The following is a 257,623-nucleotide window of genomic DNA, read 5'->3' as shown; positions in this document are numbered from 1 at the left end:
ATCCAATTAGCAGTAAGCTACTCTACACAGCAAAATGGACAGACTCAAATGAACACTATTGGAGTTAATTTTACCACTTTTAAAGTGTCCTCTGTGAGAGTCAATTTGAACTCTAAGCTGGTGTTTATATTGTCCCAATCTTGTCAGTGTTAAATCAACACTCTATGAAAACACAATTTAACACGAAATAAGTGTCAAAATAAATCTGCTCATGGTTAATGTCACAGTTTTGGTTATGCTTCCTGTTTTATTTTGTAGTTTCATGTCTCTTGTGTCCCTGGGTTAGCTTCACTTCCTGCCTTGTCCTGTGATTGCCTGATTGTTTCCACCTGTGTCCAATCACCTGCACCTCCCTAGTGTATTTAAGCCCTGTGTGCCTGTTGTCCCCTGTCGCGTCATTGTTAGTCTACCTGCTGTTGGAGCACGTCACTTGTTTGGATTAAAGAGCACTTTGGAAAACCTGAAGACCCCGCGTCTGAGTCCTCCCTGCCCCCTACCTGCACCAGCACACTCTGACAGAATGAGGAGCAGATGGTAGGAGAGGCGCGCGTAAGGTAGTGATGGCAAAGTGAAGCTTTCTGAACCAGTGAAGCTTTCCAGCCAATTGTATTGGAAAAAGGTTCATTCATTCAATGCATTGCAAACTCTATGATGACCTCTGCTGATGAAAAGTTGAAGTGCATGTTTCAAATAGCCTACCAGCCCAGTCTCTGTGGGTTGAACATGATTATGAGAAGTTGAACCAATAAATCATCTAATAAATATATGGATTCCTATATGAATACAACAATTGTTTTTCAGGTTTGAATTGTGTCCTTGTTTGTGTATTTCAATTCTCTGTATATTGGGTAGAAGTGGAACAGACACTTATCTATGTGTCTTTCTGCATGTATGTTCTTGATCCTAGTAGCAGAATGATTAATATATAATATATATATATATACACTCACCGGCTCAGGTACACCTGTCCAACTGCTCGTTAACACTTAATTTCTAAGCAGCCAATCACATGGCGGCAACTCAGTGCATTTAGGCATGTAGACATTGTCAAGACAATCTCCTGCAGTTCAAACCGAGCATCAGTATGGGGAAGAAAGGTGATTTGAGTGACTTTGAACGTGGCATGATTGTTGGTGCCAGAAGGGCTGGTCTGAGTATTTCAGAAACTGCTAATCTGAGCGGCAGTTCTGTGGGCGGAAATGCCTTGTTGATGCCAGAGGTCAGAGGAGAATGGCCAGACTGGTTCGAGCTGATAAAAGGGCAACAGTGACTCAAATAACCACCCGTTACAACCAAGGTGGGCATAAGAGCATCTCTGAACGCACAGTACGTCGAACTTTGAGGCAGATGGGCTACAGCAGCAGAAGACCACACCGGGTGCCACTCCTTTCAGCTAAGAACAGGAAACTGAGGCTACAATTTGCACAAGCTCATTGAAATTGGACAATAGAAGATTGGAAAAACGTTGCCTGGTCTGATGAGTCTCGATTTCTGCTGCGACATTCGGATGGTAGGGTCAGAATTTGGCGTCTACAACATGAAAGCATGGATCCATCCTGCCTTGTATCAACGGTTCAGGCTGGTGGTGGTGGTGTCATGGTGTGGGGAATATTTTCTTGGCACTCTTTGGGCCCCTTGGTACCAATTGAGCATCGTTGCAACGCCACAGCCTACCTGAGTATTGTTGCTGACCATGTCCATCTCTTTATGACCACAATGTACCCAACTTCTGATGGCTACTTTCAGCAGGATAAAGCGCCATGTCATAAAGCTGGAATCATCTCAGACTGGTTTCTTGAACATGACAATGAGTTCGCTGTACTCAAATGGCCTCCACAATCACCAGATCTCAATCCAATAGAGCATCTTTGGGATGTGGTGGAACGGGAGATTCGCATCATTGATGTGCAGCCGACAAATCTGCGGCAACTGTGTGATGCCATCATGTCAATATGGACCAAACTCCCTGAGGAATGCTTCCAGCACCTTGTTGAATCTATGCCACGAAGAATTGAGGCAGTTCTGAAGGCAAAAGGGGGTCCAACCCGTTACTAGCATGGGGTACCTAATAAAGTGGCCGGTGAGTGTATATTAGTTATATGTAAGCAATATAATTTAAAATACCTACTGCATGTGCAGTTCATGGCAGTCATAGGGACTTATCTGGAATGTGGGAAGTGATTTACAGAGCAAAGGTCAGTGGGGCAGTGATTGTCCAGGTTTGTTATGACAGGATATTGAGGTGCTTGAGGACACATGGGATGGGGCATGACATTATTGATTTTTATTGAGATATAATAAACATCCATAATTAATTAATAATTACACAATACAAGTGACAGACTTGTCTATTGCCAACCTTGTTAGAGGAAATCAAACTGAAGTGCTCCCACATCTCGGAGCGACCTCTTTGCCACAGGTTCCATTGTAAATTTGCTCTTTGCTACTCGCAACAACACTGACTTTGAGTCAGACAGACAAGCCTGAACCCTGTTTCGCACCCATTTGAATTAAAATCGAAGCGGTCACGTGACTGTGCGCTAGAACGAAGCTTCGGACGTCACTGATCACGTGATCAGCAGCGAACGAACCAAGCACCGATACATTTGCTTCAACTTGCACTGGTTCATATTTCGACACAAGCTTCGAAGCAGGAGGGTCGAAGGTAACAACACTAGCGTAAGGGGCGCTGTTTGGAGTCAATAACCAACAAGACTATGAAGTTGATCCATGGCTGTGTCCTTTCTGCAGGGGAAAGGAGAGGAGGCCGTAGTCTTCAAAGCCAGGCCCAACACAGTCACCCACAAAGAGTCTTTCCGGCCCAAGAAGGAGGCGTGCACCCCACTGGGTGAGTATGCAGCTCTCTGCCACCACGCCCAAGCATCCACCTACTGTACTGCTGGAGCTTCCCCTCCACCTGTTGGTCACTAAGGGATCATCTCTTCCACAGTGGTGCAGCCCTTTAAGCTGTCGACGGAGCGTCAGGCTTTGGAGTGGCAGGAGTAGTATGTATTGGGGGGAGGGGTGACAGATTTATGACTCTGATAATTTCTGCCTGCCTGCCTGCCTGCCTGCCTGCGATTTTGGCAGAAGATGGTTCACAGGGGTGCATTCAACTAAACCCGGACAAAATCTGTGTCAACAACGCCATGAGGAGTTGTAACAAACTCCTCTTGAACTCTCTGTCGGGTCGGTTTAGCATGAGGGGCAACATGGCTTCCTGTGAGTTGATCACTGACCCATCCCGGTTTACACAGTTGATGTTTAGCGATCAATTCGATGTGAGACAATTCTGTTTTATCTCAGACGAGGTGGCTTTGGTGCAGTGGCGTCATGCAGACAGTGGCAACTCTCGCGTAAAAGATGTCAATGTTTTCATAGGAGCCCTGACAACGGCCCATGCAAGATTATTGCTTTACGACCTGCTAGATAAGCTACAGGAGAGGGTGTTGTATTGTGACACAGACAGCATAGTCTTCACATCAAGGGGCGACGACTGGGTCCCTCCCCTGGGCCCCTATCTAGGTGACTTGACTGATGAGTTAAACAGTGGTGATGTGTGTGGTCAGCCCGAAGAAGACTATATTACAGAGTTTGTATCGGGGGCCCCCAAATGTTATGCATACAACACACTCCAGGGTAAAACAATCGTCAAATGCAAAGGCGTCACACTAAATGCCCGAAATGCAGCTGTTGTCACGCCTCGCGCTCTGATCGGTCTTGTTCAATCTTTTGTGGCCAATCAGAACACCCCTACATTGACGACTGTGTCTGAAACCATCAGACGGGACAAAAAGAGGTTCCATCTTAAAAACGAGACACTTTTCAAGAAAGTCCAGGTGGTGTACAATAAACGTCGGGTGTTGTTCGATTACACAAGGCTCCCTTATGGCTACTAATGGTGATCAAGGATTTGATGCACGGTTACAACATCCATTTAGTCTAGTATTGAGTGGACCATCAAATTGCGGAAAGACTTTTTTTGTCAGGAATATTATCGAGAACGCCGAGAGGGTTATATCACACCGTTTTGACAATGTTGTTTACATTTACTCGTGTTGGCAACCTTTTATATGATCAACTACTTAAAATAAGAGACATCAGGTTTGTAGAGGGATTACCAGAGTCTCTGTGATGATGCTTTGTTACCACAGGATAAAAATAATCTCATCATAGATGATTTAATGAATGACGCCAGTAATAATATAGAAGTTCAATGTTTTTATCAAATACGTACACCACAGAAACATCAGCTGTATATATTTAGTGCAGAATCTGTTTATTCAGGGCAAAGCTAGCCGCACTATTAGTTTAAACACAAACTATCTCATATTGTTTAAAAACCCTAGGGATACATATCAAATTACACTAATGGCCAGACAGATCTAAAATTTCTAGAAGCATTTAATGATGCAACGTACCCCGCCTATGGTTATCTCCTCATAGATTATAAAGCCATGACGCCTGAACACTTGAGGCTCAGATCGGGTTTGCTAGCAGAACAGGTGGTGTATATACCTAAAAAAACCAAAGAGGTAATACAAAATGTTGTCACGCATGCGTAGGAATCTGACTGTTAGAATTGATATATAAATCCCCACCCCGTGTGAGGAGAGTCATTATGGCTAATGCAAACGGAGATCGCCCTCAATGTGTTAAGGGGCAACATTCCCTTAACCGACAAACAGTTTGTACTTTTAAAGAAGAAGAATCTCATCAGACTGGTAACCGATAAAAAGATCAGACTTGACAAGAAGAAAAAGACACTCAGACGGGAGGGTTTTTATTACCGTTATTGGGAGCCGCTATTCCTTTTATTATTAGTCTTGTCAATCGTGGGAAATAAAATGGAGCATGCGCAAAAAATGTTTCTGGTCCCCATGCACCAGATTGAATCGATAAAGCAGCAGCAGCAACAACACGCTCCATAAGACACGCCGTACAAAATGAGCTGGATAAAGCCATGACCAATGTATTGAACCAACCTGACACGGACATGTATGAAAAGGCCAAAAAATATGCCGTGAGAAAGGTGTGTTGTCACTATCAATACCTCCCGATGAAAGCAGCTCTGTCTTAACACCGGTCGCCTCAACAGACGTTGATGATGGGCTCAGAAAAGATATCATCCGACACATGCCTAAAAAAAGTAGGAAACCTGCTGAATGCATTTTAGATGCTTTAAACCACTCAAAATGTCATATCCTGGACAGACCCAGGCGAGATTATCATCAATAATCAAACGATTAAAGGCACACACTTGTATGATTTGGTGAAAGGTGTGACGGCGCCCTATAATGTTTTAGACACTTCTAGACCCCTGGGGTGGAGGTTTTTTTTTTTTTTTTTAAAACACTTGCTGATTTAAACATACCGCTATCGGCTATCCTCAATACCCAGGTACGCAGGTCTATAGCTGAATATATAGTGGGGGGTGACTATGACACCATTGCAGGCCTCATTCAGTCTGCGGTCTAAGAGCAGCCGCTCTTTAGACAGCACACCCTTTAAGACACCAAAGACCAAAAAGGCTAAATCTCATGGCCTTATGGGCGATTCCTGGTTAAACTTTTAAGATTGCATTATTCTTGTAATTGTGTTGTTGTTTTTTTCATAATGATTGCATGTTATTTTTTGTCTTCTTTGAATATACTTATTGTCTTATTTTTTATGTCACCTATGAATATAACCGATACTTGTTTTATGTCACTTTTGAATGTACTGAATTCTTATTTGTGTTGTGCCAGGAGTGGAAAAATGAATAAAATGATTGCTACTGATTCGAAAAATGTCTTCTACTTTTTTATTTTCAATCGTTGTTACAGGATATATTAGAACGCACATTGTACACATGAAAAAGTATCCCCGCAGCACACAGAGGGGTGTATCTTGTTAACAAATCGACAGACCATGGCATCATTATTAACTAAATTGTCACCGTATAAACTCATCACACGTGGATAAGACAAACCTTTTTGTATATAACACAGAAAAAAGATGCAGTCCTGCCCACAGGTTAAAGCAAGATTATTCTGTACCTGTTTTCTAGAATAAGACACTTGGGTACAGTTAAAATTGAGAAAGTTAACTATTTCATGAGGGAATGCTTCATAATTTGGAGGGTTTCCAAAACTATCAAAGAAAAACCCATGCTTGTGTTTTGTGATATAAATAGCCAGCCAGTGCTCTCCGGGTTTATCAGAGGGGTGCGTGTTTACAATTGTCATAGCCGGATACTTGCGCAAGGCCCTCTTAGGAAGGTGGTCACAAGCTAGAACTCTCATAAAATCTGTGATGTTATAAACACGTTTTCGAACAACGCTTGTCAACTCTACGGTATTCGTTGCAGGTTTTAGAAGTTATCTACCAACACTTGGAACAAGATGGAGGGTATGAAGTTCTCAGTCCAAAGCCTTTTCATCAGAGGTTGAAAGTGTAGCTGGTAGAAACACTCGTCTGGCTCCAAACACAGATGGTTTTTCTGACTGGGATTATTCGTCTGACATCCGTAACAGATCTCTCTGATGTATCAACGCCAGACGTTGGCCAGCAAGTGTATCACGCTCATTCTAATGCCTTCCACAAACTTTTCGGAATACTCAAACACTTCATGAGTTTCACAATTCTTCTCTTCCTGTGTGGCCATAGGCTCTGGGGATGGAGGAGGCGTCGGAGGTGGGGTGTGAATCATCAGAGATGGAGAAGAGGGGGAAGTCCAGGTCGTCGGGAGGTTAGCGTTTTCAGAGCCTAAAAATAAAAACATTTTTAGAATTCTGCATAATTAACCTCAGTTGCAGATATTTATAACAAGTATATAACCCACCTGTCATTATTTCAGATGCTTAAGGGGTGGATGATTTTCGGTCTACGCAAGGTAGCATGCACGCTAGATTGCATACCACTCGGTGTATTGTCGTAAACAAGACGTTTTCTAACAGACCCGTATGCCTGATTAACCCTGTCTCTCTTGATTGCTTCGTCAATTTGTTTAAACACTTTTTGCAGAGCAGGCCAGTCACACCACTGAATAAAGAAAATGAGTGGGAACCACTTGTTATACTCTTCGTCTGTAAGCGGATATGGCTGTTCCCTCCAGCCATTACGACCCCTATTAGCCACAATTTGCTCGCGGCCCTCGCACGCCGTCAGAAAAATGAAATCATCATGTCGTCTGTTATACCGGTCTGCGGTAAGATGGTATATTTTCGGTCCTGTTGCACTATACCACTGAACAGTGTAAAGCGATTCCAGGAAACCTACTTGATCAAGGTCTGTACAAACAACTGTCCGAAACTGTTGCCAGTCTTGCACGGACATGTGACCACCATGGACAACATTGACATCTTTTTCATCCACCGGGTTGATGTGTGATGCCAGAGTCACTTTTCCATCATAGTATTCAACTATATACACATACCCATTAACTCCCTCATACTGTAACTCTACCGATGGGTCTTTCTCTGCAGTAAAGCTTGTAGCAGGCCTTCTCTTACGGCGGGGGTAATCAACATCTGAGTGGTCGGCGTTGTCTGTAGACATACCTATAATGCAGTCTGTCGGAGCATGATCCATTTTGCAAAGATTTCCTAGCGAGCAGCGACAAAAAAACAGCTTTAGAATCAGGAGCAGTGGTCCCAGCGGTGTTTGAGGGCAGAGTGAAGTATTTTGGAGGTATTTCTGTGGACCTATATACACCCCTCAATGACGTGTTTTCCGGTCTGGGGACCCCCTGTGAACCATCTTCTGCCAAAATTGTTTTATCACCATTAACACACACACACACACACGCGCAGTGCCGGCGCTCCGCACACGCACATCACGCGCTGCGCGTAGGGCACCAAGTGCCTGGGGGGGCACCAAAAAATCTGGGACGTGAAAAATCATCACAGTAGGTTACTAGTATAAATAACAAATAAAATATGTCTAAAGCATGCTAATATGCAAAATCAATACAAAAGTAATAGGCCTAGGCCAAATTAGTGGAGAAAAAGGGGAACCTCCTGTGCGGCCCCTCCTCCCCCCACCTCCCAGTGGTTTGTTCGATTATGCCTCAAATCTCAAATGTGGCAGACAGCTTTGAAATGGCTTCGAAAAGGCATCAAGAGTCGGGGGCGGAAAAAAGAAAAAATAAGAGACAGCGGGATGATGCTCGCGCGTCGCTCTCAGCTAAGACAATGTTTTAAATCAGGGGTCCCCAAACTTTTTCTCGTGAGGACCGTTGCTAGCGGTCACCGGGCGGCCGGCTGCCCACATATACTCGCGCTCATAATGTCCGCACGGACCGCCGGTGGGTCGTATTCGGTACTCGTCCGCGGGCTGCCCGAAGTTTCTGTTACCGTTACCGTTTCTGTTATCATTTGTTTTTTATGTTATCATTTACATTTTTGCATAACAATCGGCTTCAAGAGGTATATCCCAATCTGTGGATTGCTCTTCGTATTGCACTAACTCTCCCTGTCACAGTTGCCTCTGCTGAGCGAAGCTTTTCAAAGCTCAAACTAATCAAAACGTACCTGCGCTCCTCAATGGGGCAGGAACGTTTAAGTGGTCTGGCTGTCATCAGCATCAATGGGGACGTGGCTCAGAAACTGTCATATGACCTGATAGCTGATTTTGCAGCTAGGAAATGCAGGCGTGTGCCTCTGTAGGGCCTTTGACAACTGATGGTAGTGTTTGTAATATTGTTATATCGGATAGCAGAATGGTCTCTTTTATAGAGATGGTAAAGTAAATTCTACTGTGCAGTTTGCACTTTATTATTATTATTTGTACTTATGTATATTATTTACTGAAGAAATGTGCACATTATTACTTACACAGTTATATACTTGAATACTTTCTGCGTTTACAATGTTCAGTTCCAAAACTGTGTTTTTAGTAATTGTGGTGGTATTTGGTATTTATAATTTATAATTTTATCTTTTATATAATTATTTATTTATATTATTTCTTTTCATGTTTGTTTATGTAAATTATTTATTTTTAGAAGTTATTTGGGGAATAAAGAGAACCTAACTAAGACATTCTGAATGGTTGTTATTCCTTTGGTGGTTGGTTGGTTCACTGGTTGGCGGGGGCACCACCAAGCATTTGTGCTTAGGGCACCCAAATGGCTAGCACCGGCCCTGCACACGCGCACGCACACGCACGCACCCACATAAGCATGAACGCACAGAGTCATAAAACTTTCAGTCATAAATTATCAGAGTCATAAATCTGTCACCCCTCCCCCCAATACCCACCCTATATATACTACTGGCAGGAGTTTGCCCAGCGGCTCATTGAGAAGGAGGCTCTGAGGATGCGCATGGAGGAGGAGCAGAGACGAGAGCGGAAGCAGAAGGAGGAGGAGGAGGTCACCAGGATGCGGCAGCAACGGGTCAGTCCTCTTAGTGCTGGTGATTGATTTTAACGTTGACGGTTCCTGCTCTTCCCGACAGCAAGTAACCCCCCCCCCCCCCCCCCACCACCTTTGTTTCACTAGGTCCACTCTGCTCAGCCCATCAGGCGCTACAAGCCCGTGACGGATGAAGAGTGAGGTTCCCCTAGTCTCACACTCGCCCAACTTCTGACCGCTTGTGATCCAGCCTGCAGAAATACTTTAAATATGATTCATATTACTGTCATCATAAACCAACATCTTTCTGCTCTCCCTCCCCACAGAAGCCTCTGTGGATGGTGGTTCTATCTGATGGTGGTTGTCCCTGCAGTGGTCCTGCCGTACACCTGTTCTGCTACCTGCATTTACTTGTATCATTTCTGAGAGGATTTGAATGTATTGTACATTTTTTACATTGTTGATTGTGTACACATGACCTCCATTGCAGTCTGTCCATCCCGGGAGAGGGATCCCCCCTCTGACGTTCTCCCTAAGGTTTCTTCCCTTTTTTCCCCATTGAAGGGTTTTTTCATATTTTGGAGAGTTTTTCCTGTGCCGATGTGAGGGTTTCGGGACAGAGGATGTTGCATGTGTACAGACTTTAAAGCCCTCTGAGGCAAATTTGCGATTTTGCGCTTTACAAAATAAAATAAATTGAATTGAATCACTTTTCTATCTGACCTCTCTCGCTCTCTGAAAACTTGAATAAAATTAAGATTGGACGGGTCCTTGCACGTTGGGGCACTGGCCAGATTGTTAGAAATGTGGTCGAGGACGCCTGCAGCGTTCGCAAGTCAGTGGTGTTTGTGTTTCCACCAGGCTTGGATTGTAATATGGATGTACAGAGGGTAAGGATATTGTCACGGTTTGGCCTCGCTTCCTGTTTTAGTTTGAAGTTTCATGTCTCTTGTGGTCCTGGGTTAACTTCACTTCCTGCCTTGTCCTGTGATTGCATGATTGATTCCACCTGTGTCCAATCACCTGCACCTCCCTTGTGTATTTAAGCCCTGTGTGCCTGTTGTCCTTTGTCGCGTCATTGTCCATGTTACCCGTTGTTGGAGCACGTCTCGGTTTTGCGTTAAATAAAGAGCACTTGGTCTATAAAACTCTGCGCTTGAGTCCTCCCTGCAGCCAGCAACCGGTGTGACAGATATGAGAATTGTGAAATATGGAGCACTTTAGATTAAGTGTCTCCAGTTGAAACCACTGTTCAATTTGTTCTCCTTCTTTGCCACGATTTAAGTGTTCATTTAGTCTATCATGAACATTGTCAAAAGTGACATTCTTTCTGAGTAGATTGTGATGTCTTTAATAGAGCAGAAATCAAGAGGCCAATGTAACTCTGGATGAGCTGCATAAGAGATGGTTTGGCGTTTAACACCAGTCATGTGGGAGACACTGCAAACATGTGGAAGAAGGTGCTATGGTCAGAGACCAAAATGGACCCTGAACCCAAAACTGCCCATCATCTTGAGAACCCCTATTGAGCACATGATCCCAACATGGAATTATTGAGGTGCTGGCACCATTTCACTTTTTATATTGGACCTATTCAATGAAAGAGCTAAATAACTAGAATATGTGGCTTCCTGTTACCAGTAGGTGGCTCTGCGGCTGTAAATAGTTAAACAGTAATTTCATTTCAGGTAGTACACATCCCCAGGGTGTCACTTGGTGATAACAAGACATTCTGATGTACCAGTCCAAAATAAAAGCCTCCCAAAATACCATACATGACCCAACTTCCTTCTAAATCATTTAATAGGTGTTTTTTTAAAATCTGCGCCCTACGTTTAATATTTCTTCCCCGCAAAATGCAACTTTTAGAGGCCAAGGTCTCGAGCAATGCAATGTGAGCAATGTGAGCATTTAGAAAGAGTTCATTTTGACAACATTAACCACAAATGGACTAAACAATGACAATTACAGAAAATAAAACCAAGAAATGAAAAGACCGGCACTTGATGTACCAAATCCACATTGATAACATGCACATTGGATGGCATATGAGTTAGACCTCCCTACAATAACCTGAATGTCTTCAGAGACAAAGTGCTTTAAATACTGAAGTCATTAGGATTTATATCAATAGAAATGTTCCAGCTGGGAGCATAGAACGCATTGTGGGGGGTTCTCCACTGGGGTAGGGTGATTTACTATAATCTTCATCCTCATCCTGAGCCACAGACTCACTGTCATCAGACATTAATTCTAGGGATGTAAATGTGTTTTCTAAAATGTTAATTTGTCTCGAGCTTTGTAAAAGTGTTTCATTCTTTGTAATGTTGCTTTGCACTTCAGGGCCACCTTACTTTACACAACATAGTAGACTCCTACCTTGGGCAGGGGCAGAAACCTGTATATACGATCTTGCTGTAAATGTTTTTTAAATAAAAAGGAATAGAACATACTTGTGGTCTCAGGCCAACCAGTCTTTCACACTTTCCTTTTATGCTCCCCAGGTGTGTCAAAGATGGATGTATTGGCAGCACAAACATCATTCATTGATTCAGTTTGTGAGATGTATGTTCCTGTGCTTTTTAAATGTTTTTTTCTATAGAGCAGATATCGTGACAATGCAGTAAATAACGCTATGACCATATAAGGCAGGGAACTGAGGGATGAAGAAGTACAGAAAGCTTGGAGATAAATCCCTATCTGACACAGTACTCCTTTGCACAGGATGGTACAGGGGGGGGGACACCTGGGCATCTTGCACAATAGCCGTTTGAGACCAGAACCAGCTCAAACTAGTCGTCAAGGACGTGAGGAGATTATAAAATGGGCCAGAGTCGGACAACAGGCAGACTCTGGGATGGATCACTTTGTGATACGTATGTAGTCTCCAGGTGCACCTGCGGGGAATTGCTCAATGTATCTATTTCTCTTCTAAATAAATGTTAACTTATTAACTTGACGTGCCGGATTCTTCTCATCAACCAACTCGGGGGGATTGAAAATCCCAACAATTTGGGGGCTCGTCCGGGATTGAGAAGTTTTCCTGCATAGGTGAATTCGGTCCAAAATTCTTTCACCCGCTGAACACTGCATACTCCAAGGCCGCTTCAAACTAAGGTAAGCAGAAACTTGTTACCACTAATTCTGCATATTGAATAATCTAAAATAAGGAGTATGTTGTGGTTTGGTGGTGTAAGAATGAGATTGATGCTTGAGCAATTCGCTAAAATAACACCGCTAAAATTGATTTGAGTTTGAAATAGTGCCGGCGAGCACAGTGAAAAAGTGCCGGCGAGCATGTGAAATAGTGCCAGCGAGCACGTGAAATAGTGCCGGCGAGCACGGTGAAGTTGTGCCGACGAGGAGGGTCATTCGGAAGGTATCGGCGAATACCAAGGGATCCAGGATCCGGATCAGAAGTGATAAGATAAATAAATAAAAACGTGTTAAGAATGTCAGGATCCGGGTCTCTTCTTCACGAAGTTGGATCTGCGTAATGCGTACCATTTAGTTAGTATCAAAAAGGGGGATGAGTGGAAGACCGCATTCAATACCCATATTGGTCACTTTGAATACCGGGTCCTTCCCTTTTGAAGGATTTGCAAATTTCTACAGGCGATTCATTCGCAATTTTAGTCAGGTGGCTGCCCCCCTGTCCGCACTCACGTCGACCAAGTCGAGGTTTTATTGGTCAGAACCGGCACAAGAGGCCTTCAGTCGTCTTAAAAGTTTATTCACCTCCGCGCCCATTTTAGTCACCCCGGACCCCGCAAGACAATTTATTGTTGAGGTCGACGCCTCTGACGTAGGGGTTGGGGCTATTTTGTCGCAACGCTCCTCCCATGACGATAAGATCCACCCGTGCGCTTTTTTTTCGCACCGGCTCTCACCCGTGGAGCGAAACTATGACGCCGGCAACCGGGAGCTATTGGCTATCCGGTTGGCGCTGGGGGAGTGGCGGCATTGGCTAGAGGGGGCCAGTGTGCCATTCATCGTTTGGACCGACCACCGGAACCTCGAATACATTCGCTCCGCTAAAAGACTTAACGCGCGGCAGGCCCGCTGGGCTTTATTTTTTGGCCGCTGCGACTTCTCCATCTCGTTTAGACCAGGTTCAAAGAATGTTAAGCCTGATGCCCTCTCCCGTCAGTTCGGCTCCACGGAGGATGCCTCAACCCAGGAGGGAATTGTTCCCCAACACTGTGTGGTTGGAGCGGTTGTCTGGGGAGTTGAACAGACTGTTAAGAGGGCCCTTGCGCACGCCATCAGACCTCCTACTGCCCCCGAAGGGAGGTTGTTCGTTCCCGAGAGCGCGCGAAAGTCCGTACTCGAGTGGGGCCATGCCTCTAAACTATTCGCGCACCCCGGCGTGAAGGGCACGTTAGCCGCGATCCGTCAAAGATTCTGGTGGCCCACCAGAGAGCGTGACATACGTAGCTTCGTTGCCTCTTGCCCTGTCTGCGCGCAAACTAAGTCAAGCAACGCTCCACCGGCGGGTCTCCTCAGACCCCTTCCCATTCCATCGCGCCCGTGGTCACACATCGCGTTAGACTTCGTTACCGGTCTCCCTCCATCCGCCGGCAACACAGTTATCCTGACGGTTGTCGATCGTTTTTCTAAGGCGGCGCACTTCCCAAATTACCGTCCGCCCGTGAGACCGCGCAGGTTATGGTCGATCATGTGTTTAAGATTCACGGTCTTCCCGTGGACATTGTGTCTGACAGAGGTCCCCAATTGGCCTTTCTGTTTTGGAGGGAGTTCTGTCGACTGATTGGGGCTTCGCCCAGTCTGTCGTCAGGATTCCACCCGCAGACCAATGAGCAAGCCGAGCGGACCAACCAGATTCTTGGGCGCATGCTACGCAGTTTGATCTCTCAGACCCCGGCGTCCTGGGTAGATCAGATTTCCTGGGCTGAATTCGCCCATAATTCTTTACCCTCCTCCGCAACCGGTCTGTCTCCTTTTGAGAGTTGCCTCGGCTATCAACCTCCACTCTTTTCGTCACAGGAGTCGGAGACTTCTGTCCCCTCCGTTCAAGCTTTTATTCAGAGATGCAAGCGCACTTGGAGGAGAGTGAGATCCGCTTTATGTCGCACCAGAACGCGCACTTGTAAGACTGCCAACCGCCGCCGTGTAAAGGCACCCAGATACGTTTGTGGGCAGAAAGTGTGGCTCTCCACTCGCAATCTGCCCACACACGAAGGCTCACGGAAACTCATGCCTCGCTTTGTCGGTCCCTTTTCCATTGTTAAGGTTTTCAACCCGGTAACCGTCAAATTAAAGCTGTTCGGTTCGTTACGTCGGATACACCCAGTATTTCACGTTTCGTGTCTCAAGCCTGTCATTCGTGCACCCCCCCGCCCCGCTCCCCCCCCCCCCACCTCTTGACAAGGTGGACTCTATTTATAGGGTTCGTAAACTTCTGGATGTTCGTCCCCGAGGGCGGGGCCGCCAGTTCTTGGTGGATTGGGAGGGGTACGGTCCTGAGGAGCGGCAGTGGATTCCGGCCCGGGACGTCCTGGACCGCTCGCTCGTTGAGAACTTCTACCGGTCTCGCCAGACTCCTTCCTCGGAAGCGCCTGGGGGCGCTCGTTGAGGGAGGGGTACTGTCAGGATCCGGGTCTCTCTCTCTCTCTTCCCCTCTGCCATATACATTCACTGACACACTCATTTACTCATTAGTCTCACCTTAGCGCACACACCCACTTCTCACATAGTCTTCCCATCCACCTGCCGCTCATTTCAATCAGTGCCCGCCCCGTTTGCTGTTACACCTGTTTCTCGTCATGTCTAATCACCCTGTCTATATCTTGCATGTGTTCCCTTTGTGTCTTGTCGGATTGTTATTGTGAGTCGAGTTCTTGCCCTGTCCAGCAGCCTCAAGACCCCCTCTGTCTTTTATGCACAGCCTAGTCCTGCTCGCCCGGTCTCCAGCGTCGTGCCGCGGGGGCTGCATCCCGTGGGCTCCTGTCGAGCTTCCCTCTTCAAGGAGGAGACTTCCCCGTCCAGAGGATTACTTTGTGTTTTGCCTTTTGCTTAGCTGGTCTCTTAGAGAATACATTTTCGTTCTATGTTTTGCCATCGAGCTCAGCTCGTTGTTTCAGTTGAATATTAAAACCCTCATTTCTGTGACTTCCCTCTGCGTGTGGATCCTTTCCGCCCGATACATACCATCACGTGACAAAGAAATGCACTTTGAGATACATTTTAAAAATACATTTTATGGAACTGAGAACATAGACAAACCGCAAGGTCAATCATAAACTTGTGGCTATAATAATTAAGTCTGAGAGGTTAAAATAAACTCAGATGCTGTAACGCACCACAAGAGACAGGAGTAAACCCAAGCGCAGAGCGCAGATTTATTCAACAAAGGCAAACAGGGGTTAGGCGTAGTCGTGTCCAGTGAACACGCAGATGGTCGAAATCCAGGAGAGCATAGATAGGCAGAGGCACCGTCAGGGATCAGGCAGGCGGGAACGAGGTCTGGGACAAACGAGGGGTCTTCAACGAGAGGCAGGAATAGGAGATCAGGAAAACGCTTAGAATGTGATGAAACATGCACAAGAGTTCGCAAAGAGCTCTGAGGAGTCAGGAGCTATATACACAGTCCGTCTTAATGAGTGACGAGCCACAGGTGCGTCAGGAGGAGTGGCCGTGCCCACTCAATGGGCTGATCCCGAATGGCATAAACCAACGCAGCCTAAACCAGAGGGGTATCTGGGATCCCGGTCTTGAGGCCTCAATATTCTGGGGAAGAGGAGCGTTGGTTCGTGACAGAACCCCCCCCAGGCGGCTCCGGAAGCCGAAGATCGCCCTCTACGGAGGGGCCTACCACGTGGCCGCGGGCCAGGACACTCGGGATGGGCCAGATGGAAGTCCGCAATGAGGGCAGGGTGAATGTCCGAGGCTGGACGCCAGGACCTCTCCTCCGGGCCATAACCCTCCCAATCTACTAGGTATTAGAGGCCAGTCTGGCGACAACGAGAGTTTAGCAGCGACCTGACCGCGTATGTCACCCCATCATCCAGGAGCGGTGGGGGTGGCGCCGACTGAACCTCAGGTCCTGACTGGCCGCCCTCGGGCCTAACGGCGGGTTTGAGCAAGGAAACATTGAAAGTCGGATTGATCCTGTAATGGGAGGGCAACTGTAACCGATATGACACCACATTGACCTGCTTGATCATTTTAAATGGACTGATGAAACGAGGACTTAGCTTTTTGGATGGGAGGCGGAGACGGATGTTCCGCGTGGAGAGCCATAGTTCCTGACCGGGTTGGAACCGGGGTGCTAGGCGTCTGTGCCGATCAGCGTTGAACTTCTGACGTTGAACGGCCCGTTGTAGTTGGACGTGAGCAGCGTCCCAGACAGTCTTACTCCGTCTAAACCAGTCATCCACCGCCATGATTTCCGAAGGTTCCCCACATCATGGGAACAGGGCTGGCTGGAAACCCAGCATGCACTGGAACGGCATGATCTTTGAGGACGTGCTCCTATGAGAGTTCTAAGCATATTCTGCTCATGGAAGAAACCTGGCGCGGTGGAACCGGCCAATCCCTTGGTTCAACCTCTGTCTGCCTGTTGCTCTGTGGATGATACCCAGATGACAGGTTCACTTGCACGTTTAACAGTTTAAAAAACGATGCCCATACTTTCGAGGTAAACTGGACCCCTCTGTCCGACACAATCTCCTCAGGTAGGCCAAAGGTCCGGAAAACATGGTGGAATAGGGATTCCGCAGTCTCCAAGGCAGAGGGTAACTTCTTGAGGGGAATCAAACGGAATGCCTTGGAAAACCTATCCACCGCCACCAAAATGGTGGTAAAACCCTGGGAACAGGGGAGGTCAGTAATAAAGTCCACAGCCATGTGGGACCAAGGCCTGTTCGGTATGGGGAGGGGTTCCAGGAGACCCGAGGGTGGTTGCTGGGGAGATCTTGTTTGTGCACAAACAGCACACGACTTGACATAGTTCATGACATCCTGGTTCAACGATGGCCACCAAAATTGCTCGTGACAGGGTGCGTTGGATACCTGGATGCCCTGAACTGGGACACGAGTGGATCCACTGAAGGAGCTGGGCTCGAACCGCTGTGGGGACGTAGGTCTTGTCACCGGGGCTCCCCTGGGGGGCAGGGTCACCTTGCAAGGCTTGTTGAATTTGTCCCATGACATCCCATCTGATGGGGGCGATGATGTGTTGAGTTGGCAGGATCGGCCCCGGGGTGTTCTGAGAGAAAGCATGTCATGGAGTCATGGAGCCGAGAGTGCATCTGCCTTCCCATTCTTTGAACCTGGTCTATAGGTCAGAGTAAAATCAAACCGGGTAAAAAACAAAGACCACCGAGCTTGGCGTGGGTTTAACCGTTTTGCAGACTGAATGTATTCTAGGTTACGGTGGTCCGTTAGCACCCAAAAGGGGTGCTTGGTGCCTTCCAGCCAATGCCGCCATTCTTCAAAGGCCAGTTTGACCGCTAGGAGTTCTCGATTTCCCACATCGTAATTCCTTTCTGCCGAGGTCAATTTGCGAGAAAAGAACGCGCACGGGTGTAACTTTGCGGGCTTACCATGGCGCTGCGAGAGGATGCCTCCCACTCCTGCCTCTGATGCATCCACCTCCACCACGAAGGGGAGATCTGGGTCCGGGTGCCTGAGGACAGGCGCTGAGGTGAACATACTCTTCAACTTCCTGAAGGCCAGGTCGGCAGCCTCATTCCAGCAGAGCCTCTTGGGGGACCCCTTTAACAGAGATGTTAGGGGTGCTGCAACTGAACTAAAATTGCGAACGAAGCGCCTGTAAAAGTTACAGGAAGCCCCGAAACCGTTGAAGCTCCTTAATGGTCCGGGGCTCAGGCCAGTTCACCACTGCCTTGACCTTACCCTCGTCCATCTGGACCCCCTGGGAGGAGATTATGTAACCCAGAAAATGTACCTCCGTTTTGTGAAATTCACATTTCTCCAATTTGACGTAAAGATGATTTTCAAGAAGTTTGTCGAGGACTTGGCGCACATGCTTAACATGCTCACCCATATCTGAGGAGTAGAACAGAATATCGTCAATGTACACGATTACAGTCTTGCCTATGTATTCGCGAAGGACTTCGTTGACAAAAGCTTGAAACACTGACGGGGCATTGGCTAATCCAAAGGGCATCACCAGATACTCATAATGACCCGTCGCTGTATGAAACGCAGTTTTCCATTCGTCCCCGTCCCTGATGGGAATGAGGTTGTAGGCGCTGCAAAGATAGAGTTTGGTGTACATGTACTGTATATCCGAGCTTCTCGCAGTTGTTCTACTGCTGCAGGCACCAAAGGTAGGGGATAGCAGTACTTAATGGTGGCGGAATTCAGCCCCCTGTAATCTATACATGGTCTGAGACCGCCGTCCTTTTTCACAAAAAAGAAACTTAAGGCTGCGGGCGATGTGGATGGGCAAATAAAACCATTGGCGAGAGCCTCTTCCACGTAGTTTTCCATGGCCTGGGATTCTGGCAATGATAATGGAAAGATCCTACCTCGGGGTAGAGTAGCTCCAGACACCAAGTCTATGGCACAGTCCCCTGGTCTGTGTGGTGGCAGGCAGGTGGCGCTCACTTTGCTGAATACCGCTGCAAGATCTAGATAGGCCGAGGGGACCTCTGGTGTGGCAGCGACGGCTGGGCTCTTGATGGTGGCTGCTCTGAGGGGTTTAGCCAGACACTGGGAAACACACTTGATACCCCAACGGAGCAGTTCATTAGTGGCCCAGGAAATCTGTGGTTTATGATAAGCAAGCCATGGCAAACCTAGGATGACGTCGTTCGTTATGTTGTCTATAACTAACAGATAACTTTTCAGAGTGCAGGACACCCACAACCAGAGTAACTAGGACTGTAGCCTTAGAAATGAAGCCCGAACCAAGGGGCTGGTTGTCAATGGCCGTAATCGATAGTGGCGGAGAACAGGGCGACGTAGACAGTTGAAGTTGTTGAACTAGGCGTTGACTAATGAAATTTCCCGCAGACCCAGAGTCTATCAAGGCTGGGACGGTTACCTGACCCCTACTCCCAGAGATAGTGACAGGCAAAAGGCATTGGTGCTGGGAAATGTTTGGACAGAGAAGCGTACTCACTTGTAGCGGCTGTTCTCCTCCAGTCCTCCGACGGGGGCAGGTGCTCCGATAGTGTCCAGATTTCCCAAAGTAAAAGCACAAACACTCCGCCCTACGTTGTTCACGCTCCTCTGAAGACAATCGGGTTCCCCCGAGTTGCATTAGTTCTTCCTCCGGGCCGGAGGCCAAAAGGGGGAAGGGATGTGGAGAGACCCTGGGAGGATAGACATTGCCGCGCGTGGAGCTCTTCTCCTGCTGTCTCTCTCTTGCGGCAGTCCAGTTGAGCAGCCAGGTCGATGAGGTCCTCAAGGGCAGTACCCCAGTCCCTATTTACCAGTTCATCCTTAAAGACATCGTTGAGGCCATGATAGAAGGTGCTCATCAGAGCAGAGTCTTACCACCTACTTTCTGCTGCCAGGGTCCTGAAATCTATCGCAAAGTCAGAAACAGACTGTTGTCCCTGGCGTAGGTTCAGGAGGCGTTTAGCAGCTCCCTGCGTGCTAGTAGGATGATCAAACACACGTCTTAGCTGTTGCATGAATGTAGCCGGCGCCGTCCGAGCCTCGCCGACTACTGCGTTGTGTTCAGGTGCTCTGCAAAAATCAAATAAAACCATGGACGTGACACTTCGCCATTTAATCAGTGACCTCCCCTCAGTCAACGGTGAGCGGACTGACGAGGGTGCGCACCGCCGGTCAACCAATACACTCTGCCCACAGAGGGCGCTGTTAAACAATATAACTTGTACCACAACTAATTACATACATTACAGAAGAAGGATTTTGGAGAAATAAAACAGTAACTTGAACCAAACACAATTGAGAACAAAAATAACAAAAGAAGGTTTTCATATTTATTAAGAACCGTTACATTCACCCCTCTTTAATTTCACCAAAATCCTGAACACGGAGGGTTAATTCACTAAGAATAAACCATTAACACAGAGCATAAGGTTCACATTCACATAGTCAGAGACATCCCCAGAAATCGAATTCCTCACAGCATATCAAGCTACTTACTAGGTAAGTCCAAAGAAAACAGTAGCTGATCAGACTACTATCCCTTTTTAGTAAATATGGTGCCTTATACACCATATATTGTCATGACACTCCATTCACCAATGTGAAACCCCTATCAGAATGTATGCGATAAAAAAAACTTAACACTATACTCTAACACATCACTCTGTCTGAAATAAGTTGAACAACGACAGCGATCTTTTATTGACCCCATCAACAAAACTCTTGGTGAGCGGTTTCTGCACCATGTTCTCTATCAAACGATTGACCGCCTTCACAACCCTCCCAGTACGTGTCCTGACAACCTGTCCCCCAGGCCCCTGTGCTAGTGTGGGTGTTCGCCTATCAGCCATCGTAACAGGCGAGGTGACGCTTGAGGGTCCCGTTTCACCTGAGCCAAGAGCTGCAGTCAGAGAGCCAGAGTTGGACTGGGTTTTCGTCGACGTCCGTCGAACAGAGTCTCCAGACCGAGAGTGGTACATCTCGCCCTCCATTTCGGACTCATCAACTCCCTCCACAACCTCAGACTCGACATCGGATGCCGCGTCTAACCATGAACAGGTGCGGTCCTCAGAGACGTCTGCTGCCAGGTTACTCAAAGCATCAACAGAGGGCGACTGGGACTCACTACTCACGTCCAAAGCATCCTCATCCAACTCCTCTCCGCCTTGTTCTGGGACAGGCAAGAAACTCACGTCCAACATTAGATTCCGGTGAACGACTTTAGTCCTTCCGCTCTCATCCCTGACTTTGTAGACGTGAGTCTGAGGGTTCCGGTCCACGATGGTATACACGGTGGCCTCCCACTTATCCGCCAGCTTTCTCTTCCCTCTTTCTGCTTTATTGGCAAGCAAAACTCTGTCGCCAATGTTCAAGTGGGTTCCACGTATTCTCTTGTTATAGCCATCAGACTGGTGTTGCTGTTCTTTCCTTGTGTGCTGCTGAGCTATGCCTGCAGCCACATGAAGGTTCGCCATCAGCTTCTCTGCATAGGTCTTATAATTCACCACGACCGGATCCTTCAAGACCTGTTTGAATACCAGATCCACCGGGAGTCTCGGGACTCGACCGTACATCAGGTAGAACGGAGGATATCCAGTCGTTTCATGAATGGTAGCATTATATGCAAAGGTCAAAGTCTGTATCTGTTGCACCCAGTGTTGTTTGGCCGTCAGCGGTAGGGCACGCAACATGCTGCCTAGCGTCCGATTAAACCTTTCGGTTTGTCCATTTCCCATAGGATGGTATGCCGTCGTGTGTGTTTTCGTAATTCCTGTGAGGTCGAGGAGTTCGGCTATGAGTTTGCTTTCAAAGTTGGCCCCCTGATCGGAATGTATTCGCCCCGGAAAACCATAAATGCAGAACACGTTATCCCACAACTTCTTCGCTACCTGCTTTGCAGTCTGGTTAACGCAAGGGAACGCATGGGCCAACTTCGTGAAGTGGTCTGTTATGACCAATACATCCACAGATCTTTGCTTACTGTCCTCGGCGCTCCAAAAATCAATGCACACCAGTTCCATGGGTGCTGAAGTCCGAATGCTCTCCAGGGGAGCCCGAGCAGCTGGTTCAGGGGTTTTTGCAAGGATACAGCGTTGACAACATTTCACATACTCCTTGATGTCTCTCCCCATTTGGGGCCAGAAAAAACGCTGTCGGGCGAGATGTGCTGTTCTAGCCTGCCCTTGGTGTCCAGCGAGGTCATGTACGCCGGCGAGAGCCTTGGCCCTCAAGCTAACAGGCAGCACAAACTGATACCTCTTCTCTCTGCTCAATGGGTCTCTGGTGACCCTATATAGGACTCCGTCCTGAACTTTTAGATGATGCCACTGTTTGCACAGTGTCTGGGCCATAGGAGCCAACTTACTTCTCCTTCGTTTAGATGGTGGCTCACCCCTCTGAACGAGTGACAAGACCTCCCTGATATCTGGATCAGTTTCCTGACTGCTCCTTAGCTCGCCGAGAGAGAGGACTGACGGTGCGTCCTGATCTGAAGGCACCACCTGGGGAAAAGCGTTGAGAAACTGCGTTGCTCTTATCTCTGCTCCCTTTTCCCACTCTATATGAGCTTCACAAGTAGACCTCACATCCAGGGGTTCTTGATTGCCAATTGGCCTATCATGAGAGGTATCCATGGTTATGCAACCGCCCACATTGTGTGCCTGAAGACACAGGATTTTGCACCGAAAGAGGTCCTGAACTCTCTCCTCCTTAGTTCCCTCTGCTTCAGCCAAAAGACTTTCATATGGCTCGCTGATTAACCTCTGACCCACTGACTTAGCAAAAGGATCTCTGCTTAGAGCATCTGCCACAATGTTCTTTATCCCAGGGATGTGTTTGATACTGAACGTATATGGGGAAAGTTTTGCCACCCACCTTTGTTCGCAAGCATCAAGCTTTGGTTTAGTCATTATGTAGGTCAAGGGATTATTGTCAGTCCACACTGTAAAGGTGTGTCCCTTCAACTAGTGGCTGAACTTTTCACAAACACTCCATTTGAGCGCCAAGAATTCTAGACGGTGAGCAGGATACCTCTTTTGTGAACCAGTAAGGGTCTTGCTGGCGAAGGCAATCGGACGTGCCTTTGTTTCTCCTTCTGGTATCTGGGACAGGACTGCCCCAAGGCCATCAAGAGACGCATCAATGGACAGAACCAAGGGCCTAGAGAAGTCTGGATGGGTGAGGACCGCACAGTTCAGGAGCTTCTCCTTAAGGCTAGTGAAGGCAGAATTGCAGTCCAGGGTCCAGTCTGCAGGCTTGAGCTTTCTGTAGACTCCTGGATTGTGACTGTACTTTCCGGCCTTCCCTCTTCGTTTCTGGCCTGCGGTGAGAGCAAACAGGGGTTTTGCAATGGAGGAGCAATTTGGTATGAAGTGCTGATAATAAAAAACCATCCCTAGAAACGACTTCACCCTGTGGACCGAAGGAGTGCAACTGTCATCCTCCATCAAGTCCTTCTTTGACATTTTGGCGATGACCTCCACCTTCTCCGGATCAACAGCAACACCGTCACCGTCAACAATGTTTCCGAGAAACTTCACAGACTTCCGCAACAGGTGACACTTCTTCGGACTCAACTTCAGGTTGTGTTCTCGCAGCCTCTGAAAAACTACTTCCAACCTGCTCAGGGCCTGCTGTTCATCAGGGGCAAAAACCAGGAGATCGTCTAAGTAGCACAGAAGACTGCTGAAGTTAAGATCACCAAAGATACTCAGCATCATTCTCATGAAAGACGCGGGACTGTTGCAAAGCCCCTGCGGCATTCTGTTGTACTCGTGCAGGCCTAATGGTGTTGTAAAAGCTGTATACTTTTTGTCTTCCTCGTGCATGGGCAGGTTATAAAAACCAGATGTGAGGTCCATGGTACTGAAAACAGCGTTACCGCCAAGAGCAGCCAAACAGTCCGATTGGTGGGGCAAAGGATGCGCGTCCTTAATGGTTCTCGCATTCAGCCATCGAAAGTCAGTGCATATCCGCAAATCGACGTTTTTCTTCCAAACCATCACGAGTGGAGAGGCATATTCACTCATTGACTTACGTATGATTTCCTGCTCTTCCATCTCAGTAAGAACTTGACGCAGCTTTTGATAGTGGGCTGGCGGCACTCTGCGATACGGAAGACGGAAGGGACGGTCATCAGTGAGGCGGATTCTATGCACAAAGCCCTTGGCTTCTCCACAGTCTAGATGGTGCTTTGAGAAAACATCCTGATATTCTTCCAGCAATGTCACAAGTTGAAGCTTGGTGGAAGAGCTCACTTCACAATGGTCAATGTCGACATTTCCCAGACCAGACTTCTGTAGCCTGCCTTTCAGATCAAGGTTGTTGTCCTGATCCACATGAGTCATTTCATCAGATTCAGCGTTACTCTGTAAGGAGCCCTGGAATAAAGTAAGGTCTTCAGCCGCGACACAGGTAGACACGTCTGCAAGCTTACTGTTCTTTCTCAGGGTGAGTGGTTTATCTGAGATGTTGGTGACTTTCATGGGAGTCCAGCCATCTCCCCACAATGGTGTTACAACTCTCCCCACCATGATGCCCCGAGGCACACACCTGGAGGTGGTAGGCTCAACCACAACCGTGCTCCCAGGTGACTTAGGCACATTACTTGGCAGTCTTCCCCACAGCAGGTACTCCTGTTTGGGAAGGAGAGTCACCGCCTGAGTTAGCTTCACTGTTCCTACCTTTCCCGGCACATCCTCTCCCTTCCATCTCGTGAGGCTTGCCATCATCTCTAAGAACTGTTCGCAGTCTGAAGACCCCTTTGCATCAGGTGAGATAAGTGTCCAATAATCATTCTGATTTTTTAGTTGATGCAGCACATATTTCAGCATGTTGGTGCCTATTATGACATCATCCTTCTGTCCAGTGACCACTAGAACTGGAACCACGCACTTCACTCCATACAGACTCAGCTCCATGTTATACATGCACTTGGGACTTACCCGTACTCCCCCGCAGCCAAGCAGGATGATGCGCTGTGAAAGTTCTTGCTGTTGGCTCAAGACGCTATCTGATAGCAATCTCTGCTCCGCCTCTTCACTTATCGTGCAGGCCATCGATCCTGTGTCGAGGAGCCCCTTCAACTGAGTACAGCCATTTACTGTCACTGGTGCATGAAATAACTCACTGAACGCCTCGACTGTGTGAGTGTTCTGAACAATCACTGTACAATCATCCGACATTGCATTACAAACATTAACATACATCTCCCGCAGTTCTTCATTTCCTTCAAGGGTTGATGCTTCAGTGCCCACACATCCCCTCTCCGTATGTGAGCCATCTAGTTTAAACCATCTCCGCCTTGCTCAGGGTTAGTCTGTGTTTGTGGCTGGGTGTTAATTTTTGGCCGACGCTGTTGGCACTCTCTCTTCCAGTGGCCCGGCTTGTAACAGCCCATACAGAGGTTCGCCTGTCTACAGTGCGCAGTAGTTGAATGTTCAACAGACTGACAGACTCTGCATCTACTTTGAAAAATGGCTGCTGTCTCCCTGCCCGGTGACACGGCTGCTGCTGTCTGGACGTTCTGCTCCAGCACACGACTCAGCAACCCAATGAGAGACTGGATGCAGACGCTCTCGGTCTGAGGAAAAGATGGTGACCCCGTTGGCTTCGTGTGACAGGTGTTGTCTGTGGCACTATTAGCAGCGGCTGCCTCCATCGTTGACGTCTGGACATGCGCACCTATGTTCTTCGACCGGTAGGATTTGGCTTGAGACAATGTTCTGGTTTCTCTATGGTGTTCAACGAGATGTTCCTGAACCTCATTTGCCGTCCATTTTTCTGCTGTTTTGCACTTTAAGACACTTGCGAGAGCGGGGTCAGGGCAGTGTTTCACTAACATCATTGTGACTTCATGGGATGGGTCCTCAACGGTTCGCCCCTGTCTTCTCAGACACTCATCTGCAACATCCACCGCCTTATTTAAGCGTATCCAATAGTCCATGGGACTCTCCCCGGCCCAGGGAAGCGTGTTATAAAAGTCGGCTAAAGGCATCGAAGAGTAGGTCACCTCGCTGAAGTGCTGTTTTAAGATATCAAAGACAAGCTTGGAGTTTTCAGCTGGCTGCAGTGATGGCATGCTGCGCAGGGTAACTTTAACGATGTCTCTAGCCTTTCCCATTAGTCTTGACATGATCTCCTGAGAGTGTTCTTGCGGGTGGACACCCCTCTTATTCAGGTACACACTCATCATTTCTTCCCACTCATGCACTGTGTGTTTGTCTGTTCCATCACCCCTGAAATAAGGCGGCTCTTTGACATCTGTCTTCATAACTAACCTCACTCCGGTCATGTTCAAATCAGACTGTCCAAGTCCTAAGTCCAGGTTAGGTGCAGGAGCGGTTTGGCTTTCTGTATTACAAACAGATCTCTGTAGCTGGCTGGCAATGTTCTCTCCTATTTCACAAGCTAATCGTGTGATGAGATTCCCTAAATCTGCGGAACTCACCTCTGGATTAGACACTGGCTGACGTGGAGAATGTCCGTCCGTGTGCATATAAGTGTATGAAAATTCAGGACGGCCCACTGAACTAACACCGTTCCCAATGTCTGAAGCATCCCCTAACCTATGCATGTGTGGCGCGGGGGACTGTGCATCAGTGTGTAAGCGTGTGGATGAGAGTACAGGTCTGCCCAGTACACCAGCACCTTTAAACGGCGTGGACTCCACTCTACTCATAAGCCTGCCCCTCCCCAAAGTTAACATTTCAGCACCCCCACGGCTAAGTGGCGTCTGCACCTCCTTACCATCAGTCATTATACGAAAGTTGCAACGTGCCAGACTATGGTAATGAATGAATCACTCGTACATACAAATATGCAAAATGAAAGGAAAAATAATCACAGTGTAAAATTATTCTAGCTGAGATAGAGGCTGTTAACAGTTAAAATGTCCACGTTAACGTTAACCCATGTACTCATCAGCGTCCCGAAGATGATCCTACTCGTTGCAGCAACCTCCGGCGATCATCCTGGCGATGATCTGAAGCAAAGAAATCCGGGTCACGGCACCAATGTAGCCGGCGCCGTCCGAGCCTCGCCGACTACTGCGTTGTGTTCAGGTGCTCTGCAAAAATCAAATAAAACCATGGACGTGACACTTCGCCATTTAATCAGTGACCTCCCCTCAGTCAACGGTGAGCGGACTGACGAGGGTGCGCACCGCCGGTCAACCAATACACTCTGCCCACAGAGGGCGCTGTTAAACAATATAACTTGTACCACAACTAATTACATACATTACAGAAGAAGGATTTTGGAGAAATAAAACAGTAACTTGAACCAAACACAATTGAGAACAAAAATAACAAAAGAAGGTTTTCATATTTATTAAGAACCGTTACATGAACATCTGACTGTCTGATCAAACGGGTCCTGTTGGCCCCACACTGCCGTGGCCCACTCCAAGGCTCTTCCTGTGAGCCTAGAGATAATAAAAGCCACTTTAGCTCGACCCGAGGGTTGCAGTTCAAAAACCAAAGAACACTGGGTCAGGAAACCTCTGCAGGATTCAGGACTGCCATCATAATGCTGGGGTGGCGCTAGATGAAGTGCTGAGTGCTGCATAGCTTGTGTGGGGGAGGCTATGGCAGCAGACGCCTCGGCAGAAACAGTAGGGGCAGCTGCCTGAGCAGAAATATTCACCGTGAACTGTTTGAAATCCTGAAAGACTGCTGCTAAATTGTTCAGGGATTCCCCGACTTGGCCAAGTCGTTGACCTTGCTCCGATTGGACCGGGGCCAGATGTTCGATGACCTGTTGCATGCTGGGTCCGGGCCGGACATCTCCAAAGGCTGAGGAGAAGCTGTGACGAACTCTGCTGGGTCTGGTTGAAGGCGAAGTCTTCTGTAACGCACCACAAGAGACAGGAGTAAACCCAAGCGCAGAGTGCAGATTTATTGAACAAAGGCAAACAGGGGTTAGGCGTAGGAGTGTCCAGTGAACAGGCAGATGGTCGAAATCCAGGAGAGCATAGATGGGCAAAGGCACAGTCAGGGGTCAGGCGTAGTCGTGTCCAGGAAACAGGCAGATGGTCGATATCGAGGAGAGCGTAGATAGGCAGAGGCACCGTCAGGGATCAGGCAGGCGGGAACGAGGTCTGGGACAAACGAGGGGTCTTCAACGAGAGGCAGGAATAGGAGATCAGGAAACCGCTTAGAATGTGATGAAACATGCACAAGAGTTCGTAAAGAGCTCTGAGGAGTCAGGAGCTATATACGCAGTCCCTCTTAATGAGTGACGAGCCACAGGTGCGTCGGGAGGAGTGGCCGTGCCCACTCAATGGGCTGATCCCGAATGGCACAAACCAACGCAGCCTGAACCAGAGGGGTATCTGGGATCCCGGTCTTGAGGCCTCAATATTCTGGGGAAGAGGAGCGTTGGTTCGTGATAGATGCATTGACTCCGGAAGGTTAGAATAAACTTCGGATATAGAATAAAATCTGCGGGGCTAACATAAGCTTGTGGATCATAACATTGCCTCTGAAAGGTTAGTATAAACTTTCAGAACATAGTTGACTGCTCCAGGAGAAATATACATAAACTGGATCACTGTATTCAAACGGAAGGTAAATTTGACCAGGAAAGAGGTGATGGCGGCTGGGGGGCAGCGCCAGGATATCTTGGAAAATGATGAAAAGTGAAATTGTTTTAGTTGGCGGTGAGGGGACACACACCGCCGCCTGCAATGAAGAACGCTTTCTGCACTAACTGCATGCGCGCCAACTCACACACACATCCGAGCAGCAACAAGCTCTCATGGACCTTGTAGAGCAATTGGAAGCACAGCAAAAGCTTTCACTCAAACACACATGTGCAGTTTTCAGGAAAATCATTAGAAAATAGGCCCACCACTATGGTGTGAGTTCAAGGGAGACTTTATCACGTTTGGTGGATTCAGTGGCTACACATTCTGTAGTATAAGAAAAAAGGTATTTTCCAGGTCAGAAATTGAGTGGCAGATGTGTCTTCTCTTTTTCTAACATAATTGGTGTAATGGTAAAATATGTTATAACATAATCTTATGCTAAAAGAGTGATTATTGTCTGTGTTGAACAATGTGAGAAGAAAAGGGAGACCCAAAAGTTGTCTTTTTCAGCTGCGTGAAGGAGGACAGTCAAACTGGCCTTCACCCGAATGCTCGTACAAAGGAACCCTGTCACTCCCATCTTTGCCTTGATTCATTTCCTGCTTGATTTATAACTTTTCATTTGTGTTATCTCACAGGTGGTTTAGAGTTTCAGGTTTCAGTATCTCTCGTGTCTGCATACCACCAGAAATGACCTTCATGTGTGTGTATCAGAACTCAGCATTTTCACTGCTCTGAGACGCCATCTCCACAGAGCACCGTGATACGTGCCTGTGTAGTTGACCTCTTGCTTGCAAGCAATAAATGGACTTTCTGCAACTTTGATCATTCAAGACTCCGTTTTATTAGACAAATCATTCTCTTCTACCGAGCTTATTGAAATATTCCACAACATTGGTCCTTTAGGCTGGATCTCAAGAACTCTTTTTCCTCTCAAAGTTTGGACCTTTTTTTCACCCCTTCTAAAAGCCCATTTTTTTCCCTCTGTGGTACTGAAACAAATAGAAATTAGGAGTTCCTGTAAAAACAAAAGCAGCTTTCTATTAACCGAAATCTGTCTGGGAAAATAGTTTAAAGAAAAGCGCTGATAGATAATAATAATATGTATAATTTAGTTATGAAAGCAAAAGAGGAAACGTTTTTATGTTGAAGAAGCGCAGTTGCGCAAGGAGGGAGTAAGAAGAGACGTTGAAAAGTGATTAATTCTCTTGATTTGTTTTTTCTTTTAAGAAGTGATATAAGGAAGACGAAGCCTCCTCTGCTTGTTTATCCTCCGACTCCTCCTCCAGCCTTCATCCACCCGTCACGTCCTCCTCCACCTCAGTCCTCGTGCCACAGAGCCCAGACCCTGTGTCTGCATTGAACAAAAGCTATGAGCCAGAACTTCAGCATCCAGCTGCAGGCCAGCTCCCACCAGATCGGACAGAGTGACTGGTAAGCAACAAATGCCAGTACATTACTCCTGGGAGCATCTGGACTTGAATCCCAAAACTAGTGTTTATGCCAGCAGCAACGGTCCTGCAGAGCAGAAGAAAGAAAAAAGAGAAAGAAAATACTTACTTCATCATTATCATCATCATTGAATTATCGAAAACCTGTTTGTTCTTGTGTGTATTCCTGAGACAAATAGACACACAAAAGCCTGTGAACCGGGGGCCTGTGGGGGGACAAGAGGAGTGGAGCAGGGAGGAGGCCTTCAAAAGACGGGATGGGGTTTGGACGGAGGAGAGGATAAGCGGACGTGGTGGATCCCTCTTCAACAGAAAACAGGTCGTATGTGTGGCACACCCAAAAATGTACCCACATTTTTGTAAATGTATGGTTCAATTTAATATGTACATTTTGTAATTATTTTAGCATGGGCCGTATGTAGTGACAGGCGAACAACCATCAGGGGGAACTATTGACGCGGGAGCAGTTGCGCACAGGTTGTTTTAGGGCGTGACTCCAGCTCGCTCCGCAGAAATAACCTGCAAGCGTAAATGAACGCATCGTGTCATTTTTCTAACAGGGATAATTCATTTTTGTTGCTGTAGGACCATTCCTGGGACCCGTAACATATGCAAAAAACAAACACAAACACACAGTCATAGACTGATGGGGAACAGGAGAGAAAATAGAAACGCGAGAAAAAAGAAAATAAATTAACTTTAATGGTGGAGGATGTGAGGTAATGTTTTTGTGTTATTCCGGAAGCACGCAGATATGTTATTTTAATCTCAGGATGAACGAATAAAAAATAAGTGATAAAAGGTCGCTATACCAGCCGAATACCAGCACACAGGATATGTGTTGGTGCAATTAATGATCATAGATCCAGAAAACAGGTTTACAAACAAGACAACAATTGGTATTATCAAAGAATTCTTTAGTTAACCTGTTTAGTCAAAATTATTGAAAGCTGTTGGGATGAAGCCTGAGTGACTGATGTGAAAGAGTTTAATGCAACAAGCAATTTTGGTTTAACTATGAGGTGTCAGTACTGATAAGAATTGGTGACGTGCAGTGAAATGTTTATACAGAGAGACAAGGTCAGAGATAAGAGATGCACAAGCATTCCTTAAAATATGAGAAAGACCAAAACAAATATTTGTGGAAACAACAAAAGGTTTTGAGAAACTAAGATGTCACTGAACGATGGACAGATGTTCAGGGTTGCTGTATGAATGCGGGGGAAACAGGAGCCCGACCCGGCCCCCAGACGCCAGTCTCCGCCCGGACCCTAAAGGATCATTTTGAAATAAGCCGATTAAATAACACACAGTGTTCAATGAAATGAATCCTGAGTGCAAATATTTTTCTGGGATTTAATTGGATTATGCACCTCACTCAAAATCAAGCGCATAACAAACAGACCTATAAAAAAAAAAAACATTCATTTGGTTTGGTTGGACATTTTTATATTTTCCTTTTAATTACTCGCTATTGTCACGGTTTGGGTCCTCTTCCGGTTTTATTTTGTAGTTTCTTGTCTCCCGTGTCTCTGGGTGAGCTTCACTTCCTGTCCTGTCCTGTGATTGCCTGAGTGTTCCCACCTGTGTCCAATCACCTGCACCTCCCTTGTGTATTTAAGCCCTGTGTGCCTGTTGTCCCTCGTCGCGTCGTTGGTGCACGTCCTTTTATTTGTGTGGTAAATAAAGAGCACATTTGGAAATTTTGAAGATCCTGCTTTTGAGTCCTGCCTCCTTCCGCCTGCACCAGCCCCGTTTCCTGACAGAATGACGCGACCTAAAAATTGTACCTAGCAGGGTACAATTTTGAAAATCCTTTTTGGGGAACCCGTCTGGCCTTTGGTGGGCCAGGCAGCGTGCAGCTGGCTTCCCGGCGTAATGCCAACCCCGGCTCGCCAGCAGGCTCCGGGCGGTGTTCCAGTCACCGCCCTCGCCGCTCTCCAGACCCCGCTTGGGACTCGCAGTGGGAGGCCAGCGTCCAGCCTCCAGTCCTTAGTGCACGCGGGGAGCAGGTGCTGGAGCTGGCCGCCCTCCTCCACGCCACCTACGACCCCCACGTCCTGGACCTCCGCGCTGGGCCGCAGCAACGCCACCCACGAAGCCCGTCCCAGCCAGAGTGGGGCCCCAAGACGTCCGTCCCAGCCCGACCCAGCCCCCAGACGCCCGTCCCAGCCAGAGTGGGGCCCCCAGACGCCCGCCTCCGCCCGTCCCGTCCCCCAGACTCCCGTCTCCAGCCCCGTCCCCACGACCCCTGATCGTGCCCCCTCCCTCCCGTCCCTTGGTCCTCTCCCCCCCACCCCTTGGGGCCGTCTGGAATCCGGCCCTTGAGGGGAGGGTGGGGTCAGGGGTTCCGGCCCTTGAGGGGAGGGTGGGGTTGGGCTGGCGCCCCCCGCCACGACGTCGCCGCCGCAGAGCCGCCTCCCCGCCACGACGCCCGGGCGCCGCCCCGGCAGACCCCCCGAGACCCTGGCGCCGCCCCGGCAGACCCCCTGAGACCCTGAGGCTCGGCCGCCCTTCCGGCCGGCCCCCCGAAGGACCCCATACATGGCCGTCAGCACCTGGAGTTCCCCGAGCAGCCCAGGATCGTCGGGTCCCCACCCTCCCTCCCCTTATCTGATTTTCTCCAGTTCTGTCCCCCTTGAGGACCGTCTGGAATTCGGTCCTTGAGGGGGGGGTTCTGTCACGGTTTGGTTCTGCTTCCTGTGATTGCCTGATTGTTTCCACCTGTCACCTGCACCTCCCTAGTGTATTTAAGCCCTGTGTGCCTGTTGTCCCTGTCGCGTCATTGTCAATGTCTAGTCGTCGTTGGTGCACGTCCTTTGGCTTTTGATTTTTGGTGAATAAAGAGCACCTTCTGGAAGCTCCTGCATTTGAGTCCTGCCTTCCTCCGCACCAGCTACGTACCCTGACAAATAGAGAAAAAACAGACATGTCTGGCACAATGGGAAATGGAATGTGAATGTAGGGAGAGAAAACAAATTGACGTGTTTAAAAACATGTTAGCAAATTCCTGCACCACCTCCAGTCCAACAATCACCGTACAACCCCAATCCACAGACACTCCGGGCGGCACACAAATATGACGTAGGCATGATCAACAACTGCCAACCGGTCGTCATCACTCCACATTCTGACTTCCGCCCCCACAAGCACCAGTACCCCCTGTGACAAGAGGCCATTGACAGTATCACACCTGTATTCAATTCGCTCCTGGAGGCAGAAGTGATAGTTCCATGTCCAGACTCACCAGTCAGGACGCCAATATTTCCAGTAAAAAAAATCAGAGATGCTGGCAAGCCTACAGAATGGCGTTTCGTGCAGGACCTAAAAGCAGTAAATGCGGCTCTTCATGCACCGGCACCAAATGTTTCTAATCCTTACGCAATCCTGGCTCAGATTCCTCCTGAAGCGAAATGGCTTTCTGTTGTTGACCTGTCGAATGCTTTTTTCAGCGTTCCAGTCGACAAAGACAGTGAATTTTGGTTTGCATTCAACTTCAACGGTAAGCCATACACTTTCACTCGTTTGTGTCAAGGCTATACCGAATCACCCACAATCTACAATGATGCGCTCAGAGAAAGCTTGGAGAGCTTAACGCTCTCTCCCGGCTCTGCACTTCTGCAGTATGTTGACGACTGTTTAATTGCAGCTCCTACTCAGACGCAGTCTCAGACAGACACGCTTAAACTACTCAAACATTTAGCGAAGGAAGGCCACAAGGCCAGCCTTTCTAAATTGCAATTTGTGTCTCAAAATGTCATACATGACATATCTGGAGAAGGGAAAACCCTCTCCCCAAAAACAATCACCGCGATCGTATCAATACCGAAACCCAACACCAAAAAACAGATGATGTCCTTTTTCTAGGGCTGTCAAAAATAACGCGTTAACGACGTTAATTAGTTGTTTGTTGTTAATTACATCAACACATTTCACGCATGCGCAGTGTGACAAATTATTCAGGTCAGGAAAGTACCTCTTCCTCTAGGGAATGCACTTCATCCTATACATCACATTACTGCCACCTGTAGGCATATGTCAGGCCGTCAGGTTCAGCAAGTCGTTTGCGCCAGTCCACGCTGAATGTTTGCAGGCCATTAACAAAATCAACCTCAGATCATTTGACCAGCACAATAGCAAAATCTTCCAACACGTTGGAATTCGACGCTGGAAATGGTCAAGCGCGTGGTGAGCAGAAATAAAGAGGCCGTTATCGCCATACTTGCCAATTCAAAAGGACCGGGGGGGTGCGGGTGCTAGCGGTCAACGGGGGGTGGGGTGCTAGCGGTTTTCTTTGCAGCGCCAGTCTCATCTTCTTCATCGTTTTAATTGCCGCGCTTGACTTATTGTTCGGTCTGAAACGGCGCGCCCAGTGACGGATGGTGTCGCAATATTGTTGTTCGGGTGGAAAACGGGAGAAATTCGGGAGAAAGGTCGTTCCGGGAGATTTTCGTGAGGGGCTTTGAAATTCGGGAGTCTCCCGGAAATATCGGGAGGGTTGACATGTCTGGTCATCGCAGCCCTGGACCATCAGCAGCACAAACTCGTTTTGCCGACCGTAGCAGAGTGGGATAAACTGCAGAGGCTCGAGACCCTTATAGAGCCATGCAGGGAAATCAGTCTATAACTTATCAAATAACATTGATTTGATTATTTTCTGGAATGAATTAAACCAAGTCAAATATCAATAACATGTATTTATTTAATAAATAATGATGATAAAAATAATAATGATAATTATGTATCTGTGTCCTGTTATCTATTTTTGGTATGCATTTCAGAAAGAAAAAATGGTTAGGATTCAGGTGCAAATAGTGATTACTCCTGATTAATCCACTGAAAATTCTGATTAATTTGATTACAATTTTTAATCATTTGACAGCCCTACCTTTTTGGACATGTGCTCATACTGTCGATCATTTATTCCAAACTACTCACAAATGGAACAACCGTTATCAAACCTAATCCATGGAAAAAATCTTACAGCACACAACAAAATAATCTGGACTGAAGAGGGTCTTGCGGCCTTCACACAAATGAAATGTGCTTTGCAAACTCTTCCGACTCTTGGACTGCCGAATCCGAATAAGCCGTTCACTCATACAGTAGTTGAAAGACAGGGCCTCACGTGACATAGTGGGTTACGCACCACTCACTCTGCTCGTTCCGCACGCGGTTTCTTTGATTCTCCTCGAACAGAAACCCTCTCACCTTTCTGTGGCTCGCTATTTACGGTACCACACATGTCTCCTCGACATTCCGAATGTCACAATAAAACGTTGTACTAACCTTAACCCTGCATCCTTACTTCCTATTCCTGGAGATGGGGAGGACCACAACTGTTTGGCTGAGCTCCAAGCTTAGTGCACTCCTCGTCCTGACCTAGTGGACACTCCACTAACTAACAGCGACATGGTAATGTATGTGGATGGATCCGCCTCTCGCGATCCTCAGTCTGGTGAAAATTGTGTTGGTTTTGCTGTTGTTTCTGACTCTAGTGTGCTGTGTTCAGGTCCTCTGCCATGTCACCTCTCAGCCCAAGCAGCTGAGCTCATCGCTCTGACCGAAGCCTGCAAATTGGCTATGGGTAAAACAGTCACAGTTCACACTGGCTCTCGCTATGCGTATGGTGTAGTACATGATTTTGGGGCGCTGTGGAGACACAGGAATTTCCTTAAATCGGACGGTAAGCCCATCCTACATCACACTCTCATTGCTGAACTGTTGGAATCCATCTTGCTGTCTGTAAATGTGCAGCCCACACGTCTAATACGGATGATGTATCACAGGGAAATGCTCGAGCAGACTCTGCTTCAGAAGCTGCTGTTCTGCGCTCGCTCACAGCTTCCTCTGTTTTCATGTGCTCTGAGGTGTCAGTTCCCTCCTCTCTTACCGCGATGCAGTCACTCTCCACCCCTGATGAAAGACGGCTTTGGTCCATATCTGGCTGTATTTACACCAACGGCCTCTGGACTGGACCCGAGGGCAAGCCGTGTTTACATAAACATTATTTTGCCCATTATGCTAAGTTGACTCATGGGTTAGACCATGTGTCAAAAGGTGGAATGTTACGTGCACTTAATGAGACGTGGTTTACTAAAGGGTTCACAGCATGTGCACAAAAATTTTGTTCTGCATGTGTCACCTGTTCTACTCACAATGTAGGCAGGCCCGTGGGCGTATCCAGCCAGGCTGCACACCCACCACCAATCCGCCCATTTGAGCACATTATGATGGATTTTGTGGAGTTATCTCCATCTGAAGGTAAGAAACACTGTCTGGTGATGGTAGACATGTTTTACAAGTGGGTTGAGGTTTTTCCAGCAAACAAACCGCTGCAACAGTGGCCAAGGCCCTGATTTCTGAAATCATTCCTCGATGGGGCATTCCGGCTAAAATATCAAGCGACAATGGTTCTCATTTTGTCAACGAGGCCATTACAGAATTAAGTGCATACCTGGGTATTGATTTAAAACCACACTGCGCATACCATCCAGCCAGTGGAGGGGCTGTAGAACGAGAAAATGGCACACTCAAAACCAAATTGGCAAAGTGCTTTGCAGACATAGGTCTGCCCTGGACAAAAGCCCTGCCTCTAGTGTTGATGTACATGCGTATGAGAAAACGAACACGAAGCAACCTGAGTCCCTTCGAGATATTGTTTGGTTTTCCTCCTCACGTAGGAACCGAGGCACCGATGGAACCACTCCCTTCAACCGCATTATGTGAACATGAAATGTTAACATATTGTGCACAACTCTCTTCTGCTCTGTCTAACATATGACAACAGGTTGCATCCGCCCTCCCGAAACCAGCTGAAGGACCGCTCCACAAACTGAAACCTGGTGACTTTGTGGTGGTAAAAGACTTCAGAAGAAAGAACTGGAAAGCACGACGCTGGCAGGGACCTTTCCAGATTCTCCTTGTCACCCAAACATCTGTCAAAGTAGCTGAAAGGGCAACTTGGATCCACGCATCCCATTGCAAGAAGGTTCCAGATCCAGTACCAGCAGTGGGCTCAGGCGACCCTACCCCCACAACAAGTGTCAATCATCCGACACCACTGTTGCAGTGACCACGGACGGGTTCACAACGGGCAGTTGACCGACAGACACACAGTGCATTGTGATCTGTGTTGACTGTCTACAACGTGGATGCCTCACAAGAAAGAAGGTTGGCAGACTCCACATCCCAATGTGTACCTACGGACCAACACAAGAAGAAGAACACGACCAGGACCCCTCCACATAGACACAGTAGTCGTTTGTGTCACTACAGTTTCATTGTATCTTAGCATCCTTTTGTGATTTGTAATCAGCTATCTAAAGAGTGGTTCTCCCTTATCATGGAGCGACAACGCCCATGGAGCCGACTGGGGGGAACTCGTGTAACCATGTGTTTATTTGCAAGTGTCACTTTGTTTGTGTTAATTCCATATTTTGGACATGACTCTGACAATAACCCCAACAGTGACTGACTCCCTTGACGACCTCAACACTTACGACCTCGATACATACGCATAGTGACATTTTTATATTCTCATGTTTCTGTGTTCATTCCTAGTGATCTAAATTTTGATTCACATTTGCGTGCTAAACAACCCGAGAGTTGGTGTCACAAAAACATATTTTTTGCAATATTATGTGTGATTAAAGAATAATCAAAATAGTAGAATGTAATGGTAAAATATGTTATAACATAATCTTATGCCAAAAGAGTGATTATTGTCTGTGTTGAAGCAATGTGAGAAGAAAAGGGAGACCCAAAAGTTGTCTTTTGCAGCTATGTGAAGGAGGACAGTCAAACTGGCCTTCACCCGAATGCTCGAACAAAGGAACCCTGTTACTCCCATCTTTGTCTATATCTACGTATATCTTTGTCTTGATTCGTTTCCTGCTTGATTTATAACTTTTCATTTGTGTCATCTCACAGGTGGTTTAGAGTTTCAGGTTTCAGTATCTCTCGTGGCTGCCTACCACTAGAAATGACATTCATGTGTGTGTATAAGAACTTATACAAGTTCAATTCAAGAACGTTTTCACTGCTCTGAGACACCATCTCCACAGAGCTCTGTGATACGTGCCTGTGTAGTTGACCTCCTGCTTAAAGACAGCATTAAACAATGTTCAATGTGTGACTCTAGCTCGCTACTCTGAAGTGATTTGTTTGCCTGCAATCTTTTCCTCCAGTTAAACTTAACAGTTGACACAATCATTGCATTGGTTTTATGAAGGTGTATTATGTGTTTCTTATTATCACAAACAGCAGACGGCAAAGAGTAACCAAAACAAAACCCTCTAAAGACATTCCATTATAAATCGGATATATCTAATTAGTGTTTTAATGTTTTTTGTCATTTAAATGTCCATACAGAACACAAACATGAATACAATATGTGGCATATACGCCATAAAATATGGCATAGTTTTAGTTGATCTGGATACCAAAACTGTAGCACTACTTTCATTTGATCTGGAAACTGAACTGGTAGTTTCAACAGATCCGGTGGTCCTGGTTGATGTCATGGGAGTTGTGGCGGGCGCACTGGTTGTAGTCATGAGAGTTTTGGTGGGAGGATTGGTTGTAGTCGTGCGAGTTTTGGTGGGAGGACTTATGGTAGTCATGGGAGTTGTAGTGAGAGGACTTGTGGTAGTAAAGGGAGTTGCGGTGGGAGGACTGGTGGTAGTCATGGGAGTTGTTGTGGGAGGACTTGTGGTAGTAAAGGGAGTTGCGGTGGGAGGACTGGTGGTAGTCATGGGAGTTGCGGTGGGAGGAGTCATGGGAGTTGTTGTGGGAGGACTTGTGGTAGTAAAGGGAGTTGCGGTGGGAGGACTGGTGGTAGTCATGGGAGTTGCGGTGGGAGGACTTGCGGTAGTAAAGGGACTTGCGGTGGGAGGACTGGTGGTAGTCATGGGAGTTTTGGTGGGAGGAGTCATGGGAGTTGTTGTGGGAGGACTTGTGGTAGTAAAGGGAGTTGCGGTGGGAGGACTTGTGGTAGTAAAGGGAGTTGCGGTGGGAGGACTGGTGGTAGTCATGGGAGTTGCGGTGGGAGGACTTGCGGTAGTAAAGGGACTTGCGGTAGTAAAGGAACTTGCGGTGGGAGGACTGGTGGTAGTCATGGGAGTTTTGGTGGGAGGACTGGTGCTAGTCATGGGAGTTGTAGTGGGAGGACTGGTGGAAGTAAAGGGAGTTGTGGTGGGAGGATTGGTGGTAGTCATGGGAGTTGTGGTAGGAGGACTGGTGGTAGTCATGAAAGTGGTGTTGAGAGGACTGGTTGTCGTCATGGGTGTTGTGTTAGTATCACAGGGGTCTTCATGAAATGAACTGCTGGTTTCAGATGATCCGGGATAGTCACAGGCAGTTTTAAAATGATTATAAACCAAGTGTTCCGGGCATTTTTGGATGTAGGCGAATCCCCAATCACAGTTGTAATACGAATGTTGATCCTTGGGGTTGGGGTACAGCCCATCTTGTCTTCCATAACAGGGGTTTCCATATCCTTTTTTAGAAACTCGAAGATTTCTCGCGAGGCCAGGTAGACCTAAAATATTATTTTAGTTATGTATTATTTAAAGGGCACATATTCCCACTAGACAAAACACAAATTTATAAATATAATAAAAGCATATTTACTATAAAGATGATGACATTCATTTACATACTTAAACTGCTAATTCATTGAATTGCATTTCACATGTTGTAAACTTACCCAAGCTGGCGATGATCAAACAGAAACCTTGGAAGTGAAACATTTGTTAAAAAGTTTTCTTCTATTTGTTCTAATCACCTACAGGGTATTTTACAATAACTGGAACAAAGTAACGCTACATCCAATCCGTGGCTGTAAGACACAACTACAACCTGTGCCATTGCAACACATGGTTTAAAGCCTGGAACACACCAAGCAACGGTCGGCCGTCGGGCAGTTTTCGTGCGTCTGCAGACTAAATCTCCTCAGTGTGTTCCGCACCGTCGGCCGAAGTTGGTCCTCGTCGGCCGATTCGACATGTTTTGTTTGTTGGCTTGTTGGTCAGTCGGGCCCTCTGATCATTCTGATTGGCTGCTCAGCCAGCAAACCAATACTGCCACCCGCTAGTACGGAAGGTATTTCCTCTTTCGCAGGCGCAGAACGGACGTGCTACTTAGACGTCGGGTGTTGAGAATCGGCTTGGTGTGACAGGGCAACTTTGGACCCAGACGCTGCCGACGTGAGCCGATTCTGCAGTCTGCTCACGTCGCCACTAGTTCGTCGGCGTCGGCTTGGTGTGTTCCAGGCTTAAGAAGTTGACACCCTTAAGTGAATATATGATATTTATTCAGGATAAGAGGATATACAGTATGTTTGGTTTGCTCTATACTCTGTGTGACACCGTTGGGGTTACAGTTGACAGAATAAAGCTACATTTTGTCAAACCGGTCATAAGAATTTAAATCGTTTTTTTTGCATGAGTCTATTTCATCTAGATTACATTTAGCGTGATTTATGAGTTTAACTTCCTGATTGTATAATATTAATTACCATATCCGTACAAGCTTGGATTGGTCAGGATGCATTGCTTTTAATACAAGTTGAGACGTCGTCTTTAATATCACTTGTTCTGATGTGGGTTAAGTATACGGCTTAAGTAACCATGGCAATCTTTCCAGGTAAGAAGACCACTTCCGTCATTTAACTAAAAACCCAGACTTAACAATGAAGGTAACTTTCAAACCCCAAATTCAATTTACAGACCTCAGCTTAGTTCACCCAAACGTAAACAGCAAAAAAATCATAGATTTTCTATATTCCTGTACTATCAACACTGTGTATTTGGTGGATCCTGAGGAGTATAGAGTGAATAATTCATTCAAAATAATAAAAACTACCACAAATTCAAATAATTTAATTCCTAATCAAATTATCCACTAAGTAATACGATTTTAGGCAAGTTTAGGAACAGAGATGTTTAATATACTGTTCGGTTGATGACGTAATGGCTAAGGTAAGATACCAAAAGAGTTAAGTTAGAAAATAGGTTATTCCTGTTTATAAGGTTTATAATTAACTTAATCAGCTTCCCTTACCTGCAGCTGGAGTGAGCTTGCACATTTTGCTACTGTGCGGTTAAGCTGAAAGAGAAGCATCTGATTAATTTGCAGCGGAATTAGCGCTCAACGTTAACACTTTTAATTCGAATTTGAAGTAAGCCATAATTGGTCCCACAAAAAACAGTTTTTAAGCCAGAGAACCTCACAGCTTAATACACAAACACTCAGGATTTTCTTTCAATATATGACAGGTTCATATTCCATGGTGTATCCCTTAATGCCACTAAACACAGTATGTGGTTTTACTTCAAGTTAAAGAAAAAACCCGAATTCAAATAGAAGTGCATGGTAATGATGAAAGTAAAAGGTATACTTACGTATGGTGAAAGAAACATGCTCTATCTCTGCCGTGACTAGTGACTGACAGTTCTTGCAGCGATGCTTTAAATGAGCTGACTGGGTGTTGTATATGCATGTCACGTTGTATGTCACAATGTTCCTAATTTAAATTGTCAACATATTTGATTATGAGGAAATTGGCTCAGGTAACTCTCTGGGCCAACAAGGGTTGCTTGTAATCTGATAAGGATACCTCGTAGATACCACCCTTTTGAGGTTTCCTTGGCGTGTCCATTTACCGGACCAATTACGGGATTACCCCTTGTTGAATGTTTTTCCAATCTTCTGCGTTCCCACCGCCCTTGGCAACTGTCAAGGTTCAACATGGTTCAGAAATGGTCGACTCCATATATTAGCTGTTCTCCTTTTTTGACCATCTTCTACCATAGACACGGCTGGGCTTTAAAATTCGAGCTTGTAAGGCAGCAACAGCCTAGACACATTCAAAGTCACTTTTATTTTATTCACAATTCTGAAGCTTGTTTTAAACTTTGACAGATCCTCGTGCACATTGCTAAATGCATTGAGGCTTACGTAATGTTTTAGTGAAGTGTTTGAAAAGGTGTCAATAACTTTGCTTGAGGAGTTTTGATGACTCATTATTTTAGTATAAAACAAACATTACAATGTCCCACTGGTCACAGTTCTGACTAATAATGAATGATTATTTCCAAGGGTCACCAAATACACTAGTTTTGAATATTAGCATTTTAGGGGAGATTTGGGAATTGGGTTGAGCGTTAAGTGTTAATATCATACTTTAATTCACATAGTAAATTACCTAATTGCCTAAACAAAAATCAACATTTATACTCGTTGAATACATGATAAACAAACTATAAATTTAAGAAATGCGTTTCCACCGTCAGATTTATGTAATGCTACATTTTCACATGGCGTCAGTTGTGTTAAATTAAAAGTTCCACAACCGGACCTCGTTGAGTTTCCTTGTTGAAATGTGGCACAGCATTTAAGGACAATGTAATTACCCAGCAATTAAAGTAAAAATCCCTCAACAAGAACACAACTACTTCACACCCAATTTCGTGATCAGCTGTCCATATGGCCTAGTTGACTGACCTAGTTGAAAAACATTCTCTTGGCTGAATGTTGGCATGGAGCCTGTTTATATTTCCAAAATAGGGCTATTCATACGTTTTAGCCCTTTTTGACTCCTTCCCGTTTTGTACTGTTAAAAACTGGAATTCAAACAGACTTAAAAAGACTTTTAACACAACATGCACAGTAGTTTGTAGGGCAGATTTTTGGGCGTAGGGCTCCTAGTCGGGCAAACGGTTCAGCCGACCGGGGAGGGGGGAGGCGTATTAGTCAGCCAAACGGGGTAGCCACTCTGGTGCTCTCTGCCCCTAGGCTGCGAGCATCACACCACCTTTTTTGCAACATATTAATGTCAGTGTGGAACTGCCGTGCGTGGAAAAATAACAACAACAAATAGTACATTTCTTTAAGGGGTGGGGGGGTTATAATGGTAGGGGAAACACTGCAGTACAGTATTTCTCTTAAAAATTAAGCACAAGCTGTAAAGCTTACAACTTACACATTTATTCAAAATTAACTTCAGCTTTTACGAGATACTTTTCCACCATCTGCATGATCAAGAGATTTGTGTAACTAACATTTTGCTATGACTACGGTGTGTCTATTTACAAATGACATGACAATAACATGGTTAGTTTCCTAAGACAGCGTGTAAGGAAAATGTTATGACAGGGTGGTTCAAAAATCTCTAGCAACAAAACACCCACTTGCATTGCATTGCATTATAACCGATGTGTTACACTTTGCCTGGGGAGCAATCAGAGGTTAGGTGTCTTGCTCATGGCTCATGGAGCAGCCAGGATTCAAACCACCACCGTTGTGGCTCCCAGCGCACCACACTACTCCATCCGCCACCAAATGAATAGATGTGTTTACATTTATTCACCTGCATATTAATCAGATGCTTCTCTTTCAGTTCATCGGCACAGTGGCAAAATCATAAATTGTCATAAACTCAGCCAAGCTGGCGATGATCAAACAGAGACATTAAAAGTGACACAATTGTTAGTGTTGGGTTCAAACAAAAATTCACAGGGCCTGTACCACAAAGCAGATCAACCCAGGGTATAACTAAATTTGAATACATCACTTTCAGAAAGAAGGTTTTCATCTTTTTATTCAAATCATCTAGAGCAGGGGTTTTCAAATGGGGTGAATTTGAGCCTCCCCTTAGAGTAGGTAAGGATAGCCGAGCCCCCTCTTCCCCAAAATCCTGTCCGCCTGCCCTAACCCACACATGCCTCTGCAGTAAATGCCATAAGGTTCAATAACAAATGATAAAATGTACACCAATATCTTTCTTTAATATTGTATTTGAAGACATTTTATTTCTACAACGTTTTTTAAACTGCATTCATAAACAATTCTTTGCAAGGCACTGTATCTGTGTCACATTCTTATTCTTTATTAGCCTTCATGGAGATCTGGGGTAACTCGCTCTCCACAGACAACCAGAAACGCGTGATCGGCATTTCTCCCAGTCTCTGCTTCAAGTCCATATTCGAGCTCAGCTCGACCAGGGCCTCCTCCTCCTGCAGGCTCAGTCCATCACGGGGTGTGGGGATATCTCACCCACTGATTTCCCATTGCGTCCTCCCCAAAGTACTCGCCAACTGGTCACGCAACCCATTCAAATGCGCAGTAATGACGGGTTGGACAGAGATAAGAGGCAGCACTGTCTTCTCCGCAACATCCTCCAAGGTTGGGGAACATTTCCACTGAACCTCGTTCAACACGAGCACACCACAAGTCCAGCTTTTTCCTGAACCCAGACACAGGCCCTGGAGAGAGATGTTGAGGGAGTCGATCCTATCAAAGATGTCGGAGAGACAGGCCAACATAGCAAGCCAGTTCTTGGGGCATCCTTTATGTTGCTAAAGATGGATAATGCAGTGCTTCCAGACAGCCGCAGGGGCAACTGCCTGCACCTGTTTTACGAGGCCGCTTTGACGGCCAGTCATTGCTCTTGCATATCCCACAACACCGGCCTGAAAAGTTCATCAGCTGTTGTGCAGGCGGGTAAAGGAACACAGAACAAAAAAACTTCCTGCACACTGAGCTCTTTGATAAACCGAACGTACACCATCAATTGAGCACAGTGTGCGACGTCAGTGGACTCATCCAGCTGAATGGCGTGAAAGGGGCTTTCACAGACAGTGTCCAGGACCTGCTCTTTGACATCACAAGCCATGTCTGACATTCGTCGCTGGATGGTATTGTCAGAGATGGGGATCGCGTCAAGTTTAGCAGCAGCTGCTTCTCCCAGCATCACTGCACACATATCTCTAGCTGCAGGGAGCAGCAATGTTTCTCCGATGTTTTGTCTGCGATGGTTTGTCTGCCTTTGCTATACGTAGCGCGACACAATAAGATGCTTCTGTGGCCTTAATGTTAATGGTGCCAAACGACTGGATCATGCTTTTTTGCAGAGGTGGAAAGATTGTACTCAAGTAAAAAGTACTGTTACCTAAGTAAAATTTTACTGAAGTACAAGTAAAGTTACCAGTCTAAAAATTAGTAAAAGTAAAAGTAAAAAGTAGCTCATTAAAAATCTACTCAGAGTAAAAGTTACTGAGTTGGGAACAGCTGGGTGGGGAGCGGGATTCTAGTGGACAAGGGAAAATAAATCTCAATCTAGTTGTTCTTAATTGAAGGAAGACCGTTACAAATTAAAGTGTAATAGCAAAAATAATAAAATTAAAATAAAAGAGATAGATGATTTTAATGCAGATCATCCAATAAAACATTGTAAACATTACTACAACCACTAAATATGGCATGAACTGTAGATTCAGTAAAGCAGGGGTGTCAAACTCATTTCAGGTTCGGGCCAGATACTGCCGACTTGGACCGAACGCGGGCGGCTGACGGGGGGGCGCTGGCGTGACGTCGGGACGTATGCACTCCAGTGGCGGACCGTTTACTCTGCGATCTCCTTAAACTGTCTCTGCTCTGCTCACTGAAGCAAAACAATACGTGGACAATGAATATCAGAGCCAAGAGCAGCGAGTGTAGTCAACTACTGCTGGTAACACATCCCGTCAGACCAGGATTATTTATTTATATCCGTTAATGAACTTTTCTCCTCTTGTTACCCTGGTAACCGCTGTCATTACAGACGGTTTAGCGCGTTCGTTCTCCCGCTCATCACTCAATCAGTGCAGTGACGTTAGTTTCCTAGGCGCGATTTTTTTTTCCTTTGCATTGATTTTTTCTTTGCAACGGATATGATTTAAAATACAGCGAAGTACAATACTTCAAACAAAAAATACTTAAGTAAAAGTAAAGTAGAAGTAGACAAAAAAACTACTCAATTACAGTAACGCGAGTAAATGTAATTCATTACTTTCCACCTCTGCTTTTTTGTGACTGCAAATCATCACGCTTCCTCTCAACAAACTCAACTGGCTTGTTCACTAAACTTGTGTGCTTAGTTTCAATGTGATGCCGAAGTTTGCATGGTCTCATGCTATCATTTGCTAGCACCTCCTTGCAGACCACACACTGCGGCAGGGGAGCAGCCTCGGACCCCTACTAGGTGAAACCTAACTTTAAGTACTTAGGATCATATTTCCTATGTTTTCTGCTGGGTCCTGTCTCCTCCCTTAATGCTGCCTTCTGTTGACAGGGGACTAGGAAACGATGCATTTTACAGCTAATACATTTTTTCTTCATCTGTTGTCAACCGTCCCATATTGCCCGGGACATCCCGAATTATGGGCAATTTCCCATCCCGTTTTCCAATCACAGCCTCCTAAGTCAATGACGCGTGAAAAACTCCCGGTTGTTGTGACGCATCAGACCAGTGTGTGCGCGGGTGCCGGGTGGCCAGAGCGGAGCATGTGAGGTGAGAGCTGTCCTATCTGTAAATGAGCAGCGCCGACCTCTAGCACCCCCCGTCAGCCCGTCAGCCCGCAAAAGTGTCCCTGATTTGGGGTTGGGAGAGTTGGCAACCCTATGTGTCAAGCCTCCCCTGTGGCTCTTTGGCACCCCCCAGGTGAGGCGCGCCTCACCTATTGAAAACCGCTGATTTAGAGCACAGGGGACATAAATTGCAGGTATCTGCTATTCCTAAAAAGTCCACTGGGGGGCGGTCACCTACGCAGTGCTGGTAGATAGATCCGTTACATGGGAATGGGATTGAATGGGATTTTATTTAACATTATAGAAATGGCAGATATCTATATTACAGAACGATACACATGTGTTTCATGGATGAAGAAGTGTATAGAGTGAAGATTTCATTTAAACTTAGAAAACACGGTCAGGCAAAAGAGCTCAAACATTGAACATTAACAACATTGTCGAGCAGTGTTGTTTTTGTGACAGAATTAATGCATGCAATTGCATACGTTAGAGGTGATTTATTGTGACTCTAGAAAGCTAGTATTAGCACAGCATACCTGATAATGTTTAAATGGAAGGTAGTCTTTCTCAGGTAAAAGTGAGAAGGTGAACACACCTGTATTTAATAAAGGTAATACAATATAAAATGTTATGAAATTTGGAGAAAATATATCTTTACTAGAATGATAACATTTAAAAGGATACTGCAACCTAAACCACATTTCTTTTTGGAAATAACAAGGTTTGTTATGGACGCTGTTTGCTGATTTATATACTATACTAATCTATAATGAAATGTAAATGTCTTATAGTTATTGGCTTGTACAAGGGGGCTAGCTGTGCAGATTGTGTGTGGCAATCCCGTCTTCCCGTTGAGCTCTCTTCACTGAGGAGCGGCTCGATGAGGCGTGCTCCGCGCGGCTCCGAGGCAGAGCTGGCCATATGTGGGGCAGACGCCCGGTCGAGACAGGGGCCGAGGCCCGGGGACTGGACTCCACCCCGAGGTGGTGGAGCTCCTGTGGAAAGGCGGTCTTACCGAGGTAGACCTATGTGGCGGCGGGCATGGTTTCGGCCCGGCTGCAGGGGGGAGAGAGGGGGAGTGGCTCGGGGAACAGTGCCAGGTGGAAACTAATAATAATCAGCTGTCGGTGATTGTGTGGGTGTGTGTGTGTGTGTGGGTGTGGGTGTGTGTGCTCTCCCGCATTTAAGCAGGCGAGCGAGGAAGGAAGGAAACGACGAGCGAGCCGGACGCCGGCGCAGTTTCCCCAGAAATAACTAAATAAAAGCATTATTCTACACGACCAAGGCCTCGAGTCGCTTTGTCCGGAGCCCGAACGACCCACCTCGCGTACAACCTGTTTGCCTTCAGAGAGACCACTCACTGTCCTCTGTGTTTCTCCCTCGCGCATCCTGCCCTGTGTCATTCATAATCAGTTGTTTCATTTATTGTTATATTTGTATTATTTGGTGTAATCAGTCATTAACTAAACTTTTCCTCGGGTTTACTTTTGTTGGTTTATTTTCGATCTCTGCTTGATCAGCAATGCTCTTCTTCCATGTATTGGTTGTCTTGTTTGTGTGTGTCTGCTTTTTCTTTAAAATTGTAACTTTCATGCAAGTGTAACGTGTCTTTTTCCATTTATTGTGGACGCTGGTATCCTAGACTGTTTTGTCTTTCAGAAGATGTAGCAACTAAATAAAGATCCTAAGCTCTATTGGCAAAGGAAAGACTGACATGGCCAAATACACAGACGTTCTTTCGTATCCTGCCTTAGGTTTGTGAATGCAAATGGGTTCTGTAACAGAACAAGGCCGGATTCCTCTTGGAAATAAGAAGCGGTCTGTTAACCAAATGTAATTACACAAGGATTAAAAATTCCTCATGAAGTACACATAACACATCCAATTCACATCCAGTTCCAATGAGCAGCTGTTGGTGTGGGCTAGCTGAGAGGCACAGATGTAAAACATTCATTGGTCAGCAGAGTATTTTAGACAGTGTAGTAGTGGATGTTGAGGTAGTACGAGTTTTGGTAGTAATAGTGGAGATATTGTGATCGTTTTTGTGGTGGTGTTAGAGTGAAATTCATTGTATTATAAGCATGTATCATAATAGAGTCATGTAGACGCATTGCTGCAGAAGGACAACTTAGTGCCTCCTGGTGGTTGTTGGTGTGCACTGCAGTAGGATGAAGTGCTCATTCAGTACATTTACTATGGTACATTGAAGGAACCTTAAGGTCACAGGTAAATAACCAAGTTGTAATGTAAAGCCAATCGTATTATTACTGAATGTAATTACAATCATGGCAACAATAAAAAATGTTGGGAGCACCACATTCCCGTTTTGACGTGAGGAACATAAGGAGCCTTCTGCAGCTCTTCTGCTGCTGTTTACTCGTCATCCAGCTGATTTAGCTAGCATTAGCTCGCTAAAAACAGCAGTAAAGTAGTTTGCAAGACTAAAGACACGTTTTTATTTACTTGCCGTTTTTAAATCATTCATTTTTCAATCGCTGGTCTTGTTTATATTTCGTGCTTTGTCCCATTTCGGTTATTGTTGACAAATATATTTATGTGTTGTACTTTTTAATGCTGTCGTATATTACATTACATTACATGTCATTTAGCTGACGCTTTTATCCAAAGCGACTTACAATAAGTATATGGTAGTTTAGTATATTGTGGGTTGTACGGTAGTTGATGTTATACCTATAGTGTTACGGGTGCTCTCTTTTTCTCTCTCTCATCCCCCCCAAGAAGCTCGGCATCCTGCCTGGAATCACCAAGTGAAATTGCCTGGTGAGTGGCCTGGAAGCAATCAGCTGATTGGAGCCAAGGTGGATAAAAGGCTAGGGGAAGCCAGGAGCCAAGAGCCAGCAGAGCTTGGAGTTGAAGGCACACCCTTTGCAGTGTGTGTTTTTAGGTGTCTGTTTGCCGATGTGTTGGCAGTTATTGTGGCTATCGAGTTGTCTTTTTGGCATGATCATTTGCATCTTCACATGTTACAGAGAATGAAATACTTCACTGATGAAATCCAAGGGTGAAAGTAGTTTTTATTCGTGGTGGTACTATGATGCGTCATGACACGTCACGTGTGACGTCTTCTGGGTCCAAGCGCTCCGCTCGTCCAGATCCAATAACAATGGCGGAATCAGTTAATTTATTTACGATCACGTCCTACTTTAGTGATCAAAAAGGGTTTAAGCTTAGTTTAGTCAATTTAGTAGTATGATCTGACACAGCCCGGGCTAGCAACAGTACAGAAGTATTATGATAAACAGCGCTGGCAGCAATGTGTTTTAGAAGTGTTTAGGGTGAGGGGTAAATTGTTTTCAATACAGGTGCATGTTGAGGGTCAGGCACACCCAGCACATGAGAGTGCCTAATGGCAGCTTTGTTGATTTGGGCAGATAAAAATGTGTCCCACAGCCCGCTCCTGCTCGAATGACAGTTGAATGTCACTTGTTTTTTTAAACTCCGATCTATTTAAACACGGGACACAGCCCTGCGGCATGTTAAAACTATTTTTGCTAGCCTACCTGCTGCAAAATTACACCAAGACAAGTAGAGCTATTTTATCCAGTGTAATTTATCACTTACCACTATCTTGTTTTTTAATTATCCTCTGCCTTTTTCTGGCTTCCTGAAGCATAATTCCGCTTCATGATGACTGCCGACTGTTGAGGTTTTGTTTTTTGCTCATTAGAGGGGCCCCTTGAGGGGGATCCCGATCAGTGTTATTGCACTTTACTGCATTGACCATCAAAGGTGCGCTCAGTTTGTCGTTGCATTTTATTCTTACCCAGTCGTTGTCTCGGCGCCCCAAGCAGTTGCTTGTTTTGCTTGCTTTGTAGCAACGGGCCTGTGCGTGTGTCGTAATTTCTTACCGGTGCGCCGTACCGGCTTACTTTCACCACTGATGAAATCCCTAACAAGTCAGAGGTTTACTAAGTTGGTTTTGTGGCAGCGCGAATGAGTGGCAGAGAAACACTCAGGGATTTTAAGATTTCCAACAACGCCATTTGGGATAGGCCCAAGACCTTTAAAGCACACAGGTTCGTTCCACTCAATAGGCGAGGGCTCGTGGTTCAGTTTACAAAAAGTTTTATTCAATAATAACAAGATTCAATTCAATAAAAGGTAGGTAAATATAATTTACTATAAAATCTGGCATTTGTCACATAATCAAAAATAAACCTCATCAAATGCTAAGGGCCCACTGGTGAGAAGGGCCGGTGGTGGGGCAAGAGAATTAATAAAACCAACTTAAAGAAAACAAACAAGAGTTCACCCAGTGATGGCACAAAATCAAATGGAACACACAAATAAAACCGCCACCAGCCTGCAGCCGCTAGAAGGGATAAACAAAAATAGGTTACAACAAAATAAACCAAAAGCATACAACACAACCTAAAACAGAAAATAATTCACACAAAAATCATCCTAACAAAACGATTTATGTAACCCAACAAATAAAGAAAATACAGGAAATAAACCAAAAGAATACAAACTAAAGGATTAACTACTCACTTGTTCAGCTAAGAATAAAGGACTAAACTGGTTCAAATCTGGTGTCGGCAATCCACCAGGAAAGCCAACCATAGCCCCCCCAGCCAGCGATGACGGCAGCCGGCAGTAGATACGCTGGGCACCTCGTGGCAAAGACAACAAATGTACACTTGGCAGCATTTAACAGCGGAGAACGCAGCAGACAAAGCAGCAGAGGCCCCAATCAACTGATGGTGCTGTCACATGGATCACCACCTGTAGGTTTCAGCCAGCTGATGAGCATTCCCTGTCAATGGACATGAAGTTAACTTTACTAAGCCACATTGATCAAGGCTTTTTGGAGGCTAGATTTCAGTAAAGTCCCCGTTTAAGGTCAAACCTGCACAGGGAGAGGGGGGGAGAGAAAGACCCACACGGCGACAGACATCTACCTGTGGCCACAATGACATTAGCCACAGAATATTGATTGATCTAACACGGAGAGAGAACACTTACCACCGATCGAGAGGATCAAAGAGCAAAAGCTGAGCACGGTGCCCTCTGTCGCTACTCTGCACAGACAAATACCTAACCCGGAAACGAAGCATCAGTGGGGGCGCGAGAACGAGGGCCGCACTTATATACTTCCGCCCTAGTGGTCAGCCGGCGCAATTAACTTCAGCAAGACAACCTTCTGTCTATACTGCTACAGTTTCTTTGTTTTTACTAATTTAGCAAGAGAAGACAGGTTCTCTGTAGAAGATGTCTTGCTCGCCTGCTCTCCTCCTGATGAGGTAGCAGGGAGAAGATGCTAAAAGGATCCACAGATCCACGACAACCCTTGGCTACCAACCAGGTGGTGTACTTTCTTTCTCCAGCCATTGAACATTAGCATGGTAAAATTAGCAAGTTAGCAAGCAAACAAGTCACCCTCTAAAATGCTCAAATTGACCCAAACTATGAGTACTCAGACTTGTCACAGAGTGGGAAAACACATTTCTATTGCCTGATAGTTGGCAACTTTATACAAATTGTTTAAAGTGATCAGTGTTATTAAATGGAAGTTGAATTGACAGCTGTCCTCTAGTTTGCTTTACTGGTTTCATGGTTTGGTGATGGTTCCAAAGTATGAGCCCAACAGCAGCTTTTATCTTCATCCATCTAAAAGACTATTCGTAACGTTTATCTCAACTTCTTACCAACTTGGTTAGCAGAGGGCAAAATTAAAACATTATGAAATGATTTCCATTTCTGAAATGCTGTGCTGATGCTGTAGCTCGCTAGAATCTAGCCCTATAAAATTCTGAAAAAATTAGGGTATGGTCAAGGACTCAATTTGAACATTTAGTAGAGATTTGGTGAGGACAGACAGATCACTTTTAAAGTTATAGGCCTTTAACAATAAGGCCACACCCCTTATCAACTTAGTTTGTCCATCATTTTAAAGAATAAGGAGCTATCAACAAGCTGATCAGAGATTTAGATGACATTGACCTAATATTTTCCTTAAAGTTTCGTGAGAATCGGACGCAGCGCCTGGGAGAAGTTCGGAAAAATGTGTTTTTCACGGATTTCCCAATGACGGAAAATCTAGTTTGGCACATTTGCATACCGTGAATGACTTTTTTTTTGGAGCATTTACAAGAATGTATCTATATTATATTTAAATGTCAAGTCAATTGGTTAAACTGGGCAAATTATTCTCGATAAAACATGATAGGGCTTCGCCCGAGCTCAGGCCCTGATTAGAATTCGGTGGTTAGGATCAAAGTCAAAGTTGTACTTACAAATGTACAAAGAAGTATACAGTGTCTCTGCCATGACTAGTGAATGACTTGCAGCATTTATTTAAATGGAGCTGACTGGGTGTGACTGTTACAAATGTTCAACATTTAAAGTGGATACTTAATTAGTCATGAGGTAATTGCTGGCATCTAATTAGGGGACCTCCTAGATACTTCTCTTAGTCCACTACATATTTTAAGCTGTTTCCATTTTTTGACCAGTCTCTATATAAAATATAAGGTTGTACATGAAAATCCCAGTAGATCAACATTTTCAAAAAAAAACTCAATCCAGCCTCTAACATTTCTTTGAAATTGTGAGGATTTTTGCTAAATGCATCGAGGTCTACGTGAAGTTTGCGTGCCAACAAAGGGTTTGACTGTGTTATGAACTTGTCTGGAAGAATTTTAATTACCACTTTGTTCTTTTCATAACTAATAACTAATTATGAGTAATTGATCATGAGCTGCTCCATTTAATTGCGAAAGAAATGGGTGTGCTTTATTTTTGGGAAACTAGAGTACATTTTCCCTACACAATGTTCCACATCTCAACAAGGAAACTTTTTAAATTTTTAAATGGACACACTGTAGTCATAGAATAATGTTGCATTACACATATCTCTTGATCTTACAGATAGTTGTTAACATATAAGAGTATATATGCCCTTCATTGTCACAATCTGTTGTATTTACTTTTCTATACATCACATGCAATGTTGTGTGTTAAGCGGCAGCCAATAGGATGCCCTTGAATGGACATGTGACCTAGGAGAGATCAAATGAGCCTGCGTTCAATAAAGATGACCCAGTTCAAGTCAAACAGCCATGATGATCCACTTTGTGTTATTTGTACATTAATAATATTCGGCCTAGCATGGACGCCGGGACCGTTGAGCGAACCATCTCAGCTAACAATAGTGGAAAAGTATTTTTTGAAAGCTGTACTTTATTTTTAATAAATGTGTAAGTTGAGCTTTACAGCTTGTTTTTCATTTCAAAGAGGAATCTGGCTTTGTACGGTGAATATAATGTTTGTTTGTCTAAAAAAAATGTGTATTTAATATATCTCTCAGCAAGTGGCCTGGAACTACAAGTTTAAAACAACTGTTTGTCTGATCATGTCAGAAAGATACTACACATTTGGCCACAACGTGGCATTTTTGATGAACACATCAATGCAGATCACCTAGATTTAGGTTTGCATTTACTGTTGATCACCAAGGCATTGTGATATTTATTCATCATTATTTATTTTTTTAATGGCGGTAACTTTTTGCTGTGGCCGGAACTGACAAGCCAGACAAGAAATCAGAAGCAACCAAGAGGCCGTGGTAACTGGATGAGCTGCAAAGTTAAGTGGGGAGAATCTGTCCATAAGACAACTATTTGCTGTGTACTCCACAAATCTTTCCTTAACTGCAGAGGGCAAAGAAGAAGCCGCTGCTGAAGGTAAACCATAATAAATCCCGTTTGCTTTTTGGAGTTCGCCAAAAGCTGTGTGGGAGACACAGCAAACAGGTGGGAGATGGTGCTCTCATGAAACCAAAATGGAAGTTTTGGCTTCAATGCAAAATGTTGTATGTTGTGTGAACCCAACAACCGCACATCACCCTGAGCACACCATGGCCACGGACCCCCTTGTACTATCCAACTGGGTTCATGCACCGCCAATCTCCCACACATAAAAAGAAAGAGTCTTTTCATAGCTGCATTAAAATTGGATCAATAACAGAACAGTTTCTTCACGCATGATGTTTGTTTACTAAATTGAGTCCGTTGTTATATGTTGCAGTGTGAAGACGGAACAAAGAAAGGGGTAAACTGCAACATTTTATCATATTAATTGTGAATCAGTACAATCAAAAATATGACATAAATATCCTGAAACACTGCAACAAAGTTTCATAAACTGCAGTTACGTCACTTTAAAGCAGCGATAAAAGGGACGAGCACACACGCACAGTCTCAGAGGCAGATTGGATCATATTCCATTTACAATTAACCATAGATAGTGGCTAAATGATTTAAAATTAAAAATGTAAAGTTACACATCCCAACTGATCATCGGAGGTAAGGGTGTTGAAATGACTTAATCCCAGTAAACCACATAAGGAACAAATAGTGGCTCATGCATAGTCTTAAAAACAAGTACAAATAATCAGTCCATCTGAGAATTTCACACGCAGCACAGGGGGCTCAAGCTAGATTTCAGTCAGTAGTTTTATAATTCATGTCTGTATTGTCACAAACCATGTGTGCAAACCATATTAATTTTTTACAAATTATATGTTTGTATTATTACTCCATTAGACCACCATAACCTTTCTTTTTGTGCAACACACTTTGCGAATCCCTGGTTTAGATCAAAGCATGTTAATGTTTTAAAATGGCCCAGTCAAAGGCCAGACACGTTGTGTTGAAAGTCTGTTTAAGTCTATTTGTATTTCACATTTCACTTTTTCACAGTACAAAATGGGAAACAGGGTTAAAACTTATGAATAGCCCTATTTTGGAAATATCAACAGGCTCCATGCCAACACTTCAGCCCAGGTAATTGACTAGTTCAGTCCTCTAGGCCACATGCACAGCTGATCAGGATGTGAAGTGGTTGTGTCCTTGTTGGGGAATTTTTAATCACATTAGGTTTTCCTTTCCTGCTGTGGCACATTTCAAATGGAAACGCGCCACGGTCTGGTTGTGTAACATTTAATTCAACACACCTGACATCATCTGATAATGTTACATATTGCTTACATATACAGTACATATATCTCTTATCCATGCTGACGGTGGAAAAACATTTCTTTAAGTTTATAGTTTTTTGTTTATAGCACTTATATAACCTTTTTTTCAACGAGTATCTCTTTGTCTAAGTATTAATATGGATTTTTGTTTAGGCGATAAGGCAATTGACTATGTGACATCATAATGTGATTGTTTTTCATCACTTTTAACTCAATCCAAACGAATTTCCATTAAAATGAAAATTTTCATGTCAGGAATTCAGCTTCCTGAACCGGTTTGCGTTAACATTGTCACTCTAACCTGAAGTTAGGGTTTTTCTGAGTTCCCCCAAACACATCCTGACTGATAATTCAACCATCGACACCTGCTGCTGTCTGCACACCTGGTCCTGATTACCATCCCCTTCACCATTTAAGCCGTGACCAGACAACTGGTCTCTGCCGGATAGTTAGCGTATCACGTATGGTCTTGCTCCTGAAACTCGATTTCGTAGTTGTGAAAAGTCAGTGTGTTTGTTTGCTCCTGTTTTTGTATCACTAACCAGCAACCTGTTTCCCTGCCTACAGTTCGTTAGGGATGGCAAAGTGAAGCTTTCTGAACCAGTGAAGCTTTCTAGCCAATTGTATTGGAAAAAGGTTCATTCATTCAATGCATCGAAAACTCTATGATGACCTCTGCTGTTGAATACTTGTAGTGCATGTTTCAAATAGCCTACCAGCCCAGTCTCTGTGGGTTGAACATGATAATGAGAAGTTGAACCAATAAATCATCTAATAAATACATGGATTCCTATATGAATACAACTATTGTTTTTCAGGTTTGAATTGTGTCATTGTTCGTGTATTTCAATTCTCTGTATATTGGGTAGAAGTAGAACAGACACTTATCTATGTGTCTTTCTGCATGTATGTTCTTGATCATAGTAGCAGAATGATTAATACAATATATATATAGATATATATATATATCTATATATATATATGTAAGCAATATAATTTAAAATACCTACTTCCTACTGCATGTGCAGTTCATGGCAGTCATAGGGACTTATCTGGAATGTGGGAAGTGATTTACAGAGGAAAGGTCAGTGGGGCAGTGATTGTCCAGGTTTGTTATGACAGGATATTGAGGTGCTTGTGGACACATGGGATGGGGCATGAAATTATTGATTTTTATCTTGATATAATAAACATCCATAATTAATTAATAATTACACAATACAAGTGACAGACTTGGCTTGTCTATTGCCAACCTTGTTAGAGGAAATCAAACTGAAGTGCTCCCACATCTCGGAGCGACCTCTTTGCCACAGGTTCCATTGTAAATTTGCTCTTTGCTACTCACAACAACACTGACTTTGAGTCAGACACACAAGCCTGAACCCTGTTTCGCACCCATTTGAATCAAATCGAAGCGGTCACGTGACTGCGCTAGAACGAAGCTTCGGACGTCACTGATCACGTGATCAGCAGCGAACGAACCAAGCACCGATACATTTGGTTCACCTTGCACTGGTTCATATTTCAACACAAGCTTCAAAGCAGGAGAGTTGGAGGTAACAACACTACAGTTCGTCACTTGGATCGCCATTCCCCCCTGCCTAGCCGTTGACTCCACTCCAGCCCCACTCATCACCAAACAACCGGACCAAACCTTCCCCACATTCTATCCCAAATAAATACCCACCTTTAATTTCGATTTTTCTGTGTTTGTCTGCTTTTGGGTTCCCGTCATGGACGATCCCTGACAATTTAAAACTAGTGGAATTGGTAACCCTTTGAAATTATAATTGATAATTAGTCAGAACTGTTAGGCAGTCATCAAAACTCTTCAAGCCCGGTTATTGACACCTTCTCAAACTCTTAGCCGGCACTAAAACATTACGTAGGCATTGATGCATTTAGTAAAGTACACAAGGATAAAATCAGAATGTGCCATAAACAATGTGTTCTCGGTTATTACTGGTTTGTTTATTAGTTGGACACATCAAGAAAGGATGTAATCTTTATCAGATGCCAAACCCCGCCAGCTGGTACTCAGAGCCAATTTATTCATAATTTGTCAGTTGTACAATTAAGAAATTGTAACATTGCGACGTACATATTTGCGTCACCTTGACAGCTCCCCGACCATTTAAAGCATCGCTGCAAGTCATCTGTCAGTCACTAGACACAGCAGAGACAGTGTATGCTTCTTTCACCGTTTGTAAGTATACCTTTTAATTTGATCCTTTTCATCCACTTTTAACTTATATTCCTTTTGTGCTATTTATATTGCTATACCTGTAAACAACGCAGGAATACTGTATGTGAGGGTTTGTGCTGAGCACCAGCATCTCCTTCCTACTTTAGAGCTAGACATTTGACGCTTCACAGTTGTATTGTACTTTCTTTTTGGATTCTGGTCACATATTTGTACAATTTGAATGTGAATCTAGGTGAGAATGGAGAATCTCTTAAAATATTTGGAGAGGTTTTTATTTTGGGATGGAACATCAGAATGTCTTGGTTATCCATAAGTGTCACCTTGGGGATGTCTACTATCAATCTCAAGTGGAATGGTCATAAAGTATTGATTGTATCCTTTTAAATCTAATCTGTAGTTTGTAGATTAAGTCTAATCTAAAATGTAGCCTGGGGATTGAGATATTGAAGGAAATGGCTATTATATGGTATTTTGGGAGGCTTTAATTTTGGACTGGTACATAAGAATGTCCTGGTTATCACCAAGTCACACCATGGTGATGTGTACTCTCAGCCTGAAGTGGAATTACTGGAGTGGAACTTTTTTTAGTTACCTTGTATTTAGCTGACGCTTTTATCCAAAGCGACGTACAATAAGTGCATTTCCACATAGATACAAACTCAGAAAACAAGTATCAAGAAAGTACATTTTCATCAAATAAGCAGTTACAAAACATGTTATAGAAAAGTACCTGAATCTGAGTACCTGAAATTGACCAAAAGTAGTCTTGTGAAAGATTTCGAAGGAAACCATTTAGCTTATTTATGGTATTATGAGAGGCTTTAATATTGGAATGGTAGATCAGAATGTCCTGGTTATATGTTGAAATAAAAGGCCAAAGACCATAATAATGTCAAAGGTAAAGTTTGCAAAGCGTCATTCCTGGCGTTGCTCGACACGAAAATTCCTAAATAATGTCTGTCTATTCCTACCTTGTATTCCTTCTAATGTTACACTGTATATTTTTTGTGTTTTTGTTTTTTACAATTCTCATAACAATGTATATCAGTACATTTCTCTTTTAACTAGGGAAATACTGGCTAATATACAAAAATAAAATATATTTTAATTTGTAGGAAAATCCAGATGTTTACCAGAAGAGGAATCTGTTTATTCTGAAGTCAAACCAGCAACCAACATCTGGTAATGAAACCATTTATAAAGCAATTTATTTCACTTAACATCATAAAGCACCTTTAAGCTAATTTTAAATAACGTTAATGTTCTCTCTTTTCTTTATTTCTCTTCCAGATCAATAGAGATATCCGTGTGGACAAAACCGACCAACATGAAATCAATCTCTTTAAGATATATGATGTGTTCTTAAACAGCTCCAGAGCAGACAGCTTGGTGTACTATGGAAGCCTCTTCCCTTGTTCTAGTCTGCTTTAATGGATGAGGTTCTGGGTAAAAAGGAGGATTTGATCTTTAAGGGTTTCTTCATTGTATCCACAGAGGTAGAGTAATAAAAAGAGCGCTGATCTTTCTTTCCCTGATACGTCAGCGTAACATAAAGCCATGATACATTTCATCATCAGCACAAACAGTTTTAGGTTTTTGAGGGTTTTTCATGCCCAGGGACACGGATCAAAGTAAAGTGCTGTATATCTATAAAATGAAGCATCATCAAATAGAGACTCATCTAAATGGGAGCTGGTGCTGCTCTGTGGACACATAATTACAGTTTCATGAGTGCTACTAAGATTCATTTTAAAATGTTAGATATAGTCTGAAGTAGCATAAAGCCTTCTGCTTGTATCCTTACATCCTTCTGTAAAATATTTCAAAAGTGGATAAATAGAATTTCAGTGGGTGTCCCTTTTCTGCCTTTGATTGTATATCCTGTATAACCCTGTTCTGCGCGTCGGGTCTAACACCCTCAACCTGTTACATTATTGGACGATAAAGAACAGCCTCTCGTACCTTATTGCTTTAATATAATCCACCTTTTCCAAGTTCTTTTTAACATGGGGGCTATTTCTACATGTTTTAACTTGAAAGGTGCCTCTAGATGCTGATCTGACTGGAACTGTTTGTAAATCTTCTTTATGTTTGTATGTTTTATTGGTTTTATGTGAAGCACTTTGAATTACCTTCTTGTTGAAAGGTGCTATACAAATAAAATTGCCTTGTCTAGATTGATAAATAAGTCCCATTCTACACTTTCCTGACTTTGAGAGAGAAATGTGACTCAGCTAAGAAGCTTTAAACTGTTAAACTCCTCTTTATGTGTAACTCATAGAGATTTGAGTTCAGGCCACAGACAAAACGCACAAAGTCACAGAAGCCACATGAGTCGTGGAAGAAGTCAAAAGTGAGTTGATGGTTGGGAGAGGATGCATTAAGGATGCAGCGTCTGCAGCCACCACTGGGGGGCAGTGATGCACTAAAAGGCTGAACAATGCACTGATCTGAGTGTAAATGGAGTTAAATGAGGATGAACAACAACCAGAATCTCTGAACATCAAAGAGGCCAATATCACGGTGAGATGTTTATATTTATTTATTCACATTTACAGTGTTTAAAAAGTTCATATATTGTTATATTTGATTAAAAAATGCTTAAAAAATATAAAACAAACCCTTTCTTTCGCCAATTGTCATTTTGTGCTATTTTTTTAATAATAAAACAAGTATCGGTTTCAAAAAAATCCTAACGATACCCATCCCTTGAAATGACTGACATTCCTCTCCTGGAGATGCTACATGCACAGTAAACATAACCCTACCCTGACCTTCAACCAAGTCTTCATCCATAACTGACATTATGACAGGTGAGTCCCTGAATTCATGCCCTCAGAGCATTAGTAACACACACACACACACTAAATGTCAGTGAGGCAAAGTGACACACAGGGTTGAAATGTAACTTTCTGCACTGTCTAGAATAAATGTGGGTCAGACAGACATCAGGTGGGTTTTGTGCATGAAGGTCATCACTGTCCTTGCTGTACAGAAGGAGTTTTAAGAATGATATGAAAGTCACTGCACTTCACTAAAAGCATACCACCATCTCAGAGTTTCGTCGTCTCAAATCTAGGAACCATTGGGGAAACGAGAGTAGAAATCCTGCAAGGATCATGTGACCGAATGCTGTTTTATGGTGCAGATGAAGAATAAATAGTCTTCAGGAACGTCCCTATGGTGTTAAATTATCTTAAATTATCTTTAAAGTAGTAGGCAGCCTGGCTCCAAACGAACCCAAACATGCCTAGAAGCACTTCTATACTCACTAGTTAACATGTAACTCAATTGTTAAACCATATCATGATGTAAGAAGTCCACAACCATGTAAGCTGTAAACCAATAAACATTTTTCTCTCTGGGGGACATTTATGTTTTTACCCAATTTCCATCTGACTTTTCAGTTAAATCCACAAATGTCGTCGTCATGGTGGCGCTCACAAGGACAAGAAATCGTGTCTCCATACAGAGTTTAACGCTGTAAACAGACGGCGTCAAAGGGCCCTCTGCGACACGTTTTTCTTTCATCTTCTGCACAGCCACGCACCACTTCCTCTCCAAAAGGATGACACTCTTGATTTTCCGTCATTCTTCAGATTGATGGAGCCATCTGTCACGCAGCAGCTAATGTGTTTAATGTGAGAATGGCTGCATGCGTCCGCACATGGCTTCATACTATATCCCTGTTGGTCTAAAGGATGAAGACAAAACATCGAAACCTCCGTCAGTGGAATATTTGGGACACCGTTCGAAGCAGTTAACCGGATTTCTGCATGATTTTCTCCCACAAACCTTTTATTCATGTTTTTTTTCACTAAACAAAAAGACATGTTGCAGGCGCTGTGACCTCAGATACTGAAAGAATTCAAGGTCGAAACAATTTGTTTATCTTAAGAAGATACGACCAGCAGAACAAGTGAGATACATTCTGACGACTTCAGGCCTTGTGACTTTCCTTGATGGGGGGGGAGAATACTCACACCTTTTTGATTAATCAGACTTCTCAGATATCTGTTTGTAATTATTTTTGTAGATTTTATGTCCATAACCAGAAAACAACCGAAGAGGACAAAAGTTTTCATACAGTTGTCCCTTACTTTGCGTTAAATGTAAATAAAACGTACACAGAACAATGAATCACTCTAAAATGAAAGTATGAACCATTCAACGGAAATACTCAAGAACCCCAAATTTGTACAGTGTTTCTTTCCATCACTTACTGTATTCACTATTTTGTGAGCACATCTATGAAAGTAAAAACCATTTTGACATTGTCACAGGGGTTGCTGATGCATGTTGAAGGGAGGACTCATATGCAGGCTTCTCGAACAGGTGCTCTTTATTCAAAAACCAAACGCAGACGGACGTGCACCAACGCCGTGTTGACTTAGACAATGACGCGATAAGGGACAACAGGCACACAGGGCTTAAATAGGGAGGTGCAGGTGATTGGACACAGGTGGAAACAATCAGGCAATCACAGGACAAGGCAGGAAGTGAAGTTACCCAGGGACACAAGAGACATGAAAACTACAACATAAGACAGGAAGCATTACATTTCACAAGAAAATATCTGTCTGACTTGCACAAAAGATATGCTTACTTTATTGCACTAATGCAATATCATTTTACTTTTACAACCTAAAAGGGTCAATATTTTCCTAAAATACTTCGTTACTTTTACTTAACTAACATTCTCCAAACTAATGTTGAAGGGCGGGGGGGGGGGGTGTAACATTGTTTTTTGTGTCCCCGATGCCGAATCGCCGCGTCACAGCGGGACGCCACCTCGTGCGCTGCGATCCTCCCCCTTATCCTCCTCCTCCTCCCGCGGCGCGCGCACTGCGCAGGGCCCCATTGGTTAGCGCGAGGATATAAAGTTCCGCAGTGATTCTCCTCATTGATCTGCTTTCCACTCTTCCGACTCCACACACACACACACACACACACACGGACTTTACCGTCACCGCTTCGCTCCGCTGGCAGTCGTCCGCATCATGAAGGAAAGGAGACTCGCGCAGCCGCGCGTCGCGAGGTGTAAACTCGTGCTGGTCGGGGACGTCCAATGCGGTAAAACTGCGATGTTACAGGTTGTGGCCAAGGACTGCTACCCAGAGGTACGGAGACATCCCTTAATAGTCACCTCCTGCAGTCGTCTGTTCGATGGTGTTTCTCATCGCATGTGGAATAAATGAAATGTGGATCCCCCACGAGGGAGAAAACACTTTATCCTCCCACGAGGAGAAGAACACTCGTTTCCTTTAATCGGTGTGCTTTCTAATTGTGTCATTTAAGTTCTAGTAGTGCTATTATTCTTATTCCTAATGGCTTTCATCATCAGTCAAACCACGGTTTTAAAATATGTTTTCACTTCCATCATCATTTTAGTTTTATATATTTTTTACATTCTTTATGAATCTATTTTTGTCCCTTTGCTGCTGCAACAACCAAATGTCTCCTCCGTGGATCAATAAAGGCTCATCTGATCCTCTATATTGTATTTCTTATCCATCGTATTTCTAAAACTGGTCCCATTTAGCGTTAACTATCATAGATTGACAGGCGTGTAGTAAAGGATATTTGACTTTAGTCATTCAGTCTGAGCCACATGGCATCGTCTCAGGTTGGGATGGATTGATGTTGTAGGTTGATTTGATTGAATTTATGAATTCAACATTGTTGAGTTGAGTTACTTGCATTCTTGCAGCTAACGTTGCATTCGGAGGAAAAGAGTGGACGATAGAGATGAGCCATCTTTAGCCGTCTTCGACATATTTATTTTACGAGCTGCTGCTGACACATCAGTCTCACTGTCAGACAGCCTTCATTTCTTCCTTATAAAAAAAACGGCAAAACATTTGGGACGAACAGAACAGTAATGCAAATGCATCCTCTTTAGCCTGCACCTTAGTTGCCCCATTGTGGCTTATGCACAATACAGAACAGTACTGCATTACATTATTACTACAACTGAGGACATAATGAACATATTTTAACAAACAAAACGTTGTACTACATCGATTTAGTCATTTAAGAAACAAAAATCCTGCACAAATATTAACACACATGTGTCTTTTATTCAGACTAATAGCTTATTACATTATTTTTGATGGTGGTGGGATTCAGTAACTGAGTCACTGGTATCTGCTCTTGGTTTTATCATTTTAATAATTACATAATTTTTTAGCTGAAGATGAATTTAAAACCCCTTTTCTTCATGGTCCATATCCAGAATTACGTCCCCACTGTGTTCGAGAACTACACGGCCTGTCTGCAGCTGGAAGACCAGCGTGTGGAGCTCAGCCTCTGGGACACATCAGGTGAGGATCGAGCTCCGATCTAAAGACTGTGATCACCTGACCTCAAGTCCTAGTCATTAGCCATTCAGCTTGGGTACATAAGTCTGGTTCCTGTGTTCATGGGCCGGTTGGTGGAGTTCGGTTTGTTATCATTGATGGATCTGTAGCGCAGTGAGTGGTCTTTTCCTATTGATGGTGTTCACGTCATGTCTCTGCATGTCAAAGGTCATGAGGTCAACGCAATGAACCTACAGACATGACCCACAGGACTGAGAAGCGTGACTCTAATCTCTGGACTGTGTGTTTCAGGCCTGCTGGTGACAATTATTTTCATTCATGATTAAGCTTCAGGTTGTTTTCTTGATCAGTCAATCTATAGAATGATAATAATCTGTAAAATGTCTGGAAGTGATGGAAGGGTCTCTTTAACAAGGAGGCTTATTCAAATCTTCCGGTCCAACAATTTAAAAACCATAGATATCAGTTTATAATGAAAAAGAAAACAGAGAAAATCCTCATATACATCTAAATGTTTCTTCCTGAAAGTCAAATAAGATCAATAATGTTTTTGTTTGTGTGGCTGATTTATTTTCTGTAGTTTGATTGATCAGCTAATCACTGCAGTTCCACTACTATTTATAAGACGTCTAATGAAGATGTGTCCCAAAACTACCTCTGGTATAAAATCTTCCCATATATCAGACCTCTTTTGTGACTTCTTCCACATTGAGGTCAGAGGTGAGAGGCATTATGCAAACATTGTCTATTTAAAAAAAAGATTATAGTAAGTATCATTGATATCAAGTCATTAAGGGGAAATCGCTTATCGCTAATGATTCGCATTTTTAACAATTTTAAGACAAAAAGAATAGGAACACTATCTGCAATCTAATGCATACAGTTCAGAGAACCATAGCTGTGACCGAATGAGCGTAAACATACAGAAACATTATGTAAATTGGATCAATAATGAACCCCATCCTGCACAGATTCATTTCATAACAGCGTCGTGCTCGGAGGAAGTTGAGCAGTTTCCAGTTGGCCTGCAGAGGGGCTGCTTCACAGGGGAGAGGGGGATGCCTCGTCCATGCAGGGGGCAGAAGCGTGTGTGTGCGTGTGCGTGTGTGTGTGTGTGTGTGTGTGTGTGTGTGTGTGTGTGGCGTACGATCCCTGTGAACAGAAGGCATAGAGAGAGAGTGAGCTGTGCATGACCTCCTCACCGCCTTATGGTGTCTTATGTAAGTGAAACCTGCGTCCTGCGGATGTGGGTTTATGTGTCCGTCTCCCACGGAGAGGAACATTTCTGGAGAAAACATTGCGTAATACGACCTGTTTAATTCTCCATCACTCTTTGTGTTTCTTTATCATATCTATTTGTAATATTTTAGATATTTAGATCTTAAAGATACAGGGGTCCATTTAATTACTATCTTTGTTTTTCAATTTGCAGTTTCCTAAAATCTTCACATTTTATATAGTAGTCTAAAATATAAATACATTCAGTTCATAATAAGATAAACAAAAGCAGCAAATCCTTATGTAGAAGCTGAAACCAGAGGCAGAATATTGCATACGAGGAATTCGATGAGCGACCGCTCAGCTCTCACATCATCGCTCCGCACGCCTTGTCCTCACCAAAGGGATGCCAAACACTCTACGCGCACCGTCACGAGAGCGTCTCCTACCCAGAGACTCGTCTGGTTCTCAGCTCTTTTGCCTGTAGACAGCCACCCGCCGGTGTCCAGGGAGGGGGACGCTCCTGTGTGGGGGGTGCTAGGAGTTGTGTCCTCTTTATATCTCCCTACCTCCTCTTCTCTCAAGCCTTACATCATCCTGGATATATTTATGCGAGGGCTCCTTTGATTCCCTCTAAACAAGAGAAGATGGTATGGATGGCAGGTATAAGAGGCACAGCATGACCGATTTTAGTCACGTATTCTGACTGAATGGACCAGAGGGGCTTCAGATATTGTTTTATTAGCGCCTCGGGACAACGTGCAACAGGAAGCTCATTGGAAGTATCTATTCCTCATATAATTATAGCCTCTTTTATTTACAAGGAAAGCTCCTGGGTCCCGAGGACCAGAGGAAGGAAATGAAACCCTAGTGTTGGCGCGCGGGGGAGTGATTAGGTGGCAGAGGGAAGACAATGGAGAGCGGACGTCCTGTCATTCTGTTTTTAGCACCGGGGTCTTCCTCAGAGTTAATGGAAAGCGTCTCCACAGAGCCCGGCCCTTTGTGGAAATACAAGGAAGAGATGTTTCCTGCACACTGAAATTCTCAAACCTCGCAACTGAGGCGTCGTATTTATTAGACAACAATCGGGGTACACGGTCTGAATGATGTTCAATGGAGTTTCTCATTCGTTCTATCCTGGAGCTATGCTAGCTGTTTCCCTATGTTTACAGTCTTTGTGCTTCTAAGCTAATTGGATGCTTATATTTAAATGTTCGCAAGGTGTCAAACGTCTGTTTGAGTGGAATACTTTTCAATGACCCTTTTATTCTCTGTGTAAACATGGGCTTCTTTTAACAGACAGATTAAAGTTGCCTTGACATCGGCATTTTGGCAGAAAAATTATGAAAAGTTCATCCTACGGTGCGATGATGATTTTGTTTCACAGGACATCTGGTGTTCTTTTTAATTTTATTTTTGCTCAATTGACAGTTATGCAAAACAAAGTTGACCAACAAATGGAAAGCTGTTACATCCCGTCGGCGGGGAAGGCGTCAGGCCCAAATATCACGTCAAATGATTTGCTCTCTTTTGTCAGTGTGGCAGGAGTCCATGTGTGAAAGTGTGGAGGACACCAGTAACGGAACATTGTGTGAGTCTCAACTGTGTCGGTGAGACATTTTGTGAGCGTGCGCCGTGACTCTCTGTCTCTCCAGGCTCTCCGTACTACGACAACGTCCGACCCCTCTGCTACAGCGACTCCGACGCAGTGCTCCTGTGCTTCGACGTCAGCCAGCCGGACGCGGTGGACAGCGCGCTGAAGAAGGTATGGAGGTATCATCTTTTTTTCTTCCCCTCCTATGCTTGACCTTCACCCGTCGAGTGTCTTCTTCATGTCTCCCGGGTTCTCCTTCACAGTGGAAAGCCGAGATCCAGGACTTCTGTCCCAGCACGCGGATCCTCCTCGTCGGCTGCAAGACGGACCTGCGCACCGACGTGTGCACTCGCATGGAGCTGTCCAACCAGAAGCAGAGCCCCGTCTCCCACGAGCAGGTCTGTCGCGGGGGGGACTCCTCTTACGTCCTCGAAGTTTCCACCTCCGCCTCAACTCATTGCGTTTTTTCCGTTTCAGGGCTCGTCCTTGGCCAAGCAGCTCGGGGCAGAGGCCTACCTGGAGTGTTCGGCCTTCACGTCGGAGAAGAGCATCCACAGCGTCTTCCGTAGCGCGGCCCAGGCCTGCCTGAACCAACTGCAGCCCGCCAGCAGGCCCAGCCCCGTCCGCCGCCTCTCCAAGAGATTACTGCACCTGCCCGGCAAGACGGAGCTGCTGTCCTCCACCTTCGGCAAGCACAAGTCCAAGAGCTGCGCCGTCATGTGAGCGCGGCCCGAGGTCGTCCCCCCGGGGCCGGGGGGGGCGGGCGAAGGACAAGCAGGTGGTTCGGCGAGGGGCCGGAGGGTATGCAAAGGAAAGAGAGTGACACTTTTCTGCAGCGCATCTCTCTCTCTCTCTTTGCAGCATCCTCCCCAAACTCCACGACAACCACTTTAAAAACAAAAAAAACAAAAAAAAATGTTTGCTACGCTCTATATTAAACTCTGACGCTGAACCTTCGGATCATGACATATCAATTACAAATATCTGTACAAAGAGAGCAGCCAGGTCCCTCAGAGAGTAAGAACGGTGCCTCCCCTTCTGCCGTTTGACTCCATTCCCCCGATGGGAAGTGTTGTAAATTCTGATCGCGGAGCCCCTCCCCATCCATCTCTTTTTCTGAACGTCTCTTTAAGGTCACAGTGGGCTGAATGATGAAATGAAAAGTAAAATCTGACAGTTATAGCACCTAGTCAAACCCCTGAATCCCCCCCCCCCCTCACGGTATTTCCTTTGGGGAATTAATGCCGACAGTGGAGAAAAAACGTTAATTCTGAGCGTGTTTTTCTCAGATCCTAGACCAGCTCTTCATGGCCTCGCTTTAGGAGATTCCAGCTCTTGTCCCATCTCCACAAGCTACTCCTTGAAAGATTTATTTTCAGCCACCCACCGGACTGTTTTTTGTACCAAATGGAAGCCGAAAAAAACATTTTTCATGATCCTGTGCCTCATTGATAATTTTTGTGGAAAAAGTCCTCAAATTTGAGCTTTGGACTGTAAAGGTGTAATGGATTGGTTGCAGGTACGAACTGGATGCCGCCGCTGTTCCCTCGACACCCTTTTTGTTATTTTTGAGGATTGTTGCAGAAAATCACATCTGTGGCAAACAAAAGCTTGTGATACCAAGTTGACACCAAGTGTCAAGCCGATCTTTACAAATTATTCGCGATTTGTATGATTTTAGTGTAAATGCAGCAGTCAGAATTTTCTTTGATTTTGGCCTCATAACCTTTATTTCCTCCCACCAACCTCTATAGTCTCACATAGCCTAAACAAAATATCTTCCGAAATAGTATTATATAGATTATTGTCCACAGTTACCGATGATGCACCTGCTTCCGATCCCATAGCTGCATTCACACTAAATGTCCAAGAGATGAGATGAAAGGTTGTGAGGTTGACTTGAGTCACAGGCTGGTCCTGTCTGAAGAAAGGCGGGGAGGGTTTTATGCTTTCAAAATTTTATATTTCCACTTCCCCAAAAAGCGTCTTGATGCATGATGATTTTTTTTACTCATAGTTTGTTTAATTCCCGCTCGTCTTCCGGCATCAGTGGCCGTTGGACAGCTCGGCTAATGGAGGCCTTGATGATTTGCCTGGATGTACGCAGCTCTGGAATTCCACGTGTTGCCTGGCAACCGTGTGAGCAGGGCTGGGGGCTCGGGGGGCGTGAGCGGGGTTTCCTCACAGAGAGAGGGACGACCTGGCCTTTTTTATTCGTAGCATTAGACGGAAGACGGCCGGGACCCGGGGCCTCGCGGCGTCCAGAGGGGCGTCCCCTGCTCTGCTGGAAGTCGATGTTTCCAACGAGCTCCGCTTGAGTTCAAACACGCAGACGACATTTTACCCTTTTTCTCGCTCGTCAGACGAGCTCGTTTCGCTGTACGTTTCCTTCTCTGCTACCAGAACCGATTATTGGGAATCCCCCTAAAATAGAATGTTATTGTAAGAGAAAAACTAAAATGTTTGTGTCGAGTTGCATTTTATGGCTTTAAATTATTGACTGAATTCTGTATTTGTTATTCTTACATGCTACTTTCATTTAACTCTTAATTTAAATAAATATGAATAAATAAGTAAATTTGCAAATGTTTATTTCTGTGTTAATCCCTTTAAAGACCTTCAAACTGTTCAAACTGACTGTTTCCAAAATGTACATTCCTATTATAGCTATTAACTGTTTAGTAGTTTCAGACCTTGGACCATTTAATGATATCAAACATTTGGGATGATACGTTTTTCTGTCCCCTCGGTATTTATGTTTGTTTACGTCAGTCATTTGATTTCCGTATCTTTTTTCACGTCTAACTAACAGTTCTTCTTATGCGTAAGAGTTCAAGGAGCTTCATCAAGTTGACGCCATAGATTATCTGGGTAATTTAATCACATTCTCTGCAGTCTATTTGGTCTTCAGAAGGAATAATAACATGCATTTATCTCTGAGGTTCACATGAGACTTTTAGGCCCACGATAAAGAGAACACATTGTTCCACTGATGCTGTAGTAATTAACTGCAACGCTGATACAAACTAAATACACATTTTGTTCCAGTTTTAACATTCAGTACAGTCATGGTTTTATTTTTGAGCATCAAACTGAACTTTTGGTTCCTGTGGCAGCAGCTACGCAGCGTGGTGTCAAAACAAGCCTGTGGATTTCATACCACTCGAGCATGAAGGCAGCCTGAAGCCATCGCCCTTCCCCCAGCACACATGCACACGCCCGCATGCCTAATGCCACGATATTTATTACTTTTCATACGTGAATCATTTTGAAAACATGCCACTTTGCATTGCTTTGTTTGAAGAAAATGGAAGCGGTCTTTGTTCCCACAGCGATGGCTTAATCTGCAGTGGCCAGATGTAAAGTCTTTTTTAGTAAATGTACACAGCATGTTTAGAAATCAATACTTTAAATGGCTAAAGCATTAAATATGCACAACCAGCATCAAAACTATAACCTCCAAAAATAAAAATGTTCGAATGGCAATTTATATAAAACTATATTAACAACATTGAATAAACACTAAATGAAACTGTAGGTATTTAATGTCATCAAAAACACAGAATATGTTTGCTTCACAGTTTGAGAGCAATCTGATAAGCGAACATTATTATGGCAAAAGATTTAGTCATTTGAAGAACTATTACCAGTCTACAAATCATTTTTACATGATAACTAATTTGTTAAACTCCTCTTATTAAACACACACAAAGTCGTACATGAACAAAGTAAACAAGACAACAAATCCATAGACTACTGTTGTCTCACCTCCTGTTATCTATGCAATTTCTGTTTCTCTTTTCCTTTCTTTATCTTATGTCACCAGCTATCCACCCTGACCTATACTACTGTATTTACTTAGTCTTAATATTTCCTCTTATCGGGATCAGCGTCCTGCGCTCCCACGGGATGGTACAACACGGATGAAGTACAGCTGAATGTTTGCCATTCCTGAACTATCGCGCACAGGATGCTGCAGTGACTCGTGGCCTCCTTATCCTATTTTGATAGGAGACGGGGGGGGAATTGTCAGAATGCACTTTGCATCACCAGTCCCAGATAAATGGAGTCTCTCGTCTGACACGACATTGATTTTCTGCAGCTGGAAATGGAACTAGTGGTTTGATCGTCTTTCGGATAAACCAACACGGCTGCCAGCCAGTCTGCCCGCAGAGCTCCTCTTATCTTTATTTTTTTTGCAGGTTTCTCCCAGTGTCTCACACACAGATACATGCAATACATTTATTAAGAAATGGCCCGTACATTATACACTGTCTCTGTAAATCAGATCAGGGTCTGACAAAGGCGGGCCTTTTGTCCACAAACAAAAACACGTGTATGACTGACACATTTGATGTAAACTAATGAAGGGGTCGGCAGCAAGTCCTGTCCCGACATTTGTCCCTTCCTTCCCCTGACGTATCGAGGGCCTGCGGCCGAGGCGGCGAGACGGCTCGGGGATCGCGGTGTGGGGGGGACCAGTGGGAGGATGATTTAGGGAGGAGTGCTGCCACCCGAAACCCTCTTGGGGAGCCAGAGAATATGGTTGCAGAGCTCATTACCACGTAAGCACGTCATCTATCAGACACGCGCGGAAAAAACACGCGCCCGATGGAAGCTCGCACACATCTGCACCATCGACCTATCAGACATCTCCAGCACCGCGGAGGAAGAGATGGAAGCAGAGGGAGGGTGCTAAGCTATGCTGCTTGGTTACTGATGAGCTTTCTGCACACTGACACATAGGTTACATTCCCTCATATGCCAGAGTGAGCCAAACACACACTCACACACACACACACACTTCTTTTACAACAACGAGCTTTGCCACAGCTGCTCCCACAGTGTAATAACTGCTGTCTCTAGGTGGAAAATTGGGCTGTATGTCAAAGGCTCAGCAGGGCGGAGAGTGACATTCTCCAGGCTTCTGCCTCTCTCTGCTTCACTGCAGCAGACGTGTCCACGCTGATGTCTCCCCACATATTTCCTAAACACACATGTCTGCATAGGTGGATGGCAATCATGGGATGGGTTTTTGGAGTTTTCCACGGGTCCGGTTTACTCCGTCACCTCTCCTCAAAAGGCCAAACCGTAAACCAGAAAACACCAGAAATCAAAGCAGAGTTCCTGCTGATTGCACCGAACCTTTTTTCTCAATCAATCGGTCCCCCCGTCTGACAGCTCGGCCCAAAGCTGCCCTGGTGTGACAGTTTCGGGCAGCTTGTGTACGTCTGCGTGCTTTGGGCGACTCAATGAGCCACACAGACATCACCAGACAGCAGACTGCGTTTCTGCAGCCCTGAACCCCGGGGACTAACCCACATTAATATTAACCATGTTAAGCCATATCAACATTTGCATACAGTGCATTATGTCCCGAAAATGCGCTTAAAATATTCAACAAGCTTCCTGTGTGCTCTTTTTGAAATAAACCTATTTGTCACTTTTGTGAATACATTCAAGCGAGTTTCTTTGTCTCGGTCGCAGTGACGTCCCCTCGTTGTCCCTGTGTGTCTGCAGAGTGTGTCCATGCGTGACCGTGTATGTGTGAATTGGTGTATGAATGTGTGTCAGTGTGTGCCGTGTATACTGAGCAGTGCGGCTGGCTGAGCCAGGTTCAACACACACACAAACACAGACACACACTCGCACAGACTCAAGGTCTGCTGGAATGATAAGCCCCCTTGTGTCTCTGCAAGAGGTAAATAAACTCCCCTTTATACATCCGTCCTGTCCCATCCCCTCACCCACCATATTATGACGCCCCCCCCCCAGAAGCACTTACCTTCCCACACCGCGGACCTTCACCATATCCCTCCCCCCCATGCTTGCCCACGTGCCCTATGCCCGTACCCTGAGGGCATGTCAGGAGTCAGTGCACTTCTGGCGGTTTAATTAGAGCCTGGCATCGCGGACTGGGGGGGGGGGGGGGCAAGGGAGCAACGGGCGGGGCACAGCTGAACACATTCATATCTGCCACCCATAGTGAAAAAAGGCAAGAAAAGTCTGTTTTTCAAGGCTTTAAAGTGGTTAAATAATGAAACTGAATCAACATCATTTGGTATTCCTCTAATATGAATCTCTTTCTTTGCCTCACTTGAACTCATATCAATAATAGGCTGCTATTAGGTAATCATGAAATTCACAGAAATAATCTGTTTTTACTTCTCTTATAAGACCGTTGCCATATCTTTCAATCAAAAGAAATCCCTCTTCAAGCGCATTAAGAAACCTAATTAATTCAAGACATGAAAAGTCAATTGCGCCTCCATGTTTTTCTCATGCATCTTCTCCCGTCATCTTCCTGACTTTTGTCACTGTACTGGACCACAAATAAGGCAAAAGTGCCAATCAACATATTTTGGGGGATTAATGCTCACTCATTCATAGATATAGGACATGTTGTATAGGAAACGCTTCTAATGGGAATGTCATGGTGACGGTGAAACACTAAAGTATCAAGACAGATGCCTGATATCAGACTGAATTTTTAACTTAGTTGACCGGAACTCTGTGGATAAATTTAAAGAAGGATAAAGATATAAAGAGAATATAAAGAACACTGTTCCAAGAAGAACCCTGGGATTTTCTAGATGTGGTTTACTTTTCACCGAGGTAGATTTTGAGATAAACTTGCTGCACCGTTTTTTCTTACAAGTCTATTGTTCTCTTCCCTGTATCTTCCACACTTTGTGCGAGTGTGCGAGTGTTTTCTACCATCAACTTTGATCTGACTCTACTGAAACTGTTTCACCTTCAGAAGGGCTCTATAAATCTCTCTTGATCTCAGTGCGGATGAAAAGGCAGGTCTGGAATTTGAATCAGCATCGAGCCAATCCAAACTGTAGTCGGGGAGCATCTAAAATGTCTTTTATCTATCTGCAGGAGAATGCACTAACATACAGAGGATGGTTAAGATTACAGGAAAAACATGCTCTTCTTTGCGCTAAGAATCATTCTTGAATCTTAAATTCTCTGCAGACAATAGTGATTTTAAATGGCACTGAGAAAGACCTTTTTGCATCATGTCTTTACTCTATAATGTATGTTTAACAATGGAGTGAAAGTCCATTTCATGTTGTTGTTTGGATTGCATTTCAAAATTTGCTTCATTTTCTTTTTTTTCTTCTTTTTTTAAGGTTATTCATTATTTTCTTCTTACTGGAAAACAAGAGTGCTGTCAAGATAATTATGATATCACTAATACATACCATGCTCAGTTTTACATTTCAAATAAATGATTCACAGTCATTCTGTTTCATTTGTCAAAATGAAAACCTAGACTGTACTACATACATTTTGCTGGATTCATTATAGAAATCTGCATCGTGATGACATGTAACATGGTTGCCACCTTGTGCCCAAAAGACACGCCAACCGCCTCACGGTATTTCTGGTTAGGCATTTAGTTGTTCGTGTACCAAACAATCGGGGCCCTGAGAAAATATATATCACCTTTTCTGGGAGATGTAGTTTAAGCCGAAGTCGTCTTCACTTTGTACGCCGCACACAGTACTACAAGTCCCAGAAACCCTTGCCGGTCACAGCTCGTGTGGAGCAATATGGCGTCTTCTTGAAGCGTACATAAATCGCAAGTGTTTTCTTGACAAGTTATCAAGGTAAGCTGTAAATGTTGTAAGATTCAAATCCACCTTGTTGTGTTTGGTACAGTTTAGTCGTTGGATTCGAGTGAGGTTTCCGCTTTGTATGTTTGAGCCGTTTATAGAAGATAATTAGCCCGTTTGCTAAGTTGTTAGCTAACGTGAGAGCATAGCTTGCTAACGCTAGCGGTTGTCTGCATTCATTCTGCACAGTACCTTGTGTCGTTGTTTAACCTTACGTCCTAAATAATACTAAAATAAGTCTTTATATTGTTTGCGAACTATTGTATTAAACTAAAATGGTCTTCTACCGTAACACTAATGTTAAGTTACTTCAGAAACTGCATGAAAGTGAACGTGACATAATGTAATGTATGATTCAAGCGGACAGGTCAGCAACCTTAAAGCTGATATGAACTGACGTTAGCTTACATGTCTCCTACACCGTGGAGTAACTACTAATGCATTTGAATATTTAAATCATAAGTTTTTCTACTGCAGCAATAAATGTGTCCTTCTTTTACGAATCACAATTTTTAAAAAAAGGTTCAATCACCGAGGCAGATAATAACCACACGCGTATTTAACTTTAACGCTTTTTTTTACTGTTATTAATCTATTATTTTATCATAATCTTTTCAACAACAATACATGGAATACCCTTCACTTACCAGGCACAAATTACATCTGCATTCCACATGACCTGAGTTATGACATTTAATTGATATGCTAAATACTTTTAAGGTAGACTTCACATTACATTGTAAGGAAAAACTGCTAATTAAAATTGAATGTTCATCTTTTGATGGATAACTGTAGGTCGCTCATTACTTTGGCCTCTCAGAAGTAACGAAGGTCAATTCTTCAACCGAAACATGACGTATGTAACGGGAACAACATTCTCTTTGTCTTTGCAGATGGCAGCCGACTCGACAGAGAAGAAAGAGGCCGAATCCTCGGCCTCCAAAGACCGGGAGAGGAAGCGCAGCCGTTCACGAGAACGCAAAGTCACGCCGCCACGCAAACCCAATCGAAGCCGTGAAGTAAATCGCTCCAAGTCCGCAGAAAGGTAACCAACAATGTTATTGTTTTGCTTTCTGCACAGTTGCACTCACTGAAATTGTCCCATTTGTGTTGTATAATGGTGTTGTACATGTTTAACATTTGATGCGGTGTGTGTCATGATAACAGAGACCGACGCATGAAAGACAAGGATCGAGATAAGGAGCGCGAGCGAGACAAGGACCGGGAGAGAAGCCGCAAGGACAGAGACGGCCATCGCCGCGACAAAGATCGCAGCAGGAGGTCCAGGTGGGTGAATGGCGGGATGGAGGAAGATCACACGACGTTTACATTACATTACATTTGTCCCACCAATCTGAAGATTCTCAAAGAGCAATATAATTATGACACTGAATACTTGTCTATATAGACCAAACCAATGTGGATGTTTTACCTCAGATGATGTATTTTTGTTGTTATATGCACAAGAATGTCTGTTAAATCCACTTGCAGTAACTATTAACATCATAACCAGTTAAGTTCTTCCGTAACTTTGATATACAAATATAAATTGACATTAGTACAAATTAACAACGAAACTAGGATTATTTTGAGATGGAACGACATCAGTTGAGATTAAATTTCTTCTATAGAAGTCTCTCGCCCAAGTCAAAGGAGAAACAAAAGAGAGACAAGGACATTAAGACAGAAGAGGAAGAAAATGAAAAAAAGAAGAAAGACAAGGTAAAAATCTGGTTCAGCCGAGTCTTACGCTTCATTAAATTGTTTCTTTGCTTGTTATTTTATTGTTTGACCTGTGTTCCTCCTGTTCAGGTCCAACCTTTATCTCTGGAAGAACTTCTCGCCAAGAAGAAGGCGGAAGAGGAAGCAGAAGCGAAGGTTGGTTTCCCGAGGTTGACGTTTGTCTTTGACTTGTAAACACAAGATGCTTGTTCCCCTCACTTATCTTCTTTTAAAAATGTTATTATGACCTCGTCAGCCCAAATTCCTCTCCAAAGCCGAGCGAGAAGCCGAGGCTCTAAAACGGAGGGAGCAACAGACGGAGGAAAGGAGGAAGTTGTTGGAAGATGAGAGGAAAAAGAGAAGGATGTTCCAGGATATGGGCAGAAAAATGATGGGTGTGTAGAAGATGCTGTTACACTTTAAACAATGTTCATGCAGTTCTATAGAAGCATAATGATAGGAACTGAGTCAATGTTTATAGAGGACCCCCAAGAAAGGGAGAGACGTGAGCGAAGAGAGCGAATGGAGCGAGAAAACAATGGGAACGAAGACGATGATGGAAGACAAAAGCTCAGAGAGGAGAAAGATAAGAGCAAGGAACTCCACGCCATAAAGGTAAATGTCAGGAGAAAATTCCCACCAATTGGAACCCTGAGCAAATTTAGCATTGGAATCAACTACTTTACTAAATGAAATGTCTATTTAAAGGAGCGTTACCTCGGTGGCCTCAAGAAGCGGCGGAGAACTCGACACCTGAATGACAGAAAGTTTGTGTTCGAGTGGGACGCTTCTGAAGACACCTCTGTCGACTACAACCCGATGTGAGCAAACACGCCGCGTAAAATGACTGCCTCGAGCTGCAAGAATTTCCGCTGAATGTACACCCGCCTCAATAACGTGACGTCCCCAATCTGTCTCCCAGTTACAAAGAGAAGCACCACGTGCAGCTGTACGGGCGAGGCTTCATCGCCGGCATCGACTTGAAGCAGCAGAAGAGGGAGCAGTCGCGTTTCTACGGCGACCTGATGGAGACGAGGCGCACGCTGGAGGAGAAGGAGCAGGAGGAGTGAGTAAAACAGTCCGGATTTCAAAAGCTTATTTAGATTCTGAAACCTAATCCAATAGATATAACTTCCTGGAAGATGGAAAATAACATGTTTATTCAATCCAAAATGGCTCCCAGGTGAATAAACACTGACTGTAATTCTCCTCTCAGGGTCCGACTGAAGAAGATGCGCAAGAAGGAAGCGAAGCAGCGCTGGGACGACAGGCATTGGTCTCAGAAGAAGCTGGACGAGATGACGGACAGGGACTGGCGAATCTTCAGAGAGGACTACAGCATCACCACCAAGGGAGGAAAGATCCCCAACCCCATCAGGAACTGGAAGGAGTATTCGCTGCCCGATCACATCCTGGAGGTCATCGACAGCTGTGGCTACAAGGTCGGCAAACGTAGTCTCAATTTCATGAAAGGAATATGAGCTTTTACAACTTCAATTGGTGGTTTGCATTCTTTAGTGATTTGTTAAATTACAACGGAAGTCTTTTCTCTTAAAATCCAGGATCCAACGCCCATCCAGCGGCAGGCCATTCCTATTGGTTTACAGAACCGTGACATCATCGGCGTGGCCGAGACCGGTAGCGGTAAGACGGCTGCCTTCCTGATTCCGCTGCTCGTCTGGATCACCACCCTGCCGAAGTCCGACAGGTAACGCGGGGCACTCAAACGCGCTCGGAGGGGTCAACAACGCACCGTCAGGCATCCCTCTGCAGCTCCAATTTATTGACCTACCTCCCGTCTGTCCGCGCAGGATCGAAGACTCCGACCAGGGTCCCTATGCGGTGATCCTTGCGCCGACTCGCGAGCTGGCGCAGCAGATCGAGGAGGAGACCATAAAGTTCGGCAAACCCCTCGGTATCCGCACGGTGGCTGTGATTGGTGGAATCTCCAGGGAGGACCAGGGCTTCCGTCTCAGGATGGGCTGTGAGGTGAGATGCTCGCCATCTGCTCTCCGTGTGAATTCCGCTTTCGTCCTATTTAGTTTATGACCACGTGATAAATTCTCCAGCACTGAGACGTCGAGTCAGTACCAGTGCTGCTTGGATCCTTCTGAAGGGAACGATTATTTTGTTGCATTGTGTTTATTTAATCTCTCCCCTCCCCCCCAACAGATTGTGATCGCCACCCCCGGACGTCTGATCGACGTGCTGGAGAACCGCTACCTGGTTTTAGGCCGCTGCACCTACGTGGTGCTGGACGAAGCCGACCGCATGATCGACATGGGCTTCGAGCCCGACGTCCAGAAGATCCTGGAGTACATCCCGGTGACCAATCAGAAGCCGGACACGGACGAAGCCGAGGACCCCGAGAAGATGATGATGAACTTTGAATCTGGGAAACATAAATACAGACAAGTGGGTTCATCCCTCAAACATCAATTTTTTTTGTGGCGTAGCTGCCTGGGTGATTCGTGTCTTGCTTGTTTGCGTTTCCTTGCCTTTTAAAAAAAAAAATATTTTGGTTGAACCTTCCAGACGGTCATGTTCACCGCCACTATGCCTGCCGCCGTGGAGCGACTGGCCCGCAGCTACTTGAGACGTCCCGCCGTGGTCTACATCGGCTCTGCCGGCAAACCGCACGAGCGGGTCGAGCAGAAGGTGATGCTGATGTCCGAGGGAGAGAAGAGGTGAGGCGGCCGCGACACCTGTGAGCGTCGTTTCTTTCCGTTTAAGAGCGTCAGAGCTGAGTGGTTTTGGATTGTCTTGTGTGATGCAGGAAGAAGCTGCTGGAGGTGTTGTCGCGTGGCTTCGAGCCTCCCATCATCATCTTCGTCAACCAGAAGAAGGGTTGCGACGTGCTGGCCAAGTCTCTGGAGAAGATGGGGGTAAATCGCTGCAGAGCGGACTCATTAAATAACACCGCAGGAAAGCATGCTTTGTAGTTTTCCGTGACAGCTGGTGTCAACGTGGTCAAATTATCAGATTGTATTGCTTCGACTGCTTGATATCTAAGCAACGCCAGTCCCATGAGCCTGAGCTGTACTTTAGTGTTAAGTGCTAATTAAAGTAGATACAACTAAAGTGTGAATAAAAAACAAAGATACTTGCTATTAAAAACTTCTCAGTGCGCTGCAGTTCCTGTCATACGAGGCGTAACCTCGGTCTTCTTCCTCCTCGCAGTACAACGCTTGCACACTGCACGGTGGCAAAGGCCAGGAGCAGCGTGAGTTCGCTCTCTCCAACCTCAAGGCCGGAGCCAAAGACATCCTGGTCGCCACAGACGTTGCTGGTCGAGGTATCGACATCCACGACGTCTCCATGGTCCTCAACTACGACATGGCTAAGAACATCGAGGGTAAGAGGCCTCGTTCTCAGCGCTTCCTCTTTTTTGTCTTTTTTTTCCGTTGTTGTCCGCGGTAACATCCGGTTCTCCCCCCCCCCCCCCCCCCCCCACCCGCAGACTACATCCATCGCATCGGTCGTACGGGTCGCGCCGGCAAGAGCGGCGTGGCGCTCACGTTCCTCACCAAAGAGGACGCGGCGGTGTTCTACGACCTGAAGCAGGCCTTCATGGAGAGCCCGGTCTCCACCTGCCCGCCGGAGCTGACCAACCACCCCGAGGCGCAGCACAAGCCCGGGACCATCCTCACCAAGAAGAGGCGCGAGGAGACCATCTTCGCCTGAGGGCCCCGGATTGTCGCCACCCTAGTTGGACTTGACACACACACCCCGCAGGGTCTCAGCCATCCCTGTATTGTTTTTTTGTTCGTTTTTTAGACTCGACTGGGAAGTTTGTCATCGACAGGTGTGAATATTTCTACACCTTTAACGATGCGTTAAACGTGAACTCACTGCTGCTGAAGCGATGGCATGAGTGAGCTTCAGCGTGTAGATGCTGTTGTACTAGCTGTTGTTTTTATTGACCATAATTACAGCTCCCTGACCAAGGCCTCGAGTGACGTTGATTTTTCTTTTGCTTCAGATGAATCTTCTGACTAAATTGTAATGCGTCGTTTTAAACCTGAACATTTGTATGAAGTGAATGCAGCAGCTTAGAGGGACGTCCGGCTCATGAGTGTATTCTAGCAATGTGCTTAATAATAAAATCTCAGGATGCAGATGAAGCGTTGAGATCCTTAAACTTTAGCAAACTAAAAGCGCCTCGACTTTTTACGAGCAGGAGGCATGTAGAGGTTTGATTGAACTGGCTTATTTTAATATGTGGCCAATTTCTAAAACAAAGTACCAGATTTTCACTGACAAAGCATTTGCATCACAAACACCCCAAAAGGCCATGGTTTATGGATCTCAATTTAGTTTAATTTCAAGCCATGTAAGCAATTAAGGCGTTAAACAGAGTTCCACTCATGCTGCCTGAAGTTTGAGTTTTTTGAGTTCTACGTTAAACTGTATTTTCTTTTTCTTTATTTTAATGAGGGATAATTTTTCTCCCTTTTCTCACTGATTTTTAATTGTAGATTTCATGTGGTTGACTAAATCTCAACAAAAAAAAAATTACAAGGTTTTTGAGTGGTAAACTCTTGATGGAACAATAATGCCTTTGTGGACTTTTCTTTTCAGTTTACAAAAACATGTAGAGAGTGTTCAGGGCCCCTAAACCACCAAAGGGGCAGCGATTAGTTCAGACGAGGTGGATCTATATTTAGATCACATTTCAAGGCGGAGTCACTGGTCCTGGAGTGTGGACTTCTACACAGGAGATGGAGGCATCGCCGACGAGTTAAAACCAGAGAGAAACGATTAAAAGTACGTAAAATGTCATGTTTATTTTTAATCGTATTTCACTTAGCATTTGTAAATGTGTTTTCAAATAGAAAGCATTCTATACAGCATCAGGCAGGAAATGTCTCACTTTTTACATGTTTGCTGTCTCTTTTGATAGGTAGAGGGCAGAGGCGTGTCGGCTCACGCTAGCACGCTGTGGTAGTCTGGTGGATACACGGTTATATTTAGTGCAGTTATTGCATTACAAAGCAACCATCCCAAAAACAAAGTAGTGCAATGTTTTTTCTTCCATTTACTCTGCTGACACAATAAGGAGGAAGTCCAGATGGTCTAAGGCGTTTAAAGTTATTCAATGTTAGGCTTCGTATTGCATACAGAATAATTCACTCAAAACCTGTTGTAAAAATTGCGCTTCGTGGAATGAAAATAAGTCGACTGCTTTTCAGTCCCTAAATTGGTCTGCTTTGGAAAACGTACTGTGCCAAAATATAGTAAATAGCTAATCGGTGAACAAAAGAAATGCGGGGATTTAATAATCATTCTTTTACACCATTGAATTAAAGGCGATAAATCAGGCCTGATTTGGGAGCAATTAAGTGAGTGACTTGTAAAAGTGCGTCAAAATAAAGTGATGCATTCAGATTTATTCTTTTTAAGTAATCGTGGTGTGAGGAGTGAGTAGCCCCCAAAGACAAGATCACTACAAGACAACGAGGAGAATCAGAATTGATGCAGGACTCAAATACTTAAAAGAAACAATCCGATTTCATGCAACACTTGCATAGGTTTTTTTTTTTTTTTTTTTTTTTCCTCATGCTGATTTTTTTTTTTTCTCTTCAAAATATACAGAACACTAGACGGAGATACCTGTGAGACATGGAAGCGGTAAACCAGTGACTCTTAAATATGTCACCCCCTCCCCTCTTTTGTTTGATGACGCGGCTCCGCTGCTCGTCCACGATGACGTCACGGCTGCTACGAGTGCTCCATTACGTGGAGCGCACTCAGCGTGCAGGACTTACACCTGAGGATCTGCTTTGTTTAAAATAAAAATAAGAATACAAAAGAACCCCAAACCAAACCGCAGGAGGTTACGCAATGTTTCGGCGACGAGGGGAGTAAGATCGGTGTAGAACTGTGGATGCTACAATCAAAAACGTGCTACAATCGAATTACAGGGTGATCAGTTGGGGGAAGGGGGGGGGAGGTGCAAAAAGGCATGCAAGCTTACATTCTCTGAAGAGGAGCTGCAGCGTGTGCTTAATAATACGTGAATGATTCTGTGTAAACAAGCAAGTCAGGCAAATAATTCACCCTTTTTTTAAAAGATAAACATTCCTTTTTCCTAGTGTTTACATTCTGCGTTTTTTCTTTTTTTCTTCTTCTTAGAGGTGTTGGGAGAGTGATTGTGCAAAGGCGAGAGATGCCCAGAACACTGTGTCTGTGTGCGTGAGAGACTTGCGTGACTGGAAACATTTCACTGAAACGTCAAAGTCCATACTAACAAAATCAGACAAATATAGTAGCCATGAAACAAAAACCAGATGCCCATTCAGTATGTACATCGTCTGTTAAATCGTATCCGTTAAGGTCATTCACTTCCTGTTCTGACGTCAATGTGCAAATAGTCAAATTAATTATACCCACACATGCAGTAGTAAAGATAGTTTAAAAGTCTTTTTAAGGCCAGTAAATGAGATGATAGAGGAACCTCTGGGTCAAGCGGCTCAAGTTTGACTTTGCGTACAGCTGGTGGCCTGAAATGCCACATCCCCTGAACCCCCCCCACCCCCTCCCTATGAAAACAAATCAAAGGTGTGCGTCTGGAACAGAGTGACTGAAGCCGTGACATCTGGCTTTCGAGACGATTCTTTTAGGGGCTTTTTGTCTTAGTGGTTTTGCTCTTGGAACGTGCTGATTCTGCAGGCCGGAGGAGGAGGGGCTTGGCGCTCCTCAGTAGGTGTCTCTGGGCCACGGCCGGCTGCGCTGGCGGTTGTTCCTCTGGTTGTGGCCCCGCTGGGCTTCGCGCTGGAGAAGCCTGTCCTGTGACTCGTGGCCGTTGGCGCTGTGGGCACCGCCGGCGTGCCCCCGCGGGGGGGGGTACACGTCCCTGTACGTGCGAGCGTGGCAGGGGGAGGCGTACTCATCCTCCTCCTCCTCTCCTTCTGCCTCCTCCTCCTCCTCGCCCCCCCTGGGGCACGGGCTCGCCCTGCGACCGCGAGACAGGGAGTCGCTGGCCTCGTCGGACGGCATGAGACTGTCCTGCTCCAGGGGGGAGGGGGCTTCCTCACCCGCCTCCGCCTCCTCCTCGTCTACCTCCTCGGCCTGCAGGCCCTCCGGCTCACAAGGCTGATTCTTGTTCTGGTGTCCGGGAGATCAACGAATAAAAGGAGTAAAATTATTTGAATGAGCTCTGGGAGAAGATTGAAACTTTCTGGTTACAGTTTGGACAGGAACACAGGAGGGAGGGGGGGGGACACAAAATAATGCAAACAGCACATCAAGAAGGACTTTGAAGGACATCCATCCTAAAACAACCCCAACGTGCCCAGAGGAAGACCTCCTTTGGGCACGTTGGATTCACGTTTAAATACAAAGAAACTTTTTTGTGTTTTCACAAAACTTTGCAAATCAACACACAAAAGCCACAGCAGGGAGGTTTGATCTCAGTGTGCAGGCGCTCGTTTTATTGCAGTTTGATTGTTTTGGTGTCTCCAGCAGATATGTGTACTCGACTGACTCACTGTACTGCAAAAAATATACAGGGGACTTAAACATTTTAAAACAACTTAAGAATGAAATCAAACAAAAAATCTTAAATTCAATATCAGAAACCAGCTGAAAAGCATCTGGTTCATGTCTGCTGAGGTAGTTCATATCAACTAGAAGTGCTTCTCTCTATTTCTAATGTTCAAACTAGTATTCTCTTTAAAATGTTGTTTTAGAAAGTTTATTGGAAATTCTTGACAAGACGCAGCGGTAATAATCTACATGTCACACATAATGTAAGGGAGCCTATAACGGGCCGGTGGAGATGATTGTTATGCAGCAGAAAGTCTCTTCAAAGTCCTTTTTGGGTCACAGTGTGCTGAAATGAAATGAAGCGGAAACAGTCGAATGGATGAATGAAAAAACACACAAACTGTTACTCTGCTGATGTCATGGTCTCCGTTCATTGTTGTGTTAGTTCATCTGCTTAACTCGGGGTGGACGCGTTACTGAAGCATTGATCGTAGCGCCATTCGGGGGGGGGGTCGCGTCACAAAGCATGCTGGGAAAAGGGCACCGTCGCTGACTGGCGGCAGAGAGCGACGTTCTGACGTCCCCCCGCTCCGGCTCACACGTGCTCATTCGGCGTGACGGCCGCTCGGCGGTCTGCGCTCGGGTGGGTGAGTGTAAAAAAACAAAAAAAATGCATCGATCCGCTATGAAAAATCTACAAGTGGATTCACAGATCACAAACCCTACTACTCACCCCGTCGTTCAATTAACTCCTGCGTTTCATGAGGACTGCGGAAAATAAATGTCACCGTGGATGAGTGAGAGGACAGACACGACCACCGGAGACAAGAGAAACACAAAAAAAGGAGCGAGGAATCTGAGATGAGACGCGTTGGAACCTCGAACGGGGCTTAAAGGGCTCGACGGGGGGAGATGGGCGGCGGCGCCCCTCACCTGCAGACTGGAGGTGGCGGAGGGAGGGGTCAGACTGGGCTCCAGTAGCGGGTTGAGGGGGCCGCTGCCTGGCAGGTGAGTGGCCCGCCAGTAGATCTCCAGGTATTCGGCCAAATGCTCACAGGCGTCTTCCAGCTGGTTCTCGTCCAAGATGACGTCGAACATGTCCTGCAAGTGACGGGCACGGACGGGGGACAGATCAAACGGTTCTGTTGCACAAATGTCGGATTCTCCACATGTAACGTCACTGTTTCCTGACCAGGCCGGCAAGAGCTAGGACGTGCCGGACATGGACGCTCGGAATTTGACGCTGTTTCCGTTCTTTTTTTTTTAGTCGATTCATACATGTCAACGAATCTATGTGTCACATCTCATGAATATATATAGAAATGTTTACATGTCGAACTACTGCAGGAAAGTTCCTTTGATGACAGAAAGTCGCAAGACTCACTCGGGCGACGACCAAAGAGCTTTTATTGCGCTATTTGGAGGTGTTGAGACGGGATATCTTATTGTGAAAGGCCAGAATTGGGATCCCGAATATGTTGTCAGCATCGATGGTCATTTTGGTCACTGGCGTTAGCCTCCTTTTACTGACTCTGGTTACGAAAATTGTTACTTTCATAACTAAAACAGTATTTGGCTCAAAAGGTAAGGAGCCGACGCCTACTTTAACACTGTTAAATCACCTGAAATCATTAGACAATCATTTTTATCAATAGTTTTTTCCAAATAGCCAGCTAGAAACCTGCCAGGTCAGGAAACAGTGACTATCTATTGTTGTTAGAATCGGGTTTACTTTTAGACCCTCGCTACGGACGCCCCGGTGACACCACTCAATCATCCTCACCCGGGTGTGTGTGTGTCCCAATGCAGTGCGACAAAACTACCAGCAGGTTCTGCTACATCCGATTGCACCCCTACATTTTCGGACCCACAATCCTTTGCACTGTGGATATATGAGCGAGAGGGTCACGGTGACGTTAACCCCTCCTCCTTCCCTCTGGTCCTCGTCCGTAGGTGCAAACCTGCACCTTTTCTCCACACCTTTCTGTTTCAGTCTGGACTTTATTGGCTTAAGTACTGTTCTTTTAAAAAAAATATATAAATAGCGGTAATACATCCAAAAGAACAACAGCCTCAGGGGGGGGAACCTGGAAAAGGGGGACCCTTCCACTCACGGGGGGGCACTGGGAGAGTTTGTCCGCGGCCATCATCTGCACGTTCAGATGCTTGCTCTGAGACTTCCCCCTGGATTTGACCAGCCTCTGGAGCACCTGAGAGGAGATGGGAAGAGCAGAGGTCAAGGCGGAGGGCGGTTTCGAGACGGCGTAGACCCGCCAAAGGGGAGCAAACCTGCGCCGTACCTTCGGCGAGGAGACCTTGACGTAGACGATGATGGGCGCGAGGGAGGTTTTGGCGAGCTGCGCCGGGTGGTTGATGGTGTCCGCGTCCAGAATGACCAGCTGCAGGGTTTTGGCCAGTTCGAATATCCTCTCGATCTCACTCTGGACCTCCGCTGCGCAGACATTAGATTCAGAGTTAAAGCTCAACGCGCCTTCGTACCGTAACGATCGCGCGGGGGGGGGGGTATTTTTCGTGCCAGGCGCTACGTCACCGAGGCTGGAGCGGGTGTTGGATCGCTCCATCATGGGTCTTTTGTTGAGGACGGATCTCTTGGCTAAGGACAGGTCGGCAGTCACACGAGTGATTGAGATTCTGCCGCAGACGTGGAGAGAGACAAGTGCACAGTGTGAGACTTTGCCAATGGTAGTCATTTGAACCTCCCCCCCCCCCTCCCCCCCCCGACTTGCCACAACTGCAGAGATTATTCTGCACGTCGCGTTACTGACCTTCCCTCGAATCTGTGTTTCAGGAAGTCAAAAAGAGCCTTCTGCATCATGTCCGTCACCTTGGTGGGGAGACGAGAGGTAAGAAACAGCCTTTTTCAAACCAGGAGAAATTATGTTTTACTGAGATTTACTCTGATTTCTCTGTGTGTCACTGCACATAAACGCAAAATGGATCAATAATGATTAGATAGATGAAACGATTGTATGCAAAAAGGAGTAGGAGTAACGTTTCCTCCCCAAATGTTGTGGAGAGGCTGACCTCATAGCCCTTCAGCGAGGGTCCCACGAGGACCACCGGCCTCATGGAGGGCACCACGTCGTAGGGAGGGACGTGCTCCTGAAGGAAGTAGGGGACGAGGGACAGAGAGAGCCGGGGGGGAGGAAAGCATTAAAATCAATTGATTTAACGACATTTTTCATCATAATGAACCCTAATTACGCCACAAAAAGCTCCCACATGCACATTCTGCTCCCGCATTTTATATTGTTTACAGTCATATGTAAAGCATGTGAGCTTCACCTCGTTTGACTTCAGGTTCAAGATATTCTAACACACATACTATAGAAACAAATAAAGTAAAAAAGCTATGTACGATGAGCAAATGCTGCGTCATCATGAAGTACCAAAACCCACCTGTTTTTGCTTCTGTTTGGCTTGTGAAAACAAGGAAAAACACAATCAATGGAAGAAAGGTGCTAAAAGAAGACAGAAGAGAAAATAGTCGGAGAGGGTCCTGCAGTACTTACATTCACCTGCAGATGGCGGTGTGGTCCTCCGATTCCCTGTCACCATGTCCCCTAAACTGGAGGAGTTGCCCCCCGTTTTCCTGCAAACAGAAACGCACAAAATGATCACACCTTTCCCTCCCCCCCACACTTCTGGCGGGAAAGAGTCCTGCGAGGCGTTGACGGACCTTTGCTTCTGCTCCTGCTTGAGCCTCATGGCCTCCAGGCGCAGGGGGCTGGGGATGAAGGTGACGTCCGCTCCCTCTTTCACCAGCCGGCCGATCCACCAGTCATTGTTGTACTTCTGTGGAGTTCAGTGCCACGACAGAACCATGCGTTTTTTTTTTTTTTTTTAAATAGATGTAACGGAGGGGATCGTCATGACGATCACTCACTTCTTTGATGTGCAGGAAGTCTTTGGCGTCAAAGTTGACTGCAGCTCCTTGGACGGGACAGTCCTCATCCAGAGCGCCGCAGTAGCTCACATTGGTCTTTACTGCAAACGCCACGGGTTTGGACTGTGGAAACAGGCGGGAGAAGCGCTGGTTAGCGACGTGTCTGTTAGCAGAGATGGTTCGCTCAACGGTCCCGGCGTCTATACCCAATGCTAGGCCGAATATTATTAATATACAAATAACACAAAGTGGAGCATCATGGCTGGTTGACTTGAACTGAGTCGTCTTTATTAAACGCAGGCTCACTTGACCTCTCCTAGGTCACATATCCATTCAGGGGCATCCTATTGGCTGCCGCTAACACACAACATTGCATATGATGTATAGAAAAGTAAGTACAATAGATTGTCACAATGGAGGGCATATACTCCTATATGTTAACAGTGTCCATCGATCGGGTCCGGTTCTTACTTCTCAGACAACAGATGCAATGAAGGAGAAGATCGCTCACACTTTCAGGAGGACTGATTTGCACTAAAAGCAGCCTTTTGCTGATTCAACTCGTTTTAACTTCAGTTAGGGGACAGTTTGGTGACCCTTGGACCTTTGGTCCGTCATGTGTTCATCATAACGGGTTTATGTTGACATATGGCTTGTCGTATTTGATACATATGTTTTCAAGATATCAAAAGCCATATCCGCATGTAAGATCTAGGCCATGCCCCCGGCGCCCTGTTTGGGCCCAGGGTGAGGCTCCGTACTCGTAGTCGCGGCGGCCTACCTTGGCTCTGTCGAGCTGCAGTTGTGCCTGGCGCTCGGCTTCACGCCGATACGCCTCGCGGTCCTCCTCTGCTGACAGGTCTGAATCCGACGGCCTACTGGTGTACGAATCGGCCGACCCCTTCCCGGAGAGAGAGAGAGAGAGAGAGAGAGAGAGAAAGAGAGACGGAGGTTGTCGTGTCACTCGAGATTAATCATTTCCCACATTGAGACGATCTGGCCATGGCCCGAGATTACCAAAGCGCGCCGCCACCAGGCTCCAGAAGCCTTCTGTTTCCGCTCATGCTTTCATCCGTTTCTGCTCCGCAGCCGGCGCGTCACACACCAACCCACACTTGTGTCATCTCCAGCGCGTTGTGCGTGTCTCACCCACACCAGCCGTCCTCTGGAGGACCAAATATAGCGCAAAGAAGGCAACGGCTCCCTCTCCTCGCCTTCCTGGCCCCGATCCATTCCTTCATCCCCCCACAGTGCAGCACACGCACAGCCTCCTTCGCCCCCCCCCCGTGTTTGTTCTCCAAGGACATTTCCTCATTAGCACGATGTTTGCTTCTCATTGTGAGGGCTTCCAGGACCCAACCTAGGGACGCCCGGCGAATGAGGCTCACCGTGACGGATAAAGCACGCAGTCTGTAACAATCTGCTGCTTTAATTAGAAGACTGGATGCTTTCCTCTGCCATTATTAAGTTAAATATCTGCGTCATAGCCCGTAGAGCCGGATCGATGCGTTATTGAATTCTATGGATGATGTACTAATAATCACAAGGAATCTCCCAGACGAATACGGGGAACTGCTGTTGATGCAGTTTGCTGCGGTGTGTGCGCGCGCGAGCTCTCTTGTGTTTGGTATTTATTTGGCTTCTATTAGTAAAAGAGGACTGCTGCAGCAAAAAGAGGCTCCCAGAAAAGTGATGAATCCATCAGTACATTATTCAAGCACATTCTAGCTAGAACCAACAAACAGCACATGGTACAGGTTTCACTCCCCTCCTGAGTGCAGCGATTTAGTTCTGGTCATCCATCTTGCACAACACAAACACACACAAACAAATCCTCCCGAGGACCAATTAGCAGCAGCAGCGCAACAAAATGAACGTCAGGCTCAAAACACAAAAAGAATTGCCCCCGACGTGGAGAACAACCGCCACCTTTAGCCCTTGCTGTGCCTCCGAATGCGCACACACACCACCGGGGAATATTCTTTACCACTTCGAAGCCCCAGAGACACCGCAAGCCAACACCTCTCCTCGTTTATCTCCTGTGTGTGTGTGTGTGTGTGTGTTGTGTGTTAGATAACTATATCTGATTTCTAGCACTCAAAAGCTCTGCAAGGCAACACACTGCACCAGAGCATCATAGAGAGAGAGGGAGAGACAGACAGAGGGGGGGTTTATTGAAAAGAGAAGGGTGTTGATGAGGACTGAAGGATGGTCGGATGGACGAGCGAGACGCTGTTTAAACGATTTATATGACAAGATAAAGCGAGGCTATCTCCAGGGGAAGATGAGATTAGAACATAATAAAACGCTGTGAAGGAGTGGAGCGAGACCTGGATGGAAGAAAGGATGTGTGTGTGTGTGGGGGGGGGAGGGGGTAAAGGACAGGGAGAAGACAGAGACACACCGACAGGCAGTCAGACATGAATCTGATTTATTTCACCAGGAACCCGCTCAAACACACAGGGACATAACCCCCCCCCCCCCCCCCCCCCGCCAGGATGCATCCTAAAAAAAGATCTGTGTTGCAGGACGGTGCGAGTGTTCCTTTGTCCGAGGGTGTCTGCTTTTTTTCGGGGGGGGGGGTGTTCTCTGTGCTGCCATTGTCCCTATCGGGGGGGGGGGGGGGCTAAATATAACTGTTCCCTCCTATTCTGCTTCTGTGATTACTCTTTGCACGCTGCAGCGCTGACGGGCTCCTCTCCTCAGGGAGTCTCATCCCTCCAGAGGGGCAATTAACCCTTCAACCCAGGGAAATTTCTACAGCAATATTAACGTATGTATTATTACCTTAACGGCTTGTGTTTTTTTGGGAAGACACGTACAGGATGTCTTTTTAGAATGTTGGTTAATTAACTCATTAATTGTGATGAAGAAAATAACTTTAAAGCAACAAGTATCCCAAAGGTAACTATGAACGAATGTAGTTAATAGATTTGATCCGTTAAGTTATTTATACAGCGTCATATCATGACAACTTCTTCCTTTGCTTTTGCTGAAGGAGGCATGCGGCTTCCTAGCTGCTAAAAAACAAGGGTGAACGATAACGGTTAGGATCGGAGGAAGAATCCCCCCCCCCCCCCCCCCCCCAAAAAACCCGATGAGCTGAGAGCGGTCCAGGGGCTTCATAGAGCGGTGGGTTCATCGCTATGAGCTCAAAGGATGTGGCCTCCGGTGGGAGGCCCCGCCGCCTTCTCCACATCCTTCAAAGTTTACAGGCTTCAGGAAACGGCAACGAGCTAATCCTTAAACCGCAGACCGGCTCGCAGTTAGAAAGAAAAAAAAGAGAAAAAAAAGAAAAAGGGAAGACCTCAATCCTGGATTCCGGGCCACACCGTTCCGGGTGAAAATGGGAGCCAGCAAGGCGGGTTGAGCTTTCCCCCTGGATCCCCACAGCAGACGTCCTGCGGGGCCTGGACGTGCTCTGCTGGGGGAGGGGGGGCGGGGGGGGGTGTGTTATTGTAAGATGTCATTACTTGATGACCTGCTGATTGCGAGAGATGGCTTGAGAGAGAGAGAGACAGAGAGAGACAGAGAGAGAGAGAGAGAGAGAGAGAGAGAGAGAGAGAGAGAGAGAGAGAGAGAGAGAGAGAGAATGGGACCGACCCATCAGACAAACAAGAACCAATTGAACAACAACCCTTCACTCACATCTAGAAGATGTCAAATGTCTCCAGACATTTGTTGTGATTCATAGATAGTTGACTGGAGCCTTGTCAGCCAAAATGTTGCAGATATGATCAATCCGATCAATTTTAGTATCGGGGGATACCAGATACAAACAAAAGTTTAAGATGTCCGACCGATGGAGAAGCCGTTCTGTTGAAACATAACGTCCCATTTTGACACGCGGACGTTTTGATTAAAAGTGAATGCCAACATCCGGATGCGTAATATCTACCATGATCAATATTCTACTTTACCGTGTTACTTATCCAATAACACAAAGTGTGTGTGGTGGGAATGTCGTTAGTCTTGGCAGATTTCTGGTCTTAAAGCGTCCTGCAGATGGAAGGTTTGAGCTCCTGATAAGCTCCTCTGGGCCCGTGGACCTCTGGACAAACTTGCATGTCAACCCTTCCCTTGGTTGTTGAGATATTTCAGTCTGGACCGACAGTGAGTGGCATTGCCAACAACAACAACACATCCAAAATCTACTGCACCACCTTTCAAATGGTTGGTGGAACCATTGAAAATATGGGATTTTAAAGAAATGCAGGGATGAGATTCTGCACAAAGCAGAATATATTATTCGACCCCTTCACACCACTGCAAAAAAAACTGCCAGCTCCAGTGATTTGGAAATCCAGTAGCCACATATCCAATTTCAAAAAGAGTTTGATTAACGCCCGAATTCAAAGTCAGCAAGTTACACATGCACGGAGCTCTGTGACACGCAACGCCATGAATCACCCCGGCGGTCACAGCGACATCAAAGTCGGACGGGCTGTGTGTGTTTTGGGTTGATCCATCACGGGAGCCAGGAGGAGCTGAGTAGAGCGCGCACGGCGATCAAAAAGTGAGGCAGGCAAAGGAACCAGAGGACCGACAATGGGGGGGCGTCTTTGGCCAGGAAGACAATGAGAGACAAACAAACACTGAGAGAGACACGATGGAAAGAGGACTGATGATGGAGCGAGGCGGGAGGAGAAGGGCTCCTGCACGGGGGGAGAAGGAGTCATTTGTACTCACTCGATGCTGCTGCTGCTGCTGCCGGTCCCTCCCCTCCCTCTCTGCACACTACATGCTGTGAGACGCAGGCAGACCCGACCGCGTCCCGTCCCCGAGCCAGGGACGAGTCTGCAACACCCCCTTCCCCGTTTGTACCCCACCTCGTCCCATCGACAGGCGCACACACATACACACGCACACACAAACACGCACACACACCAAAAAAAGAAGTTTTTTTTTTTTTGCGTCACTTCCTCAAGCGGCCTCTCTGAACGGACCCCCCCCACCCTCAGCCATCGGGTGGAAAGGAGACGGCGGACGCCAGGCTCAAGGTTCCTCCCCTCTGCCGCCCCCCCCCCCCCCCCGGGGTCCCTCGTGGAACACATACATCCACACACTTACAGCAGCACACTGCTTATTGTATCCTGCTGCAGAAATGAGTCATACTCCACTGCTCCTCCATAGACGCCCCCCCACACACACACACCTCCACCCCTATCACAGGCAAGGAACTATCTGCTCCCTCTGCACAAAACAATCTATCACATCACCTTTATTTGGAGGGGGGGGGGGGGGGGGGGGGGATTATGATTGAAAAGAAACTAAAAGGTGCCGGTGTGAACAATAAATCCTTGAAAATAGTATTGTGAATAATTTAAGATGTGCAATATTCTCAGGGAATGTGGAGATTGTCATTAAGCCCCCCCACCCCCGCCCCACCCCCCAGCTAACGTCTCACAGTTTCCCTGCTCCACATTGCGTCGCACTAATGGAGGCGGTGGTGAAACTGGTCTTTTTTCATCGCTGTGTGCAGGGAGCGGATTCATGCCTCCGGCCCCTCGCAGCCTTATGAGGGAATTTTAATGGGGATCTTTAATTTAATGAAGAACTTTTTTAATGAAGCGTTTCCAAAACGCTACTTTCTTTCCCACCGCAATTTGATTTGAGCTGCAACGAAAGGAAAAGGACAGTTTGGAGTCATTTTTGTCAGATGTTCAAATGTGGAGGTTTTTGCCGTTCGTTTGTATCACGTTGGATTGTAAATTTCAAACGTCACAAAAAGATTCAAGATATCACTTTGTAATTCATTGATTATTAATTATATTAATTGATTAAAACAATGATAATGGAATTAGTCATTGAAATGGACAAAGCATTAAACAACCTGTTTGATTACACCATTTATTCAATATTCATCCGGAGGCTTATATATCTACAATTACGATCGTCATTACAATTAAGACTACGATTTATATTAGTGCAACTAAAGACACACTTTGATTAATCGGACAAAATCAGCCTGCTAGTTTTTTTTTACTATTTTCTGTTATTTTATCTACAATGAAGGGTCAATAACTAGTAATATGATGGTATTAGCTGTGCCAGTTGTTGTGTATTTTCCTGATGTTTGCATTAGCTAACGTTAGCATTGATAAGCTAACCCCACACCACACAGTAAGAGCAGTGTGCTGACTCGAGTTTTACTGCTTATGAGTTTACCTTTTATTTAAAAAAATTTAAAAAACGATTTCCAACATCGATATACAGACGTATTCAGGGGCAGTGGTTTAGTGTCTTGCTCGAGGACACTTCAGCATGAACACAGCAGCGGGAGGATCACACTATTTCTGCTTTCACATCTAACACTCAAACAATAATGCATTTTGTTTCAGTGCCATTCTTTATTTTGGCATTTCACCGTCTCTCTCCTCTATAACCAAACATTTACTGTCCTACAAAGACTAATGAAACACCTTTCTACAGTCCCAAGTTGACATAGTTAAATCCCTTGTCCGCGCTACTAAGTTACTTAAACAGGAATGAACTGATACTTGAGAGACGGTGTTCAAGTTTTCCTTCTCTTTCCTCTCGGATGGGTCCAGGCTCATGAACCTTTGGGCCGCAGCAGCTGATGGGTTCTCATCTGAGTTGTCATCCCCTCTGCTGGACTCTGTGGGAGACTACAGCTACCCCCCCTTTACCGAGACGAGACAACGTCCCTCCAGCAGCACAACGCGAGGCCCAGAAACCAGCGGCCCTTTCTCCTTAAAAAACAAATCTCCATCTGAGTCTTGGGCTTGACCTGGAAACATTAAGTAAGAAAACTGGGCCGCGTTGGGATTTTGGAACCCGCCCCCCCCCCGCGCTGTGCTGCTCTCTGCCGGTCAAAACGAACAAACTGGACCAGTTGTGGGGGGGGGAGACGCGGACCTGAGGCACCAGAAAGCAGCAGCACAACAACGCAGAGGCTCCTCGTTCAGACTCCAGCACACGACGCGGCCTTCATTCTCCATTTGCCCAGTGAGCTCACCGGCCTGTGACTGAGACGTAGCCTACATTGCACGCATTAAATTAAGGCCTTTTTCTTTCTTTCTTTCTTTCTTTTACCTGCCGTTTGATGAAGCTGGACGTTGTGTCAGAAGATGTGCTGCCATCCGAGCGTTTGAAGCGGCTCTTGCGTTTGGGCAACTTCCTGGGCAGCTGTGACGGAAGGAAACGCACAACCCCCCCCCCCAGGCCAGTGAGGGAATGGATGAAGATAAGATGGACAGAGAGCAGAAGACATGCAACCTTCCAAAATAAAAGCGTACGTTGAGTAGGGAGTGGTGCAAAAAGAGCTGCTGTGCACCCTTCTGGGATCAGCCGTGGCTTTGGCACTAACACATATATTTCAGGATTTAATTAATCCAGCTGCACATAATCCAGCCTCCCTCCCCCAGCCACTGGCAACACAGTCCATCAATAACAAAGCATGGAGGCTGCATCATGCCGAAAAGGCCCTAGATTCAGGCTACAGGTGATTCAGTCATAGTCTTCCTTCCATTTTTAATGGGTCAGGGTGTATGCAAGTTATTGATGATTTCCCTGCATCAGTGTAAAAAGTAAAAAGCAGTGAAATTAATATCATAAAACCTATAACAAGAGCCCCAGACGGAGACCGGAAGCAGAGGTATCAACATGTTGTCCTGTGTGGGAGAGATGGATGATAACCGTCATGTGAGAGCATTCAATGATGGCCGATCGAGCTTCAACCTGCAGTTTCGGTGGTAAGATAATAAAGAGAAAAGTAGTTCGCCAAATCACGACGCCTCAATTTCCTACAACAAGTAGCAACACATTAGCTAAGCTTTTTCTCTTTCATCTTATTTTTATTTTCGCTCCATCAGCATTTCGATTCGTTTGATTTGCGAATAAAAGACTAAAAAAAAATTAAAAAGAAGAAGAAAGAAAGCAAAAGGTTCGGCGGTTTACCTGAAAGTAGTGCGACTGAGAGCCTGTCTCCACAGCAGACAGCGGGTCTACGGGCGATTTGGACATTTTGACTTGCACCATCTATCCAGAGCGCAGGGAGGCGGGACGCGCGGAGACATGGGTTACCGGAGGGGACCCGGCGCCCGAGACGCATCCAGGGAAATGCGGATAGAGGCGGCGGCGGAAGAAGAAGAAGAAGAGCGGAGGAGGAGAGGACAATACGGGGCTTAGAATGTATACGAAAGGGCTGGTCGGGGGGTGACAAATAAATAAAGAAATGAAAGAAGAAAAAAAAGAGGATAAAAAAAAGAACGCGTGTTATAATATCATAAGCTACATCGAAGGGAGGGGGAGGGAAGAGGGAGGGAGGGGGAGGGCTGTGAGGGAAAATGCCGGAGCAAAAAATAAAGCGTTTAGGAGCGAAGCGTCATCGAACGAGCAGCCGATCGGGTCCGTACTAAGTGCGCCGCGGTGCCGGGGGTGTCCGGATGGACTAAACATCAGAGACACGATGTGAATCCGTCTTTGTTTTGGGTTCAGGGTAAACACTGTGCACCCGGTGGTTTTTTTTTTCGTCTTTTAAGGGAGGATGCAGTGGAATCTTCAGAGAGTGGATCTCTGAACTAATACGGGGGAGTTTGTTTTTTATATTACACGTACATTACAAAATATAATACAAAACATGGCAAAACACCATTATTTTAGTACTTACGGTAAGATTCATAATTGAATCCCTTGCCTAAGGTAAAATAATGCAACAGGTACAAATCCTGCCTACAATTAGAAGCAATTTCCTTAAGTGCTAAACGCAAATATAGAATGCAAAGCAATCCCCCACTGTGACTATTATACATTATATGAAGAGATTATTACTCACGTGTGACTGTAAAAGCAGGCGTGGGTATGGGGCGCTGTTTGTAAAATGTTGCACGTTCTAAAATCCTGTGCAGTTTTCGTACATTTAGCGTTATCATATGAATAAAAAAAGCAGGACAATATTCACATGTCACTTTTTCAAACATTTAGAGACAAAATCATCATCAATCGTCAATCAATTCATTTAGATTTACATTTAACATTTACATTTAGATTTAACATTTATACATAACATTTAACATTTAGTTTTATATTTAACATTTACATTTATATTTAACATTTATATATAACATTTAACATTTACATTTAACATTTATTATTTAATAACTTTGTGTTACTGCCAAACATTGTACTTGGAAAAGTTCTTGTAAGTTGTTGTATTTACATGATTTTGTCTCTAAATGTTTGACTTCTACCCAAGTAAAAGTAATAATGCTCTGTTTTTAGTAAAACACCTGCATTTAGAATATGCATCATGTGATTATTTTATCATTGATTTATTGATTTATACGCTAAAGGTGGCAGCTACAAAGTGGGACTAACTTTCTTTACTTTAGAATGAATATGGGAGCGAGACCGTTTAATCTGTACCGCTCAAGAGTCTCCTCAGTACAAACTGGTTATCAGATTAAGTTCTCCGTAAGCCGAGTTGCTCTTTTCCACTTGATCAGGTTTGTTTTGTTTATCACTCTATGAAAGGGACCTTATCAGCAATCCCCTTTTATAAACATATCATGCTGGATATAGTTCATTTGAACCTTTTGCCTTCTCTTACAAAGCAGTCCCTGTAATGAACCTCTGGGACTTATGTGACGTCATCATTCACCTATTAAAAAGATAATGTTGGAAGTTTTTATAAAAGCTACATCATCACCCAAGTCCTCAAAAGGAAAAATTCAACTCTCTGAATTTTGCTATGTGAAAACATTTACTGCGGATACTTTAAGGTCACTTTTCATTTTCGCGTTGATTTGTATTAAACATTTCAATAAAGTATAAGCTGTCATCCCCACCAGGTTTTATACACAATCACGTCACTGTTTTCTCCTTCCGGGAGACCATAGCTGTTGTTGTTTTTTGACCGGTCGGGCTGCCACTGACACGGCTTCGCCTCTAGAGGGAGTCCCGAGGCCCTGGAAGAAGGACGAGGAGATCTGCGTCCACCGTCACCGCGGCTTCCGTTAAGCGGCACCGAGCGGGAGGTTGATTTCAAAATAAAAGCCGAAAGAATCAAGGCTCAACACAACATGAGCAACGCAGAAGTCCGAAAACGTGAGGAATTACACCACAGGGACTACTATTTTACTGATTGAAAAACATGGACAAAAAATAGAACTAGGGTACATATAAATAAACGAACAACACGCAATGTCTAATCTGTTTATTAAACAACAATATTTTCACTAACCACAAAACTAACATTGCTGACAAAAACACTTATTTCCATTCGACAGGCATTTGTGTGGGCATCTAGGTGCTCAAAAAACATTTTGAATGAAACAATATGTACTGTTTAACCACTTAATAATAATACATTTTTAATAATTCTCTCCATCTTTTCTCTTATTCCAAGACGTTTTTGTGTTTGTTGCTGGTTGTATTCATACCTTTATATTAAAACATGAAAGTATTTTCATTTCTCCTACCACCGCTGGTTTTATGTGTTTTAACCTGAAAAACCTCCGCCGGAAGCACGTCGCTCTGACTCCCCCAGTCTTGACGGTGGCGCTCGGAGCCGAGAGGGTCAGGGGGAGGAGAGGAAAGGGAGTGGAGAGAAGACGGCAGGACGAGATCCAGCACGGGGGTGACCAATTTCACCGGAACCATCCTTCAGACCGCCCGGCTCCATTAGACCGACCTCCCGCCCCCGCCCCCCTCCCCTACAACCCCTCATCACCACCACCCCCCCCCCCTCCCTCCCTCCCTCCCTCCCCTCCTGCTCCGACCGACCAGCACGCCGAGTCGCATCGTCCCGTCCGAACGGAATAGAAAGGAGGAGATGATCGCGGTGAGTCCCGTGCCTCTCTGTTTCTCTGCAGGTCGACGCGTATTGTAATGTCCTCCTGTCACTCAAACGGCCCCGACGCCGTCGCACTGGCGCGCGCGGACACCTCTCCGTCAGCACGTCGTGTCCGCCAGGATGACACGGCTGGCAACAGTTGCTGCGAGGCCTCACACACTGCTGCTGCTGCTGGAGGAGGAGGAGGTGGATACACCGTCGCTAAATGTTTTCCACTGGCGACCAGCAGCGACGTATCTCCGAGCGTGCCCGCTTGTGTGTGTGCGTGTGTGTGTGTGTGTTGATGAGCTGCATCACTGTGTGTCTCATTACAGCTGACAGCCCTGCTGGGGTGTCGATCAGCTGCATCCAGAAGCTGGAGCCTCCTGCAGGTCGCATCTGGTGCGGATTTTTTCATGACATAACTTTTCATTTAAACTGCCCTACTAACACCAGCACCTGGTGTGTGTGTGTGGGGGGGGGGGGGTAGATTTACCCCCGGCCCCCCTCCTCACCAGTCCAGGGACTGATGCTGAGGAATGTGCAGCAGCAGTAACGCGTTCAGATCCGTTTATTTACACCAGACCCATTTTCTCGATTCACTCCCCCCGCGAGCTGCTGCTGCTGCTGCTGTTTTGCTGCAGACCGGAGGTGCAAATCGCTGACGGAGGCGCGTGCGTGTGTCCGAAAACGGTCACTCCGGACACAACGGACTGGTTTTATGGTCCCCGTTATGGTTGTCACATAGGCCACGGTGTTACGTAACGCGGAGCCTACGCTGTTTGAATGCGGCGCCTCACGCACGCACGCACGCACATACAGACACACGCACAGGCCTGCCTGTGCACGGCATTCAGGATCGCGAAACATATCGTCTGCAAGGAGAAAATAAAGCCCACCTTGATTTCCCCTCATTCTGTTCTCGCATCTGGACGCAGAGACGCACGAGGCGGCGACAAGACTCACGAGGACGGACCCGTTAATGCGCGTTGTTTGTGACTGTAACGACAGTGTCTGGGTTGGTGATGTCCCCTAGGAATAGTCGGTCACCCCTCCCCTCCATTCTCCACTTCCCCTCCCGTCTTCTCTCTGCTAACGCTATTGGGGGAGGTAGGGGCAGCATGCAAACACACACACACACACAACAAGCGACTGGCAACACCGCGACGTTTTGCAAACGGGTACAAGCTGGTCGACCTTGTGGGGAGGTGTGCTCGAGTGAGGGAGAGAGAGGGGTGGGGGGTGTTCTCCTTGAATCCTGTCGATCTGCTGCCAGGGAGGAGGGACACGGGGCCTGGACGGTTACGTGCCGGAGTGCGCGCGTGCAGGCGAGACAACACAGCGTGTCCCTCCGGTGGAAACATGCCGATCGATGAGGAGGCTCGGGGTGTCTGGAGGGCCCGGTAAGATCAGCTGGTGGCGGTTGCTGAGGCACTTGTGGACGTTTTAATTCAATCAGGACACTATTCTATGCTCAGAAGTCCCCCCCCACCTCCCCTCCCTCCCCGTGGTTTCCAGGGGCTTGGGTGTGTTCTGTCAGGGCTACAAACACAATGTAGCCTCACGAATGGGACGCACCGTTTAACTTTCTGCTCCCTGGTCCCTACCCAGGCCTCCCTGTTGAGGGCCTCATTGCTGTAGTGTAAACACAATGAATGTCACACACCACCTCACTGGCACTTCTTTACAGTACAACAGCTGACCGCTCTGTCCAAGACGTGATTGGGTAGAAAACTCAATTCGTTCACAGGCGACCCTTTCACACGATACGACGTCATGCACCTTCGTGCTAATGCGATGCGTTGAGGACAGCGGAGGAAAGGCTCGACGCCACGAGGCTCTTGGGTCTTGTTGCGCTGCGCTCTCCATTACGGTCTCGATATTTGTCCTGTCAAGTGTCCTATTGTCCAGAGGCATTCATCCGTATGCATAACTCTCCTTTTATTGTCAATTGTGGAACTAAACAGAGCTGGAAGGAGTCGCTCCCTATCTTCGCCCCAACTGATTCCAAAAGGCTGCAAAAAACAACAACAGGGCCTTCGAGCTATTTTGGGTGCTGTCCTCCCCTTGTCTCTTATTTGGGAAGTAGCTTGATGTCCTGTGAATCTGTCTGTTTATTTATGTGCACTATCTCAAGTGTGTCCGGTTGTCCAGGAAATGAGATCCACTGTGCATTCAACCAACAGTTACGTTTTCTATTTCCTGTCCTGTGGTTGGATAAAGGAGATCTTTTGCCAGGGAGCCTTCGGGAGAGTTAAATGCCGTCGGGCCTCTTCCTAAAACACGGTGACCGGGCACGAAACGACGCGATGCATCTCACCTCGAGAGCCCGAATCTGAGCCGTCATCAAGCATCTATTTATCTCGTTGTACGTGTTTGTTTGTCTTATTTTTTTCTTTCTTTGTTTCTCGCTCTAGGCGCCGCGGAAGCCGTGGAGATAGGCCTGCAAGCAGAGACCGGTCCTCTCATCCACCTCGGCCTCCGGGTCCTGCCCCTGGCCCACAGTCCGGGGCTGCTTGGTGAGGCGACTGGTTCGCCTCCCGACCCCCCCCCACACAGCCCTCCTTGCTACTTCAAAAAAGCAAATTGTCCGCGGGGATAAATGAGTGAACCGGCCGCGGGGGAAAGGGCTGGGACATGTACCAGAACCCCAACAGGTAAATGACCCCCCCTCCCCCTTCTCTCAGGTGGAGGTGGTGTTCCCGTCCTGAACGCTGTCTTCTCTGCTCACACAGAATGTCCTGGTTCAGCGGCTTCCTAGTCGCCAGGGTGGACGACCGCAAGACCGCGTGGGGGGAGCGCAATGGCAAGAAGTCCAAGCGGAAGGGAGGCTCGTCCCTCTGCAACCCGCGTTACATGAGCTGCCTGCGGGACCCGGATGCAATGGAGCCCCCTTCTGGAGCCCCCCTCCATCAGCACCACCGCGGAGGGGTGGCCGGAGCCGCGGGCGGCGGCGGCGGGGGCAACTTCGGCGTCCGCTGCGGCTGGCAGGAGGACCACTACGGCAAAAGGGGAGGGGCTCCCGGGGAAGGGGTGGGGCTGAAATCGGTCGACCTGGGCTTTGAGGACGGAAAGTTGAGGGGAGGGAGGAAAAGGGGATGCAACGGCGGGGACGCGGGGGACGACGGCCCCGGCGGCGCGGCGGGGGCCGGGGTGGTGACGGCGGCGGACTGCTGGCTCAGGGTGGTGCAGGTGTTCCAGTCCAAAAAGTTCCAGTCGCGCAAGCTGGAGCGCCTCTACCAGCGCTACTTCTTCAGGCTGAACCAGAGCTCCCTGACCATGCTCATGGGGGTGCTGGTGATCGTGTGCGGCATCATGCTGACCTTCCACTGTGTCCACGCCGCCCCTCACGTGGCCTACTCGTCAGCCCTGTCGGTGGCGATGGCGCTCTTCATGGCCCTCATGGTGGTGTGCAACCGCAACGGCTTCCACCAGGACTACATGTGGATGGTCAGTTACCTGGTGATCGGCGTCCTGCTGTCCGTGCAGGTGTTTGGCGTGCTCATGGTGGCGCCCAGGAGCGCCTCGGAAGGCATCTGGTGGTCCGTGTTCTTCATCTACATCATCTACACGCTGCTCCCCGTGAGGATGAGAGCGGCTGTGCTGAGCGGCGCGCTGCTGTCCGTCATCCACGTGGTCACAACGTGGCAGATCAATCAGGAAGATGAGTTCCTCTGGAAACAGGTGTGTATCAGGATTTTATCCTACGATATGTTTTTCATATTTAATTGGACAAGTAAAAAGAATCCGGGCTGAGAGGTTTTTGCTGTCCTGTTGTTTGTTTAAACTAGTTTACATAAGCACGCTTTATATTTTGTTTTATTGGATTTTGATTGCGATGCAACAAAAGGACTTTGCTTATGTTGTTGTGTGACTTGATCTGAAAGGGTTTAAGCATTTTACATTTCATCTCCAAGGATCCGGCGTGAAAAAGATCTGGAGCAAACCGCTATAGTTGCAGCTTAAGAATAAGAGGATATTCCCGATGTCTCTTTAAAGGCTCCAGCTGATGCCATATTGGTAGAAAACACTCCACCGGGTCTCTATCTGGTCATTTAGCTGCCAAATCCTTATCTGTGCTCACCAGCTAGTCTCAAGCTTTGTTACACTGTGTGTTTATCATAGTTAAAATCAGCCCACCCCCCCCCTCCCCTGCTGTGGCTGGAAACGGGTCGATGAGAGCTGTGAAACGGAACCAAAACAATTTGTTTTTCTCGGTAAAACGGTGAGCTGAAAAATGGTGAATAGGCTGAGAGGAGCCTCAGAGCGTCACTTACGGCGTTATCAGCTGTGAGCGCGTTGCACACATGTGACGGACACACAATATTGTGTCATGTGTCAGTGATGCAAGGGGGGGGGGGGGGGGCGAGGTTCAAGAAGATGCTTCTACTTAAATGATTACTCCATGAGTGAATTCAGTCCATTTTGATCATCACCTTTTTAAGTCCTCTTTCAAGCAAAAATACCAAACTGCATTGTGTGAAATAAAGGCATTTAAAACCTTTACATTTTTCATTCTAACGGAGCCGGCTTATATCCCTGCGTTGTTTGTGCGTCATGTCGAGGACCCGGGGGCTCGCTGGAGGTCAGCGGGCTGAACGAAGCGCCCGGGACGGACAGCTGTGCGTGTGCGCGTGTAAGTTTGTGTGAGACCGTGCGAGAATACAGCGATATGAAGCGGTATCACTCGGGCCTCTGTGCTTTCACACAGGGGACGCTTTGTACTTTTCTCCAAGGGCGGGGTGAGGAGGAGGAAGGGGGCTGGGTGAGGGGGGAGGGTCACACAGTATGGCGGCCGCTGCTCGCTGTTTTCTCCTTGGGTAAAAGTTATGGAAGACATAAGGGGGGAAAAAAACATTACATGAAAACAATAGGCGGAAACCGGACTTCATCACAAGTCACTGATTATGAACGTCTCTGCTTCAGCGGAACGGCGTGCGTTCTGTACCGTGTGCAGTGTACAGGTCCCTCAGAGGGCGGGCCCGCGTTGTTGCTTGTTGTGGTGCGCCTGGGTTGGGTTGGGGGGGGGTTTGCTCGTGGGAACCCGGTAGCCGCCGTGTACTCTGGCATCGAGGGCGATATGCCGCCATCCATCACGGTGCCGCGCCGCTGTTTGCCGTCATTAAGTGAGCAAACATGTGCGAGATAGCCGCGGGCCCAGAGGTCACCAGCGTACTGTACTGTACATGAAAACCTCTTATCATCAATCACTGTTGCGCGCCTTCGTGCAGGCGTTTCCTCTTTCTCGCATCACTCATTAACCCCACCAGGTTTGCGTTGAGGTTGTTCAAGGGATGAGATGAGGATGACACGGAAAGGGCCTCCGTGGAAACAAAGACGTCCCAACAGAGCGGCTTCATCACCACAAGGTGAAAGACCAGAGAAGGCCGACACACAAATCCAAACATCCGCCAGGAATAGAACCTATAAACGGAACAGCAGTCACAGTAGTTTACTCAATAAAACTTTCCAAAAATACATTGAGCATATTTCCTTGACCAAAACAAAGTGTTGTGCAATAGCAGCAAGGATCTCTTTTCATCCCTTTGCTGGACGTTTGTTCGTCCGTCTTTCCCATTCTTGTGAACGGGATATCTCAGCGACGTCCAGAGGGAATGACTTCAAAACATTTTTTAAATGACGTAACTGAGACCTTTTTTGGACCGACATGGACTCAAGCCGCCACTCGACACCACCGCGGGGCTGTAACTGTAGTGGTTCACGTCACGTGAGGCAACGGTATCTCAGCGGTGTTTAATGTCCTTCTCTCTCTTAAGAGTTCCGGCCTTTAATCCCCTCTCGAAACCCTTTTCAAAGCACACATAGCCCATCTGCTTGTTTCCCAGAGCTCTTGGCGCTGCTCGCCATGTGTGTTTTTACAGCTGCATACAGTAGAATCCAGCGTCTGACTGACCCCGGCTCACTGTAACCCCCCCTCCCCCAAAGATTTATTCTTTATTTTGTTTCAACATATCTGTGATCTTTGGACCCCTCGGCTGAAATAAATAAATAAAGCCTTAACAGTACATAGAAACGCGCACGTCCCACCCATGAACGCGCGCACACACACACACACACTTTGTTAGGATTGTCTCCATTGTCCCGCCTGAAGTGGGATCTTCCGTCCAAAATGAGGGAAGTTTAGTTCACACGCCGCTCCGCTGCAGAAACGTGGCCGCGCATTCTTCACCGCGGCGCTTATCTGCCGCGCCGCGTTGATGTCGTGCACGCGCTCAAAGTGGTCAAAGTGGAGTGGATCCTAAAAATACCACGGCCCTTTGGCGTTTCTGCTGTTGCGTCACAGACTAACGCTGTATATTCACAGATACCCCAATGATTTATTTATCTTTTTCTGCTGCGGGCTAATGAAGCGAACGCTAATGCATTTTTTGGGACGGATCTTTGATCTTGAACCACAGCAGAGATGGAAAAACACACACACACACACAAAGGAGCACAGACCACAAATCAGTCTCCTCGTGAACTCTGGCTCGGGGAACAGTCAATATGTTTCGCAAGTCTCTCGCTAAGTTATTTTGCTTTTTGTTTACTCAGTAGATAAGATAAGGGAAATGGCGATTAAATACCAACGCGTCTTTGTGAACGCGCATTTGTGTTTGACGCGGCGGAAGCATTTTAACGAGGATACCTGTCACATGTACCACGATGGGTGCTGACCGACCATGCGCGCGCTCACTCGTACCACCAACCCGTGGACCAATGAGATCGCTTGGAAATGAATTATCAGTTTAGCATCACTTCTGAGATTGATGGGGAATAAACAGCAAGTATCTCCCTCAGTGCTTGTGTTCAGGCGCTCCTCCGGTTGCCATGGAAACAACCACGACTCAAGCAGCCAGCAGGCCCAGTTCAGCCCGCTGGTGCACACAATGGTAACCGGTGCTTCAAGTGAAGGGAAGAAAATCCAGTCAAAATTGATTTTCGCTGTTCATTTTCAGTTTCTGGTAATCCAGCAGCTCAACGACCTGGACGTCGGGGGGAGAGGGGAGCTGGGGGGGGCTTCCTAGACACACAACTATGTGGCCTATGTGGATCACTTAGTGCTTTGTTTTCCTCCCCCCTGCCGTCAAAATGAGACGGGGGTCCGTAATTAAACATGGCGATGACAGAGCAGTGGAGTGGTGCTGGGGAGTCTGGATGTTGCCAGTGAGGTTATGGTCCAGGGAAGCTTATCTCTGATCAGCTCGCTGTAATCATCCCCGTTGTCTTATGAAGGAAGCTCTCTTCGGCTCGAGTTAGTTGTACGGCTTTATTTTCCTGGCAAAGATAGTAGATTTTGATTGGTCATTTCCTCCAATGCAGCCGTAGCTGCTCTGAGAGGCTTTTTGTCGAATCACAGCAGTCATCCCTAAACCTGCTGTCTGTCCGCAGCACGTAAGGCCCGGTCTCACCGCGGGGGTCCTGTTCCTTCCAGAAAAAACGTGTTGATTTCGTGAAAAAAAAAAAAACGGTTTTCCCTCTCTTTCTTTCATGCAGATTTTGGGCCGCTTCCTGCAACTACAATGCCAGAATAGTTTTAATAGTCACACTCTCTCCACAGAAGTCACACCCGCTCGGTTCACAGCAGAAATGTTTCTGCTGTGTAGTTTTCGGTGTCGAGACCAACAGCATGTTTACAGAAACACGGCCGAGGGGAAAGGAGTTTGAAAACTGGCTTTACAGCTTCAAGTCATTGCTGCGGACAAGGATTAGCATTATTTCCAGAGAACCCCCCATGTGTCTATAGCGGGCAGAAAAATCAGCAAATGTTTCTGTTTGGGGAAAATCTTTTTGTCATTCAAAAATTGTGACTGACTTTCTGAATAAATGACTCTTGGGAGAGCAGAAAACAATTGCTGAATATTTTCTCCATTTCCAGGAACAGATTTTCTGGGTCTGCAATAAGTGAAATTGAAGGATAAAGGTTCTGAAGTCAGTATTTACTCCTAACCGCACGATAGTTGGTTGTCGGCGTTGAGTGTGAAAAGTATGACTTATAGATGAAACTATATACACAATACTCCTTAAATCTTCAAAGAGGGCGTTTGGGACACAGATCTAAGCTTTCTTGTTTAGTCTTTAGAAATAAGGGTGTGTGGACAGAACTTTGTCCCAAATCTTTCTGTGATACATGCATCCGTGATATTAAAGTCAACATGTCCTCCCAAACTTTCCCTCCCCTGGGTGCATGTACGTGGAGTTTTGTTTCCACACAAATGGTTTGATCGCGGCGCGTACCCCCCCCCCCCCCCCCCCCAGCCCCCACCAGCCCCCCTCAGTAGACCCAGCGGGAGGGGCTCCACTCTTTATCTGCTCGCGTGGTTCTGGTCCTTTCAGATAAGGGCCCTGCGAGCCGTGTGCTGAGTACACAAACGCAGCAGCTGCCCGTCCGCCGCACACACACACACACACACACACACAGACTCCAAATAAATTAAATGAAAGAATATGGAAATAAATACCCAATGCTCTCGAGGGAAGATAAGGGCCAACCTACAGGGGGGGGGGACTCATGTTTTGTCACGAGCGAAGCGCCGTCATTGTGTTTCGGGGTGCTGGAGTGTGTTTTACTGAGCCTGATCCAACACAGATGTTCCAAGGAGTTCCAGATGCTCCTCAAAGGCCGATGACCTCTGACTTAGTACTCACTTACTTACTTACTTACTTACTCCCTTCCCTTACCTCCTCGGCTGCACCCTCCCTGAACCTGGGCGGAGGCCTGCAGGTCTTTGGCGGGAGGCTGTGGAATGTGGGTGATAGTTGCTAAGTGAAAGCAGCGCTGCCATCTCCGATAATTCACAGTCACCGTGGGTGTGAGTCTCGGGCCAACACCAAGCGCAACCTCTTTTTAAATGTATTCTTTTTTCTTTTTTTTTTTAACAACATTGATATTCAAATAAAATCATCATCACATCTCCATCTTCGCTGGCTTCAAAACGAGCTCCTTAACGGGAATTTTCCCCGCATACAAATGATAACAAAAAGCTTCGTTTTGGTCAACCTTCCTCGACCCCCACTAATTCTGCGCATTAGCGCGCGTGTCCACAGCGGCACACCTGCGAGCTGCGAGCTGGGCGTCGGCCCGAGTGTTGATAAATGGTATGGCGAGCAGGATGAGGGGATTAAAGAGGAGGTCGGGTCACCCGCTGCCGTGTGAACGGTGTGATTCAGGGTGTTTGGTTTGTGATGGCGTCGCTCGTGAGTGCAGACTGCTAGTCACATCCTGCTGTCTGTTTTCGGAGAGGCTTGTTTAATTACTTCATCGCACAGACGGACTATATTTTCTTTCTTTCTATGGCTCTATTATTTTCACGCTGTCCCCTTTTTAAACTGTAATAGATTTTTATTGAAGAGATTTTGTCTGTCTCTGAGCGGTTGCCCGCCACGGCTAAAATTTTCAAATAAAAACTAAAAACCCGATGCAATGAGAGGGAACCACTACGGTCTCTTTCATACTCACATGCCGTTGTCTGCGCTCAACTAATCGATTATAGCTTTTCCAATGACCTTATTCGGGTACATTAGGAAGCTGTAGAATGTCCGCTGGTCCACACTCTGTCACGTTGCTCCCTCCCTCCCTGAAGGACACTCTTTCCCAGTGCGATGGCCTTAAAAGTCAATGTTTACAGAGAGGCTGTCAGGACCAGAGACTTCCTGCTGGACCAAATGGCTGCTGCGCTAAATCCATCACAAAGGAGCAGAAAAATGATCAATAAAGCTTCTGCGCGTTCTATTAGCGATCCTCACACAGTGAGAGGGGGGTCTTCAGAGGGGGGGGTCACTAGTGGAGTAGTGATGGTCTGCAGAGACCTTACCAATGAAGGGCAGGTGGACTTCTTTGCTTACACATCTGTATCGTCTCCTCCCAACAAAAAGTAGCCTGAGTGAAGTGCACACATTCATGGTCCCCAGATGATGAACCGTACTGACTTTTTCCTCATTTCTCTGGCTTACGTCTAATTCCATCCATCTAATTCATTCCATCAGCTTGAGATGCATTGTGTGTTTTGTGGTGACTTACAGGAGATCAATATGATGGAGAAGAACAGAATGTCAGGATTTTGGTTGTGTTTACTCATTTCTTCAGGTCAAGTTTTAAAAACCTGCAGTATGTTAAACTCAGTATATCTTTTATTATGAAAACAATTACCAACCCTTCAACACCGACACGTGGCATCTTTGTAAACCTCATGATAATCTAATTTAATGTAAATATTTCACAAGCGGCGGCCTAAGTGTCAGGGTCAAATTTGTTTGACCAAGCAATATCTAATGTACTTCATTGTGGAGGTAGTCATTTATTCAGCCAGGCATCCATGTATGTTGATGATTTATTGATTCCGCCTGCACATCCTCCATAAGCTGTCAGAGGGGCTTTTCGTGTGGAGAATAATACATTTTTAATCTTGTTTTTGTTGTTGTTCCTGCCCGGTCTAGATCAGGGCATCTTGCATAATGCCATTTTGATATCCCGGGATTAGTCTGAGGTCGTCTACACACACACACACACACACACACACACACACACACGTAACGCACATCGCAACGCACATCGTAACGCACAGCGGCTTCACCGTCACGGGACACTGAGTTTGACCCCAGCTGACAAAAAGTTACAGTAGCTGCAGCGCTAAAGCTTGAGTCCTATGACGACACACACACACACACACGCAGAATGATGGGAGGCCTTCACCTACAAACACACACACACACGCATCCCGCTGCAGGCTTCACTTTTCTCATGGCTGTTTTTGCTTTATCAGTGAGAGTAATGTAAACAGAGCTGAGCGCTTTGAGCCATCTGCCTAATGTCACTGTGGCCCATATCTGTCTCTGTCTCTCTCTGTCTCTCTCTCTCTCTCTCCTCCTGCTCACATCGTTGGTTTCCTTCCTCATCCTGCTCCTTTCCCACTCATTTCCTTTCTCAACAGCTGTCCATCTTTCATTTTCATCTGCGTCGTCTTGTCTGTTTTCAGCCTCGCTTGCGCCCCTGGTTTATTTTCTTGATGCGCGCTCATCGTCTTTTCCTATTCTCATTATTGCTTTTGCCCGTCGCTGTATATTTCCATTGTACGATGGACTGGGCGATAACTTGACCCTGATTGGCTGCCGGTTAACCATTAAATCCTGATAATGGACGTCTAAGTACTTCAGGTTAAACTCCCTGTTGTTGTGAAATAATGCAGTGCTCGTTGCCTCTCATTAGATTGTGAAGATGATAATGGCTAACTGGTGTTGTTGAACATACTGTCAAAAGACGTTCACTCAAGTCTCAACCGAACACAGTGATGTTGACTTCAACCACAGAAGCAACTACCTGAGAACTTTTCTCCAGTCGCATTATTGGGGATAAAAGAAGAAACATTTTTTCTGCTCCAATACTTTTCTTTATTCAGGAGGTTTTACTTTGTTTGCATTTATTTAGAATAAAAAATAATAAGACACCTTTATGATTCACCGTAGAGATGTTTCGCTTGATGATCGTCACAATGAGTCTGTTCTCATGGCACCTTTCACCCGAATAGGCTTTATTTGATTTCCCCGCACAACGGCTTTTAAGATTATTGGGAGAATAAAATATGAACCTACAATTCTGATAGTCATTGTGACTCATAGTAACATTACAGAACCTCTCTGGTTTTAGAGTGTTTCCCCACTCACACAGGAGATTGATTATTGAGTATTGATCATGAATCTTTGTTTCTGTTCGGCTGATTAGCTTTTGGGCTTCAGTCTGTTGCACCATCGATGTAATAATCGGGTATCGTGACTTCAATAGATTACAAAGATGTGTGTGCAGCAACGACGACTTGAACTGGTTTGTTTCAAAGAATGTGAATATTACATATTTACAGAAAGCTATGGTAAATATATTTGAATAAACATAATACTTGTGTTTTTTGTAGCGCTTTTCTAGGTACCCAAAATCACTTTATAATGACAGACAAGAAACCAGACAAAAAAGAAATGGAATGAACAGATAAAAGAAACAGACCGAACACTAAAATAAAAATAAAAATACATACAAAAATAGAGCTTCTGTTTCTTGAGCTGAATTGAATATATATATATATATATATATCATTTTGTAATCTTTTCTACGTGGTTTAAATGCCTTTTAGAGTCCCAACAACAAAGCCACTGTATATTTTGAATGTGTCACGTGGACGCACTGCATATGAACACACATAACACCCCCCCCCCCTCCTCAATATGTCCTTCATGAAACATATTTCTGACCTAAGTATCGGCCACTGTACGATGTGTGCGATGCAGTCACCTTGTTCTTTCACAAATGTCAATCTTTTTCCCGCCGCATCCTCCTTTCTTCCTCCTATCTGAAGCTCGACCACCTGTTCCCTCTCTCGTCCCTCGCAGGTAAGCGCCAACGTCCTGATCTTCCTGTGCACCAACATCATCGGCATCTGTACCCACTACCCTGCGGAGGTGTCCCAGAGACAGGCCTTCCAGGAGACCAGAGGGTACATCCAGGCCAGGCTACACCTGCAGAGAGAGAATCAACAGCAGGTGGGTCTGCACACACATGCGGATTTGGGATCTCATTGGCCCGGAGTGTAAGGTAATTCAAAGTAAATCTTAGCTGTCACTTCATTGTTATATTCGCCCTCACATTGGAGGCAACTACTGTTTTAGCTCTTCATAAAATGTTCGGCCATTTTTCAGATGATTTGTTTCTGCAGAAAAAATGTCAGGAATTGAGCACAAGATGTCAGAAAGTCTTGCGAGTTTAAGTTGATTCATTCTAAAATGCATGAATTAAGTAGCGAGTCTAGCAATCAGTAAAGCTAGAAAAGACCCACAATGCAATGCGCTCTGCAGGACCATCAGTTATCTCCCTTCAAAAATAAGTCTAATGTGGATAAACAAATGTCTATCCTCACCAACAAATGTCCTCTTATATTTCTCTACGGAGTAATGATGCCATAAAAGTACTCCTTTATTCCAAATTTAAATAAAAAAAAGTCAAAGCATAACAACTTTCACTGGAATAATTTGATTCTGAGGCTGAGTCAGCGGTGATTTGATTAACATTAAATACCATCAATAGCTGGTTAGAGTCAAAAATTAAGTCCATTAAGTCTCATGGAATTAATTATTCTTAAACTTAAGGGATGAAGCTTTTGTTAATGTCAACAATCAATGATGTATTTGTCTCTTTCTGACTTCTCCAATAAACTAAATGTATAATATCCAAATAAGCAACATTAAAATGACCTTTCCTGAGTAAAAATACAACTTTAAAGCATCGACTCGTCTGCCGTCCTGATTCCTGGGTGAATCACGACAGATTTTCCTCTGAGAAACATCTTCCATGATCTCACCCTACATCACAATATCATTAAATGTGTTATTGTTTTGATTGAATCAGGGTTTCATGTAATCCTAAAACTGTTGCCTTGTTATTCAAACTACACACACACACCCATGAGGCATGCACATAAACGATAATATTGTGAATGACACAATCTGGATTTAGTTTTTTTTTTTTTGTGTGTGTGTGTGTGTGTGTGTGTGTGTGTGTGTTTTTCCAGGAACGTCTGTTGCTTTCAGTGTTGCCAAGGCACGTTGCCATGGAGATGAAGGCTGACATCAATGCCAAGAAGGAAGACATGATGTTCCACAAAATCTATATCCAGAAACACGACAACGTCAGGTCAGCCCGCTGCGATGTACAGCGAATTTAACCATCTAACAAACATTCTCTGTATCGATTGGGTCACTTCTGTGGGGTCTTGGTCAAAACATCCCCCCCCAAATAAAATCCCCCCCCCCCCCTCCCGCGAATTCTTCGCGAGAATGATTCACGACACACTCGCACACGCAACACAAAAACACTCAGTAACGTGTGCGCGCTCACAGAGTCATGAGAGGGGAGAGTGGTTTGGCAGAGTGGAGGCTAATTAACACTAGTGAGGGAATACTTAATCACCAGCAGCCGAGATCAGATAATCCCCAAAGATGGAGAGCTTCGGCACACATTCAATTACACTACTGAGCAAACACACTCTGCCCCCCTGAGACACGCACACACATAACACAACGCATCTCCTTCAGAAGAATTTAAGGTCACACTTCCTGCCTCTGTCAAGGTCAGCAGCCCTGGTAGTTACACATCGTCCCTTTTCGAATGGGGGGGGGGGGGGGGGGGGGGCGCTTTTGCCGGGAACTAACGTGTGTCCCTTTGTTTTTGTTTTGTCATCCTCAGCATTCTGTTTGCGGACATCGAGGGTTTCACCAGCCTGGCGTCTCAGTGCACGGCGCAGGAGCTGGTCATGACCCTCAACGAACTCTTCGCCCGCTTCGACAAGCTGGCGTCGGTGAGGGTCCACGGCGGCCTTTGTGTGTCCGCTCTGGGTTTGACAATTTCAGGGGGGGGGGGGGCGAGCTTTTTAAGAGACCCTCGCCGCAGTTAAACAACAGCAACAACATTGTCGTCATCCTTCCCCCTTTTCCCCCCCTTTTTCCTCAGGAGAACCACTGCCTGCGTATTAAGATTCTTGGTGATTGTTACTACTGTGTGTCCGGGCTGCCGGAGCCCCGGGCCGACCACGCCCACTGCTGCGTGGAGATGGGCGTCGACATGATCGAGGCAATCTCGTGAGTAAAGAGAGTGCTGTTTTTTTTTGTTTTGGTAGGTTTTTTGTTTTGTTTTTGTTTTTGACACTGACCCTGCAGGGCCGTGTTTCCGCAGGCTGGTGCGCGAGGTGACTGGGGTCAATGTCAACATGCGCGTGGGGATCCACAGCGGGCGCGTGCACTGCGGCGTGCTGGGGCTCCGGAAGTGGCAGTTTGACGTGTGGTCGAACGACGTCACGCTGGCCAATCACATGGAGGCGGGGGGCAAAGCAGGGTGAGGGGGGGAAACGAGCATCAGTGTCTACAAAGGGGGGCTTTTGAAATCATTATTAGCGATAAAGTTGGTAGGTGGGTTCAGTCAAGATACTGTTACTAATTCATTAGTAAATACACAGATCTAGGTAAGGTAATCGCAGAGGGCTTCAAAGGCAATGTGTGCGGCCTGACATATGAATCCCACGTCTTTCTGTAGGCGGATCCACATTACCAAAGCCACCTTGCAGTATCTTAACGGAGACTATGAGGTGGAACCGGGCTTCGGAGGGGAGAGAAATGCGTACCTGAAGGACAACAGCATCGAGACCTTCTTGGTTCTCGGCTGCAGCGAGAAACGGGTCAGTGAATAAATAAATACAAGATAGGGGCTTTAATACAATTGATATTACATTTACATTTCACGTATTTGTAATTGCTTTCAAATGTTATTGTTTGCATTTATTTTCAATTGCCATCCTTGTATTCTATTTGAATCACAATTTTTATATATATATTTATATATATATTCTTACTTTTTTTTTAAATGAGCAGAAGGAGGAGAAGGCCACGATGGCTCGGATGCAGCGGACGACGAGAGCCAACTCCAACGAGGGTCTGATGCCCCGCTGGGTCCCGGACAGAACCTTCTCCCGGACCAAAGACTCCAAAGTCTTCAGACAAATGGTTAGGATCCGCACTGTCACGCCGGTGTCTCATTGGAGGAGACACTGCCGTGAGAGACTCACGTTTTGTGTCTTTTATCTTCTTCAGGGCATCGATGAGACCTCCAGTAAAGACAAGTGAGTGCTGCTGCTGCTGCTGCTGTTGTTGTTGTTGTTGTTGTTCCCGAGACTAGCCGCTCGGCTTGATTTCACCGACCACGTTTCTCTTGTTGCAGCCGCTGCGTCCAGGAGGCGATGAACCCGGAGGACGAGGTGGACGAGTTCCTGGGGAGAGCCATCGACGCCCGCAGCATCGACCAGCTGAGGAAAGACCACGTGAAGAAGTTCCTGCTCACCTTCCAGACGTCCAGCCTGGAGAAAAAGGTTCAGTCCTCTGCCCTCATCCCCTTCATGGCAATCCTCGTTAACAATACATACACGCCACAATGTAGCTTCTTACTAATTCAATAAACACGGTAAAATATTCTAAGTAAAGTATTCTAAGTTTCTTTGGTATTTACAATTTTACAATATTTAAGATTTTACAATCTCAATAAATTATTTCCTTACAATAAGGTTTGATAAAAAAAGAATTAATTAATCATATTGAATTAATGCAGAGTGTGATTGTCATGTGTGCTTCTTTGTCTTAAAATAACGAATGTTTAGAGGAATATCTGACTCTTCTTCTGACCTTTTTCCTCTCGCAGTATTCCAAGAAGGTGGACGATCGTTTTGGAGGCTACATTGCGTGTACTCTCCTTGTCTTCTGCTTCATATCCTTCATACAGATCGTTATCTTTCCACAGTGAGTACTTGAACTACTCTATAGCCTTCAGGAATGGACCTTGTGTTTCTGTAGTCGCCTTCACTGCGTGGAGTTTAATTCTTCTGGTTCCGGACTGAGTAAAATAATTATTTCTTCTTGGTTTAGACCATTCTTTTCCCTTTTAATAAACACCTCATGCTTTCCGTGTTCCATAATTTACCGGTACGTAACACGGTCTTCACTTCGCCTGTTTATAACAGCGTCACTGTCTTCTTGCCTTGCAGCACCCCGGTCATGTTGGGAATCTACATCAGTATCTTCGTCATTCTTGCCAACATCCTTTTTATTTGTGCCATATATTCTTGCATCAAGGTAGCCCAGGTTTCCCCCCCCCCACCCACACACACACGCACACACATACACACACACACATGTTCTGCTTTTCAACGTGTATACGGTGCACTCTCCCGTCCTCTCGCAGCTCTTTCCGGCTGCCATGCAGACCGTATCTAAGAAGATCGTGCAGTCCCGCACCAACAGCACCCTGGTCGGAGTATTTACCATCATCCTCGTCTTCATCTCTGCCTTTGTTAACATGGTAGGACGGAGGAGACAGGGCGGAGGGCACACGCATGCTTGCACGTTAAATAGCTCGCTGAAAGTGTGTGCGTGTGTGTGTGTGTGTGTGTCCCTGCAGTTTGCCTGTGACACGGTGGGCTTGGCACAGTGTGTCGCCGAGAAGCTGAACACGTCTGCAGCGCTGGTGACACCCTGTTTGATCCGCAGCCTGAATGTGTCCCCGGACGGGGGTCTGGAGATCTGTCCCAGCAAAGGCCCCTCCTGCCCGTTCCCCGAGGTGAATCCATTGTCACGTCTAACCTTCTTGACACACAAAAAATAAGCGGAGAATGTCCCCCCGGGGACACGCTGTTGATAACGGCTCTTTTGTGGCGGCGCCCTGCAGTACTTCAGCTACAGCGTGCTGCTGACCCTGCTGGCCTGCTCGGTGTTCCTGCAGATCAGCAGCATTGGGAAGCTGGCCCTCATGCTGCTCATCCAGCTTACCTTCCTGCTGCTGGTGGAGTGGCCACAAGTAGCACTGTTCGACAACGCAGACCTCTTTGTCACCTCCAATGCCATGTGAGTGCCACAGGCCGGGGAATATAGTGCTAAATATCATGCTAATGTGGGAGGGGGGGTGTTGATGGGTCATTGAAAGCTTTGTCTGATCTGTTCTTTCTTTTTCCTCTTTAGTGATTTAAATGAAACTAGTGCTCAATGGTAAGAATATTTGTTTTTGTTCTTATATAAAGAAATAAATATTATAATGATTTTTCACTTCACACTGTTTTCACATTTTTACTTTCAGGTCCAGTTTCAATGAAAGTACAAACCAGTGGTGAGTGTCAGTACTACGTTGAAGTTTTATGTCCTATTCTGTCACTCTAATTAATGTCCCTGTGTGTGTGTGTGTGTGTGTGTGTGTGTGTGTGTGTGCTTTTGTGTGTGTGTCGCAGCCCGTTCGTTGTGACCAAAGTGTCCCTGAGGGTCATGACTCCCGTGATCCTCACCGTATTCGTCCTCGCGCTGTACCTGCACGCGCAGCAGGTCGAGTCCACCGCGCGCCTCGACTTCCTGTGGAAACTGCAGGTGCGTACAGCGTCCACTCGAGGGCGCCGTCCGGCAGAAGGCGCCTCACAGCCCATTAACGCCTCTAGAACATCTGCAGTCGTTCCTGCGCCTCCTGTTGGTTTTGTTTTGTTTTTTACACACTCTTACGGAGATCCTTCCCTCTCAGGCCACGGAGGAGAAGGAGGAGATGGAGGAACTGCAAGCCTACAATCGCCGCCTCCTCCACAACATTCTGCCCAAGGACGTGGCGGCTCACTTCCTGGCGCGCGAGCGGCGCAACGACGAGCTGTACTACCAGTCCTGCGAGTGCGTGGCCGTCATGTTCGCCTCCATCAGCAATTTCTCTGAGTTCTACGTGGAGCTGGAGGCCAACAACGAGGGGGTGGAGTGCCTCCGGCTGCTCAACGAGATCATCGCCGACTTCGACGAGGTAAAAGCTCGGCGCGGCCCCCGCTCCGGCGGGGCAGGGGGTGGGGGCTCAGAAAACCCGATCACGGGCCCCGTTTCCTGTCTTACCAGATCATCAGCGAAGACAAGTACAGGCAGCTGGAGAAGATCAAGACCATCGGCTCCACCTACATGGCCGCGTCCGGCCTCAACGACTCCACCTACGACCGGGAGGGCCGCTCGCACATCGTGGCGCTGGCCGACTACGCCATGAGGCTGAGGGAGCAGATGAAGTACATCAACGAGCATTCCTTCAACAACTTCCAGATGAAGATAGGTGATAACGGGGGTGGGAGACGTCGCAGCAGCAGCAGCAGCTGCAGCAGCAGCAGCTTCGCTGACGCAGTCCCTGTCTTTCGATTGACAGGTCTGAACATCGGACCGGTGGTGGCCGGGGTCATCGGCGCGCGGAAGCCTCAGTACGACATCTGGGGCAACACGGTCAACGTGGCCAGTCGAATGGACAGCACCGGCGTGCCCGACTGCATCCAGGTAGTAGTCGAGGAGCAGGCTGTTCACGTTCAGACCGAAGTGAAGGCCGGGGCGTGAGATGCAGTGTGCTATGTCATTGATAAATGTCCCAATAAGAATTAGTTTGACCTTACACCTGTACAATGTCTTACGATGGAACACGGCGAGTAGCCGTATCACTTTGTCGAAGGTGATCTGTGCTTCTTAATGAGATGCCATGACCTCATTGCCCGAAACATGTGATTCAATTAACGCCTCTATGACAGAGTCGACAAGAGAATGTTACAGGCATAATTTAAGGCTGGTTCGATCCTTGTTGCCCAATATTAATCATCCCAAATTAGCCCGATAGGGGCTTTACAACGGCTGCAACAAACCGCTTCTGTCCTCAGCCCCTCGCCTCCCCCGCTTCAAAAACGCTTCAAAGAGGCTTCAGGGACAGGCGCGCAAAGATATTAAGACAAAATGATATAAGCCAAAGTTCCAGCACAGATGATCGTTGTACGGGGAGTGCAGGAATTGCATGAAGTGGTCCCTACCACTAATTGAGCTTTTCACAACCTTGATAATAATAAAAATATGTATTATTTCTGTTATACATGCAAATATTGACCAGAAAATCTTTAAATCAAGATTTTACTGTAATTATTTTTGGAACAAAGCTCACCTTTGTACCTTCAGGAGAGAAAGAAATCGCCCACCGTCTAATCCGGATTGAAGCTGACGCACTTATTGAATTAGATTGAATGGCGCGTTCCTTCGTTTTCCACCTGCTTAACGCTCCGCGCCCCTCGTGGCGTTGTGCTCCCAGGTGACCACGGACCTCTACCAGGTGCTCGCCAACAAAGGCTACGTGCTGGAGTACCGGGGCGTGGTCAAGGTCAAAGGCAAAGGGGAGATGACCACCTACTTCCTCAACGATGGACCGCCCAGCAGTTAGCAGAGGGGGGAGGCGGCCATGCTGGGAGCATCCTCCCCTCCACCACCACCACCACCCCCCACCCCTCCAGGTCAGAGACACGGCCCCAACTGAGCGAGGACTCGCAGCGCGAGACCCGTCGGCGTCACTTAAAGGACTTAGGAAGACTTGAAGGCGATATGGAATGAAGGCGTGTCCATGATGAGAAGGACGTCCTGGTGAGAGGACGTCCTGATGAGAAGGACGTCCTGATGAGAAGGACGTCCTGGTGAGAAGAACCTGTGTTTGTCCTCATGTCCGGCCTCCCTCTCAGGCTCCTTGAAAGATGCAAAGTCTGTTTATTTAAAACAACGCCTTTTAGCCTCTGAGAAGATCACCGCTGTACATACGGCTGCTTTTTATTTTTACTTTTTCTTTTCTTCGGGTACATTTCTTTTTGTTTTTACGACACACGAATTACGAACAGGTACTCATCATGCTTTTGTTTCAGAATTATTTATTTATATCTCGATGTTTTGTGCAAAAGGTCCTTTATGAAAAAGTGTGAAAACATACGGGCACAAATATCTGGTTTATTACACGTCAGAAGTGTGTAATATTTGTGTGGGTATGACTATATCTATAAACTGAGAAGGAATATATTGACCAAAGACTAAAGTATTTACTGAAAGCAAAGCAAGACATGTATTATATGTCGTCGCTAAAGTCAGCAATGATCACCTCCTCCGTTTTTTTGGGGGCAGAGACCTAACCCCCCCCCCCCCTCTCATCTTTTGGGCCAACAGGTGTTTTCATAAGAATATACACAATTCTTTCTTTATTTTCTCTGCCATTCAGGCAGCAGGGAGATGATAACTTTAACTTTTGAAATTGTGACATCGCCCCCGAACCTCTTTAACGAAATGACTTCAGACGACTTAAGGATGTTTACTGGAAGGTGAAATCTCTCTATTTTGTGAAGAGCAGAAGCCGCGATCAGGATCGTCGCGCCGCGTTGCTTCCTTGCAGCTGGTTTCAGCTCCTCACATCGCGTCCTCGCTGCTCCTTCGATTTTCAAAGTTTTTTTCTTTTTTTTGGTGCACATGGAAATGAAGGAACTTAAAATCAGAGCCATCGGGGGGGAGGGGGGAGGGGGGAGGGGGGGGGGGCCTCAGATGTCAATGCAGTAGTACCACACACCCTGATTCTTCTATGAAGAAGAAATAGATGAAGGAAAGAAATATATATATATTGACTGAATACTGTGCTTTGTCATCCTGAAGGGGCGTAACTATTTTCACTGTGAGGTTTTTAAGGTACAACAAAAAACTGCTTTCTTGCCAAACATAACCTGCTTTGAAGCATGTCTGATTGTGATATCTTCTCATTGCGTTTGTTGGTTTTTAATGTTTTTAACTCCTTCTGTATCCATCATTTGTATATTAATAATGTTGTTGTTGTTATTATTACTTATTATTACAAGGCTTCTGATTAATTATTATGCTTATTATTTTGATTCCATCCCGACGAGAAGGATCAAAGACCAACGAGCTTTCTCCTTAAATGCCAGTTGTGAAGCTCAAGCTCCCTGGTATGGCAGTATTTCCACCTGCGACAGGTGTGATCGTGCATAAAAAAAATGTAACTTTATTTGTGCCACTTCTGCAGTATTGTGATTCTCAGCCGGGCTTCTAGGTCAACCGCATACCCCCCTCCCACGTGAAGACGACGGGATTAACAAACACGTATATTTATTGTATTCCCCCCCCCCCCCCCCCCCCAAGACACACACACTCAGTCCTAATTAAGTACTAATAACTAAGTTGAATTGCCTTAAGTTGGCAGAGTATCACTCTATGTTCTGACGGAGGAGAAGAAGGGGATGAGGGCTCGTTGAGAACAATCTTCATCATCGCCGCAGCGACCTTGGTTTCTCCGGGGCTTTGACTTTTTGTAGTCGGGAGAATCGGCCCCCGCCCCCCTGATTTAGCTCCTCCCGGTCACACGACCAAACCGTTGATCACGTTGTTTATTTTTTATTTATTTATTTCATGAGTTGGAGCAGTTGTAAAGGGAGTCTTTTGCCGAGTTGAAGGACGAGAAGAGCCGAGGACGATGAGACAAATAGAAAAATAATATTTCCCCTCAAAGAAAAAAAAAGAATAAAAAAATCAATGGCTGATAGCGTGTTGATATCTTAAGTGATGTTGTACTTTTAATGTGTGTTACCTGAGGCTTAAAGGAACACACCTGTCCTACAATACACAATAATTTAATATATTTAAAGGTTTGCTTGTTAATATACACATTTAATAGGAATCTAAATATTCCTATGCATATTTAAAATCATAATTCTCTGTGTGCTGGCTTTGAACAAATACCGATTAACATTCTTACTTTCATTGCTAACTTTTACTTATTTATAATAGATTATTCAGTATCAAGTCTTCAAACAAAGATCTTCTCAAAATCGGTTGACAGTAATTGTAAGAAACATCACAAAAATTCACCAGTTGCCATTTTTCTACCGGGAATAAACCACTGACTGATACTGATGATACTTAAGGTTAAGACTCATTGTGGGGGGGGGGGGGGGGGGTTCAAAACTAAAACCATTATTATCCGGTTGCAGAACTGCGGCGTTACACTTTGCACCATCTACAGCCAAGTTATGGTAAGTAATTGCTTTTGTTATTTTTTACACAAAAATCTGTCACTTTTGTAGAACCAGTAATTCATTTTTTTAGGGATATTTGTGGCAGTTTAGTGGATTAAACAAAGTGTCCATCAAGGCCCGATTGGAGTGGTGAGCCACTGCACATTGTTACCTAAAGGATCACCCAAATTTCAGCAGTAATTATTTGAACCTCTAGAGGGCATTGCAATTACACTGTCCCGTGTAGTGCAGTGCGGGGAGGGCAGAATGGCTTCTTGTAACCTAATATGTAAAAGTGGTACTTTTTTGTGTTCACACACAAAAGAATCGGAGCAAAAAAAAGATGAAGTGAAACTCTTCCCAGTTTAATGTGATAACTTTACCTCAACACGGCTGGTGTGTGTACCGAAGAATAATTGAGGAAGAGAAGCTGTCAGAAGAGGCTGTTCCCTCTCAGGGAACTCGAGCTGCGTAAAAACGGTGTGGGAACGCCTCTGCGTGACCGAGTCATGAAGCACGTGTGAAATCTAACCAATGGCGAGCTGGTACGTCATAGGCGGGCGACGCCGGGACCAGGGCGCTATAAAGGGACCCGAAGGGCAGGACCATTCATCTCTGTGCCTTCATCTAGTGCGTGCAAAGTTTTTCCACATAGTAATGGCTGAGCGGTTTGTCCAGTGTGTCCCCCCCTTGCACCCATTTTATTACGGGCAGTGACTCACACGCCTTGTGTGTTGTCTGCCTGGGCGTGGAGCACGCTCAGCTAGCCCTTGAGGGGGCTAGCTGAGCGTGCTCACAGATTGTAAGCGCCTGGCACTCCCGTCTCTCCCGTCGAGCTCTCTTTACTAAGGACGGATCGATGAGGCGTGCTCCCCGCGGCTCCGGTTCAGCTCGTGCTGAGGCAGAGCGCCGGATGTCTTCAGTGGGGATTACAAATGGATCTCGAGGAGGATTCCGGGACGGCCTTTCCCAGCCCTTCACCGCGGGACCCAGGCGCTCGTTTCCGGCGACGGAGGCACGCGACTTCCTCCACCCCGGACGAGACGCCGCTCTCACGTTCTTCCGGCTCCTAAGAGCTGGACGTGGTGAGCGTAGAGGCAGCGGAGGCTGACGCCGAGGCGACTCATTCCCCCGCTTCCGCCAAAGAACTGCTGGAGGTCCTCACCCGAGCCACTAACAGGTTCCATATCAGCTGGCCGGCGGGTAAGCAGCAGCCTACGGCTTCCGGAGTACCTCTGCGCCGGTGCTTGCCTTTCTTCCCGGACGTCCACGCTGAGGTGTCGGCGTCCCGAGGGAAGCCGGTCTCCGCTCGCGTTTACAACCTGCGTGCGGCTTTGTATTCGTCATTGGCGGAGGCTAAGCGACATGGATATGCTAGCATGCCGGCCGCGGATGCGGCCCTGGCTCGGCAGCAGTGCAGGTGGCTTCTTGCCTGCATACGATGGTGCTACCTCATTAGAGCCCGTCGATGCCACGTCCACGGGGCCGCTCGAGGGCGACCCCGGCCGTCGTTAAGCTCGCACCACCTGGCACAGCAGGAGAGCGTCGCGCTGCGTGAACCCCCTCGTCGAGGCTGGGCCGTAGCACGACGCGCTCAGGGGGGGCCCTCTCGCGGCCGAACTGGTCTGAGGACGGCCGCCACTAAGAAGGCTTCGTCCAATAGGCCCTGACGCCTTAAGGGTCAGGGCCCGGAGAATATCCCCACCGGAGGGGATAGGGTGTCACCGCATTTTTCAGTGCTCCCTTCTCCCCGGTACTCTCCAAGAGTCGGTCCGTTGTCCCCGCCGCTGCTCCGGGGCACGACCGGGTCCAGCGAGCACGAGCCCGAGGGCCGTTCGCCCCCTCCGAGTATATGTGGTGGCCCTGTCGGCAACCCATGCCCCACTAAACGGGCGTTCTCTGGGAAGACACCCGCTGGCCTCCCGCTTCCTTCGTGGCACCCTGAGGCTAAGGCCAGTAGCCAGCACTGGAGTTCCATCTTTGGACTTGGCCATCGTACTTGAGGGTCTCTCTGGTGCTCCCTTCGAGGTTGCAGTGAAGTATGTGGCTCTTAGACCCTCTTCCTGCTTGCTACTTCTTCCCTCCAAAGAGTTGGAGATATGCAAGCCCTCTCGGTGGCCCCATGGTGCTTGGAATTTGCACCTGGTATGGTGAAGGCGTTCTTACTACCTTCCCCCGGCTCTATTCCTAAGGTCCCGTCCGCTATGGTCCTTTGTCCCCTTCAGTGCAGACCACAGGACGATCCAGGGGCCCCTATCAGGCCATTATTCCTCCTCGGTTGGATGTAGCTGCCGGTGGACTTTTGTTTTTGTACTGACTGCGTTATGTGTGTTCCGGTTACGAAAGGAGTTGCTCCCGCGGGGGTCCATGGGTGGGACCCTCCTCTATCGCTCCAGCAGTTCTGGGGCTGCACCTCATTTGACTTTGACCTCAGATCAGACAAGCTAACCCTCTGAATTGAAGCATCTTAATAAGTGCAGGAAAGCAAACTTATAAGGTTACCCGCAGTAGCGGAAAGCAAAGAGGAAAGAGCCCAGTGCCGAAATGCGGTTCCACGTGGGACCGCTCAGCCTGCACATCAGATCGAGGCAGAGCCCATAGATGGCAGGAGGCCGTAACAACCTTTCTTGAAGCCGGGGTGTTTGGACAACAAACCCTAAGTGGGTGGTGTCACGGCTCCTCCTCTGCCTTGCAGGGGCGGTTCCACCTGCAGGCGAAGGAGGGTCATTAGTGATTGGAGCCACCTGGGCTCTGGGTATAAGAAGGCCTCTAACCACTTCTCTCTCTCTGCTCCTCCAGGTATGATCCGGTTTTGTTTGTTCCTTTGAAGGTTTTACGTTGTACACTCAGTCATGTTTACACATACAGATTGACTCAACCATGCACTTTACATACACCTTACATTATGACATTCGCACACCTCATTTCTTTTCTTTGTTTAAAGTTACTAGTTTTTGATTTATAATAAACTCTTGATTGGCCTATACTGGGTGTTTGTGTCCCCTCATTCTTGCCACAGGCTATGAGCCGGCCTGTGACAGTGGTAAACTGCATCATAGGCTAAATACTAGCACGAGACTAATAGTGAACAAGTACTGTAAACCTCAGACTGTAACCTTCAGGCAACACAATACTTTTTTGGACCTTACACTGACCTACCCTTTAATTAAAAACAATGTATATGCGGCGGGGCGTTAGGGAGAGAGACCAACAACGCCACCTGGGGACTTGCACCCCAAGAACTATAGAAAATACCTAAGGCACGCAAATAAGCTAGTTGTGGACTTCAACTAGGCAGAGACCGGTTGGTAATTAAGAAGGTTTTATTAAAGGTACAATAAAACCACAGTAAACACCAATTTACCGTAATACCTAAAAGAGGCGCATTTAATTTTGAAATGCGGTCCACATGACCGCAGTACCTGGTCTGGATCCCACGTGGTCCGCCCCCACCCCCCCCCGTCAAATCCCTCTTTCCAATGTTCACATCTGGGCACCTGTGCCAGTTTGAGCATCTCTGGGAGAGATGTGCAGACTGGTCATTTATTGACTCAAGTTACTGGTTCGCTTGTGTTTCCCCATGAAGAAATACATGTGTTTAGTTATCGTTAGCTGTTAAAGGTAATGAACCCACTGCAGCCGGCTGCAGCTCCTCTTACCCAGAAGATGAGACGCCTTCACGATCAGTTTGTCGCCTTCTGGGTTTTGGCAACCCAGGAGTGTGACACCAAAGAAGGCCATGGTGCGGCGACGTAACTCCTGTAAATCCACAAAAGCCAACTTCTAACGAGAGAGAAAGGGAGAGAGAGGAAGGGAGAAAGAGACCCGAAACAAACCACAACCTTTGGGTTTAAGCGTCGCCGTGGCAACAAGCCCCACCCACATAGGTGTCTTTTGAGTGAATTGTTCAAAATTCAACTAAAATAGAAGTAAATAGAAAAATATAGAAAAATTAAAAATAAACAATTTATAGTTGACAAAGTATACAAGCATTTTTTGGCCAGAAGAAACTTTTTTTTTTTTGAAGAACTTTTTCCCAACTATAGAATGACTTTTATATTGAAAAAGTATGCTAAAATATTTGTATTGTAATATGCAGCAAACAAACATTCATTTCTACCCTTATTTCATTTTGTATTTTATTATTATACTTTTTTATTATTTTTTTTTAATTCATTTTTGTTGTACTCCTGAATGTAACACATCCTAAGCACAACACAATTTTGATTATTGCAGCAATTAACATATGTGGCAGACATAACATTCTGCCTATTCATTATTTTATTTTCCAATACTTTAAACCATCTTTTTTTATATTATTTCTTTCAAATATTTCTTTTGAATTTTACTTTGAAATATTGCTTTTGAATATCTTCAGGATAATCTTTCAATCTTTCAATCATTTTTCATTTTTCCTGGGATTGTTGCCGAAAACAACGTGTGTGGCAAACAAGTTTCTCTCTTCCCTTATTTCGTTTGATTGTTTTTTATGTCATCTTTTTGTTAATTTAATTTGAAAGACTAATAAGGTGCTTTGCATCCTCTCAGTATCCTCTGCATACTGCTTACTAGTATTTTAAGATCAAACTGGTTTGATCAGTCGTGTGTTTTTGTAGTTACGGACACGAAGTCATAACTTACCCTCGTGACTCAAAGGCTACATGCCTGCATTCATAAGACACCGGAGCACAGATGGATGGGATCGTTCACCTGCAGCCAAATTATAGTAAGTAGTGATTCTGAAATCATTTTTGATTATTACGTAGCATGCTGGTTTCCATGAAGAAATATGTGGATGAAATAATACAAATGTAATGTGTCACGGCTACTATGAGCAGGAGTGAAAGTAGTCCGGGACTCTACCGACAATAGGTTCAAGTCGGTACGCACAGCCTCCTCAAAACCCAAATACAGGAGCTCCTCCGTGATCGCATTCCAACAAGAAAACCCTTTTTCTAACGTTACATTTTCTTAAACTCGGTTACCTATGGAAGGCCATTTCCGCCTCAAAAAAAGGTTTAGAAAGTCGAAATGGTAACTTAAGATATGCGCAGGCTGCTTCGTTGGTGAATTGACTTTCCAGAGCACAGAAGAGACATACGTCACGTCCTGACTGAAAGTGACGCGCGCATGCGCAAAGCCGCCGCAGATTCTGCAGCATCTTTCCTCGTTGAGGAATTGGTTCCATAAGAGAGGACTCTCTTCAGGACTTTTCCATCGTCACTAATCACGACTGCTACGGAATAAATACCACCCGGAACGTATTTTATCTCCCAATAAGTTTTATTCATCTCACGCACCACTGTACGTCAGACCTCCCTGTTGGTTATGAGGTGTGGAGTCAGTGGGTGCAGGTGTCCGAAGAACTTTTACAGTTCGTAAAGTAAACCAAGATATTCATAGATTCGGACTTCCAGGCACAATAGTTTAGTAACGAGACGTTGTTAAAACACGAACGACACCGCTCTGTGACTGTAGTGACGTCAACAACCAGCTGCTGGAGCCTGCGCATGCGCACGTCTTAAGTCATATGCATAATTTCGACTTTCTTAATTCGTAGTCTTTTTTTGTGGCGGAAATGGGCTTCCATAGTAACCTCCACCAACAAGGTTATGTGAGTGCCATTCTGATTCAGTCAGAAAAAGTTTCTGAGTGTATTTGTGTTTGTGCTGAACCACACATATTGTTTCTTATCTGTCTTTTCTGTCATTGTACTTCTTCTGCAGCGGATTGTCTAATATTGAGTGCTGTGGGCTCTCCCAAAATCTCCCAATAGAAGGAAACAAAAACTCTTCTAGCTATGGGAATAACATTATACTTCCTTTAAATATAGTAAACGTAAGCTGAGTTCTGTCAATGAAATTGGTTGCAATTCTTTTCTAATGTAAAAATAAAGATATTGGCAGGATTTTAATCAATATTCTCTCTAATTTTGGTGGCACTAACACCATTTAACCCTCATCGCAGTTAGATAAAACAGACTAAAATCTAACAGACTACAGTGTGAATAAACAGAATAATAATAAAATGCTATTTTAGCAAATTGTTAATTTATTAATTTCCAAAACAACAAAGTAAATTATTGCTCTGTGGGAATTCCAGTTTGTGGGATGATATTTGAATAATTATTATTAGATTATTAGATTCTTTTTTGAAATCGCTTTTTATTTCGCTTTCAACAAAGGTCATTCTCAGCGCAACATAAAATGATGACAGTTTGACTCATACTAAAAAATTGACCTGCACTAGAGGGCCATTAACAAAGAAACAGTTAAAGAAAATAATGTTATCAAAAGTGCAGGTAAAGTAATTCAATGGCTTAAATTGGTCTTTTCAACATTGTTTTAGGTCAGTCCTTCTCTCTGCACACCATGGGGTTGTGTTTCTGCCGACAAGCCTTTTCACTTAAGGTTTCGATTCCCTGCTTGTTGCTCCTGCTTTTCATTGATCACCGCATTAACCAGGCGGCGCGTCCACAATCCACCCACCCACCTGGGACAGGTGCCATGAAACTCAGAGGATCCACCCTCGGACCGGCGGACCCGTCGTCGGGTCCCACCTGTCGATCTGGCTTTTACGCCGAAGAGGAACTGAGGCCTCACCTTCGGAGGCCCCGTCAGGATCCTGGGTCACCGGGTGCCGGCGGCAAAGCGTTTTACCGGAAGCTACTGGCGCCCGGGGAGCTGAGCGAGAAGCTAGCTGGGTTCCATAAGAACCAGTTTAACCAGTTCGCCAGTGACCGAATATCCCTGCACCGGGAACTGGGCGAAGACACGCGGCATCCAGAGTGAGTGCACACGCAGTCATGATTACGCCGTTTAGAGGCTTGGAATCACACAAGATGTTTTTTCTTTTTTCCTATATCTGCATATGTATTATTTACATTTAAAATAGTTATGGCCTCAAACAAAGAATAACTAAATTACTAAAATGTATATTTAGTCATTGACCCCAGAATGCTGCATGATGGGAGAAAACGGTCGGAACAATTCTGTGTCCTTCTCACTTTTGAATCACAGGGCTGGAGGAAGTTTGGGAAGACGTTTTTTCCATTGTACTCAGTGGCTTCCATTGTGGTTATATTCATCGTCTAGCTTCAATAGTTCTAATCCTAGAATGTTGGGCTAAAGCAGCTCACCTCTTAATTACAGCTCATATACCGTTAATGAAAAATAGCATTTATTGAGAAAGACTCTCCTCTCCTCCATCTGACCGCACGGCGATCCCAAACTTTTCGACCTCACTGTACATCCAGCTAGGAATGTGACAGCCTGCTCAACTTCCAGTTTGACCTTCGACAGTTGCTCAAAGCAGAGGTTCCAGCGCTGCCCCGGCCTCCCGACCACCAGCGTGATCGTGGTGTTTCACAACGAGGCCTGGTCCGCCCTGCTGAGGACCGTCTACAGCGTGCTGCACACGGCTCCTGCGGCGCTGCTCACGGAGATCCTGCTGGTGGACGACGCCAGCACGGATGGCGAGTAGACGGCGTGGTCGTATTGCGTTGCCCGATCTCAAAATTCAATTCAATTCAATTCAATTCAATTCATTTTATTTTGTATAGCCCAAAATCGCAAATTACAAATTTGCCTCAGAGGGCTTTACAGTCTGTACACATGCAACATCCTCTGTCCCGAAACCCTCACATCGGCACAGGAAAAACTCCCCAAAATATGAAAAAAACCCTTCAATGGGGAAAAAAGGGAAGAAACCTTAGGGAGAACGTCAGAGGAGGGATCCCTCTCCCGGGATGGACAGACTGCAATGGATGTCATGTGTACAGAATCAACAATGTAAAAGATGTACAATACATTCAATTTCTCTAACTGAAATGATACAAGTAATTGCAAGTAGCAGAAGAGGTGTACGGCAGGACCACTGCAGGGACAACCTCCATCAGATCGAACCACCATCCACAGAGGCTTCTGTGGGGAGGGAGAGCAGAAAGATGTTGGTTTTTGATGACAGTAATATGAATCATATTTAAAGTAATGATGATGGCAGCAGCAGGTGTCAGCAGAGCCATGAGCCAGGAGTTAGAACCGGGGTCCGCACGAAACTATGATCCACGGAGACCTGCTAGGCGAGAAAGCACAAAAAACTCCCGGAAAGAAGCTTAATTAGTGATGTACATTAATAAAGCATGGATGATTGTGGGAGGAGAGAGTGAGAGTGAGAGAGGGGCTCGGTGTGTCCTAAGAAGTCCCCCGGCAGTCTAAGCCTAGAGCAGCTTAACTAAGGGCTGGTCCAGGCTAACCTGAGCCAGCCCTAACTATAAGCAATATCAAAGAGGAACGTTTTAAGCTTTATCTTAAATGAACTGACCGAGTCTGCCCCCCGGACTGAAAGTGGAAGCTGGTTCCACAAAAGAGGAGCTTGATAACTGAAGGCTCTGGCCCCCATCCTACTTTTTAAAACTCTAGGAACCACAAGTAGCCCAGCATCTATGGAGCGTAGATGCCTTGTAGGACAATACGGTGTAACAAGCTCTTTAAGATAAGACGGTGCCTCACCAGCAAGTGCCTTGTAGGTGAGGAGAAGTACCTTAAATTCTATTCTTGATTTAACAGGAAGCCAGTGCAGAGAAGTTAATACAGGAGTTATATGATCCCATTTCTTAGTTCTTGTTAATACACGTGCTGCAGCATTCTGAATCAGTTGGAGAGGTTTAAGCGATTTACAAGAGCAGCCTGATAACAAAGAATTACAGTAATCCAGTCTAGAAGTAACAAATGCATGAACTAGTTTTTCTGCATCACTTTGAGACAGGAAGTTCCTGATTTTTGATATATTCCGTAGATGAAAAAAGGCAGTCCTTGAAGTCTTCTTTATATGAGAGTTGAAGGACATATCCTGGTCGAAGAGAACTCCAAGATTTCTGACGGTGCTGTTGGATACCAGAGCAATTCCATCCATAGAGACTGTATCACGTGACAGCTGACTTCGAAGGCGCTCTGGGCCTATCATGATAACTTCCGTTTTTTCCGAGTTTAACATCAGGAAGTTGCAGGTCATCCAGGTTTTGATGTCTCCAAGACAGTCCTGAAGTCTAACAAGTTGGTTGGTGTCTTCTGGCTTGATCGATAGATACAGTTGAGTATCGTCTGCATAACAATGGAAGGCCTCTGCGTCCTTCAGCGTTCCATTTGCGCAGCCCACTGTATATCAGAGGAAGTCTTTCTGTGGATTATTAGCTATTATTTATAGGATTATTTTTAACGTTGGATTAAATTGAACAAATTTGAATTGTTATGCTAAATATTAGGCAGTTTGATCTGTACCTTTTGTGAAATATTATAAAATAATATTTGATTAAAGTAAAAATGTAATTATTAGAACGATATTGGCATGACTTTATTTATAAAATTCTCATGCATCTAATTTCTAAATGACTTGCTCTAAGTAAACTAGCAAGAAGTAAACTATAAAAATTGTATACCTGCTTTACCTTAATGTCTCCATCCCCTGATTTACTGGCGGACTCCGCTCTCGTCAGACCACCTGCAGACGGCCCTGGATGAGCACGTGCGGCGGCTGGATGTCGTGCGCGTCCTACGTCAGAAGGAGCGGAGAGGCTTGGTCGCAGCCAGGCTGATGGGAGCTGAGGCTGCTCGAGGAGAAGTCCTCACCTTCCTGGATTCCCACTGTACGTGCTCCACATTCAAGGCCCACTTCAATTTTCACACCGGCACCAGCACTATTCTGGCCATCATTTGCATGAATTGCTGATCTGCTGATTCTAGGTAGCACCGGAAATGAGTATCGCGCCACTGGGCGTTCACCGTGAAAACTAATGCGAAACGAACGTTGCTCCTTTCCTCCATATTTCCCACCACGCAGGCGAATGCTTCCCCGGGTGGCTGCAGCCTCTTCTGGCCCGGATAGCAGATCAGCCCTCCGCTGTGGTGAGCCCGAGGATCGCCGGCATCCACTGGAAGGACCTTAAGTTCCGAAGGCCGGTCCCTGAACAGCGTTATCTTGCCCGAGGGAATTTTGACTGGAGGCTCCGGTTTGGATGGGAGAGCCTCCCCGAAGACGAGGTCAAGGGGAGGTTGAATGAGACACACCCCATTAGGTAGATTTAAAGAAAACACACATGAAGCATCTCTCTTTGTATCCTCTTAATTACAATGGTTCATTTGCATTACATCTGAATTGCATATTAGAGTATTGACAATTATGCAAACTGGACGACTGCAGAAAGGAGTTTTTGGAGTAATCAGAATCATTAATATGATCAGATCATGATATCAGATGCAGTTCTTTCATGTTCATGGTTTATTTCACAATTTGAGATTGTTTGGAGTTGACGAGTTTTGAATAATTGAATTTTGGTAAATATGCACATTTGCTTAGAATTAGCTTAACTATTTTAACTAATTTAGTTCAAATGAAAGGCTACAAGGGTTATATGGAGTTACATTTCTTGGCTTGGAGCAGAAGCCTTTTTCCACTTTGTTTTTTTAACCCCCTTTAAAACCCTGAAATTTGAGAGTGGTGTTGATTTTTCTCACCCAGGTGAAAGAAAGCAAACAAGCAAACTGATCCTTTAAAGTGAATTATGGACCTTGGCATTGAAAGATTTGTGTCTGTTTTCGTAGAACTCCTACTTTTGCTGGTGGCCTATTTTCTGTATTGAAATCCTACTTCCAGCATGTTGGGACTTACGATGACCAGATGGAGTTCTGGGGAGGTGAGAACTTGGAAATGTCCTTCAGGGTAAGAGGTTAAGTGTTTATCTGATACCTCATTAACTATGTGCTCGTAAAATGTTACAACTTCAGTCGTTCGTCTTTTCTACTGCAGGTCTGGCAGTGTGGAGGTCAGTTGGAGATCATTCCTTGCTCTGTTGTGGGGCACATTTTCCGCAAAAAGAGCCCACACTCCTACCCCAAAGGAAGGTCAGTCGTTTCTCGCAACCTGGTCCGGCTGGCTGAGGTCTGGATGGACGACTACAAATTTGTTGTCTACCGTTCAAACCCGAATGCTGGTTGGATTTTCAAGCAGGTCAGCGCCAAGGCACGGAACATTTATGACACACATTCAGACTCCGTTACTTTGGATTTGTGATGTCATTTTATCTCCTCAGAATCTGTTCGGAGACGTCTCTGAACGTCGTGAACTCAGGGAGAGACTAAAGTGCCAGAACTTCTCGTGGTACCTGAGGAACATTTACCCCGAGGCGTATCTGCCCGACATCAGGCCGGTGAAATACGGGAAGGTGAAGTACTTCATAACTCATCAACATTTGAATTATGTTTCATGGAATGTTACAGCTTTTATTTTGAAAATGTGCACTGTGTGCACAGTTTGTCGACGGAAAAGATCATTGTTATAATATATTGTTAACTCACAAAACCAAATGGTTTTTTTTCACAGAAACTATTTTCTCTTCTATCAAACCTTTAATCCAAAAGGTACAAAAGATGGACATCCAGGTGCTGTAACTGTATTATTATTATTTGTTGTGCAGTTGCAGAATGTTGGTTGGAAGTGTTGCTTGGATTTAAAGAAGATTGAAGATGAATGGCTGCCAGTTCGAGAGTTCAAATGTCGGGATAAGGGTGAAGCACAGGTACGCTAATCTTTTTTCAATCAGTACCTCCAAAATATGTTGGGGGGGGGGGACAACATTGTTTTTTCAAAAGTCTTCTATAAATATGTGAATCTTTCAGCCCTTCAGAATCTGAGCCTTCTAAATCCAAAGAATCACTCTGGTGAAACTGTGACTAAATATCCTTTAAAGTGCAGTTTACAAGTTTACATTATTTAAAGTGCTTGCAAGCAAAAAAGCAGCATCTCTGTTTCAGATAAACATAGTTTAAAATGTATGGGCGCTAATTTGATTTGGCTTTATTGAACCCATTTTCGAACGTATCATTTCCTGTGTGTGTGTCTTTGTAGGATTTTGAGTACACGTCTCAAAAAGAGGTTCGGCTCAGCAGCAAAAACACTCTGTGTCTACACGCCTCTCCTCAGCGAGCTCCCGCCTCTCTTGAATTCTGTCGCTTGAAGGGAAAAGAAACCACAGCAGCGCCGGAGGAAGTGTGGATCCACACCGAGGTAACAGGTGTTTCTACATCAGCTCAAACTCTGCTGCAACACTTCTCCATTTCCTCGTACAGTTTTCTTAATCTGATTGCAATCCACTCAAGAGTTTACATAGCTTTTTTTTTTTTTTTTTGCAGACAAACAAACTGAAGAACCTGTCCTCTGGGACGTGTTTGACAGTATCAGAAGGAAACGTGGTTATGACTGCCTGCAGATCCAGAACAGTCAACCAAAGCTGGGTCTTCGTCTGACTCATGGATTTCCTTTTAACCGTTACTTGTGGACATTTAACTTACATTTTGTTTTCCTTTTTAGATGTTTAAACGCAATTCTAAAATGCTCTCATTTATATAATCTCTTATTTAAAAGTGTTGTCCCTTCGTTCAGACTGGCTCTGAGGTAATTCTTCACAATGCAGCTGAAATGTAAAAGATGGGCAACAAATCTGCAGTCTTTGGTCCGTATGAAAAAAATTAAAATAAAATTAAAAAGCTGGTAGCTGTCTGAAATAAATTGACCCAATCAACGGTCTTTTGTAAAACCCTTCTGCTACAACTCAGAAGGAAAACTCAAAATGGGGATTGATGTGACTTTTTGGGATGACGCACTCACACACTGGTTGACTCAGACTGATGAAGCCTCATAGCCTCACCTCATTTCTTGAGTGTGTTATTTTGGAAAAGTGAGGCAGTGAGTCCCATCACCATCTCCAACCGGACTTTGAAAGTGACACAGGGAACAAATTGAGCAATGCAAACAATTCTCAAAACTTGAACGTATTAATCCTGACGTGGTTCAACTCCAAGCACTATTCAATTGTGTTCAAATTCACAATCAACCAGGACTGATACTACTAACACTTCATACAGTAACACAGGCTGGAGAGAATACTACACAATGAGTAGCCTACTTTTACCTTTGATTGTAAGGTTGTGAATTCATGGCGTTTTCACTTCTTTAGTACATTTTCGGGAACAGTTATATCACCACTGGATATAAACGATCACCCGAATAAATGTAATCTGCTGTACTGATTTTGAGAAAAAAATAAAAAAGGAGCAAGTGTCAGTAGTTGAGAGATTATGTTTAAAGATAAGACAGTAAAGAATGGCTCCTTTATTCTGTTTTCGGACTTTTGTTTCCTCATTATTGTTGAGGAGAATGAACCTGTCCATTTTTCTTATTTTTTTTATCTCCCGCGTGGTGTGAACGCGCGTTTTGTGCGCGCGGTGGCGATGCCAAACCACGCCCCTTTGGCCCGGCGGGTTACGTCACTCGATCGGACGGCGATGGGATCTCGAGCGAGCGCTGGTGAGTTTCTCGCAAACCAATGAAAAATAAGATCCCTGCGTTTCCTCTTTAGTCAGTCGAACCGGGGGAAAGTGGGCAGGACCCGGCGTGTATTTCCGCGTGTGACTACCGTGAAGCCCCGTGGTGCGCTGCCGTCAGTCGAGGGTTTTCACTCCAACCGCCAAGTTATCGTCTCGTTAACGGACCCGTGAGTAAGCGGCACTTTCACGGCGCGCGAGCCGCCTCAACCGTCGCGCGCGCGTTACCCAGCTACCTCTTCTAAGCTAGCCGCTGTTTGCTAACTAGCTTCGCAGCAGAAGTTTCCAATTATGTCGCTTGTCGAGTGGTTCGCGGTCACAGGACGGGGTGCGAGGACAGGGGCGGTCGTGGTTCCAAGAGTGCACGCCATGCAGAGATAAATAATAACAAAAAGCCAACGTAAAGCGGGGAAATGGCAGCATTGTGTGTTTCAGCCTGCATGTCGGCAGCTAACCGTCCCACCGGCAGCGACATGTCAGCCCTTGTTATCTCGATGTGGTCGCCGAACATAGTTTATCTATTTAAATACGGGCTTTGGTGGAGGATTTAACTAATATCATTATATTCAAAGGTAGTTGGGTGTCAGGATAAGTTTGCGAGCTAGAGGCCGCCTGACAGGAAATACACTTGTTGTCCTTCGTTTGTTGTTGTTGTTGTAATAGTGGATGAAACTCGTGTTTTAACGTTGATTGCGCTTTTCATGAATGCGTTGCAGATTTGTCATTGTTCACACTACCATTTGCGTTGACGTCTGTGGGAAAATCACTGAAAAGTACTTCCCGATTTGGCTGATTGTTATCATCAGTCACAAGGAAATCAAAGTGTATAATCTCTCAAATGCTCCTTGTCATTTAAATCTTGGATAATTGAGGAAGTAATGGACCAATGACATTTTCTTTTCCCCCTTTACAGTCCAAGTCACAGCTGACCGTGGTTTCAGAGATCCATTGGTATCATCCGGTAACGATTATTTTCCTTATTGATTCTCTCTATGGATTATTTATTCTATAAGCCTTGTTTTTAACACTGGTACCAGATAATTTGGTTACTTTTCTTTAAACAATATTTAGCTAATTGTTTTAGTTTTATCAATTGGAAAATAGGACCAGAATAATGGGTAAAACTGCCTCGTCCTGCCATTTTTTCTCCCCCAAACTGCAACAACTATATGTAGATATTAAGGTGCAAAAGTCAATTAAATTAAAATATGACTCAACGATTTTTTTACACGTTTCTTTTGATTGCAACATCGGCAAAAGTCCACTACGATATTCATACTGTTCAGAAATAAATGTAAGTCACTCCCTGCATTTCAGACAAATTGGTTATATATTAGCCAATGCAATTCCTCCAACAGCCAAATGTATATCAATCTTACATGGTGTTTTTCATATTCATACGGGATGGGACTCACTGGTACATTCCGTCTGTATGTGTCTTCTTAATGTTGCTTTAACATGTAAAACAACTTTTTTACTATGTTTATTCAGTTTCTTTTTTGTGCTGTTCTTTTTTTAAAGAGAAAATGAACAACCTCCCTCTCTCTCGGTCGGAGGTTTTTGGGGAGCTGAGGAAGGAGCTGCATGAAGATAAAGCGTTCGATCAGTCCGCTCACATCTTCATCATCATGGGCGCATCGGTGAGACCACAGCAGGGGAAGGGAGTCTAAATGGAGCCACAACATTTACTTCATTAGATTCGATTCTTCATAATTTCGGACCAACAAGGAGAATGAAACTTCTTTTACTCATTTTTGGAACATTTACAGTTCAGGCCTCTTAGGCAAGACTCATTGGCCATAATTGCAACAAATGAGTGTCCTGCAATAATTTCACAACGTGTGTGTTACTAAGTCAGTGTTGAAACTGTTTTTTCACTAAGCTCCTTGAAACCAGCAACACACAGTCATCCACGCTTTGAAAAGCCTCAAAATGTAGATTGCAAATACCTCAAGGTTCCTCTTTGCTGGTCAGTTCACTGGTGTGTCGCACCTTTTGAAAGTTGAAAACATCGGAAAACATTTCCTTCAAAAACTTTTTTTTGCTCATTTAATGGGTTAAATCAAACTCTCATACAAATGTTTATTGTATTTACACGCGTGAGAGGTCACTATTTTCTTTTACTGCAAAACAAAGAATGTAGTAATAAGTTGAGAAATGTCCTCTTTTCACTCTTTTACTGTTTCCTCTAAGGTTTCAAGAGCAGGAACTAAAATCATTTGAGTCATTTTGAGAACTGTTTCCTTGTTCTCTCCTTGTAAAATCTCTCCTTACATTCCTCGTCTCTGCCAGACTAACCAAAGGTGTCTCTGACACGTATTGAATTCTATCATTTAAAAAGTTTTGCTGGGTGTCTATGAGACGCGCCCTACAAAGTCTGTGAGGATTTAGGGTTTCCCCCACTGTCAGATATTTTTAGCCCTGAAATGCAAACTTTATGTAATTGTGCCTTTCTGCAAACTTTTTACCTGAGGGAATTCAATTCAGTGTTGGGACATTAAACACATGGTTAACCGAGATGAACCCAGCGGCGTGATAAGAAGGTAGACTCTGAGTACATTAACATTAGGGATTTAAAATGGTACATAAATACGAATGAAAGCATAAGAATTCAAGCATAGGTTATGTTTAACATCTGGTTTCTCGATCTATTTATATGAACATTTGAGAGAAAAAAGTTTTGATGCAGTGCTTCAAACTGTGAATAGTTTTTCTGTTGAGAAGCAGTCAAAATGCTCCACATGTACTTCTACAGTTGTGAACGGTCCGTGCGCCTTCATTAATATTGGGATTAACTAGATGACATACATATCGGCTGCTTTAACGCCCCACTTTGTTAGTCACCGGGACACATAAAACCGCATTGTTCTAAAACCACAGATAAGCGATTATTCTCACATAGATGGACTTGTTGACTTGTGGTTTTGAAATTCCTCTATTCTGTGTAAGTGCAAATAGTTTTTTTTTTTTTTTTTTAATGGCGCCACAGTTTCTTTGAACATTTAGTCAGCCTACACGTTGCATTTCCTATGTCCTTGTTCCTCTTGTGCAATTTGCAGAATGAGTGTTTTTTTGCTGTGTCACTGACAGTCAGCGGTTTTCTTTCACCAGCTCAGGCCCAACAGCAAGGGCTGGGCTCCGGTCACACTTGTTCCAGTGTGTTGGTTTCTGCAACTGAATTTTAAGAGATTACTTTTTTTGTGTTCATCATCACGCCACAGTTACGCCACACTTTCAAACATTTACTTACTGATAGTAGTTCGATAGTTGTTGCCTTTCAACTTCATAATGACATTAAATGTTTGTTTAACAGATAACTGTCCTTTGTTTGTGTATGACATTGCATTTACCAGACTGACTAGTTGTGAAAGTTAAAGAAGATTCAGTTCAAAATGGCTTGAAACGTCCTACTTGTCCTTGTGGTAATTTGAGATATCCCTCAAGTCGTGTTTTATCTCTTCCTGTCTCACATTCGTTTTGTGAAACCAGTGACCACCAGATTCTTCAGCGTGATCTTGGTTGGCACTAGGGACCGTCTTTTATCTCCACGGGTGGTTGGTGGTTACTCTGTGGGATTACCAAGGTGGCGCACACCTCGACTAAGCCAAAGCCGCCCAATTAACTGTTGCTAAGCCATGTGACCTGCGGTGCTGCGCCAGCTTGTGCCATGGAAAATGAAAATAAAAAACCACAATGACCAAGTGCATTGACAATAAGTGCACAGTTAAACGAAGCTCAGCATCCACACCTGATGTTTGTGACCTGCAGTTCTTTGGTGAAATCATGTTTCTCATTGTGTATTTCCACCTGTAGGGGGATCTGGCTAAGAAGAAAATTTACCCAACTCTATGGTGAGTGAACCTTTGACCCCGGTGAGAGGATGAAGCGTTGATGGCAAAGCCGATTCTGTGGAAGGATACTCCTCTAATCTCAAGCTTCTGAAGTTTGATCCACGTGTCTGTCCTCCCCAGGTGGTTGTTCAGAGACGGCCTCCTGCCAGAGCAGACCTATTTCGTGGGCTTTGCTCGCTCTGAGCTGACAGTTGATGCCATTCGCACTGCTTGCATGCCATATCTGAAGGTAAAACAGGACCTTTTGATATGCAACTAACCATTTTTAAAATGTTTCTCATTTTTTATAAGTGGAGATTGACTAATTCCAAGCAAACGGTAACCCAAAATAATTCAAACCCAATCAAAATAAACCTTTCAAAGCAGTTGGAACATGTTGCCATCAGCCATCCCACCCTACATCCCCTTTGCTCCTCTTCCTCCCTCCATTGCCCTAACCCTTAAAGCAATGCTGAACCTACAGAACCCAGAACTTTATAGTTTATATTTATAGTTCAAGCTCTTTGTTTAGGTTTGTTTCTCTGGTCTCGACTATTTTGGTTCACTCCCAGTGTCATTTTTAGCCACAGCAGGCAGTCGTTTTCATTGAAAAGCCTCCAGAAACCTTTAATTTATACTGTGATCAAATGTCAGTATTGTGTTAAAAACTTGTTTCTGCTGCTCCAAGTGGCCAAACTAAAAAAGTATTTATTTTTATTTTTAGAAACTCATCGAATTGCAATTATTTAATCCGCTATTTCATTGTTTATTCCTCCGCTCTTAGTGCATTAAGATGTATAAACATTATAAAGCCATTAAAGCCAACATTGTCATTTTGGACTTTTTCTCTTCACCCACATGACCAGACATTTTGTTTTTAACTTCATCGTATCTATTATTGTATAAACGCTCTCACCCAGGTGACGGACAAAGATACAGAGCGGATGTCGGCCTTCTTCAAGAGGAACACCTACATCAGTGGGAAATATACTGACGAGAGTTCCTTCTCCAAACTCGACGCGCACATCACGTCTCTCCCTGGAGGGGCCGTTGCAAACCGTCTCTTCTACCTGGCGCTGCCGCCCACCGTCTACCACGACGTCACCAAGAACATCAAGCAGTGCTGCATGAGCTCCAAGTCAGTCCACTCCGTCCGCTTCGTTACACCTCCGCCTGCACAAACTGACAAAAGATGCAAAAGACAAGTCATTTTTGTCGAGGTGTACTTAATAGCCCGGAAACTTAATATAAGTGACTATAAGTATAAAAAGTAGCTCGGATAGAGGGAACAAGTTGTCTTCAAAAACTTCTATCATCAAGTTTGATTTCTTTGAATTTGATTAAATCAGAAAAGCCATTTGTGTCCTTGAAGGTTGATTTGAGTAGACTTGATGTGTTTTTTATTTTCTATTTGTGTGTGTGTGTGTGTAGAGGCTGGACCAGGGTGATCGTAGAGAAGCCCTTTGGACGCGACCTTAAGAGCTCCGAAGAGCTGTCCACTCACCTCTCCTCGCTCTTCACCGAGGACCAAATCTACCGTATAGATCACTATTTGGGCAAGGAAATGGTGCAGAACCTGATGGTGCTCAGGTGAGGACGCTTCATCGCGTGTATTCACTTAGTTAATGCTGGTGAACGCTTGTGCCCCGCTGAGCAGAGAACAACACTGTTATTCGTTGCAGGTTTGGGAATCGGATCTTCGGGCCGATCTGGAACAGGGACAACCTGGCCTGCGTTGTTCTCACCTTCAAAGAACCGTTTGGGACTGAGGGACGAGGAGGCTACTTTGATGACTTTGGCATCATCCGGTGAGAAAAAGATCTGAAGTTGGTATTTAACTTTAATGATAAAGCTGGTTACTGTATATTGTAAACAGTACTACAATGCATCTTGTGTATTCTTTATTATGCATGCAAGACGTGGGCGTCATTGAAAGTGTTAGTTCTGTTGTGTGACCCACCTGTTTGCTTTGCCCCAATCAGTGATGTCATGCAGAACCACTTGCTCCAGATGCTCTGCCTGGTTGCCATGGAGAAACCAGCTTCCACCAGCTCTGATGATGTCAGGGACGAAAAGGTAGAAAGTCGTCCCCCAGAGACCCTCGACTCCCTCAAACACGACTACAAGCGAGGACACGTCTGTCACGGTTCAAGCGACTAATGGAGGGCATTTGTTCCCTCTTGTAGGTAAAGGTGTTGAAGTGCATTACTCCTGTGTCCATGTCGGATGTGGTACTGGGTCAGTACGTGGGAGATCCGGAGGGGGAGGGAGAGGCCAAACTGGGTTATCTTGATGATCCCACCGTTCCTAAAGGATCTACTCAGGCCACCTTCACCACTGCTGTGCTCTATGTGCACAACGAACGCTGGGACGGTAAACAAGCGATGGCCTGATCTTATGAACGTCACCTTCTCCCCAGTTTTCATAACACTTTGCCATTGACATGTTTCGCTCCTCAGGTGTTCCTTTCATCCTTCGCTGTGGAAAAGCTCTGAATGAGAGGAAGGCCGAGGTGCGGCTGCAGTTCACAGACGTCCCGGGGGACATTTTTGGAAATCAGTGTCGCAGGAACGAGCTGGTGGTGCGCGTGCAGCCCAACGAGGCCGTCTACGCCAAGATGATGAGCAAGAAGCCGGGCGTCTACTTCAGCCCTGAGGAAACGGAGCTGGACCTCACCTACAAGAGCAGATACAAGGCATGTTCTAGTTGATTTCTTTATGCACCGAGCAAGTGATTCAACTTATTTTAATTATTAACAAAGAAAAGACCAAAAACTTTTTGTTCTCAGGATGTGAAGCTTCCTGACGCTTACGAACGTCTTATTCTGGACGTCTTCTGTGGGAGTCAGATGCACTTTGTACGCAGGTCGGTCTCTCGTTTTTCCACCAGTGTCACTCATAACCGTTCTGTGGCACTAGATGGCGACATAGTGCATCTTTCTTCCGTCTCAGCGTGACGGAACCTGTTTATAAGAACATCACACACAGCTATTATGCATGCTGAAGTGTTTGTCGTTGCAGTGATGAACTAAGGGAAGCGTGGAGGATCTTCACACCTCTTCTGCACCACATTGACAAAGCGAAGCCCAAACCCATTCCTTACGTATATGGAAGGTAGCCATTGTTGTTCACTATACCCATAATGAGAAAATGGTGTTTTTATATGCCGATTCTAATTGTTTCACGTTTCTTCTCAGTCGGGGCCCAGCTGAAGCGGACGAACTCGCAAAGAAAGTTGGATTTCGCTACGAAGGCACTTACAAATGGGTCAACCCTCACAGACTTTGAATTGTGATGAGATGAGGGAGGATTAGATGTAGGGGTAATTCAGTTGTATCATCATGTTTCATTTGTGGAGTGTTGAGGACAGAGGCGTTTCCACTCTGGATTTATCACAGTAGCTGAAACAAGCTATTATTTCTCAGGTATGGCAAATATTCTTTGGAACCAGTTCATCAGACATTCAACAAAAACAAAAAAATCCATTTATGCCAAGTTCTTGAATTTAATTATTAATTCTTCCACATTATATTAAAGAAGCAGGGCCGTTTGAGTTAGAGAGGGAACAAAATACCATGTCTGATACACTGGCCCTGGATGGTAAACAGAATGACTGAAGAACAAAAGCAGAGCAGCAACAACAAACTCCTGCGCTGAGCCCTGCTGACTCATTGTAAGCAGCGCACCAAAGATGGTACTAGATCACTGCAGAGACTATTGTTCACCAGTGTGATTGTGATACCATTATGCTTCGACTGCAGTTATTAATCACACTTAGTGGCATTTCTTTGTACAACTTGCGCACTCTTGTCTGCCTCCTCTTTAAGCTTTATGTGCTAGAGGGCACCGCGCTCATACTGGAATAGTCTTAAGAGTCCTTGCAAGCGTACAAGCGTCGTCTGGTAGTAGCCTTTATCCAAGCTTCCTTTATGTTTACATGTTGGTTTGTTTTTTAGGTTTATTTAAGCTGCTGAATGTAAAGCTAGCTACACCACCACTACTTGTGATAAACTAACTTTGCTTCTCTAATGTGTTTTTTATTGCTTTAAACACTTGTGACTTCATATTTTATCTAAATGGAAGAAGTAACTAGATGTATTGCTGAGAGGTCAAGCTGCAGTTTCTCTAGTCACATCTATCAAATGTCATCTATTAATTGTATGCTGTTAGGCATTTTTGTGCCGTCATAATTAGCATATGAATTCTTGAAGCCAAAAAATGTTTCATGACCTCAACTTGTGACTTCACTCCAGATTTACATCAAATCAACCTTCACACCGGCCACTCCAATGATATCATATTTTGATCCTTCATACAAAATATGAATGAAACCTAATCGGCTGGGTTCAATAGCTCTCAGCCCCTTGCACTGCAAAAAGAAAAGAATTTCCATGTACAATGACATGTTTTATCTTTGACTCGTTTTCAAAATACGTAAACACTAGTATATTAGAATTAGGTAAATTGTAATGTCCACAACAAGGGAGGAAAACTTATTAGAACAATAAATGTTACCTGGAAGATTAACCTTTTTTGATATGCTGCAAACATAGTGGCTTTATTTTTTCCAACTAAGATTCTCACTGCGGGGATGTGTATTTGAAAATGAATTACCTTTAATATGAGGAGAATGGATTCAAGCAATAATTAGAATTTAGAGTTTATTCAGACAAATGTTTGTATAATTATCAACACAATGAGCCGGGAATTAGTGAAACTCAGGCAGGGTCACATTAACAAACTGATTATTGGACGGATGTTACGTTTTTCAGTCTTTGGTTACAACAAAAACTTAGCTACGGTGCGCTCAAAGGCACTTCCAGTTTTTATGTTAAAAACAGTTGCTGTGCGGTTGACAGTACGTTAATGTACAAGACAGGAAAAAGTGAATTACATAAGACACTTTTAGATCAAACAGTTAACTGAGGTATTACATGACGGAATAACTTGCAGTGATGGACAACAGGCCTCTGGCCGCCTGGTTGGCTCTGCCAAAATCTGAATGCGTGACTTGGAGTCATGAACATCTCACAAGGATGTTACTAAATGAACGGCTGTAGAGGGTTGACCAAAACAGGATTCAATAATCATTTTTAGAAAAATAGAATTGTATTCTCATCAATTTGATATCCAGTAAAGTCTAGATATATGTTAGGATTTTCATTTCTTCCGATTTAAATTTCCCTAAAAGAAATATGTAAAACAAATTGGGTAAAAATATCGGACAATTGCATGGGAAAGGAAACCCACTTCATAATTTTCTCTTCAAGTCAATTATGTTAATGTCTCAGGAACCAAAGCACTTAAAAGAAAAGAGTGTTAAGGACAAAGTGGTTAAACTAGTGCTTAACGTGAACAAATGTTACGCAACCTCTTCACAAAGCGAACATTGCACTCACTGGCTGGAGCCGATCAGCAGCGGGACAGATGTGGAGCGGCCGGTCCTCGGTCTACTTCTGCCTGGTAACAGCTGAGGAAAGGGAATGTTATCCATTCAAAAAGGCACTTGGTCAGTTTGTCGTCGTCGTTCTTCTACATGTGTTCCGGGTGGTTCTGCAGGCAGCTTATGAACTCTGTGACCGGATGGCCCTGGAAGCAGATCTGGTACACCGCGTTGAACAGTGGGAACCTGGCAGGATGGAGGAGACATGGATGAGGGCACGAGCAAAGCCGGATTCATGCCCTCCCTAAACCTCCGGGTGGCGCCTTGCTGCTCGACTTACTTGTCGATCAGGTTCTTGTGCTTCAGGATGTGATTGACCTCGGCTGCCGTTGCCGGTCCCTGCAGCTTCTGTCCGTTCAGCATCTCCTTCTCCAGCGCCTCAATGGACTGAGGACAAAGTATTATGTTGAGGTTGAAGACTTCATTTAGAAAGAAAAAGTTATGTTGGCAGAAAGTGGGGGAAAAAAAGCAAGAGTTTCTACAAAACATAAAAAAGTAATCAATATCTTGTTTATTAAAGTTGGTATGTGTACTGTATGTAAGCTAGGCATTTTATAGATGATATAGAGATCGTTTTTACATTCAAGCACCTGTCCTTGGATATCAAACATCTTATTAAGGGCATTTAAAGACAGCGGTGTTGATATTTTTGTTTTCTTTCTTAGCTCATCTCCACGTCGGAAGTTCTTTTTTACTACTACTTACCGTATTCATATTCATAAAATGTCCTAATTTATCAGCTTTAATAACCAGCGTAAACTGGTTTGGTGACAAGTATTTTTTAATCCTTTTGTTTTTGTAGTCTAAACAAGTTTAAAATAAAACATTTCATGTTCCACAAAGAGGTGGATGGATTTCCTCTAAGCTCTCACCTTCCCCGTCTTCACGAAAGCTTCCGCCACTTTGCGGTTGCGGCCGCCGTAGCAGGTCGTGATGAGGTCGGCCACGCCGCAGCTCTCCAGGAAGGTCGCGGAGGACACGGGGCCGGCAGTGCAGAAGATGCGGGCGAACGCAATCATCTCCATGAGGCCCAACCGGATCACTGCGGCCTTCGTGTTGTCCCCGAAGCCCAGACCGTCACAGAAACCCGCACCGACCGCAACGATGTTCTGAAGGCCGGAGGGGGAGGGACATGTAACAGCACTCAAATACCGTGCATCGATCAAATTATATTTCGAAGGGAAAGATCCCTTTTATAAAGAAATACAGTTGCAGCTTAGAGACTAGACGGTATGATGTCTATCATCTTTTACTTGTATAAAATACATTATATTTGACAGGACCGCAGTGATGGGAGTTACAAAGTAGCGTATTCTATTCTGAGCTCTGCTGATGTCATGCTCACCAAAATACTTTTACTGTTCCATAATAAACACAAAGCTCACCTTCAGGGCCCCACAGATCTCCACCACATCAGACTCCTCCACCACTGTGACTCTGAAGTTAGTGGTCTGCATGAGCTCCTTCAGGAGGGCCCCATGATTTTTATTCTTACACCCTGCAAGCAGAATAACAAACCTGATTATCTGTCTACGGCGTGGATTCTGTCAGTGAGTGCGGCCCACGCTGCAGGGGCAGAGTTTTCATTTTAGGTGCTTTGCGTAACCAGAGACCATCAATCCACTTGAACAGAGAAGCCATCGACTAGAAAGCAAACAGAGAGACTTGCATTTATTCCCACAAGTGAATTATCAATACAGCATCTGCATAGGAATGATTCGGTCATAAGCTTCTTGATCCCTTTAAGTGTTTGATTACATTTGAGTGACGTCATCACAAGTGGCTCCCACAGTATTTAACAAAAAAAGATGTAATTATTTAGCCTGGATCTTTTCAGCACTGTGGCATTGGTGAGAGACTTGCTGATCCCTGGAGGAGCAGAGTCACATTCAGAGTCTGTGTGCTTGTCTCTCAGACCTCAGAGGGTTTGGGGTTGCAGGTTTGGATCAGTGGGTTAATGCATTTTTTTTAATGCGTTGTGCGGTGAGGACTCATTGAGAATGGGATCTTACGTTTTCCTTGGTTAATTAAAGCTCTTTTTAACTTAACTTTTGCATCTTTTAGAGGACAGCTGTAATGCTCAGAGGCCTCGAACAAGCTACATTTCACCGCACCGATCAAACAAATAATAATCCTTTCACACACTGATAGTGAATCTCATAAAGCATGCGGTCATGTAGTGCCAACTACAGAATAGAAAGGACAGAATAATCCCACTCTGTCTGGACAAAGGGAGATTAAACGGACAGCCTCATGTGCACAGAAGACAGTCTCTTAAAACATCACAATGTAACCCAATTAAAAAGAATGTATATCACACTTACCAATGGTGGTCTCACAAAACTTCTCATCGGCAACCTCGTTGGCAATGTTGGCCCCCATTAGCACACTCATGGTGATCCCGAGCTTCTCCTGGATCACATCGGAGATGAGTTTCAGTCCATCGGGCCCCTCATCTACACCCTGGAGGAATAAAAACGCACGCAGCAGTGTTTATACATGAAGCCGTCTGGAGAGGCTGCACAACTGGCTTACAGCTGCTTTAAACTACAAGAGTCGTGCATGCCACACGGAGTGGTTGTTGAACCACTACTTGGGGACAAAAAGGGGGGAAGAATTCAAAGAGTCCAACCTTGATGAGTGAGATCCCCAGTGCGTCGGCCTTTATCTTGCCCTTTATGGTGTCACACACCTTCCCGACAAACTGATGGGGGATCACAAACACCAGAATGTCTGCATCACTGGACGCCTCCACCAGGTCTGCGACGGCCAGCTGAGGAAACATCGGGGAGACGGGGTGATTAGAGAAGAGGTTGAGCACAAAACAAATGCAAACCAACATGTTATTTAATGGGAGAGAGACAAACATTTTCGTACCACATTTTCTGGCAGCTTGTGCCCAGGAAGGTACTTCACATTCTCGTGGTCGCTGTTGATTATTTCGGTGAGTTTGCGCCCGTTCACAATCTCTTCAAACACCCACATTTTAACGGTGGCGTCAAAATTAGCATTGCAGGCGGCATTGGCTCCCACTATCTTGGCAATGGCAGAACCCCTGTAATGTTAATAGTTACAGTTTAGTAATTCATTTACAATGACAAATCAGGCTGAGAAAAACAAACAGATGTGGACGGGGGGGTCTAGAAAGCCTTTTAGGTCTAGATGGTAAACCCTTCTCAGAGAAAGTGGTATCTCTGTTTGATCGTGGCCCCTCGTGTCGTTTCTACTTGTTCCCTTTGAAGTTGCTGCTCTCTGACCACCAAGAGTCGAGATGAATACGGGTCCATCTACCCGCGGTTCTGGTGCCCCCTGCTGCGCCAAACTGCAGTGAGAACTATTCAGATATTGTTTCTTTACTAATGGTTTTTGAGGAATAATATGGGCCAACACCCACATATGGCATGAGAACACATAACCCAATAATAAGCTTATTAAACTTCAGTGATTTTTCTTTTTTTCAAGGATCCTGAACACTAAAAGCTATGGGCAAAATTAACTAGACAAATTTAAACAATGATTATTTATTGCTTGATATGATGTTTTACCCCTGGCATTTTAAAGTTAAAGTTAAACCGTTGGAAGGGTTTAAGCCAATAGTAAAGTGACATATTACTGCTGCTATAGACAAATAGCTGACAGGCTGTATTTATGTTGCTGACGCTGTGTAAATCTCCATTGAGATCGGTGCTGATGTTTAAGGTTTACCCAGAAGTAAGGCTGCCATGGTGTTTAACAAGAATGTAAGGCCTTGTTTAATCATTTCGGGGCCAACTTATTATTCGGCATTAAAACAATGTCAATGAGCTTTGATACAATCCTGTCACCGTGAATAACACAAGTTTAATCATAAAATCACACATACAATGTACATGCCGAATGCTGTAGAAAGTACAATTACGACCCTGCGTCACGAGGCCCGGCGTCACAGACCGAAAACAACCGATGCGCAGCTCCTGACGGGCGGGATGCGAACCCATGTCCACCGCAAACGGGTGACAGGGCGGGCACCCGAGTAATCACATTACACGCACTCTTACCGTAGCGGTGCTAACGTGTTGCATTGCACACTGTAACGTAACGGCTAAAGGTAACGGAACCCCCCGGTAACGTCACGTTAAGTCGTGACTGACATGTGGCCGGTTTTACGTGTAGTCAGCCGGTTTCCTAACAACGTAACTCACGACCGACCCGGCTTCTGTTCCAGGGTTCGCGTTGACGAACTGTTACACAATACTTAACGATGCGGGCTAACGGGCTAGTTAACGTTAGCTCGCCGCCTGGTTGCCTAGGGATGCTAAATTGGCTAGCGACGGTTCGCCGGGCAACGGGCGGCGGGGCGCGCGCGCCGCGCTCACCCGTCCCCACCTGACAGTTCGGTACACCGGACCGCGTAAAGACTTGCCAGTTTCCAGAGCCAATGATGCAGACTTTGTTCAGTGGTGCCATCGCGGAAAAAGGCGTCTTTAACCCGATTGAACGGCGACACTGAGTGAGCCTCACTGACTGCCGTGAACCCGCAGTGGAGTTACGCAACGCACGAGCTGCGAGGGGCCCGTTTCATTGGCCAATACAAGGAGGAGGAGGAGGGGGCCTCTTGAAAGTCTGGTCACTCATTCATCCAGCTGATTAGAGGTCAGTGGGCTTAAAGTAATGCGGACTAAAGTCCTCCTGTGCACACTGAGTGCGTGAACTGTGGCACACTGCTGTGGCTACGTGAAAGTGCCTCGTGGTACATAAAGTTGTTGAGATCTCCAACTCTCCCACATCCAATCCTCCTTTGCATCGTGGGGTTTTCAATTGCATTGACTTTGGCTTTTAAGTAAAGCCCTGTGGATTTGCCTTGACTGTTGTAATAGACGTTTCTACTCCATGTCTTCTCACTGACTTTCTCAACAGTATGATCACAAGAATTGGATTGTGCTGAGTTGTCACTGTGCCGGATAAAGCTGGCACATTATTAAGGAGAAGAAAAAAAGATGACTGTGGGAGAAGTTCTTTGGTCTGGAGGAATCACACAAAGGGGAATTTGTTGCATAGAGTTGGATCTAAATGCAGAACAGAAAGTTACAAACTCCTGACTCATTAGTCTGGTTTCAAAAGTTATGAGCGATTTTCAACTTGCTTTTTTATTAAAATTTCCCTTCACCTTCCTTCCTTCCTGTTTACATTCTAATTACCTTGAGTCGAAACCTACTGAAGATTATGTATTATACGGTTACAAATGTGACTTTGGAAGTTCTCCATTAATTAATGCTCAAAAAAGGCCACAGTCACTGGCTGCAGTGTTGTAAAGCCAAGGTATAGGTATACAGTTCTTCTCAGTCGCTTTGATGCATTTCTTAGATTAGAATTAGAAAAATTCTTGATACTACTTGTACAAATTCCAAATCATCTAGTCACTTGTGAACACCATTAAAGCAATTTTATATTCCTTTGAACAAATTGAAATAGCTTTTGTACATATTGCGATTGATAATGTAAAAATGTCAGCTTTTTTCTACATTTTCAATTGCTCATGTCATGTTGATCGAAATATAGTAGATTGTTCTATTCACGTTTCTATAGAGACTAGAACTGTGCTGCGGGAAAAGTTGTGCCTCACAGGTGTGTCCTGTGTTTCTTTCTAATTGCGTTTTTTTTTCCTTTGTGCCCCTTGTCTTTTTCTTGTTGTAAATTATTTTGTTTTTTTTTCTTTCACAAAGTAACAGTAGTAAAAGCTGTGAAAAACTAAATCCCGTCCAGTCTCTTTCAATCAATAACCCACATACAGTAATATGTAAATGGTACTGAAAATGATATATGCCATAGAATGGCAGCCTTGTGCATTTTCAATAAAGTAACTGTCATCCAAACTGAAGCCTAAGTTTACATCAGGTAATACTGTCAAAGTACACAGTTACATTGACGACATGCCTAAACATTTTGACGACGTTGTTGGTGAATAACTTAGTGACTCATCATTCTGATGACAATGACATGATCAGGCTCCACATTTAGTAGTTGGTGTGTTACTGTAACATGACAGCATTTACGGTGTAACACTCAACACAAAGTACAACTGAGGCCGATGGGAGTGTCAATGGATGTAGTCATTTATATTGCCCAATTGTGTCTAATGATTAATAAAGTAAAAAAAATCCCCAAACTAATTAAAATTCATTTTAAGAGTAACAGGAATGCAGGAACTAAATTGCAATTTATTTTACTCAAATTTACAAACATTAACTTGGTGGCACAAGAGGAAAAGTGTGTAGATCACCAAAGCAACCACATTGGATCATCTCGTTAAGAAATAGTCAGAAAATCTGTACAGAAAACTGAACCAAAACATAAATTTGACATTTCATCTTTAATATAACAATTGCTTCAAGGCTACAGTATTTCATACATCACCAGACTAAAATAATCATCCTTTAGTATGTCTAACGAGGAGTTTTATTGAGATACATGACCTCATGCAGTGGATGCAACAATCCAGCTGTTCATTTTTATTTACTGACGATACATTTGAAGCAGCTGTGAACGTAGCAATACAAACATAGAAGGAATAGAAATAGCCTTATACTTTAATATCTGTTGCATAAACTTCTAATAAACAAACCTACAATCATATATACAGGAAAAGAGTGACGCAACAGTCTGGATTAAATAAATACCACGAGTACAACGTTACACAGATCAGATTATCGTAAATTACAATGAGATTATTATCCAATATTTACATGACACTGCGGCTGATGGCATGATTGTGCTTGATAATAACACTACACAGCTACATTTACCTCAATGGGAATGAGAGCAAGTGTATCAACGCCAGAGGAAGATTTTTGTAAACATAGTTAGAACAGAAAAGGTACCGAGCCGACGTGTTTACTGACCGATGACACAGTGTTCAGATGTTCTCTTTTTCGGCTGATGAAGCCCCGGCAGGCGGCTGGCAGCGTGGTTAAAAACACGCGCACAAGTAAAAAATAAATAAATAAATTCACATCCAACCAAACATAGTGATGGTTTGATGGCGTAATCTGCAGCTAAACTTGTTCATCAATGGACCAGGTTTTAAGACCACTAATGTACAGGGCTACATGCAACTCAGAGCCCCAGAAGATGGCCAAACACATTCAACATATTTATACGCATTAGTCATTTCTTGCCATGATAACAAACACCGAAGGGAGACTCCCTAAAAAGGTAATGAACAGCTTCCACATGTAAGAATGTAAGACCCTACCTCAGATTAATGTCAGGAAATACACATTTTTTTATTTCCCAACAGCGATTGTCATTGAGAGGGAATCTGAAGGCGAACCCTTCATTATTTAGCACTTGGTTGTAAACCTGTGTGTGTGTGTACCTTTTGTTGCTGTGTATCCAGCCTTCTCTTTGTCATGTTAGAGTATGTGTTTCAGCGCTGTGGGAAAAGTGGGATTCGCCGTGAGATAGCTTAGCTTAGCATAGTGACTGGAAACAAAGGGGAAAAGCTAGCCTGGTTCTGTCTAAAGGTGATATAATTCTATAGGTGGCAAAAACTACATCTGTGATGTACTTTTTGGGGATGGGTTTTGTTCGAATTTGTTGCTAACTGGCTAGTTGTTTTCCACCTGATTCCACTCGCTGTGCTAAGCTAAACTGTATATACGACTGGGATTTTCCTACTGTGTCAACGTCAAAATGTCTTCTGTTAAAAAGACTGCTAAGAAAATGTTACACAGTGTTGCCTGAACGACAGACTTTCTTCTGCTTATTTCTGTAGGTAGAAATCACCTTTTTGTCATTAATTTGCTTGGTTTGTAAATTCTTAAGGGCGCTGTCGCCCTGCAAGATGAGGTAGAACAGTTCCATCGCAAAATGTTCCGGTTTTAACAAGGAAAGACGCCGGCCATGAAATGAGGTTGAGTAACATGAATATAACAATGAAAAGTTAGTTGAAAGGAAGAGTAACAAGTCTGGAACAAGAGTGATGAAAGCAAAATACTATGTACAGAATGTGCAGCACTCACATGCAAATACGGCAACAAAAAAAACCCATCTTTCACATTGATTATTTTACAAAGAGCTCCTCCAGATTGACAGATGACAAACGGGCCCCGAAACCCACACACGCACCTCAGCTCAGTTCATGCTCCCATCGGCCCGAGAAGCTGTTTGCAGAAGACCATGCAGTTAGTCCCACTTTTCTCTAATTTATCACAACACGTCGCGTCTGTCTGTCCGTCCGCCACGCGTTGCACTCACAAGCCGCACCAGGCACAGTCCAGAGGTTTTTTCATCCGGTCGCTCTTGGAAAACGGCAATGGAAGCCTCAATGAAAGTTACCGACGTGACACTTGACGTCGTCCAGGCTCAAGACCGTTCCCTGGTCGTTGTTGTTGTTGTTGTTGCTGTGTTTGTGCTTCTTGTCGGAGCAGCGGCACAACTTGTATTTTATCACCTGAGAGGGGTGGGAACGGAGCGGGTTACCATGACAACGAGGGTTGTAGGGAAGAGATTCAGCATGCAAGGTTTGTGATGTGTAAAGTATCCACTATGCAATTTAAAATGTTTCTTATTACTTGTATTTTTCATATTTTATCATTCATTTAACTATATGTTCTGTAAGTTGTATTTACCAATATGACAGACTTAAACTGTGTTTTTTTGTATTATGTAAGCCTACAAAAAGAGGAATCTATTCATGTAAATTCATGTAAACTACATGAGTTTAGTGTCCTCAAAGGGCCGGTAACGTTATATCAGGTAATTATTTACAAGCAGCAGGTTTATTATTCTATCTGATCTTCTTTGCCGAGAAGGTCTCACCTCATAAAGGTAGTCAAACAGCTCAAGAATGGTGAGTATGCTTGCTCCGATAAAAAGTCCCATCTGGCCACCAATATCACCTGCAATAATAAAGTTCAAGCTGATAAAAGGGTAATCGACCCTAAAGACAGAGAATGCTAGTAAAACTAATGTACCTAAAAGTCCAGCCACTTCATAAGCTTTCTTCTGTTCAATAGTTTCGTAGTTCAGAGCCTCAAAAAAGATGTCTAAAACCAGAATGTTCTCTCTGTGGAGACAAGAAAGCAAGTCAGAGCTTCATTTAAGTTCAGTCATTGTTTATAACACAGTTTACAGTTTGTATTTTTCAAGAACTATAACACTTCCTGTGAGTATTTATAATCAATGGCTGGCTAATAATGAATAATCATAATGAAAGACAATTTAGTTTTTCTTCATATGATACGTTTTAAATTTAAGAAGACAAATTATCCTTATTTAAACTGTAATACTATATAGAAACCATTTATTACATTTTTATATACATCTTGAAGTATCTTAATTTTGCCATTTTTCTAGTAACAAATTTGCATTCATTGTTTGTTCCCTCTGTAAAGAGCAAATACAAATCAAATATATAATTCAATTTGAAGTTATCTTATTATCTTCAGAAATAATGCAGTATAAGCAATTGGCAACTTAACCTTTTCACTTGTGCATGAAAACCCATTTATGTGTGCATTAAGTACTTTCGTGCATTGGATCGACGTACTTGATATACTGCTCAGATTTGTTGTATTTCTTTGCCAGGTACTTAGCAGAGGCCTTGCTGGGGATCTTGACGAAGGACAGCTCCTTGCTGTATCGGGTCATGTTGCACGGCGTCTCGCACACACAGAAATCATTGTCTCTCTCCACCAGGAAGTCTGCAGAGAAGAAACCCAGAGCTCGGTTCGGGGCCTTGAGATCACTGCAGCCGGGACTTTGAAATGTATAAAACATTGAGGCGTGTGTGTGTCTGTGTGTGTGTGTGTTTTGCATCTGTTGCGTAAAGATTCACACCAGGCGTGGACGAAGCCCGTTTCTTACCCAGAGCCGGGTCGGCACATTCTTTGTACAGCTCCGGGGTGCAGTAGGGAGCATCGCCTGCAGCCAGAGCGACACACATCAGCGCAGCATGACAATTACTCCCTCTTACGTCACTGATTGTGACTCGACGCAACGCACAGGAATTAAGAGACCCCCCCTACCGGGCATGTGTACCATGCGACAGTTGCAGTTGTCCACCAGGTAGCGGGTTTCGCAGTCGATACGACAAGCTGTGATGCTGTAACTGTCAAAGAAGTCTGAATCCATCGCCGTCACCTTGCAGTCTCCCCAGGGAGGAGGGAGATATATCAGCTGCAACAAGGACACATCACTTCTCATACAGAGGCAGTTTCCACACAAATACTGTTACTGGCACCATTAGTTGGTATTCATGGTAAAAAATCCAATACCATGCATAGTGTTGTTTTAAAAAGGAAAATGCAGGTGTTTAATAGTCCGTGAGTGATAAAAAAGGAAGGTTTCCTTTCATAAAAGAAAGCAAATACAGGAAAAACAGCAACATCCCCAAAAATGGATTCAATATCTGTGTGGAATGCATTAAAATGACTTTAAAGAATATTCTAGCGATATCGTAAATAGTTTTTACATTTTATTCCTCACAGTAATAACAGAATTGTATCCACCGAGATAATTCCTGAGCTCTAGAAACAACAGGACGGGTCAAGAAACACCACATGAACCGGTGTTGACCACGTGTTCAAAGACGCATTGTACCCTCTGCTCCTGACAGGAAACAAACGTCTGGAAGCCGGGCGCCACGCCGAACCCCAGCTGGTCAATGAAGGACGGCTCGTCCTGACTGTGGATCTGAACTTTGACCCCGGCTTCAAATGAAGTCTCATCTGCAGAAATCCAAAGAACGATGAATCAGAGCGACACTCGTTTTGCTCATGAGTGGCAGTGTTTGAATGCACCTGCATTGACTCAACTAGTGTACTATAATGAACAAAAGTGTTGGTACCCAAATGTTTCCATTAAATCCAGGATTATACGTTAAAGTACATCTCAGAAGCAAATGTGGTACTTTCTACAGGTTCAGTTTCGGTTCAGATTATTTCTCAAACAGTGTAAACCACGCAGCTCCAAATTTGTTTATTTAGAATTTAAATATTTCTGACTTTTTAGAAATGTGGTTCTCAAAGGACGCAAAAAACATATATCCTCTTGTGGAATATGATGTAGTTTAAATTGCATATTAAGGATTTTGAATCAGACAAAACCGTTAACATCTAATGCAGTAAAATGCTAAATAAGTATTAATGCAGTAATATTAATCCCAGAACAATATATATAGTAATAAAACACCTGCAACATTCTACTGCACAATGAGTATTTTTACTCGTAATACTTGAATGACTTGCTGAATATGGAGAAACCTGAACTGTGGAGTGTTCTCACAGTGTGGTATACTCTTAAATTAAAGCTCTGAATACGTCTTCTACCCCTGCAGAGCCTCCCTCTGCGAGCCTCGCAAAAGACCTCACCGGTTTCTCCCCAGATGGGCAGGTATTCATCCTGCTGAATGTCCAGCATGAGCTCCAGCCCGTTCCCCATCCCGCCCTTGGTGGTGAAGAGAGGGGGGCGTCCATCGCCGCCGGCGTTAAAGGTGTAACACTTCCCGTAGCGAGTGAAGACCTGAGGAACACGGGAAGGAGGAACTTCAGGAGGTTGCTCACCAAAGCTTTTCCACCGAGGGGCAGTGTTTGACCCTCGAGTGTGTGAACACGCGTCCATTCGACAGATATGGGTGGAGAGAGCAGGAGGAGAAGGAAGAGGTAAGAGAAGCGGAGGAGGAAAGGAGGGCGATTAAAAGGAAGAACTCCCGAGAGTTTCCAACCAGCGACCCCACTTCATAATGCACCCCATGTTACCATGGAGACCAAGCATCCCAGCCAGTGAGAACGCAGCATTCGTTTTTGTTTCTTGTTGAGGTAAACCAAGACGTTGAATGGAAAAGTTGTGTTTTAGGCACCAGCAGAAATCCACAGGGCACATTGAACCAAATGGGCAGATAGACACCGAAGCGTTTAGTGTGGTATGAGTCACATAATCCATGGAGGGAGAGGAAGGGAGAGAGCGGGAGAGCTAAAGGGACGTAAAGCTAAAGGGACAGAAAGAGAGAGGCGGGGGGGGGGGGGGGAGGGGGGCTCGCAGCGGGCTGTTGTTCAGCGTTATGGCACAGAATGACACATCTAAGATTAGAACCAACAAAGCAACCCAGTAATTGCTGAGAAAGGATTCAGGGTCTGGCCCGCAGGCCCTTTGAACGCTTCCACGCATCCATCATGTGGTCAGTCAGGAGACGGCGGGCTGAGGACGCCACACATCAACCTGAGGGAAATGGTACACACACACACACACATACAAATATTCTATTCTTTCTTCTGACCAATCAGTTGCAGCTCCACTGATTCCCTCCGGGGGGGAGGCGAGAAAATGTTTGTGCATTTGTAATATTAGACTCAAGAGCGCAGCGGAGGCTGTTTGATTCTAGACATTGAAGGAATGCAAATGTTGACCCGGTGCTGGAGAAGAAGTCATCAAAGTCGCTACGATTCACCCTCTGTGGACCGTGATTTATGTACGAAATAGAATAGAAGTACTTTATTGATCCCTGAGGGGAAATTCAAAATCCAGGTAGCTCCTGACAATGTACAAACATAATAAAAAACACACATTAAGAGTTCAGGCTGGGGGTGGAGAGAGGGGGGGGGGGGGGGGGGGTTGTGCAGAGGGCCAACAAAGCCAGTAGTCAGGGGGGGGGGGTTGTGCAAAGGCTAACATAGCCAGTAAACATGGCTCACTAGAAAACTGAGTTTTCCTAGTGAGGTAGCTCTGGTTGGCGGGTTGTGTTATTGTACAGTTGTATGGCTCTGGGGATGAATGATTTATACAGTCTATCAGTCCTACATGGCAGCAAGCGCAGTCTCCTGCTGATCAGACTCTTCTGTCGACTGATAGTGCTGTGGAGAGGATGGTTTCCATTGTCCATGATGGTGAGCAGTTTGGTGAGGGTCCTTTTGTCCGCGACTGAAGTGATGCACTCCAGTTCAGCACCAACCACAGAGCCAGCCTTCTCCACCAGCCTATCCAGACGCCCTGCATCCTTCTTCTTAGTGCTTCCTCCCCAGCACACCACCGCGTAGAAGAGGACGCTAGCGACGACAGACTGGTAAAACATCTGGAGGAGTTTGCTGCAGACGTTGAATGACCGCAGCCTCCTCAGAAAGTAGAGCCGGCTCTGCCCTTTCTTGTAGATTGCGTCGGTGTTGGCAGACCAATCCAGTTTATTGTCCAGCATCACCCCAAGATACTTGTATGTGCCTACCACCTCCACATTGACCCCCTCAATTGAAACTGGTAGCATGGTGGGCTTAGACCTGCGGAAATCCACCACCATTTCCTTGGTCTTAGCAGTGTTCAGTTGCAATTGGTTGTGCTTGCACCATTGCACGAAGTCCTCCACCAGGCTCACATACTCCCCTCCCTGGCCATTCCTGATACACCCCACAATTGCAGTGTCGTCTGAAAACTTCTGCATGTGGCAAGACTCTGTATTGTAACAGAAGTCAGAAGTGTACAGGGTGAACAGAGCAGGCGAGAGAACAGTTCCTTGTGGTGCTCCGGTGCTGCAGACCAAAGTGCCAGACAGGCAGTCCTTCAGTCTGACAAACTGTGGCCGCCCTGTCAGGTAGTTCGTAATCCATGATACGAGGCGATCATCCACGCCCATCTGCATGAGCTTGTCTCCCAGTCTGAGGGGTTGGATGGTGTTAAAAGCACTGGAGAAATCAAAGAACATGATTCTCACAGCACATTCCCCTTTGTCCAGGTGAGTATGCGTCCTATGCAGCAGGTTTGTGATCGCATCGTCCACTCCAACCTTCTCCTGGTATGCGAACTGTAGTAGGTCCAATGCATGTTGTACCTGAGGTCTGAGTATGTGCAGTAGCAGTCTCTCCATGGTTTTCATGATGTGCGACGTGAGGGGTACTGGGCGGAAGTCGTTGAGTTCAGTCCAGTCCAGTCGAAAGCATCCTTGGGAATCCATTTAATGAGTTGTTAAGATATTTTTATGCGGACGGACAGAATTTTGTCCTCCAGCCGAGCGGCCGGCCTGGCCAAACCGTCTTCTGGCAAACGCGGCCTGACTCCATCTTCCATCAACAGGCTGCCCGGTGGCCTCCTCTGCAAATCTGTGAACCCTGCCGGCTCATGACATATCTGTAATTACCAACCCAGCTGTTGGGGAGAATGCTTCCCGGCGTGCGCATGTGTCAGATCCCAAATAATTCCACAAATATAAGAACCGGCGTGTGATGGGCGGAGGCCCGATGTTCCCTCCAGGCGGTTTTTGTCGAGGCGCTGAAGTGAGGGGGAGTCGACTGGCGGCTGAGAGCTGCCTCTTGTTGAGTAGCTGATGTGACAGAGGCAGCAATACTGAAAACATCACGTGTGTGTGTGCATGAAGTCAGCCCCCCCCCCCCCCCCCCCCCCAACGCACACGTTCCGCTTGTTATTCAGATGGAATAAGTGATTGTGCACAAAGGAAAAAAGGTTTAGAAACCATATGAAAACACCAAGGGGAGAAATTGTGCTTTCTGAACGTGGCGTTTGCTTGTTAATTGCGACCTCTGTTTTTGCTTTTATCGCGAAGGTGCTTCAGATAATCAATCCTCCTTTTTCCACCTGCTGGCTGCAGTCTAAACAGGATATAATCTTCAGAGCTGTGTGATCAATAAAGCTGCCACTCAGACACAATTTCCCGTGTATTGAAAAGCACTCATCATAGCTCTGCGTTGATTAATCAGTATGCACATAATTATTCATCCCTGTTTTTAGAGCCACATCAAAGGTTTTGAAAGAATCCATCAACAACAAACACAGGCACTTTCTCGTCCATTTAGCAAAGTCTTAGACTGTGTGAGTAAGAGGTTTCAGTTGGCTAGATTCAATCCATTAGTGCTCCGTTGTTGTTTAAAAAGAAAGAAAAAAAAGATTTTCTCTGTTAAGAGCCAACACTTTACGCTGTTATTATGCTGTGCGCTTAAAACAGCCATCTCTGGTAAAATGTCATTTAAATGCAGCAACGAGCAGCAGGCGGTGGCCGCCACTGAAACACGTGTCCCCGCATCTTATTTTCCGCGCTTTGTGTAATTCCCGACTCTTGATTCGAAGACGATTTCGGTTGACCTGGAAAAACTGCGAGGCCTTCGCTCGTGAATAAACTTCATGGAGATAAATGAAGGGATTAATGGATAAGTCTAACGTAGTGCGGCCATGCTAGCAGCCCCGTGAGGCCTGGAAAAGAGAAACACGGGAAATGCAAAAATGCTCAAAGTCAGGATGCTGAGATGGTGATTTTATGTTAATTATCTGAGCTTAACATATTAGCATGCAAAGTTTTGATAAACCTCTCCTCTTTAAAACCTTAAATATCGTTGATGACTCAAAATGGACTCGGGCAGCTCACATTCCTCACATCTTTTCTCTTGATTGATAACAATTATATATTTATACTCACTAAGCTTCTTACCCAGGACTTCATAGCTACGGCTAATTATAATTAAGGTAAGAATAACTCTAAAATCAAATAAACTACAGACAGGCAAATGTGGAAAAGTGGATTGTGTGCCTGTGTGTGTGTGTGTGTGTGTGTGTGTGTGTGTGTGTGTGTGTGTAATAACAATCCTCTGAGTCACTGAAGGTCAAAATAAAGAAGTTAAAAAAGAGGCAAAATAGAATACGTAGAAGAGAGGGCTCTCAAACTGAAAGGCTTCCTTCTCTTAGTATGAGAGAGAAGAACAAAAGCCTTTTATACAATTTAGTTCTTGTAAATATCTCAACGACTATTGGATTGATTGCAGTGTAATTTTGATACAGACAACAACCTTCCCCTTTGTGAGGACTTGTGATTCTCTTGGTGATTCCAGAGCTTTGATCTAATGCTTGAGATACTTAACGCTATATTTACCAATGTCAACCTCAAGGTGGTGCCATTGGAAATGGCAAAGGATCACCAATGAGTCATCCTCTGGTGAGCATCAACTTATCCTTTGAACATTATACTGTAAAGAGGATGAAACAGAGGGGAGGGGGGGGGGGGGGCTGTAATGATCACCTCATCGTTTCAGAGGGCCGGTCCTCCTAAAGTTATTGACCACGGAGGAGAAATAAGCGGAAACAAGCAGTTAGCCAAACAGATTTCTGAATAAATTATTCATGCAATCAATTTAAGAATCCGAATTCGATGGTTCTAAGAAAAATCGTCATCAGCACCAGTCTTTGATTCGCCTGCTGCTTTATAGATGAAAACATGATGAAGAACCTCCCCCTCTGTTGTGGTGGGGCTTCTTGTATCTCCAGCTAACACACACCTACACGTCCTCCCTCCCTCTGCATCCCTCTTCCCTCCCCCGCGACTCTCCCCAGCTACAACGTTCTCTCCCCTGTGGACTCGCGCCGCACTTCCCCACCCGGCCCTCCTGCACTTGATGAATATTTCACAGGCCCGGCAGAGGCAGCCCTCCTCCTCCTTCTCCTCGCTCATACTATTCTCAGACCACCGGCCGGGCTCCCACCTTCAGAGGAGAGAGCGTCATGGCGCCGTGTAAAGGTCACCTGAGGTCAGCATCAGAGCAACTGCCTCCATCTAAAAAGCGAGACTGTGCCGACCTGTCACATCATAATCATCACTTCTGATAATGTGGACGATCACTCTTAACTCAAAACTGTGGATGATGTGGATTCTTTGCTTGTATTAGCATTTAAAAGCCCAATAAATAAACAAATAAATCCATAAAATGATTAATTAGCAGTGAAAACAGCACCAGGGCTTGAAATCATTTTGATGGATGAGGGACACTGGGCTCCAAATCAGCAGAGAATTAAAGCCAAACCTCCCGAGGTGAAACGAGGCGAATTCACAACAAAAACAACACGACAGCCCGATAGAGGCAGCGGAGCCTGCGGGGCATCTATCTGTCTCCGAGGACAACTAATTGTTGCTTTAATAAAAACCCTCCTTCTCTGTGGTGGGTGGACTCGCATTCGTACCACACGCTGAGGGGAAATAATAGCCACCTATGTGACGTAGTTGTACTCCAATTATTTTTATTTTTTATGAATCCTATGAAGTAAAATAGCTCCATGGCAGCTTAAAAGTACTCACAACCGCTTGAATCCGTTTTTTTTTAGCATCCTCAGCCCTCCTCAGCGGCTCCCACGCATCGCCTGCCGGGCTGGCCTGCCGGTGCCAGCCGTACCCGGGAACCACAGCGGCAGCTACAGTGGCTGCCCTGTGAACCTCAGTGTGCACCATCGTCTCCTCCCCACAGCCGAGTAAACATGGAGGGACAAACAGCCCTGAGGCCCAGTGGAGGCTGCACTACAGCTGGGGGCACTTGGAGTATGGCAGACGGCAGGGTTAAACAGGATGTACGTGCAGCGCAAACTCTCCGAGGGAAGGTCGATCCGAAGGTGTCCAGGTGACAGCCGGAGGAAAAGTGACGTGTGCTGGTACCCCCCTGAAGCTCGTCTCCAGGGTGGAGTAGTGATTCCGGCCGGTGTCCCTCGCCATCCTTCCCTTGCTCCCATCCTGCGATGTGAGCTCAACTATACACCGTGGAGCTTAAATGGATTTCAATCGCCACATATAGGAGAGTAGGAGCCGAGGATCAAACCTTAGAGGACAGTGAGCTCAAAACGGCACACAAAAAGTTGAGTGGAGCCCCGTCTCCCGTTACCAAAGCAAATAAACGGGCATGACTGAAATCATTTCGATGCTTGCGTCGCACGGTGCTTCATATATGCTGTGAATTTAATATTTTGATCGTATCTGTCGTATCAGCCCAGGTGGATCTCTGTAATGAAGGAAGAGCCTCTTAATGACGGGTTGTTTCCAGGGACTTTTCATTAATCTCCAGGGACCAATGATCGCGTTGGCGTCGGGCTGCAGAGCCCCGTGACGAAAGGTTATCTGCGAGTGACATATTCTTAGCTGTCGGGCGGGTTGATCAAACATTTCCAACCTACAGTAGGCAGATGTTTGCTGGCAGCAACGGGACGCAGTGGTTCCAAAACTGTCACTGTCTACGTGTGATCGTTTGAATATTGGAATCTGCACGGCTGTCTCCTGCGTGCAGGTGTAATGATATGCATTGTATGATAATGAGCCGCAATCACATTCCGGCAGGACGGAGGAAAATTCATTTAGGAAAGCGAAGAGGTTGTCATCTCACCTGACACCTTGAACTCTCTAAATGGCCCCAGAAGGCTCTGCAAATTGCATGTCCCGCTTTCGCTCATCCATCCTGACTCCTCTCATAATTTACGCTGACTGAAATCGATACCGTCTTTACGGGCTTAATTGAACTGTGAATGTTAAAGTTACTTTTAATTACTTTTTTTTTATATTGTCAAATCCATTTAAAAAGAGACCACGACCCTCTTTTCCTCACATTATGGCCGAGGTGCATCGAAAAGGGGGGGAGCGGCTCCTGATGTCTGCTGTGAGAAGGCCTCCCGGTGGGGGGGGCGGGACATATAAATAAGTGAAACACACATGGGCACGTATGGACGTTGGGTCCACATCCACGCAGAGCTACACAATGGGGATGGCGTGACAAATGACGCGTGACATAAACGCGTCTCCAATCCTTTAGGACGACCCTCGTAGAACACACACATCGCTCAGCTGCACAATAGAGCACTCGTGGATTTATTTCTGGAATAGCTCCATGATTCAACCTCTGAGTGGCTGTAATAACGTGGGTGAGCTCCTCAGGGAAGGGGGGGGGGGGGGGACCAGCTCGTACAGTACATTGTGGAAAAACCCGGACAGGAAGAGTCACTGCCGCCTCGAGCTTTTGATTAACGGGCGGTTTGATCATCGGGGGCCGCTTCCCAAACCCTCGCTAGTTCAGACGAAATCGAAAAGACAGATGTAGAGGTGCTGTGCTGGAGAGGAGCACCGCTTCTCCTTCTATGCAGCTACGAAGCCCCTCTGTCATCACTTTGATTTTCTCAAAATACCACCCAGCAACGGCGGGACAAGCTCCCCCGTTAATGAATGCATTCATTAACAGGACTGCTGTCACTTTTTGCTGCAGTTTAGAGGGCGGTAAAACTGTCAGGAGGGGGGGAGAAAAAAAAAGAGGCCCTGCGGCTCTTTCTCCGGAGCGAACCCACTCCATGCGACGGATTTCACACTCTGCTGAGGGAAATCCGCTGAGGCTTTAGATTTCCCCCGGCCCGTCGCATGCTGTTGCCGGATGCCGAGAGACTAATTCATTTCGCAGATGGTGCATGTAACTACCTCAAACACCCGATGGGTGTAGCAGTGCCTACCTGCCCGATCTCACGCCGCCAACAAGGGACGATTCAGGCGTGGAGGTCAGATAAGAGACAAGGACGCGCAAAGGTCGACGCACGTCACAATATACCCCAAATCCTGGATAACATACAAAAGGTTTATATGGCCACCAATACGTTGTTCAGAGTATAATTTAATTCATTTTAAAAAGCTCAGACGGCAGCAAAAGTAAATCACGAGATGAGATGAAAGTGGTTGGATGAATGTTTCTTCTTTCTAAATATTCATCAGTAGCCCACAGGTGCCGTTATGATTTATTGCTAATTTCTATTTAGGGAGACTGAAAGAAAAATTAGTTTTACTTTCAAGAGAAATGAGCCACAGCTCGGCCTTTCACCGTTTCAAAGAATCAATCCAGGTGTTATTGCCTCACGCTGTGTTTGTTTCTCTGGTTTGTTGTGCGGATGTGTGTCTGCGTGTCTTTGTGTGTTTAAGGGGAATAAACACTGGACCCCGGCCGTGTCCTCTCGGCAGGAAGAGCACCGCAGGCAAGGACACAAACAACAAAGGTACTTCACAACACTATATGCACATGTATTTATCCCTTTCAGCAGTTTGATGATGTCAACGTAATATATAGTGCATTTCTTTACATAATGAAAAGAAGGGGAGGCGGGGCCCCGTTTAATTGTTTAATGAACGTGGAAATCACAAAGAAAGTCAAAATAGTTCCGTGGCTTGAAGAGCGACATCTTTGTGCTGCACTTTCCCTTCAAAGCTGAAAAGGAATCAGGAGGTCAAAGTCACACTGAAAAAGACAGGGACATCCAAAAGAAACAGCAGAAAAAACACCGCGGATGTCAAATTTGAAACGGCAGAACCATCGGAGGCCATTTGCCAGACGTGCAGAAATAATTGGAAGCTGATGAAAATAAGACAAATAATTTCCAACAATGATTCACAGACCCAGTAACTGATGGAGGGAAGCAATTACAGATGGAGGCATTACAATCTGTGACGAATGGACGGGAAATTGATTAGCATCCTTTCTTGGAAATTATTTCCCCTGATTTTTCCCCCTCGATTGACTTGATGGATTTTAATTTTTAGTGAATAAAAAAAACAACAACAACGTTCTGCTGCTGTGTTGTTCTTTTTTTCACTGTGACCCGGGAACAGGTTCATTTTTAAAATGAGCTTACGGCAGGTGAGTAACGTCGGTGGAAGTTAAGGGGTCAGGTGTCATGTTGCCATGGTGACTTAAAAATTAAAGATAGTGGGAGGCTGCTTATTTGGACAGGTGTCGGATGATGGACCATCCGTGTGTTTTCGGTTCCCTTTCTGTGTGTAAAGATGCGTTCAAGCCGTCCTTCCCACGGACGAAAAAAAAGAAAATAAGAGACACCACGGTCGTGTTCCTTGTGGGTCTGAGGCGCTCGGCTAATGAGAGGCGTCGATACGAGGCGATGGCGTCCTTGTTATCGAAAAACACGCGACGCAATCAGAGGGTGGCTTGATGAGCGCCTCAAATCAGCGCGGCACCCAATCTGCAGCGAGTGTGTCCACAATTTGCATCTGAGTGCACAACTTCCAAGTTGCATTTTAAAAAGAAGGTTTCAATTCAAACTCTTGTCAAAAAAAGATATTGAAACACAACCGTTAAAACGGTTACAGCCAGCGAGAGGGAAACCGCCGCAGTGCTGCAGGAGGATTTGGACGAGGGCCCGAGGAGGCCCAAGTGGAGGGAATCATGACATCATCATCAGAGGTTTTTTCACAGCCTCAAATAAACTAAATCAAAACTCCTGTTGGCGTCCTGTTTAAGTCCTTCAGAGCTCCTGGACGTTCAGTGAGCTGCTCAGGTTTCCACGGTGACCTTACATCCCAAAAATGCTGCAGTCGGGGCTGGTTTACAACAACTATTAGGAAACCCAAAAATTAAAAGACCAGCTCCACTATTATTATTATTACTTTTTTTTTTAAATACTGTGTGTAGCTTCTTTGAATCTATTCATCCTGCAAGATGATAATGTTCTGCACAGTGTGGTGTTTAGAGAGTCCCCAGTGCATGCTGGGATATAGGTCCCGCCCATGCTGTGACGATGAATGAGAATAAGCCGCTAGGAAAAGTTACAAAAACTTCATTACAAAACGTGAAGTGTCGTGTACCTAAAATACTTTTGGTAATAAACATACAACATGTAACTTTTTTTTTGTCTCCTCACCTCCCCCCTCGATCTCACTTTAACTTTGTATTATCCCTGCATCCGTAATACGGTGTCGGGAGGGGACCACAAAGGGCTCTGATGACTCTTCTAAAGACACACGCACACACAAGCACGCACAGAAATCAGCACCTCGTTACCAAGCAACAATAGAGTTATAATGAGAGGGAACAGAAGGTCAAAATTAATTTGAAAGTCTAAGGATTAATGCTCTGATTGCTCAGTGGCCCTCCATAAGGAGGTTATCGTCTTAAGTTATTTACTATTTTAATCAACCTTCACCAACTCACACAATGTATCTCAAGCATACTTTAGAACATGCAACAGCTACATTCACTTTAAGCTATTTCGAATGCTTCATATAAAGTCATAAAATTCATATTTTCATACTTTGCCAGTTTTTAATGCTCTTTAAACCCAACGTACACTGTTGCACACGGTGGAGCATTTGTAATCTGAAGAGCCAACTATTTAGTGCAGCAGGTAGTGTAGCGCAGAGAGGAGAAACAAAAAGAGACGGTATCAGACCCTCCCTCACCCGGTGGACAGAAACACCAGCTCCAAACCACTGCTGACGTTGCACAATAACTGCTGCGAAATGCTTAGTTTGAAGGCCGCTCGCAGGATTTGAAAGGCAGACGCCCCTTGATTCATTTCGGAGGCCGGAGAGCCAGAATTACACCCTCCGGCTGGCCTAAGAAGTCCCATCAGCCCTCTTTTCTTTCCCCTTTCTGACTCACAACATATTGCCCGACCCTTTCACTGAGCACTGGGCTGTCGCTGCGTCGGCGTTATGGGGGGGGGGGGGCGGGGGGGCGACGAACAGGCGGAGAGAGAACTTGCCAGCCATCAGCCATCACTCTCTACGTGGAGGTGCTTCTTTTACCTAGTGTTCAGTGCATGGTGCCACGGATAATGTGTTTCACTCACATTTACTCATTAAAAAGGGAACAGTTGCATCACATTTGAAGTGAGTTCGTGGGAGGAAAACAGAGAGAAAATGCTCCATTCGTGCCAAAGGGTGCGTTTGATGTCGAGAGACTGAAAAGAGGACGTTTTCGACTCCCTTTTGTCTCCATCGGACTTCAATGAGAGAAGTGGTCGGGTTTTTTTCATCTCCGGTGAGCCCACATATTTGCCCTGTCGATCCACAGCCATTTCATTCCCTCCCGTCCCACACTAGTGAGAATAAGGTGGAATATTAGCGTATTAAAATGCAGTAACAGACGGAAGTCAGGTGGACTTAATGTGGTGTAACTTTTTTCATTTTGCGTAGTGCTGAAAGTCATGCACAAGTACTTAATAATTAGCAATCAATAGATGAGCAAAGGAGATGCTCTTTAGCAGCAAGCAGGATTACACTCCACTTAACTCCAAGGGAGCCTTTCAATCCACGTATTTCCTTTTTTTTCCTTCATTCACACCCGGGCTCATGGAATAATAAGCTGTAAACAAGACACTGACATTTCATCACCTAAATATGCTGACATAAGCAAACTAGTTCATTGGCCGCTAACAGGTTCAGCATACACCAAGCAACATTAGCATTCATTTGCAGTCTTGTTTGAGTCCACTTGACGAAACCAATATTCACTCTCTTTAAGGGCAGATTTTGGTCTCCATCATCGCCTCAGGTAAATGTTGAGCTGCGCAATGCTTCACTACGTGCATTAAATGCAATAAATGCACTGCCATGCACATAGTGTCTCTCGTGCTATTTGCATGTATTTGAATAGCGTAATAGCACACATTTGGGGTAAAAATTGTTCCCTTTCTATGCAAATGGGCCTCACGGCAATAACAGGCCAAATCACAAATATCACCCCCGTGCAGAAACAGTGTGATTATTACCGTCTCCAAGGAGATGGGGATAGCATTAAGCAAGTTGAAAGGCATCTCTTATTTTGCGCCCCCTTCAAATCATTTTCTGAAGCCTCGGTTTCTCTAAACATCACGTTTACATTTCCATTTCCTTCAAGTGTCTGAGGAAAGGCTTTTGCCCCTCGTCGGTCACGAGTTAAAGCTCACAGCGTCTGCAAGAGATGCACAATTCATGGTGCTCTCACCGGTCCATCTGCCCGCTGCGACCACTTCCTCCATGAGGGATTTATATATAAAACAATATTCAGAATATGATATAACTACCATATCTATTTTATTATTTTATATATATTTATATTAAATATCCAAAACAAATATCATACATAGTCTGTTGGAAAGACCAACTCTAAAGCTCCACAAAACCTCGCACAAAGAATTATTTTGTTTTGCGGTTGCATATAAATATTAGCATGTAGCTAACTAGCTCGCTAAACCGGTGTGGCATCTCTACAGAAGCGTCGGCTGCCCTTTCACCCCGGTCCGCTGTCTGGTTGTGAGGTCACGCTGATCTGGGTCCAGCTGTTTAACCGCTAGTTGTTCTTCTCCGTACCAAGTTCGGGTCGGGTCTTCTTGGAAGGACGGCGGTCGCTCTTGTTGTTAAAGCAGCGCAGGGGCGGGACTCGCCCTGACGAGAGCGCAGCGCAGGGCGGCGAAGGGCTCTTCCCAAATCCCAATGTATTTCAGGACGCTGAAATTATCACTCATTAACTTTATAAGTGATGGGCTGAACTGCTTCTTAGACCCGCCCGCCTTTGGGACGCGGCCCGAGCCCAGCTGAGACATGCAGACAAGCAGAGAGGACGTGCAGGAAAGGCAGATATCTTGATTTTCAAAAACACAAATAGACAAATATTGTCAATTTGTAAAAGTCTTTTTGGCTCTGTGGACCAAACTGCCACTGGGAGGGGGGGGGGGGTGACATTTTTAGCAGAAGTCGATAGAGAATTTCTAAAGGTAAAGCTTCATGAAAAATAAATGTAATTCACGGGAAATCATTTGTAAATGAGCTTCTCCCTGAACTTCAGACATTATTGATAGAAGGTGAACTTTAACCCCGACCATTTTGTCTCTCCCCCCCCTCCTTGTCAGCTTGCAAATGTCCCTCTATTTGTCTCCCAGCTCGCCCGTCAGTCTGCATTGCACTCTGTGCGATAATCGCTAAATGTCACCATGATAATCTTTCGAGGGGAGCGCAGCTTCCAGAGGAGCCGAGGTCTCAACCAAAAAACCCACCGTGCGCGAGTCATTGTAGCAATGTCAGCGGAGACACGCTCCCTTTCCAAAACCTGCAAATTATAACACTCTTTTTTGTTGTTGTTGTTCTAAACAAACATGGCTCCAGCTCAGTGTCCTTCCCCCCCGCAGCCTTTTTTTCCTGCGTTTTTTCCCTTGTTGATTTCTGCAACGTGTTTCACACCTACAGCATGCAGCCCACATCCTCACCTGTCACTACAACCGCTCCCATCTGTCTGTTCTCACGTTGTGCCGCCCTCGGCCCATTTCTCCGACCTCACCACACCGAGACACGGTGTGTCTGCGCACAGTTTGTGTGTGGTTCACAGAGAAAGAAGGGGGGGGGGCGGGGAAGCAAGTTTAGTTTGCATCTGCTGTGTCTGTCTCTGTTTGTGTTTGTACTGCGGCGGGATGGTTTGATTGTTTAGTGGTTTATTGCTGTCAGCTGTTATTCAGCTGTGTTCCCAGACAATACAGGATTATTAGGAGTTGCTGTTTGTGTGTGTGTGTGTGCCTGTAATCCCGTCTGAATGGATAACCTTTTTACAAAATAATTCCCCTATAGGTCTTAATTTCTTCAACTCTGTTTAACAATATCTCACATGTTCCACACATTTGTGGCACTGCGCTTCGTTTCAGCAAAATCACACACTGAGAGAAAGATGATTTCATCAAAAAGGGATGCAACTATGGTTCTGTCTGACACGGTAACCACCGAAACTTCAACGCCATCTTGATTTGAACCAGCACATCAGGTCACCCTGATCTGCACAAACACGCCGCACTAATCACAGAGTTGGAAGAAGTACTGAGGCCCTTAAAGTTACTACCAGGAACTTAAGGGGTACGTTTATTCTAAACTTGTGTTTTTAACGTGAACTTGGAAGTGTGAAAACCTGTAACCATGGCCGTCAGATTATTGCAATGGAGCTTCAGAAATCAGCGACAACATTCGTGAATGCACCAAGGTCCCTTCCACCACCGACATCCTCTCCGACACGTCTCTCAGACGCCTCTGGAGACTCACAGCGGGCCTGATTCAGGGCCAGGCGAGTACAGAGGAGCTCCATTCCTCCTCGTTGTCATCCTCCTTTACTCCACCCGGCAGTCTGAGTCACAGCGAGCCCCTTTGTGCGCAGAGCTCTGCCTTCTAAGTCACCTGCACTAATCCTCAGGATAAATAAACCATGGGAACAGCAGCGCAACCTATCTGGGCTATTTTCAAACCCATCTATGCTTTCTTTCTTTTTTCTTCTTCTCCTTCTTCTTCTCCACCCATTCCGAAACATTCTTGGTAGAGAGGTGTTTCCCCCTCTGCGGCCGGGTGCAAGCAGAGCGAGATGGAGCAGCATCACGGATCCGTCTAGAAACCGGCCGGAGTCACGGAGACGCTGTGCCGGCTGTTCGCCCTTTAACGACATTGGATTAGACGTCTCGGGGGTTTGAGATGAGTTATTACAGAGCGAATTACAGTTAAAGCCAATAAAAAAAAAGAATGATTAGGCTGTTAGTATGCACCATAACACCACCGCATTTATTTTTTATTTTTGCATTTTGCGACCAAACCGACCACCTGTCTTCTGCAGTCCTCTCCAGTTAGTGGGTGCATTTAAAATATCAGTATTAAAAAACGGGGAAATCGAGTGACTTTTTAAAGCAAAAGTAAGTCTAGTTGGTGGGAAAGTTGGTATACTAATAAAAAACACGGCCAGATGTAATTAAGATTACTCAAATTAATACATGATTTGAAGCACAGATTGTTATTTATATCGCGCCGACTGTCGTCGTTCTATTTAAAGTGGACGTGCATTGTGATGTGTCACGTCCTTGCATAGTGATGAGAAGTGAGATTGTTTCTGTATTGTCATCCTGCAAGCGGTTAGGTCCCCAGGATAAAAGGCTGCAGAATCCTCATACAACATGTGAGTTTGATTTTTGCTACGATAACGTAAGTGACAAGACTCAGAATAATTTAACATGTTTTTAAGCTTGACTTGCTCTGCGGGCCATGTGAGGGAGGTGAAGGTGCATTAAAGGACTGCTTTTGAAAATACGCTCGTCAAACTTTGGCCGTCCTGCTGCTGACAGGCGACTTTCTCTCCTCGATGAGAGTGTTCACCTGCTGATCTGGGTCTTTGGAGGCAGTCAGCACTAAATACCACTCGCTCAGCACTTTGGGACTGATATTAATTTAATCCTCTAAGTGTGTGTTGCATGTTTATCGCAGTGGGATTATATTTGTGCACTTATTTCTCCACCTCTTGTTGGATCTCTTCATCAATATTTCCTTTCATTTTTTTTGTTTGTGTTGTCTTTGAAACCTCTTGGCTCCGGAGTTGGAAAGTTAAAAAGGGGGATGTCACGGTGAGCGAGGAGAACAAAGACAAGGGCCTTAAAGTGAGGTGAGGGGGGGGGGGGAGGGGGGGGGGGAGAGCATGGCATGCAAACATAATGAGCATTGTCATGCCCACAGGGGCCCAATGTGAGGGATGAACTGTGCAGGGGTCGAGATGAGGGAGGGATGCAGGCAAAGAAAGGAGGGCAAGGAAGAAACAAATGAAGAGATAACCACCGCGACCGAGAGGTGACATAACTTTGCTGGCTCAGCGCGGGAGGATGCGACGCATTCCAGAGCCAAGATGCAGAGCGCAGCTGTGTGCTGAGCCGCATGCCGCCGGGCCGCGTGGGTGATGGTTTGTACTCCACATCTGTCGCTTCCGGCCACCAAACCCAGAAGGGATGCAAAGCCTCAGTATATTGTTGCCAGGGGAAACATGGGCTGTTTCCCCCCCCTCAGGACTCTGGTTCTGTTCCCAACGCGCCCGGCGCCGTCTCAGAGCTCATCGTCGGCCTCTGGGTTGGCTTTTTTGCAGGGTTTAGGTTGTGGCTGAAGACCATGTGAGCTTTACAGCAGTCTGACGTGGAAACCAGACACAGAAGCAGTTTGCACACGAGGTAGGGATTTTGTTTTATTTCAAACAGCATCCTTTGCAAAGGAGCAGCTCTCTCGTCTCTCCTCCGGGGTGAAAACACCTCCTCGCGACACGACAGCAGCAGAGAGCAGCAGACACTACGACACAACAAGCAGACACACATCTATCTACCCCCCCCCCCCCCCCCCCCAGTGGAGCTGTCAAAGGCAGGAGTTTGACGAATTAAAGAGGGCCGAGCATCAGACAGACTAGCGAGGAGGGCTCTAGTTCACTAGTGAGTGGGTTTTTATTAGCACAGTTTCCCATCTGCTTCACACTTACACGTCTGAGTCCAATTAGCAGAGACGATTCCCTGCAAGCGCCCAGCAGCAGGAGGGGGAAGCTGGGTGCTTTCCATAAATGCCGGAGCCATTTCTCGGTCCGTGAAAGTGTTTCTCTGGGTGGAACGAGGAAAAACAATAACTTCACATGAGCCCGATTGGTTTTTACTTTTTACTTTTATGTCTTCTAAGATTAAATCCGGGAGTCAGGGAGGCTTCTTGCTAAATTATTGCAAACCTAATCATCATCATCGCAGCATGCAGGTTTCGGTTGCCTGGTAACAGAGGGGCGAGGCGGCAGCGCGACCCTCCAGAGCGGCCGGGACGGAAGGAGGACGGCGTCCACGCGCCATGCGTCCAACACCTTCCCCTGGAGGACAACTCACTCTAATCTCAGAAGAATCCTGTCAAATTGAATCTTGTTTTTAATTTGAAGCAATCGGGTTGAAGGGTTGTTGCTGTTTTTCCCAACTGTTCCAACAAATATTGTCTCTAGCTCCTTTTGGGGCCACTGTTCATTCGGCTGTATTATTAAACACCGCCTTAGCAGTGGAGGAAATATTAGCTGCAGTAAAATGAAAGGTTACATTTGTTCTTCCGAGACAGGCGACAACAACAAGCTGTCAACTATCTGTGTGCCGTCAATTGGAACAGTGTACCCATGGCGTCTTAAAATAACTCTTTTGTTTTCCAAATAATCTGGTAGGTCTTTATTCTTTTTTTCTTCTTTTTTTTTTTAAAGGAGTGATCCTGTCAATTCAGTTGAGTTCTGAATCTACATTCTTACCACATACACCCTCAACTAGTTTCTTATCGCCCTCTTTTTTTGATTCTTTTGATCTTTTCACAAAGAACAGTCAGTTGGGATGTGCCTACTTCCTTATTCATCAAGCACTTTGCAATGAAACAATGAAAAGATTAACAATGCAATGCATCAAAGGACGGTCTTCAAAGGAAGAGTTTTCTGGAGCTGTGCGGTGATGTAGAAAATAAAGGGAGGTTGAGAGGGGAGAAATAAAGGCCTTAAGTATCTTGAGGAGGAGGGGGGTTGACACCTCTCTGCTGCCACTACGTTCTGGCCGGATGCAATTTCCTGAACGCTTCAAAGAGAAGAGAAATCGCTCCATCAGAGCTGAGAGCCGGGAGCAGGAGGACAGTTTAAGAAAAAGTCTTGGGCTTGTGAGCTGCATAAATTTACAACCAGAGGAATGACCCCCCCCCCCCCTTAAAGCAGACCGAACCACGGAAAGGTCAATAAGATCCTTCAGGACTGCACACGCTCTACAAACAACTATTTACATGACTAATATGTGTGCGTTTCAGATTCCACGGCTGAATTAAATTATCAAGGCAGAACTGAGCAAATGTTTGGGAGCATGTGCTCGAATCCAATCATGGAAAAGTCATGATGTAATGGTTGGGGGGGGGGGTGGGGGGTTCAGGAGAAGAGCACTCTGCTCGGCCAACAACTACTGCATCATTAAAGGGCCACAGAACCACTAGAGTCACCTCCCAGTGCAAGGGATTGTTCACATTTTAACTTCCTATTCTCAGGCTGGGAAAGACATTCAAGGCCATGTCATCTCACAGGGATCACGTCACTTTCATAAAATAGAGGAGGAACAACTTGTTTCCAGCAAAAAAACACAGTACCAGGACCTCCAAACCGAGGCAGCCGAATAGGGATCAGCCATCTTTCATTTTATTATTTACAGCTGTGTTTCCCCTACTGTGACACGCCAAAAGTCAAAAGTCTATTCATGGATTTGTACGTGATTAAAAGGCACCAAGAAACCCATTTAAACTCAATGAAAGGTTGTAATGTATGCACTTATAAGGGTTCACAATGTCACAACAAACCAACACAATTTCTCTCTGGTTTGTAAGAGCACAACGTCAAATGTTATTATTATGAGATATCTAATAAAAAAAATAGCTGAGTTATAATAGATGCTACCTAACTGAATACTTTGCACGGGTCGAACTATAGATTTCGGCTGTATTGCTTTCCTTGCAGCGGTTTTAAAAAGGGTGTAGTGCTAAAAAATGACATTTTACTGACTTTTCTTCCCCAGAGGGGGAAGTTAACTTGTTCCAGCAGTGAAATAAACTGAGACACGGTTGAATTTTGGAAGGAACACATGCAGTCGCGAGGGAGGGGAACAGTCTAACAGTCCATTGGCTCAATGAGAACAGTGACAGTAAAGAGGCTTCGCGGCGAGACGCAAACCGCTGAGAATCTACCGGCGAAACCAGAGCGAGGCCGCGGGAAAAGGTGCAGGCGAGCGGACATGAGCAGCACTGACAACTGCTAACGGACAGGGGGAAAGGGGGGGAGGAGCCGGGGTTACGCGCCGCAGGGCCGACCCAGGAGAGCAGAACAGGTGTGTGCACGGCTGGTGGTGCCGTCGGGGAGCGACAGAGGATGGAGAGTCTGGAGGTGTCTGATTAACAAAAGAAAACGCCGCTGTCAGTAGGGCTGGAGTGAGGTGATGATTCAACATTTTGAAGGAAGTAGTTGAACATTGTTATACTTTATTCATTTAGTCAATATATGCAGTATGTAGTAAAAAAAAAAAAATCTCTGTATAGAGGTGTGAATTACAAACCACTTCAGTTCAATGGTTCTTTTTTTACACCACAACAACAAACAGACCTGCAGTTTAGCACAAGTGCAGGACCATCTATATGTGGAAACCACTGAAGGATCAAGCACGTGATCACCGCCACAGTCCTGCGAAATGAGGACGTAATCAACTGGAGTGCAGCTCCTCAGAGAGTGGATTCCTCACTGCTAAATGCTGCTGATTCTTTCAGTCAAACGGCCATCGCTTTAGGATGTGCATTTATTTTCCTTCCATCAGATTATTAGGAGAAGAAACTTAATTCATGGAGCAGCTTTTGGGAAAAAACAAAATATTGAATTAAGTAAATAGCGCTTCGAGCTGCATTAAGACAAATGTTTGCAGTGTCCATGAGACCCAAATGTAATGAGCTGCCTTTAGTGTGACCCTGAACATGCAGAGATCTAAAAGGAGAGCAAGAGTTCATAATGTGAATAGTAAAGAGGAGAGAAGCCGTAGTGAAGAAATCGAAATACATCACAGCTGCTACTTGCTATTCGAGCCATGCAATAACTGACTTGATCAAGACTAATATTACTACTTCAAACTCCAACAAGGCTTTCAGTAGTTTTGTAAGACATCTCTACTGGTTGAATCAAGGCAAGACACAATTACAGTTTAATATATATACAGATACAGGATACATATAGTGTACTAGTTAAAGATTTGGAAAAAATAAGTAAGGGTAATTTTCGACTGGTGCTATATATTTAAAAAGACGAGCTACAACCACAAGGTTGTAGCTCGTCTTGTGCAAGACAAACATAAATCTTCTTGAGCAAAGATAAATTAACATTAAACTTAATCCAATCGATTCGGCGAGGCTGCTACGTGGAATGATCAATGTTCAGCTCCAAATTATTAAACCACGTCCGATGCCAGTGGCAACGGTGACCGAGTGCGACAGCGAGCTTTTATTGCACAGACATTACTGCCGATGCTCTTTGCTGCGGTTACACACGACATGAGTGGACTGTGGGAAAAGCTTTCTTCGACCAGCATCCCTGCATCATTCCACACCTCCTCTCCAACAAGGCTCTCACCCCAAAAGCACATTGCTTTGTTTTGTAATTAAAAAATATGATGATAAAAATATGAAAAATAAACATTTCCTTCGAGCTGTGGGGCTTCAACTGAATAAATCAAAAGCCCCGAAAGAACGTCTCATCATGAATTTTAACAAGCACCCATCGGCACAGATTCAAAAACGTACTTTCCACGCAGACTCGATTAACAAACCCTCGTGTTTTCATCATAGAACAAGAAAAAGAAGTGCATTTCACTTATTGCTTTACACATACTCTGGGAGTAAAATACATCCATGTTCACACAGCTTCGTGGACTTTGATGTGTTTGCTGCAGAGAAGGTTTTGAATCTACAGACAAGATCGCAAACTAGCCGATTAGAAATTATTTTCCCTCAGTTGGCTCAGAGGTTCGCTCTCTCCCTGCTGTCGGGGTTTCATCGTTCTTTCACTCACTATAAATAGATGGTCCTGTATGATTTATACAGTGAGTGTGCACATAACTATTCACACAAAGAAAAAACACAACTGTATGTAACTCCAAAAAAAAAGCCATTTGATAAAAGTGAAAAGTGATGTTTTAGATTTTCTCCTCATTTAAACAAAAAAATTGAAGAAAAAAAATTGATATGAAAAAGCCCAAAACCAACAAACATTATTTAAATAAGATTGTTGTTTCAGCGCTGGTAAGTATTTATGGACGAAGGACTGCAGTTGTGGGATCCACTCAAAATAAACAGACCCCACGTGTTCATTGTGGTTTCTTGAAATCGACATAATTGCATAATATCTCTTATTTGGGCTCTTATTTGGTCTGTAAAAATCTGAAAAGATAATTAATACATCATCTCACTGACTTCTTGTGCCAGCGCTTGTAACCTTCAGAGGGCTATGACGCGCTCCTCACTGCTGCCAACGACAGCTCTCGAATGTCGGTCAACTGTTGCTATGGGAGACGCCAACCAGAAAGCCAGTAGCTCGTACACCGCTTCTTCAAACACGTCAAAAAGGAAGATTCACGCTCTTTGGATAATGGGAGGAATGTGCACAATAGCGGCAGTGTCATTATAGTTGTCCTTCACCGCAAGTTTGAAAAATTCAAATGTTAGTCAAATACTAATTTTTTAATCGTTTTCGGGAGACAGCTCACCACTTTGAAGTCCTCCGCTCGGCACTCCGTGCCGTGAAAGTGGCAGGCCAGCAGCATGTCGTTGATGTCGTGGCCGGTCCGGTCGTAGAATTCCCGCATGTTGAATGGCCGCGGCTTGAAGTTGTGAAAATCGGCTTTGACCTTCAGACTCTCCAGGACACTCTCCTCCACAAGATGTATGTCCCTGATTTCGTACCTGGAAGGCCCGACGGGCGCACAGAGGGGTCACAGAAGTATTTCATTTTTTGGGTGGTAAATTTATGAAGCTGGATGTGGATGGAGAAATTTCCATGATGGGGACTTCACAGTGAAAGATCACTGCCCGGTGATTGAGTAGACGTCATAAATGTACACACTTCAGGAAGGTTTATGAGACTTTATCTCTTCCTTTCCCCTTCTGAACCAAACCTAAAAGATACCAGAATGAATCACAAGTGACAGAAAACAGAGTGAAAATATATTGATGGTTTTTCTGGGGTATTTTCTGGCTCTGAACCGATGGCCTTATCCGAGTGTAACGCTTTATTGTAAAGCACGTAATAAAGTTCAGACAAGAGCTGTACGGGCACATGAAGACAGTCGTCCATTCACTGTCAATGCAGCGGCTTCAGGCCACACTTCTCCTTTCTCACTTTCCTCTAGCAACAATAGCACCTACTGGTTTTCATTTATTCAGAGAAAAATCCAATACTTAAGTAAATCAGCTTCAGCTGTTTACTTAACTTAACTTAACACTCAGTAAAAACAAGCTATTAACACTACGTATTACTTGACACACTAGTTTTTAAGATGATTTGGTGAACTTGTTAACAAATTGGTGCATTTTAACTGCGTCCTTTTTGTGGAGTCATGTTTCTGGCTGAATGGAGTCATTTTAGATCTTTTGTTGGTCTCCACCAACTCCTGAAAGCCAAGGAGAGATGGAGATTCAATTAATAATTGTTTAGAAATTGATCACTAAGTTAGTCTCATGATAGTATAGCGTGATGTTAGCAAAGTCTTATGTTAGCATAGTTTGATGTTAGCATAGTCTCATGATAGTATAGCCTGATGTTAGCAAAGTGTTATGTTAGCACAGTCTGATGTTAGCATAGTTTGATTTTAGCATAGTCTGATGTTAGCATTGTCTCATGTTAGCATATTCTCGTGTTAGCATAGTCTCATGTTAGCATAGTCTCATGTCAATAAAATGAAGAATGTGCTTTATCAATATGTATCACCATGATACTTTAAGTTCCCAAAGGGTTTCTTGCATAGTAACAGCTACTCCACAGGTATCACATTACTGATTACTTCTGTGGTATTTCTTTTTGTCTGCATCACCAGCTTTAGTCTTTTTTTAAAACTACATAAAGAATAAAAGGCCTGCGATAAACTGAGTGTGAAGCCAGACAGCCCACATCATACCGAGAATTATCGATGCCACTGGGAAATTTTCTTTCATTTAATGGAGCTCACAGAAATCTGACCAAGCTGCCTCGCATCAAAAGAGAGCAGAATTGCTGTGAATGCATCCAGCCTCCACACTCGCTGCGATCCTCCATTGGGCTATTATTACAAATGTCACCATCTTAATGGACTCACCGAAGAGCTGATTGCGTGGAGTTTTTTTCCCCCAGAACACTGCCTCAAATTAAATGTTCTCATATGAATGTAGCCACATGGTCTTTCATGATTATTACATCACCCAATACGTTTTTGGGGAAAGAAGGCATGTAAAGTTGTATGCTTGTTCAACCATCAAACCAATAATAAATAACCTCATTCAAATTTAGGAATTGGTTGATAGATGATATTTGTCACAAATATCAAATCAAGCCTCATAATGGAGGAGCAGAGAAATGTTTTGGTTTGATTGTAAGAGAATTCAATTCAGTCGAACTACTCGCTCCCCCACTAGCGGACTAACACGCCAGGAAGGCACTTATGAGATAAAGTCCCATGAGGCTGAGCCGCCGGGATCACACTCCAGGATGTGTGCGGCTTGAATATCACGCCACGAGACATTTCCCAGACCAATGACTCCAAACATGGGAAGTGGGCGGAGAGCAGCCTTAAATGGATTATATGCCACAAGCACTTTCATTTCTGGGGGTATAACAGCTAAGCGTGCTGTCGCACCACCTCTACGCCGTGCCAAGAGAGGCATGATAATGAGCACTAGACCTACTTCAGAGTGGAAGTAGGTTTAGTGGAGAAGGAACCTCGGCCACATTTATGTTTTGGCTCTTCAATCCTGCGGAGTCTGTCTTGTGAACCATTACCTGGAAACGCAAGATTATGAGATGTATTCATAAAAATAATAAAATCAACTTAAAAAATCCAGATGGCAAGTGTTGATCATTAGTGACACTGACGTCACATAAAAAAGAAAAAGGAGCTAATTTTAGTGTTCATGCTGGGCTCTTCATTAAATATTTAGGAGAGTAGTTGGCTGCATATCCACATAAAAGTGAAGCCATCAGAGGCCCTCTGCACTGTATGCTCCCACCTTGATCTCCATAATTGGCGGCCCGTCAGAGGTTGAAGTCAACTTAGCCTTTCCCTCAATTTCTCGACAACTTAGATTACAAACACTGTCCACTGAACGTAGCTAAAAACACCTTGCTGTTTCCTTGTGTGCATACGGTACGAGTGGCTTCCAGCTCCGTCATCCGAAGCCTTCTGCAGCACCGACAATACGGCTGCCGCTCTCTGATTAAAACGCCTCAGTTAATTTGAGCCGGAAAACCACTGGATGACTCAACGAGGTAGAAATTATTGGAGCATACAGATCGCTTACGTATAGCTTGGGAAGGTAACGCTAGATTTAAATAACCATCCACCCCAAAATAAACTGTCTATTGTTTATTGTCATTCTGCGAGAATAATCTTTTCAATTTCTCCACTAGCCAGAAGGGGGCGACTGATTTTGTTTTTGTTAGATAATTTGATTTGATTTCAACAAATATATCAAAAAATATTCCAAAATAGGTCATCCTGCGTAGCTTTAACTTGAAGTTGCTTATTGTAAGTCGCTTTGGATAAAAGCGTCAGCTAAATGACATGTAATGTAATAAAGTAGAAACAACACTCCTTTACTCCTTTACATACTTGATTAAAAGTGTTAGAAACATGATCAAAATTCAGTGTCCCCTAGGAGTGTGAATAGTATTACAATAATGTTTAAGCAGCATTTCACCACAAAATTAGACAGTTTTGCAGAAATACTTAAAAGAACATTGTAGGCTTTTTGTCTAAATCTCCATATGCAAAGTTACTTTAAAACAAGGGTATTTTCCCTCTGAACTGTTCTGGCGTAGAAGTGGCAAAGAATGGACAGTGAAGGTTCCTGGAGTTTGTAGTTTTTTAAAAAGTGGTCGTACCTCTGGTTGAGCAGGGCCAGCAGCTCCCCCGCGTGGTACAGGTCATTGCGCGTCACGCGGCTGAACCGAAACGCGTTCAGGTTGCAGAAGGTGACCGCGGGGAACGTCATGATCGGGGTCGTGACCTCGTCCAGTTTGGTGACGTGCGGGTACTCGAAGTAGAAGTGGATGCGGTCCACGCACAGCAACAGCAAGAAGGTCAGGGAGCCCAGGAAACACACGATCCACAGGCAGCGTTTGACGCAGAAGCGCTCGTACGTGAAAATGTGAGAGATTCCGTGCAGAGTGGAGCTGTGCGCAAAAACTTCTAGGGGCGGAGGTTGGTTCGTGTCCATCTCTTCGGCTTCTACTTTGAGATCCATTGTCACCGTGCAACAAGCGCGATCTGAATGTTACAATAAAAAAAGAACGGCTTCAAAACACTCGCTGTTTTACGGGAACCTGAGCCGATGTTCATTCACCTGTGGCAGAAATGGTCATTATCCACCCGAACGCACGTGAGCGTGAGGAAAGCCACTGTGGGACCTGGCGCGGTCTGGTCGCCATCCCTCATGCGGGCAGATGGAGAAACATTTTTGATCCAACAGCCACGCGCCAAATGGGCTAGAATCGCGAGCGAAAGTGAGGCATTTCACAGCTGAAAAGCGCGCACGACCCAAAATGTCAGCGCGGAGATATATGACCGTGACGTTTCGCAAGGTTCCTTCGCTGGGACGCAGTAAAGCCGAAGTGTTTCATCGGCTCGCCGATCCGCTGGTCGGGTCCAACAGGAGGACACCGAGGAGAGGAGAAGAATCCTTTTACTAAGACTTCCTCTGTACGCGCGTCCTTTCAGATCTGCGTAATTTGTAGCTCAAGTCAGAAGATTTTGGTTATTCTGGTGGGGAGTCGTGAGCTTTTTCCCCCCTGGTGTTTGTGCCCGCCTCCCTGGCAGCGGACGGAGGAGGAGATCAGAGGAGCGGAGGAGAGAGGAGGAGAGAGGAGGAGAGAGGAGGGCTGGCTGACGCGCTGCTTTCCACCTGTGAGTTACTGTAGTTTCACGTCTTAACCGCAGCTCGAGTAAAGAGAGAGTGGGAGAGAGAGAGAGAGGGAGCGGGAGAGTGGGAGGGGGGGTGGAGGGGGGAGAGGAATTTGAGCAACACTTGAGCAATTTAATATTACACTTCCATAAAACTCATGGGGTCAAGAGAGATGCATTAAAGGTAAAAAAAAAAGGCCAAATCAAAGCTGCAGATGCCACAGATGTCCTGACTTCACACGATGTGAGCTCAAAACGTCCTCCAACAAACAAAAAGCCTTTAGGCCCAATATCTGTTCCTCAAGGCAATCTCTCATTTAGAAATTCGTAAAAGCTGAAGAAAGGAAACACAAAGCATATAGTTCCACTCAGCACACACATCACGCACTGCGCGTAGGGCACCAAGTGCCTGGGGGGGCATCAAAACATCTGGAACAATCATCACAGTAGGCTACTAGTATAAATAACAAATAAAATATGTCTAAAGCATGTTTATATGCAAAAGCAATACAAAAGTAATAGACAGCGGGATGATGCTCGCGCGTCGCTCTCAGGTAAGACAATGTTTTAAATCAGGGGTCCCCAAACTTTTTCTTGTGAGGACCGTTGCTAGCGGTCACCGGGCGGCCGGCTGGACACATATACTCGCGCTCATAATGTCCGCACGGAGCCGTATTCTGTACTCATCCTCGGGCCGCCCGAAGTTTCTGTTACCGTTACCGTTTTTGTTATCATTTGTTTTTTATGTTATCATTTACGTTTTTGTTATCATTGATGTTACCGTTATCGTTTCTGTTACCGTTAGCAATAAGACTAGCAATCATTCCTTAGGTTGCTAGCTAGCTAGCAATGGTATTTCTGATTATGCTTCAATTGGGCCTGCTATTTCTTTTAGCCATCAGATATACAGTATATTCAGGTAACGTTAGCCTATTAGCCTAGTTTGCTTTGCACTTCAGGATGCTTTTTTTGAAACCATCAACCTTCCTCGGCTTTCACCACAGACATCTGCCTGGGAAATGCTGACATTTCTACATAACAATCGGCTTCAAGAGGTATATCCCAATCTGTGGATTGCTCTTCGTATTGCACTGACTCTCCCTGTCATAGTTGCCTCTGCTGAGCGAAGCTTTTCAAAGCTCAAACTAATCAAAACGTACCTGCGCTCCTCAATGGGGCAGGAACGTTTAAGTGGTCTGGCTGTCATCAGCATCAATGGGGACGTGGCTCAGAAACTGTCATATGACCTGATAGCTGATTTTGCAGCTAGGAAATGCAGGCGTGTGCCTCTGTAGGGCCTTTGACAACTGATGGTAGTGAAAATGTTTGTAATATTGTTATATCGGATAGCAGAATGGTCTCTTTTATAGAGATGGTAAAGTAAATTCTACTGTGCAGTTTGTACTTATGTATGGTTATTTGCACTTTAAAATTTGCACTTTATTATTATTATTATTATTTGTACTTATGTATATTATTTACTGAAGAAATGTGCACATTATTACTTACACAGTTATATACTTGAATACTTTCTGCGTTTACAATGTTCAGTTCCAAATCTGTGTTTTTAGTAATCGTGGTGGTATTTGGTATTTAGAATTTTATCTTTTATATAATTTATTTCTTTTTATGTTTGTTTATGTAAATTATTTATGTTTAGAAGTTATTTGGGGAATAAAGAGAACCTAACTAAGACATTCTGAATGGTTGTTATTCCTTTGGTGGTGGTGGTGGTGGTTGGTTGGTTCGTTGGTTGGGGGGGCACCACCAAGCATTTGTGCTTAGGGCACCCAAATGGCTAGCGCCGGCCCTGGTTCCACTGCACGAGACACAGGCTGCTCCTTTCAGGACAGTTAGGCTGAACTTTGTGTGTAAAATGGGGGAATTGTCCCTTTAACCGCACACAGCCGGAGTGACCAATAACTCCGGCCAGTGAGGCCACTGAGACCAGTGGACCAAGACAAATCTGGCAACTCGGAGCAAACAGACTGTGTCCACACATGCCCACGATGTGAGATGGAGGGAGAGCTCCCCTCCAGCAAATGAAGTATAAAGAAATTGGACAAACGATTTGACGCGGTCACAGAGCAAAAGATACCTCGACATTTAGATGAAAGAAGATCTGAAGCTCTTCTGAGGTCTTTCAAAGTCTTCCCCCAGGATTAGATTCATAGCAGTTTTCTTCATCAAAATTATTGAATTATCAAACAATATCTCAGCTTACTTCGCCTGCCAGAATTGTTTTTATTATTATTGTTTAATCTGAATCAAGCTGTGTTAAAATAACGAACTATTTATTACAGGACATGAAGGATGCATCTCCCGCTTTAAATGCATCAGCATGAAATAAAAGATTTTCCACTTTCCCGTTTTTTTTTTTTAACACGTTTGAGGTTTGCACCTAGAGATGCATGGCTCTTTGTTTAGAGCCAAATGAAGAGAAACTTACTAAAGTCTGATTTCTTCTAGGAATTTGGGGCTTTCAGCAACCTGGAAGCACCAACAGTTCAAATAATTACCCGCAATGTCAGTTTAACAGGTCAACTAAATGAATAAAGGAGAGAAATTCCAAACAGCATTTAAACACGTATAGGTTGAGAAATATATTGTGGACACTTCATAGGTTTATAAATCCATATTAATGGTCCAAAAAGGTTTCAAGGAAGGAATAATGTGTTTATTCTGCCAACGGTTGGTTTCAGTTCATCTTCAATATGCTGTTGCTAGTAGCAACCACCGCTGGCAAAGAAGCGTAGCAGTGTAACGGACAGTCACATCCCCCATTTATTCTGTGACTAAGCAATTACTGACAGGCATCTACTCAACAAATGGCCATTTTGACCATAATGCGAAGCTGCTGATTTTATTTCAGCTGCTCTGTGATTGTTGATTTGAGATTTATTGTGAAGAGTTTACGGCTAAACCAACTATACGCTGCTATAACCTTGACGTCTGTAGTGCTTTATAAATATTCCAGTTAGCTGTTGCACATCTGTTTGGGATCTCTGTATATTTATTTGACTTTTTCTTTTGTACTTTTTGTTGATTTTTTTCTGAGCTAGAGTTTAGGTGCCTGGAGTCTCAGAATAAGAGTAGGAGGCACATTACCATTCAAATCATCATAGCAGAATTTACATTGCCTTATTAAACCAAAGAGTGGCGATCTTGAGTGTCATTGAGATGAATGTTTATTAAACCACCCTCTATCGCTGGAAATGAAAATGAATTGAATTGAATTGAATATTGCAAACTGGGTGTCTTTGGCAAATTTCTGCTTTTCCATTCCAAACACACAAAACAATTTAACATCCTATCTGTTAAAAATGACTGGTTATCATGGAATTGACTAAATTGACATTTATTTGACACTTTCAGAACTCTTTGCTGGAGACTATTATCAATCAAACGTCTAGTCCCCCGACAACACTCTGTAATATTTTATGAGTAAATACCGACAGATTTAGTGTGTTTTCCACCCAATTTATATCATTTATGTTTTAATTGATTGGGTCTTACGCTCTGGATGTTCCTCTCCGGGCCTGCAGGGGACGACAGAGCGCGCCGCCGCCGCTGCGTTGTGAACGAGAAGAAAACTGCACGAGAAGAAAACTGCTGCTAAACAAAACACCACTAATACAAACATGGCGGCTCCCGTCAGAGCGGCTCGTCTGTTTCGACTGGCCGGGCGAACTGTCTCCTACCTGCCGGCCACATGTGGACATGCGGTCGGTCCGCTGGAGAGGAGATGCTACGTCTCCGTATCGACAGGAAACCGTGAGTGAATTGTTTTTCGTAAAAGTTAAAATAAATAATTAGTTTACTCAGAGGTCAGTGTACCAGCAGGCAAAGCGCGGCTACTGACAACAGAGGACTAACGTTAATGTTTGATTCCTGTTAAAAGCGGTCATTCCTGCCACAACAAACTCAATAAAGGGTTTATTGAAGTCACGTTAACCTTTGACGATGTTACGTCCATACTTGTTTTTGAACCTATTGTTTTGCCTGCGCTCGGGTGTCGTTTACTTACCAGCAGCAGCTGTTTTCTGCCTCTGTCGCCTGATTCGTCACACATTGAAAAACATCTTGCCGAAAACGAATTACATATCCATTGCAGCGATTTCGATTCTATAAGTAAGACTACAAATAAGCAAACGAAAGTTGAGTAATAAGGTAAAAACGTTGAGCTAAATTATTTTCCTCAGAAGGACACGCTATTTTTTTAAACCAACTTCGATTTCTCTACCTTGTAGAAGTTTAGTTTTTAAATTGGCTAAAGTGCAAAATAGAAGATTCCATAGTTACTTTCTACAGAGTCTTAACCCCAGTTAATCCGATTAGACACAACGTTACATGTTCTCTCCAGTCTGCTGTTACATATCCAAATTATTTGTCTACTACACTGTTAAATCTGGCAATTTTCTATGTCTGACTCTTCATTGTCAAGCGAAATATACCCCAATTATATATGACGAGATCAATGATGCTTCCATTAAATCTCAAACTGGAACTAATCAAGGAAGCATTTTTAATTTTTTTAAATTTTATTTATCCTGATTTTCTGTAGATCTTCAGTTCAGGCTCGACGAGCGGACGGCTCACAGCAGCCTGGACCTCTTCAAGAAAAACACGGGCGTCATCTACCGCATGCTGGGCCTGCACCCCAGCCACGTTCAAGACAACCCGGAGCGCTTCCGGGACTGGGCCGTCGTATTCGCCGATGAGGAGATCAGCAGCGGGCGTCACTACTGGGAGGTGACAGTCAAAAAGTCTGAGGAGTTTCGCCTGGGCGTGGCCGAGGTGCTGATGCCCAGAGACGACTGCGTGGGCACCAACGGCTCCTCCTGGGTATTCGGCTACGCCAAGCGCAAGTGGTTCGCCATGACCGGCAACAAGATGGTTCCCGTGGCGCTGGTGGGCAAGCCGGAGCGCGTGGGCATCCTGCTCGACTACGACGCGGGCCTCCTGGAGCTGATGGACACCGAAAAACACACAATCATTCAGACCATCAGGGCCCAGTTCAAGATTCCCCTCTGCCCCGCATTTGGACTCTGGGACGGGGAGCTGCTCACGCACTCCGGACTGCAGGAGCCCGAAGGCCCAAAGTGAAGCAGGAGGAACTGCGATGGGGACGATTGTGACACTCGGGGGACTGAAAGGGAGCGATATCCACGTAGGAGTCATTCGCGGCTAGCGAGTGGGAGAGGTTTATAGTTGGTTCATAATTGTGTGTGTGTGTGTGTGTGTGTGTGTGTTCACAGAGGCTGTATTTGTGTGATCTTATCCATTACCTCTCAGACTAACTGACATGAAAAGGTAGTGTGGTTAAAGGATGTTTTTACGCTGTGTTCTGTTATGACTCAGTTGTAAAGTTGTTTCAGTCTCATGCTCACACTGTGTATCGTTTGATAAAATAACTTTTTTACATTTTATTTACACCAGCATAATACATATTCACAGTGACGGACTTAAGTACTGTTGGGGAATCATTTCAATGCCTTTCACTGAGTTGAATGAAATAAAACACATAAAATACTTTCTTTTGAGACAAACTAATTTCCCATTTTTTAGACACTTTAAAATCAAGTTTAATTAGTTTCACTTCAATAACGTGTATGTCTAGTTTACAACTTTCATCTGCATAGATTTAGAACAACCCAGATGGTATCTGCAGTGAACAAACTACTGAGCCAGTCCTTCCCTGTTACTGTCCACGAGTGCAACTAAATCACCTGCTGTTGAGTTAGATGAATCTGATGCAGCTTTTGGAATATTTATACAGGGGGCACAAATTCCCTGATTAAATGAAGTATTGATTAAGCAAAACATATTTCCATATTTTAACAATAAGACTCAATATATTATATAGTTACATCACAGTGGCATTTCACATCATAAACTGAGGACGCATAAATACATAAACAAAATGATTGCAACAAAACACAATAATGGCTTAAATGTATGTTTTCTTCTCTCCATAAACCATATAAATTATATAATGCTTAGTTTTTTACTTCGTCTCCAGTCTACTGGAATACATCAGAGGCACTTAATCCTACACTGGGAAGTCAAACAAATAGTATATAACATATATTACCATATCAAAAAATAAGCGTAATCATTCATCAGGTCTCTCAAACGTCACGTGTCCTTTCTGTCCTCTGAGAGTAAAATAGATTTATTTCCATCACAAACCCGTATAGTCCCTGGTGGTTTAGACGGCGCTCTTCAGCGTGTCCAGCGCCGGCTTCTGTTCCTCGGGGACACGCGCCGCGTGGCCTTCGCTGTACTCGCGCTGGTACTCCTGCAGGACTGAAACAACAGCATCGTGGCCAAACTGCATGGCGTCATCCAGGGGCGTGTTCCCCCATCTGATAGAAAACACAACGCGATATGTGTTATGCTTATTGATCCGCCTTTTTTAATCAAACAATTCAATTTTAAACCTGAAATCCACACCTGTCTTTCATGTCGGGATTCACTCTGCAAACTTCAGTCAGGAAGATTACGGCTTCCGCGTGGCCTGAGAGACAAATGTGAGTAAGCCCTAAGCCGTGTCTCATTTACTCTTTCTTTAAATATCACGGCAGAGATTGTCTAAAAGTAGAATGAATGGACTGAGAATGACGCGTCACCTTCTGAAGCGGCGACGTGGAGCGCTGTGCGAGAGTCGTAGTCTCTCTGCTCCATGTTCACGGCCGAGAGGGCGAACCTGCGGCGACAACAAAGCACCCGGGCCGAGGGCCATTCGAGTGCAATATTACAACATGTAATATTAACTTCCTTCATAGATAACACAAACAAATATTACACATTTAGTTTTAAGCATTTGGTGATTTTATCATATATATATATATATATATATATTAGGGCTGTCAAAAATAGCGCGCTAACGACGTTAATTAGTTGTTTATTGTTTATTACGTCAATTTTTTTAACACATTTCACGCATGCGCAGTGTGACAAATTATTCAGGTCAGGAAAGTACCTCTTCCTCTAGGGAATGCACTTCATCCTATACAACACATTACTGCCACCTGTAGGCATATGTCAGGCCGTCAGGTTCAGCAAGTCGTTTGCGCCAGTCCACGCTGGAAATGGTCAAGCGCGTGAGCAGAAATAAAGAGGCCGTCATCGCCATACTTGCCAACCTTGAGACCTCAGAATTAGGGAGATATTCAAAAGGACCGACGGGGCGCTTGACTTCAAGGTGTAACCTTTATTATTGTTCGGTCTGAAACGGCGCGCCCTGTGACGGATGGTGTAGCAATATTGTTGTCCGGGTGGAAATCGGGAGAAATTCGAGAGAAAGGTCGGTCCGGAAGATTTTCGTGAGGGGCTTTGAAATTCGGGAGTCTCCCGGAAATATCGGGAAGGTTGACATGTCTGGTCAACGCAGCCCTGGACCATCAGCAGCACAAACTCGTTTTGCCGACCGCAGCAGAGTGGGATAAACTGCAGAGGCTCGAGACCCTTATAGAGCCATGCAGGGAAATCAGTCTGTAACTTATCAAATAATTATTTTCTGGAATGAATTAAAAAGTCAAATATCAATAACATGTATTTATGTAAAAAATAATAATGATGATAATAATAATGATAATTATGTATCTGTGTCCTGTTATTTATCTTTGGTATGCATTTCAGAAAGAAAAAATGGTTAGGATTCAGGTGTAATTGAAAATAGTGATTAATCATGATTAATCCACTGACAATTCTGATTAATTTGATTAAAATGTTTAATCATTTGACAGCCCTAATATATATATGATATATCCTGATTTAACTCACCTCCTCAGAGCAGAGATGTCACCACTGTAGGCTGCAAACATCAGGTTGACCACCGACTTGTTCTGGTGGACAACAAGGTAAAAATTATTATCACTATTCTTTCTTAAACTTATTCTATGCCATATGAGTGGGTTTTTCTCCATGATCTCATGCGTTAAATGTCCCTGAACGTTTCAGGGAACACACTCGTTGCGCAGAACTCACAGGTTCTTCGTCGGATCGTCTCCTCGGGTCGCGTTTCTTGGTGAAGTGTCTCAAGTTGTCGTAGTTGTGGAAGTTGTAATTAGACAACAGCTCCTGGAGAATCGAAAGTGAATGAATGTTTGAAGCCCGCCAACACGTTGTCAGAAAAGGCGACCGAACGCAACCGGCGCGGCGCCCCGCCTACCTGACAGAAGTGGATGCCGCGGACGCTGTTCCCAAGCCGATCTAAAGGTGGAGACCAACACATCATACCCATGACGTTGGGGACGACCAGCAGCACTGCACCCGAAACGCCAGATTTAGCCGGCAAGCCCACCTGAGCAACAGGTGCAAACAAAAAAGGATTCAACGGGGTTTCAGACTCCCTCAAAACCAATCCTCAAACCACAAAAGGTGACTCACGTGGAAGGCGAACTGTCCGGAGAAGTCGTACATGCCGCAGGAATGCATGAGGCTCAGGGTGTTGCGGACGGCCTCGGAGCTAAGCACGCGCTCGCCCGTGATGGGACAAATGCCGCCGTTGGCCAGCGTGGCCGCTATGACGCTGCCCGACTCACACGTCACCTCGATGGAGCACAGCTGGAAAAGCGCACGAAGGAACTTTGTGCACTTGTTTGCTTTGCTGCCAACTGTTGGACGCGGAGGCCAACACCAAAATGTATCGTACTCTGGCTATCAGCTGGTTAGCTTAGCTTATTTTATATATCTTTCTCTGAAAGTCAAAGAGTTTTACCTGAAAGTAGAAGTCAAGGGCTCCTGTCATATCTGCATTGTCAGGAAAGCACTACAAGGATTATAATCAAGAGTCAGCACAAATTTAGGGTACAATTTAGGTGATTTGTTAATTTGTTAACTCACTTTTTTCTCCTTGAGGTAATAACCAATGGCGTAGTTCCTATCACCGGTCTCCCTCTCCGACTGGAAACTGCAGAAGGACAACTTTAGAAAAGTAATTCCATGAGATGCGGGACAGCGGCGTTCCGGAGTACTCACGTCGCATTGCTGAAGCCCACGTATTCTTCGCCAGACAGCCTTTTCAAGTACTCCATCACCTGCAACAATGTCGTGTTCACAAATGTTCGGGCGGTAGTAGGAAGACCAAACAAACACATGGACGGGTTTGAAATTGAAAAGCCTTTACTCACGTAGTCAAATCTCTCCGCCTTGTTTGAATCTGGCTGCCAACAGAGAGCGATGTGAGCGATTAGAACCAAAGCAACCTGGGCCCATTCATTTTAAATGGCATTGAATGTCAATGATGATATCAAATATTACTGCAAGTAGAGATCCAATCCTGCAATTAGATTTTTTCTTAACAGAACATAGATATTAACATAAATTCACACAGCTGCTCCCGCTGGGTTATCGACACCAAAGAATGTCAATAACAGCTTTTACCAGCTTAGTATTATCCAAGCTCTCCAGTGTGCAGCCTGCTCATCCTATATAACCCTGACCCAAATATAGAAACATACTTTTCAACCCCTCAACAAACACTCGCACACAAAAGCAAAGGGGAGGTTAACACACCGTCTGTTCTGGGGGCTGCAATTGCCCCTAGGCGCGCACACGCTGTGCGGCGTGTGTGTGTGTGCTTTCCTCAACCTGACCAACATATGATAAAGGGGTCCATAGTATCTCTTCCCAAAGCTGGGACACAAGAGGAAAAACAAAAAAAAACTCGGCCATATACGGCTAAACGCCACTCCCGAGGAGGCCGAAGTTCATGAATTATTGTGTGTAGTCGGTCATGTAACATGTTACCAGCCGATAGTACCGCTGGATGGAGAACTACGTCCCTGAACTCAAATTGCAAATAGCGGCAGTGTCGCGTTCCAGAATAATTTTTCCGGTCAGCAAAATTTCAAATACATCTGTGAGTCCTCCAACCTGAACTTTTCTTTACTCAGTAGCTGCCAAAGAGCAGCTAAAAAAAGATTGAGATTTATTTACCGACCTCCTTTTATTGCTGGAACATAGAAACATGTCAGATGACCGTTTGTTGTTTTCGTCATTACTCTTTTCTTGTTGATGCACAGTAACAATTGAAGGGGAATAACACACGGTCTGTTTTTAAAAAAACAAAGAGCTGCGCGGGCAGGAACGCACACTCCCTGAGATTTCACCCTGACATTGATGACATCCAACTGGCGCTGTAGAACCTTTTTGTGTGTGTGTGTTTGCCCTGAACCTCTGCATCCACTATACTTTCAATGCACCCATTGCCTCAAAAGCCTTTCGGTTTCACCTTGATTAAAGAACTGATGACGATAGCTCCGGCATTCACCATCGGGTTGTGTGGTTTATCTGCACGGGGGAAACAGAGCACGTTATCACTCATTTGCCCCGAACCACCAGAGCAATAAAACTGCTGAGATTAGAGGAGATATTTCAATTGAGGAAGTTTATAACATCCGCTAATAAGCTGAACACAACAAGTCCGCTGTGTCTGGAAGCAAATGGCTACAGAGGGGGAGATGATAAAATGGTACACAATTTCATTTTTTTCCCCAATAAAATTAAGGCTTGTTGCTTGCTCTGCACACATTAAACACAGATAGAAATGGCAGAGATTTCTTCTTCTTTCTAAAATGGTTCTGAATGAATCCCACGTATTCTCGTCACGAGTGCTTGGTGTTGTGCGGGGCGGGCATCCGGAGTCCTGGCCCGAGGCCCGCGGCTCACCTTCGTCATTCAGCGACAGCTTGTTGAACTTGAACCCGCTGGGCTCTTTGCCCACAAAGCGGTGAACGCGCTCGCTGCCGCACTCGTGCACGGCGACGGCGTACTCCAGAGGCTTCACACACGACTGCAGACAGAAGGGAACCTTGGTGTCACCCACAGAGTGTCTGCGTTACATGAGGACGTAAAGGGAGATGCGTGGCAACAAACAAACAAAAAACAAAGGAGTGTGAGTGAGAGGGACGGGGGGGGGGGGGGGGGGGGGAAGAAGGACACATTCAAGAAGGACACATTCGTTCGGTATGGGGCGCTGTTTGTAAAATGTTGCACGTTCTAAAATCCTGCGCAGTTTTCGTACATTTAGCGTTATCATATGAATAAAAAAAGCAGGACAATATTCACATGTCCCTTTTTCAAACATTTAGAGACAAAATCATGTAAATACATCCAACATACAATGCAAAATTCATGCAACATACAATGTTTGGCAGTAACACAAAGTTGTTAAATAATAAATGTTAAATGTAAATGTTAAATGTAATTTTTGTGTTACTGCCAAACATTGTACCTGGAAAAGTTGTAAATGTTTGAAAAAGTGACGTGTGAATATTGTCCTGCTTTTTTCATTCATATGATGACGCTAAATGTACGAAAACTGCGCAGGATTTTAGAACGTGCAACATTTTACAAACGGCACTCCATAGTTCGGGGGGGCGAATACGAAGCCGTACCTCTGTCCGTCGATCGTGCACAGAGACACTCCCCACAGATCAGGGCTGAATTTGGCCAGCTGAGGAATGTAGTTGGCCACCTGCGTGGAGACACGCGTGCGTTACCACAGCGAACGAGCAGACCAGACAAAGTCATCATCACGTCATCGGGCCCGTCCTACTTGTCCGGACTCCTGCTGCTGGGCGCTGCTGTGCATCCGGTTGATGTGCTGCGTCATCTCCTCGAAGTTTGGAATGATGAACTTCTTTCTGAAGGCTTTCGTCAGCAGCATGATGTTGTTGCCAGCGCACCTGCAACGGGACACCGCGCAGATCGTTTTCGTTTTATCACCCCAGGGTTTTGAGATGTCAGCCCTTTCGGATTTTATGCTGCCAGATCATTGGGTAAATCAAATTCTACTTTTTGCTGCAGTGTTGATTTAAAAACATTATTCAGAATCGGTGCCTGGTGGTACGGTTTCCACTCAAACTAACTTCTACTGATCCTCTGCATGTCCAGTGACCGATAGAGGAAGTGAAAAAACATGGGGGGGGGTGTTTTCCCAGTAATTTTCAGACTTTCATAGGAGTAAGTCAAGCACTCTTTAACAAAGATAGCTGGAGGCTAGTAAGGAAAACTTAACCATTGACAGCATTTTATATAATCAGAAAGAAAAAAGGCTTCATATTGGCCTCCTGTATTTATTTATTTTCCATTGCACTGAATTAAAAACGACCCGCTTCGGACCAATGGATACCCAGATAAAAGAGTAAACAAACACATCTGCAGGCAGATTGCAAACAGTTATTTTCACAGCCACGGTGGAAGTAGAGCGGAGAAGGCCTTGCATTGGTCACGTGGGTTTCAACAAAAAAAAGAATTAATGGTGAAACACCTTTCAGATGAAGCCGTCCGCATGGAGCTCACAAGCCTTTGAGTCTGGAGCTCCACTAGAATGATGGGCTTTGGTCGTGCACGCTCCACCGCTTTGGCTGACATGTGACCATGAGAATTTGGTCGGCAGCTGTTAGCCGTAAAAACGCATGTCTCTGTCAATCTCGTGGACCCAAATAGCGCTGGCCGCCGACCACGCCTCTTGTCACTCCTTCACTTGACAACAAAGAGGCTTCCTAAAACGCGCACGCTGTCATTTCTCAATAAGTCAAGAACAAACCCGTTAACGGTGTTATAAAACATGGGGTCCCGTGTCGGGTAAAGGTCGAATAGCTGTGCGAGTTACCATGTTGCCATAAATAAAAAACGTTTTTTTTTAACACCTTCTGAAGAGCTTCTTGTCCATCATCGGTGGCCCGGTGGAGTCTCGGGGGGATTGTCGCATCTGACGGACACAGTCACGTAGCCGAGGGTCGGACGTCAACAGACCTGTTTTTCTCAGGGCCTGTAGAGGAAGGTTGGATGAGGGGATTTCTTTTATAGAAAATCAATAAACAAGTCATTTAGAGCAGAGGATTCTTCACACACATCAAGTCGTCCGTGGCCCCACATGAAGCCACTAAATGCATGCCCTTATTTAAAAATGACTCAGTTGCCATAGACACCTAGGTCACCAGAGGCTGCTCTTTTTATGTGACTGCCTTAAAGGTCGCGCTACATGAAGCTAAATGAGGCTGTGTGGGTTTGCAATAACTTGTTAGCTATCACCCCAGATGTCCAGTTCATCCTCTGAGATATGTACTACATAACTGTAGCACATGACATCTCTTCAGCAATATGTGTGTTGGTTTTTCTCTGTGAGGCCTTTGTATACGCAGACTTAAGATCTACGTTGCCAATGCCTCTTATCTGATGACATTGTCATCATTGTTCCCTCATGATGATCACCGCAGTGTCACACCTACTATATTTAGTCCGAATACGTGAGAAAATTGCCAAACACCTCTTAAACTTGACCCTGCATTCAGCTGGAGACGGCCCGGGGTTCACGTTGTGTGCTCCTATATCACCCTCCAAGGTTTATTTAACCAAAGTCAAAGGCGCATTTCTGAAATACAACACCGCTGCTGGGCACAGCGTGTTTGTGCAGATATTTCATGGAAAGTCATGGCGTGACAGAGGAAATGTGAGCGTGCTGTTGCCTCACAGAGATGAACTGGGACAGGGGGATCATCTCTTTGCCTTCGGTGATGGTGTAGAAAAGTAGGTCCTCCATACTGGACATCAACCTGCTCCTGTCAAGGTCGACAAGACACAAACTGGCTTCATCTTTGAAAACGGCTCCAATGTATGAACTCAAAACAACGAGCGGTATTTCAAAGTTAATAAGACATCCAGTTATCAACACATCCAGTAATGAAAATACTGGCAAACATCTATCTGTTGAGCTAGTTCTCCACATATAGTTTGTGTCTAAGAGAGGCTGGTGATCATAAAAAGTTTCCTGTATGTACTTTTTTCTCGATGGCCCCCTTAATATTTTGTTATTACACACCTAAGATAGTGGTTACAACCCATGTACTAGTCACCTATATTTCAAATGTTAATAAGAGTTGATGATTTAATATAAAAATACAATATTAAAGTAAAATGTACACGCCAACTGCCAGTAGCTCCCACATAAGTGTCGTATGAGTGTACTTTTGCTTTTGTAAGGGGAATGCTGGTCTGCCTTCTTGGGAAGAGTCAATGATGCAATAAAAAATGTTAATTGAGTTAAAATAAGGTTAGCTTAGCATAAAGACCAGAAGCAAAAGGAAAGGTCAGCCTCCATTTGCCCAACGACAATAATTAACAGAAATTTAAACGGGCTGACAGCACATAACATCCCCACGTGTAACATGATTTACAAAAACTTACCCTAAAAGTAGAAATTAAATTCACAGGCAGCACTGATAAGGGACTATTTTATGTCTGGGAGCGGAGTTTGCACGCTAACGTTAGCTACACGTATTGTCATTAGCCTGTGGCACCGGCCAGACAAGAAGAGAAAAACTGTTTTAGGCTTTAGTTTCTGAGTGAATTATAAAAAACTTAAATAAAATTTGATAAGGGAGCTAAAGGCGTGTTTATATCTAATTGTAACGTTTGCTGGATGAACCGACGCCAAAAGTGGATGCGTAGCCTCGCGGAGGGATCTTTAATCGAACCATAGAGTAAAGTCTTAATTGACCAATCAGAATCCAGTTTTTTCGCCTACTTGTAAACTATTACACATTGCATTATAGTAGCTATATGCTAACTCGTTGTTATAGTAACATTCAACATCCTCCAAGCTCAACCAGGATCGTTCGCGGTAACTTAATTAATGACGATGTATTCTTCTAGACTAGAGTCAACCGACCCGGGTACCTACTTAGGGTGTCCTTCTTCCACATCCGGGCCCTTCTGCCGGTGCAAGGCTCGGCAGGTGGCGGGTGATGCTGCAGCCCAGCAGGGGAGCGACACAGGTTGCAGCGTCCTGGTCAAAACGCTGCTCTCACCTCCGACTCTGGCGGAGATCCCCGCGTTTTTGAAGCGCTGCAAGATTCCCGGGCCGGTGGTCCTCAGACCCTTCATGCAGTGCATCGCGAAAAAAAAAACAGCGACTCGAGGTCTAGTAGTTCGCAGGAGATGAACTTGTATACGGTGGCGGTGGGTTGTGACCGGTGGCCCGACAACAGCTGCCTGTTAAGTAAGAGGACGAGTACAGGCTGCGGCTCGGGGGCGGGTCCGTGACACGCCGGTTCAGACGGCGGGGTCAACGACCTGCAGCTACTGGTCAGACTGCTGATTATTATGAACCAGATCGTATTGCGACATGGGGTTGTCTCCGATTGTGGAGGACTGCGGGTTTTTTTCTTCTCCTTGCATTAATTACTCTTGTAAATCATTTGTTTTCTTTGGTTAAAAGGAAGGCTGCAGAGAGCTCTATGCACAAATAAGCTTTGTTCTATTGCAGGAATTGAAAATAAATTGGCCTTGGATGTGTCCCAACTAACTACTTTATTTAACTCTTATCACTGAGCTAAAACCATTCACAGCATTGACTTCTGTTCATTGTATAATCATATGATTTGTATATTTATTAACTGTTAAATGTAGCTTTACTGTAGCAGAACTACTTGGTTGTTATAATGATGCTGGTGGAAATAATAATGTGACAGTAATAATAATGTGTTATATTATGATATTATATCTGAATTGGTGCTCTGATGTGACATTTACTTTGTCAGTTTGCACCTTATGATACAAGTCTGTCAGCTTGGTCTGTCATTGGTTATATTTATTCTGTTGTTAGTCATTTTGCCTAAACATTAACTGTTCATATGTTGTTGTCTCGCCTAGTAACTAAGAGTCAATAAGCCAAGGTCAGGGCTTCACTGAAAAATCATTCCTACTGCCCACACTGAAACCTCATGTGCCGTCCCCTAGGTGGCGCACTCACTCCAGGACACTGGGCTCGGGTCCGCCTTTGTTCTCTGACTCCCTGTATGGTTGATGGGACACACCACTGCCGTGTGTCTGAGATCCTTCCTCTCCGTAGGCTTGTTTTGGCAGGTTTCTTGGTGCTTCAAACACAATCCATTGTATAACGTGTGACCTCTTGAGATGGAGCCGCTGCTTCCTGTCTTTGATGTCAGCGGCTCCCCAGTGGGACAGTCAAGTTTGTTAGAACACACTCATTCAGTTGCAAATATGAATCTTTTGCTATTTGTCTTTATTCACTCTTTATTCCTCCACCTCTTTTAAAGGTGGCTTTAATAAAGGCAACTCCAATCAATCAGGAGCTCAACGCTCCAGGTGATAGCCCCACCCACTCCAGGTTCACAGCACACACATGCCTAACATTCACATTCCACCAGTCTAATGTTTGCAGACTGTAGCAGTATTAATTCCCAATCAGGTTCCAGAGGGTGACATGGTGTTATCTCCATTACCAAATAAACAAGGCCTCGCTGGTTTCTGGGGGTGTTTCTAGGTGTCTCCAAAGGGGTGCATGCTCACCCGTGGCCCCTCTGCGCTACCTCCGCCGGTTGTAGCTTCTCTGTTTTCAGACGAAAATGTTTTCCATTCCTGGGCCAATGAATGCCACCTTTGTCCCTTCATCCTCCATCTTGTGTGAGAAAGCCCCCCTCGCTGCACTCACCAAGCTTGCACAAACTTAACCTCCCCCCCCCCCCCCCCCTTCCCTCCATCTCACACAGGAAAAGAAACATACCGGGTCTGGTGCTTTGATTCAGGCTCAGTAATCTGGAGGTCCGACGAAGCACCGGCTCAGAGATCACTTTGGACGGAGAGTTTTAGGCTCTTTACAAGGGAAAAGGTGTAGGAGCTGCTGAGATGTGCATTTAGATTGAACTTTTTTATCTACTATTTAACTATTTGAAGGAATTAGTAGCAGCAGGACACATTTCTTATCCACATCAAACGATTCACGATGCTGTTTTCATAGAATAAATGCTTCATTTTTCAAATTACCCAAAGCCCCTGTGGGTCTGCAAACTACCACACACACGTTGGACTCAACGTTCACCACAGAGAAAATGTGGATAAAACATCTTAATTGAATCAAATTCCAGGCTCTGTTAAGCCTAATAACCCAATACAAAGTAAATGCAGATGATCTGGTAACAAGGAGAAGCATGAAATAAGAACAGTTTATTGTGAAACTATAAGCTCCTTATTAGAAACATGTAGAGATTTAATGCAGCGATAGATGCCTGTCTCAGATAAAAAGGTACGGGCCATTATCCCTGTTCCACCAATGTTGAGAGGGAGACATTCCAATATCTTCTCCACGAAGACACACACACATACACACTCGTGAGAAATAGATGGTGTAAAGCATCTATCTAACTATCATCCATACATCTAACCATCCATCCATCCATCTAACCATCCACCCATCTATGTATCCATTTATGTATCCATCCATCTATCCATCCATCCATCCATCTATCCATTCATCGATCAAACCATGTATCCAACCATCTGTCTACCTATCTATCATCCATACATCTAACCATTCATCCATCTATCTATCCATTTATCCCTCCATCCATCTAACCATCCACCCATCTATGTATCCATTTATCAATCCATTAATTCATCCATCAAACCATTTATCCATCATCTATCTACCTATCTATTTATCATCCATACATCTAACCATTCATCCATCTATCTATCCATTTATCCCTCCATCCATCTAACCATTCATCCATCTATCTATCTATCCATTTATCCTTCCATCCATCTAACCATCCACCCATCTATGTATCCATTTATCCATCCAACCATCCATCTTACCATCCTAAGGTTAACCTAAGGAGCCACTTTCCAAAGGTCTAGTAGCAGCTGTATACTCAATGTATTTTCAATGTATATTTGGCTGGACAGCATAACCACTGTTTTGGTTCACTCACACCGCTCTCAGCAGTAGGCATCTGTATTCAAGCTCTAAAAAGCCACTGTTCTCTCCTTGCTCAGCGGATGGCAGACAGAGTAGCTGCCGAACATAGTGGAGCATTTAGTGGCTGAAGAGCCCGATATATCCTTCGAGTGTTGATTTGCCAGTTGAGCCAAGTCTAACAAGGTAAGACTGGGGCTGTTATTTGGAGTCTAGTATGCCCTAAAATGGCCAAACAATTACCCTTTTTGATTCAGGTAATATCTTGTCATGAGGAACACTTCCATTTTCTGTCCCAGTAAAAAGAATAACAAAAAAGAATAGCAAATGCAATGAAAGCTATTTCATTTCAGGTGTGTAATAAGCATTACAGCCCAACGGACAGCTGGCATGGCTATTTGTTGCATTGGTAATTACATATAAATTACATTTTTGATGATTCCCTGTTTTTCTGTTGGGATCTTTTTCTCATCAAAATCTCCTCCAAAATGTATTTTGGTGTAATAAAATTAAGATTCTTACGGTAAAAAAGCTCCTTCAGGGAGCGTCTTATCTATAGTCTTGATATAGTCTTGGTTAAGTACGCCCTGAACATCTATAGTCCGTTTTTCATGAGGATCGGGACACATTGGGCCTGTCCGTCCCCCCCCCCACCCCCCCCTCTGCTGCGGTCACTGCGCCGAAACCTAGACACCCTCTAGACCCCTGGAGCCTCGGCGCAGCCGTACAGTTGTGAGAGGTCAGCCTCCCCTCCTTCCGTCACTGCCATCTCTTCCCTTACCTTCCCCTCAAACCAACTCCTCCGCCTTCATCCTCCTGGCTTCCACACCCTTCCTCACCCACCAACCCCCATCCTCCCCGTGCAGCTATCCCACCGCCCTGCCATCTCGCAGCATTCCGCGGGCCGTGCACACAGAGGCCTATTGTGTGTGCCGGGAGACGACAGCATTCGGTCTGAGCACCAGAGAAAAGGGATGTGTAGGGCTGAAGTGAGCACAGTATCCCTGCTGTACCGTGATACGGATCCGTAGTGGAAGCCGTGCTATTTCTCAGTGATATTACAGTAAGGCAACAGGGTTTTAATGGAGAGCATTAGAGTAATTATTGCTCCACTGCTCTCGCTGAAGCTCTGTTTTTCGGCTTTTACGTCCTTGTAGGGTGCTATAGATTATGCAGGTAAATTCTACAGCATCTCCAGATTCATCATCTGTTTCCCCCTCAGTGCATCGTCAACTGATCTTTGCAGTCTTTCTTAACCTTCTTGCATACATCTTTTTTACAAGAGGAGCTGTGAAGGCCGAATGATAACATCTGTAATATAATAGGCCCTCATTCATTCCCCAAGCTAAAGCCTCTTCCAATAGAACTGCAACTTTACCTTTCTTTATGTGACACTGCAACAACGTCTTGACCTGACACAGCAAACGTACTGCCTCTATTTTCTAAATGCCACAGATTATTTATTCAGCTGGGTAACTAGCTGTTTAAATTCCTGAAATGTTTTAGGTGCTGGTGCTGTATCGCCGAGGGTCGTTTTGTCCCAGTAACCTGGAGATGCCGAAAACCAGCCGATCCAATGACACCAGGATACTGTGCTGACATGAGATGATCAGTGGTCGTAGTCAGAGGGAAACAACAAGAGACACCTTTTGGTTTCAGCGATCTTGTTAGAGCTGACTAGGATCAGTTTTCCACCAACGTCTTTCAAGCAATTGGTTGATCTGGTGGAATTTAGCCAACATGGTGGCTTCCAATCTTTCTTTCCTCTATGTGGAATGAGCAGCGTTCTGTGGAGGGTCGTGACCCTGGAATTACTGTGCCTCTACTCATGACAAAGACGCCCTTTCAATCCCACTCACCTGGGCTATTTAGAGAGAGCTTCATGATAAACATCACTCTTGCGTTTCATCACCCTTCTGGCTAGACCTCACAATAGATAATTCTTGCATATATGTGCTACTTTGTCAGGAATGTTCTTTGAAGGCAAAGAAACCCTGTTGCAAATCTACTGGACCATTAAACTGCATATGGGGAAGTGATATATGAATATGATATTTAATCACAAAGGGAATGTCCTTCTTTGTGATCGCTCTTTAACGGGATCTCACAACTTCTTGCCGATGGTCTCCATCCAAACAGCGAAGGCCCTCAGCCAACGTGACATAACTGGACTGTTGATTGGTCAGCTCAACACTTTACTGTAAGGTTGTCTAAAGTCTGCGGATTAATCCATAATCCGGGAGACTAGAAACAAACAACCCCAATGACCCGTTGAGTTCCCACAACCCCCCCCCGTTATTGTTGAAAGTAAACATCCAGACTATTGGAGGCCACTTTCATAACACATTCATTTGAGCATTTAGGTTACAGCCAAAAATAACATAAAATAATAATGTTCAGTAAATTGAGTGGAAGAGGATTCATTATGTCATAGCTAAAAAACACTTACTTTGGATGACCATGTGTTAGCTATATTGTTAGAAAGGTCTGACTTATCACTGCAAAATGTTTCCTTTTTAGCTTTGTTAGAATTCCATCATTACTGTAAACATCATTTCATCATTTTATCTGTTTAGATCAAACATGTGACATTTGGCACGAGACTCCACAATAATTGGTACGGCAGTTGCCTTGAAATTAATTCTTCTCCTGTTGGTGTGACATTAGTGAATCCACTGACGCGTGATGATCGGAGCCTGACCTCTGCTCCCTTCCTAACGGGAAATCAAGGTGCATCTCTCGGCCGGGCCAAGCAGGATGAAGGAAGAAGGAGGGCTTGATTTAAAAAAAAGAAAAAAAATGCATGTTGCTGGACCGAGGGGAGGGGAGATGCGGGTTCGGGTTTCAGCCTGACAGGGGGTCTGGGGGAAGGACCTGTATTTTGGAATATACGAAGATCCATACAAGGCACAGTGGACATAAAACCGCGCTGCTTGCCCTGACGCGGTGGGTGCAGAGTGCCAGCTGGGGCCCCGCGTTTTTGGATTCCACTTAGGTTCTGGAGGGTTTGACTGCATGGTGCCATAGGTCTCTAGGAAAGACACTCTTAACACAACCACTGACTGAAGAGCCAGGACTCGTCCATCCCTCCGTTTCTCGCCCCGAGCTAGTGCATGTCTGATATTTAGACATGTTCGGCTTTGTGGATTCAAGGACTGTTCTGCTACTAGTAGCATCTCAAGCCGTCTTACTCTCCGTGGTCAGATGTCAAGATGAGGACGACCGTAAGTTGCACTGTTTTTTCTTCACTTTAACTGTTCTTCTTGTTTACTTGCAAAAAACAAAACAAAATGGGGGTTGTTTCTCTAATAACGTTGCCGACTTTCGCTGCCTATCCAATCTTCTCTACCTGCTGTTTCAGAAGAATAGTGGAAAGTAAATCAAACGGCGGCGGTGTGATGTCAAAGGACGAGCAGGAAGAGCACAACAACTGTGTTTAAATCGGCCATGTGGCCATTATTACGTGCTGCTTTAAACCGTTTGCACAGTTGGTATTTGTTTCTGCTGATGTGAGGACACAATGTCAAGCGAACTACCTGTGGTCTTTCCAAGAGGCCAGACCATGTCTTTCTGTAGGACAGGTGAGGCTGTCAAGGCACATCTGTGTGGGATGGAGGACCAGATGAACAAGTGTCCATTTGTCCTCACCTGAGTCTTGCTGCTTCTTGCCATATTTAATTCAGTGTTGGTTTTAACGATCAAGTCTGCTCAATCAAGCTAATTAATGCTTAATTCCTTCCCTGCCATCGAGTAGAACCAATACTTGTCAGGAAAAATCTGTCTTCACAAGAAAAAAACTAGTTTTTTTTCTTTTTTTAAAATCACGTGTAGTAAATATGCAATCTCGCCCAAAGGATTAGTCTGGAGCCGATTTGGAGGTTTTCAAGATGTGAAGTGACGGGCTCAGGCCCATTGCCCCCAGGCTAGCAGGCTCAAAGGGTAGCAGCAGGGGGGGAAGGACAGAATGAAACAGAGTTGTATTTATAGAAATATGGACATCACTGCTTTGAGTCATAGCATTTTATTTACCCCACAAATTGTAAAACAAAAAGAAGAAAAAGTGGTGTAGAGAGCAACTGTTTCATGACATGTATGTGCCAAGTATCACTTTGGCTTAAAAAACAAATAAAGAGCAGCTGGAAGACCACGGCCCAGAGCCGTGAAAATTAAACAGAACACCCATTCTTAATTCCCTAAAGTGTTTGCACTGACACAGCCACAGGTTCCACATGGAGAAATTTAGAAGGAGCTGCGTGTTTACTTAAGACAGCGGCGTGTCAATTGGGCACAGTATCCCTGTAAGAAAGGTTCATTCATACGAGCCGGCATGCAGGTCAAATACCTCCATTTGGGCTTCAGACACTACTGTTAACTGTGGCTCTTGTTGACTTTACATTTTATGCTGCTGTAAAGTTCTCCTGTAAACATACAGTTATTTAAAAAAAAAACTTGTGGGTTGTAGTCCACAGCTTCTGGTTTGTACCTGTGTATTTTTGGGACAAACCACCACCTGTTCATCATCATCATCATCATCATCAGGGCGAACAAGGCCACTTCCTATCCAATGACGTCGTGAATTACGAGTTTAATCGTGTTGTGCTGTTTCTTGTGAATGTCATCTCTTCTGTACTTTGCACCCCGTTGTGAAGTGTTCAGAGATAACTTTTATCCCTCTCCTCCCTCCCCCTCCACACTGCTTTAACTCCTCCCCCCCCCTCCCTGCCGTGCCCCCTTAACCCCCCCCCCACCCTTCCCCACCCCACCCCATCCCTCCCATCCTCCTACTCCTTCCCAACTGTCTCCACCTGCCACACGTGCCCCACCTCCTCTCCCCCCTTGCTGGCCACAGCAGAGGAGGCCGGTGGCTGCATCCAGGACGGCCAGCTGTATGATAATAAGGCCGTGTGGAAGGCCGAGCCGTGTCGCATCTGTTTGTGCGACAGCGGAGCGGTTCTGTGCGATGAGATAATCTGCGAGGAGATCAAAGAATGTGCCGACCCTCTCATCCCATCCGGAGAGTGCTGTCCCGTCTGCCCCGCTGATGCCAGTGACCACATTGGTTGTAATTTATTTATTCGCACAAACCATAAATAAATTACTCTCCTAGCTTGCATCCATCTCACCACTTTTGAATGGGGGGGGGGGGAACTGCCTCCGATTGGGTTGCCCTCAAACATTTTAGTTCAGTGATTTGGAAAACGTTCCCTCATTCCAAAGTGGTCCTCTGCTCACTCGGTTTGGAGGGAGAATCAGATCAGCGCCATTGACGGGTTCCTCTCGTCCCCAATGAGAGTCGGCTCTTTGTTGGATTGGATGAATCCTGTCATGTGTTGTCTGACTCTCACCTAAACCAGTGCAGACGCCTCCTGCTTCTATTTTTCCTTTTCTTTAACTCTTGACTAAGGCCAAGCTTACATTCTCCCTCAGCCTGAGCGCGATCATTTATTTCACCCACATGGAGGTCTTCTTCAAAATGAAGGCTTCTTTATTTAAGAGACCTCTTGTCAAAATCAAAAAAACTGTTAAACAGTTGTTTTATAACCATTTACAGATACATACACAAGTGTACTACAGCTTCACTTATTCTCACACTTTGCTTCAATGATCTCAATACTCATCTCCTGGTCAATGCTTGCTTCTGCTTCATCCCTCTTCCAATTGCATTTGGCCATTAATATAATCTGGATGGGTTAGTGGCCTTTGGGTTTGGTGAATGGTGTTTGATCCTCTCTAGCATCGTTAGATCACCTTCTCGAATCACAAATCAGGATTCAAATCAGTCAAGATGAGATGTTTGTACTTTCTTGTACACTTTTAATGCTTTGTTCTTCTCTTCCACCCTGGACACATCCAATCTGCAACATCAGAGGCATTTGGTGCTAAGGTGAGGAGGGCCGAGGCTTGTGGAAAAACATTCGTTTAGTTTGTGTCTTAGTAAAGTGTTTCAGGCCACTGATGTCACCGCTTTGCATTGTCTTTCAGGGACAGAAAGGTGAACCAGGAGAGATTGCCGATGTAAGTGTGAATCCTCTGAAGTATTGTCCCATTGCCATTACAGGCCTGAGAACACAGGATTTCACAAGTTCTTACTTTGTAGAATCTCCGGATGAGTCATCTCTTTTTCGGGTGTTTCTAACATTTTGTGATCATTAGAGGGGCAATTCCTCGCTCATGCACTTTGTAGTCCACGAGTTAAAAGAAAAAAAAACTGCATTCCTCGGGCATAACGAACCTGATCAAATCCTCTTAGCTCCGCAACTTTGGTGCAAGTGCACATGTCAGGTGGACAGAGTCGGCGGCACCAGAAGTTAAGAGGGGGGGGGGACGTTTGTAATGTCAGGGGCAATCCTCGTCAGATGGTGGTTTTAGCTTGATGTTCACCTCCTGCGAAGCTGGAATGTTCTCCTCTTCTAATTTTAGCCTAACCGGACACAACATGAGCGATAGGTCTTCTAATGAGGAGTAATTGACTAAATCTTTAATTTTTCTGTGTGCAGGTTGTAGGACCAATGGGCCCGCGGGGCCCTATGGTAAATATTATTTCACTTATTCCACACCTATCCAAGCATTGTTTGATGATAATATTCATCGGTTGACTGCAACATTATTCTAATTAGGAGTTGGATTCATCCTGGGAGTCCTACTGAGACAAATATCTTTGTTTTTTCGCAGGGCCCATCAGGTGAGCAGGGAGTACGTGGAGAAGCCGGCGCAAAGGGCGACAAGGTGAGACACAACACACCATACACCAAGACACACCGCCTAGCACAGCATTCACAAGGCATTATCATAATAACTGCAGGGTTCTGCTTTAATTTGAGACTGCAGTGTTTTGAGTTGTTAATAAAATGAACATCCACATCTAACCATCACGCAACCGGTATGAGGCCTGTTCTGTTGTTGTAAAAGGATGTCCTTTCTGACCTGGAATCAACTTGGTGAACATCATCTGCTCTGTCTTTGCTCAGGGAAATGTGGGGCCTCGAGGAAGAGATGGTGAGCCCGGCATCCCCGGAAACCCCGGACCCGCCGGACCCCCTGGACCACCAGGCCTGGGAGGGGTGAGTTCGGGACACTTTTGTAACACGTGACATCAACAAACAAAATCATATTTTCTTACTCGGATTTAATAATTAATTCTACACTCTTTTAAAATTATTTAACCCTTATTTAACCATATAAATTGTATTCACAAAGGCGTATTCAGTGTCTTAACCATCACTTGATCCCTTGTGGTTCTCTGGCTACATTCAACATAATCAATAAAAGGAAATAAGTTTGTTTGTTCTAAGGAGTAAGAGGTGAGAATGTAGTAATGGGTCATTTTAGTCGACTAAGATTTCTGTAGTTGATTAGTCTTATTTTCTGTTGCTTCTTCTTGCTCAATTAATTAATTATTTGTATTATTATTTGTATTTAAAGAAATCCTTGGTAAACACAAGATTTAAAACTGTACTTTTGTATGATTTATTGCTAAAAGAATCGTTTCCCAGAAGTTTCTGTCAATGCTTTTAGGTTGAGGGCAGCTCTAGAAGAACGTGGTATCCTTGCACACTGTGCGGAAAGATTTACCTTAGCCTGAGCTTGTCATTCTGCGCACTTTCATGGTTTTCCAATGTCCCATCTGATTGATTGACTTCACTTGTTGCAGCGCGTAATGGACCACGTCGCTCAGATAACACCTGCAACGACTGACTCACAGTCTCTGTCTGTCTCTGTCTGTCTCAGAACTTCGCTGCTCAGATGGCCGGAGGATTTGATGAGAAGGCCGGAGGCGCTCAGATGGGAGTGATGCAGGGGCCGATGGTGAGCAGCGGCGAGTGTATTTGACAAAGAAACAGGTTTCAATGACATGAAACTCATTCACATTCACTTAAGTCGTCCTGGAGTGGCCGCTGGAGACGAGTGGCTGGACAATAAATGTTTGCAATGCCGCCACCTCGTGGTTCGTGAGTTTCACTTCAAGTTACCTGATTGTTTCGCGGTTAAGTTTCTCTGTTTGTCTCTTGTTCCTCCTTCAGGGTCCCATGGGTCCTCGTGGCCCCCCCGGACCCAGTGGCGCTCCTGTAAGTAGACTCCTCATAGCGCCGCATAACCGTGTGATCGGTCAATAATCAAACAGCTGGAAACACGCAGACAAGGGTTTGCTGGAATAAATGAATAAATCTCTTGCTTTGTACCTTCAGGGCCCACAAGGATTCCAAGGTGGACCTGGAGAGACAGGAGAACCCGGTCCTTCTGTGAGTATCCCGTCACATATCCCAAAATGCATCTGTGTGCCTTACAGTTACTGTACTGCTCCAATTTGCTGGAATGCTTAAGGGTTAACAATATCACCTACTTACACAGAAACAAATGTTGGTTATGAATTATGTTACAAGCGTACATATGTTTTATTTGAGCTGTTTTGATTTGTCAGAATGAAAATGGGAGATTTCATCACCAAATTTAGCATTTTAGCAAAATAAATGTTTCTAGTTTTCTTTAAAGCAATTGAAAATAAATCACTCATGATTTATCTTTGTTTGTGTTGGTACCAGGGAGCGATTGGACCACGTGGACCACCTGGACCTTCTGGAAAACCTGGAAGTGATGTAAGTGTCGAGTGGTACAGCTCAGCAAAAGACAATCACAACACTCACACTCAAAGTCAAGTTCCAAATAGGTCAAAACAATTAACCATGAGGATGTTTTCCTTTTTGTCTTTTTCCCTTAGAAACAGTGCAACATATTTCACTCGATTGCCTCACTATTATTTCACAATGATATTTGTGTCAAATATTGTATATTGTGCCACGCATAAACAACATTAAGCTCTAGATGTACCACCAGAGGGCAGTCTCTTCACACTGCTGCTGAGAATAACTCAGTAAAGTGCACTGCTGCTCCATCCGGCTTCAGGTAGTGATCATCCCTCTTCCTGTTTGTTTCTAGGGAGACGCTGGGAAACCTGGAAAAGCTGGTGAGCGTGGACCTGCAGGGCCTCAGGTGACCAACTCCAGCAGTCCAACGCGCGTTGAATAATTAAGACATAAATAGAGATGCAGTTAATTGTTCCTCGAATAATGATTTATTTTTTTTGTATTCCAGGGAGCTCGTGGATTCCCAGGAACTCCTGGACTTCCTGGAATCAAAGGACACAGAGTGAGTATTTCAACCTTAGCGCAACCTGCAACCAATGCTCGTCCATCACAGCCTGAGGAATGACCGGTGTGTTTCTGTAGGGTCACCCTGGTCTGGATGGAGCTAAGGGAGAGAACGGTGCCGCGGGAGCCAAGGTAAGTCCACCATAATGTCATCTTTTTTTGCGATGATGTCGTTTGAATCGTTCCATTTTTATTCCAAATTCCCTGACGTCTGTCCCCATCAGGGTGAGTCTGGGTCCTCTGGAGAGAACGGCGCGCCCGGGCCCATGGTGAGTCCCCAACAGTGACTTTCTCTGGTCTGCCTTGCTGTTTGATATTTGCAGAATAAATCAATAGATACATTTAAGGTAAATGTTTCATAATGATGAAGATCGATTGACCTTCTGTCGCAGGGTCCACGTGGTCTGCCCGGCGAGAGGGGACGTTCTGGAGCAGTCGGATCTGCAGTGAGTAACAAGCGGATGTCTCAAACACAATGTATCCAGTATTTTGTGCCTTGTTTATAATGACTTTAAGAGACACAGAATGTCTTCACTGACTGTCTCCTGTGTCTCTGGTCTTCAGGGTGCACGTGGAAATGATGGCTTGCCCGGTCCTGCTGGTCCCCCTGTGAGTATCTCGTTTTCCAGCTTGCATCCCACGGACTGTCCTTTTTGTGATATTATTTGTGATGTTGTATGATGCCATGGCTCTGGATAGCACATCAACAACAAGTGATGAGATATAATCCCTAAACGGTGGGTTTCTGCTCCGTCCACAGGGGCCTGTTGGTCCTGCTGGTGCTCCCGGTTTCCCAGGATCTCCAGGATCCAAGGTTTGTGCAGTTCACATTATCACAAACTGGTATTTATTTTCAACTGGTATATCTGTGGCAGACCTTCTATTGTATAAGAAAGAAAGAAAAAAGCAACAAAATCCTGTGACCAGAACCATTTGTGGTTAACTGCATCCTTGGGCTCTTCTTCATGAAACGTACTTTCAGGTCGCTTGATCTTTTTTACGCATAAACCCCTGCCTTGTTCATTTGGTTGGACCTGTTTGTACACAAGTGATTGACAACAAACTGCTTATTATCCCTAAGAGAAAAGATGCATTAAAAGTTATGCCGTACACTACCTGTGGATGACAAGACCTTGTGTCCTCTCAGGGAGAAGCTGGTCCTACTGGAGCCCGTGGATCTGAAGGAGCACAGGGTCCTCGCGGAGAGGCCGGTACCCCAGGATCCCCTGGACCCTCCGGAGCATCGGTTCGTTTACCATCAGCCGGATTGACCAGACTTGCTGATTTGCTACATAGACAACAGACACACATACTTACTCAGACATTCTTACTGTGTGTTGGTTGACTGGACTTGTTCTTTTCTGTCGCTGTAGGGTAACCCTGGTACTGATGGTATACCCGGAGCTAAAGGATCTGCTGTAAGTCCCTTCTCTGAACCCATGGTTTTAGAGTCATCCATCACCTTATTGGATATCACTGTTTTACTTTATTCTGATATTTGGTTTGGTTTTTCTCCCTTCCAGGGTGCTTCTGGTATTGCTGGTGCTCCTGGATTCCCCGGGCCCCGTGGCCCACCTGGACCACAGGGAGCCACAGGACCTCTGGGGCCAAAGGGACAGTCTGTAAGTCACTTTGGAATAAACTAAGACTCTGTGGAACCTTTATACCTGTTTGGGTTATGATCATTCATCGATGTGGTTGTCCTCTTTCTTGTCGTGTCTAGGGAGACCCTGGTCTTCCTGGATTCAAAGGTGAAGCCGGACCCAAGGGAGAGCTAGTAAGTATATGCAAAGTATACCACTTTGAGCATCTTTTAGAATCAGACCACAGAGAGGATTTACTGACACGTCTTACTTTCTCCAGGGCCCCATCGGTCCTCTCGGTGCCACTGGTCCTTCTGGTGAGGAAGGAAAGAGAGGCCCCAGAGGAGAGCCTGGAACCGCCGGACCCCTCGGACCTCCAGGAGAGAGGGTAAGTCATCAGGATGTTCATTAACATTCGTTGCATTATTTTTTATTATTATGCACAATCTGATCAAATGTACTTCTGACACTTTGCAGGGAGCTCCTGGTAACCGTGGTTTCCCAGGTCAGGACGGTCTTGCTGGTGCTAAGGTAAGTCCCGTCTGACACCATGACCAGATAGTCTGAGCACCACACCATCACATATATTCCGTTGTGGTCTTAACTAGCTTCCCTATTTATATAAGACTGCTTTTGAATTGGCTGATATCCTATCTACTTCAGGGTGCCCCTGGTGAACGTGGTGTTCCTGGTGCCGTGGGACCCAAAGGTGTTGTTGGAGATCCCGGCCGCACAGGAGAGTCCGGCCTCCCCGGAGCCAGAGTGAGTCTGAGAGGTCACGCAGCGTTGTGCAGTCTTAGTCCAATACCCGCCTCTCGAATGATGCAGACAAACTCAAATGTGTGGTCCTTTCACAGGGTCTCACAGGTCGTCCTGGAGATGCTGGTCCTCAAGGCAAAGTTGGACCTTCTGTGAGTACAAAATGTATCCCAACATGCATAAAGAATAGTGCAGCTCACCGAGGCAAAGTGTCTTCACAGTATTTTAAATATACCTGAAAGTAGTATTTTACTGATTCATTGTAGTGTGGGTCACAATTAACGGGATGAATGAATGCACCCGACACTGGTTTCATCTCTTTGTGTGTTTGACAGGGAGCTTCTGGTGAGGACGGTCGCCCCGGCCCGCCGGGCCCTCAGGGAGCCCGTGGACAGCCAGGAGTGATGGGATTCCCTGGACCAAAGGGAGCCAATGTGAGTTTTTCAGAACCCAAATATTACTAATGGTACTACTGCTGTTGGTTAGCTTTTATCATGTCAAGGACACTTTCCATGGATCCCTTGCATGATTTCTCCTAAACAGGGTGAAGCTGGAAAGACAGGAGAGAAAGGTCTTGTGGGTCGTCCTGGTCTGAGAGTGAGTACTTTTTCTCCAGAAATACATGACCTTCTTCTATTTAAAGAAAAATAAATCATAAAAAATGGTTCATCCTCTCAATATCACTATTCATGATTCTAAAATGCTTCTTTTGAACAGGGTCTTGCTGGAAAAGATGGTGAGACTGGTCCTTCTGGACCCAGTGGCCCTCCTGTGAGTATTTCAGTGTAATTACATGTTGTGAGATGTGTTTCAATGTCTCTTCTTACCTGACTTACCCCCTTTGTTTGTGTCTATCATAGGGGCTTGCTGGAGAGAGAGGAGAGCAAGGACAGCCTGGACCTTCTGGCTTCCAGGTGAGTTTAGCTCCCCTTCAAAGCCCAGAAAACTCCCATCTCAAAGAGAGATTATTAGAATGATTAATATTCCAAAACACTTTTAAATGTGACAAATAGTCAGGGAAGTGAGCAGACATGATTCTATACTCAAAGACATCATATAACAAACCCCTTTCTTCAACAGGGTCTGCCTGGACCACCTGGTTCCCCAGGAGAGGCTGGAAAGCCTGGTGACCAGGTGAGTGACACCAACAAATCTGCTACTTTAGTTTCATCGGACAACCCCTTGGACACAAAATGGGTCTTTGAACCTGTGGAGTACCATTCACATGTGTTCTGACATAACTGAAATAACAGGAAAAGGAACAATGAAGGGAGTGAAAGACGATATGAAAACAGTCTCTGGTAAAAAGATGTATGTCAGGTGACTGCTGTAAGATATACGGTAATCAAATTTCTATATATAAAAAACTGAATATTCGTAAGTGACAGTTGTTGCATCTAATTTCTGCAAAGCAAGTTAAATCTTAACTATTTTACTGAATCGCCCAATTTTGTGAAAGCCACATTGCTGCAGAATGTTTTTGGAACTCAGATAAATTACTTTCATTAAATTGCAACATTTGGGATTGAACTTTTAATCATTTATAAGATGAATTGTTTCCTGGGACAATAACAATAAAAGCGTTGTGTTTAAGTGTGTGCAAACCAGGAATAAATCTGTGTTTTTTTCACTGTGCAGGGAATTTCTGGTGAGGGAGGAGCTCCTGGTGCTGTTGGACCCAGAGTAAGTTTCCATGTTTAAGGTTCATGTATTTCGGACAGTTTCAAAGCAAAGAGACACAATAACACACACATAGCAAATGTATAACACTGATTCGTTGCTGTCACACAAGGTTCCCACATGAGTATTACATTTCCGTGGTTAGCTTTTGCTTCGTTTCTTGTTCTAATCCAGAGTCTCTCTGTCTCCTACAGGGTGAGCGTGGCTTCCCGGGTGAGAGGGGTGGTGCTGGAGCTCAGGGCCTCCAGGGACCTCGTGGACTTCCTGGAACACCAGGATCTGATGGACCCAAGGTCAGTGGATGAGACTGATACAGATTTAGTTGATCCTTGAAAGGCCCACATGGAAAAGAACCGTGATCGTTGGCGTAACTTGTTATTTAGTGAGCTTTAAAGGTGCTGGTAGGTACCTTTGAACAGAGCTAGGCTAAGCTAACCGACTGGCTGCATCTTGATATTTACCGTGCAGACATAAGAGACCCTTTCAGCCAATTCTTAGCAAGAGGACAAACTATTTCTTGAAATGATTTAAGATATTTCCAGTCAAATCATTTCTTGGTGGACATTTTGACCATGGTGAACATCTTATGGGAAACAGTGATCATAGGAAACAAGTAGACAAGAACAAAGCTGACCAATTATCTCCTAATTCTAACTCAGGGAGCCATCGGACCTACTGGTGGTGCTGGATCCCAGGGTCCCCCCGGCCTGCAGGGTATGCCCGGAGAGAGAGGAACGAGTGGGATCACAGGAGCCAAGGGAGACAGAGTGAGTGGCGGACCCTTCAAAGCGGACCTTTAGTTTGACATCATCATCAGCATTATTTCTCCAGTTAAACGGCGCATTTGATGAGAGCAAAAGCAATGAGCCCAAGACCTTTGTAGTTTCGCTTTTCGTTCAACGAGCAGCCTTCTCCTCTATCCGACAGGGAGACAACGGACAGAAGGGCCCCGAGGGAGCCCCTGGAAAAGACGGCAGCAGAGTGAGTTCAAAATCAACCCTCGATATCAGGGATAAATAATCTTACATCCCAAAAAAAGGTGAAGAATCACTACGGACCACACCTAAACTCCATTATCAATAACTGGAATCCGCGCTCTTTCCTCAGGGTTTGACCGGTCCCATCGGTCCTCCCGGCCCATCTGGACCCAACGGAGCCAAGGTAAGAACAACAGAGTCACCCTCTGGATTGTTGAAGGGGAATCTTATCAATTGAGTTTGGGTTGGACTGCTAGAGTGACTGCTTTTCTCCTATCCAGGGTGAAACTGGAATTACTGGCCCTACTGGTGCCACTGGTGTCCGAGGTGCTCCTGTAAGTAGCTGTTGTGGAGATGCAGGGAGAATCTCATTCAACCTTTTTTTTTTGTCCCATCTGTTATTTCTCATTTTTATTCAATAGGATTCTAATTTGTTCTCCTTTTATAAAAGAACTAAAGAAAACAATGAACGTAGTTTAAAAAAATAATAATGAAAACAGCGTAAACATAACTCAGCCCATGACCCACAGTGTCTTCTGTCCCTTATCAGGGTGACCGTGGTGAGATCGGTCCTCCTGGGCCTGCCGGCTTTGCTGGACCTCCTGTAAGTAAAGTCAACACAGGACCGCTTGTCAAAATGAAATGAAAAGGTGGCTTAAATATAATAATATTACTGTTGTGTTTGAAATCCAGGGTTCAGATGGTCAGCCCGGTGCTAAGGGAGAGCTTGGTGAGTCTGGACAGAAGGGAGAAGGTGGTTCTCCTGGACCTCAGGGACCATCTGGGGCCCCTGGACCTGTGGTGGGTGCTTTCATTCTTAGGTTACATTTCTGGATCTGAACAGTGCTTGGAAGTCACTGAAGTGTATTATCAATGTGATTAATAGCTGTTTGTCTCTTTCAGGGACCTACTGGTGTATCTGGACCTAAAGGAGCACGTGGTGCTCAGGGTGCTCCTGTAAGTGGCTCCTGTGTTCACATAATCACACGAACAATACATTGCAAAATACTCCAACCGACTGCAGATTGATTCATTCATTGACTTACTTAAGTGCTTAGATAAGCTTAATCTTTGACAGTTAATTCATTACCAAGCTTTTTTCCAAACGTTAGTGAGTTAAATGGTGCCAAAATGTCAAAAAGCTGTTCTTTTAATTTCCGTTAACTCTGCACAAAAACAATACGTGTATTTACTTAGTTCTGTGTACTTGCTTGGAAAGAAAAGAGGGGTTAAGCCATAAAGTGAGGCGCATTGATGATTCTGGTCACAGCACATCTTCCTAATGTACTCTAGTTATTGACAATAAAAGTGTTGAATTTCAGGTCAAAAGGCCATCTATGATCATTTTTCTCTTCAACAGGGTGCCACTGGTTTCCCTGGCGCCGCTGGCAGAGTTGGATCTCCTGGTCCTAATGTGAGTGTCTCACCAATACGTCCTTGAAAGGGAAATCAATTTACTCAATGCATACAAAATCAGTTGCATACCGACCCACTAACATTGTCTCTCTTTCCACGACAGGGTAATCCTGGTTCTGCCGGCCCTGCTGGCCCATCCGGTAAAGACGGACCAAAAGGTGCTCGTGGTGATGCCGGCCTCCCGGGTAGACAGGGAGACAGTGGTCTCCGTGGACCTCCTGGCCTTCAAGGAGAGAAGGGAGAGGCTGGAAAGGATGGACTGCCTGTGAGTTGTTTTTGGCACCTCAGAGTGTGAGAGAACAAAGTCTGCTGTCCTTCACAAATAAAGTGGATGAAAGCGGCATTCAGTCGGGTTACAAGAACTTCAGGACTAAATCCTCTCTTTTCTTGTCTTCGTAGGGTCCCGACGGGCCTTCAGGTCCTCAGGGTCTAGGTGGATCTCGTGGTATTGTTGGTTTGCCTGGTCAGCGAGGAGAGAGAGGTTTCGCTGGTCTCCCTGGACCTTCTGTAAGTGTTTTACTCATCATTTTGAAGCTTATTCTTATTAGTTATCCTTGAGTTTCCACGTTTGTTTTAATGAACATTACTGCACACAGAGACAGAATATGGATCTACTGAACATCACTAGATCATTCTTCAGTCTACCCTCAATGTGATGGAGAAATTCCCCTCTGTGTTTAGGGTGAGCCTGGTAAACAAGGAGCTTCTGGCTCTACTGGCGACCGCGGACCTCCTGGACCTGTTGGACCTCCTGGACTTACTGGGCCTTCTGGAGACACTGGAAGAGAGGTCAGATCCCCAAATGAATAACACCAAAATGTCACATTGTAGCTATAGGAACGGCATTTACAATATGCTCAGGAAGTAATAGTGTCATCTTGATCCAAAAATCTGTCTCTCTATCTCAGGGTACCCCTGGATCAGATGGACCTCCTGGTAGAGACGGAGCTGCTGGAGTCAAGGTGAGAGACCTCAGAGACTCACATGGAATTATAGTTCAGCAAATCCAACACACGGAGGAAGCATCCTAGATCTGTTAGTTTGTAGAAACAGTTGTTTCCCCGACTCACCGCCTTGTTGTCCTCCTGCAGGGAGAGCGAGGTAACACCGGTCCCGCCGGCGCCCCTGGAGCTCCCGGCGCTCCCGGTTCCACCGGACCCGTCGGCCCACTCGGCAAGCAGGGAGACAGAGGAGAGAGCGTAAGTGGCTGTGAAGGCCACAGGTGGCGTGCACAGTGTCGGAGGCTCGGATCCATATTTTTCACCCACACTGCTGTTTTTATTTTGTCCTTTAGGGCGCTCAAGGACCCGCCGGGCCATCTGGACCCAGCGGCGCCAGAGGGATGGCTGTGAGTATCATCATCTCTAACGGCAACAACTGTGATGTTTTTTTATCCCAATTTGATTTAGCCGAGCGCTTACACGCACAGGCAGCCATGTGTTTTACTGTAATACACGTCTTTACTCCAGGGACCCCAAGGGCCACGCGGGGACAAGGGAGAGAGCGGCGAGGTCGGAGAGAGGGGACAGAAGGGTCACCGTGGCTTCACCGGTCTGCAGGGTCTTCCTGGACCTCCCGTGAGTCATCCGAATCCAACAGTTCCTCCCCTCCGAACCACATCTGATCCGTCCGCCGCATAATCTAACGATGTTCTCGTCCTAACAGGGTTCCTCTGGAGATTCTGGAGCTGCTGGACCTCCCGGACCAAGCGGACCTAAGGTGAGAAAGCAGAGTAAAAAGAAAGAAAAAAGAAGTAAAAGAAAAGAAAAACCTGTATTTTTCCCATTTCCATCCTGCAGCTTCTACACCTCAGATATGTGATGGTAATGAAGGGCACGGGTTAGTCTCCTTGTAGTTCTAAAATCACCTGACGAAGACGGGGACCGGAAAGGCCACGCGCTTTAATTACCCACCGCTGTGATAAGATGGGCTGCTCGGGGCTTTTGTAATTACTCTGTGCACCAAAAAGCGATTTGAGAAACCACTCCAACTGAGATCAGAAATGGACTTCCATATCTATTCCAGATTAGCTAAGCGCTGAGCCTGATAAGGAAAATGAAGAGAAATGTCACCATACAAATACTCTTCATGCATGATGAGGCAAAAGGGGCTGGAGGTGATTGGGGTAATAGATAGGAACTGCTGGCACATTTCAATTGGTTAATGAGATTTCTTTTCTTATTCAGACTGAATGATGGATAAAAACACTTTGAATAGAAAGCCCAAGTTTCGTTATATAAGTCAGGTTTCGGATAAACGCTGACATGTCAGCATCCGTGGTGGCTCACACTCGCTGTTTCCATAGGGACCAGCTGGAACACCCGGACCCGCTGGCAAGGACGGATCTAACGGACAGCTGGGTCCTATTGGACCTCCCGGACCTCGTGGACGTTCTGGAGAAAGTGGTCCTTCTGTATGTAACATGTCCTCTACTCCAAAAAGCCTTTATCATGCACTCTTCCAACCCTGCCTCTCCACACCCGATTGCACCGGAGCACCATCCTGATCCATTTCCTGCTCAACAGGGTCCTCCTGGTAACGCCGGACCCCCTGGCCCACCTGGTCCTCCTGGCCCGGGCATTGACATGTCGGCCTTCGCCGGCCTGGGTCAGACCGAGAAGTCCTCCGATCCTCTCAGGTACATGAGGGCCGACGAGGCCTCCAGCTCCCTGAGGCAGCACGACGTGGAGGTGGATTCCTCGCTGAAGACGCTCAACAGCCAGATAGAGAACTTGCGCAGCCCCGACGGCTCCCAGAAGAACCCCGCTCGCACCTGCAGGGACCTGAAGCTGTGCCACCCTGAGTGGAAGAGCGGTAAGGAGTGAAGACGATAACGCAATGGAAGTTCTTCAGTAATGTAAACGACAGTACTGCTTTCAGGTACAGATTGCACAGGAAGATGCAGCTTTTGTGACGCTGAATATTTAGATGCATTTTGTTGGGTGATAATTGGGTACAGATGGCCGTCATCACCTGCAGCGACTTGTGAGAGACAGAAAGCTTGCTTCAATGCGCTATCGAAATGCCTTTTCCTCTCAATTTAATGATTGGATGACTAAATGGTTCCCCGCATGAATGAGGTCATGTTGAAGGAACAGCAGCAGAAAAAAAAAATATAGAAATGGCATTAATTTTGAACTAAAGGAAGGAAACACAAAGGGAACCAAGGGAGATGAAGAGGAAGAGAAGATCAGATTTCCTCTCATCTCTAACAACAGATCCCTTAATGTCAAAACCTGACCTAGAACGTTGATATCCTGCTATTTTGATCTATAAATGGCATTCTTTCCAAGACAAATGTATGATTTGTCCTTTGATCATGAGACATTGTACAGGCTCACCATCCAAAAACATGCGTCGCCCCTTAATAGCCATGTTAACGCGTCATCTCTCCAGGCAACTACTGGGTCGATCCCAACATCGGCAGCATAGCCGACGCCATCAAGGTCTTCTGCAACATGGAGAGCGGAGAGACCTGCGTGTCCCCGAGCATCGCCGAGGTGCCGAAGAAGAACTGGTGGACGAGCAAGGGCAAGGACCGCAAACACGTCTGGTTCGGAGAGACCATGAACGGAGGATTCCATGTGAGTGCACTCCGACCCCACAATACTTCGGACGGTGCCCCGTTGAGCCGAAGCTTGCTAACGAACCCCCTGACCTGCCCCGTCTGATCTCGCAGTTCAACTACGCCGAGGACGGCCCCGTCGCCAACGCCGCCAGCGTCCAGCTGACCTTCCTGAGGCTCCTGTCCACCGAGGCGTCCCAGAACCTCACCTACCACTGCAAGAACAGCGTGGCCTACATGGACCAGGCAACGGGCAACCTGAAGAAGGCCCTGAAGCTGCAGGGCTCCAACGACGTGGAGCTCCGCGCCGAGGGCACCAGCCGCTTCACATACACCGTGTTGGAGGACGGCTGCAAGGTGAGCCTTCTGCCAAGACAAGAAATAGTCTTGGTCTTGTGTATTTTTCATTGAGTCGTGAGACCCCTGGTAACACATATTCCTGTCGTCTCAACCAACAGAAACATACGGACCGGTGGGGCAAGACCGTCTTTGAGTACAAAACACAGAAGACCACCCGTCTGCCAATCGTGGACATTGCTCCCATGGACATCGGAGGAGCGGATCAGGAGTTCGGAGTCGAAGTGGGCGCGGTCTGCTTCTTGTAAAGTGGAATATCACAATGCCCCCCCCCACCCACCCCGAAAAAACACAGGAAAATGAATAAACTCAACCACGAACCATTACACACACACACACACACACACACACGCAATAAAGAAGACTGGAAATTTATAAAAGAAAATTGATACTTCTTCCTCTCACAAACGAAGTGCTCTCCCACATATTGCTCCCTGGAAGAAGTCAGCACCGAAGGGCACCGGCAATATCTGTCCACCACACCAGCATCCTCTGTCAACCCTGCTTCCTGAGATCCAGTCATGTTTCCCACACCCCCCCCCCCCCCCCCACCCCCCCGTCGGGAAATGAGTCCGAGCCAGGAGGAAGAAGAAGAAGAAGAGGGACCGAGCGAGCAAGTTGTGGAGAACAGAAACATGACTTGATGTCACTTATTTATTGTCTAACCCCGGAATGGGCAGAGTTGAGGTAGGACTGGACCGGGTTTACTTTGTAAGTAAGACAAGCTCCCTTTTCCACTACAGAACAGCCGCACAGCCTCTGTCCCAGTCCTACTCCACCTCCCTCCATGTTTCCCTCCTGAAAACACACAAAAAACGACGGCATTTTGAATCAGTGTAGACAAAAAAAGAAACATCCTCAGTAAAACTAAAATCCAGGCGCTCCGGGCTCGACCATCGTGAGCAGGAGTGAAACATTTGCTGTGTATTATAAATCCTTGGTTCTATCGTTGTAAAAGTCTGTGTTTATAAACAACCAGATGGTTTTATATATATATATATATATATATTTCCACATTATGTCTGTGCATGTGTCTTAATGCACACCAACACTTTTTTGGGAAAGTGAGGTTACATTTGGGATGCATGTTTCCAACGTCCCGTTCCCTCCGACCGCCCATCGGAGGAAGGCCCATGTTGTCATCCCCCAAAAACAATAGCTGGAGGAAAATTTGTTTTAATTTCTTCTATTGTAGTCATCCAGATGGTTTAAAGCTACCTCACGCTGAAAAACAAAGTGAAAATGTTGAGTTTAAAATCTGAGCTGACCAACAAAAAAAAAAAAAAAACGAGCTTTGAGTCAAACCTGGGGCTGCGTGGCCTCCTTTTGCTTCGGGTCGCTCTCTCTTCAGATGGTGCTATGAGTTCTGTGATTTAGTCACCCCGCCCCCCCCCCCCTACCCACCACCCAAACCCCAATTCCCACTAGCCTCACACCACACACTCACACTCCACCCTGGAGGAGGGGTGCAGTCGGAATAACACGGGGGAGACAAGGGATACGTGGAGGCCGACCGAGGATGGTCGCTAAAAAACAACCAGGGTGGGTTGTCTCTGTGTGTGTGTGAGGGCGTGTACATTTTTTTAATTAATTTTATTATGATCTATGATTTTTTGTTTTTATTTTGTTACACTTCTAATCAATGTAAATTGGAAAATAAAAGAAAAACCGAATTAAGAACAAAGTGGATTTTTAATTGAGTTTTGAATAAAAACAGAAATGTGGACGCATTCCTTCTTTCATCAGTTCATATGTGCTTTAGTGGGTTTTGTTACTCTGGACTGTAGGTGCATAGGCTGCGAGTGTGAGTGCGTGAAAGTTAAAAACTGTGCTGAAAGTGTGTATTTTCATGAGAGAATCTCACCACAACAGGAACAGAAGTACTGTCTTTGGTCTGCGGTGTCAGGGTTTGTCTGAACTATTAGGCATAAATAAAGAACATTTTCTTGACTGGAATCAAGTATTTTGTAGAGTAATGACGCACCTGCGTCTTGTACTGTATCCAGATTCCTCTCCGGTCTGTTCGGAGTAATAAAAGCTTGAGTTAAAGCCTTAACAGCAGCATATTCTTTTTAAACATACCAAAAAAAAATAAAAAGGTACCAGTTAATCCGTTTGTGGAAAAAAAACAAGGAGAATCAGGACCGGAATAAAGTAGTCGAATTGGAGAGTACAAAATCTAAAATGAGGATCAGAGAGCTGTGTGACATCTGATAAACTGACTCAAGTGAGAATCTGAAGGTTTGGAGTTAGAAAGAAGGGAGTTGCTCCTCATTTTAGTTTGAGGTTGAGGCTTTAGTGGCTAGACTGAATTTTTGGGCGGCGAGAGTTGCATTGTGGGTAATGTAGTTGCCACGGATTTGAGACAAAAGAAAACAATTTAAAAATGTTATCGAAAGTATGCCGTGTTAGCATATTACATACAAAAAGAACACGTCAACGGAAAATTATACAATTTATGTCACATTGGTCATTGAAGTGGACTTTGGAAAGATATACAATTTTTCGTGGGGGGGATTTAAATTACATTTAGACATTAAGAAGTTTTGGAGCCGACTCAAGACTTCCTAGAACTTAAATACCGTTAACTCTATCCCTGCTGAATCAAGTTTGATCGTAAAAACAAAAGCAAAGACCAAACTGTTTATTAAAGGACAATGTTATAAAATTAAAAATGCGTAAATTGCCCCGTTCTCCTTTAACTTAAAGGGTGAATGTTTCAGCTTTCTCACAATGGTGTCTCTTTGGTACAAATGTTTTAAACAATAGTCACAAGCGAGTGTCTGTTGTGGTAACTTTAATGTTTAATGATAATCCAGAATAACAAAGAGCACTTGTGAGTGTGTGCTGGTGGGTGAGGGTGCGTCACGAGACGAGCTCGGTGAAGAGCGACTGATTGGCGAAGTCTGCGGCTCCTTCTTGAGGACGCGGCAGCGACGGACTGCCACCGAGGCCAAAATGTGGGACCCCGGCACTCAGGAAGTAGAAAGGCACGTGGGTAATTCTTCCATTGGACCAACACTGAGGACACAGAAAAACATATTACTTTTAAGGTGATAAGAGTACAGGGGGAGGAGCCAATATGAGGATGCAGGGTTGCTATAGGGTGAAACTGACCACAGTGAGCAGAGCGCCGTGCTGGAAGTTCGGGTGAAACTGCATTAGTCTCGGCTCCGCATCCAGCTCCCCTTGAACAAAACCACTAAAATGGAACACAAGAAACACTCAGTACTTGGAATACTATCCTGGGAAATGCAGTACTTTTGAGCTCTGCATCAGCTACAAAGATACAAAACATTATTTTTTTTATTTTTTTAGAACAAACCAAGGTAAAAGCTCAAAAATTGGGTTGGTTCTTGTCTTGAATATGGCTATGATTGAGGGCCTGTCTGCTGCTTGTGGATCACCTGAAATGAAAGATCAAATACAGAGACGAGTTATTAAAACAAAAAATAACACCAATGGCCCACTGATTGGGTTCATCGGGTGAATAGAAGAAAATTGAGACAAACCCTTGAGAAGCACTGCCAGCCTCTCTCCCGTTGGGTCCCAGGATAAAGACTGGATCTCTCCGCCGACACTGGGAGACAAATTAAGACAGTGAGTGAGATGTAAGGTTCAGCGCCGATGTGAAGTCAAGCTGATTTGTGCTCGTCAAATGCTTTAATAAATGTATTATTCTTTGTGAACAAGGTGCTTCAGAAATGCTTCTAGTCTTTTTACAAGACTTGTTCGTCGACGTTTTTGTTAGTAGTTCATCTAAAATACATACGTGATGTCTCCTTCCGGTGTGTTAAAGGTGGTCTCTGATAGGTCGGCCACCGCTGCTGCTGCCTGCGGCCCTGTAGATGTGCACGTTGGTACACCTGCTGGATAAAAAAAAATAAAAAACATACCTTACTTTACCTAATTCTTTTTTTAATGATATGTTTTCAACTAAGAATATTTTTCCTTTTCAAAACATCAAAAAACAACTAATATTAATATTAATCATTTTAACATTTTGAACCATTTTTCCAAACCATTTTAACACATTTTTTGACCAAACCTCCAAAATATTTTTCAGCCCAATGTCTTGATATTTTTCAAAAACAATTTTTGACCTTGATATTTTTTCCAGAAATGTTTTGACATAGCATATCAGAGAGATAACCTGGTTTATCACTGAAGGTCATAGCGTAGATGACCGCCTCTCCCTGTACGGCAAAAAGAAGTCGACTGCCATCTGGACTCCAACAGCCGGACTATCCAAAAAAATAAAAAAGATTGACCCAGATGCATTTTTCATTCTCAAATACATGATTTAGAAACCATTTTTTGCCTTATTCAGCAATTCAAAAATGCGGTAACTTTATTTCACCTGGCAGCGCCCTTTCACACACGGCCAACGCTCACAGGTCCACATCCTGGTCTCCCAAACCCTGAAGAAAGAAGGTTTGTTCATCCATGTGTAAGACACTTAACGTTCTGTCCACTCAGTTACCTTATCACACTTGTAACCGACAGACAAAGTCACTAATCCCTGTTCAAATATTCATGATATTAGAATACAGGAATTGGCAATTGTCTTGAGTCCAGACGCACAACAGTAGAGAGTGGACACATGTTCACTGGCAGCTTCACTTATCTTTCAAATTATATGCGCTGCAGTGTCTCTATAAGGACGGTTAGAGTATAAAATGTGCTGCGTCTGACCTGAACAGGGCAGAAGGTGTAGAGGCCAGGACATGGCTACCATCAGGGGACCAAGAAAGGAAAGTGACCCCACCTCCTCCAACACGCTGAAGTGGCACACAGCTCTCTGAAGCAACATCCCAGACCTGAAGCACATTGATGCCAAAAGGTACAACAGTCACTGCGTTAGTCCCTCTTCCTTTCATCATTACTCAACGGCGAAGAAGCGGCCTCACACCATCATGGCGGTGTCCATGGGCGAGGCAGACAAGAGGAGAGATCCGCTCGGGGACCAGGCGATGGAAGTGACCGGAGAGTGACCAGGATGAGACAAAACTTGAGCACAACCGGACGAGGGCCTGGATGGGTCGAGAGGATGAGGAGCACAGATCAAGGAAAGACAGTCGCACTCTTTGACAACAGTTCCTTTGAATACAAGATATGAGTTAGAAAAGCGATGGCTGCATGAACCTGTTGCAAAATAACTAGGGCTGTCAAAAATAGCGCGTTAACGACATTAATTAGTTGTTAATTACGTCAATTTTTTTTAACACATTTCACGCATGCAAATTATTCAGGTCAGGAAAGTACCTCTTCCTCTAGGGAATGCACTTCATCCTATACAACACATTACTGCCACCTGTAGGCATATGTCAGGCCGTCAGGTTCAGCAAGTCGTTTGCGCCAGTCCACGCTGAATGTTTGCAGGCCATTAACAAAATCAACCTCAGATCATTTGACCAGCACAATAGCTATTGTGGGGGGGGGGGGGGGGGGGGTGCTAGCGGTTTCCTTTGCAGCGCCAGTCTCATCTTTTTCCGTTCTAATTGCCGCGCTCGACTTTTAGGTGTAACTTTTATTATTGTCCGGTCTGAAAAGGCGCGCCAGTGACGGATGGTGTAGCAATATTGTTGTCCGGGTGGAAATTGGGAGTTATTCGGGAGAAAGGTCGGTCCGGGAGATTTTTGGGAGGGGCTTTGAAATTCGGGAGTCATGTCTGGTCATCGCAGCCCTGGACCATCAGCAGCACAAACTCGTTTTGCCGACCACAGCAGAGTGGGATAAACTGCAGAGGCTCGAGACCCTTCTAGAGCCATGCAGGGAAATCAGTCTGTGACATTGCTTTGATTATTTTCTGGAATGAATTAAACCAAGTCAAATATCAATAACATGTATTTATTTAAAAATGATGATGATAATAATAATGATAATTATGTATCTGTGTCCTGTTATCTATCTTTGGTATGCATTTCAGAAAGAAAAAATGGTTAGGATTCAGGTGCAAATAGTGATTACTCCTGATTAATCCACTGAAAATTCTGATTAATTTGATTAAAATGTTTAATCATTTGACAGCCCTAAAAATAACACATGTATTAAGATGTAAGCAGGGGTGAAAGTAGTTTGTATTTCTTGGTGGTACTATGATACGTCACGTGTGACGTCACACATTAAGCCTCTTCTGGGTCCAAGCGCTCCGCTCGTCCAGATCTAATAACAATGGCGGAACCTGTTAATTTATTTTCGATCACGTCCTCCTTTAGTGATGCACCCTTGGCGGTCAAAAAGGGTTTAAACTTAGTTTAGTCAATTTAGTAGTGAAGCATAATTCCGCTACATGATGACTGCCGACTGTTGAGGTTTTGTTTTTTGCTCATGAGAGGGGCCCTTTGAGGGGGATCCAGATAACAGTGTCATTGCACTTTACTGCATTGACCATCAAAGGGGCGCTCACACAGTTTGTCGTTGCATTTTATTCTTAACCAGTCGTTGTCTTGGGGCCCCAAGCAGTTGCTTGTTTTGCTTGCTTTGTAGCGACGAGCCTGTGCGTGTGTCGTAATTTCTTACCGGTGCGCCGTACCGGGCAGTACCGGCTTACTTTCACCACTGGATGTAAGATACAGGTGCCAGTTAAGATGATGAAGGGCTGATTTCTGTAGCTGGAAGTCGTCACAATGTTTGATACGGACCCAATAAGTTGCGATACCTTTTGGGGTTGTAGACTACAACTCTCCAAAAAGTGATTTTTACTGGAGTTCACCTACCTGGTTGAGAGCGAGCAGGGGTCCACGTGCCAAACCAGTAAACAGTTTTGACAAGCCACAGCGAGGGCGGACGCACACAGCGGCTTCCACTGCACTGCTGCCACACTCCTCTGTAGACGGTGCTTCAGGGTGGGGGTGGTGGCACTGGGAAACCAACGGTTCAAAAGAATGTAGAGGCAATAATATTGTCACAGAGTGATGTAGAGATAAAAGAACAACGCTGTTCTATGAGACTGACTTGCAATACAGTTTACACTTTTTTTCTGCAAACAAACCTCACAGTACAAACCTCACAGTACACACAAGTCAAAGTACATTGAATCATATAACCCTATAGTCAAGTATTAATTGATGTATTGATTGATTGATTCTTTACTGTGCGCCTTCTTCGGAGCGGAGTTACGATACCTTTTGGGGTTGTGGATCTTAATGGAGTCGTCTAGCAGGGCTAAAGCAAATTTATCCGTATGGGGATGCCAGGCGAAGGCTCGCACCACACAGTCAGACCTGGTAAAGAAAGATGGATAAAGGGAGGATGGGGGGGGGGGGAAGTCACTAAAATACCAGATTTAAGTGAATAATTGTGACTAAAAACACTGCATATGTGAACAAAGATCACCCTAACCCCATCAGACACATTAAGTGCTTTGCTTAGTTAGACCAGACGTTCAATCAAAAACAAAATACATTAATTTCACCGTAGTGCAAGACAAGCAAATATAGTACATCCTCAAACCATGGACAAATTGACTGACAATGTTGCAGATAATTTTTCTGTTAATTAACTCCAGAGGAATCAACTTATTGTTGCGGCAATCACTCTCCAGTTAAACTCTAACAGTTAAACTGTTAAGCCATAATCAACACATCCGTTTACCACCAAGTTATCATATTAAACAATATCTTCAATCATTTGACCTTTTGAAAGCTAAAATAAATATATAAGATCACAAAGTTAGCACACACCAGTTCAGCACTTGTGAAAACTCAGCAAGCATGTCCTCACTGCTCAACTGTGGAACAAATGAAATACAAGTCATACACACTGGTAATTAAGTGTATGGCTGTCAACAACATATTTAACCAGCAGAAAAACTTACTGTGAGATGAGGAAACATGGAGCCGTGAAAGGAAGAGAACCATCGGAGCAACGCCAGTGAAAAGCCCGAACCCACTGAAAGCCATTTAGGCACTACGAGAACATGAGATACAGGGGAGCTGATGTATAAAAACATCAATATACAAGATCAGACAAACCGAAGATTTTGAAGTACCTTCTGTATTTGAGTTGGTAATTTCATCGAGTAACCCCGTGCAACCACCATCCCGCCTAAAATGGAAAAAGACAGGTTGTATTAATTATTTTTTCTCTGTGAAAGATGGAAAACAAATACTGGTACTGATACAATGTAAAAATGTGAAGTGAGAAATTGTATCCAATATGTTAGGTTGGATAAAGTTCAAAACATCTTACAAACTTATTTCTATAGATACGTTAAAAAAATTGCAAATGTTTGAGGTAGCTGACAAAGAGCACGGACAGACATATAATATAAATAATAATATAATTGACGCATACCAAAACTCAAACAAAATGTATGTGTGCGTGCGTCCTACCAAGCGGCTGCACTCCTCATCCACAGCGTCTCTGAGTGGTCCAGGAAGGCCGCCTTGCTGCTGCTTTCTGTGCGACTGTGGAGCTTCAGAGACTCTCGGGGGAAATACAAACTCGGAGGACTAGACTCCTGCAAAAAACACACACACACACACACACACACACACACACACACACACACACACACACACACACACACACACACACACACACACGAGGAGTCATTTATTTACTGCGCAAGCTGCAACGTGCACAAGCAGACACGCTGAACGACAGCACACGCAAGAGTGTCTGTTTTGGTTCACTGTCGGAACATGGCGGGAAGGGGTTGACTCAGACCTGTTTCTGTGGCTGTTCCGAGGCGGTTCCGGAGAGCAGCTCGTTGTTGGACTCGCACAGAGTGGTCTGCCCCGAGGGCAGCGGCGGGGGGAACAACGCCAGAGAACACATCTTCTACAACGCTAAGTTGAAGACCACTGGACCCTGGAACCACACCGTGGGGGACAGTCATGTAAACACGTAACGTTAGTAGTGGATGGCGTTACAGTTAGGGGGGGGCGCTAACGGTTAGTTAGCTGGTACAAGCTAGCTAAGCTAACTAACGTCAGTTTGATATCGGCCTGGTTATGATATCATCAGCCGTTACTCGTCATTTTCGAAGTCGTGAAAGTTACCTTGTTACGTTGCCCGTAGACTCACGATGAATGTACGTGAGTGTTTTCAAACAAAGGAATTAAAAAGGACGCGCTACGCTGTTATGACATTTTAGGGTTCCGTACTCATACTTAAAGTTAAATCGCGCCGTGCGGACTACGGCGGTCTCGAAGGTACAAACGGTGTCCGGCGAGGAGCGCGGACGTGCTGCCCTCTTCAGGACGCAGACCGACACCACACCCACTATGACACGAACGCGCACTAACTGTTTGTTGTGGAAGAATTTAGCTAACTTGAAATACAACATTTTTGATTTTGATTTTTTTTTATTTGTTTGTCATTTTATCTGTGTATCCGACTGCATTTCCTTCATTAGAACCGTTCATTATAATTGTATAGACAACCACATACAAATAGAGCGTCTGATTATGAGGAAGAATAATGATTGTGCGTTTCTCTCACTACGCACATGGTCGGCTGCACACCAAAGCAGGGATCTAGTTTGTCTTGCTCAAGGACACCTCAACAGCGGCAGCATGGCGGATGCAACCGGGTATGGTTGTGTTTGAAGCATGGTCCAAGCATATGCAACAGTGATTCCAAAAGTGGCCACAACGACACGCTTTGGAAACGAAAATAATAGATAGATAATAATTGTGATGATGGAAACCCCATTTCACGCGCGTGTGTATGCGTGCGTGTTTCTTTTGCAGAGGGCGGGGGCAGCGCTCCCTCGCGGCGCAACTCGCCTTTCCGTGACGTCAATTCAGCACTGGAAAGGAGACAGCTCCCTCCTCCTCCTCCTCCCCCTCCCCCCTCCCCCCCAACAACCCAGCGCGCCTCACGTTGCATGGGACCCCGGTTATTGATAACCCAATTTGCCCGATGGGATCCATCCCAGAAACGTGCACCTCGTGGATATAGTGAGTGGAGCCACGGCACGCAGCCCGGACCGAAGAACAACACGCGATCTGCACGTCTTTCGCCGACAAAAACAAAAAGACGAGCCCACCCCTTCACTTGACAACGGCATATCAACCAGGCAGAGAGGTATGGGAATGTCATACTATCCGGTTAAATGCCTATTCAATTAGAAATCAGGTGTCTCGGGACCTCAAGGTGTACGATGCCGTCGTTTTGCGCGGTCGCGTTCACGCCGCTCACACTGCACCAACCAGCCGATGCTGCCAAGAAACGAACCATCGTCGACGAATGCTAGAAAATCATCATTTGTGCAGCGAGAGATCGAGAGAGAGAGAGAGACACCACTGTACGGAATATCTGTGTTGATGCCAACGTTGAGTAAACGTAGAGACGCTGCGGCATTTTCACTTGGCACGGAGTGTATGGGCATCAGACTTCATGCACGTCGGTTGTGATGCTGCTGAGTGTCATCATCACATCCACGGTTATTTAAAGATTGATCTTCCTGCGTTTGTGTGACCGTGTGTGCGTGTGTGTGTGTGTGTGTGTGTGCTTATTCGCACGGGCCCGGTGCTTGTTTATTGCCCGTTTCTTCACGCTCTCATTCCTCTTACTCGTGCAGTGGTGCAATACAAGCAATGGAGATGGTGTAAAATATATGAATTGGATACATGTGCTCTCTCTCTCTCTCTCTCTCTCTCTCTCTCTCTCTCTCTCTCTCTCTCTCTCTCTCTCTCTCTCTCTCTAGCATGCACGCACGCACGCACGGACGGACGTACACATCCACACAGAGGCGGTTACGCAATTCGTCATATTTTCTTTTCAGAGGCACACAATGCTCTCTTGCTGCTCTACGAACGACATGCGGGAGCTTCTGAGAGCCTTTGCTCTGATGTTGTCAGACACCGATGACTCTTAAAGAACAGATGACCGCACAACCTCCTCTGGTAGATTCATTCATAAAGCCCATCTCCGCTCCTGGTGATGGCTCCAGTGGGCTGGCTATGTGTCCCATTCACAGGCAAGGGGGGGCGGGGGGGGGGGGAGGAGGTCTTGCTGCATGATTCAGACTGAATCCAGTTGTGGGAACAGAGTAGTTTCACTGGGGGGCCGTCTGGATGTCCATTTTGCAGCAGAACACTGTTGTTTTGCATTACTGGCATAAAATACAAACTATAGTGCCTGCCCCAGTCATTTAGTACAAGGAATACTAGGAGTAAAGATCACGTTTGTGGAGCTGTCCGGTGCTGAAATTAGCCGTCACTTGTTTGAAAAGCATTGAGCATTAAAAAAAACACAAAAATGAAAGTGCAGCCATAATCACCATGAATAATTCTGAGGTTTTTCTTCTCATATGTCTTCTCTCTTCAGGCTCACGTCTCACCCTTCCATCCTCCATCCCCCCTAACCCGCCGCGTTGGGGAAACCCCTAATGAGTGGGACCTGTATCCATGAGCCCCGTGCCCCTTCCCCCTCCCTGTCAGGCTTCAGCACCCCCATCTCAGAACCCCCCTATCGAAGACTCGATGGAGACACCCCCGCCTGCACCCCCGAAACGGACCTGACCCCCACACAGTGTGTCCTCCGCAACGTGCTGTCCATCGACACCGGTGGGCCGGGGGCGCCGAGCGGCAGCAGCCCCACCCCCAGCGATGGAACCTCAGCCCACTTTGATAACAGCGTGCTGAAGCTACATGAACATGAGGCCTGCCAGTGCGGCGGCGCCGAGGCGGGGCACAGTCCAGAGGCTGGTGCCGTGCGCGGCCAGTCGGAGAATATTCGGCTCCAGTCGGGAAGTGGAAGTTTTTTGGAGGGACTTTTTGGCTGCCTCAAACCGGTCTGGACCATGATTGGAAAGGCCTACTCCACTGAACACAAACACAGCCATGAAGGTATGTGACAGTAAATGTTTCTCAGTATCCAGCCCACTGCGGTACTTTGCTGCAATGGTGTATTAAAATACCATCCAACAACATGGAAGTGACTTCACACATAGTCACTATATGAAATTGTTGTGGTGCCTGTGTAACCATGGAGATGCACCATAGAAAATAAATATCTGAGCTCATGGCCACAGCTGGTACTCCACAGAGGTAGAAACAGGATTCAGATCCTCTATTTGTGTTCCAATGAACATTAAATCAAGACGTTTGAGTCCTGCATTGAAGTCCTACCTCAGTGAAAGCACAGAAGTCTTATTGGCAAAATGTTCTTGAAGTAGCAGCAGTACTAGTACTAGTTTTTTATTTTATTGTGTTTGTGAAATTGATTGATGCAGACATAGCTGTTAGAGGTGTAGATATGTTGTCTTCTTCATTAACAGTCAAGTAGCTTAGTCCGCTGTCTCCCAATATTGGGATCGGGCCCCTTCAAAGAGTCTCAAGATCAATCTGAGGACCGTTGAGATGATTAATGCAGTACGAAAGACAAGGAAAAAATCATTCATACTGAGGACTTTTCCACGATCTTTGATTTATTTTGTGTTTTGTGCATTTTGGATGATTTGATGCTTTTGGTCCTCAGACTGAGGTTCAAATTATTCATCTGAAAAGTTTGGTGATTTGCAACCTGACAATTACAGACTCCATTAATGGGCCTTAATGGTTGAATCATTAACGATACATTATTCTCTAAACGCATCATATTATTTAGCAAAATCTGAATAGTAACTTTCCTGTGAAATATACAATACAATATTTCACACAGAAATTTGGTGTTCAAGCGTTAAGCAGCGGAAAACAGAAAAAAACTAAATTGACTTAATTTGCAACAATAGAAGCCCATTATTTCCTGGGTCTGCCAGTCACTCTGGTGTTCTCTGGTCCATCGGCCGGGTTCATTCACAGTCATTGCGCTGCACAAAGATTTCACAGCTGGCCAGCAGGAAGCTTGGTGTGCATCTGCCTACGCTGCAGCAGCTCTCCAGAGATCTCCGGGCTTCAGTGGACCTCATGAAGAATTGATCCGGCTGTCTCTTTTGTGCTGCCCAGCTCATCTCTCCTTAGTGACCGGGCCACTGCTGTTGCTTAACTTGTGTCAGTGTGACAGAAGACAGACAGATTAGACTATGAGTGGGTTGTTATTCCTCCCTTGATTCTTCTCTTATCTCTGGATAGAAATGTAGTGCTCTACTGGAAGTTATCAGTGTACAATTTGTCCCCTTTGTGGGACGTAATTGGCTCCTGCCATCCCATTCTAATGTGCTGCATGGACTTAGCATTTGCTTAGCAGACCGCACAGACTCCTCACTGCCCAAACTGGCTGAAGTGCTTATTGACATTTGGAAGCTATTGCAATGTGCGATGGATATGATTTAAGTCCTTAGAGGGTGCTACTGAATGAACTAAATGAAATCTGTTGCATCGCCTGTGTTAATACTGTGGAGCACTGTCATTTATTCATTGAGTTTTTTTTCTGTGCACTTGTTGGTCTGAGTTTAGAGTCCTGGGAGGTTCCTTTTGAGGAAATCTCCGATCTGCAGTGGGTGGGCAGCGGGGCACAGGGGGCCGTCTTCCTCGGCAAGTTCCACGGAGACGACGTGGCTGTGAAGAAAGTGCGGGACATTAAGGAGACCGAGATCAAACACCTCCGTAAACTCAAGCACCCCAACATCATCACTTTCAAGTGAGCAAATGCACACTATCCCGCAGGCTCTCGTATCATTCAGCTGCATGAATCTGTCGTGCTTTCCCTTTTTGTTCACCCCCCAGGGGCGTGTGCACCCAGGCTCCTTGCTACTGCATCTTGATGGAATACTGTGCCCAAGGACAGCTGTATGAGGTGCTGAGGGCGGGTCGTAAAATCACTCCGTCCCTCATGGTCGACTGGTCCATGGGCATTGCAGGTGGCATGAACTACCTCCACCTCCACAAAATCATCCACCGAGACCTCAAGTCCCCCAAGTGAGCAACGCAGCAAGCTTAATGGGAAAAACGACACAATACGGGAAATTTCATTTCTAATTACTTCCATGCAATCTCCCGTTGCAGCATGCTGATCACACACGATGACCTGGTGAAGATCTCCGACTTTGGCACCTCGAAGGAGCTCAGTGACAAGAGCACCAAGATGTCCTTCGCCGGCACCGTAGCTTGGATGGCTCCGGAAGTCATTCGGAATGAACCTGTGTCAGAGAAGGTGGACATCTGGTAAGTCTGATTAAAGGTGACGTCTTTTGTTATAATACTTCATGAATGAACAAGGCTTGACTCAACTTTAAGGTCCTTCGGAGTGGTGCTGTGGGAGATGCTAACTGGAGAAGTCCCTTACAAAGACGTGGACTCATCTGCCATCATCTGGGGTGTGGGTAACAACAGCCTCCAGCTCCCCGTACCGGAGAGCTGCCCCGACGGCTTCAAGATCCTCCTCAGACAGTGCTGGTGAGCGACGCCTGGAAACGGAGAACATGGAAAAGAAAGGACACGAGAGGCCGAACGTGCACAGACGTTACAGTAGTAAAAGCAGTGGTTTAGAGGCACAGGGAGCCGTTGTGTTGTCAATGTACACAGCCGTCTTTCCCGTTCTCGGTTTTGCAGGAACTGCAAGCCGAGGAACAGGCCGTCGTTCCGTCAGATCCTTCTTCACCTGGACATAGCGTCAGCCGATGTGCTGTCCACCCCGCAGGAGACGTACTTCAAGTCCCAGGTACGGTTGCTTCTTCTGAAACACGGGAGTTCTGCAGCTGCACCGGATGAGACACACGAGTAATCCACCTCCACACGTAGAGACACGATGCTCACACAGACGCAGAGACACACATGTGAGCGGATGCACGGGAATCAGGCTTAAACTGTCGATTCAAAAGAGGACTGGTTTTAAAGTCGGCTCTGGTTAACAGAGATGTGCTCTCCTCAGGCCGAATGGCGAGAAGAGGTGAAACAGCACTTTGAGAAGATTAAATCTGAGGGCACTTGTATCCACCGACTCGACGAGGAGTTGATCAACCGACGCAGAGAGGAGCTCAGGTTTGTTTCATGGGTTTATTTTTAAATCTGGCTTTGTTGCGACCAGGTGACGAAGGTGGTTTTGGGGGGGGGCACTTACCCTCTGCGTTCCTCATTCCTCGATGTCGCTCCTTTGTGCGTCCGCGCGGATGACATAAGAGCCTTGAGTGCATGCCTTTTGTGGAGAGAATTCCGAGTCCCTCATGCGGATGCACAATGACATCGGCGGCCTCTTTTCTTCCCAGGCATGCTTTGGACATTCGCGAGCACTACGAGAGGAAGCTGGAGAGGGCGAACAACCTCTACATGGAGCTCAGCGCGGTCATGCTGCAGCTGGAGCTCAAAGAGAAAGAGCTGCAGAGGTACCGCTAAACCCACGAGCACAAAGGTACGCCGTCTCTTTTTAATTAACACGTGTTCACACTTTGCGTTGTCTTTCTTCAAGGAGAGAGCAGTCGTTGGATAAAAAGTATCCAGGTTTTTTCAAGCATCACAGCTCCCGGCAGGGTAGCTCTTCCAACACCATGGACAAGCTCATCAAGAAGAGGAACGTCCCACAGAAGATGCCCTCGGGAAAGAGGTGCGAGATCTCAATTCAGTCATCATCGGAGTTCGATATTCTTGCGGATCGTAGTTGTTGACTTTTTCCTCCTGCTCTTCCAGGCCGGACATCCTCAAGTCTGAGATGATCATCCCCAAAATGGATTCCTCCGTGATGCAAGTCACCGTACCAGCCTGCCCCAACCGAAGCTCCACGTCCCCCAGTCGGTCTCGGCGGGTGAAGACCCGCCATCGCAAGCCCGGGAAGGGCAGCAGCGGGGACCTGGCGGGACTCAAGGCAAATCAGCCACCCCCCAACAGGGACACAACTGCCCAGGTCAACAGCTGCAACACCTCCAAGCAGCTCCTGGAGCCCTGCAGCCACGAGCAGCAGCAGAGGCAGCTGTCCTCCTCCAGCCCCGACCTCATCTGCACCACACTGGAGGCCGAGGGGCAGGGGACAGGGGAGCCCTCTGCGGGCGGGCTGGAGAGGGGGGGCAGCCTCAGCGCTTCAGCCGAGTTGGGCGGGTCGGCGGCGGCGGGGGGGGTGGTCGGTCTGGACGACCTGGCGGAAACGCCCCCGCGCAGCGACACGCCGAGCGAGGATGCTGCGTCGTTCGCCTTCTCCAGCAGCCCGGACTCGCCGTGCGGGAGGGGGGGGGCGGCGGCGGCGGGGGGGCGGGGCTCCCTGGGATCTCCCCGCCTGCCTCACGACGGGGAGGATAAAGAGGAGGGGGCCGGCGCTCTGAGGCTGCCCCGCGGGGCGTCCGGGGGGGTAGGGGGTCAGCACCTGACTCCTTCAGCCATTCTGTACCGGGCAGCTATCTCACGCAAACAGGTGCAGAGCCCGCAAAGCCGTTGGTACTCTTCCCCGTGATGCTTTTGGTCGTTTTATTTCACTGGCTCTTTGTCTTGACTTCAGAGGCGCGGCGTGTCATCAGAGGAGGAGGAGGGCGAAGTCGACAGCGAGGTTGAGTTGCCACGGAGACGGTGAGTGACTTGTGGTGGACTTCTTCCGATTCATTCGCAGCACAAATAACACATTTTGGGTTTCTCTCTCACGCCCCCCCCCCCCTGATTTCTCTCGCAGACGTCCGACGAGCATCACCAAGTGCCAGTCCGTGTCCACCTTCAGCTCGGAGAACCTTTCGGTGTCGGACGGCGAGGAGGGCCACACCACAGACCACTCGCATAGCGGCACCCCCGACGTGGTCAGCACCAACACGGACGACCGGTTGGACGACCGCAGCGACGACCTCCTCTCGCAGGGGTCGGAGATCCCGGCGGACAACACCGATCCGGCGCAGGCCTCCGACGGCCTGTCGGAGAGGGACGCCGCGCCGGGACGGGACGGACCTCCGCCGGACGTCGGGCCGAACGCCAGCGAGGTAAATTCAGTTTGTGTCATCTTCCCTGGACGGGCGGGAATAACAAAGCACACTCACTCACACAAGAAGGTTAGGCATTCTTTTGCTTTACATGAGAACATCCAAGTTATTAATTTATCAACATGCTAGAGAATCGGACTTTTCCCTCCAAATACAATAAATAGTTTGCTATTAGAGGGACTTCTAACCTCCTGTCTGGTTGTGGTCTTATTTGTTCCCACACAGTCTTTTGCTTCTTTCTTAAACCTCTCGAGCCCCAAAGAGAAGTGTTCATACTTTTGATAGTTGGAGAGCATTTTATTGATAATAATAATAATAATGACAGGATTAATAATAGGACCGTTGCTTGTAATGGAGTATTTTTAAATTGCTGTATTGATGCCTTCACTCAAATAAATTATCTTAATACAGCACAAAACACTTGACATCTGCTGTCAGTCCTTCAATGAAAGATGCATTTCTCTCTCTCTCTGCAGAGTCGGGCGCTGTGCGACGACTCTGACTGCGACAGCGCCGAGCTGGATCAGTCGGGCAGCGGCGAGCCGAGTCGCCCCCCCAGCGTCGGGGCGTGGGCGTCTCCGTCTCAGCCCCCCGCCACAGGACCCCCATAGATCCCCCTGGGCCGCTAGCCAGTACCTCCAGCTACTAGTAACGCAGTACGCTTACTGAGGCCACAAGGGACCACACCGACTACACCACTCAGACTATGACAAGTGGACTTATGGTGTCTCATAAGTCTGTTGGCCAGGTGGCATAGGACATTTGTCATAACCTGACGTAAGATATTTTGGCAGCTTGTGACAGATAAATGTCATTTAAGTTCAGTAGGGATTTTTTTTTTTTGGGGGGGGGGGGGGTTTCAGACAAAATAGTTACCGAGGTAACCTTAGCCACTGCTCCAGTTCAGCAAAAAAAAATTTAAAAAAACTTCCACAGACGCGCACGCACAAGGTACCACACTTGTTGTCCTTTAAACACTAATCCTCACTCTGGGAGCATCCTCCATGATACTCCACACTAATGCATCAACTACTAATGAATAATAATGTAAATATACATTACATACCACATGGGAAATATCTAACTTTATTTTATTTGTAAGATACAAAAGTAAGACTAAGCGGTATGCAGCCCTGTGAACAAATGCATGAATATGTGTTTATAATTTATGATTCGAATGTGTCAAGTTTTATATTTTGTGAAAGTTTACACTTTTTTAATCCTGAAAGTATTACTTCCGTTACTTTGTTTTTTGTTAATAAATGTCGGCACTCCAGAGAAAACAATGAAATGAATATCATGACGCTTTATTAAGATTCTCAGTAGTTACTTTTTTTTTTTTTAACCCTCCTACTACCGAGTGTTGAATACATACAAAACATGATTGAGGTTTTTTTGTTAAGCTTATTGAAAGAATGATGTGATGGGAAACCTTTGGCTTCACTCAGAAAATGCACTTTTGCCATTGTGTGGTTTAGAAATAGAAAAAGTTTGTGTTTGTCGGATGTGAAATGACAGACACGACCATCGCTGACCAGGGTACGAAACAGGTACCAAACCCTGGTGCTGGAGTGCAGGAGTAAACCCGCCATGTTAGCATTGCCCTCCAACAACGTTGTCTGACTCTAGATGAACTGTTTAAGAAAACAAAAAGGGGAAGAAACGATGCAGCAGACGCCGACTCACATGACGTCACACGAGGCAGTTTAGTCAAATAAAACCACACGATGTAACGCCACTTTGTAAATCTTGTGTAAAATGGGTGGGAGTTTCCCTTTAAGTTTAGAACCAAAGGGACTCGTGTAGCTCACGGACGTTCATCATAAGATCCTCAACCGTCCCGTTTACCCTTTAAGATAACAGCCGATAGCCGGATAAGGAATAGAGCACTTCTCCGTGGTGGTTATTAGAATAACGTAGAAATGTTTTGGTTTTATACAGCATTGCACATTGTAACATAGGAATTATATCAAAAAGCAAAATATGAGCAACAAATAAATAATGTATTGGTTAAAAAGTGTGATGTTTGTTTAAAGCGAGGAGCCGTGTAGTTGGTACTGTTGCTGCATCAGATAAGGCAGCTGAGCAAGAAATCAATGAGTTTAAGCATGTCCAACCTGTTCTGGTGTTTTTATTAATAAATCTGAGCTTGATATCATATATATATTTTTAGTTATTATTAGCTGCCTTCATGACTACAGAAACATTACAACAAAAACGATTGTTTAAGCATCTCACATCTTTTTATTTCTGCATTTCATTTCTTCAACAATTTAATTGCACCCAGATCTACAATAGTTTGAAAACGTGCACAAAAACTTGAGTTTCTTCTTCCTGCAAAGAATAAAAAATAAATCTGACCCAGGCAAACAAGGATTGCAGGAAACTAGTGTTAATTCTATAATTCTCCTTCTAGTTCATAATTTAATACCTCAGCATAATATACTTATAAAGACCAATACGTCTTGTAGTTTTGCCCCTTGCAGCATTCCCCAGCCCTGCAGTTAAAAAAAATATTTCTCTATTTAAAACAAACATTTCAATGTTATCATCATCATCATCAACAACAAATCGTCATTATTTCAGAGAAAAGAAAATAGTTTCCTCTCATTCAGGCCCCCCACCTGGTGACCAAGGCCCACCCACCCTTATGAGAATCCAATGCACAAAAATGCCAAAAAGTCCTGATTGAGAGAAAAAAACGTATGGAAACACAGGAATGACACAAAACAGTTTCTCAGCTAATTAGAGGTGAGGCAAACGTAGCTTAAAAATTCTCCTTTGACCCCGCACTCAACGAGGGACGAATTACGTTCCGACTTAAAAAAAAGGTTTCTTTCCTGCATACATCTTCAACTGGACATCATTTACACCCACCGAAACCCGTTAAACCCACAATGTCTCATTTAGGAAGTACAGCTTCAAAAAGAAGATGGCAAATATCAATGTATTCTACTCTTACACAGAGCTGTGTATTAAATAAAAAATAAATAGATATTTAAAAAGGGAAAGAACAGTCCATCTATAATGTTACAGTGTCTTTTTTTTCTTCATTTTTACATTTTCTAAGAAAAATCTGACATAAGAAAAACATTATTTATGCCTTTTCAGATTTTTCTAAAACGTTTACCTATATCAAGAAGATCATACAGTAAAATAGGAAAAATACAACAAAAGGTAGTCTTTCAAAACTATAAGCAATGGGAATTTAAAAACATAATAAATAAATAAAATACCAATATCATGTTATAATTACAACTGAGGAGGCGTCGAACCAAAGCAGAGGAGAAAAAAGTGAGTTTATAGTACTTGGTTTTTGCATTTAGTTCAATAAGGGACCTCTTGGTAAAAAGTAGGGGGAGGGGTTACGTTAGGTGCTGATGAAGATCCTCCATGTCAGTTGGCCGCGAGTCCAGTAGCTTCAGAAGAAAGCCTGAGGAGCACATTTAAAAATGAAAAACTTAAAATACTGTATTAATGTTAATGACTTCTTTAGACATACATTTAGAATGCACTAATTTTCAGTCCATTATTTGGTGGTGGCTGCATAGAAGTATCTTTACAACTGTTTTGATCTGCACAATTCCAAAATTTGAGGTTTTGAAAATCTAAATGTATAGAGACAATATATAATTCTCCAAATTGACCACATGCTTTTACATTCTACCTCAAGCCAAATCTTCAACGATGTCAAAAGAGAAAAACACGCTCAGCACAAACGTACGGACGAGTTATATTCATTAAGCAACGTTTATCTAATAAAACCTATTCAGACCGTTGAAACTTTGGGAAAACCACGGTAGAAGGGCTGAATGTAAAAACTAATGATTATAAAAAAAACCATCCTTCTCTTGAACTTTCCACCCTGGATAAAACGGACCCGACCAACGATCGATGAGCGAGCGATAATGAATACAACACCCGTCTTCTCACCGCGATCCCTCCATGAATTGAAATCACTTTTGAGTTGCACTGGCAGAAAGCCTCTCACCGGGCATTGATCAGGTACTCAGCCAGGCTGATGCTGGCGTGGGTGCCAGTGATGGTGACCTGTCGGTCAGTGGAGCCCTCCACGGGGTTGGCAATCTTGATCTGAGCCCCTGACATCGAACGGATCTCATTGATCTTTGTGCCCTGACGGCCAATGATGCAGCCAATGAGCTGAGGGAAAGGAAGAAGTGTGTGAGAGAGAGAAAACACATCAGCACCTTCGATTCATCACACACGAGCAAAGCGGACATAAACGCAACTTACATCGTTTGGAATGGTCAGCTCATGAGAGCCAGTTTGTGCAGAGGCGTCCATCCCAGCTGAAGAAAGTCAATGAAAGCCCGTCAGAGTGTTGACTAGGTGGATTATTATAAAACCTACAGTAATCGCATTCCCTCTTTCAATCTGTCCACCTACCCTGGAAGCCCTGGTTGCTATGTGCAATGGGGAAGGGGCTCTGCTGCATGGCCAGCTGGTGAAGTTTGGTGAGCTGTTGAAACAATGGCGGAAGGACGCAGTGTGCGAGCCAACAAAAACAAGAGTGAGGAAGACCCAGAATACAGCTCAAAGATGGAATTTTGAAAAGATTTCTCTTTTGTAAAGAGGTTATAGTGAGGATGAGGGGGGTGGGGGGGGTATGAAATGGAACTCATGAGTTAGCCTTGAGGGGGGGGGGGGGTTGAAAAAAGTCAATGGGATGGAAGGAGAAAGGTGGTATGGCTTTCAAATAGAATATAAATGTATCACTTACAGAGGGCCCCTCACTTACATCAGGCTGTGGAATGGCGTGCTGCCCTTGGACAGCGTATGCCTGCAAGAACACAACAGCACCGTCAGGGTGTGGCAGCACGTGTCTCTCTCGCGCACACACACACAATAGGCAGCGGACCCCGGGTCCATGGTGTGCTATGAGAACAAAGCTAGGCATGCTACAGAGAGCATCACACCTGCAACTAGACCGACGGCAAATTATTTTCAAGAGGTGATGTGTGAAAGCCACTGGGCCCAATAAGAGCCGTCGAAAAGAAAACAAAACGTTTACCTGACCACCAGCAAAGATGACAGGAGAGCCTGAGGGTTTGGGTCTGTACGGGATGGTCACTCCCTTTGGAGGAGACTAAGCACACAGATATTTTGGGTGAGCATCGAGGGGACTTAAAACAGTACCACAGAAAACAATGAAGCGTGCAGAGCATCAGTTACAACAATCGTCACTATACCTCAAGCATGACAACGCAGATCTGCTTGACACACTCAATAATGGACTGTGGGGTCCCTGCAACGGTGATGGCACGCTCTGTTGAGTTGGGCAACATGTCCCCTGCTACTTGTACCTGAGCTCCTGCTGACTGCCAAGGGGGAAATTAGGCCATTAGGATCAGTCAGGAACGACACACAAACGTTAGACAACCCGAAAGCAACGCGATGACGAACCTCCCTGATTTCCTTGATCTTGCAGCCGCCCTTGCCGATGAGGGATCCGCACTGGCTGGCCGGCACAACAAGGCGCATGGTGACCGGGGGTTTGCTGGTGGCTGTACTGTTAGTCATTGAGGTGCTAATGTCCTGGAGCAAAGGTGGGAGCACAGAAGGGATTAGGGGCGGGAGGGGAAAAATGGGGAGGAAAAATGTCACTTCTACTGCTATAAGAAGATCAGATTTAAGGTGCAGCGAGCAAAACTCACCTCCTCCAGTTTCTCAATGATCATGGAGAAGGCTTTAAAAATGGAGGTGGTGGGTCCGGCGAGGGTGATGATCCTCTCTGGACAGTTCCCCTCTGAGATGTTGATGCGAGCCCCACTCTGCACAGCCAGTCGGGCAAAACACAAAGCATCTTTAGTCAACATTAGTGTCTCGTGACAGCCGAGTCACGGTCACTGAAATTATGGACGGATCTCTTCTTTACCCACACCTTTCAACAAAACAACAACTTGTTGAAAAAAATGTTAAATCGTACCTCCTCTCTCATCTTCTTAACGGACTCTCCTTTCTGTAAGAACAAACAGACCATATTTACAAAACACACACACACAGGGTCAAGATGTAGATTGCAACCATGCTGACAGCACACAAGCACACACCTTGCCAATGATGCTTCCAACCTCCTGCAGAAAAGGGGGAAAAAAGACAGACGCGGGTTAAAAGGAATACATTCAGTCTTCAGTCTCTGGGTCAGAGCACATGTCTGTTCTTACTAATTAAAACCAGCACACAAACAGGCTTATTGGGTGTCTCAGCGTGTTATCACACTCACCTTCCCGTGCATGAGTAGCCTGATTGTTAGGGTGACATTAAGTCCTCCCTCGACCAGGCTAGAGTCCATTTCTGTGGGTGAATCCAGGCTTACAAACGGGGGGAGCGACGTGAAGTCTCTCTTTGGTCACTGGTTGAATGTCTACAACGGAGAGGAACATGCGAGTGTCAGGGACAAGTGTAGTTACTGGAAACTGGTTTTAAAAAAAAAGCTGCTGCCTCTCAGTTGCATGAAGCGATGCTGGAGGGGAACATGGTGTGGACTTGGAACTACTTTTGGCTCCTCTCGCTCACATAATGAGTGGCTTCAGTGTGGTAATTCACATTGGACCGACCCGGGTTCACTCATTCACATTAGCACAATGACCCACTGTCTCCGCGAGTCAACGTCTACTTCCTGGCAACAGTTTGTGGCGACATAGGCTGACAATTTAAATTTGAGGCATGAGAGTAACAAAAAAAATGTATCCACCCCGGTGTTAGCTGCTGTGAGGATAACTGCATCGATAACGTTAGCATCATAGATCCTATTTTGGAAAAGGCATCGCAGCTAGTCACGCAAGAAACATATGGAGGCTAAGTTAGCATCGTAACATCACAACTGAAACGTCCCCACATTCCTACCATCAGAAATGGATAACCTGGGACAATATTTAGCCACCACATCGGTTACGATACACTTTCAAACACTGCAAAAGGCTCAAGACTCCCAATTGGACGTAAAGCTAAACACACCCATGTACATTTCCATCCAGGTCGCTAGCGTTAGCATCGCCGATCCAGGAACTAGTCTAATCCCGGGGCCTACGGAGCGCACGGAGGTACGCCGTGTTATCCCCGTCCTTCACTCCCAGAGCGAACGCAAACAAAGCCGGGTGTTTTTTGGAGATCTTACCCAAAACGTCCCTTGACGAGTGTTCGGGGGGGGGGGTGGGTAGGGTGGCAAGGGTGGAAGGGGAGAGGTTCGGGAGGGAGTTTTAAGAGGATCCGGGGAAGAGGGAAGAGACGCCGCTGTTCGATCGGACTCCACTCTTCAGCTTGGCACAAAAGACAAAATTTATTCAACTCTGACCTCTCAACCGAGCCCCGCCCCTCCACAGGGGTCAACCACGCCCCCTTTCAATTGAAATTCGAAATGAATGAAATATAAGATATCGAATTCAGGAGAGAAACATATGGTTTATCCTCATTTCCTTTAGTTGTATTAATACAACGCAGAAAAAGAAGGAAAAAAAGATCATATTACCTGAATCAAAAAGACGTGTTTAAGCTTTCAGAATTAAGCTGCCATTTACATGTATACACACAGTTATTATTAATTCAATATAGAGATAATTTGACTTGTGTAAAAAATACCTTGTAGTGTTTCCTAATTTCAATAATAATAGATGTTGTGTATTTACTGGTGCCAAGTTTCTCTCATCAACACTTTTCCAGCCCAAATCATCAGACTATTTGCTGTGAGGCCCAATAATCACACCCTGCTGCAGTTATCTTTTAATCCAACAGATGGCACAAAACCCCCTGAATTGAGCTGGTTGGTGACCTCTTTTAAAAACTTTTACATCCTCTGTGGATTATTTTGCAAACATAAAAAAGCACAAGCCATAGCCTGAAAAAATAACATAAAATAAAAACACAGTTAATCATGAAACTATAAATGTAGGCTAATAGCGGAAAAGTAGTCACTCCTGGGAATATTTTGTGAATGAGTCAGCATTGTAAATGTGCAGCTGCAATAATTCTGTTAATTACCTTACTGTAGTTAATCCCTCAGCAGAGACCCCGAGGCTTCAGTGTTTCTGTAAATGTCGAGGAGACGGTTGGTCCGTAATTGGATCATATGGTCAGAGCTGCCCAACGTGGCCACAGTCGGCCTTTGCTCCACACGGTGAGTTGATTTCAAATGATTTTCCAGGGACCGTGTTCACTAATGTATTTTAGAAATAAACTACAAATCAGCGGGATCTGGTTCCCTACAGTCTTTTACCACTGATGATATTTGAGAACTGCTGATGCATTATCAATGTGGCCAAAATGAATCAAACCACAAGGTCGTACGGTTAAAATAGCAGAAGAGATCAAATGCAGTATTATGACCTTGTAACCACGTGTTCATGGTCTGATTAACCCTCATATTTTGCCTGAACTCCCTCAGCTCATCTTCATTAATGCGCCCACAGTACACCAGTCAACGGTCACAATAGCTGACCATTGTTTGTAACGAATCTTTTATTCTCCTCAATTGTTAATCTTCTATAAATCCGATGTCCCGCACTGTGTGGTTTACACACTGTTGTTTGCATGCAGGACTTATGATTATGACGCCTGGCTCTGTTTAATGGGCTCGACGGATCACCTCCTTCGCTGAGGAGAAATTGAGCTCAGCTACTCTGAAAGCAGTTTGTCTCAGCTCTTCCTATTTTTATTTATTTTTTGACTCATGAATCCAGGGAGTAGATGTTGCAGCTTGTTTTACAAAGCCATCTGTACTTGTGCCTGAACGGTGCCAGGCTCCCAAAGCTGCTGGTGTTTAATTTATTTTTGAACAGAAGCACATTCAGTTTTTGCCTCGATAAGACGCCGTCAAGCTAAAGCAAGGGGTAAAACATCCTATAGTACTCCTATAGTACACTCCTCCTGCACACTACATGGACAGTGTTTTTTCTGTCCTTCCTAAACGAACACCAATTGATAAATAAATGGAAGAACACACACAACAATGAACACATGTCATGACAAAAGACATTTAATTAGGTTTAAAAATAAATAAAAAATGAACAGAAGCTTGTTCCTTTCATCTCAAGAGCGATCACCAAGAGGAGGATTATACAGACGAAAGGAGGCGCGAGCTCATCAGAACAGTCTCCCTGGCCTTTTTGTGTGTGTCTCTTCCTGTCAAGTAATTGCTTACACAATCATCTTCTTACCTTAATCTCTGAATCTTGCCCACGGTTTGGGCTCTCCTTTCATCAGCATCACCCCCTCCGCCAAATCCACTGCAACCTCCACCTGTTTCCTGTTTTTCTTCTCCTTCAGCGCTTTTATCTGACATGCCCACTGGCGCTCCCACTCCGCCGGAGAGTGGTCATTGATTACTGTACATGAATTGTATGATGAAATGCCACTCGCCCACCTAACATCCTCTTGTGAGAACCCCCCCCCCCCCCACACACACACACACACACACACGCACTCCCCCTACCCTGACATCGCTCTGCCTCTGCAGACTGTCTTTGGGAGCGATTGCAATTCGCATCTGGCCTCGCTTTTCTTTATCTGCAGTGAAAGCACATATTTGCTGCTCGGGTGCCATTGCTTACATTTTGTGGAGAAAACACACGGTGGTTTACGACAACAGAATCCAATTTATTCGCCTCACCTGTAAATTGCCCTGCGCACATTAAAGTAAATGATGTGGATTACAGTGTGAAACCTGACGACACACTCGAAGCCAGAGAGACGGGTGTCCAATTAGTCATCTAATTAGCAAGTGAGTGTTTTTTAGAAAGTAAAGGTCGGGAAAACCGTTAAAATACAAAAGGAAACCATCCACCTCCAATGCACTGGATTGTAAATTTGGCATCCTGATACAATGACCGTATCTTTCTTTGCATCTATCATTTGTTGCATCCAAAACGTAATCACTGAGTGAGTGTGTGTGTGTGTGTTTGTGTGTTGTTGCAGAAGAAAGGTTGGGTTTCATGTTTGACAGAGCCGCCGCTGGGCCACTTGTTCAGATCCACTAACTCACCGAAATGGAGACGCGGCGCTGCACGGTGGGACTGAATTATCTCTGCAGGGGTGTGAACAGAACCAATGAGCCTGCGCTCGCATAGAGGCTGCGGGCACGCTCTGTGGACTCTGTGTTTAGCGAAACACATGCTACTGGAACACAGCTGAAGGCAGAAGATGAAGTTTAACCCTGCATTGGCTTTGTACTGGACTAAAATATCCCATCAATGGATCATCGTACACATCTTGTGCAAAATGTTCTTGGTGCCTAAAAGTTAAAGTCCCCTGACTTTGGGGATCTCCTGACATTCCCCTTCAAACGACTGTTGGTTGATTTGCGCTGAAATGAGTGACATTGGACATCTTCACTTCAGGCAGAATAGTTTCACTTTTTTTGAAGTTTGTTAGTCCTGCTGCAAATACTGAATATGGAAATTGTTACACGAAACAGATTGTCAATGACAGAGCGGAGCGGTGTGATGAAGCTGACGACAGAGTTTGGCAGTTGATGGTGGAGCAGCTTTCTCCCTCCTCCGAAACACTCACTGTATATCGTACAGTAAACTCACAGGGAGGCCACGGACAAAGCAAGAACTATCCCTCTGTTTTCACTCCTTCTGCCAACCCGCGAGTCACGATTCTCTAAGGGTTGCAACGCTAAAAAAAACAACCCAGAATCGTGTTACTTAGTTCATTTGAAAGGAGGAAAAAAAAAAAACAGCACACTTTGCTGAATGAACAACCTTTTTTCTTCCAACTAACAAAACCATGCAGAGAGACATTGAATGGCAGAAGTTGGCCCAACAGCTGCATTTTTTAAACATTTAAACAATATATTTGAGTGAAACTGGAAACTGTACAAATTGGTTGGTTTTGCCCCCCCGACTATACATCCATTATGACTTATACAAGCTGCTGGTGGTAAGCTGATTCGACATGGTCTGCTTATCTCATAAGAATTTCACAGAAAGCTTCATTGAGGAAGAAAATAATGTATCATATCAAAGCTGTTGAATTGTATTTAAGTCCTTGGTATTTAATTATTATTAAATACGAAAAGAAAAATCCGTCGGATAATTTAACAGCCCCATTGAAGAGGACAAGTTGAATAAAAAAAGGAAGTTTTCTGCTTCCGACTGGCTTGCTGGGTGCTCCTTTGGATATCATCCCTTATCCAATCAGCCCCCCTTAATGCTCATGCCACTGTGGATTTCTCTGGGGAGAACAGATTGTCTTTATTGTCAGTTTGATTTCAAACTGGAGATTAGTCATACTAATGCAATAGCTGTTGTCCCCCGCCCCCCCTTGTGTGCATATGTGGACATTATTTTTGTATTTGTGCAACCAAACTTGTGAGGCCATAATTCACTTTTGCAAATGTTCATGAGTAGCCCTAGAGTCATAGATTAAAATGTATGTAGGTTATTAAGTCTAACAGCATCAACGTCATCAATAACCGTGAAAAAAAAGGAATTAACGGAGCAGCCACGAGGATCCATAACTGTGATTTTATCTAGAATATTGAGAGACAGTATACCATCATGGTCATGTCCAATACAAGACACATTTCCTGTTTTGATAGGAATATCTTTGAATTTTAAGAAGAAGTAAATTGTAATGGACTTACCAAAATGGGCAAATTACTGCCAAATTCTGTTGTCTAGCTTAGTCCCGTTAATATAAATGGGGTGGACAAAATAACAAAAACACACGCGAGGAAGGTCTCGTAGTCTCCAAAATGACCTTCAGGCGACATGTGACTGTTTTTTTTGGCCACGCGGGGGCGGTGTTAACACGCGGTTAGAAGGACCCGGATAAGAACTTGTTAGCCAACGGCTCCCTGTTTAATGTCATATGTCCTCAAGCCAACATAACGGAACATTATTCTTTTGGGATCCAGCAATGAATGTAGGTCCACCACTTTGTCTCTTTATGGTAAGTTTGCTGTTCTTTACCAACTCATGAAGGAAATATAGTTGTCTGCTAACATTAGCGTAAATGCTAGCTTAAATGCTTCTCTAGCTAGCCGCTAGCTTCATCTATCTGACACTTGTTACGATCGTGTATTGTTTTTAATTTGCTTAAAACGACTGCCTGCTAGCTAGGAACAATACAAATGTTAACCTAAATATTACATTTGCATAAATAACATTGCAGAACTGAAGAGAACAGAATCGCACAGAATCGATAATGACTCTGTCACATTAGAGCTGTCACCTACTCCAGTGTTATGACTGAAAAAAGTCATCATATGTTAATCAACATATTCATCAAAAACCGCAGGCCTCTCGTTCCTTGAACTAAATAAAACAGATGTAAACACATGATAGTAAATGATTAACAATTTAGTTCAGAAAGACGTTTTCTCTGTGAGAAGTCATCTGTTGATTAAAAGATGGCTGAAAGCTCCACAACAAATTCATGAACATCATCATTGCAATCAATGAACACGTGCTTACAATTACATAATAGTACCGTTATTTATTAAGTTCTCAGGCCATTCAGCCTTTAAATGAGCACTTAAGGTGCCCAGTGAGCACAAGACGTTATTTCAACGTTGAAATATGGTTGAAATCGGGTTGAAATGAGGTCTGAACGTCTAAGACCTCATTTCAACGTCTTTTCAACCGGCGAAAAAGTGCGTGAAACATCAACGTGCTAGAAACGGGTAAATTTATTGATTATGTGTCATGTTGTAACGTAAGGTTGAAAGAGAGACGATAATATCATTAATATTATCATAATAATGAATGAACTGGTCGGCGAAATTTGGTCTACGCAAAGACGTGATTTCAACGCATTTAAGATTTTTCTTAAAACGTCATGAATATGGAAATACAGAGTGTGTGTCTGTTACGCCTCCACTCCGGCTCGGGAGAGGAGGCGTAACAATATGCTTTAAGGACAAAATATTGAGGGCCGTTTCAAACATTAGTTGAAAACGCCTAACTCTGATCACATCTGTAACGCGCATGCGCAAGTTCTTGCTTGCAGAGCTTCCACCAGGTGCAGCGCGAGGGGAAGTGTGTCCGGGAGCAGAGCGACGTGAACGGGCTGAAACAACCACGGCTACCGGCCCCAATACTCTGTAAGTACGTGTGTGTTTGAATGAAGCACCTGGAACTATTACCAGTTATTTTACTTGTGCTGACCACTCGATACGGAAAGACTGTTGTTTTGGTAAGCTAGTTAGCGTTAGCGCAGATCGTTTGCTAGTTAGCATGCTAGCTCGGAGCATGCTAGCGTTCAACATGAACTGGACCAAAAGTTTATGCGTTAGGTTGTTGCTGTACCCATATCTTATTATTGCCGTTCCAATTTCATGTAGAAAATACACGTTTTTAAAGCAACGCGGCCTAAACACAGATTGCAGGTGAATTCAACAAGTTGTGGCCTGTAAACAAGCTAGCCAAAACATCGTAAGTTACGGCATGCTTAAAGCAACATTGTAAAGTATGGTACTGTGTAATATACCTGGAAATGTTACTCCAGAAATGCCATAAATTGTTTATAATGTCATAAGTAAACAATCTATAAATAATGGTTCTCAAACACCTGCTGCTGTTATCATTATTAAACTTTTTTATTACTGTCATTATAAACCCAAATTACACACTTTGCCTTTTCCCTAAAGTCTTTGTTCTTCCCTCCTCACAGGTTCCTGTGGATGGAGGTTACATCTGATGGAGTTTATCCCTGCAGTTGTCCTGCCTTACACCTGGTGTACTACTCTGAATATTTGAATAATTTCTGTCGTAGGAATTGAATACTGTACATCTTTAAGTTGTTCTCTCTGTACACACCTACTCCTCTGCTGTTCTCCCTTAAGGGTTGTCCTGTTAAAGGGAGTTTTACGTGTGCCGATGTGTGGTTTTGGGATGCTGCATGTTTACAGACTGTAAAGCTCACTCAGGCTTATTTTTCATTTTGGGTTGAACAAAATAAAATGAATTGAATTGAATTAACTTGTTGACTAGAGGAATCTGCAACTGAGGGGTGTTCTGCGCATTCTGAGTCATTGAAGTGATGAGGGAGACGGAGCTGATTTCAGGTATACGATCCGGATTCAAGTGACTCAGAGCCAGATCTTGTTACAGAATCTGAAAATGAAGTGCCAATGATTCAGAAAAATGGTTTACAAACACTAAATTCTAAACTAACTGGTTCATGTTGTTGCTCCACTTATAATTTCATAGTTTATTTTCACAAAATATAATTTATTTTTGTATTCTGTTTTAAGGAAAAGTGTTGTGTTATATTGATATGAATAAATACACATTAATCAAATTGTGTTGTCCTTGTTAAGGGCTGTTGACATGATTGACAACTGTCAACAGTTGATTGTGTGTAACTTGTACTTTTCCAGCGAGCAATTTTGCCGTTGAAAAGACGTTTAAAAGACGTCTATGGCCCGACGTTGAAAAGACGTTGAAAATTGGTTTAAAAGTGAAAGTTGTTTCAACGTCTATTCGTAGACGTTGAAAAGACGTCTACGTTTAGACCCGTTTTCAACGTGATTTTTAATATCGGTGGTAAACGCACAAATGTGGACGTCATTTCTTTTTACACCTATAAAATAATGCTATAGCACAAAGTAGAGGACGACATTTTACCGTATGAAAAATCACGTTGATATGTGGTCTAAACATAGACGTCTTTTCAACGTCTACGAATAGGCGTTGAAACAACTTTCACTTTTAAACCATTTTGCAACGTCTTTTCAACGTCGGGCATAGACGTTGATTCAACGTCTTTTCAACCAAAAAATGTTCACTGGGTGATGTCACCAACGTGCTCTTGACGTCAGTGTTTCTTAAAACCCTGTCTGTGGGGACTATTTGTCTTCTGACTCACTCACTTAAAACTAATTTGAAAAGAACATCTGAAACAAAAAGGTACTGAGTCTATGACTCAGTGGCTCCTACAGTGTTGAGCCTACTGAGGATTTTGGTTTTGGTGTTGATTCACAGAAAATATGCTTTTTTGTCTATTGGCTGTAGTGAAACATTTTTTGTGGGTTTTGAACATTATTATAGGACAAAACACGCAAATAACAATACCATTAACCAGGGAAATAATCGGCTCACGAGTGATCGTCATCTGACTCCACTCACACACTCACACTGCAGTAAACGTGAATGAAGTCTCATCAGAGAGCATCGCGCACGTTGCCTCAGTGCGCAGAATGATTCATCAACCACCGTTTGCTCGGGAGAGACAGTGATTTCGGCTCTCATAGTTCGTTATCGGAGCCGAGTGTTGTTGTTTTTTTTATTATCGTGGGCCCTCCGATGACCCCCTCCACCCCCTCTCCCCCCCTCCCTCCCTCCCACCTCCCACCTCTCTCATCCCGCGTCTCAATGGACCAAACGCCGCCGCCGTTGCAGCATCACCGGCAGCCTCCAGACTGCGTTTTCCACGCCGCGATGGATCCCTGTTAACTGGTGAGCCCCTACCGGAGGACCGGCTGAACTGTGTGTGTGTGTATTTATGTGTGTTTTGGAGGGGGATAAGGGGGGGCGTGGAGGGTGGGAGGAGGAGGAGGACCGACAAGCGATGACCGCTGCGCGAAAATGAGCCATCCATCTGCGGGATGAAAAAAAAAGAACAGATCCATATTTCCAGCAATGATACAGGATTGTCTTGTGTACCTCCCCGACAGATAATCCCGCCGGGGAGGGTGGCGGTGGTGGTGGGGGATTGGGGTTCAGTGATTATTACGGCCGACATGTAAGAGCTGGATAACTATCCCGTGTGACCGAGACACCCATCCGCAGAACGTCACCGTACAGCACCGGGAAGGTAAGCTCAGCTGCTCGGGGCTCGGGGCGTACGAGCGGCCGTTGCATCGCCGCTTCTGTCGGAACAGAAAGAAGTGACTGCTCGATCGGAGGTCATCATCGCATGCATTGTTGCATTGACATCCGCCCCCCCCCACTTTCCCGCCCCCGAGTTGAAATTGAGGATTTAGCATTGTGTGAATAGGTCGCTCTTCACTCATCAGGGGGTCCGTAGCCGCACGATACCGATATGTGACCCTCGGATATCACGTCAGCGCCCGCGTCAGGCCGACAGCTGGAGTGGCATTGCATCCCATTCCAATCTGGAAGTGATATTTGACAAACGACTGTAGGGGGGAAATCTGAAAGTTCATTTAGAGTTTTGTCCCCTTTGAGAAACAATAAGGCACATCTCTGTTAACTTGGTTTTTGGATCAATTAGCTCAAAATGGACATTTACTTTTTGTTGTTTACATGGCTTTTTTTCCCATTGGATTTTTGAAGAGAGGAAAATCAAAACCACAGCAAGTATTTCTTTGCTTTGAAGTTTCCCTTCTCTTATTGCTGCTCGAATAAGTAGAATATATAACTGTTTTCTAAATGTATGCGACAAACTCTCTTCTTAAGCGGGGAATGGGGCTGCATCATGGGGGTGGGGGGGTTGATCAATAGCCAGTTTGTATTGAGGCCCGTGTTTCCGTAGTTATTGTCAAGCAGGAGTCACTACAATTAAAAGCCCATTTTTTATAGTGGAACCCTGATTAATAATTCACCCGCGGCTCGATGGCACCACAAATCTGCGAATGGCTCCACTGAAGGATGTCAGTGTGGCAGCGGACGAGCCCCTGCTGCCGGCAGAGCGGGCTAATGGGTTCACCCCTCATGATGTAAGCTCAATGGTACACCTTCTCTTTTTACACACACACACACGGTTGTGTAGCAGTAGCAACAGTCCTGTAATGAAACAGCTCTGTGGTGGTGGACTTTAGGCTCTCACTCAGGTGTCAAAGTCGTGTTTGCTGCCAAGGAGCCAACAGCCTTGATGATACTGTACAGGAGTATTAATAAGAAAAAAAGCCCAGCTGGCTCCGATCCAGAATGGGGGTGTTTTTTCTTCTTTTTTAAATGTATTTTTTTAAACTGGCTTAGTCAGGACTACTGCAGGCAGTGATTAGACACAATGCCGTACAGTATCACACACATCAGTGTGACGTCAAGCTTTAAAAGACTTCGCACCCAGACTCTGTCGAGTCTTGCAATAATAGAACCAGGACTGAGCAAACAGGCATATGAATGGATTAAAGTAACAGTTCACCCCAAAGTACAAAAGTCCTCTCTTACCCGTGGTGGTGTTTATTGATCTTTTGGTGTGAGTTGCTTAGCTTTGGAGGTATTGACCGTAGAGATGTTTGCCTGCCATCCAATATAATTATACTATATGCTACTTTTTAGTGCTACTTGGCTTGCGGTGCTCAAAGTGTGGAAAAGCTCTATATATATTATCCTCAAGATAATCCACAGTCTGTCCTGGTGACTCAAAAGCACAAAATCTAACCCAAGGCAACATGTTAATAGTTGTTTTCCAAAAAAAAAAAAAATGAATTCTCCATTTTATTTATGGCCTCATTGTGGCTTCAGTGCTCTCGTTCCTAGTTCCTTTGTGCTCATATATGGAAGTAAATCTGTGTCATTGGGGGTTGAAATAAAAAGGTGTCCACGTATCGTTAAATGAGGATCTTCATGACCATGGGTAAACTTTATTGAGGATCTGGCACAACTCAGCGACCTTCAAGTAACTCAGTCTTAAATAAAGGGATGTACGTCTTAATGCGAGGCTTTGGAACCTGGATTCGAACCGTGTCGAGCAAAATAACGTTGTGCCACAAAGCAGCTGCGTTACACAGTCAGCCAACCAAGCTTTAACGATGATCTGCTGATTTGTATACTTGTAATAATGTTAAATATCAGTGGCAAGCAAACGTTTTGTTTCAGGGTGAACATTATATGTTCTTTTATATATTTCTTGATACGTTGCCACACTGATGGCATAAAGAAGAGTTAAAGCCCCGTTATTATTGGACATGGCTACAATCCGAAGCCCAAGGTGTATTGGGTGCTCGCTCCTTTAGCTTGACGCACGCTCCTGATCTTGAATCTAGAATCGATTGCTCTTCCTTAGTGTCACGGATGTTGGTGTCTCACGGCTGAATTGTTTTGGCTGAACATTTTAACAGTGATTTTTTTTAGGTTGAATTTTTTGCAGTATTTTAATGTTGAAAAACATTCAGATACATTATTTCAATGCATAAATATTCAGTGCTAGAAATTCAATCACCTTTTTATTACAACCGATTGTCAGGAATGAGGGTGCAGGTCAAAGGCAGGCAGGACTCAGATGCAGGATCTCTTCAAAGTTTCAAAAGGTGCTCTTTATTCACCAACACAAATCAGAAGGACGTGCACCACCGACGACTTGACATAGACAATGACGCGACAAGGGACAACAGGCACACAGGGCTTAAATACACTAGGGAGGTGCAGGTGATTGGACACAGGTGGAAACTATCAGGCAATCACAAGACAAGGCAGGAAGTGAAGCTAACCCAGGGACACAAGAGACATGAAACTGCAAAATAAAACAGGAAGGAGAACCAAACCGTGACACCGATGACACAGACTTACTTCCATACTCATAGGGGTTTCAGATTGATTTTTTAAAAATTCTGCTAATCTTTGAACCCCATAATTATTAATCCACTAGTCCCCCACTTATCCAAATTGTTTTTTTCTGTTGTCCGGGTTCCAATCGCAAAGACAGGCCGCTGCTCGCGAGGTCAGTCCCACCACGCTGCCACCTGTCCGACTCACAGCTGGATTACCCAGTAGGGGAGGGGGGGGGGTGTCGGGGCACTGACACACGTTACAATACTGAATCCCTACATGGGTGACTGACTGCTAAAGATCCTTCGGGGCCGCTCGTGGAAGCCGTTTGGGATAGCTAAGGCTAGTTGCTAGCTTCTGCTCGACTAAAGAAAGGGGATAGCTTTTTTTCTAATAAGCTGCTATCATTTTACTGCAAATTTGTTGCAAACAAACACGGGTAGAGAATTTAAGGATATGTCTGGAATATGCCAATGCTGTTTTGGTTGTCGATCGGTAGCTTATTTCTACGTATTTAGCCAATCACGGATTAGCATGAAAACGTCCCGCCTTTAACGAGGCAAAGCCGGAAATTGTTCATCTCGCTCTTACCTTGTTATATGAATATTTTGATCAGCGTCTCTCATTATAAGGCCTGCTGAAGTATGACTGCCCATGCTGGGGCGCATTAGCTGTATCATGAGAGGAGAAAGAGCAGAGATGTCACAAGGTATCGGGACCCTGGATGCTGAACTCCTATCTCTTTTCTACTTTAACCACTTGAGTCGCTCTCCCTTGCCAGCCTCTCCACTGTATCAGTCCCGCATCACGTGTCGGGTGTAAGGTCTGTCCGCTAACGCAACGCGGTGATTACAACACAGCCGAGTCACCCGCCTTCCATGTCGCCAGTCACGCTGCGTTACATTTGAGCGATGTGGCGCTGTTGCCGAGCTCCTCAGATATGATGTATCACCATCAAGTTAGCGGTATGGAGGATTTAAAAGGACAATGCTAATGCTTGAGTGACTTTGACTTAGTCCAAATACCGTAGATGCATAATTTCAAGCTGTTGTTTCTCTATATTTACCATAGCAACAAGCCATCAGTGCAACCTCAGAGCTCAGCCATGTGTACACTTCCTGCACTCCTTTCCGTTGTGTCTTAGAGCCCCGTCTGACCAGCTGTTGTCTCATCGGCACCTCGTAAAATGTATGGATGAGGGGGATTCAAATCAAGGGCGAAATGGAGTGACACTGTGCTCAACAATCTCCTGCGCTCCTCTCCTTACTTTTGCTCTCTTCTCTCCTCTGCTCTGCTCTCCTTTTCTCTTGCATTCCATTTTTGTCCACAACTTCTTCACTTAACACTCCATCATCTCCCTTCCTTTCGTCTCTGGTCCTTTCCTTTTTCCTCCTCTCCTCTCCTTCCGTGCTTTCATTTGGTCTCCTCTCTTTTCCTCCACTGCCTTTTACTTCTATCCTTTCCCCTCACATCCTCCTCCTTTTTTCATTGCAGGAAGGACAAACCGTTTTAATGCGTCGCATCAAACAGCCGTCTCTCCTCTCGGCATCTCGGCTATTGGTCCAATCCAAGTTGCACTTCTTGTGTAAGAGCTCAAAATAGAAACAACTGTTTTACAGTCGGCCCCTGACAAGTGCGTCTTGTTATCTCGCCTGTGTGTGTCATTTTACAATGAGTCCCTGCCCGCGCCGCGTTTGCTGAATGGATCCTCAGACACACATTTGCATGTTAAGCTGAACGTTCGTCACCAGGGACGATTAATCAGCGCACAGCAATTAATGAGTCCGTGTCCCCTGGTGATTAACAACGTCTCATGTGCCCAAAGCGAGGAGGTCCCAGAAACAGCTGTTTGTTCATGTCCAGGTTTGCAAGGGAAGTCGTCATTTTTCAACCAACCTACGAATAATTACGGAACCCCTCGGCATTATTTACACGTAACACTGGAAGTGGGTTTAAATCATCGTGACGTTGGCGGATAAAGATTTGGCTTTTTTTTTCCTTCTTGCAGTTTACAATCCTTTACAACAAGAAACTGGTACGCACAAGACTCAAGAGAGGCATTTGCTGTGTGAAAGGAGAAGCAAAGCAGAAAAGCGGCGAGAAATAACGCAGGGTGATTTTCAAGGCTCAGGGATATTTTGTTTTGCCACTACAAAGAGAATTTCTATAACCTTTGCTTGAATTTCTGGGGCACTTCTTGGTGATTGTGTCTCTGGGTGGTTTGCGTGCGTATACATATAAAAAATACTTTTCAGACAGAGACAGAGCTCGCGGGGTTCCATTGCAATATCCGCTGCCCTTGAATCACACGTTGGCTCTGATTACATCCTTGTAAATAGAAGAAAACTGGTGTTCGACAACAGATTTTTGCCTTTTGGAGAGCTGCTTCCCTCTGGCACGTCCAAAACAAATGCATAAATTCACATTAATATTCCAGAGAACTGCAGGATGGCAGAAACACATATCGACTTGTGTGGTAACAAGCATGCAGCCAACATGGAAGGAAAAGTCTTTATTGGGAAGTTCTCTCTGCATAGTGCAGAGAAAAGAAATATTCTTTTCTGTCTCAAAACAGCCTGCTAATTGATTCCGTCTCCTCAGATGGATTGTCCCGTCGTTGATTCCACATACCGCACCCGCTGACCAGCGGAAGCTGGCTTTCTGAGCCAAAATGGTGGCGTGTAGTTTTACTGCGAGGTCTCTGGTCCGCCAGCGTGACGGGGGGGGGGGGGGGGGGGTCAGAGAGCAGATCTGAGCCCTCTGAAGATTAACACCATGGGATGGCCGCCTTCTGGCTCCTTCCCCCCCAAATTACATTCACTCAAACCGAGACCTGACCCGCGTGTGTCACAGCCCCCGGGCCCCCGAGCGCCATATGGATGCAACGTCTTGCGTTGTCACGCCAGCCGCCGTCACTGCTTCTCCTAATAGAATAAGATTTGTATAAGATTTGTTAAAAAATAACGGTTGCCTTTTCTTCAGATGAAGTCTGTTTGTTCAAATGTATACTTGTTATTCCCTCCACAAGATACTTTCATTCTAAAAAACACAATTCATGGTCACACGTGTGAATCGTTTTTTTTTTTTTTAACCCTTACTTTTTATAATTACTGCATCAAGCCTTTTGTTCAATAGTGATGAGAAGGTTTTTCTTTTGTGCCTGCCCTCTTTGTTGACCTTTCGACGAGCTTTCCTGCAGCCGTTTCACAATAAGAGCCGCTTGAATTGTAGCTGGGTTATGTGTGTGTGGGTTATGTGTGTGTGGGTTATGTGTGTGCGTGTAGCAAGTGAACGTAATGAAGCGAAAAGCGGGGTAATTTTTCATTTTCCATTCAATTAAACTAGAGTCAGTCGCCCCCTGATGGCCATTAGGAAGAATGCAGGTCTAGGCACCTACGCTTTGGCTTCAGAATCAGAGGTTGCCGTCTGATTGGTGCTTCAGGCGTTATCACTGGATGTGTGTTGTTGAATTATCCAACAGTAACATCATTCCAAAGTATACAGGGATGTTTTCAAATAGATAAAAAAGGAAACATAATAGTCCACAATTTAAACACGTTTTCCAACGCATAATTAATGTGATCATAAGTGTTTACGTTTCTCCCTAAAACCGAACATATGGGAACCAAAAACGTAACATCTGGACTGTGAAAGCTCCTCACGCCGTTGTGATTTAAACATTTCATCCCACATTAACCAGGAGAGACTGTCGGAGTGTACAAAATAATCTAGGTCTTCATGTGCTAAAAGATGTTCCCCTCTCATTAGTATCCTTTTTGTTTTAAAGAATCTCCTTTTAAATGCGTTAATGGGCCTCTGGTGTGACAGCAGAAGCCTCTGTTAAGTGATAGGTGACTACGAGACAACGCCGTCGTAGTGTCTTTATTTGCTGGTTTCTACATGTTTGTCGCCCCCCCCGACCCTTGTTTACTACTTTAGTAATTTCGCAAACCGCTGTTTGGTCAGGAGAGCCTCTCAAGCGCACCCGCACAGCCCCTTCATCGCGAGGCCCCCGAAAAACATTCAGCCGTGTGACATTACACACCCCACATCCCCTCATCCTACACACACACACACATACACAGAGAGACTTTGACCGTAGCCGGAAGGAGTGATGGTGCACGGTGTCATCCTCGGCGCTGAGGCAATTTGAAACCTGTCTCTCTTTTTACAGATAGATGCAACACTTCTCCGAGGACTGCTAAGCACAAACATTCTCTTGATCACTCACCCTCGCTGTAACCTTGCAGCTAAATAGAGCAGTTTGCCACATGACATCAGGCGCGCTGCTGTTTTGTTTCATTCAAGTTTCGGCATCTGTTCCGTGAGCCTCGTTTACACCTTTGGCTGCACGCAGACTACTGTGTTTTCCGCAACTTTACATTCCTCACGTTTTTTTTCTTTTTTCTTTCAATTGGGTAATCATTGTGTTTCATTCTTTGTTAATCCCTCAGGTGTAAATCCTCCCAAACTCAGTTGATACGCCACCAAGTGCAAGAGATTTGCATGACAATGTGGCCCCATCTTCACACTATAAAAAAAAACACTTAAAACTGCATCAACAGATTACGACACGCTCCTGTGTTTGTGTGCTTCAGTATACTCGCAACATATCATATCTTATTCACGACGCATTCATTCCCCATCTAAGTAGCACTCAACGTCACACATCGTGACACGTGAGCACCGGACGTTCATTAAGGCCTTGACCGTCCCCTTGTATGTTGCACACGGTATGACACAATGAACATTTAGCACCGTGTTTAATTGATTGATTTGCTCCCCGACATCATGGTCTGTGTGTTCAGATAGGAGCTGTGTGATGTAATAGAGAAACCTGTGTTGCTCTGCCACTGCGGCAGGATCAGCAACACGGGCGAGCAACTGACTCCTGTGATTCCTCCGCCGTCCTCTTGTGGGTTTTTTATGTGTGCGATCCACAGCGGGCTGTCTGCGTTGCTTAGAAATCTCCTCGACCATGACTCGACCCCTTGGTCCC

General features: G+C 45.2%; 16 protein-coding genes and 1 long non-coding RNA gene across 32 annotated transcripts in view; 10 read left to right on the top strand and 7 right to left on the bottom strand.

Annotated features, from left to right (window-relative positions):
* Positions 1 to 50,496: 50,496 nt before the first annotated feature.
* Positions 50,497 to 51,385, bottom strand: LOC119222803 (uncharacterized). Its single transcript, XR_005120832.2, has 3 exons — positions 51,329 to 51,385; positions 50,855 to 51,119; positions 50,497 to 50,675 (listed from the first exon to the last, which is right to left on the bottom strand). It is a non-coding gene; the product is annotated as an uncharacterized LOC119222803 (long non-coding RNA).
* An 11,003-nt stretch (positions 51,386 to 62,388) lies between these two features.
* Positions 62,389 to 69,271, top strand: LOC119223407 (rho-related GTP-binding protein Rho6-like). The gene is made up of 5 exons (XM_037480707.2): positions 62,389 to 62,669; positions 63,785 to 63,872; positions 66,743 to 66,852; positions 66,945 to 67,079; positions 67,159 to 69,271. Exons 1-5 carry the CDS (start codon positions 62,550 to 62,552, stop codon positions 67,402 to 67,404), a joined length of 699 nt encoding a protein of 232 aa, XP_037336604.1. The 5' UTR covers positions 62,389 to 62,549; the 3' UTR covers positions 67,405 to 69,271.
* A 4,903-nt stretch (positions 69,272 to 74,174) lies between these two features.
* ddx23 (DEAD (Asp-Glu-Ala-Asp) box polypeptide 23) lies at positions 74,175 to 80,666 on the top strand. The gene is made up of 17 exons (XM_037481022.2): positions 74,175 to 74,300; positions 75,200 to 75,351; positions 75,474 to 75,593; positions 75,938 to 76,028; positions 76,119 to 76,184; positions 76,285 to 76,423; positions 76,510 to 76,643; positions 76,737 to 76,849; positions 76,951 to 77,094; positions 77,245 to 77,470; positions 77,591 to 77,736; positions 77,840 to 78,017; positions 78,201 to 78,443; positions 78,564 to 78,715; positions 78,805 to 78,913; positions 79,209 to 79,383; positions 79,489 to 80,666. The coding sequence occupies exons 2-17, from the start codon at positions 75,200 to 75,202 to the stop codon at positions 79,710 to 79,712; spliced, it is 2,412 nt and encodes an 803-aa protein (XP_037336919.2). The 5' UTR covers positions 74,175 to 74,300; the 3' UTR covers positions 79,713 to 80,666.
* A 123-nt stretch (positions 80,667 to 80,789) lies between these two features.
* On the bottom strand, positions 80,790 to 95,848 carry LOC119223642 (voltage-dependent L-type calcium channel subunit beta-4). Of its 3 annotated transcripts, none has more exons than XM_037481023.2 (14): positions 95,344 to 95,848; positions 94,480 to 94,572; positions 88,205 to 88,324; positions 87,424 to 87,546; positions 87,217 to 87,332; positions 87,050 to 87,129; positions 86,937 to 86,956; positions 86,562 to 86,639; positions 86,303 to 86,361; positions 86,068 to 86,168; positions 85,817 to 85,968; positions 85,631 to 85,726; positions 84,450 to 84,617; positions 80,790 to 83,135 (listed from the first exon to the last, which is right to left on the bottom strand). In XM_037481023.2, the coding sequence occupies exons 1-14, from the start codon at positions 95,422 to 95,424 to the stop codon at positions 82,728 to 82,730; spliced, it is 1,695 nt and encodes a 564-aa protein (XP_037336920.2). In that variant the 5' UTR covers positions 95,425 to 95,848; the 3' UTR covers positions 80,790 to 82,727. The 3 variants fall into 3 exon arrangements, with proteins under 3 accessions (XP_037336920.2, XP_037336921.2, XP_062418797.1); XM_062562813.1 differs by lacking the exon at positions 80,790 to 83,135 and adding an exon at positions 84,250 to 84,284 and having other exon boundaries at positions 95,344 to 95,832; XM_037481024.2 differs by lacking the exon at positions 94,480 to 94,572 and having other exon boundaries at positions 95,344 to 95,844.
* A 2,273-nt stretch (positions 95,849 to 98,121) lies between these two features.
* Positions 98,122 to 119,101, top strand: LOC119223640 (adenylate cyclase type 6-like). Of its 2 annotated transcripts, none has more exons than XM_037481020.2 (24): positions 98,122 to 98,227; positions 100,636 to 100,875; positions 100,954 to 101,902; positions 110,597 to 110,746; positions 111,772 to 111,893; positions 112,446 to 112,557; positions 112,710 to 112,837; positions 112,932 to 113,090; positions 113,289 to 113,430; positions 113,624 to 113,755; positions 113,843 to 113,871; positions 113,970 to 114,117; positions 114,444 to 114,541; positions 114,787 to 114,874; positions 114,984 to 115,100; positions 115,200 to 115,358; positions 115,467 to 115,642; positions 115,757 to 115,783; positions 115,872 to 115,901; positions 116,020 to 116,152; positions 116,301 to 116,564; positions 116,654 to 116,858; positions 116,949 to 117,073; positions 117,864 to 119,101. In XM_037481020.2, exons 2-24 carry the CDS (start codon positions 100,856 to 100,858, stop codon positions 117,990 to 117,992), a joined length of 3,642 nt encoding a protein of 1,213 aa, XP_037336917.2. In that variant the 5' UTR covers positions 98,122 to 98,227; positions 100,636 to 100,855; the 3' UTR covers positions 117,993 to 119,101. The 2 variants fall into 2 exon arrangements, with proteins under 2 accessions (XP_037336917.2, XP_037336918.2); XM_037481021.2 differs by lacking the exon at positions 98,122 to 98,227 and adding an exon at positions 98,269 to 98,620.
* A 5,950-nt stretch (positions 119,102 to 125,051) lies between these two features.
* Positions 125,052 to 128,442, top strand: LOC134131218 (polypeptide N-acetylgalactosaminyltransferase 6-like). The gene is made up of 3 exons (XM_062562810.1): positions 125,052 to 125,332; positions 126,955 to 127,393; positions 127,908 to 128,442. The coding sequence occupies exons 1-3, from the start codon at positions 125,299 to 125,301 to the stop codon at positions 128,086 to 128,088; spliced, it is 654 nt and encodes a 217-aa protein (XP_062418794.1). The 5' UTR covers positions 125,052 to 125,298; the 3' UTR covers positions 128,089 to 128,442.
* A 1,485-nt stretch (positions 128,443 to 129,927) lies between these two features.
* On the top strand, positions 129,928 to 132,804 carry LOC119223645 (polypeptide N-acetylgalactosaminyltransferase 6-like). The gene is made up of 7 exons (XM_062566373.1): positions 129,928 to 130,249; positions 130,444 to 130,678; positions 131,205 to 131,322; positions 131,410 to 131,610; positions 131,693 to 131,824; positions 132,077 to 132,178; positions 132,508 to 132,804. The coding sequence occupies exons 1-7, from the start codon at positions 130,198 to 130,200 to the stop codon at positions 132,802 to 132,804; spliced, it is 1,137 nt and encodes a 378-aa protein (XP_062422357.1). The 5' UTR covers positions 129,928 to 130,197.
* Positions 132,805 to 133,895: 1,091 nt separating this feature from the next.
* Positions 133,896 to 141,840, top strand: LOC119222083 (glucose-6-phosphate 1-dehydrogenase). 3 transcript variants are annotated; one of them, XM_037478413.2, is made up of 14 exons: positions 133,896 to 133,965; positions 134,896 to 134,943; positions 135,504 to 135,622; positions 137,796 to 137,833; positions 137,954 to 138,062; positions 138,733 to 138,950; positions 139,244 to 139,402; positions 139,495 to 139,620; positions 139,795 to 139,888; positions 139,999 to 140,185; positions 140,272 to 140,507; positions 140,601 to 140,677; positions 140,833 to 140,925; positions 141,009 to 141,840. In XM_037478413.2, the coding sequence occupies exons 1-14, from the start codon at positions 133,944 to 133,946 to the stop codon at positions 141,097 to 141,099; spliced, it is 1,617 nt and encodes a 538-aa protein (XP_037334310.2). In that variant the 5' UTR covers positions 133,896 to 133,943; the 3' UTR covers positions 141,100 to 141,840. The 3 variants fall into 3 exon arrangements, with proteins under 3 accessions (XP_037334310.2, XP_037334311.2, XP_037334312.2); XM_037478414.2 differs by lacking the exon at positions 133,896 to 133,965 and adding an exon at positions 134,010 to 134,152; XM_037478415.2 differs by lacking the exon at positions 133,896 to 133,965 and adding an exon at positions 134,014 to 134,156.
* A 618-nt stretch (positions 141,841 to 142,458) lies between these two features.
* LOC119222085 (glycerol-3-phosphate dehydrogenase [NAD(+)], cytoplasmic) lies at positions 142,459 to 147,809 on the bottom strand. Its single transcript, XM_037478417.2, has 8 exons — positions 147,657 to 147,809; positions 146,132 to 146,309; positions 145,887 to 146,027; positions 145,579 to 145,717; positions 144,640 to 144,752; positions 144,127 to 144,363; positions 143,535 to 143,641; positions 142,459 to 143,440 (listed from the first exon to the last, which is right to left on the bottom strand). Exons 1-8 carry the CDS (start codon positions 147,698 to 147,700, stop codon positions 143,344 to 143,346), a joined length of 1,056 nt encoding a protein of 351 aa, XP_037334314.2. The 5' UTR covers positions 147,701 to 147,809; the 3' UTR covers positions 142,459 to 143,343.
* A 1,610-nt stretch (positions 147,810 to 149,419) lies between these two features.
* Positions 149,420 to 180,242, bottom strand: LOC119222187 (acid-sensing ion channel 1-like). Of its 2 annotated transcripts, XM_037478590.2 has the most exons (10): positions 179,191 to 180,242; positions 175,826 to 176,021; positions 154,606 to 154,756; positions 153,836 to 153,963; positions 153,262 to 153,412; positions 153,101 to 153,157; positions 152,784 to 152,937; positions 152,209 to 152,300; positions 152,054 to 152,133; positions 149,421 to 151,685 (listed from the first exon to the last, which is right to left on the bottom strand). In XM_037478590.2, the coding sequence occupies exons 1-10, from the start codon at positions 179,550 to 179,552 to the stop codon at positions 151,557 to 151,559; spliced, it is 1,500 nt and encodes a 499-aa protein (XP_037334487.1). In that variant the 5' UTR covers positions 179,553 to 180,242; the 3' UTR covers positions 149,421 to 151,556. The 2 variants fall into 2 exon arrangements, with proteins under 2 accessions (XP_037334486.2, XP_037334487.1); XM_037478589.2 differs by having other exon boundaries at positions 149,420 to 151,685; positions 152,054 to 152,300.
* A 3,582-nt stretch (positions 180,243 to 183,824) lies between these two features.
* On the top strand, positions 183,825 to 185,745 carry spryd4 (SPRY domain containing 4). Its single transcript, XM_037481280.2, has 2 exons — positions 183,825 to 183,982; positions 184,773 to 185,745. The coding sequence occupies exons 1-2, from the start codon at positions 183,850 to 183,852 to the stop codon at positions 185,312 to 185,314; spliced, it is 675 nt and encodes a 224-aa protein (XP_037337177.2). The 5' UTR covers positions 183,825 to 183,849; the 3' UTR covers positions 185,315 to 185,745.
* Positions 185,039 to 195,226, bottom strand: LOC119222774 (glutaminase kidney isoform, mitochondrial-like). Of its 4 annotated transcripts, XM_037479642.2 has the most exons (19): positions 194,904 to 195,226; positions 193,695 to 193,782; positions 192,871 to 192,992; positions 191,775 to 191,904; positions 191,614 to 191,693; positions 190,886 to 191,049; positions 190,449 to 190,507; positions 189,346 to 189,378; positions 189,194 to 189,252; positions 189,059 to 189,125; positions 188,934 to 188,984; positions 188,603 to 188,779; positions 188,385 to 188,516; positions 188,201 to 188,293; positions 187,997 to 188,058; positions 186,841 to 186,917; positions 186,665 to 186,728; positions 186,401 to 186,576; positions 185,039 to 185,176 (listed from the first exon to the last, which is right to left on the bottom strand). In XM_037479642.2, exons 1-18 carry the CDS (start codon positions 195,113 to 195,115, stop codon positions 186,420 to 186,422), a joined length of 1,827 nt encoding a protein of 608 aa, XP_037335539.2. In that variant the 5' UTR covers positions 195,116 to 195,226; the 3' UTR covers positions 185,039 to 185,176; positions 186,401 to 186,419. The 4 variants fall into 4 exon arrangements, with proteins under 4 accessions (XP_037335539.2, XP_037335538.2, XP_037335540.1 ...); XM_037479641.2 differs by lacking the exon at positions 185,039 to 185,176 and having other exon boundaries at positions 185,607 to 186,576; positions 194,904 to 195,225; XM_037479643.2 differs by lacking the exons at positions 185,039 to 185,176; positions 190,886 to 191,049; positions 191,775 to 191,904; ... (1 more) ...; positions 193,695 to 193,782; positions 194,904 to 195,226 and having other exon boundaries at positions 185,607 to 186,576; positions 191,614 to 191,687.
* Positions 195,227 to 200,836: 5,610 nt separating this feature from the next.
* Positions 200,837 to 219,445, top strand: col2a1a (collagen, type II, alpha 1a). Its single transcript, XM_062562777.1, has 53 exons — positions 200,837 to 201,163; positions 203,807 to 203,823; positions 203,922 to 203,954; positions 204,437 to 204,469; positions 204,612 to 204,665; positions 204,908 to 205,000; positions 205,668 to 205,745; positions 205,961 to 206,005; positions 206,126 to 206,179; positions 206,480 to 206,533; positions 206,874 to 206,927; positions 207,030 to 207,083; positions 207,164 to 207,217; positions 207,310 to 207,354; positions 207,478 to 207,531; positions 207,650 to 207,694; positions 207,846 to 207,899; positions 208,233 to 208,331; positions 208,459 to 208,503; positions 208,609 to 208,707; positions 208,809 to 208,862; positions 208,949 to 209,056; positions 209,146 to 209,199; positions 209,332 to 209,430; positions 209,526 to 209,579; positions 209,763 to 209,861; positions 209,971 to 210,024; positions 210,145 to 210,198; positions 210,288 to 210,341; positions 210,508 to 210,561; positions 211,066 to 211,110; positions 211,302 to 211,400; positions 211,767 to 211,874; positions 212,035 to 212,088; positions 212,215 to 212,268; positions 212,366 to 212,419; positions 212,635 to 212,688; positions 212,778 to 212,885; positions 212,988 to 213,041; positions 213,445 to 213,498; positions 213,604 to 213,765; positions 213,900 to 214,007; positions 214,182 to 214,289; positions 214,409 to 214,462; positions 214,592 to 214,699; positions 214,795 to 214,848; positions 214,970 to 215,077; positions 215,166 to 215,219; positions 215,806 to 215,913; positions 216,026 to 216,314; positions 216,897 to 217,084; positions 217,180 to 217,422; positions 217,524 to 219,445. The coding sequence occupies exons 1-53, from the start codon at positions 201,070 to 201,072 to the stop codon at positions 217,668 to 217,670; spliced, it is 4,257 nt and encodes a 1,418-aa protein (XP_062418761.1). The 5' UTR covers positions 200,837 to 201,069; the 3' UTR covers positions 217,671 to 219,445.
* Positions 219,446 to 220,204: 759 nt separating this feature from the next.
* Positions 220,205 to 226,233, bottom strand: aaas (achalasia, adrenocortical insufficiency, alacrimia). 2 transcript variants are annotated; one of them, XM_037478813.2, is made up of 16 exons: positions 226,096 to 226,233; positions 225,759 to 225,886; positions 225,416 to 225,471; positions 225,242 to 225,333; positions 225,108 to 225,154; positions 224,550 to 224,648; positions 224,142 to 224,285; positions 222,335 to 222,455; positions 222,118 to 222,242; positions 221,783 to 221,843; positions 221,576 to 221,666; positions 221,195 to 221,291; positions 220,935 to 221,002; positions 220,748 to 220,829; positions 220,540 to 220,624; positions 220,205 to 220,443 (listed from the first exon to the last, which is right to left on the bottom strand). In XM_037478813.2, the coding sequence occupies exons 1-16, from the start codon at positions 226,204 to 226,206 to the stop codon at positions 220,288 to 220,290; spliced, it is 1,563 nt and encodes a 520-aa protein (XP_037334710.2). In that variant the 5' UTR covers positions 226,207 to 226,233; the 3' UTR covers positions 220,205 to 220,287. The 2 variants fall into 2 exon arrangements, with proteins under 2 accessions (XP_037334710.2, XP_037334711.2); XM_037478814.2 differs by having other exon boundaries at positions 221,195 to 221,288.
* map3k12 (mitogen-activated protein kinase kinase kinase 12) lies at positions 226,233 to 235,455 on the top strand. The gene is made up of 14 exons (XM_037478812.2): positions 226,233 to 227,460; positions 228,706 to 229,226; positions 230,775 to 230,958; positions 231,045 to 231,236; positions 231,324 to 231,482; positions 231,555 to 231,713; positions 231,870 to 231,978; positions 232,189 to 232,298; positions 232,523 to 232,639; positions 232,723 to 232,857; positions 232,941 to 233,655; positions 233,740 to 233,807; positions 233,908 to 234,205; positions 234,682 to 235,455. Exons 2-14 carry the CDS (start codon positions 228,767 to 228,769, stop codon positions 234,814 to 234,816), a joined length of 2,841 nt encoding a protein of 946 aa, XP_037334709.2. The 5' UTR covers positions 226,233 to 227,460; positions 228,706 to 228,766; the 3' UTR covers positions 234,817 to 235,455.
* A 969-nt stretch (positions 235,456 to 236,424) lies between these two features.
* On the bottom strand, positions 236,425 to 241,517 carry pcbp2 (poly(rC) binding protein 2). 3 transcript variants are annotated; one of them, XM_037478815.2, is made up of 13 exons: positions 241,344 to 241,516; positions 240,450 to 240,590; positions 240,277 to 240,300; positions 240,153 to 240,185; positions 239,881 to 239,997; positions 239,630 to 239,761; positions 239,416 to 239,544; positions 239,238 to 239,312; positions 238,947 to 239,006; positions 238,613 to 238,685; positions 238,460 to 238,515; positions 238,197 to 238,366; positions 236,425 to 237,638 (listed from the first exon to the last, which is right to left on the bottom strand). In XM_037478815.2, the coding sequence occupies exons 2-13, from the start codon at positions 240,516 to 240,518 to the stop codon at positions 237,602 to 237,604; spliced, it is 975 nt and encodes a 324-aa protein (XP_037334712.1). In that variant the 5' UTR covers positions 240,519 to 240,590; positions 241,344 to 241,516; the 3' UTR covers positions 236,425 to 237,601. The 3 variants fall into 3 exon arrangements, with proteins under 3 accessions (XP_037334712.1, XP_037334713.1, XP_062418760.1); XM_037478816.2 differs by lacking the exon at positions 241,344 to 241,516 and adding an exon at positions 241,184 to 241,273; XM_062562776.1 differs by lacking the exon at positions 236,425 to 237,638 and having other exon boundaries at positions 238,193 to 238,366; positions 241,344 to 241,517.
* Positions 241,518 to 249,550: 8,033 nt separating this feature from the next.
* dlgap4a (discs, large (Drosophila) homolog-associated protein 4a) overlaps positions 249,551 to 257,623 on the top strand; it is a 61,240-nt gene continuing 53,167 nt past the window's right edge. For 2 of the 4 annotated variants that reach the window (XM_037478454.2, XM_037478457.2), the window contains exon 1: positions 249,711 to 249,985. The gene's annotated coding sequence lies outside the window, so the exon portion shown is untranslated. Of the gene's footprint in view, positions 249,628 to 249,710; positions 249,986 to 257,623 lie in introns of those variants that run through there. The other 2 variants (XM_037478455.2, XM_037478456.2) reach the window with 2 other exon arrangements.

Source organism: Pungitius pungitius, chromosome 1 (genome assembly GCF_949316345.1).
Source record: "Pungitius pungitius chromosome 1, fPunPun2.1, whole genome shotgun sequence".
NCBI lineage: Eukaryota > Metazoa > Chordata > Actinopteri > Perciformes > Gasterosteidae > Pungitius > Pungitius pungitius.
The sequence above is the reverse complement of the archived record's forward strand: the minus strand, read 5'-3'. Positions and strand labels throughout refer to the sequence as shown.

Excerpts from the sequence above, each read along its gene's own strand:
- LOC119223407 (XM_037480707.2), top strand. The coding sequence starts at position 62,550 with ATGAAGGAAAGGAGACTCGCGCAGCCGCGCGTCGCGAGGTGTAAACTC. Across the intron at positions 62,670-63,784 it reads CCAAGGACTGCTACCCAGAG|AATTACGTCCCCACTGTGTT; the intron begins GTACGGAGACAT and ends GTCCATATCCAG. Across the intron at positions 63,873-66,742 it reads CAGCCTCTGGGACACATCAG|GCTCTCCGTACTACGACAAC; the intron begins GTGAGGATCGAG and ends CTGTCTCTCCAG.
- ddx23 (XM_037481022.2), top strand. The coding sequence starts at position 75,200 with ATGGCAGCCGACTCGACAGAGAAGAAAGAGGCCGAATCCTCGGCCTCC. Across the intron at positions 77,095-77,244 it reads GAGGAGAAGGAGCAGGAGGA|GGTCCGACTGAAGAAGATGC; the intron begins GTGAGTAAAACA and ends TTCTCCTCTCAG. Across the intron at positions 77,737-77,839 it reads ACCCTGCCGAAGTCCGACAG|GATCGAAGACTCCGACCAGG; the intron begins GTAACGCGGGGC and ends CTGTCCGCGCAG.
- LOC119223642 (XM_037481023.2), bottom strand. The coding sequence starts at position 95,424 with ATGGTGCAAGTCAAAATGTCCAAATCGCCCGTAGACCCGCTGTCTGCT. Across the intron at positions 86,169-86,302 it reads AAACACAGATTCGAGGGAAG|AATCTCAATCACTCGTGTGA; the intron begins GTCAGTAACGCG and ends CGTCTGCGGCAG. Across the intron at positions 85,969-86,067 it reads CAACACCCGCTCCAGCCTCG|CGGAGGTCCAGAGTGAGATC; the intron begins GTGACGTAGCGC and ends ATGTCTGCGCAG.
- LOC119223640 (XM_037481020.2), top strand. The coding sequence starts at position 100,856 with ATGTACCAGAACCCCAACAG. Across the intron at positions 110,747-111,771 it reads AGAGAGAGAATCAACAGCAG|GAACGTCTGTTGCTTTCAGT; the intron begins GTGGGTCTGCAC and ends GTGTTTTTCCAG. Across the intron at positions 112,558-112,709 it reads GCTTCGACAAGCTGGCGTCG|GAGAACCACTGCCTGCGTAT; the intron begins GTGAGGGTCCAC and ends CTTTTTCCTCAG.
- LOC134131218 (XM_062562810.1), top strand. The coding sequence starts at position 125,299 with ATGGATGGGATCGTTCACCTGCAGCCAAATTATA. Across the intron at positions 125,333-126,954 it reads TCACCTGCAGCCAAATTATA|GTCAGTCCTTCTCTCTGCAC; the intron begins GTAAGTAGTGAT and ends ACATTGTTTTAG. Across the intron at positions 127,394-127,907 it reads GAAGACACGCGGCATCCAGA|TTGCTCAAAGCAGAGGTTCC; the intron begins GTGAGTGCACAC and ends GACCTTCGACAG.
- LOC119223645 (XM_062566373.1), top strand. The coding sequence starts at position 130,198 with ATGGGAGCTGAGGCTGCTCGAGGAGAAGTCCTCACCTTCCTGGATTCC. Across the intron at positions 130,250-130,443 it reads CACCTTCCTGGATTCCCACT|GCGAATGCTTCCCCGGGTGG; the intron begins GTACGTGCTCCA and ends CCCACCACGCAG. Across the intron at positions 131,611-131,692 it reads CTGGTTGGATTTTCAAGCAG|AATCTGTTCGGAGACGTCTC; the intron begins GTCAGCGCCAAG and ends TTATCTCCTCAG.
- LOC119222083 (XM_037478413.2), top strand. The coding sequence starts at position 133,944 with ATGGGATCTCGAGCGAGCGCTG. Across the intron at positions 140,508-140,600 it reads CCTACAAGAGCAGATACAAG|GATGTGAAGCTTCCTGACGC; the intron begins GCATGTTCTAGT and ends TTTTGTTCTCAG. Across the intron at positions 140,926-141,008 it reads ATTCCTTACGTATATGGAAG|TCGGGGCCCAGCTGAAGCGG; the intron begins GTAGCCATTGTT and ends GTTTCTTCTCAG.
- LOC119222085 (XM_037478417.2), bottom strand. The coding sequence starts at position 147,700 with ATGGCACCACTGAACAAAGTCTGCATCATTGGCTCTGGAAACTG. Across the intron at positions 146,310-147,656 it reads ATCATTGGCTCTGGAAACTG|GGGTTCTGCCATTGCCAAGA; the intron begins GCAAGTCTTTAC and ends TTAACATTACAG. Across the intron at positions 146,028-146,131 it reads ACAAGCTGCCAGAAAATGTG|CTGGCCGTCGCAGACCTGGT; the intron begins GTACGAAAATGT and ends ATGTTTCCTCAG.
- LOC119222187 (XM_037478589.2), bottom strand. The coding sequence starts at position 179,552 with ATGGATCTCAAAGTAGAAGCCGAAGAGATGGACACGAACCAACCTCCG. Across the intron at positions 153,158-153,261 it reads TCGCATGGTACACATGCCCG|GCGATGCTCCCTACTGCACC; the intron begins GTAGGGGGGGTC and ends CTCTGGCTGCAG. Across the intron at positions 151,686-152,053 it reads TGTTTGACTACCTTTATGAG|GTGATAAAATACAAGTTGTG; the intron begins GTGAGACCTTCT and ends CACCCCTCTCAG.
- spryd4 (XM_037481280.2), top strand. The coding sequence starts at position 183,850 with ATGGCGGCTCCCGTCAGAGCGGCTCGTCTGTTTCGACTGGCCGGGCGA. Across the intron at positions 183,983-184,772 it reads CTCCGTATCGACAGGAAACC|ATCTTCAGTTCAGGCTCGAC; the intron begins GTGAGTGAATTG and ends GATTTTCTGTAG.
- LOC119222774 (XM_037479642.2), bottom strand. The coding sequence starts at position 195,115 with ATGCACTGCATGAAGGGTCTGAGGACCACCGGCCCGGGAATCTTGCAG. Across the intron at positions 191,050-191,613 it reads TGCACGATCGACGGACAGAG|ACACTCTGTGGGTGACACCA; the intron begins GTACGGCTTCGT and ends CATGTAACGCAG. Across the intron at positions 186,918-187,996 it reads GACATCTCTGCTCTGAGGAG|GTTCGCCCTCTCGGCCGTGA; the intron begins GTGAGTTAAATC and ends TTGTCGCCGCAG.
- col2a1a (XM_062562777.1), top strand. The coding sequence starts at position 201,070 with ATGTTCGGCTTTGTGGATTCAAGGACTGTTCTGCTACTAGTAGCATCT. Across the intron at positions 209,200-209,331 it reads ACGGTCTTGCTGGTGCTAAG|GGTGCCCCTGGTGAACGTGG; the intron begins GTAAGTCCCGTC and ends TATCTACTTCAG. Across the intron at positions 214,700-214,794 it reads AGGGAGACAGAGGAGAGAGC|GGCGCTCAAGGACCCGCCGG; the intron begins GTAAGTGGCTGT and ends TTTGTCCTTTAG.
- aaas (XM_037478813.2), bottom strand. The coding sequence starts at position 226,206 with ATGTGTTCTCTGGCGTTGTTCCCCCCGCCGCTGCCCTCGGGGCAGACC. Across the intron at positions 220,830-220,934 it reads GCTGGCAGTGCTTCTCAAGG|GTGATCCACAAGCAGCAGAC; the intron begins GTTTGTCTCAAT and ends CTTTCATTTCAG. Across the intron at positions 220,444-220,539 it reads ACGGCGCTCTGCTCACTGTG|TGTTGGTCCAATGGAAGAAT; the intron begins GTCAGTTTCACC and ends CTGTGTCCTCAG.
- map3k12 (XM_037478812.2), top strand. The coding sequence starts at position 228,767 with ATGAGTGGGACCTGTATCCATGAGCCCCGTGCCCCTTCCCCCTCCCTG. Across the intron at positions 232,640-232,722 it reads AAAGAGAAAGAGCTGCAGAG|GAGAGAGCAGTCGTTGGATA; the intron begins GTACCGCTAAAC and ends TCTTTCTTCAAG. Across the intron at positions 234,206-234,681 it reads TCGGGCCGAACGCCAGCGAG|AGTCGGGCGCTGTGCGACGA; the intron begins GTAAATTCAGTT and ends CTCTCTCTGCAG.
- pcbp2 (XM_037478815.2), bottom strand. The coding sequence starts at position 240,518 with ATGGACTCTAGCCTGGTCGAGGGAGGACTTAATGTCACCCTAACAATC. Across the intron at positions 239,313-239,415 it reads TCTGCGTTGTCATGCTTGAG|TCTCCTCCAAAGGGAGTGAC; the intron begins GTATAGTGACGA and ends CTGTGTGCTTAG. Across the intron at positions 238,686-238,946 it reads ATGTAAGTGAGGGGCCCTCT|CTCACCAAACTTCACCAGCT; the intron begins GTAAGTGATACA and ends TTGTTTCAACAG.